General features: G+C 43.4%; 1 protein-coding gene across 5 annotated transcripts; it reads right to left on the bottom strand.

The window, feature by feature from the left end:
• Positions 1 to 93,001: 93,001 nt before the first annotated feature.
• On the bottom strand, positions 93,002 to 287,991 carry MTCL1 (microtubule crosslinking factor 1). 5 transcript variants are annotated; one of them, XM_054020427.1, is made up of 16 exons: positions 286,812 to 287,991; positions 263,158 to 263,382; positions 261,129 to 261,287; positions 177,787 to 177,846; positions 165,713 to 167,038; positions 164,628 to 164,783; positions 155,017 to 155,139; positions 152,466 to 152,696; positions 149,886 to 150,074; positions 127,001 to 127,168; positions 119,207 to 119,461; positions 107,934 to 108,239; positions 105,316 to 105,347; positions 102,583 to 104,143; positions 97,057 to 97,114; positions 94,155 to 94,242 (listed from the first exon to the last, which is right to left on the bottom strand). In XM_054020427.1, the coding sequence occupies exons 1-15, from the start codon at positions 287,796 to 287,798 to the stop codon at positions 97,076 to 97,078; spliced, it is 5,817 nt and encodes a 1,938-aa protein (XP_053876402.1). In that variant the 5' UTR covers positions 287,799 to 287,991; the 3' UTR covers positions 94,155 to 94,242; positions 97,057 to 97,075. The 5 variants fall into 5 exon arrangements, with proteins under 5 accessions (XP_053876399.1, XP_053876400.1, XP_053876401.1 ...); XM_054020424.1 differs by lacking the exon at positions 97,057 to 97,114 and having other exon boundaries at positions 93,002 to 94,242; XM_054020425.1 differs by lacking the exon at positions 97,057 to 97,114 and having other exon boundaries at positions 93,002 to 94,242; positions 155,017 to 155,109.
• Between the last annotated feature and the right edge of the window lie 367 nt (positions 287,992 to 288,358).

The raw sequence follows: 288,358 nt of genomic DNA, 5'->3' as shown, positions 1-288,358 counted from the left end.
GGGCGTAGAAGAAGTGAGTGGTGGGGAGGAGGTGTTTGGGGGAGGGGGCAGAGAGGAGCAAGTGGCAGGTGAGTGGGTGGGTCTTGGGGGTGGGGATGGAGAGGAGCAAGTGGCAGGTGGGAAAGCAACGGAGAGAGGTGCAGGGGAGGGTGGTGGGCAGGGGTGCCTCAGGGGAAGAGGTGGAATGGGGGCAGAGCATCGGCACCCAATAGCAAAAAGAAAAAAAAAAAAGTCAACACCTGAGGTCCCGTGTGTCCTTGGCTTGTCTGCTGAGACTAACAAGGATTCCAGTTACTTAAATGATGTAACCTGGTGTCACCATTCCCATGGCTAGTGTGATCTGGACAGAGTTATGTCCCACCCTCTTCAAATGGGGGAGGAACCTCACTGCAGCGCACTGCAATGAAGAGGTAGAAATAGTGGGATCCTAGAGGAATTCTAAACAAAAAAGCTAACAAAGGGGCCCAATCCAAAGCCCACTGAAACCAATGGGAGTCTTTCCATTGACATCAATAGACTTTGGAACAGCCTCTAAGAAAGCTAAACGCCTTACAGAATGTTACCTATTTTGAATTAGAAATGCTTCTCAACACATCAAAAGCCTGTTTTTAGTAGAACCCAAATGAAGTGAGTACTTCCTGCTACCTTCTGATTACATTTAAATACACAAGCAATTTAAAGAGCAGTGCACCACTGGAAACAGCAAAGGTCACTTCCATTTACTTTCCATCTTGGGAAGCTGGGCTACAATCTCTCTTTTAATCATAAGTGGGGAAAAAAAGGAAGCTGGATTCTCAAGTAATCAGGATATAAAATAAATTCTTATTTCTGAGTTGATTTAGCCTCAGATATTTTGTTTTTAAACAAAAGCTTCAAACTGAAAGTCATCTGAAATTTAGTGCATCAGATCAAGCAATACTGAACCAATTTAAAGGTGTGTTAGTGTGATCAACTGGAAATAAAGCCAGAAGCTTGCTATAAGACTATGTCTGTCACAACCAAATCATGCCTTTAAAAACCGATCAGGAGGCCTGTCAATCGGTGACAATCTTGTCAATAATCTAGATGAAGAAATGTAAGGACAGGAGAAAAAGCAGGTGAAGGGGGCAAGGGCAGAGTGTTGAAATCCACCAGGCCATTGTCAGGCCTCATCCATTAGCAACTAGATTGAACGGTTGTTAAGGTTGTGATCCACGCCAACGAAAGGAAGGAAATGTGTAACACTATTTTTTCCACAACTGAGCACAAAAGGCTCTTTAAGACATATCAGAGTGGAACCCTATTAGAGATTAGATGTCTTTGAGAATCCAAGACCAGTGATAAGTCATGGGAGTTAGAAATGGGAAGGGCCTATATTAGGTTATCTAGACCTTCCCCTGCTGCCAGAGCAGGATTATTCCCTCTGGTCTGTTCTCCAGTGCTATGTTCTATCTAATTCTGAATATTAGAAGTGATGGACTTCCACCATTCCCCAGGAGATACTACTGCGCACTGTAAGGCAGGGGTGGTCAAACTATGGCCCGCGGGCTGCTTCCGGCCTGCCAGCCATTTTAATCCGGCCCTTGAGCTCCTGCTGGGGAGTGGGGTCGGGGGCTGCTCTGCACGGCTCCAGGAAACAGTGGCATGTCCCCCCTCCGATTCCTATGCGTAAGGGCAGCCAGGGGGCAGTCTGCATGCTGCCCCTGCCCCAAGCGCTGCCCCCACAGCTCCCATTGGTTGGGAACCATGGCCAATGGGAGCTGCAGGGGTGGCACCTGTGGACAGGACAGCGCGTAGAGCCCGCCTGGAGCCTGCACCCCTCCCCGCCCTGAACCCAACCCCCTTGCCCCAGCCCTGATCCCTCTTCCACCCTCCGAACTCCTCAGTCCCATCCTGGAGCACCCTCCTACACCCCAAACCCCTCATCCCCAGACCCACCCTAGAGCCCGCACCCCCAGCTGGAACCCTCACCCCCTGCCCAGAGCCCCCTCCAGCACCATGAACTCATTTCTTGCCCCACTCCAGAGCCTGCACCCCCAGCCAGAGCCCTCACCCCCTCCCGCACCCCAACCCCAATTTCGTGAGCATTCATTGCCTGACATACAATTTCCACACCGAAATGTGGCCCTCTGGCCAAAATGTTTGCCCACCCTTGCTTTGAGGGCTTGTTTACACTAGAAAGTTTTGCTGCTTTAACTATACCAGTATAGTTAGTTAAAGCAACAAAAAAACCCTAGTGTGGATGCAGTTATAGCATATAAAAGTGCTTATTTCAGTATAGATTATGGATTGGGAAATAAAATAAATTACACTGGTATAAAGTTGCTTTAACTATATATGCACACCAGGGCATGTACCAGTCTAACTATGTTGGGGGGAAAAAAATCATATTCCTAACCAACATAGTTCTACTGGGAAAAGTTAACAAATGTCACCATTAAAGAGTTTTTTCTGTTATTCAGAATAAATTTTCCTTTTCCCAGTACTCCCACTTATAACTAAACAATGCTTTCTTCCTTGGTGTATTATACTTTTGAGGTGGGATTTTACAAAGCACTCTGCCTCATCTTAATCCTCCTTCTCCCACCAAGGTTCATGGCAAAAGCATTCACTGATGGCTCACTTCTACTGAAATCATCGAGAGCATTATCACTGACTTTAACGGGAGCAGAGATCAAGCCAATGCTGAGTCCTTTAGAAAACCCTACCGTCTATTTTTAAATTTGATTTAGGATCCAAGACTATATGGAAATTTATGCTTACCTGCAGTGCCCGGGTAGGAGCAGCAAGAGAGTTTGTTGGAAGTTCATACCTGGACACAAACAACTTGTCTTGGGTTATTTCCAGGGTTCAGATTTAACCAGCTGGACACAAACTTGGCAAAAAAAAAAAAGTAAGTCACTAGTTGCATTCCTTTCATGCCAGCTTCACAGGCAGTACACACACTCACCTTTCCCCTCCTTATTTCTGTCCCCATCCCCCCCAAAAACAAGTCCCCTGCAAATATACAAGTAACATTTCTCTTTCGCCAGGTGGCTCCAAAAGACTGTATATCCCATCACAATGTAATTGGTTCTGATGTAGGGAAAGTGTAATTAGTATCTGAATGTTTTTACCCAGGGTCCAATCCCTTCACACATAACCATAGGCTTAACTTTACTCACATGGAACAGTCTCACTGAAGTCAATGGACTACTCACATGAGTAAAGTTATGCACATGCTTCAGAGTTTACAAGATCAGGGCCTGAATTTGTGTTGTTAAGGAAATTATAGATAGGGGGGATTTGTGATAAAGGAAGGGAGATTCTTTGGCTATTTATTTTTGGAGACTGCATGTTACCTAAGTTATTGCCAAATGAAACTAAATGATTTGGGATTTTATTTAACTGACACTTGCAATGGGTTTTTACCTGCAGGCAGGGGTGGCTCCAGGCACCAGTGCAGCAAGCGCGTGCCTGGGGCGGCCTGCCGGTCGCTGTGAGGGCGGCAGTCAGGGGGCCTTCAGCGGCATGCCTGCGGGAGGTCCAACGGTCCCACGGTTTTGGCAGCAATTCGGCAGCAGGTATGGCGAAGCCGTGGGACCGGCAGATCACCCGCAGAAATGCCGCCGAATCCACGTGACCGCGGACCGACCGCAGGCATGCCACGAAGGCCGCCTGACTGCCGTTTTTGGGGCGGCAAAAAACATAGAGCTGCCCCGGCAGGCTGCGGAACACTAAACTTCTGATAACAATGGAGATGCTGCAGGACAAAGCCTGGTAAGAAACTGTGAATTGGTTTCTATCCTGCTTAACCTCAGGAGGGAATATTAAGAATGTTTAAATATTAAAAATCAGTTTCTCCTCGACATACAACCAAATATTAAAGCTATCTGGAAAGTGGTTTACTATCCCTTATTTTGGGCTCCAGCACTTTTGGTCAAGTGACTGGAGTAGCAGTTAAGTCAAACACCAATTTTAATTTAAATATTGCTTTGAAATATTTGTAATAGGTTATACTTGACAGACTTGTTTTTCAGCTTAGAGTAGCTGTTCTGAGCTAACCAGGCACAGATTTTTCTTTATTTCTTTGGGCACGTGCTGTGTAGAATGAGGATGGAGCTATGATATTTTCCATACATGTCAATCATCCCAATTTAGCAAAACTCAGTCCAGACCTAGTAGCTGCAGGAAAGTTGTGCTTGGGCAGAGTGCTTAGGCTCAGAGGCCGATATATACAGCAGGGGGTGGTTTGGTTATTCAGGAAGACAGATTCCTGAGGGAAGAAGAATTTCACAATGGCTAGCTGGATTGATAAGAGGAGAAAAACATCTGACAATCTTCATTCATCCCTCTGTGCTGGTGTCAGAGGATTTGAGGACTGCACTCTGATCCAGTGTTCCCAGAGAATCAGCCTGCAACATCCACCTGACGACCCTGGCAGAGCGTCTGGAACTGTGCACCAACTCCACAGTGCAGGAATACCTTTGCAGTGAGCTGTGCACCAGCTAAAACAGGGGCGGGCAAACTTTTTGGCCTGAGGACCACATCGCGTTTTGGAAATTGTATGGCGTGCCAGTTAGGGGAGGGTGTGCATCCCCAAACAGACAGGCATGGCCTGGCCCCTGTCCCCATCATTCCCCCCGCTTCTCACCCCCTGATGGCTCCCCCCCCGGGACTCCTGCCCCATTCATCCCCCCCGTTCCCTGATGACCCCTCTGGAGCTCCTGCTCCATCCCCCCCGGCTCCCTGTCCCCTGACCGCCTCTGGAATACCCATCCCTGACTGCCCCCTGGGACCACTGCACCCATTCAACCCCCCGTTCCCCGCCCTCTGACTGCCCTGACCCCATCCACACCACCGCCGCCTGACCACCACCCTGAACTCCCCTGCCCTCTATCCAACCCCACCTGCTCCCTGCCCCTTACCGTGCTGCCTGGAGCACCAGTGGCTGGCGGCGCTACGGCCATGCCACCCGGCTGGAGCCAGCTATGCCTCAGCGCAGCACAGAGCACCAGATCAGGCCAGGCTCTGCAGCTGTGCTGCCCGGCTAGCCAGAGCATTGAGCTGGTGGCACGGTGCACTGAGGCTGTGGGGGAGGGGGAACAGCAGGGGAGAGGCTGGGGTCTATGAATATTGGACTTATCTTTCTAGAGATAGCAGACAAGGAAAATAGCCTCCAGTAGGAATTTTGCCTATGGTTTCATGTGTCGATTCCCTTGTTTCCAATAGCAGATATAAATTTCATCTGTGAAGATTATATAACAGGACTCTACGCGCATAGTGTCCATTTCTTGTTCACATTACATAAAAGAACATCTTTTAGAGAGATAAAAAGCATTGATCTGTTACCACAGCACATCCAATATGAGAAAAGCACTCAACCTCTGCCTTAAGTGACTATCTGGCAGCATACACAGAAAAAGGCTTTTACTGTCCCTTTAAAGACACTATAGTCTCATGGAGTCCTGTCTTAGCATCCTTGTTTCTGACAAAATCTACCCGATCTTGATGCTAACAGCTTGACAGTCAAGTGTCACCACAGGGATACAGGTGATCCTGAGTCTCCCATATTTCTAGCCTTTGGGACAAGAAGAGGATGATAATGTGAGATCAATCAGACCTGATTGCCATAGAGGAACTTTATTAGAGGTATTCTATAAAAAAAGACAGTACTAAACATCATTGTTTTACTAGTGCAACCTCAAGTCAAACGGAAAGGGCCAAGGCAGATCAACTGGAACACAGGACCTGTGACCAGCCAGCTGGCTGACTATGGAGTTCTTTTTGCCAGCAGCCCCATACTCTTCCCTTCACTCCCCCATGCATTCCCAGGTTCTAGTCCCTGGGGCATGAAACAGGAATCTAACAGTGCAGCCCTTACCTGTTAACAGCCTTGGTTTTGCTGGGATATACCTAGATTTTGTAAACACCTGTGCTATGGAGCTGTGCCCCAGCCAATGTACCAGGACTATTGGCAGGCATGCCTTCTCCTCCCCAGGAAAAGAACAAGTGGCTTAAATCACTGTGGTCCCTGGCTTCCCCCCCAGGAGAACAGCTTACGTAGCTCCTGGCTCTGCAGGGGCCACTACTTGTTTTATTAGAAGGGAAGCAATGCAGACTGTTCAGTAGCCAGTGTTTCTGTGAGAATGGGGCAGGGACTGAAGCAGCTACTGATTCTTCTGGAGTCAGCAGTAGCAGGGAGGCTTCTATATGTCATTGGTGTTCTATGACTGTCCTTAAGTGGCAGGGACATTAAGGAACACACATGGGGACAGGGACCACAGGGATGTAAAGGATGCACACACACACACACACACACAAAAAAAGAGTGGGGAAATCATACCCCTTTGCTACCTCCTGAGGAGAAACACAGAGGCTGGAACCCCCTGCCTTTCTTTCATCACCCCCTGCAAAAGAAATGGGGGAGATACATCCTGAAGATATCAGACTGGGAAACAGGCCTGGTGCTGCTCCCCACAGAAAGGGGATTGCAGATAATTAGGTCTCCTGCCAAGAAGACAATTGCAGGCGAGTGGGTCTGAGCCTGTTGAGAGAGGAGAGGGATGGGGCATACACGGTTTCTAGATGCTTTGCTAACCTAGAACATTTTGAAACTTTGAGAACCATAATAAAAGAGCCTAAAAGTCCTCAAAAATGCAACCAGCAGCCCCCAGAGCCCTGAGTTCTTTACAGAATTGTCCGAAGAAATATTTTTGAAGAGTAGGCAACTCTAGGGGCATAAAATCTTTTCCATTTCATTTTTGTAAGAGCAGGAGACAGGCAGCAGAATGCAGAGCCTCCTTAACATTCCCGTACCCCTATCTCTCTCACACACGGCAGGAGGCCTAGTGGTGGTCTGCAGGATTCCCGCCCTCTCTTCAGCCCTGCATTAGCAGGTCAGTGGGAGAACGGGGTGTAAAGGAGGCTCAGATAGTGAGGAAGTGGTGTTCTGAGGAGAGAAAGCCAGGCACTGACAAAGGGGAGGAAGGGATGCAAGTACAGATATGGCTCAAGGGCTGTGGGTAAAGAGGGAGGGATGGTGAAAGCATCTTGAGTGATAAGCAATAGGAGTTAAGATGTGGGTAACGTTGACTTGGCAAAAATTTAAACACTGCAAATAAGGGATAATTTGGTGTGCACAAAAGTCTTCATTAAAAAACATTGTATTGTGCAGTAAGCTGATGATTTAGAGAATCTATCCAGATACCAGCTATTCAAAATGGGATCCACAAAATCCAGATTTTAAAACGGCCAAATTGCCTATCCCAAATTGCCTACCTCATAAATTCAGACCTTACAGGTTTAGAAATGATGGCTACCATTTAAAAATGCAATAGTTCTGAAATTAGGTACTAATTCATGTCTAATTATCTTTACATGAACTGACAATATTTCTGTCACTAAAAATGTCCAACACTATATTGTGCAGATTTTTATGACTGACTCTGAAGTGAGCAGAATTTGTGATTCACTCTTACAATTCATATTTACGAACTAATTGCTGAAGTGTAGGCATTGCAAAAAATCAAGACAATCAGCTCGATAGAGCCAAATCTGCAGTTTGGGTTTTATAAACTTTTAAAGCTAAACATCCTTTCTGAACTGATGTTAAAGTCAACTTGACAAAAAAAACCTGAAATTTAAACAGAAGTTTAGTACATTTTATCATCCAAGTTATGCTTCACAGGAGATGCAATGTTTCCGATAGCGCGGTGCCAAAAATTTTGCAATGTAAAGTGAAAAAAGCCAAGTAGCTTCTCACTGGTTTTGTTTGTAGGTGAAACATGGCTGCTTGATGCTTCAGGCTGGCTCCTCATTGTCAGCAAAGGGCATTTGTCACCATGGGTCCCTGGCATAGCTAAGACAGCCCTTGGGATCTAAGTAATGGCAGACTTACTAGTTGCGGCACTGTGTGACACAGCCCTGCCCAACATGGCCCTCCAGCATTCCCCTGAGACCAGAACTTGTGAAGGGGTGCTTGGGAGGCAGCCTGCCGACAACACAACAGCCCTATCCTGGTGTTCACCAGCTTGGTTAATATTTGTTATGTCAACCCAACACACTCCCAGTCCAGAATTTCCCCCAAACGGTCCAGCCCTTTCCTGGAGGACTCAGAGAAGTCATAAGATTCATTGCTCCTTTAAAGTGACAGAAGTACCGCTTATTATCAGAGGTGCTGGAACTAGTGGTGTTGGGGGTGTGGCAGCACCCCCTGGCTTGAAGTAGTAATAACAAGCCAATACATGGTTTTCACTTTCAGCACCCCCACTATAAAAATTGTTCCAATGCCTTTGCTTATTACTTTAACTGGAGTGAATCACTTCAACTCAAATACAGCACTAGTTTGGTTTAGATTAAAAATAAAATAAGTTTATTCACAGAGAGAGAGAGAGAGAGAGAGAGAGAGAGGTTTTAAGTGAGTTCATGTACAAGACCAAATGGTTACCAGTAAATACAAGTGAAATACACTTCCTAGGGCTAAGACTTAACAAGCTACAGCCTTCTTACCAATCTTTCTCTTTCCTGCCATGGCTGACTTTCTCTTAGTCAGGACCTTTCACAGAAGTACAAGGTGCTGGTTTCCCTTGTCTCCTTAAGTGAAAGACCTCTGCCTAAGCAGGCTTCTCACTTATATTCAGTTTCCATAGTCTTTAGGCCCCTTGGTTGAAGGGCCCATCTTTCTCAGCTTGCAAGAGCTTTGGCCCCTTCTGTCTGTCTAGTGATGGATGCCAAGATGGCTGCTTCTCTCTGTATATCTTCCCAAACTCACTGTTTTGTCCCTAGACTCAGGATGACCTCCTGCTGTTCTTCCCTTCCTGTGGACTGCCCATCCACCTGCTGATTCATATGTAAATGAAGCTTCCATTGTTTTTGGTCACACCATGCTTAATTTCATTGGAGACAGGTAGATAGCCTATTTCTCCTTGCATTTGGTCACAGACTTTAAAGCATAATATTATTATTAAGTATCCATATTTCCTCTATAGTGTTAATAAATACATTTTATAATGCTATAAAATCAACAGTGTGTCATTAGCTTTCATAAAAGACTTTACTTGAGATACTTTGTATACAATATTACTGTATTATAAATCAGTTGATTCAATTGCTTATCATTTGAGGTTCAGACCCCTGCAAGAGGCTATCCACCCACTTGCTAGGCTGATGGCTTTGTTTTCCTTTCAGGTAAATGTACCTTCATTGTCTCTACTCAAGAACAAAAAAATACACATTCTTTTGTGTAGGGCAGACTGGGTTTATGCATTGCTTACCAAACACGTTTAAAGAAGATAATTCTCGTACATATTCATAACTGTTTGTACAACACCCTGGATGTACACCACACAAGAATATTAATGATCATTGAGTTATTAGTTTTCCAACAATATCTTACATGCCACCTTTGGGGGATACCCGGTGCACTCCATTTGATAAGAATCACTGATAAAAGAATCAATCACATATAGCGATCAAAACCACTGGGACAAAATCAGTCTTATACCTAACCTATACTCCACTTGTAAGAATCAACCGCTTATAAGAATCAAATAATCCGAGACTGCAAAGCATGACAACAGTGTTGGGTGTAGTGAGTATGTCAGGCCTGACAAGAGTTGCTGACAAAGAGTAGTGAACCACCAATGGTCCTCTGTGTCAAAGTGTTACACTCCTTTCAGTGATACAGCAGGAGACTTTGCCTATCATCATAAGCAAAATAAAGGAAGCAGTTGAGGCAAAGCTAAGGGAAGAGCAGGCTAGATTTCTACCAGGAAGGTCATGTGACAACCAGATTTTACTCCAAGAATTATAAAAGAGCATCAAATGGCAAAAAAATACTAATCATAAATGTCATAGATTTTAAGAAAGCATTTGACAGCCTCCACTGCAGTTCACTCAGGAACATCTGGAAGTGTTATGGCATGCCAATGAAATAATTAACATCAAGGCTTCAAATCAAGGTGTAGCTTGCACAGTTAAAATAAATGCAGACTTGACTGAATGGCTCAACATAGACATTAGTGTCAACCAGGATGCATTCTCTCATCTTTCCTGTTTGGCATTGCCATTATTATGACAAAAAAGCATAGATGGATATAACTAGAAGATTTAGCTTTTGCTGATGACGTAGCTGTTCTAAGAGACTGCTCAACCACCCTGGAAGCAGAGACTAAAAGACTGTCCACCATCACAAAAAAGATGGGGCTAATAATTAATTATGAAAAAATAATCTAATTATAATCACAGGAACACCAAATTCAAGCATTATACGAGAAAAAAAATACAAGAGGTGAGGCAATTCATATCCCAGTGGGGACATCCAGAAGGAAATAATGTCCTGAATTGACCAGGTTGCAGCTGCATTCACCAGCTTAAGGAAGATTTGGTCATTGAAAAATCTACAATTTAAAGACCAACCTTCAACTCAAATGTTATTTACATCTTAACATATGGATGTGAAAGCTGGAAATTCACTAAAAGTACAGAGAGGCATCTAAATGCCTTTGAAAGCAAATGCCTCAGAGAAATACTAGGTATTACTAGGAATGAATTTATAACAAATGCCAAGATTTGTCAGGGAGGTCAACAACCCCTTCTCTCCAAAGGGATTCAGAAAAAATGATGGAAATACCTGAGACAAGGTGATGAGAATAGAGCCAAAGCATCTGCTAAGACAGGAGAGCCATAAGGCAGCTGAGGGAAACACGTAAAAGGGGAAAACTGAAAGAATTCCTGTGTCAAACATGACTCAGTGGGAAAATGTATTGGACTTAACATAGACGACATGCAAAGAGTGACCCAGGATAGACAGGGATGTCAGAGCCATGTTTGTGCCCGAAGGAACGTTTGGTGGTATGGGAAGGATTCAGAATCAGAAATTCATGGAATAAATTGTTTGCTACAACATATAGTTTGCAAAGCTCTTGTCTGGAATCTCGTCAAACAAGATTTCAACCCAGATGAGAAGTTTTTCTTAGGCCATTTTCATGTTAATAACTCAGCCCCCAATAGGATTCAGTATCATGGGAGCATAAAGGTGGCTGATTAGACAACTTTGCCCTCCACCCCTCTGGTCTTACACCGAGCACAACTCAGCCAGGTACTTTAGTGGGTGGTAAAACTCACTGAGTTTGCATGCATGATAATCCTGGTCCCACCAAAGTCTCTGGAAAAACTCCTGCAGCTTTGATGGGGCCAGGCCTTGGCTCTAAGCATTGTTATTTTCCTTCGCTATGGCTTATATTAGCATGACCTAGGACTTGATCTTGCAAGGTGCTCTTCACATTGGCCTTAGTCTAACAAAGCACCTGAGCATAGGGTGACCAGATAGCAAGTGTGAAAAATTGGGACGGGGGGTTGGGGGGGTAATAGGAGCCCATATTAAAGAAAAAGCCCCAAATATCGTGACTGTCCCTATAAAATCGGGACATCTGGTCACCCTACCTGAGCATATGCTTAACTTTAAACATGTGTCATCTCGGTAATGCCAATGGGTCATATGTAAAGCATGTGCTCAAGTGCCTTTGTTGATCGGAGCCAGAGTGCTCAGACTGATTCTTTCTTCTAGGTGTTATGAAATGTGCAAATAAATATATGGCTGTAATAACATCTAACTTTTAAAGCACCTTACTGCTATAAAAGAAATTTCAAACCCGTTAGCATTTAAATAGCATTATTATTAAGAATAATCATGTCTTCCTCCTCAGCAGCTGTCATTTATGGGGGACTACTTCCCTAGTATTTCATCATGCATCATACCATGTGACACGTTTCATGTTAATTCCATGCTGATCATTAGAAATAAAGTCCTATTGTAATGAAGAAATTGTTCACACATCATTTTCAGTTCCCCCAACTCATTTCTGGAGGGCATTTTGTCCCCTTCATCAATTACCCTGGTCTCTTGTAGTTGGCTGCTGGTTACATCCTCTGGCTTCCAAACATTGGCAAGGAAATAAATATAAAGCTGCAATTTTTACATTGATTTTTCAAACAACCGATTTTTTTTTCAATTTCTTAGAAATAGGGGGAAAGAAAATAATGATAATAATAAAAGAAGACTGGATAAATGTGAAAGACACTTATTGTTAATTAAATGCTGAGCAGAGTTCTTTTTCCTGTGCCCTGATTTAAGTATAATCAGTTATCTTGGGGAAATTACTAGTTTTTTAGTCTAGCTGCTTCGCTTTGATACAGTAGCAATTTTTTTGTGCTGTTATCAATGGCCTAGAAATGTTTTATGACAGCCATAAACCCTTTGAAGTTTGCCATCATAGTTGTTAATGTGTTATTAGCACTTGGATTTTTTTCCTCAGGCCATTAGATAACAATCTTGTTAGTACCTAAGGAAAGTCTGAGTTATGACTAGTACTAATTTAGAAAAGAATTAAGTCAAGCATGTAGCTGGGAAATGGTTACAACCATCTGTGATCTGTCTGGTCACATAGAAATCAACCTCCACCTTTCTCAGTAGCAACTCATACTGTCTTAAAAGGGAACAATGCTGTATTTAACATAGGGAATAAATCAAATAAAATTGATGGCATACAAGGCAAAAGTCCACCGCATTACTAGAAGTTGGAGATCTATTAGAAAACCATGGAATTGACTGGCAAACTCAGTTTGCAAAAACCATGAACAGTAGCAGCATCTGCAAAGTCTCTGCATCAGCACATCCTGCTATCTGAAATACTAAGGTGCAGGGGCAGTTGCATACCTGGCTACCAACTACTGGCTTGCTTGTTCCTAGTTGCTTAGGAACAAGCATACACACAGCATCTGGCATGGATGTGAAACTGACAAGGATCAACACAGCAAATAGCTGGGCAGTAAAATTAGAAACTAAAACCAAAGCAATCAGCAGTGATGAAGCTTCCCTTAACCCACTTCTCATCCTTCCTCCAAAAGTCCTGATGTTAGCACGGAGAGGTTCTTTCTCAATATACAACTTTACTCACACATGCTTTTGTGCCTAATTTGTAGCCCCGTTGTGCAGCAGTCTGCCTCAATTGTCACTAGCGTGAGGTACAACTGAAATAAAAATTTCTAGCATGTGACAAGTCTCTCCCTCATGTGAGATCCTGATTTTATTGCAGGACATCTCTCTTATTCTTCCTTTATGAAAGACAGAATTCAGCTCTTTGGACAAGACAAAACACCACCACTTCCAAGTAAAGCTAAAATACCCAAGAATATTATAAATATAAAATACAACAGAATTCCACCAGTCATTCCTTCCTTTCGCCAGTCAAATGTAGAGTCCAAGTTCTGATCTCACATCAGTTTTATATTGGTGTAACTCCACTGATTTCAATGGAGCTAATTCTGATTTACACACGAGAGAGTGAGACAAATTAGGCACTACATGTCTAATTTTGGCTACTTACGACAGTTTTACATGCTATCACATTTGCTCTCATTTTTAGACCATAAATGGACTGCCAATGAAAGTTTATTTTCTATAAATGTTTATGTACAATTGCAAAGAAACAATTGGCTTGTTCTTTACATTGTTCTTTTATGACATAAGTCCCCTGCTCTTGAGCAGTTCAGATTTCAGCCCTCTCTCATGCTCCATCCCAATACAGTATCACAAGAAATCCTCCAGCAAAAAGAGGTAAGTCAGGAATTGATATTTCTAACATAGCAAAACAAGCAGAAGTAAAAATATTTTTTGGGGAAATATCTGATCGGGGGTTTTCTTGTATGTACTACAGGTCACAAACATTTATTTTGCTTTTCAGTACCTCTATAAAGCGTAAGCATTTTTTCACCTATTTGAAGAGATAGTAAACATGCAGTTATTAAAGAAAGAAAAAACTAATCCGTTTGAAGTGGAAGGCAAGCTACACATTTGTGGTTTCAGAGTAGCAGCCATGTTAGTCTGTATCCGCAAGAAGAACAGGAGTACTTGTGGCACCTTAGAGACTAACAAATTTATTAGAGCATAAGCTTTCGTGGACTACAGCCCACTATGCATCCGAAGAAGTGGGCTGTAGTCCACAAAAGCTTATGCTCTAATAAATTTGTTAGTCTCTAAGGTGCCACAAGTACTCCTGTTCTTTTTACACATTTGTGGGTTTTTTGGCTGTGCCGTATCAATTTGGCATGGTGTATTAACATACTTTTGACGTTGCTGATATACAGAGATAGCACATCCCACAGAATGCTGCTCCCTTCATCCAGGAATGCAGCTACTTGGCGATGCTAAAAATGACTTGACAGAAGATCCAGCACCAGTACTGCATCATGACTGGCATTTCTAAAACTGTCACACAGCAAAGAAAACACTGGAAAACCCTTTGCGGAAGCATTTCAGATGATATTTTTGTCTTTGGTTTTTCGGCACAAACAAATGAGATTGAGATAAAGTTAATATCTTCCTAAATGGAACTCTGTGTAAACAAAAGTTGGAGAATATTGAGCAGGCATTATTGGTTAGTTGTTTGGCAACCAACACACTTAAATCTGCCTCCACATTTGGGGGCTATTAGCTAAATACAGACCATGGGTCAGATCCTGACACCCTTTCTCACACTGAACTCTGCAAGCAGCCCCATTAATTTTCAGTGTGAGTAGGGTCATAGAATTTGGCTCCATATATATTTCAGTGTTGAGGCCCTGGAAGGCCCTTCTTACAAGCAGAGCTGAATTGCATTACCTGATCTGCAGTGCATCCAGAAAGGGTTCAAATTGATTCCAGTTAAGCTGCTCACACTCGGATTTCAGAAATAAGAATTACTGAATGAGCAAAATTCATCTCTGTGCAGAGGGGTTAAGTGGGACTTCAGTGATATATAGACCTTGTTCTCGCCCTTTGAAGGGGGTTGGGATTCACCCCACGTGTGTAAGATATAGAATTAGGCCCTAATTACATCTGTAGTATTAGGAAAACAATGGAAGTAATCTGGTTGAAAACTCTTTATAGAAGCAGCTAATCCCCCCTCCCTCCCTCTCCAAACCAAAACAACTCCCCTGCAATAATTTAAGCTAAGACTAACATCACTGATCTAAGATTTCTGTTTTTTTGGTTAACATTTATATAGGACAGATCTGTAGGACAGAACTCAAAATGAGCAACGAACAGGAAAAATGCTCAAAATAGAAAGTCACAATTAGTAGTTGTCAACCATACATTGGAACGTTAATGTAATTTGGGATGGGCTGGAGCAAGACTAATACACATTAAAATCCCCAAGGTAATAAGCATTAGAAATAAGAAAAAGAAATGAATGACACCATGGGCACAACTGGTGGACACAATATCAATGACATTTGGAGGACTCTGAAGGAGATAATGATTCTCTACACAGTAGCTGATGAAACAGCTGCTTTGCTTGTAACTTTTTCTACATTTTCAGGTGGAATCTATTGAATCAGTGGCATAGAGATAATTATGCAAGTGCAAAAGCTCTGGAATTAGTTAAATGGAAGCCTGGTAGATGGGGTGGGAGTTTGAAGTCCCTTAAGGGAAAATCCATCTAAGTGCTCATTACAACATGGGGCAGGACCCTGTGAATCCAAGGAGCTTAATTTGCAAAATCCTGTTGGGGCACTTGCTCTGCAGGCAGATTTGCTTTGCTGATCTGCACCATTGAAGTACATTTGCTTTCCTTTCCCAGTTATTTATTATTTATTACTAAAGGCTCAGGGGTGGCCCATCCATATAGGCGAACTAGGCGGTCGCCTATGGTGCCAAATTAAATGGGGTGCCAAATTCGAGGAAAAAAATCAAATAAAAAAGAGGAAAAAGATGAAAAAAATACAAATAAAATAATGAAGATGTCATTATTTCAATTCCCGTGTGCATACAGAGGGAATATGAATTATAATTCATTTCTCTACATTTCTGAGAATTTATTAATATGTCAAATCTTTTATGTCCTGCAAAAATAAATAATATTTTAGCGAATTTTTTTTCAATTTGCAACATAGGGTGAAGATGACCCACTCTGCAATTTTGATAAGCAGTTACTCAGCCACAATGAAAAACATCCACCAGTGGCAAGAGCTGCAATGCTAGTGACACCTAACTCGAATATACATCAAGGTCGCATAGCTGGAAATTCATGTAGAGTGGCGATATCGCGAGTTGATTCATGTCAAACAGTCATTTTAACACACGTCATTTTAACACACGCAGGTAGATGGTTAAGAATCGAGTGAATACTGTGGAAAATTGTGTTTCTTGATGCCAAAGAACAAAGAATAATGTCTTTCAGCATTATAAATCCAAAATGTGAGTATCTTTAAGCATTATTAAACCTCAGCATTATTATCGGGCTGTATAATTATGAAATTTTCTTTGTTATAACTGGTTCACATGTAATAAATAAGGTCCATAAAAGAAAAGTAACAGCGTTAATGCTTAATAGACTATGAAAGTGATGACGTAACACTCAAGCGGGTAACCGTGAGGAAGAGAATTACTTTCCAAACAACTGGTGTCGGGTTAGAACGTCGAAAAAGGTCATTTTGTTTCCGTGTAAATGCTAAACTTTTAAAAAGTAACTAACTTTTAATAGGTAAGTGAGTGTATGTTACTAATCATTGAACCTTTAAGCAGTGAAAAGACATGTTGGGATGGCTGCAATGTGGTTTAAATTGCCAATCATGTGGTGTGTCAGCCATCCTTAATGCTATAATGCTTGCAGTCGGGAGCACAGTACATAACAATATTCAAATACCCCATGTCAGAAAGAGGAAAAAGATAACTCTCAGGAGCTGAGTATCATAAACAAAAGGCTGAGAAGGAAAAGGACCAAGCAAAACAATATCTTCTCTTTAATCCAAATAAAGATGGAAGCAGTTCACAACATTCAGATAAAGGAAGCAGCAAAGAGTCCTGTGGCACCTTATAGACTAACAGACGTATTGGAGCATGAGCTTTCGTGGGTGAATACCCACTTGGAGAGGTAGTTAGCTCACATCCGCATGGAAGCAGTTTGGAACATCAAGATGAAAGTATATTACTTGGAGATGAGGGCAGCTCACATCCACAAAAAAGAAGTTTGGAAACTCAAGATGATAGAAACTTACTTCTAGATGAAAGCAGCTCACAGCATCAGACTGATATGCAAGTGGAGAAAATGTATTCACGTTCAGAGACACATGCAGAAATTGAAGTAAATGAAGTAGAAGGAAGAAAGGATGAGGGAGTTTCAAACAAGTTACAGTATGGTGACCCAGCTTCATGGCACAGATGTGATGACAGTGTGCGGCAAATTCTTGTGGAACATGGACCTGAACAAGTTCATGAATTTCCCTTCCTTAAGGGTCGAAATAAAAGAAAATTCTCTGCTCAGCATTACAAGAGGAAACTCATTATTGGGGAAGAAATTAATCGAAACTGGTTACAATATTCAGTGTCGAAGGACTCTGTGTTTTGCTTTTGCTGCAAGTTGTTTAGAAATCAAGCAGTTGGTACATCACTTACTGAAAATGGTTCAAAGGACTGGAGAAACATATCTTCAATTCTCTCTTCACATGAAATAAGTACAGAACATTTGGAATGTTTTCAAAATTGGAAAGAACTTGAATTACAATTGAAAAAAGGAAAAACTATCGATGAAGAAAATTTACGTGTGATCAAGGAAAAAGAAGAATATTGGCAACAAATATTAGAGCACCTGATTGCTTTAGTGAGAGTTCTCAGTGGGCAAAATTTAGCATTCCACGGCTGTGGTAGAAATGAAAAATTATACACTCCAGGTAATGGAAAATTTTTAAAATTTGTTGAATACCTAGTTTTGTTTGATCCAGTCATGAATGAGCATCTACATAAAATAACTGATCATGAAACACAGGTTCATTATTTAGGAAAAAATATGCAGAATGAACTGATTCAAATGTTAGCAAATGCCATTAAAAAGAAAATTGTAGAAGCCGGCCATTCTGCAAAATATTTTTCAATAATACTGGACTGTACACCAGATGTGAGTCATGTTGAACAAATGGCGATGATCATTCGTTTTGTGGATATGGAAAAGTCTGCAGATGAAGATAATGTTGAAGTGCTCATAAAGGAACATTTTTGGGGTTTTGTACCACTGAAGGAGATGACTGGAGTATTTATGACTGAAACTACTCTACAAGAGCTTGAAGCAATGTCATTATCTGTTGAAAACTTACGTGGCCAAGGCTATGATAATGGGAATAATATGAAGGGTAAAGACAATGGTGTGCAAAGGAGAATGATGGGCCTTTTTCGTTCCTTGCAGTGCACATTCTCTGAATTCGGTTGTCAATGATACTGCTAGATGCTGTTTGGAGGCAAGCAGTTTCTTTGACCTGGTGCAACATTTTAATGTTTTTTTCCTCAGGCTCAACACGCCGTTGGGAGATTCTGGCTTGCCATGTGAATTCTCAAACTGTGAAGCCACTTAGTCAAATAAGATGGGAGAGTTGCATTGATGCTTTTAAGTCTCTTCGCTATGACCTTGGAAACATTTATGATGCCCTAATTGAAATTTCTAATAATACTACCTTTACTGGATCATCTGGCAATACGGCAAGTTCAGATGCAGAAGCTCTTGCAAATGACCCTTCCAAGTTCAAATTTGTGACCATTTTGTGGTATAATATCCTTTCTGAGATTAACCTCACTAGTAAGCAGCTTCAGGAAAAGAACTTGAATATACATTCTGCTATTCAAAAACTGCAGCAAACTAAAAATATTCTGGAGGATTCAGAAGTGATGAAGGGTTCGAAAGAACATTGGTAGATTCTCTCGAGCTTGCTGAAGAAAGAGACTTTCCGACAGAATTTGAATCAGAGCCAGTTTGCATTTGGCAAAAGAAACAGCAGTTTTTGTACGAAGGACGAGACACACCCATTCAGAACCCAAAACAAAGGTTCAAAGTGAATTTCTACTTCACAGTCCTTGATACTGCTGTTCACTTGGTTGACGAAAGATTTCAACAGATGCAGCAGCTAGAGTCAGTATTTGGCTTTCTATATGATATCCACAGCTTGCAAAAGAAAACAGCAAAACAGATAAGAGAATTTTCTATAAAACTGGAGTCGGCATTGACTCATGAAAATTCAAAAGACATTGATGCTACAGATTTATGTAATGAGCTTCAGGCTTTTTCAAGACGACTTAAGAAATGTTCCACTCCTGAAGAAGTACTGAAGATTGTTTGTGAAAATAAACTCAGACGGTTTTCCAAACATTTTTCTAGCTCTACGCATTCTTTTAACTTTGCCAGTTTCTGTGGCTAATGAGGATTGTAGCTTCTCAAAGTTAAAATTGATAAAAACATATCTGCGTTCAACAATGGTGCAAGAGAGACTTGTTGGACTTGCCACAATGTCAATAATAGCTGGAAAACTGGATCTAAAAGAACTAGTAACTGAATTTTCAAAACTTAAAGCAAGAAAAGTCGTGTTTTAAGAGCACAGAGTGTTTTTTATTCGGAGTGTTTTGTAAATACAGGTTAAAGTTCATTGAAGAGTTTTCTTATTTCTTTCTATATTGGATGTGGTGGTAATGGCAGTTAAAGTAGGATAGCGTAATGGATGATTTTGGATTTGTAATAATAAAAATTATAATTAACATTTTTAATGCATTTTTATTTGAAATCAGACTGAAATATCATCTAGCTGTCGTGTACAAATCTATTCTGAAAATTTCATGTCTCTATTTTATCTGATCTCAGAAACATTGGTTGGACAGACGGACGGACAATTAAGCCTCTGTTTAAAAAAAAAAACCCCTTAAAAAACATTAAAAGGAAAAAAGGGACAAAATGTTTCCCAATTTACCAAAAACCTCAGCCTAGATCTGCCCTTGGGATTTGGGGGTGGGGGGCGCCGATTGCATGGTTTGCCTAGGGTGCCTGTTGCTGGCAGCTAGCCTAGGGCCGCCCCTGTAAAGGCTCCAACTGAAAGCCGGGCCCCATCATATTAAGGAATCATCATAAAGTGGGTGTGTTTCCAGCAAGGTCTGCAGGGATTGGTTCCTGGCTCTAAGCTATTTAACATGTTTAATCAGTACCTAGAAGAAAATAAAATCACTGATAAAGTTTGCAGCTGACACAAGAACTTGGGGAGGAGTGGTAAATAATGAGGCGGTGAGGTCACTGATTCAGAGCAATCTGGCTAGCTTGGTAAACATTTTAATATGACTAAATGAAAATGTGTACATCTAGGAAGAAAGAACATAGACCATTCTTAAAGGATGTGGGACTCTATCCTGGGAAGCAGTGACCCTGAAAAAGATGTGGGGGTTATGATGGATAGTCAGCTGACAATGAGCTCCCAATGGAGCCAGTGTGGCCAAAAGAGAGACTGTGATCCAGAGATGCATAAAGAGGAGCTTCTTGAGTAGGAGTAGGGGGGGGTTACAATACTTCTGTAGTTGGCACTGATGTGATAGCTGCTGGAATACTGTGTCCAGTTCTGGTGCCCACAATTGAAGAAAGATGTTGATAAATTGGAGAGGATTTAGAGAAGAGCCGCGAGAATGGTTAAAGGATTAGAAAACCTGCCTTACAGGGATAGACTCAAGGAGCTCAATCTATTTAGCTTAAAGAAAAGATTAAAGGGTGACTTGATTAGAGGCCACAAATATCTACAAAAAATCTACAAATATCTACATGGGATATAAATATTTAAGTGTAGCAGAGAAAGTTATAACATAATCCAACGGCTGGAAGTTGAAGCTAGACAAATTGAAACTGGAAACAAGCTGTAAATTTTTGACAGGGAGGGCAGTTAATCATTGGAACAATTTACCAAGGGTCATGGTGGAGAATCCACCACTGACAATTTTTAAATCAAGAGTGGATATTCTTCTAAAAGTTCTGCTAGGAATTGTTTTGGGGGAAGTTCTGACTTCCCATATAGCACAGGCCATAGATCAGATGACTAGAATGGTCCCTTCTGGCCTTGGACTCTGAAGATTTTGCACAAACACATACTAAGAGGCAAATATTTACAATCTAGTGATCCTAGTTTGGGACTAAGAGCCAAGAACTGTTACATTCTAATCCTAGCATTGATACCCCCTTCCTGTGTAGCTTTGTGCAATTAACTGCTCTATCTCAGTTTCACCATCTGTAGAATGCAGATAGTAGTCCAGGACTTGCAAAACTCCAAATGATTTCAGGGTGAGCAGGAGCAGGTCCAGAATACACAATTCTACCTCAAAGTTGTACTGTGATTATGTAGTTATTGTTTGTAAAGTGCTGTGAAGATTAGAAGTGATAAGTGTATTTATTCGGCTGGTATCCCACAAGTAGTTAGACACATTGGCACTCTATGGCCTTGGCTACACTTGGCAATTCACAGCGCTGCCGCGGCAGCGCTGTGAAGCGCGAGTGTAGTCACGCTGCCAGCGCCGCGAGAGCTCTCTCGCATCGCTGTAAGTACTCCACCTCTCCGAGGGGAGTAGTGTGCAGCGCTGCAGGCTCTGATTACACTGGTGCTTTACAGCACTGCACTCGCTGCGCTCGGGGGGGGGGGGGGCGTTTTCACACCCCTGAGCGCAGCAAGTTGCAGTGCTGTACAGCGTCAGTGTAGCCAAGGCCTATATTTCCTTTCCTTATTAGTGTAAATTCTTCACTCCCTTTATCCCCACTGAGTTGGAGTCTGTGTTTGAGGGCATTTTTCAGCTGAACCCTTGTAGAAGATACCTTTGAAACTTTCATTCCTGGTTTAAGAGGATTCTGAAATGTCACCATCAGCAGTAAGAATCCCTGTGGGAGCAGGGGACAGAACAGACCCCAGCCTGAACAGAGTGGGAGGTTGGGTGGGGCAGAAGTCCCATCAGTAACATACTGAGTTCAGCCCTTAAAAGGCTTTAACTTCAGTGTGAAGATCCAGTCCCAAATGGACAGAAGCAAGATTTGGGAAAAAGCGGACTCAGTAGCTGCTCCTGCTGACACATCTCCACTATGGGATTAGCAGGGGTTGCTGCTCTCATGACTAGAGAGGGAGCAAGGTACAACTCTGTGTGAGTAAGGGTGGCAGAACTGGGCTCTAACATTTAGGACCTCTTGATCCTCCTGGTGCCACAAGCTGTTTCCACAAATATAATCACTTCCCATTGCAGAAGAAAGCAGTTAATTTTTAGAAATCTACTTGGTCCTGACCTTCAGCTGTGGCCAAGAGTGCCCCAACTGAGACTGGGTCCTCAGTGGGCTAGACACTATGCAGGTATATAGAGACCGTCCCTGCTCTCAAGATCTTACTCTCTAAACAGACAAAGGTTGGGGAAAAGCAAGCATTGTCATCATCCCTATTTTACAAATAGGGAGGCCATACACAAAGATTGTGACAGAGCCAAGACTGGAACTGCTCTCTGCTGAAGAGTCCCCAGTCTAGGACCTCAACCACAATCTCTCTTTCCCTCCCTCCCCCGACCCCAAGGGCCAGAGTAGATCTGATTGGAATTACTCCCAATTTACACTGGCGTAAAAAAGAGCCGAATCAGGCACCAAATAATCAGAGTCAGTTTTGGGCCAGCAATATGGGCTTATATTCATAACATGCAGAAAAGAATGCACACGAGAGATCCTGAAGTTGCCATGGTAACATTTACATAGCATTTCTCTCAGCTTATTATATTAAGTCAAATGCAAATGATTCCCATAAAAGGGTATACTTTACAAAAAAAGATATATTCAATTAAATTTTTGAAAACAAAAAAACTGGAGAAGGAATCACAGTTGTACAGGCTATCTTCCAAGTACATGGAGCAATCAGAAAGCTAACTGACCAAGGACATGCAATTTGCATGGGTTTAGAGTTCAAGTTCCAAGCCAAAGACTCTTATTTGCCTGAACAAATCTTAACATTTTCCTCCCTGGAAAACAAGCAGAAGTTATTGAACCAAGGGAAGGGGGGGGAGAAAGGGGTTGAAAGGTATAATCTGCTGTATCTTGCACTGTGGGTGTTAGCTTCTAACCTGTAGGTCATTTGACCTTTCCCCCCCTCCACCTACAATGGTTCTCACCAGGGCCGCCCAGAGGATTCAGGGGGGCTGGGGCAAAGCAATTTTGGGGGCCCCTTCCATAAAAAAAAGTTGCAATACTATAGTAACATGTATTTGGAAATGTAAAAAATAACCAGTGAAATACATTCAAAAATTAATTTTGAATAATTTGAAAATACACAAAATACATTATTTAAAAACATTAAATGCTTCAATACATTTGTAATTACATAATGGGCTGTTGCTGGGTGATGGTTGGTGCCAATGGGCTGTCGCTGCCTGGGGGTGGCGCTGCTGTTGCCCAAGGCTGGGTGGGGAGCTGGGCTCTGGGTCGGGGGGTGTCCGACTCAGAGGGGCTGGGCTTGGAGCTGGGAGTCAGGGCTGGAGGTGGGGGTGTCTGGCTCAGAGGGGCTTACCATGCTGCTTACTCTCACCTCTCCTGGAGCCTCAGTGCACTGTGTCTAGGAGTGGCTCTGGACAGTGCTGCAGTGGTGGGACCTGAGCTCCTCCCGCTCAGAGCCGCGTGGTAAGGGGGCGGGGCTCCGGCAGGACCTGAGCTCAGAGCCCCGCCCCCTTACCACACGGCTCTGAGCTGGAGGAGCTCAGGTCCCACCACTGCAGCACTGTCCAGAGCCACTCCTGGACGCGGCGCGCTGAGGTGGAGGTGAGGGGGGAGCCTCTGACATTCTCGTGGGGGCCCCTGCGGGGTCCAGGGCCTGGGGCAAATTTCCCCACTTGCCCCCTCCCGGGCGGCCCTGGTTCTCACCAGCTGTTTGGTGTCACTGCTTTACAGCAAGACAGAAGTCTTCTTCATGCCTATGGCCCTGTATGTAGGCAGTGGCAGATTGGGGGGCCCCTGGAAAAATGGATACCCCTGTACCCCGTTCCACCCGGCACTCCTGCCAGGGAGCAGGGTTGGAGCACGGGCGCTTGCCGTGCTCTGCCCACCTGGCGCTCCTGCTAGGGAGTGGGGGAAGTCCCTGTGCCCCGACCCCTCTCTCTGGCAGGAGCACTGGGAGAACTGCAGGCCGAAGTCTGGAGAGGGGCCCCCACTTGTTCTGCCCCATGTAGGCAGAGCCACCTTCACACTCTCCTCGTTTCCCATGCTCAATTTTTTTCCTTAGTGCTTCCACCAGACATTGTGCCAGATAAATCAGGTTCAGTTTAATGTCAACACAGTGGGTCAATTTCAGAGGAAATGTATAAAGTGGTGTAAGTTAAACGTTAGTGGGTCTCAGTTGATGTGACACATAGAGGGACTAGAAGAGGTATATAAAAGTTGTCATAGTGGTGAGCTACACTTTCTTACACCCTCTTACTAGTTGCTTTCCCTGCTCCTCCACTCTTTTCTGGCCCATTGGCATGTAAATTACACCATTTTCATCTCTTCCATCCCACCTCTTTCCAGAAGCATAACTCACTGTACTATATGCATCACCCAGTTTGGTTCAGTTTGTGGAACTAACTGTTGAGATATAGTACAACTATAAAGGAATTAAGTGAACAGTGAAAGCTACTTACAAACAAGAATCATATGATTTTCTAAATATAATACTTTGTGCTTCTAAAACACCGTCTATGCAAGGATCTCAAAGTGCTAAATAAAACTAGGGTTTTATTTGAAGTATAATAGTGGGATTTACAGGAGGAGATTTTTCTCTTTGGGTAAAGATTTATTTTTGCCTTTTACACTTAGAGTGGAATCACTTGTGGATTGGAGTGAAAGATGGACACAGCATGAAAATGAAGTGGATAACTCACAATGTGAGTGTAATGCCATAGAGACCCTGGATGAGACCAAGATTTGTGTCACTGATATAAGAGAAAACAAAATATGATAGAGAATGCTGTCTGAAAATATCCTGCCAATGCAAAACCAAAACTTTTTACGGCAGAACCCCCCCCCCCAACCTTTTATTCTCTGGTACTTCCAAGTGAAACCTGAAGATATCCATACTTTAGGGGAAAGAGATATGCGCTCACAAAGGTATGTTTTCTCTAAAATATTTCCCTGTAAATATGAGGTTAAGTTTTAAGAACATAACTATATCTTTTTAATATATGGACCAACAAGTGGTAATCATTACAGATGAGTCAAACTAGGGGCAACCGGAGCTCTCACTCTTTGTATGTTTCCACTCATGCTGAAATAGATCAATTTATGGAGTATAGGCTGGGGAAAATTTGAATAATAAATTCCAGACTTTTGAGATTTCAACACAGATCGAATTATTAATTTAGTGATTTCATATTTAAAACCCCAAATGCACTCCAGATTTGTAAGATATGCATAAGAGACTGTGGTTTAATTATGATTGATAATTATACCAGCAAATTCACTTACAGTAGAACTTCAAAGTTATGAACACCTCGAGAATGGAGGCTGTTCGTAACTCTGAAATGTTTGTAACTCTGAATAAAACGTTGTGGTTGTTCTTTCAAAAGTTTACAACTGAACATTGACTTAATACAACTTTGAAACTTTACTATGTAGAACAAAAATGCTGCTTTTAACCATCTTAATTTAAACTAAACAAGTTCAGAAAGAGTTTCCTTACCTTGTCAATTTTTTTTAAACTTTCCCTTATTTTTAGTAGTTTACATTTAACACAATACTGTACTGTATTTGCTCTTTTTTGTCTCTGCTGCTGCCTAATTGCATACTTCTGGTTCCAAATGAGGAGGTGTTCATAATGTTGATGTTCTACTGTATTTTTAATAAAAGAACTTAAGTTGGGGGAGACATAATTTTTGTGATACATTTGTTTCACTCTTGCCTGTTATGGAGCTGCAACATGAGAGTTTACACAGAAATAGTCTGCTCAATTCTCTACATCGTGATGGTTAATTAAAATGGGCAATTTGCTTTTTCACCTTGATTTTCTCCACATATATTTCTTATGAAGGCTATCCCAGAGACTAAATTTGGCTGGTAGCCAAAAAAATGTAACAAGACTCACCAGATGGTGCTTTTACAGATATTGTTACAAGTTCTATTTTAAACTACAGTATAGTCCGTTCCATTTTGGAGAAATGCTTATTGTTGACAGGGCTGTGGTTCTTTTTGGCAGCTCCATACATCAGCAGTAAAGTTTGTTTACTATTATAAGCCCAAATTCAGGAAAAATCCTGTGACAGATTCCTCCCAGGGTGCCACTTGGAACTGGGATACCACTAAGCCCGCCTATCCCACCAGCCTGGGCTCCCCTTACTCTGTGTTGCTGTGATAGGCTCTCAAGCCCCCTTCCAGCACACACACACACACACACACACACACACACACACACACACACACACACACACAAAGAGACACGCCCAGCTGCAGCTATATTCACACAGACGCTGAGATCAGCTCTGCATGGGATAGCTCAGCTAAGGAGTTGCCCAGCACACAAGTGCACACCCCCTCTGGAGTGTAAACCCAAAATTGTAGAGTCTTGCGCTGCACAGAGAATTATATAGTGTAAGCTCATAAAAGTCACCCTCTCCCTCAACGTGGAGAGAGATATGCAACAGCTTTCTGCCCCAAGTATGAGTTCCACACTAGTTTTAGAGACAAATTTATTTACTACAAAAAATAGATTTTAAGGGATTATAAGTGATCGCAAACAGATCAAAGCAGATTACCTTAGTAAATAAACAAAAACTGCAAACTGAGTTTAACACACTAGATAGGTAAGATATAAATTAGCAAATTCGCACCCTGATAAACAAGGCTGGCAGATTCGTAAGGCACAAGTTGCCTTGGCTTTCCCAGGTTTTCATACACAGGCTAAAAATCCTTCTAGTCTGGGACCACCACTTCCCACAGTTCAGGCTTTGTCCCTCTGGTGTTTCCATGTGTTGTTGTTGTAGGGAGAGTGAGGTTCCCCCCCGCCAACCCATGATGTAATTTTCCCTCTTTTATATCTTCTCCACAGTTGCTGGAAAGTTCTTTTGTCAAACAGTTCCCATCATGTAGTGTGATCTCTGAGAGATTTTTATTGTACATAGTTCCTGGGGTAATCCCAGTGCTAGTGTGCATTTCCCCAATAAGCCATTAACAGTGTTTGGTCTTTTTACTGTAGTACCTGAAACACTGTGTGGGTTTTTTCAACCTCTTGACATGTTTCAGTAACACATACATGGTAAACTTCATAACTTCACACATGACAATAGCACATGCAATCCTATGAGCTATTACTGTCTAGCAGATTAAGACTTTTAGAATGACACCTCACAAGGCATACTTTGTATCAGACATATCCTAATTATATGACAGTGGTGAATATTGGGGTGTCAGGGTGTCACAAATCCCTATTCAGAACAGCACTTAAATACACGCTGAAGTGCTGTTAGGAATAGGGATGAACTTCAGCAGGTCCTTAAGTACTTTCCTGAATCGGGGCCTATGTCTCCCTCAGACTAATTTTTTTTTTTTAAAGATGCAGAGTGATATGCTACAGGATATACTCATGCAAACAAACAATTTACAGGATATCAAAACATTACAAAGTAACTGTTCAAGAGGATTCTGAAGTTAAATTCTGTGTTTATAGAATGCATATATAAAAGCTAAAGAGATTCCCTAGATATGCATGTTTTTCTGTATATTGCAATAAGTATTTTTTTAAAAGGGTATTAATCCCGGTTAAATATGTTTTTGTCACATATGAGGTTTTTGGTCAAATCCTTCAGACTTTACTCAGCTAAGACCCACTGGCTTAGACAAGAGTATTAAATTAATCATTTGTCACCCAGGACTTCAGGATTTGTCTCTTAATATTCAACAGCTGTTTTAGATTCACTAGCACAGAGACTGAATACTAATTCTATTGAAGTCTAAGCACCCACGTAAAACATATTTCCTTTCATTGCTGTTACAGAAACAGTGCTATCACATTGGGGGCCCTAAGCAGGGCCGGCTCCAGGCACCAGGCACCCAAGCACATGCTTGGAGCGGCACCTGGTAAGGGGCGGTGGGGGGAGCGCGGCACGGTGCGGCATTCCGCGGGGCGCTCTGGCGGCGCGGCACTCGGCGGGGGAGCGGGCTCCCGCGGCGCGGCGCTCGGCAGGGGGGCGGCGTGGGCGCGGCACTGGGGGGGGTGTGGTGCGGCGCAGCGCAGCGCTCGGCAGGGGGCTCGGGGGGCGGAGCTTTTTTTTGCTGCTTGGGCCAGCAAAAAAGTTAGAGCCAGCCCTGGCCCTAAGCAAGAATATTTGTCCCTCCCCCCAACACCACATAGTGAAAAGCAAATAGGGGGTCCCCTTTAGCTGCTTAGGGCCCTACGGAATTGCTTAGTCTGCTTATGCCTCACGCCGGCTCTGCTGTTAGCCATCAATTAATATGCTGCTATTAAATAGGTTGTTTCTCTGCCAGTTGCTATTTTATTAAGTCTAAATGAAATGCATATTCGATAGAATAATCTGTTTTTCTGATTCCTTCAAGTGGAGAATTGTGCAGCCACTCCCACTTTATCTACTGATGGATGAAGTGATAAGTGTTAGGGATCTGAAGGAATATCAGTGTACAGAACTCCGAGACACTGGGGGAAAATAGATGTAAGAGAAAGTGGGAATGCTTTTAAATTTATATACCTCTTTCAAGGTCCCTTCCAGTTCTAGGAGATAGGATACCTCCATTAATTTATTTTATAATTTATTTTCAAAAGCTCAGTACTCTTATTTATGGCGAACAGACCTCATTGCCCTTATTTACCTACTGCCTATCTCCACCTTAATATCATGAAGATGGAACTTCCACATTCCCTTCCTGAGGCTGATTGTGAGCTATACTACAGCTGATTAACCACTGCTAGCAGGGCACAGTGACCTTGGCACAGACTGAAAGTATTCACCAAAGACAGGAGATGTGTTAAAACAACAAGTTTAAATGGCTTTTTGCCAGCTGGCAAGAAATAGCTTCTGGAGGAGTTAATCCATCTGGATTAATACAGAATCTTAAAGACTGCTTACTTGGCTACAGCGGGTCAGTAGTTGATCCATTTGATTCCCACAGCAAGTACCCCCCAACACAGGGAAAATGGTTTCTGTTGCTTGATCTGAACCAATTCTTGTGGAATTACTTGGATGAGTGTGGAACTCTCTCTCCTTCTGCATTGTGTCTCAGTTCCACTAAACAGATTGATAAAAAAAAAATGGACGGCTCAATCCTGCAAACCCTTATTCCCACAGGTAGTCCTGGCTTATGTGAGTATTCCCACCACAGGAATATTTGGACAAGGGCCAAGCTAAGGCTGCTTTATGATTGTCTGATGGAAAAATACAGATTTAAAAAAACATTTTAAGCAGCTACCTGGGGATTCTTTTTTTTTTTTTTTTTTGGCGGGGAGGGGAAGATCTCCAGGTGGTGTAGAACTGGCATAGGCAGCCCAATAGCATCTTCTTCCTAGTCCCAGGAACCTATTCAGGGAAGGGATATGTCCAGAGTGCTGCTGCCTTAGCAGCAATTGTAGCAGGGTGTAATTTACAGCAGCTCTGACCCTGCCCTAAACTACACCAGGGCCCAGCTGGTCCCAATAGTTTCACAGCCTGAAGGAATTTAAAGCGATTCAGTGGTGTGCTGGTGCAGCTGAGTATCTGGCTCCATCTGCGTGAGTAAGGGGATTTTAGGAGTGAGCCTTTATTTAGATAATTTAATCTGTTGCGGTTACATAGAAGTGTCATGTGTATTCTGTAAAATGATTGCTAGAGCTGGAAAGAGCCAAAATTATTATTAAGATTTATATTGTGGCATAAGTCTGAAGATCAGAAGACAGTTATAACGATTTGCAGATAAAGACACATTTGTTCAGCACTAGAAAACTAGCTCGAAGACTAAGACAGTTAAATCACTCCTAGCTCAAATGAAGGCCCTCAAAAAATCATTTTTAAGGAGTTCTTACATGCATCAGAGCTGCTTAAATCCTTTCCATTCCAAAGATACACAGAGAAAAAGAAGGAAACGATAATGTTTTGGACCTGTGACTGGGTCTTTTCTTCCTCGGACAAACTATCAGCAGACTAGATGAAACCTTCAGCAACTATTTATTACCTGGGTCACTATATTTCAATGAATGGGATTTAAAAAAAAGGGTCAGGAAAAATTTTAAAATATTGCTGCAGGGAAACTTGTGATATGGAGTAAAAAATAAAATGTGACAGTAAGACTTTTATGCAGTGTGGTTGTAGCTGTGTTGGTCCCAGGATATTAGAGAGACCAGGTGGATGAAGAAATATTTTATTGGACCAATTTCTGTGGGTGAGAGAGACCAGCTTTCAAGCCACACGGTGCTCTTCTTCAGAAAGCTTTTCTTTTTTCACCAACAGAAGTTCTCCAATAAAAGATATTTCCTCAGACACCCCTTGTTTCTCTAGCAGGGCTTTTAGGCTCTCTGGCTATTATTTCTAATTTGGTGCTTTGCACAAAGTCTGGTAATTTTGTCCAGGACTGTTTTGCACAGTCTAAACTCAGAGCTATAGTGGATATTATCTGGGATACACATACATGGAGGATGCTATTCCATCTCTATATTTTTGGACCTTTTTTTTCTTGTCAGCTATGAACTCTGCTCTTTCTACACCTCCCACCCCCTATGCAAAAAGTTTAAATAACAGATTCCAGTTCCTCACTTCTCCATGGTGAAACCCAACAATCTTTTTTTTAAAACAGAAATCTCCTAACTGCCTTTCATTCTCTTGCTCTGTCTAATCTACCTATCTTGTGCCTGATCATAAACAAAATAGAGTGCCAGATGAAATGCTCACACTGTCCCACAGGTATAAAATGTCAGTAATGATAACATGTCACTGTAATAAAATGGCATTAATCTGTCACTGCTTCACAACACTGTTGTATGCCTCAGAAGCATGGCAAATGATGGAAGTATGCAACTGGAAGCGGATTGCCTTTCACCAGTGTTGTTTAAGAAGAATCTTGGCAATTTGTTGGTGAGATCATGTGACCGGTGTGGACGTGTTGCACAGGTCAGCAGACTATGGACTCTAATGACATGAAGGGGACCTAGTGAGACAAGCCCTGCATAGTGCAAGATAATGTATTGTGCATACCATTTATTTTGTTTTAATCTGATTTCTTCTTTCTATTCTTAAATTAATCTTGTTTTGCTACAGCCCTGTGGTTTAAGGCTTTTTTTGGGTGGGGAAAGCAGAATTACACCCCAACTAAAACCACCTCAATTTTCAAGAAAAGAGTAGGTGAAGGACTCTTGTCTGGAGCCTACTATAAATTGCATACTTGGACAGAAAGGCACAGACTAAAGACTAGGAATCTTTTCTCTTAAAGTATGTCCCTTGGAGGGAAACGGTGCTCCAGATGCATGGAAAATGCGAGATAAGCAAGAAATCTCTATTCATCTATCTAGTTACTTATTCTAGATAGATGGGCTGTCACTGGATTGTCAGCAAGGCACTACACTCTGAGCACACCGTGGGCTGGTTGTAACGGCATTCCTGTTTGTACACCGCATCCTTCATGGAAATCTGTGCAACACACATGGATCAATTATGACAGAATAAGCTTCTGATTAGCGTCAGTTTGTAGACCTATTTTTTTTATTTTTTAAAATTCAGAAACATTATTTCACACACGCACCACTGACCTTTCTAAGCTAGAAAGCAAACAGAATTAGCAGGATCATTTATAAGTGCATGAAGGAGCATAAAATAGACAACATTAAAAAATCCACTATTACTAGAACTGCGAACAAGACCATGTTACATCCGCCAACACTCAAATGCTATAGATAGGGACATATAGGAGAGAAATACCTTTGGAAACATTGGCTTAGTAGAGGTTTTGGAGCCAGAGTGGAAAAGCATAAATATGTTGCTAAAAAGAAACACCCCATATGCAGCGGGAGATGGGTGGCATAGAGCTTTACAGCACCCAACACTTCTGTCCTCTTTGGGCTGCCGGAGCAGTACAAAGATGACAGTACTATGGGCCATGATCTGGCCCAGTGCGCTTACATTCCCCATTCAGTACACCAACTCGTAAGTGTATTATGGAGTGCCTGTAGTTAAAGTTGCAGTTGTAAGCCTGATTTTCCTACCTACAATAGCACGACTGTTTTGATTTGGTAGCTCTTCACACCCATTTGGCATATACATAGCTACACCGGGTGCATGGCAATGGAGAAGAGGCCCCTGAGTTTCCTTTACAAGCCTGATTTTTGTCCCCCACTTAAAAATCTACAAACAAAACAAATGTAACCCACAAATATGGTAGGTCAGGTCTTGTCACTGCCACCAAATGCTATGTGGACTGGACAAGACAAAAGACATAAGGTATAAGCACCTAAGGCAAAACCTTCAAAAGTAGAATAACCATACCAGACCTAGTTAGATGGTAAGGAGATCAATCAAGTGCCAATTGAATCCAGAAGAGTTGGAGTTTGAACAAGTACAGTCTCCTTCAGAGAGCTCCTTCGCCAACCACAGTCATGAAGGAACTGATTGGAACATTCCAAGGGCGGCATTTACATTTGACTGGGTGTGGTCTGCAATAGCCTGCAGTGGGCCTGGCTTGCACCCTACTCATTACAACTGTATGCATCTAAAAACAATAAGAGGTGAGATAGTTGCCAGTCTCACATGAAGGAACTAAAACCCTGCAAGTTATTTACAATACTTTCAGGAAAGCAGAATTGTTTGCAGGTAAGTAATTGCTCTACTTTTCCTGCTGAACTGCCAGTTTTGCTTTCCAGTTGCCTTAAAAAAATATCAGGAGACGATGCTCTGAGGAAAGTGAAAATGCCCCTGAGCATTTGAGAACTCCCAACTAGCTGAAGGCATAATTTAACAACATGTTAATGAATATAGCAGTTTTTTTCTAAGAACGTTTCATAGGGTGTGCAGTGACACTAAAAGCAGAGCAGTCAGCTTCTTGCTTTTTGGTACGACTTTGGTGATATATAAACTTGAGACTTCCAAATAACAAACAGCACCAGCAGAAAAGGCTTCAGTGGACTGTAAATCTCACAAACTATTATCGAATTCTTCATCTGCCTGAAAAATCAGAGTCTATTATTTTCTATTGACTGGGAGGCAAAATAGTTCAGTCACTTGCTTTATGCCGCTTCAAATGCAGTACAAATCTACAGCTAACCTCAGCGATCTTTGCTTCAGGCTGTAGATTTATTGTAAAGCAATTCCTAAAGCATTTCATCTGTGCATCACCAATATACATTAGGATACATTTCATTTGCATTATATTGCTTTTACACTTTTATTGTCTGCCATTGACTTTAGAGGCGACAAAACATTCCACTGAGTTATTACTGAGGTTCCCCCTCTCCTCCACATACACATGGATTAAAAACGTACATTGGAACTGAAGCACTGTTTGGGCAAACTGGCCACAATGGAGCGTGAAACGAGAGAGTAAAAAACAAAACAAAACAAACAAAAAACCCCAAATCGATCAATTATATAAATCTGGTGATGGAGCTACGACAAAACTACTACTCCTCTGTAGTTCTCCAGGCAGCACAATGCAATGCATTTCCAGGGGGCTTTATCTGCACTGAACCAACCAAGAAAATAAATGCTCCTGTGTTAAATATAAGGTTGTAAAAGTAGTTATGATAATGCATGAATGGTGACCCTCCTTGCAGTGCTGCCTAATGGTCAGGCAGGGATCTGGCAGGTGCTCCCCCTTCCTGACATCTCCCCTTTCTGCCACAACTCAGCCCTGTGGGGTTGATCCCTTCTTTTATGCCTCAGCCCTCTGACAGGGTCCTGTGTTCCAGTCTACTCCTCTCAGGGTTGAACAAAAAGGGAAGTCCAATAACAGACAAGTCTTTTGGTGCCTGCAAGCGTTTTCCTCTTAGCTTTAGGATTTAGAGTCTGGGCTCTGGACACTTGCACGTTCAGGGCCTTCCCCCACTGGATTCCCCATCAAGGGGCAGGCTCCTATTGTTGTCCCATGTTTTGGAGTTGGTAGGTGAGCCTGGGTTCATCCTCTCCACCCTGTTCTAATCCAGGACCAGATGGTGGGCAGCTAAGTCCTGCACCTTTGGGGTGCTAAATAGATGCCTGCCTGGGTCACTTCCTACCTCAATTCCCCCTTTCCCCACACATGGTAAATGTAAAGAACTGAACAGAAAATAAAGTTTCTGACCTTCCCAAAGAGTTTGCCGGTTTTGTCAGGACTCTGTGCTGCCAGGTCTCAGGCAACAAGAGCTCCCAGGCTGCTACTTCCACAGAGCAAAGGTCTGCTTCTTTCCATTGCTTGCTCCCCTCTGAGCAGCTCTGCCTCCCCTTGTAAGCTCTGCCTCCAGCTTGTGCAGATTTTGCAGGTGTGTCTGGATGGGGCTGCCTGGGCCCAGAGCTGCTCCTTAACCCTTTGCTCTCCAGTGTGGAGTTGGTATATCCTGTCACGTGTCAGAAATAGCATCAATAAAAGATGTTGGGTTTATGAGGGATAACATGGAGCTCCTCCTCTCACTGATAAGCTCAGGGCCTGTTTCATTAAGGAACTACTGTATGAGACTTTGATACAGGCATTTGCTTCATAAAGATAATCACATTTCATGTGTCAAGGCATAAGCTGTTAACTGCACCAGTCAGGAAGGGATTCTGTGTTCAAGCCACCCACTCCTTTTGTGTAGCTTCATGCAATTGGCCTCTTTTTCCCAACTCCCCCACAACTTCCATTTGAACCCACTTAGAACAGCAGAGATTAAAACGTCAGCAACAGCCACAGCTCTACCTTGCCCTTCCCATCAGACTGGAGCACGACCCTTTCACAGTTATTCAAAGGCCTGGTCAAGGTCAGCCGCAGGATGACAAACAGGTACGGTGACGCCAGGAAAAACTGAGGAAGTTGGTGGAGAGAGGGAAGAACTTTATTAAAGTTGCGACTTCCAGAACATCACCCTCCATATTGAAGAATAAGAAGGGCGATAAAGAAAAATAATCAGAAGCTTAAACTAACCCTTGATCTCTTGTTTAGTTTGACCTATTGCTCATCTTTTTCATCTCTTTTCCTTTGAGAGTGGTATATTCATTTTCTTGTATTTCTTATTTATTTTCTAAAAAGCAAGAAAGAGTCCTAACAGACATACTGGAACATAAGCTTTCTATAAGGTGCCGCAGGACTCTTTCTTGCTTTTTACAGATCCAGACTAACACGGCTACCCCTCTGATACTTTTCTCCCCACTGTGTCTTTTTTCTCTCATTGGATTTTATTAGTTCAAACATTTTCATTTTATTTCTTGACCTATTTATTTTTTTCATTCTTCTTATGCTGCTTCTCTGCTCGCCCACTCTTGCATGCTCACTCTCTGCATCTCACTGAAGAGAGCAGGTCTGATTCTTCACTGCCTCACACCTTGTCTAGTTTTTTATACCCATGCAAAATGAAGTGCAAACGGGATGTAAAACACAGCCAAATCACAACAGCTGTGTGCGTTATACTCACTTCAAAGCTGGAGAAAACAACTCTGTGAGGTGCAAAGCAGTGCAAAACAGGCCCAAAGAGTTCCAGCCGAATCCCTTAAAACTGGTTCATATAAATTGGATTTAAGAGCTCAGGGTGCACAGGGCATGGAATAGGCAGAAGAGTTGCAAACTCCATATAGAAAAGCATTCTATACACCTGTTTGATAGAGACTGTGCTTGTATATCTAAACAATCTAAGTTTAGAAACTTCACCCATCATCTACATACCTTCACATTTATTAAAACGAACACAAGAAAATCTGTGTCCTCATTTCCTTGCTCCATTCTGTAAGGGTGTTTTGTTACTGTTTTTTTTTTTTTTTTTTTTAGACAAGGTCAGTGGTTTTTACCCTTAGCATAGACAATGAAAACCGGTGATGGACAAGTCCAAATTCGACAGGATGGGTGCAGTAGAAAAAGGACGTGTTTTGCAGATATGGCCATTTGGATGTTCAGATGAGTGCTGAGGTTTTACACAGTCTTTATGATCTGAGGACAGACACCCCTAGTAGAGAGTGATATTATGGAAATAGCAAGTTTAATGTTCTTCCTTTTCTCTACCAACTTCACCTCAGTTTTTCCTGGATTCACCTTAGCCGACTGTTTGTCATCCTGCTGCTGCATTTGGCCAGGCCTGTGAATAGCTGGGAGAGGGTGCTATTTGAGTCTGATGGAAAGGCAAGAAAGAGCTGGGTGTCATCGGTGTATGTTACTGACATTTTAGTGCTTGCTGTTTCACAGACTCCTTTAGTGGGTTCACATGGATGTTGTGGAGGAGGCAGGGTGGGAGAAGCAGCTGGATTCCTTGTGTTAATCCACAGGTGAGGGCTCAGGAGGGTCAGAAGCAGGTACCCCTCACAAATTCCTGGGTATGATCTAAGGGGGATGACTAATGCCATCTCAACACCATCTGACTAATTTTTGCTACATCTCTGATGTGGGCTAGACGCATGCCCTGGTAGACTGACCAAATGCTTCTGAGAGTTCTAGCAATGCAGTTATGGACAGCTGAGCTGACCTTTGTACATAGTCAAGAGAAGATTATCCGTCAGTGTCAAAAGGGCTTTTCCTGCCCCATATCCCAGCCTGAAGCCTGAGTGTGGGCAGTGTCTAGGTGGAACTACAGGTGACTTTTGGTGAGTTCACAATTCGCTTGCTTAGGCATGGGAAGTTAGATACTAGGGGGTCAGTTGGAGAGATCAGTGTGTTGAAGAAATGATTTCTTAAGTATTGGCTTTACTACCATGTGTTAAGCGTAGGTGGTAGATTTTCTTCCTCAAAAGAAGGTACTCACAATCTCAGCCAATAGAGTTCCCAGACTGTCTTGATTATATGGGATTGGAATATTTTTGCCTAGTCTATGCCCTACCCACACTGAGCTCTTAAAGCAGGTTTAGTCAACAACCGTTTTAAGGAGTTCTGTTAAAACTCTGTCTCCAGTGTGGGTGCAGTGGTTGTCTTCCATTCTCCTTGCCCCTTCTGCTCTGCCCCAAGTGCTCTCTCTCTTCCCCTCCAATTCTTCTCCACCCCCAACATCAGCATGTCCCTCACAACTATGCACCTGAGATTTAGCTCCTTTTAGATTCCCCCAACCTTGCTCCCTCCTCCAGATTCCACATACACAAGTTTAGTCTCCTACAGATCTTCCCAAGTCAGTTCCTATTAAAAAGACAAGAAAGTTTTGCTTTAAAGAGACCTGACCTGCTTTTGCATCCTGTAATGTCATATGCTGCATTGGCACTAGATGGTGCTATAGCATCCTAAACATTAATGCCGGGCGTCTGCGACCATTTGATTTAAAAATGTTACTGGAAGGGCCTACATTGTATCTTAAGCGTTCAGTTGTAGGTATGGAGATACCAGTGCCTTTTGCTAACAGTTTATGTTTCAGCTTATACCACCTGCATTTTAACCTTGCCCAGATGAGTCTGTGCAACTTTTACAGATGGGTGTTTCATGCTTGAAAATTATATATTTCCTATTATTGGGACCCATCATTCCAAGAAGCAAGCCCTACATTCTGTACAAACAGGGAATGACAGCTTATAATATACATTCTCAGCTCCCTAGTAAAATCTGTGAGGCTACAGTTTGGCCTGGACAAAGTTTTCCATGCCTTAAAGTGAACGCTGTTGCATGAAGCTTTCTCTAGCGTTTAGGGAAGTGTGCAAAGGGACTGAGCTACAAATAGCTAAAGGAACTATATATTCAAATTTCCTGCCGTATGTTTATAACCTGAGCTATAATATTAAATGTAGATTTTGTGCTTAATACACAGTAGGAGAGCATAGCTGTATATATCCAAACCTGCCCATTTGGCTGAGATGGTCCTGGGATTTGAACACCCATCTTAAACAGCTGGTGTCTTGGCCAATGCCTTCCCCCCTCGATATACCTGCCCCTCCAGGAAAAAAGGTCAGTGACTCAGGCCCAACAGGAGAACCACTAGCTCTTCTCCCCAAAGGGAAGGTGACTGGAGAAGCAGAGTTCTTGTCAGAGAGAGCAGGTCAGGCAGTGAAAGAGATGGGGTCAAGGAAAGGTGGCTCTGCTTCTCCTTCCTCTCCAGTGGAATAGCTTGAGACTCAGTGGACCACAGAGCTGCCAGCTGTTTTACTGGAGGGAAGAGCATCTGGGTGTGCACAGGATTGTTATGAGTGGGAGGAGGTGTCAGAGTAAGAGGTGAGGGGTGGCAGTTTTGTGGCTGAGTGGGAGGGAGGGCATTTTCAAACATAAGGATGTAGGCAAGACATTTGACTGTGGATGGGTGTGCTTGTGAGTGCACATAGGTTGGGATACTGGCAACTGGGAGTGTGCATATGGGTAACATCACTGCACTTAGGCAGGTGGGAAGCTGTACCTCTGCTCTCAGCTTCTCAGCAGCCACCTGCTGACTGCCCCATCTGTGTCTTTCAGACAGACGGCTCTTCACCCCACCATCTGCAGCTGGCTCATGTGGAGGTTGAGAGGCGGTCAGCATCCAGGGCATGGTTGGGGAGCATGCAATTATACAGACAAAGAGAAAAAGGTCATGAACAGGGCAGCATTTTTCTAAGGGGCAAGTTTATATAGAAGCCTGGATTTGGGGGCTGGAGTTCAGTGAACTTGATGTTATTTTCCTGTATCTTTCTCTCTCACCCATTTGAGAATTCACAGCCTAAAATTCACCAAAATGGGAGGTGCAAAGGTGGGATAAAGCCACCTTTGTCTTTCCCTTCAGTCTGGTGCATAGGAAAGGAGCAACAAAGAATCAAGGTCACAGTCTTTGGTAACATTAATTCAGTCCACAGCCCCCCTGCAACATGCTTTTACTTCAGAAATTACAGGATATGCATAATGACCATTCCTCTCACTCTGAGCTGAAAGTAAAACCCAGGCTTCCATGACTAAGGTCAAGCATCAGTTGCCTTCAGTCAGAGTTGTCTTTCTGCAATTCAAAGGTTATTGAATTGTAAGTACAGAAGAAAAGAAAAATTACGCCCAGACAATGCAAAGTAATGGCTAGACACAGAGAAATAGCAGCAGGCAGAAACCAATTAAAGAACAAAGCAAACCAAACAGCCAGTCATGTAATCAGCACAAAATACTAGAATGTAACTGTAATTATGATATTATGACCATAGAATGAGTATTTACAGGCAGGTAAAGTAGGCTCTCTGGTCTACACTACAAACGTATGTTGGTATAACTACATCGCTCAGTGGTGTGGAAAATCCACACACTCCTAAGTGACGTAGTTATACCAGTCTAACCCCTGGTGTAAAGAGTGATGTGTTGATTGGAGGGGCTTCTCCCATCGACATAGCTACTGTCTCTTGAGGAGGGGGAGTACCTATGTGGATGGGAGAAGCTCTCCCGTTGGCATAGGTAGCGTCTTCACTAAGTGCAACAGTGACGCAGCTGCACCAATGCAGCTGTGCCACTGCAGCCCTGTCAGTGTAGACACTCACAAAGAGGGAGAGCAGGCCAGGGATGAGAGCAAATTTCTGCATTGCACCCACAGTGAGGCACTCATGCTGTATGACACAGTGCTTGGATGAGGGGGCAGCGGGAGGGAACCCAGTAGTAAAGAGGGATGGGAACAACCACTGATCAGAATGACAGGTGTGATGGGACTCTTCATGCCCTACTGTGTTGGGGAGTGAGAGAATAGGTTCTAGGTTGAACTGCTTGCTCATGACGTGTCAGCACTGGCCCACTATGGATGGGAGCTGCCATTTCACACATGTGAAAATGGGAAAGAAAAACCTCATAGCATTTGCTTTCAGAACATTATTACCAAAAGCAGAGTTAAAGCACTGCCATGTGGAGAAAGCGACATTCAACATTTTTTGAAGGAAATTTCATAGGTACTTGTCTGAAAGACTGTTCACCCTGATAATGCATCACAAAACTCTGATAATGGTGCTTGGTCCAAGGCAGGTATTGCCTTGTTGTCAGCACAATTTTGTGTTCTGTTTTCCCAAGAGAGAACATGCACTTTCCAACCTGAATGTCTTTATGGAAGACAACAAAAACAAGAACAAACACAAACACATGTAAAGGTTCTGTAAGAGAGCACAGCCTGGGGCTCGCTCTGCAACCACCGCCATCTTGAACTGAAACTGGTTTCCAAAATGGAGGGTTTCATAGTAGACTCTATAGAAACAAAGGTAGAGTACGCAGAACACAGTCATAACTGTTACATAGCTACATATGCCATACAGCAGGGAACAGAAACAGGCAAGGAAAGAAGTGGCTAATACTCTTTTGGAAGGAAGGATAAATAATAAACAAGATTGTTGCTAGATATCAAATGACTTAGATCATTCAGTAGCTAATAGAGAACAGTGACAGTTCCCTGCAAATAAATATAGAAGAAAGGCAACCATGACAAGTCTTTTTCATAAGAGTATGTGTTTTTCATAAAAAAATAAGACCAAAAAAGTTAAAACGCAAAAAACGTCACCTCCATGTGTTATTAATGCAAGAGGAAAATCTGAAAGTGGCAATGGTCCCAGTGAAAAATCTGTGTGCATCACAAAATGGGTCTGTAAGGAATAAGAGTGACAGAGCTAAAGCACTGCATGTGTGTGATGAATGACTGATGAGTGGAGAAACCAAGACATAAATCTGTTATCGGGATAAAATATGAGGAAGCAGTAGCAACTTGCTAACATGAAACAAGTGAATCTGAAAAATAAATGCATCCCTGGCATAACCCTTCTTGAATTACTGAAGATATGCTAGGGATGGATTTGGCCAAAAGTATTTATTAGGATGCATAGATTAATGTTATTTTCTTTTGCTTTACATTAATGTGATACTAGATTGTGAGCACTAACTCATAGGTCATTCAATAATCAGTAGCAATAAATAGCAGGAAAGAGAGGTGGGAAATATATTCATTGACTCAGTGCAAGGGTCCCACATTTGGAGCCCTCTCATGTCACCAGCTACCACATGCAGTATGGTGGCACATATGACCAAAATATAAAATGAAACTAAAGAGATTCCTTTAGGGAAACCTTAAATAAATGCAGAAATAATTCCATGGCTTCTTAAGACAAAGAAAGAAAGAGAGCTAGCTTGTCAGCTAGAATGTAGCCCTCTCTCCTGGAGCACCCCAGTCCCCAAGAATCCACTTGCTCCCTTTTTCTCCCAAAAAACTCTGTGTCCTAACTTAGGACCAATGCACCCTGGGTTCCCTGTGCTCCTTGGGCTGATGGCAGGTGTCACCCCTTAACTTGCTGGAGCTAAACTGAATTCTTAGTGCATGATGCCTCCAGTTTGTTGCCAGGTGAATAAATTATTCTGCAGTCCCTATGACCTCCACGCCATGAAGAATTAAAAACAATCAAGGACCAACCAAGTTTAAAAAGGAACAAATATTTTCTTAGGGGAAAGGACAGGGTTAACTTAAAAAGGGGTAAGGATAGAAACTGGGTAAAGGGAAAAGGCAGTAGAACCAAGAGACATAGATAAATGAAAATGTTAAGCCACACAACAATAATCAGACCTTCCCTCAAATAATTAATATAATCTAAGGGATTTTGACTATAAAAGCAGGTAGGTGCAACCCCATTCTGCCCATAGGTCAGCCAGATAGTCTGTGTGCACACTGGTCTTTGTGTTGGAGCTCTACAGAGCATACTGAATACAGGTATGTTTCTAAAGTAAAATAATCAGGCCTGACTGTTGCTAATGTGTGGTGCCACATACCTCTTCAACTCAAAGGGAGTTATCACCTCACTGTGCTCTCACCACCCAGGACTTTCCTCACCCCAGAGCCCTTTCCTATCTAGCTCGGTGATATATTCCCTGTGTTGGTGTCATTAGGCATAACCCTAGGTAACTCGGGAGGGTGGAAGACCACAAGTGTCAATGAAGTCTTCCTGCACTAGGCCTAAATGAACCAAACTTCTTACATGTTTAAACTCTAATCAACCTCAAAAGCCAGATGCAGAAATTGGAATGTGTAGTAGTCAGTTATCAGGTGTAGCACCACTCATACCGGTGCCAAGCGGTAATAATGAGGCCTGCATACTTCTGGCTGAAAGGCAAAATAACAAATCAAAGGAAAGGGACAAGATAATAATTCAAAAAGAAGTTACTAACAAGCTGGACTTATAGCCGCCAAGATGACTTAACTGCTTAAATGTAATTGCTTGCTACTTACTTAATGTAAACTATTATAGGAGGAGGGAGGGGGAAGGGGGGAAGAAGGAAAAAAAAGAATAAAAAGGGAAAACTGCTCATCTCAGGGTGCTTGATCTGAGACGTGCCAGTCTCCTTGCACCGCTTTGAGATGTCAACTAAACTTTGATTGCTTCTCCACCCTGGTGTGTTCATTGGCGCGAAGCACACCGGGCAATGAACCCTGCTGTTGCTTTCCTCGGGCATTCTGTGCCGGCAACACCCGCATGCACTATTAAAGCTGCAAGGCAGATCCTCACTGGATGGAGCAGGTCCCGGATTACTCAAACTCTGGCTTTCCCTTGTTTCCAGAACAAGGGAGGCCTAATAGGTGAGACTGGTACACTGTTCTCTTCTGCAGGATATGGAGGCTCCATCTTTCCCCTGGATCCAGTTCAGAGCTGGTGATCACGTGCGTGGAGGGACTGGTTTCTCTTTTCAATAGCCAAACTGTTCCAGAAGCAGTTAGCTGAGGAGGACAGCCCCTGGGAAGCCTGGTGAGTCTGGTCAGCAGGGCCCTTCCGGCTGAGAGGCAAAACATGGTTCTTTCCCCTACTGCACACAGAGCAGCTCTGCCTCATTTTGCTGCTGGACGTTGACACCTGGAAACTGATGCCCTTTCCCCTAATAGTAAACAGACCTCAGGGACAGGTATGCTGTTGTAAAGGGAATGAAGAAAAATAGAAATAAAGACTCTTTCCAAAAGTTATTGATTTATGAAAATGATGGGCAAGAGGAGACCGTCGGAACAACATCACATGCCACATATTCTTCAACAGGGAGATGGATCACCTACAGCCACATACCTTGAAGCAATATGTGAGTGGGTAACTCTATCACAGCACAAGGAAGCAGTAGGGGTGTCTGAGAACCTCATCACGTGCCCTCCTGTACTAACAACACACTGTAGAAGCTTTTGGACTTTGGTGATTCTTGGCATGTGGGTGGAATACAACTCTGGTTTCTCTTCAGAGAGCATACGTCTTTCACCTTTATATAGTACATTCCCCTTGAGGGTTGGTGTTCTATACAGTTCCCAAAACCCAAGTGTTGGTTTCCTAGCAAGAAATGAGGTAAAGAGGATGTGAAGAACTATGCTTTTGGAATCCTCTTTGGCAATGAAGGGACACAACTAGAAATTTCTTAGAGAAGCTGGTTACCTGCCAACTTGGCCCTGCTATCTAGCTCTGGCCTTCTCCTCTCTGACCCTTCATCCTGTAGATGTAAAAGACTTCCCCTCCAGGGACAGGGCTCTTCACTCTCCCTGCCCCAGCAGCTCTCTATCTTGAGTGCAGCTCCCCAGCTTTGCCCTGCTGTGTGCTGCTCCCCATCCCTGTGGAGAGTGTCTCGCTAGGAAGTGCTCATGGGACATGGTCTGCAGGCATGGTACGGTCAGTCCTACTGCATGGATTGCCCCACTCCTACTGGGAGCTTCACAAACACCTTGAGCCCAAGGCTGGATCCTGTCTCAGTATCATCCCAGCAAGGGTGTGTGTGTGTGTGTGTGTGTGAGAGAGAGATCGCTAAACAGGGCTGGGTCCAATGTAGAAGGTGGGTGGTTATGGTTAGTGGGGGCTCAGACCCCCAAATCTATCTATGCCTCAGTGCCACAGCCAGAGGTGGTCACAGCCCACCCAGGTAGCACCCACCCCCACCCAAATGTGACCACAAGGCATAGTGCTTAAAGCAAGGGGGATCATAGCCCCCCAGTATTTTTTTTTAAGGTTGAACTGAGTAACAACTGCTGCTGCCTTATTCAGCTCCGACTCTGCCTACACCACTAAGCTCCAGTTACTCTCTTCCCATTGGCTCTAAGCTCCCAGTCAGCCAGGCAATCTGGTTCTGGCCAAGCGCTCCCTCCATGCAGCGGGCGGGTATAGGGCACACCTCTGCCAATGGGGAAGAAGTGATCAGAGCTGAGTTATGTGGCCTAGACCCTGTGTCATGGAGAACAGAGTGGCCCCTGGGGCTGGGAACAGGAACCCATGCTTCAGGTCGCAACTCCCCTCATATTTGGCTTGGGCACTCCTCTGTCATGCCAGCAGGGAAGGGTCTCTTTCATTATGTCCTCCAGTTCTGGTTACTGCCTCCCCACTGGCAGAGGTGCACTCCAACCCACTCCTGGTGAAGGGCTGGCCACAGTCAGGTTTGCTGTGGGTGTTGGGAACCAAAAACAATTTGGACCTCCCTTTCTGTCCTCATCTTTCCTGATTTTTTTTTTTAAGGATAATAAAAACTTGCAGGGAAAAATACAGCTATTTTAACCCTGATAGCAGGTGCGACTTTTTCCTCTTTGCTCTGCCCAACACAAACACAGAAAACCTATGTTGAATTTTCTATATACAATAGATGTTCAATCTTAATAGAGTCCTATGTGAAGATAAATAAGAATAAATATATTCCTCTTTTCACTTCCCACTTGAATCTGCTTGAGTTTTCACAGAAAGTGATTGGAGCCTTCTGTATTGAAGGAATCTCCTGGTTGACTTTTAGCTGACACAACTGATTTAAAAGGTTATAGCTGTAAGTGACAATAATATGATTTCTCTGTTACTTTCTATTACATAAAATTAATTAAAAGTATTTTTAAAAGTATCTGAACAGTGGCAGAACAGGTAGCATTCTCCATCTCTCATCTAGCTAGGTAAAGCACACTGTCTAGCACCTCATAGGTTTTTAATTTTTTTTAAACGAGTGTCTTAGATTTTAAGCTTCTCTCCCTTCTTTCCACAACTGAGGAATGGTGATACCCATATTGAGAAGTCTTGCTCTCTTATAATCTGCAGTTTTACAGTATGCTCCTTCTGCACCCACCGGAGATCTATGGGTGGAGATGCAAATTTCTTTCTGTTAATATCATAACATTAGATGCTGAGGTAGGATAAGAGCAGGAGGAAGAGGGCGATGAAGATGACATAACTGTGGTTGCAAAAATATACTGTCAGAGCTATGTAAGTACCTATAATGGTACTATCAGATGCCAAATTAGAAAGTAGCTGTGACCGCTGCACAAGTTTGAAACTCCATAACATCTGTCAGCAATACCAGGAAAGAATCTGCTATAGTTGCTGAATTTTCTAGGGCTTATCTCTCAGGAGTCAAAGGCCTTAACGGTGAGGTTTTGGGTAAGCAACAATAATTCATTAATCAGAAAAAAAAAATCTCTATGAGACAGCCAGTCACTCAGGAATGTAAGGTCATACTTGCACCTAGTGTGAGTCCATATACATTTCAAAAACACGTAAGAAGGAAAGACATTTCTCAAGAATAGGACGTGAGCCAGGGACTAAGGAAATGTGGTTGTTTTTTTCCTTTCTTTTTAAAAAAAGACTAGCTAGATCCTTCTTCCCCACCCCAGTGATTGACCACCCAGTTGATAAGGACTTGCTTCATTAAAACATGCCCCCTCCCAGAGGTCAGACCCCAAGCTTTCTGGCAATAAAAATCAATGAAGAAAAAAAAACTCTGCACGTCACCAACCCAACAGGACTCAGATAACAGATTTTACTTCAGGCATGTGGCTAAGGTCCATTGACTTCCATGGGATTAAAGTATATGCTTACGTGTTCTGCTGAATAGGGATGAATTTAAATATACTTTACTGCACTGGACACCTAAAAAAATAAATACAATGCTGTTTTAAATTAAGATCCTCAGATATTGAGATTTGAGTGTCAATATGGTGTAATAAAATAGATAGTTTTAAAAATATTTGAGGTTTTAAAACAGAGAGGTAGATACCTATCACATAGTTGGTTGTCAGTGTGAATTTAATGCTTGTGAGAGGTATCAGATTGACTGAAGCCCTCTATTCTGAAAGCAGGAACAGCATAGCCACAGGCTTCTCCATGCCTGATTTTGACCAAATTTCCTAAAAGTTTTCAGAAAAAAAATTCAGTCTCAGAAAGGTTTCAAGATTTGTTTCATTTTCAATTTTTCTTCACCTATTTTTATATTATTTCATGATCTCAGTAGTAGCGGGTAATATGTCATGCCATGTCAGCAATAGTGGTTCATGACATGACAAGTCATAGCATGACAAGACATGTCATAGCATAATAAAATAGTTGAAATATTCAGTTTTCCCTTTATATTTTTAAATTCATTAAGGCAACTGCTACTTAGTAGAGATTGAAAGATTTTATCTTATTTTCTAGCTCAGTGTCACCTGTTTGTGTTGTAATGGAACAGTGACATTTTATTTAGACACTTTTATTAATACATTAAGAGCTTATTTTCTAGAACAGAGGAGCAACTCTTTTCAATATTCTAGACAAAATTATTCCAGGCTAACGCAAGGATGTTGAGAATAGATGATTGAAACTCACAATTTTTGTTTCAAGGGAAAATTTGAAATGTTGACGTTTTCCTGCAAAATGGAAATTCCAAGTTTTGACCATCCCTAATTAGGACTACAATTAGCAATCTGGAAGAGGAAACGAACAGTGAGGAGGCTAATTCTGCACATGAAACAGCATCTTTAGTTTAGTTGTGTCTAGAGAGAGGTTTGTGAGGAAGTTCAGAATAGCCTAGAAGTCAGTTTTGCAAACACGGCACAAAATTTAATGTAGGCAAGTGTTATAGAAATAACCAGTTAAATAAAAAATGCTAGGTAATGAACACTGAAAGTAACAAGTACTCAAATGCATTGATGGGTTCTAAATTAATTGCAACAAAAGGAAAAAGATGGAGAAGTCATTATAGACGTTTCAGTGCAAACATCTGGTCAGTTTACAGCTGTGATCATAAAAATAACAGTAATTCTGTTTTCATGCTTATTCAGGTACTTGGCTTCACTATCTCAGTTTTCCAACAAGGTGCCAGTTGTGTTGGTGATTTCTCTAAAATGGTCCCTTGTGCCCTGGGAATTAGATGGAGACCATCAATTTAATTTCATGTTGGCCACTGAACTACTATCAGATGGCAACAAATTTTGATCTGGTGCTAAGTAGGAGCATGTGATCTAATGGTAACATCTCTTAACTATTACAGGCCTCCTGAGCCAGTATTCCCATAAACATGTTGAATAGTTCTGTAGATTTATCATGCAATAACTGTTCTTACGAATATTCCCAAAAACTCAGATTAGAGTTGAAAATAGTAACTATATCTTGAAGAACAAAAACATAGTAGTTTTTTAAAAAGCAGCATTTGAAATGTAGAGTTAAGATTGCACAAGTAAGCTCTGCCCCTTAAGTTCCACCACTCTGAGCCATCCAGATAACAGATATGGGACTTTAAGTATTTTAAGTATTTTAACCCTTCAAATGTTTAAAATGAAAAAATAATATGTATGTACATCTCAACTCATCTCTCTGTTGATGAGACAACATCATAGTCTCTTTCAAAAGAACAAAGTATTTCAGTTCTATACTCCTGAGCCAGTCTAAACACACTCCTCCCAGGGAAGTAGAAAGCTTTGTGTCTGGTGATCTCTTGGTTTTATGCTACATGTACAACCGGATCAATTTCTTCACCACAGAAAATCATGAACAGGTAGCTCAGAAGTGCCTACTTCTGATGGAATTGGAATATGAAAATATAGATGTAATTTCTTCAAGGTTCTATATCACTGGCCAGGATACAGAAATAGGCTTTATTAGTATGTCTCGTCTCAGTTTAACTGTGCAGAACATTCTCAGGATAGAGCTTATCCTAAATCCCAGCATACAGATTTATTCTGAATATTTTAAAATAAAGAGGGATTATTTTAAACATGTGGCTGTCCTGTAAACACACAGCAAATGTTGCTGTATTTCCTACTGCCCATAACAGTATGCCTAAGTCCTGCACAGCAAAAGTATAGAGAGCTCAGATCTGAGAAGCAATCTCAACTTCCAGAAAATAAATGCTAGTTTAGGAAAGCTAATTAGTCAAACATTATTTGGTGAGTATCACATTCATTCAAAACCTGAAAGGAACAAAAAGAGTTGACAGGGATCGGAGTCTTGCCAAACCCTTGCTTACAGGAACAGTTATGAAGAGCAAGTTCTAATGTCTTCGAATAAGCATGCCCTTCCATGGACCTCAGAAAGCTGAATTCTGGGCACTAGCAACCAAGATCCCCCCATGGTACCTCAACTGTGACAGCAACGAAGAGGCAATTCCTTAAATATCTGGTTCCCAGACCACATAGGGTTTTAAAGATTGTCTAGTGACCTGTAGAATAATATCCAGAATGCAGCTGGTAAGTGAGCACAGTGCATGGAGCACACGTTAGGGCTGGAAAAGGGCTACTGTGCTCTGTCCCAGATAAAGCTTCCAGTGGCTCCTAAAAGTCTGGATAACCATGATGAGCAGGGCCGGCTCTAACTTTTTTGCCACCCCAGGCAAAAAAGAGCACTGCCCCGATGTAACACCCCCCCACCCCCAGCACCGCGCCACCGACCCGCCCCCAGCGCCGCGCCAGGCCGCTGAACCCGCCCCTCCCCCCCGAGCACCTCGCAGGGCTGGCCAAACCCCCAGAGCGCCTCGCCGGGCCGGCCAAACCCCTGCCCCTCCCCCCCCCCCCGAGTGCCTCGCTGGCCATACACCCGGAGTGCCGCGCCAGCCAACCCCCTGCTCCCCCTGGAGCGCCTCGCCGGGCCGCCCAAACACCCGGCGCACCACGCCGGCCAACCCCCTGTCCCTCCCGAGCGCCTCGCCAGGCTGCCCAAACACCCGCCCCCCCCCAGCGCTGCGCCGCACTGTGCCGCCCTGCCCAAACACCCAAGCGCTGCGCCGCGCCAACCCCTGCCTGCCCCCCCGTCCCGCCCAAGCGCCACGCAAACCCCCGGAGCGCCGGGCCGCTCAAACCCCCTTCCCCCCAGCGCTGTGCCACGCTGTCCCGCCCAAACCCCCAAGTGCTGCGCTGTGCTGCCCCAACCCCTGCCTGCCCCCCTGCCCCGCCCGAGCGCCAAGCTGCGCCGCCCAAACCCTCGGAGCACCGGGCAGCTCAAACCCCCAAGCGCCGCGCCGCCCAAATCCCCACCCCCCCAGCGCTGCGCTGCGCTGTCCCGTCCCGCCCGAATCCCAGAGTGCTGCACCGCGCCGCCCCAAACCCTGCCTGCCCCCCCGCCCCGCCCGAGTGCCGCGCCGCCCAACCCCCGGAGCGCTGGGCCGCACCGCCGAATCCCCCCGCCCCCAGTGCCGCGCCGCCAAAACAGCCCCCGCGCTGCCTAGCCGAAACAAAAAAACAAAACAAAAAAACCCCCCGAGCGCCCCCCGCCACCCTAACATTGGCCGTCCCTTCTAAGGTGCCGCCCCAAGCACGTGCTTGGTCGGCTGGGACCTGGAGCCGGCCCTGATGATGAGATTTACATCTGAGAGGAATAATTGCCATCTTTAAGCTCGCTGCAGATGGAAAAATCACTACCAGCCACCACTGCCTTCTCCATGTCTGAAAACAGTGAAGAATCTAACAAGATTCCTAGCCCCTGAACCACAGCGGAACCACACCCCAAGACTATTCCATTGAAGGTACTGGCAAATTCTCCTAATCTCTTGATATGTCAGGGAATGCATCAAGAACAGTTCCATCTTATCTAGATTCAGTCTCAGTTCATTCACTTCCAGCTCCAGATCTCATTTGAGCAGTGAGAAAACAGAGTCTGCGTTCAAGGAGACACAGAGCCAAGCCTCATCTTCCTATTGTCTATACTGCAGCCCAAAACGCTTCACATGCTCCCCAGCTCACTGCATACAAATGAACAGGAGGGTTACAAGATCTAACTCTCTAACAGTCTCCATTTCATAGCCCTCTGGCTGTAGCGGCAGTGGTTATTACAGCCTCTGGAATCTCAGCCAATAAAGAGCAGAACCCTTGAAGGACTGTCTCATCTGCTCTAGCAATGCACTTCAAGCAACATTGCGAAAGTGACATAGGCTTTGTATGCAGTATGTGCTCTGGGATTCAGTGTGAATACACACCCTGGGTAACACAAACACAAAAGAGGGAGCTCTCGTTTTGTGGTGTGATATAAAGGAACCTGCTACGTGCAGTTAGTTCAGGTATTATGTTCTCTTGTTCCTTTCTGTGTCAAAGCTACTGATAAGGAGACAACTGGGTTGTATTTGTCTTGAGGGGAGTAGAGAGATGCCGTTATTGCACCTTTAAGACTGCTTGTTGTTTGTAAATTTCCAGATAAACTATGTTTTACACTCTCTGGAACTCAATCTTGATCTATCATACAGTCAGAGTTTGAGGCCAGAAGGGACTACTAAATCATCTAATCTGACCTTCTGTGTAGCACAACTAGCCCCCGCTCACTAATCCAACAACTGAAATGACACCAAAAATATTACAACCCACAGGAGACAAGACTGCTATGTACCACAGACAGAACAATTGCAGCTGGGGCAATGGAATGGTGCAGATGTGCCTACAGTCCTGCAGAGAGTGGGTCCATGAGATGAGCAGTGGGCCACACTTGCTACGCCTTCTTGTGGTCTGAGGTCTGTGTTTTCAGGAGTGGATCCTTTGCAGAACCCACTGTCAATTCTTTACCCAAGAAAGAGGCACTGAGTGACTGGGCATGTGAAAATACCTTGGCCCTGCATCAGAGGCTCTTTTTAGGTGATGCTTTATGTTTAAGTTCTTAAATGTTATCTTTGTCATGGCACCCCAGTAATGCCTCCCACAAAACAACAAAAGCCAGTGTGGCTGGAAAGACAATGCCAAATTACCATGTATGTCCAATTTTGGTTAAAGAGGCCGTCTTTCTTCTAAGCATACTCTCATTATTTACCACTGAGAAGGGTCATCTGATACATTTATTCCAATTCCAATATTTTTAAATTCATTTCATGTTTAAAGAACAGGAACTAACTAGTTTCTTTTACAGTACTTATAGAATGTTACATTGTATGATGGACTGTGTTCTGGTTTGTATCAATTTTATACCTCTGTAAGCTCCAGTAAAGGCCATATGCCAGATAGCTGGGAATTCATTCTTTAAAGTAAAAGAGACCCGTTAAAATGAAAGAAAAAATAATTATGCCAGTAGTAGTTTCTCAGAAAAAAATAGGGTGTGCAATCCAAGGAGTTCTTAATCTATAATACTGGTTTACTGTGTTTGAGTGACTTTCTTTTGGGAAGAGCAGAAGATTGTTTCTACTTGTCCAAATATGACTACAGTTCTTCACTGCTGTCCTTTGTTAAATTTCATACCCAGTGTACAGAATTCTCTTTGATTTTTAGGGTATGCTTGCATTTGTTCTTGCTAGGAAAATTCCCTCTCGCAAGACAGCCATATTACAGGTAAAGAAGGGAAACAATTTTCTTTTGTGTTTAACCATTAGATAAGCCATTATTGGTACTAGTCTTATTCATGTCAGTAATGCCTTATCTAATGGTAAAAGGCAAGAATTTTCAGAGCTCCAACTTATGAAGTTAAAAAACAGACAAATCATATTACCATTAAGTGTCCTGTTCTTTTACTTATGCTATGTTACTGTAAGCCACTAACTCAAGCAGTTTCAGCTTTACAAGACAAAGTTATTATTTATAATGAAGTAGCAACCAAAAGCCCACTCAGGATCAGGGCACCAGTGTACTTGGAGCTATACTAACATATAGGAAGGCATGGTCCCTGCTCCAAAGAGGTTACAATGTCATTTAAAATAAGAGACAACATGTGAATATAACCAAAAATAGGAGGGGAGAGTGGGAGGGGTAACAGGAATAAGAATACGTTTTTACATAGGTTAGCCTGTTTGCAATCACTTTGATGGTACCAAGTCATTTAAAAGTTAAAAAATGCCAACCATTACCCACAATCCCCACTGGCTCTCCACTTAAAAGTTATGAATTGGGCACTTTCATGTAGTCATCACATGAGCTGTATCCTGGAGAGGGACTCGGAAAAGGCAACCATAGCTGTAAGGATTAATTCAGGGAAAGCGTTCCAGGTGCAAGGGACAGCGTAGAAGATAGTAGAGATGTTCTGAGGAGAAGTGGACAAGTGAATGGTCAAGACTGGCAGTGGTGGCATGAAGGAAATGAGAAGAGTGACTCAGTAAAATACAAATGTGTTTAAGTTGGGAAGAGCAGAGTTGTGAGGCCTTAATGGTGACATCAAGAAGCTTGACTTTGATGTAGTGGAGAGGTGCGGGGGTAGGAATGACACAGGCAGAACAACAGGCATGGAAGGTGTTAGCAGCTGAGTTTTGAATGGACTGGAGGCTGCAGACTTTCTCCACCAGTGCTCTAGTCTGGAGTAGGTTTCCTCCAGCCTTCTCTCAGAGGCCCTAGCAATCCTCCTCCTTGGGGACACTTGGTGTTCAGACTAGAACTTGGGAGCTTCATTTAAACCATTCAGAAAGAGTTCTCTTCACTTCTGTTGGCATAGGGGGCCCTTTATTTTGTGATCCCTTGGGATCTCATGAAGACTCAGGCAGTTAAAAATCTTCTTGCAGCCATCTGTACCCCTGCAGTCCTGTCAATTCTCCTGAAGTCGGCTGGCTCCTGGTATACCTGCTACACATATGGCAAATGATCCCCTTTCATTACTGCCAGCACATCAGGAAACACTTACATATAAAAGCTGGGCCTTATGAATAAGTCCCTTCTTTTTCATGCCCCCCGCAGAGGAGGATTACAGTTTGTTTACACTGACATTTTACAGAAAGAGAACCGTATTTCAGCTTCCAGAAGCCTATATTTTAAAATCCTCAGCCTGTTCTTTGTGAATACACAGTATTTTCCTTAACGATTTCTTTATAAGCAAAGCAATAGACAGTAGGTGTTATTATAGCATTTATTTCTATGGTGTTTACCAGTCTAATGAAGTGACATATCTTAGAAAAAGTTGCTTAGGAACAATTTATTTAATTTAAGGCCTGATTCTGCAAGCCATTACTCACACATAGTCCTTTCTCACGCAGATATCATTGATACCTATTGGGCTGCTAACACGAGTGAGGGATAGCAGGACTGGATCCTTAATCTTTAGATGATTGCTTAATGTAACAAAGGCCAACTGGCTGAGTAAACTAATGGCGAGCGCCACATACTTATTAGGGAAGGGAGACAGAGAGAAAAACGTTTCCAGCATACAATGTGATTCTGTATAATTCAGCAGCAGAGCTTCAGTTTAGAGAGAACAAAACACATCTTATTTTCCAAGTCTAGGATCTGTTGTAAAGGGAAATGTTTGTAATCCGCCTCTGTATTGTATCAAGAACTACTCTTCTTAAATACAAGGGAACAGACAGGGGATGTATGAAACCGGATCTTCAAAGTGAATGTTTGGAACCCTACAGAAATGCTTTCTGCTGCAAGACATTTCATCAGAAGACCTGAAGTAAGAATTTCTGATGCACACCTTTTGGGCCCTGAATGAGATACCATATATATATGGTAATAAAATGAGCTTTGAGAAGCTAAGGTACAAGAGAAAAATTTGAGGCGGATGCTTAATTCATGTTAGTTTTTGATGTATTATTTATCTTTCCACATTACATGGTTAGACATGAGCAGGTTTTTCCTGAATGATGCTGATAATATACAAATAAAAGAATAGAAGATATTTTGAAAAAAAGTGTCCTGTATTTGCATATTTGCGAAGGAGAATGCATCACTTGCACAAAGGACTGAGACATCGCTAGGTAGAATGTCAGGGAATTTGTAAGTTTTTTTTATGAACATCATCTAGTATTTTAACATTGTGTTTATTTATATACCACTAAAGATTAAGGGCCTGATTCTCATGTACACCAAGGTCACGTTGACTTAGTCTACACTCAGTTTGCACTGGTTTATGGCATGTTTTTAAAAGTCAGTTTCATGCAAAATCCTGTGTGGATATGCTTAATTCAGTTTAAACCTGTCTGACATTGATTTCGTTGATCTATTACCAGTCCGAGCAAAACCAATTTTAAACAAATATAAGTATATCTACACAGGACTTTGCAGTGATTTAACTACATCAGTTTGTTAAATGATTTAGTTAAACTGGTGCAACTTCTGTGTTTAGACAGGCAGGAAACCCCGGTGCCATTGAAGTCAATGGGTGTTGTGCCATTGATTTATATGGGGGCCAGATTACACACAGGGACTTCATGCTGCTCTAGCAGTGGAAAGAATCCTTCGAGTGAGAATAAGTTATATTTACATGTGGTGTAAGGCAGCCTTTGTGTGCATGAGAAGCAGGTTCTCAATGTATGTTATCAGTGAGTCACAAATCTTTATAAAGTAGTATTATAATAAAACTAAATATATTTGAGACTTCATACAATAATACTGTATAAATCCAACCACTCCATCTACTGCCTGTGTAAGAGTATCTTTACCATCCCCCCCACCCAAAAAAAGCCCCAAAGGCAAAAAAACAAACAAAAATCCTCATGTAAATAAACACACTAATGTAAGCAAACTTTCTGAAGAAACAAAAATAAGATATCTGCCAATAAATCATTGCTCTGGACATGGATAAACCACAAGGCAGGAATAAAATAATTCCTAGTAATTGGTGTCGGTGCCAAAACAGAAACTGCATCTTTGCACTTGCTGTTGTTATGGTGATGCTTCCTCCAAACATTCTCTCCTCCCTCCCAAAGACATTCTATGGTTTCCCATCTGGCTCTTGCTTTCTTGTTTAACCCAGTGAAATTAGCTCGACTGCTCATTTGTCACTTTGGAAGTGCAGTAGCTGAGAACATGTGCTGTGCGGAGAGGGCAGGGCAAGCAGATGGCACTTGAGAATAGACAGACAGATGCATTGAAGAAACAACAAAACTGTTGGTATGAAATAGTGTCTGGAAGATGAGGAATTAGATTTGTGTTTGATGATGCATGGCCAACTTCATTATGCAAAGGAGGTTGTTTCTCCACGCCCAGGCTAATTTTCTTTTGGACTGTCTGCCAGCGCAGGCTGGCATTCTTTCTACATTGTTCAAGCACATGTTTGTTCTTAAAAAAATAAATGAATGATCAGTGACCTCAAGTTTCAGATGGTGAGCTGAAAATTACAAGGATTTGTATGTCTCTGAAACCTGGAATAAATAGAGTTTTGTTAAAGTTTCCCCTTAAAAATATAAATAAATAAAAACCAGACAAACAGCACAGCTACTGCAGTCCCGTTTGGTTACAAGATCTGCCAATTGTTTGAAAATAGCTCAACTAGTTTGCTCTTTGCAATTTTTGTACCTTCAAAAGTTGGGAAATTTACTGCATGTGCAACACAAACGCTGAAAATCCAGCTTCGTTTCCAAAACCCACACTATATTTTAAAAAGGTAATATATTAACGCATTCCGTTTAAAGGATTTAAAATATTTTATTTATGCTTGTGCATTTTATATCTACAGGGCAGATTTCAATCAGTTATGCCAGGTATACCAATCTTTAACTTCACTGAAGTAAACAGATTTATTTATACCAGTGTAACTGGGATCAAAATCTGGCCCACAGTCTCCAGAGATGAACAAAGAGAGACACCTCTTACAGACACCTCTAAGCTATGCAGAGTCAGCTCTGTAGACAGCAAATTGAGGCAAAAAACAAGCATTGTGAAAAATTCCAGAGGAATCAAAGGCACAAGTGAAGTAGTTATATAGGTCCGTGCAAGAGCAGGCATGTTGGAAGAAACACCAGATGTGTAAAAATGTGCTTTGTTCTCCACAAGCAATCTTTTGAGTCTAGTCAGATTATGGCTGGTTATGAAAAGGAGAGTGGTAGTGGCTAGTCAAGGGTATAGTGGAACACATGCATGAAATATTTTATTTTAAATGTTTAGCAACTACATTAATTGCAATTATTTATGTCAGATTATATTATCTGGAGAACAATTAATGTTGATCTAAAACACTGAACTCCTAGCAGCTAATCCTAGAGAAAATTACTCAATGGAGAACTCTATAGAACCACTCTACGCCCTCCTTGTAGTAAATATTACCCCAACATGGTTAAGAGGAAGATATGCAATAGTTTGAGTGCTTGTCCACATCTCAGTGATGACCTGTATGACTATTTCCTCTGCTCATCTGAGACCATGGCTTCCTTTGATTAATAAGTGATGATAAAGAGAAAGCACCTCATTGGTGGAGAGTAATTCCTTGTGGAGAATAATTCCTTGCTTGTGAGAAATAGCGTGGCTAAGCTTCAGATGCTGGTAAAACTTGTGGAAATCAGTATCGTCTCCTGTGAACATGGCTACAGATCAAGCACATGCATTTCTGCAGCTTTCCAGCCTATAGCCAGTGTTGTGAGATGACCTCAGGAATATTTCAAAGGAGTTTTTTGGCAACAGAAATTTTATCCCTCTTTCAACAGGTGGTATTGTCAATGCCGATTTGTTCAGTATTGCAGGGTAGCATTCTCCGATGCAAGTGGCACATCCTCATTGATAGATCTATCAATCTTTGTCCTCAGACTAAGCATCTCAGTGCCATTTCCCCCCTCATCCACAATACTGCCTCAGGGTTCTGAGACCTGTGGAAGATTCTAGTGCCCTCATAGCATCTTCTGAAAAAACAGAGCACACACTGCACATAGGGAAGAAGTTATCTCTAGCTTGCACTGTCTGTTCAAAGGTCAAGAAAGTGGGATGAATTAGTTCATATTTGAGCCATACTGGTTCCCCTATCCCTAGTTTTCTTTTTCTGCTGCATACTGCAGAAATCCTCAGACGTGGCCAAGGTATTTTCCTCATCGAGACATTAATCCTTGCTGGTTTTGTCCTGCAAAGACAAAGGCCTCGTGGGTGTACGAACTGCAGTCCTAACAAGAATGAGTTATCACTCCCTTCTTTCTACATTATACAACAAAATCATTTGAAGTTTACAGGGAGTTAGAGTGTCTAACCTATAGGTTTAAAGGCAAAGTCTTGGTAGTCTATTATACACTGAGTCATGATAGCTTCTTTCTGACCGTGCACCAGTTTCACTCTGCTGCGGCTCCACTGGGCCTCATTCTCTACTGCATTTTTTGTTTTACATCTGTGCAATTCCATTCAATTGAGTTATAAGGGTATAACACTGGAGTACCTCGGAGGTGAGCTAATCCCACTGCCTTTGGTGGGATAACTCCTGATTTACACCATTGCAAGTGAAATCCGAATCAGACCTCCATCACAATTTGCAGGAAAAATTGTGAATGTGAAGTCCCACATGCTGACCTTGGCTCTATTCTTGGAACACTTGGTAGCACAGCTTCCCCCCACCCTTACCTCAGCACTCGTTTTTAGACCCAGGTTTTACCCCTCTTCCTCACAAATCTGGCGTTTTCATGGTTAATTATTACTGTGAACAACTGACACAAAAATGCTGAAACAAGAAACTGAAATTAAAGAAAATTCATGCGCTGTTTGTTAAAGGAAAGAATCCCACCTCTTTGCAAGGCTTCCTCTTCTGTTAGCTTTTATGGTCACAGAATTGGTTCTGGGAGCACTGAGTACTAAATTGTAATAGAGGAGCTATCCACTCCCTGTTTCTGTTTTGGTTTTCTGGCATGCATTAGCAGAACCTGCTTCTTCATAATGGAGAAGATAGGTTTAAAATGCTTGGACTACCTGGAGACATATAATTGTAATTGAATGACAGGCTGCCAGCATGATTCAAACATCGGGTGCACAGAAGAACTGAGAATGTAAGTGATTAATTCAGAAGTTTGTTTTAAAATGCAAATGTAGTCAAGTTCTCTTGAAGTTCCAGTTTGCCCTTTTATATAAGGAGAGCTGTATATATGAGGGCTTCCATACATGACATATACACATTTTCTTTGTAAACCTGGGGATTTGGAGGGGGCTGGGAATATTGCATACCAGAGGGATTTTCATATATCATAGTTGCGTAAGTGGGCTTAACAGGATCAGGCACGGCAAACAAGATCTAGGAGCATGCACACAACGGGAAGCACTGTAAGATGAAACTGCGGTAATTTAATTATGCTAATGCACTCGATCTTTAGCAGTGAAATGATGGGCTTTTGGGTTCAGGGTCATTTTCTGTAAGCCTAGCAAGGCCTTTATACTACAGGGACAGGTTGGAAGGGATGGTACAGAAGGGATCAAGTTTTGGGGGAACATGCAGAAGAGTTCTGTGCCCACTAAAGCACTCACATCTCCAGAGCATGGAATAGAACCCAAGATTCCTGAGTCACCATTTCTCTGCTGTCAGCAAATACCTGTGAAACCCACTAGCAAAGTGTCCCATCCCTCTCTAGTGACAGGATGTCTCAGGATGACAACCTAATACCGCAGTGAGTTATTCGATTAGGTCAAGTGGCAGAGGTCTATGTGGAGGCTCTAAAAGTTCCTACTCCTGCTGATGAACCATGTGAGTGTCAACATAATGCCACATGATGGAATTTCTGATTGTTTTCCAATAATATCATCTTTAATTCCATCATCACATGCTATTTTCCCACAGGGCTCTTGCCTTATTCAGTACACAAGATGGACATGCTCTAAGGATGAATCAAGGTTATGTAATGAAGGAGACTTGTCTGGAGGAACCCTGCCTTATTTGTTTCTGAAGCCGGAAGGTGTGTAGGGAATAAGGCGGGGATGGCAGGAACAGAAATGATTGTTTCACAGTTAAGGCAGTTGAGTGCCACCTGAGAGAATGGCACCCTGTCCCTGCTGTGACACTGAGTTCCTGTGTGATGCTAGGCAAGTCACACCAAACTGTTCACAAGTGATCATTCGTTGTGTGTTTCTCATTTGCTGAGTGCCTGACTTGAGACCCTGAGGCCTAATTAGCAGAAGGGCTGAGCACTCACAGCTGCAAGTGAAGTCAATTAGAGCTGTACATCGAAAGTGCTAAGTATGCTGGAAAATAAATCCATTCTTCAGTCTCTTGAATTGGACACCCAAAATCAGTGGATACATTTGATGTTCTCTCTCTGTGCCTCAGTTGCCCAAGAGAGAAAATACACCCTAATTTCACTGAGATGTTATGAAAATAAATTAATGCCTCTACAGCACTGGGATACTATAGTGATGAGCACCATAGAAAGCCAGGAGGAAATGAATAATTCTGTCATGAGGGAAGCGTTTGAGTAGTCTGGAGTAAGTAAGGCTTGGTGCCATCCATTGAACAGTGAGGAGAAAAAAATATTGAATAACTGCTCATTAAGTAAGCAACTTCCACCTGTGCACTGAAGGAGGCAGGGGTCCTGTGCAAAAACTAGTGTGTGATATTGTAATGAACGACTATCATAACGCAGGTGTGCAAGGGGGCAAAATAAGATTGCACGGGTAACCTTAATGCTGCCATTTCTTAATTTCTGAGTACTTGGCTTTGCAACCTTACTAATGCGCTAACAGTTGCGTATGTGAAATATAGTAAGAGTGACATCAAATATGTTTATAGAAATTAGATATGTTAATATCGTTTCAATCCTTTTTTTGTAGAACAGCGCATGGAGCCTATTTCTCTTTTATAGTTGTATATTCCATACAGAAATCAGGAACCCTGGCCACCATCAACTGAAGCACATATAGGAAATGCAGCATGAATTCAGGACCTTTCGCTCCAGAAAAGAACAGCTCTGACCCCTTAGCCAGAAGGAGAATCTCGGTTAGCTGTCAGTGGTTACAGGTGTAAGATTTTAAAGACGGGACATGGTAGAGATATGCAAAATAATGGAGTAGTACAGAGAATATAAGCCAGGTGCTTCTATTCACCTTGGCTAGGATTTTCAACTGCATCTAATACCCTTAGGCACCTTTGAAAAATCTCAGCCCTTTTTGTCATAAGGCAAGACAAGAAGAACATTCAATGAAATGAAAAGCATCAAATTTAACACGGATAACGTTATTAAACACACAATGCATAATTAGCTCCTGGAATTCACTGCCACAAGATATCGTTGAGGTCAAGTGCTTAGTAGAAGCCAAAACAAGATAAGACATTTATATGGATAGTGGGAATATCCACAGACACACTACACCCCCACGGACAAAGTAGAAGACAAACTTCCATACTTCCCACCATAAGCCAGTCTCTATCTGAAAAGGATTGGGAGGGGGGAAATCTACTATTCCACAATTGTCCACTGTGGGGAAAGTCAACTATCAGTTCAACTGAAAGAACTCCAAGAAGCTCAGGACCGTTTTCTCAATTGTTTTGCATCATGTACATCTACGTAAAGTGGACATAGAGAGGGTATCGGGATCCTAGCAAGGGCAGTCAGGGCCAAGGGTCAAAGCAGGGGTATACCTGAAGCTGGGAATAGCTGAGGAGTACATAGCTGGGTTCCAGGCCAGGGTCAATACTGAGGGTCAGAGTCTGAGTCAGGTTTCAGGGTCCGAGTCAGGAGGCAAAGTCCAGACCAAGTCAAGGTGGAGCCAGGAATTCAGGAGTAGGAACAGTCATAGCAGCTACAGAAGATGAACATTTTCTGGTACGCCCCTTGGGTTTATATAGGGCTGGGAACCAATCAGAAGCCATGACGCTGCTGTCTGTCAGACCCTTGAGGCAGAATTTCCCCTGGTCTGTGTCTATGGTGGGTCATGGGAAGTGGGGTGCAAGCTAGTTACAGCTGCTGCTGTGTGGTAGCCTGGAGAGATGAGCTGCTTTGTAGCTGTACAGTCCTCAGTTCTAGCCCTGTGGGGCCTTACAGGGGGTTGAGATGTAAATGATTGCCCAGGTTACAAGACAGTGAAGCTTCAGGCACTCAGAGCTTAAGAAGAGTTTCCTGTCTCCTACAAGGTTATTTCTCCCAGTGAGGAGGATGTGGTTCAAAAGGGAGCTAGATAGATTCATGGAGGATAGGTCCATCAATGGCTGATGGGCAAGAATGGTGTCCCTAGCCTCTTTGCCAGGAGCTGGGATTGGGTGACAGGGCATGAATCACTTGATGATAACCTGTCTGTTCATTCCCTTTGGGGCCACTCTCAGAGGACATGATACTGGGCTTGATGGACCTTTGATCTGACCCAGTATGGCCATTCTTGTGTTCCCCCTGCTACCAACCCACCTGTACCAACAATAAGGGCTACATCTGACCCTTGCTCAGCTCCCACTGATGTCAAGGGGAATCTTGCCATAAATTGAGGGCATCTTCAGGGCTCTAAACCTGAAAAAAATCCATCTGGTTAAAATCACATGCTCTCCAGTTACAGCCTTACCCTTCTATTATATCTTTACATTACACATCACATTGAATTTGCGATGCAAGCATGAAGGCTAGGATCACACAATACCTGCCAAGAACATCCAAGCTGGGAAGGCAAAGGCACTGGTATCAGCCTAATAACAACCGTCAGGTCCAAGGAGAACAGTCACATCTTCTTACCATTTACCAGCTTAAATGGCTCAAATGGCTTAAATGGTTTCTTTTTAAAACAATAAAATAATAGTGTTTGATAACTGGTGGATATCACTTGGGAACATAGGCTTTGTCAGACCACATTGGCCATTCATCCATTCAGGACCAATGATCCTATCTGAAGCTGGGCATGCTGCCTCTCTTCGTTGCCTAGGAATCATGCTTCAGAGGTTGAAAATCTCCCACAACACACTGTTGTCTCCACCATGTTTGGGCTAGTTTGTGAAGTCCTCACTCACTGACGTTGCCAATAAATGACTCACATGAGTCGCCCCAGTGATTTCAACTAGACTGTTTGCATGAGTAACTGCTCATCAGTAGGAGTAAGGGCTTCAATCTAATCCTTATAAGTAGCTGCACATTTCAGTGTAGCACATTAAGCATTGAATGGGAATAAGTTAAAAATTGGTACACTGGCTCTCTCTTGAATTAACTATGAAAAGCAAAAGGAGTAGGAGGAGCAGGTTTTCTAGGGTATTTGGGCCAGGTTTATAAAAGGCTGTTTCCATACAGACCTGCTGACTCATTAAAAACAAGGAAATAAGCAGTACATTAAAAGATGTTTCTTAGTCATGGTCCCTAAAGCTGCAGAAAATAATTTAAAGGCGAGCATAGAATCATAGAATATCAGGGTTGGAAGGGACCTCAGGAGGTCATCTAGTCCAACCCCCTGCTCAAAGCAGGACCAATCCCCGACTCCTTTAATGGGTAGATTGGAGCCTCAAGGTTCAGCAAGACTTTAAAACCATATTAATGGGTCCAAGAGGAGAGAAATAACTCAATGGGAATAACACAAGGTGAGGGATTTTTACTTGTACCCCAACGCAGGCTGGACTCAGGTGGTCTCAGGCTTCAGTCCCCCATCCTGGGGTCTTGTAGAAATTTTTGTTGTTGCAATGAAGTTTGAGAACCCCTGCTGTAAATAAACAGCATGGTGTCTATAAAAGGAAAGGTCTCTGAGCAGTCTGTGGGAAGCAAAGAAAGGACAGGAGAAGGGGACCCTGTCACAATTGGACGCACTTTGTAACTCACTGTTCTAAATCTGTTCTGCTTTTGGTTTTTTATAAAATTTTAAATACACTTTCATCAAATATTCAAGCTTGTGAGTATTTGTGCTAAGACCCTTAATTGATCAGGATAGAAGTGGAAAATGTACACAAATTACACAGAGCAAATTCCTTTCAGAGTTTTTTGACAGTATTTATTCAGCACAACTAGTGAGGAGAAAAGACAAGTGCTGCCACCAAGAAAAGCAGGAGAAATCCAACATTTTGGGGAGGAGAGCAACTGAGAGCTGCGGCCTAACAGAACTGAGAATTTGTGATAGGAGCAATCTGAGAATTTGCTAAAGATTCTCCCCTGGAAATCAAGCAGAGTTTTCCAGAATAGTAATGGACAAATTAGCAAAGAAGGTTTGCTTGTCCCTTTAAAAGAGGAAAGAGGAACTTAATTACCATATCTCCTCCATCAGCTGAATGTGCCTTTGCCAGAAGCAAGTAATTAAGAGCTCAAGACAGAGTGATAGAACTCCTGGGAGCTTTAAGGAAAAGTAGCCATTAGTTTAGTATAGCTTGTTTCTAAATATTAAATAAGCAAAGCAAGATTGTATTGCAGTCTGGCCCAGTATGTGGTAAGCCCAAGGCCTGAGATGTAGAGAGGAAACAGGACAACTTGGCGTGAGTCATCTGTGCCAGAAACCCAGGTAGTGAAGGGGAAGGAGGAAAAAAATCTCTTCCCCTGCTTCTCTCAAGGGACAAAATATTGAGAGCTAGGAGCGAGGTTCGATAATCATTTAAAGTTCGTACTGTAGAAATGAGGTAGGAAAACACAAACAGGGTTCTAAGTTCAAACATGATATGAGTCCTGTGACTACAACAGCCAGGCAGAGAGTGAGCCGAGACCTCTGATTAGCAAAGGATGACTTGCTTGCTTTTCTGTTACCTCATCTGTCTGTTGCATCTGGTCAGAACCTAGTGTTCTTGAGGTACTGAGGGCAGAGAGCCTCTTTTTCCAGGAAGGCAGCACAGAACTTAGCACAAGTCCTTGACTGGCAAAAACCGCAGCAATCAATAATACAAACCAGGGATGAGTTTGTCTCAATGATTCTGTATGTTTGGAATGGGGATGATTTTAGCATAATGTTATCCTCAGGTAAAATAATCATGGCGTATGGCATGAGTTTATCCAGCAGACTAGGGATCATTCATATGACGTTTGCAGGACCAAGCTGTGCATAAGGGTGTGTGAGGCCATGTTTATCCATAGGACCTGCATTATTACCTTAATAAAAAACCCCAAACAGAAATAAAAGGCTTTCTGTAGTAATTGGAGTGTGTGCATTAGAGTTGGGATCTAATAGGCACATTTCCCTGCCAGCTAGATACACTCTGCATTATTTATTACTAATGAACAAATTGCAAGAACAATCTCTATTCACCCTTTGCTGCATATGCAGTACCACCTCTGGAACACAGCAGCATCTTTGAACTTACTGCTCACCTCAAAGACTATTTCAGGGAGTGAGATTTCACATGTGATCAGTGCAGAATGTAAAATAATTGTTTTGATTTATGAAAGGAGAAAAAATTTGAAACCAAAATGCAATTTAATTAAAAACCAAAAGCACCATGCACAAATAGCACTTTTCCATCACTGTGACATAATCACCTTCGTATCTGGGGCTCCTGCCTCAGTTTCCCTCCTTCCAGCTCCAGATGCTTTACTCTTCCACTCTTGGCTGAGCTGATTCCAGTGCTTCTAAATGATTTAGCCCTCTGGCCAAATCAGAGCAGCTGCCTCACCCCCTTCCAGGGCAAAAGAAGTAGTTCAATAAAATAAAGAATATTTTCAACTCATCACCCTCAGTTCAGAGTCCTTCACACCCTTTTCTCAGTCAGGGCCTCACAAATCCAATTGACCCTTTTCTCAGGGCTTTAGGGCCCAGGTATCTCTCAGTTCTCCAGATCCCTCTGAGCAGGAGAGCTCTGCCACTTCACCACCAGACCCTGGGTCTCCCTAGAGAGACCTCCCCAGTCTTTCTTAACTCTGGGTTTCCCTCTTAAGTGATATGTCTCACCTTTTATTCCCTTCCTCAGGTCATAGCATCAGACACTGGACCATTCCTCGCTGTCTTTTACCCAGATTACAAACAGTGGCAGCGATTCCCAAGGCTGGAGGGTTAACCCCTTCACTCTCAGTCCAGGGACAGGGCCTGCCCACCCTTTCATAGTCAGCAACAATTTTACAACGATTTTTAGCAATCTTATAAAAAACATGAAGCAACAATTACATTTTCAGCAATGATAGATGGACCTTAAAAAGACTGACAGTTCAGTTCTGTTAAGCAACCATTGGTTGGATGCTTAGCTGAAACCCCTGAACCTACTGAGGTAGCCCTGGAGAGATCCCTTTCCCACATGTGACCTTCATGAGATTCCCTCTGCTTCTACAAGTTTTCTTCATCAACCCAATGGCACTATTTAATCTGACTTACACAACATCATATTGGTGTTAGTCAATCATCAATTACTTTTGCCTGTGAAAATCAGCCACCTCCCACAGCATCTCTTGACAAAAGATTGCCACTCAGCTTACACATTAATGCGTGGGAAAAGTATGTCTTAAACGCCATGCTGTAGCTTTATACATTTCTTCTATTGTTGCATCTTGGCATTCGGCTCAAGGCTTTAATACTGCTCTTGTTAAATGAACCCCACCACCCCATTATGAGATTTTATTATTTCCCTATGTAACTCCACATACAGTTAGATATTCGTGTGGCTATCTGGATTTTTGTGTGTGCGCTTTATGCTGAATTTTGGGGCCATACACCACACAAAGGCTTGGGATATTTCTTGGGTCCATAAAAAAACAAAAAGGCTGTCAGATGTTCTGCCAGGACTTATCCTATGAAGATACTTTATAATTCCACTCCAAGCTGTATTTCATCTCCAGTCTTTGTGCTGAGGTCTGGAAGAGAGCTGGAAGAGACACACTTCAGGGGGGAATCAGCTGCTGACCCATTTCCTCATCCCAAAGCAGGATGGCCAGAGAGAATTGTCAAGGGTCTCCTACCCCGCTCTGAAGCAGGATTTCTGTGCTAGAGGGCTGCAGGAGCAGGCAAAGTTTTCATATGGAGCCCGCTGAAAGCCTACTCCATCTCGTGCCCACCCACTTTCGACAGCAGTGATCTGTAGTATTTCTGATCCAGCCTCTGGAGCAGCAGGGATCTTAAAACACTAACAGCCCAATCCCAGCTCCCATTCATAGCTGCACACTCTTTAGAGGGACGATCACAATGGGATGATCAAAGGCAGGATGGAGGGATTGAAATGTCAGAGTAACGCCAGGCTTGCTGGTGAAGGGACCCTTGCAGGGCAGGGTCAGTTATGTGAAAGAGAAGACCTGTCTTGTGCAAACTGATCTGAACCTTCCTTTCCCCCAAATCCAAGCTCATCTTTTCATGACCCAGGTCTCGCATTTCCAGAGGGGCAGAATGAGTTTAAACAGCCCCTTCAGCAATTGAATTGTTGAAGCTTTGCTAATATCTGGGGTGGGGTTGATCCTTTTGAAAGGCTAATCCTAGATGGTGGCGAGTGGAGGGTGGACTCTGATATGTATGTGTTTAAAGGAATAAATTGTAATTGTTAATTAGTGATTTTTTAGATGTGTGACAGAATACCCCATTTCACACCTTTGTTGTGTCTGGAGAATTATATATTCCTCTAGCACAGGATGTAGTTATTAGGACAGCATCCACTGTCCTAAGACTACTGTGTACCCAGGCATTAATGCATTCTGATGCCATGTGAACTATAAGAGTGGGACACAAGTAGTGTGTGATGTCATCAAATCCCAGAGAGGTATAAGAAGCTGAGGTTGATACTTAAACATAAAGTATTTCATTACATACCATAGCCTCACGCCTATTCCAGAACTCTACATATGCATGATGTTGGGGAATCAGCATTGCTAAGTGTACCTTAATTTTTACATTTCTTTTTGTATTACTCTAAATTCACAAACTTAACATTGCATTAATGCAGAGGTTTTTCACACATTCCTTTAGTACAATAAAAAAAAATGACACAAATGAGGAAAACAGCTGCAGCACTAAAAAGTCTCTTGCATAACTCCTTGAACAGCAGCACTTGGATACACACAAACCCTACTTCCCCTCTGGAACTACAACACCTATTTATTTTGGTTTTACATTCAAAGCACTATGGGGAAGGACTACCAATCCTCAGGAATATGTGAGAGGGAAAACATAATAGAAGGGAAAAATACTTACCCACTGGAAGGAAGGAAGGAAGGAACAGACTGCAGTGGTCTGATGCAAAAGGTCACCTTAAGATTGCAATCACTTACCTCTCCTAGGTTTGGAGGCCCAGTTACCAGAAAAGCATTCTGGGAAAGATTCCTATATGGGGCTAACCCATCCTGGAGAGTTCAGTGGTAACCAGGCAATTACCAACCAATGGTGCTTTAGAGAAGTGGCAGAATTTCCATCTTTCTGACAGCAGGGAACTGGCTGTATGATACCCCCAAGGTTTTCAGAACTGAAGCCTGCCTAGCACATTTGAGCTGGTTGCTTTTGTTTTCCTTTGATAGTATCTTTTTTATAATAAAAATCTAGGTGCTTTTTGAACATCAAAAACCCCAAATTGGTACTGGCCGTTTAATTTTACTGTGGTCCCTTAGGTCCCTGTCCTGCAATAAGCTCCTTGGGGGCAAGGCCTCTGCACCTGTATGGAGCTCCCCTTAGTGCTGTGCTATCAAATTGTCTTTGACTCAGAAAATGGCAGAAATGATTTTTGACGTCAGTTATTTTTTACATAAATCAGCACATTCGCTGCTTGCAATGTTTTCCAACAATCAAGTTCTTTGAAAGCCCCAAGCTCTCGCCTTAAGAAGTTAGCATCTTAAAAGATACAACAACAGTGTGCGCGCGCACACACACACACACACACACACACACACTCACACACACACACACAGACAGAGAGTAAACTCACCATCCCCACCCAGGAACCAGAAGATCAAAGACATATGTGCCCACCATGAACAAAAACCACATTTTAGGTGAGGCGCTACTGGAGATGTTGTTAGAGTCTTCAGGTTAAAGCCTAAACAGGAAGTGGCCTCTTTACAGGGCCAGGAATAAGGAACTCCATCCCCTTTGCTAGCTGGCTGAAAGGACTCAGAGCATCCATCAGGCATCTGACAAGTGTGGTAAGAGGGAGACAGAGCTCTGTTCAGGATGTGTACAAGCAGCCCTTAGCATGTGTAGATGGGAATCTAATAATACAAAGCAGCAGGGAACAAATGTGAGCATGTAATGCACTGAGACCTAGTGCTGTGCTGAAGCAAGTGGTAGAACTGCAGTTCAGTCTGCGTCTCCTTGAGCTAACATTCCCCCTAAGCCCATTCATACAGCGTGCCCAACAAGCTGACACTCTAGGAGCTTTCTCTACATCACAGTGAGCACGAGGACTGGCCAACAAGCATGTCTCAGCATTGGCAAGCAAAGAACAAGAAAAAATGGTCCTCTAATGGGTGTGACGTCAGGGCAGCTGTAGCTGTCAATCTGGCTATTTTATCAGTCAGCTCTAAATCATTCATTAATTATTTAAAATCAGCCCTTTGCCTTTGCTTGTGGTCTCTTTAATTGGTCTCTGCTGCCTTGATGGAGAGAGAGGCAACCAGAGTAGAGTGCTTGGAGTCAGGTCAGTACAACAGGTGCAGAATCACATGAGCAGAGATTTTCTTTCTCTAAATGCAATCTGTTACTTTTCAACCACCTGAAAGCAAAGTTGGCCAAGAGGCTCACTGCAATCCTATCATAGGGCTAGATCCTCACTTACATAGGGGAGGTAACTAACCCTCTGCCAGCTTATCAGTGGTTCCTAACCATGGAGTGGAGGCACAGAAAGGCAGTAGGGCCCAAGGCTGTATTATCTTTTCTGAGGAATTTGCCTAGGTTAGGTGGTGTTTGAAGGAGAGTGGATGATAATGTGCAGGACCTCCACCCACTGGCCTACCCCTGCCCGTTTTATCCTTAGCAAATCCGAAAACTTGCAGCCAAGCCCCTTTTGCATGCAGAGGGCCCCCTCTATGCACTGATTTGTATGGTCATGTTCATAGTTTTGAGTCAAAGGGCCAAATTAGATAGTAAGTTACACCGTGTAAATCAAAAGCCACGCCAGCAGATCAGTTGAGAGTGACGAGAACAGATTTTGGATGCATATAGCTTCGAGTGTAAGCTCTTCAGAGTAGAGACTGTATGTGTTTGTACAGCGCTTCGCACAGTGGGACGCCGATTTTGACCACAGCCTCTCTGTATGGCTAAAGAAGAAAGAGTGTTAATCATTTCACTGACAACTGAAATACAACCTCCTCTGGGGTGGAACCTGGCATCTTCACAGTACACAGCAGCATTATTCAGCAGTTGAGGATGGGAAGTGATGAACTGAAATTGAAACTGCTGAGAAAATTTAGGAAGAATGTAATTACACAAGTCTGAATAATCAACATACAAATAAACATTCGAGCCATCAAAGCTCCCCAGCTAAAAGTTTAGATTAACTTAATTTACAATGCATATTATATTATATATTATAGTATATTATTCAAAGCATTTGCAGAGCACGCACTGTATCCTAAGGATGGCAAGTGAAATCTAAAGAAGCCACTTAACCAATAAATGCACTCACTATAAAACTGGGGCTGGCACTTAATTTTATGAGAGCACAAGGAGAACATTCTGGAGGCAAATCAAAGTGATATGAAAGAATGACTTTATCTCCAATTTAAATATTTTCCAGCATGTGGTTTAGGAGCTAACCAGAATAATTTATCTTCGTGAAATCTGCCACAGCTCCCGGCTATGGATTCAAGACACCAAGTTTAACATGAAATGCCAGTTGTGGATTTCGCAAGCTGAAGACTTTCCCAAAGGTTAACTTCCAGGGTGCTAAGCCCTTTCCTCTCTTTGGTCCTGTACAGATAGGGAAAAGCTTCTGTGATAACTGCATGTATTATTTTAAATGTTGCATTAATTTATGTTATAGATATTCTTAGCGCCCAGTGCCTCTGTGACATCTCCACATTTAAGAAATCCCTTCTGTACACAGCAGGAAACTGATAGCAAACTGGCTCATTAAAGAAAGCAAACTGTATTTGTTTTGAACTGCCACTGCTTTTTATCCCGCTAACTTCTGCCCATTGCCTCTCACTTTTAGGCTCTATTGCTGCAATTGGATCAGGGCAGGATGATCCTTGCCCCTGGGCACAGCCCCATTAACATCACCACTGAGCAGCTCTAACTGCACAATCGGGGCCTTGGTTGCCTTCGTGCTACTGGTTAGGAGAGCTAGATGCCACAGTGAACTGAAAAGTTATATCTGGACTTTCTTATAATGCAAGGAGCACTTGGAACTGCCTTTTGCAATGAAAGTTGAATTTAGCTCCTCCATTGCTTTGAGATAAAGAATTGGGAAGTTTGTCATCCATATGATAAACAGGTGCAGAATCACAAACCATGAGTTTGCACTGCAGTTTCCAAGGTATCCCACAGCATTACACAGTAAGCAAACATATCTATTGTGCTAATAGACCATCCCCTGGTAAAGAGATTGCTGTAATAATACATTATTATTTATTCTGTTTTTATTATGGTAGTACTTGGGGACCAGCCAAGAACTGTGCCAGGATACTAGGCAATGTAAAAAATAGTAGACAGTCCCTTCTGCAATGAGCTTACAATCTAAATAAAGTTTGTTTTCAGTATTAAAACAGTTCTCATCAAAACCCTGAAGTTTAAGCATGATGTAAGGGTGTGGGAAGGGGAGGGGCCTTTACCAAGGGAGTAGTCACTTGAACAATTCCTACCTCCCTGCTTTTGGTGGACTTGCTGCAGATCTGGCTGTCTATAGAAACTCTGGGCCTGATTCTCCACTGCCTGGTAGATTCATTTACTCCCAGTGCAAAGAGGGCAGAAAACGCTAGCACACCAGAATGACTGGACCAATTTTTCAGCCAGTGTCACTTTAATGGAGTTCTGACAGCAGGGAATTTAGCCCACTTTTTTTTTTTTTTTTTTTTTTTGCACAGCTGTAAATGACTGCACATGTTGTAAATTTGTGGAGACTCAGCCCCTCTAACTGTAGTACGACCAAAGCCCTAAAACTAGTTTAAAACATAGCTATAGACTGAGCCAGAGTCCAAACCTGAATCTGAAACAGGATTTTAAGCCCAACCGTAAAAACCATCCCCAGTGCTAACTTAATATTACTCCAGCTCAGGAGCCAAGGCAGAGCCCCAATCCTAATGCAGCAGTAGGGCTCTGGCTGGAAGTATGACTGGTCTGGGGGATTAATTTTCTGACCTGGTGAAAGGTTATTCTGTAGTTTAGGGTCTGGCTTGTCCTGCATGTAGGAATAGGATTTTGGCTTGGGCTAGGGCTAAAACTAAGTTGATAGCTTTGGTTCACTATAGGGTTAGGTTTCAGATTAAGGCTCAAGTTAAATCTGTGGTTGGGGGTGGAGGGGTGTTTTTCAGGGCTTAGACTCAGCTCAGAGCTTGATAGTGCTTGTGTAATGAGGTTACAGTTAGAGCCTGGGATGTATTTGCTATGAGGGATCTGGCTTGCTCTGGCTTTACTGTTAGGGTTAGGACACTGGATTAGTCTGGTGGCTAAATGTCCAGTTGGATTTAGGGCTTTGGTGCAATTTAGCCCAGACTTAATGCTATGGTTAAAGATTTGGCTAGAGTTAGGAATGTGGTTTGCCCTAGGACAAAAGTTCTGCCTGGGTGTCAGCTGTCCTGAGACAGCAGGAGAGAAGATGGACAGACCGGAGAATCATCATGTAGGGAGAGAAATCAGAGGAACTGGTGATGGTGAAAGCACCTATTAGACCCTTAGTTTAGTGAGTTGTCTACACGAGCTTCAGGGTCAGCCAGCCATCTCCATCAGCCAATGCTGATTAAGTGGGAGGCCTCAGGTGTATGCACAGCAGAGGACACGAAAGCTAGTTTTCAGCTGAGCACTTAGCCTGGCTTTTGTTTCCTTTACTCACTTAAAATGTAATGTGGGGATTTATATGTGAGCCTTGCTATTGACCCTGAATTTTAAAATGGAACATGACACCTGTAATGAGTAGGTTAGATGAAGGACACAGGATGCAAGTCGTTAAGGCACTCTGGCTATGGAACTGTTGCTCTTTGGCAGCTTAGTAGCATGTTGCTATTTTTGGAGCATTTAATGCATTCTGGTTCTTGGACCAATTCAAGTGATTGATTTGCTAAGAGCTCTAGAGACCCAGCATACATATTGGCAGTCTGTGGTCTGGTCAGAGTAGATTGATGTATCAGCTACAAACTCCAAAGGCCTAATCTTGTATTCCTTTAAGCCCCGCCCCTGTTCACTAAATCCGTTGAGAGCATTAGGTGCACATGGATTGCAGGGTCAGGGCCCAGGTGTATGTCAGAGGATAACCTGATTCTTCAGGTTAAATGACCCTTTTATGACTGATGTCATCTTCTGTCTCTTTAAATATTTGAGTACTCCCTCCTCTCCAGTGCAAAGCTTCACTTCGTGTTAGTTTCTATTTTGCTGACGGAACAATAAAACAAGCACAGCAGACAGCTGTATTTCCATCAGCTCTCTTTGTGTCTGTCTGTATCTCCTTTTCTGCTGGGTCCAAATATAACATTTGTTGATGCAGGATTTCTATCCTATGAGTGGCCACTGCTGCCTCTGCCTGAAAAAAGAAACAGTAAACAAATAATACTATATAAAAAGGAGAAAAGTTCACCTAGAGACACAAGATGATAGACTGCCGCTCTTGCTGCTGGGACAGTGTGAGCCAGATAGCTAGAGAGGGGGAAGTAGGCAAATGAAGATACAATAAAAGAATAGGCTGCTTCCCGGAGGTTCTGCACACAAACCACTGTGGAGACGCAAGCAGCCGTATTAACTGACCACATGCAAGAAGGCCGAGAGAGAAACAGCTTAGCCTGCACTGAAGATCTACAGCCAGCATAGGGAGCCCAAGTACAGCCAAAGGAAGAATTCTGCAGTCTGCAGTGTTGGCACCTGAACAGAAGAGACAGAACAAGTGCTGACTGTGCAGTAACAAAAAGGTTTCCCAGTGGAACAAAAGGCAGTCAGGAGGGTGAAGTCCAATAGGAGAGCAAAGAAATGGTAACTTCCGTGGGCAACGTTGGTGAATTCCACAACAATTGTGAATCGTGGTTGGTGTACCTTGAATGTTCTGAGCAATTTGTAACCTGCAACACCATTCTAGACAAAGAGTTTCAATCTTGCTGACAGTGATGGCTCCGAAGGCATATGGATTGTTGCATGATCTATTGTCTCCAACTGTGCCTGGAACTGCCACGTACACCACAATCACTGCAACAATGCAGGAACATTTTCCTCCTACCCCATCAATAATAGCAAAATGATAATCATTTTCATCAGCAACATCAGGGAAGTGGAGAGTCAGTAGCACAGTTTGTTGCCACGCTGAGGAAGTTCTCAGAGCATTGTTAGTTCTGACAAACATGAAGTGATGCCCTGCGTGACTGATTAGTCTCTGGATTACGCAATAACCATGTCCAGAAGAAGTTACTGACTGTATCAGTGCTTACATTCAAAAAGGCTGTTGAAATGGCTGTTGAAATGGAAACCACAGATTCTCTGGAACTTAGTGTGAACCAAAAAGTTCATCTCCTGAATTAGTGGGACAGAAGACCATTGGAATGTAAAAAATTTCTGTGTAGCCATTGTGCACAAAACTATGCACTCTGAGAAGGATTGCTGGGCACACCAGTTTATTTTCAGGAAGTGCCAAAAGAAGGGACACATCGCTGTGACCTGTCACCCAGCTCAACGACCAGCAACACAAAGTAACCATCTGATCCAGCCAAGAAGACACCTATGAAGACTGAGTCAAAGAAAGGACAGAAGTTGGGAATTCATAATGTAGAAAAAGACAAGCTCTAGTGACAGCGACCATGACCTAGCACTATAAGCTGGAGTCAGAGACGGCATCTGGGCCACCCCCTTGGCTGACGGAGTCCCTACAAGAATGGATCTTGGTTCTTGAGCTGCCGCCCCTGCAGCTACCTATCCCCAGACTTTTTCACAAGTTCCTCTGGAAGAAACCTGCAGGGTTTTAAGACTGGTTTTAAGAAAAGTTGTTCGCAAAAGGGATACTCCAGGTGAAAGTTCAACTAGATGCACAATCAGTTGTTTTATCCTTGTACGTGATTGAAGGGAAATATCCACCATTATTTGGCAGATCTTGATTTGAGAAGCTCAAGATGAATTGGACTGAGATGAAGGTGATCTTGAAAGCTCCTCAAAATCTTCAAGAAATACTGGACAGATACTCCAAAGTTTTTTGAAAAAAAAAAACTTGGACAGATGAGCAACCCTGTCAGTGAAGCTCACTATTAAGTATGACAGCCAGCTAAAATATTGCAAAGCCAGAGTTGTGCCTTATGCTCTGAAGCCTTTGGTGGAAGCTGATTTGGAGCATTTAGTGAACATTGGAGTCTTGTCATTAGTTTCACACAGTGAGGGGTCTATACCTGTCATACCAGCGATCAAGAAGGATGGCTCCGTTGGAATTTGGGGAGATTTCAAAGTGATTCTGAATTCAGTTTTATGTGCAGACCAGTGTCCACTATCTTGTATTGAAGATTTGTTTGCTACTCTTAGTGGTGGACACTGTTTCAGTAAATTGAATTTCCTCAATCATAGCATCACAGGGTCAGAAGGGACTGCAAGGGTCAGCTAGTCTAACCCCATACCTACAAATGGAGACTGATCCAACATCTCGCTAATATCTCACAATCAACACACTAAAAGGCTTATTTTGTTACAACAGGTTGACTTTCAATAGCACATTGGCACCTGCCCTGTTCCAGAAAGCCATAGATGAGATCCTGAAGGGTCTGAATGGAGTTCAGGTGACATCCTTGTTACAGAAGAGGATTGTCCCCAAAATATGGACGCTGTTTTGCAACATTTGGAAGACCATGCACTGAGAGTATGTTGAAAAACTCATGTTGTCTCAAACCTTCAGTTGAATACTTTGGACAGGCTTAAGGCAATCACCAGAGAACAAGAAGGAGGTTCTTCGCAAGCCATCACCAGAGAACATGTCAGTTATATTAATTTTTAGGACTGCTTTACTACTACAGTAAATTTCTGCCTAATCTGGTGACAGTATTGTCACCATAGGTGCCAACGCCGTGGGTGCTCTGGGGCTCAGGCACTCACGGGGGTGGGTGGGAGAGAGCCAGAGCTTGAGTGTGGAATGTGATGAGTTCCGCGTTGCTAACAACTTTTGCCCTTGGGGCAGGGAGTTTGTTTATAAACAGAGGCAGGGTGACTAAGATAACAAAAGGCTTGTCATTAATTTAAATTAAGGACCTTTAGATGATCCTGAAAGCATTCCCAGGCACTCCAGTTAAAAGGAAAGAAAGGGTAGGAATAAATGTTCCATTTTCAGAATGGAGCGATGTAAATAATGGTATCCCCCAAGGGGCTTTTATGGGAACCAGTGTTGTTCAGCATATTAATAAATGATCTGCAAAAAGGGATAAAGAGTGAGGTGGCAAAGTTTGCAGATGATACAAAATTACTCAAGATAGTTAAGTCCGAAACAGACTGAGAAGAGTTACAAAGGGACCTCACAAAACTGGGTGACTGAGCAACAAAATGGCAGATGAAATTCAATGTTAAATGCAAAGAAATGCACATGGCAAAATATAATCCATTCCCAACTATACATACAAAATGATGGTGCCTAAATTAGCTGTTCCCCATCAAGAAAGACATCTTGGACTAATTTTCAGTATTCTGGAAGCACTATGTTTCCAGAGTATTGCAAATGTATAAGAATCCTCCTCACTGTGCCTGTATTATTCTGAACTCATTCTCCAGCTTCAGAACACTTAAAAATTATCTCCAGTCACCAATGGGACTGATGCAACTGAATAATGTATCTGTCCTTAATGTGCATCAAGACAATACCAGGGAATTAGATGTGAATAGGATTGCTGATAGTTTCATCCAGAAAGCTACAGTGAGACAATTTTTTTAAACTGGGATGTTAGTGAAGACAGCTTGTAGGTGACTGCAATGATTTTAATACACTGTAATTCATGATAATGTAATTATGTAGTTCATAACCATTTAATCATTAAAATAGTAAAGATACCAATGATAGACACATTCAGTAACTTGAATATGAAAGAAGTGTATAAATATGCTGAAAACAGCCTCCCGCCAAAACTGGCAGAGTGCCCTCTCCTCCCCCTCCCAAACACACACCGCTTCAAAAGCACCCACTGGCAAAAACAAAAGTCAGCATCTATGACTGGCACCTTTACACAAACTCTTAGAAGCAAAGAAAAAATGGCAATGAACTAAAGCGTGTGAGTGTGCATTTAAGGAAGCAAAGAAACTGTTGACATAAGCAGCTGTTCATATGCACTTTGATGCTTCACTACCATTGCAATTGGCTTGTGATGCATCACCATATGGAATGGGTGCAGTTCTTTTCCACAAACACGCACTCGAAGAACTATGCTCAAATAGAGTGAGATGCTCTCAGCATTATCTTCGGACTTCTGAAGTTCCATACCTATCTGTGATAGGTTTCAGAGGGGTAGCAAGAATAACGAGGAGTCCTTGTGGCACCTTAGAGACTAACAAATGTATTTGGGCATAAGCTTTTGTGGGCTAGATCCCACTTCATCAGATACATGGAGTGGAAAATACAGGCGCAGGTATATTTATACATAGTACATGAAAAAATGGGAGTTGCCTTTCCAGGTGGGGGGTCAGTCTAATGAGACAATTCAATTAACAGTAGAATATCAAGGGAGGAAAAAATTCCTTTTGTAGTGGTAATGAGGATGGCCCATTTCAAACAGTTGTATGAGACATTTTACCTTGCTGACAGTGTTGCCTGTTACTTTCAATTGTTGGACAGAAACATGGAATTCCGTCATTAGCTGCTGCTTGAATGCAATGATGGGCATTGCTACTTTCATTTCATTGCTATACTATTCACTTCTGTGAAGGTACTCAGCACAGCAATGCTGATGGGCTTTTGTGTCTGCCATACCCAAGCTCCTGTCAACCCAAAGAAACTTCAGACAAAGTGTTCTGTCTCAATTTGAGGGCTTAGGTTATCCATTATTAGCGCAGACATCAACAAAGAAACTGCTAAGCATGATGGGTTTTCTTTTTTTAAGTAGGGTGGAGGAATGTGTTGCCATATCTCTTTAAATGTTTGAGCACTCCCCCCACCCCAGTGCAAAGCCTCACTTTCATTTAGTTTCAGTTTTGCTGCCTGAACAATTGAGCAAGCCAAGCAGACAGCTGTGTTGCTGTCAGCTCCCTCTGTGTCGATCTGTATCGTCTTCTCTGCTGAGTCCAAACATAACAACTGATAACCCTAAAAACACACACGGGTGGTCATTTTCATTTATTGAACCACATGGGGAGGATGAGAAGAGGGCTGTAATACTTTGTATCTCGCAATTTGTGTGTTTCAAGCCTCACTGATGAATCATGAAGAAACAGGAGGGTGACATTTTGGGAACACGTGGGGAGGGAAATAAATTATTAATAAACTGAGAAAAACTTGCTGTAATACTTAACAGCATTTTCAAAAAAATGTGACCTTTCTAACCTGTTGTTTCTTTCATGCAGAATGTAGCAGCCTGCTGCTGATGCCGGTGTACACGGTGAATAACAACAGCAAAACACTGATAAACGAGTTTTTAATTAGAAAGATTTACCTTTGTCTTCTAGAACTAAGGCAGCACCCTACTTTAGAAGCCTGGTTTCATTGGGAGTGTATGATGGAGTCATTTTCACCAAAGCTTAGTCTTGTATCTCTGATGTGGCAAATTTATTTCATATCCTATTTTAGCACTAGGCTTTCCAGCAATGATGTTGCTGTCATTTTTCCAGACTAATCCACCACACAGACAATTTACTATAGAACACGTTTGCAGTGACTCAGTTTATCTTGTAATAAATGCTGCGTGAAAACCTCTGTTAGAAGCAAGCCCAAGCAAACAGAGATGACACAGCATTGAGGAGATAATGTGCCCTGCAGGGGCAAAATCTTTGCCCTCAAAGCCACAGTGACACCACTCCCCAGCTATTACTGTAGTTGCAGGAGCCTTTGTGGCAGCTGCATCACCCCAGATGCCATATAGGGATGAGGCATCGATCCCAGGGCCACATTCTGCCTGACACCAGAACAGGTGGTAATTGCAGAGTGTGGTTCCCTTATGTGACCTTGACTATACTTTAATCAAAGCTTACAACAGGATCACGTGAAACAACACAAATACAACCGGTTCAACAAATGTTTATTGACTTATTTAGCTATGGGTATAAATAGCTTCTTGGGGGTTGTACTGACTATCTCATATCATCACATCTTACACCTCCATGGAGCTGATGTGACAGAGGTCTGCACAACGCTGTGACCTCCATTTTGTATTGTAACCTCCATTTTGTGATCTATGCTGAACACATGTATAACCTCACCCTTGGAAAAGTGCATATCAGGCAGATGCCCTGTCCACAAAAGGTGATTGTTGCCTCATTGAAGGCCTGTCACGGAGAAACCATCATGGAACAGTCTAGGGCCATCAACTTTGATTGTCTCTCAACTATTGCCCCAACTTCATGCAACAAAGGATTTTCTACACTTGGCTGGTTGATCTGCAGCTGCTCAGCCTGGGCACCTGGCAAAAGGAGAGAGACTTAAGGGTGGTGGCAGTAGAGCAGTTCTCTTAGCAGGACTCCTTGCCTTGTACATACAAGAACTGGCTGGAGACAGAGAAGGTAGGAGGGACTGTGCCTAGTCTGACATACTGACAAGCCCTTGGAACAGAAGGGGAGAGATTAGACTAGGGAGGGAGTCTCTCAGGATTTATGTTATTTTTCAAAGGTCTGTAACTCTAGACGAAGGGATGAGAGCTGCAAGTGGCTCTTAAATGTCTCTCTTGCATCTCTTTGCAGCACATGATATTAAAACACTATGTGATTTAATTACTAACCAATCAGGCTGGTTTTACTATGTTATTAACCAATTAAGTTATCAATTTGCACTAAGTTATTAATTTATTTGCTGTGAGAATAACACACACACACACACACACACACACACACACGTACTATAGTAAATGCACCAATGAATTCACACTACTGTGGCTCTTTTGGATAATGTTGATTGCTAATTTAGCTCCTGAACCACTGAGGCCTGAGTAGCACAGGTATAGTGCTTTAGAGTAAAGAAGCCACCGTTAAGAAATGTCTTTGTTAAGCCTGTGTTCATCACTTTCCTCCCATGGTGTTCCCAAAGGGGATAAACTGGAAGCCAGAGTGACCGCAGCCTAGGTGGGACTCTGAGGGAGCATGTGTAAGAGACTAGGAGTTTGGGAGGTCTGAGGCATAGGTTCCAGGGTCTGGGGCGCTGGACGGTGGAGTGCCATATCCCAGGGAAGTGTTCAGGTCTGGGCCTGGGAACGTGCCTCACAGACACAGAGCTAGGAACAATGATCAAACTCAGGGACCCAGTTGGCTTAGAAGTAGACAGTTGAGTCCCCTCACAACCGACTGTGACCATAAAAAGGGCAATGGGCCAAGTTATGAGACTCATCATCAAGTTTGAATTCCGCAATGGAGCTATTTGAGAGAGAGAGAGAGAGAGAGAGAGAGAGTGTGTGTGTGTGTGTGTGTGTGTGTGTGTGTGTGTGTGTGTGAGAGAGAGAGAGAGAGAAAGCACCTCAGTGATATATGAAAGATAACATGCAATCGGAGGGTTGCTGTGCTGTTGTGGAACTCCCATCTCGGAAGATCTGATCCTGGAATAGATGCTTTACTGCTAGATAATGACAAACCGGTGAAGTACGAATCTTGGTACCATATACAGTAATATATGCAAAATATGGCACAACTTTGTTTCTTTTAAACTCAGAAGCAGTTGCAGTGTCTGTACAATATAAATGTAAGGGAAAGCCTCCAGGCAATGCTAGCGATCAGCCTGTAGATCTGCAGCACCATATTTGCTGGGTAAACAAACACCTACTATAGACTTACTGCCTGCCGTGTCTGTTTTTGCTTGTGTTGTGAGATGGCAGGAAGCCACTGCTGGCTCAGAGGCAAATATCAATGCCAGTCTGACATGCCTACAGACAGCGTGTTTCTGTCAGGTATTTGGGCTCCTCATTCACCTTCCAGAACAATGGTACGTATATTAAAATGTATCTACATGTTATAGTAACCTGGGCCTCTCAGTAGAGTTTTTAGCAAACTGATTTCAGTAACAGTGTTTTTATAGGATCCGCTGCAGAGGAATTTCACATGTTTGGGTAGGAATTTTACTGAAACGTTGCATTTTATGCTATTGGTTTCTGATGTAACTCTTGAAAAATAACAGGAGATGTAAATGTGGGCAGATCTGTGAATGCCACCAGCTGACCTGACTGCAGTGATATCGCTCAGCTCAGCATTCCCTTTCACTGACCCCACAGCAGAGAAAGCCAGTGGGAGTGAAGTCGAGTCTGGATACTGCTGAACCACTGATTACTGGGCAACCGCTGAAAGCAGGGGGGAGTGGTGCTTCCCAGCCTGAGCTGTTCCGTTTAGTGTGGGTGACAAGCAATCGCTTCCCATTCCACAAAAAGCCAGAGCAATTGGCCTTTGTGCAGAGTACTCCACAACTGTTGGGACGATGGAATCCAAGTAAACACCACAGACAGGCCACATGGCTCCAGGGTAGCCCCTTTGTGGCTGCTGTTCTAGCCTATGGGCTGGAATAGTGGCATAGCTCCTCCGCCTCTCCTGCGCTGAGATTTTGAAAAACAGGGTACAAGCTCCAACAGCCCCTCTGCAGGAATAGAGATGGCACAGGGCTGAGGAGAAAACTTACTACCCCCCTGTTCTGTAACTCTTGTTCTTCAAGATGTATTGCACACGCCCACTCCACTGCACTGCACTAGCAATGGAGAATTTTCCCTGAGTGGGAAGTGCATGCAACCCATTGTATAAGGGACAGAGCTGTGCCTCTCCCCGCCCCCAGTTCCTTCTTACCTGACAGACTCCAATAAAGAGGGGAAGGTGGGCAGGTCGTGGAACGGACATGTGTAACACATCTTGAAGAACGAAAGTTACAGAACAGGTTAGTAACCTTTTTTTCTTTGAGTGATAGCACATGCCCATTCCACTTCAGGTGACTCACATGCAGTTCAATCCGGAGGTCTGATCAGTGTCTGCCCAAATAATGATTGAAGGACTACATGTCCAAATCTGGCATCATCTCTAGACTATTGAGAGATGGCATAATGAGAAGCGAAAGTATGAATAGAAGCCTAAGTTGTAGCTCTACAAATGTTCAGAATAGACACTTGAGCTAAAAAGGTTGCAGAGGGAGTGTGTGATCTGGCTGAATGTGTTGGCACCCTGATCGGCGGAGTTATATTGGTCAAATTGTTGCACAAACCTATACAGGAGTAACTCCATGATGAGATTCTCTGAGATGAGACTGGAAGACCCTTCATCCTGTCCAGGACTGCTATGACTGCTATGGAAATAATTTAAATGATTTAGTCCTGTCCAAGTAGAACATTAATACTCTCCTAACATCTAATGTGTGAAGTCTCTCCTCATCCTTATGAGCATTAGACTTAGTGAAGAAAGCTGGTAAATGTATTGCCTGATTGATGTGGGAGTGTGAAGCCACGGTGGAGAGAAACTTTGGATGAGGGCATAGGCATACTTTATCCCTCTAGAAGATCGTATATGGTGGGCCAGATACCTGAGCTCTTACTTCACCTATTCTCCTCACTGAGGTAAGTGCCACCAATAAGGCTACCTTCACTAAGAGATGGAGCAATGAACAGAGATAGCCCGTGGTTCAAAGGGAAGACCCATTAGTTTTTATAACACTAATTTTATGACCCAAATTGAAATAGGATCCTGTACTTGGGAGTATAACCAGTTCAGACCCTTCAAAAAAGCAAACAAACCAAAAAACCTGGAATGACATGGGATTAGAGAAATGAGCCATTATCGGTCAAAGCATGGTAAGTGAAGATAGCTGCTAGGTGAACCCTGATGGAACTAATGGCAAGACTTTGTTGTTTCAGGTTAGGTATAACAAATAGTCCAGCACATGTTGTATTGGAGCCTGGACCAGGGAAGCTCTTTTTTGCTGAGGCCAGACAAAGAGTCTCTTCCATTTTGACTTAGAGATCCTAGTAGGTGGCTTTCTACAATTCAAGAGGACATTTCATAGCTCCTTTGAACAGACCTCCTCCTGAGGTGTTAACCCTGGCACATCCAGGCTGTAAGGTGAAGGGCCTCTAGATTGGGTTGGAGGAGGTGACTGTAGTCCTGTGACATCATGTCTGGGTCTGGTGGTAGTGTCAATGGAACCCTAGCTGAGAGACTCTGCAGAATGGAAAACAAATGCTGGTGAGGCCACGCTGATGCTATGCATATCACTTGAGCACAGTCCTGCTTGATTTTTAACAACACTCTGAGTAGGAGTGGAACTGGAGGAGATGCATACATGAGCTTGTCTGTCCAGGGCAACAGGAGTCTGTCAGACTCTGGACTGTATCCTGCTTGTGAACAAAACTGACAACACTTCCTGTTGATGTGGATTGCTAACAGGTCTATGTGAGAATGCCCCAGACTTGGAAAATGTATCTGACTATATTTATGCGTAGAGACCACTCTGCAGTGACTGGTGAAATACCTACTAAGTCAATCTGCCAGACTGTTCTGGATACCTGAAAGATGAGAGGTTTAAGGTGGAGATAAGAAGTCCCAAAGCAGCCTCTTGGCAAAGAAATGTTGTTCAGGCCCCTCCCTGTCTGTTCACATAGAACATAGCCAATGTGGGGAAGGAATGTGTGGCAAGCTAGACAAATGGCGCTGCTCTCTTACCTTTAAATGAAGAGCAAAATTCTGGCCAAACCATAGCCCCTGAGTTTGCAGAGTTCCCAGGTGAGCTCCACAACCGAGGGTGGAAGCCTCCATAATCAGAGTCAGTTGAGGGGAAGCAAATAGAACTCCCCCATGTTTCTGGGGATTTTCTGCCCTGATTCTTGCCGTCTGCCCTGAGTGTGGCATTCTCAGTACGGTCCATCCCAGGCACCCAGTCACACTCCCTATTAGTTCTGACATGAAATACATCTGTTTAGACTAGTAATTTTCCAAATGATATTCTCCCATTCCAAGTAAATAAAAAATTCTTCAAACAGAAGAAATGTTCAGTAAAAATCCCCTCAATTATAGGATCTAGCTAGTTAAAAAGCATCAACGTGGAGTTATTAAAATGACGGTAAGTGGTTCTATCTTGTGTAGTTCTGCCGCTATGTTAATATACTCCCTGAGGCTCTGTAAGCACTGCACCCTGAACTCAGAGAATCCATGTTCCCAGAATTGCTTTGAAGATCTGTTCCTGATCTGCCCAAATGTAATAGACACCATAAAAATCTTTTAATACAAAATATTTCTCTTTGTATAAAGCTTATTTGAATCAGCCATGATTCTATCAGAAATACAAACCCAAGCGCCTAGATACAATGCTATTACATATACCAAAATAAGGGTAAACCATTAAAAATGTTCTGATAATATTCAAAACAAGATATACATTATTATTGATAAAGCAAAAAATCCATTTTCTTCTCAGCTTCACTTTACCAATTGACTTGTTTAATATCTAGATGTAAGCCATACTGAATAGAACCTGACATTTCCATAACCACTTTGCCACACTATAAAGGCTAGGAATGTCAGGCCTTTTTTACTGCTAAGGACATGTCATGCAGGCACCCAGAGCAAGATTATTGTATTATCAGAATAATGAAAAGACAGGTGTGGCCTGAACACAAGAGTGGGCACCACAAATTTCTGATATGTAGTTGTTGGGCACATCAATGTAGTGCCTGAGCACCTTGAGTTCTGTCCCCGACTCCCGCAAAGGCCTTAAACAGATTTTACCCCAGTTGGCTAGGAGACACTGTTCCATCCTCCGCAACAATGATCTGGCCTCAGTTATTCACACCTTTGTCACCTGGACTACAGCAGTGTAATATACCTGGATATGAAGTCATCCGTGTTTAGGAAGCTCCAGCTAGTACAGAACACAGCAGTGAGTCTCCTCAGCAACATGAGCTACTGCAATCACACCAAACCGTCCTCTGCTCCGTACACTGGCTTCCCCTAGACCAGGGATCGGCAACCTTTGGCACACGGCCCGTCAGGGAAATCTGCTGGCGGGCCGGGATGGTTTGTTTACCTGCAGCGTCCGCAGGTTTGGCCAATCGCAGCTCCCACTGGCCATGGTTCGCCGTTCCAGGCCAACGGGGACTGTGGGAAGCGGCAGCCAGCACATCCCTCAGCCCACGCCGCTTCCCGCAGCCCCCATTGGCCTGGAACAGCGAACCGTGTCCAGTGGGAGCTGAGATTGGCCGAACCCGCGGATGCTGCAGGTAAACAAAGCGTCCCGGCCCACCAGCAGATTTCCCTGACAGGCCACATGCCAAAGGTTGCCAATCCCTGTCCTAGACTATCCAATCAAGTTTAAGGTCTTGATCCTTATCTTGATCCTTGGAGCCAGGGCAGTTATATATCGTTAAAAAAATTCCACTGCACACATTTCTCACCCCCGTTAGAGGATGAGAGAACAAACATGCGACAGATGTTAGTCATGTTGTTCAAGGTACTACTAGAAGGCACTCAAATACTACAGGGAGGAGTGTGGTATAAGAACTTGAGTAGACTAGGGTAGAATATAACCAAATTTTGGGTGCCCAACTATAGACACCTGAAGATGAGGTCCTACAGATGCTGAGTACCCACAACTCCTTTTGATTTCATTTGGGACTTAACACCTATGTTCATTTTTCCCATTTGTAAAATATTGGGTGTCCATCACTGAGTGCAAGCAGTGGTTACCCTAATAACAAGTGCTCCCAACCTGATTGCCTTCCAGATACCTGCACAGCCCCACTAAGTGAACATTAGTGCCCTCCATCTGAGGCTGCCCTGGCCCCTATTGCCAAAACCCAGGCTTCCCAGAAAATCCAATCAACCAAGCACAGTCCAAGTAATTTGGCTGGTTTTACATTTAGATTCGTGCAATCTTCCCCATTGTTCATAACCTGAGGTAAAGAGTTCAAGGGGCTAATTTTTCAGTTATTCACAATAATCTTTCAAAATAACGATGAGGGACCATGTAACTTTTAGCAGCATTAGCAAAACATATGCACTTATAATGGAATGTGTGGATATTTTTAACATTCATTATAAAGCACTCCAAAGCCATGCCACATCGGACAGATGTTCTATATTTACACACCCTAGCAGCACCTTCTAAAACAATTCTGGAATGGAGAAGGCTTTGTATGCAATTTGGTGTGTGTGCCAGTGTGCTGTATGTTGCTGCCTAAAGCTAGAGCTTGTTTTACATTCATGATAGTACTCTGAGCTGCTTGCTGGGAAGCCAAACGCTCTATGAGAAAGCTAGGAAGAGAATGTACACATCATTCGGTAATGCCTATGTGTTTCCTCTATTCAGGGAGGGAGCCAAATGCAAGAAACCTAATGAAAAAGAACTGAAATTTACCAGCAAAAATGAGTAAGGAAGGAAAGAAAATGACCTATGACATATTCCCTAGAGATTTTTTTTTGCCACTGTAAATCCTAGTCTTTCATGAGCATAGAAAATGCCAGCCTTTAGTCACAAAGAAATACTAAGCTAACTAAAGCATGGTTTTGACTGACCATTTAGCCCACATTTAAAGGTATATATTATAGTTCAGTGGCTCTCAAACTTTTGTACTGCTGACCCCTTTCACACAGCAAGCCTCTGCGTGCGACCCCCTTATACATTAAAAATACTTTTAAATATATTTAACACCATTATAAATGCTGGAGGCAAAGAGGGGTTTGGGGTGGAGGCTGACAGCTCGCGACCCCCATGTAATAACCTCGTGACCCCCTGAGGGGTCCCGACCCCCAGTTTGAGAACCCCTGTTATAGTTGTACTTTATCTTCTTATTTTAGGTTGAGCTTCCTTGAACAAATACGTTTAAAACCACAAGTGAACGGATTTAAACTGAAGAAGAACAATAAGCATTGTTGCTCTTCATTTTTCAAGAGCTGGCTGTTGGCTCTGCCATTTCCCAAGGAGGAATGGGAGCAGGGCTAGAAGCAAGAATGACAAGTAGTGCTAAAAAGTAAAGAAAAAAAAATCCAGCTGGCCCATTCCAGGAGGTAAAAAAACAACAACAACAAACCCCTCCCTTTTCCCCAATTTTATTTTCCTCATGAAATAAATGTTGAAAACTGAACATTTTATCTACAATGTAAAGCAAAAATTGGGAGAGGTTTGTTTGTGGCCCCAGCCACGGTGCAGTATACTCTGGTACTCCATACTCCTGCATGCATTTGATTCAGTTGCCTTCTGTTTCTGGGTTAATTGTTTAAAAGTGGTCACTTTTCAGCTATATATTTCTTTAAAAAGTTTGTTAACATGGAATATGTTGCTGCATGTATTTTGCCTCTGAACAGTAATCTTTGGGTTACTGTCTCCAAACAGCTAGCAATGAACTTCCTGTACATGATACACTACTTGGTGTTTAAACCATTGCTTCGAGGCTGTAATTACTGTGTCTGCATTGCCATAATACACAAGGTTAATAAGCTTCTCTGTCAGCATTGTGTGTCACCCTGACAGAGACTAGAATCACTGGAAGCCTGGCCTAATGGACTTCAAGGTTAAAGATGTCACATTGCGTCTTCAATTTGGCTAGTCCCTGCCCGACAAGCTCTAAGGGCTTCAATTATGCGTGTGTGAATTTATCCCAGATGGTACTGAGTCCTTGACTACTGTGACAAGAAAATAGAGGCAGAAACCTGGATGTTTCCGGTATGTGGGCCACTGTAAATTTAGGGAACACACTAATTATCTCAAATGGCAATTTAATTTTGGGTGGTTTTTTTTTTCCAGATTAAGAGTGACCTCAGATACAATGGGCTCGCTCCTTTTTTTCATGCTGGTGCCTGTTTCCCATTTCTGCTTCGGAATTCCCTCCATCTAATCTGAAGGACCTTTTATCTCATCAGCTTGGTAGAATGCACCACAAAGATCCTCCGAGTTGGCTTTCAGGTGATCAGAATTGGAGGTTGGTGCCTCTGGGCTTGGAAAGACCAGCATCCTTAGTTCTGGGCTAATCATAGGACTTACTAACTCAATGGGACTTCTAAACAAAGCGCACACTATCCTTAGCACTAAGGGTTTGTAGGATTGGGTCCACAATAGAGTTTTTCACAGTTCTTTAAGAAGAATTAATGTAAGTCAGGAAGACTGCTAATCACTGTCCCTGTAGTCCTTCTAACCAAGAGTATAGTCAAAGTCTTCTGACTCTACTGTTTCTACTAAATTATTTAGGTCAGTCCTAGAAAAATGCGATAATTATTTGCTGAGTAAAAGGTAATCCACATAAAGGGGGAGATGATTAATGCAGACATGTTGAACTGTAATGCTGCAGTTTCTGAATAAATAACATAATTTTGCTTCCTCTCTTGCTGTAAAGAGGTTTTATAATTCAGGGAATAATGCTACGTTGTCTTTCTACTATTGGGTAATCACTTTGCCCTTTAACATGGCATCAGCTAGCATGTCAGTCCCTTCAGGAGTTTGAATTCTCTTCTGCAACAGGAGCTCATCCATCAAACACAGTTATAGAACTGATGCTTGTTGTCTGTTACATATCGCATTACTTTGAGAAATAAAATAAGAGAGAGGCAGTGGGTCCAACTCTGTCAAGTACCCTGGCACAAATCAGGAGTAACTCCATCAGAGTCACACTGGCATAAAACAGGTTTAAGTGAGATTCGATCCAGCCCCATTATTTTAAGGTACATTCCTTAGTGTTAAGGGTCTTACTTCTGCCTTTCCTGACTCTCGGGTGCTTGTTTTCTCAACCTTACCATTGTGTTGATGCTGGCTTTTTGTATGACTCTACATATATATGTTTATAAAGCACATAAGAGGGACATACAAAACCACACTTCCTTTTGTTGCATTGGAAATATAAATATGTGGTGGAAACATATTGTTGTTGTTGTTGGCCACCTCATGTGGGAAGGGGAACAGAGCTAATTCGTAGAACCAGGGCAGTGATTTTGTCAGAGATATGATTTCCATGACAAAACATGTAAACTTGCACTACGAAAATACCCCTCTCAAAAGTCATGAGTTTTGTCATGGAATTAGCTGATAAAATGACTGCCTTAATATATGTACATGTGTGGACAGTAATTAAGTGTTCTTCTATTCTACTATCAGAGAGGTAGCCGTGTTAGTCTGCATCTGTAAAAAGCAACAGAGTGTCTTGTGGCACCTTTAAGACTAACAGATGTACTGGAGCCTAAGCTTTCGTGGGTGAATACCCACTTCGTCAGATGCCTGACGTCAGATGCCTGACAAAGTGGGTATTCACCCACGAAAGCTTATGCTCCAGTACATCTGTTAGTCTTAAAGGTGCCACAGGACTCTCTGTTTCTATTTTACTAACGTAACATGAAGGAAGTCAGACAAAGGAATGCATACAGCTTCTCTGTGCCTACAATAACCTCATTGGGGGGGCGCTAAATGAAGATTAGAGGTGAATTTCAATTCCAGTCTGTGAACCTCAAAGAAACAAGACAGATTTGAGCTCATGCTACCGGGCTAAAAATAGCTGTGTGACATTGTGGCTGGAGCTTGGGTACAAAAGCCTAGGGAGGAGAGGGAGGTGGAGAAATACAGCTTGAGAGGATTATTATTATAATAATTATGTATTCTTTTAAATTGCTCAAAAGTGTGCTAGTCAACTCATACTGCAGATAAGAAGACAAGGTGGAAAGACCAAGGTTGCAATTTACAGGAAGACTTTGGAAGCTAAAATGGTTCATTTTTGCAGGTTTTGGTGTTTCAGAAGCAGTCAGTCCAATAAGAAAAGTACCAGTCTGAAATATGTCTTTGATATGGTACGTTTTCTCTTGACTTTTACTTCCAGATCCTAATGCATGGGGATTCGAAGTGCTGAAGAGCAAAGGAGAAGCATGTAGAGTGAGATTTGAAGAAAATGTCTGTGTCCAGGACATCCTACTGGAGGGATTAAAATCTCATTAAAGTGTAAAAATCCAGGCATTTAATAACACAAAACAAAATTCACCTTTGTTAGCATTTGATAGGATTCACATTGTATGTTGCAGCATCAGTCTCTTACCTGGTAATACTCAGCACATGTAAAGAGGACATTGTAAGGCTGATCTCAGTTTAAATTTCAATGTGCAAAATAATTTTCTCTCTTTCCATTCAGGTATAACTATTTTTGGTGCAGCTGAACCACACTACCTTGCTAGAAAGAAAAGGGGAAGTTGCCTCTCTTTTTACCACAGTCCTCTCTTCTCTCATCTTACCTCATAGACATAGGGCTAAAGTCACACAGCCTTGTGCAAACTGGGTCCCTGTGCCCATTAGGGAGAGCCGGAGATATTCCCGCCACCTACCCTTTCAGGAGGGCTCCTGCGAGGGGAGGATAATTTTAAGTTACAACTGGGGGTCCCAATGGCAGAAGCTGCCTAGGAGATGCACTGAATCAGTGCAGCCCCAGCTGCCCTAGCCACAGCCTCTCTTTGACTAGGGTTGCTCACTTTTTGGGTAACACTGGACTTCTCAAACCAACTGGTGGAAGAAAGGCTGCACTGTTACCACCTCGTGCCTGACTGATGTTCCACGGCTGGAGACCTCCACTAGTGAAAGCCAGCATGGACTCTAGGCTGAACTTGGGTCAGTAAAGACAGTCATATGGAAATTGGTTTGCGAAGCTTGCTGACGAAGTACAAGTTCAGGACCAGGCGAGAGCCTCCAGTCCCCAGGATCTTTACAGGCAATGAAATATAGAGAAGCCTTAACACCTTGCCACCAGAAGAAATGGGAAAATGGCCATTTTGAGCAGCAGGTCTTGGATCTCTGCTCTTAGGGAATAGGGCCATGAGTTGGAGGGCTATCCAGAAGCCCGATGAGAAGTAGCTGAGAAGTATGGCCTCTCTTCTGAAAGTGGCCCTTGACCTTGTAAAGCTTTAGAGGTATCACCAGCTGGAAAATGGATGCAGAGCCTGCCTGAAGTCGGTAAGCCTGTCTAGAAAGCAGATTTGACTGTGTGGAGAACGAAGGAGATACCGGTATTATTTTATATGAAAATTTTATGTACCTCAATTTACCTCCTTGATTTGTTCTGGCTGGCTGAATGGAGATAAATCAAAAGAGAAACAAGCAGGAAACAAAACAATGACAGAGATAAAATATCTCCAATGAGAATAATACCAGGGTTCTTAGGAAAACAATGGGTGATCTAGTCATTGGGAATTACTACCTGCCTGTTGCTAGCCAGGTTAACAGGCCTATTTTTTCCAGGGCCAGAGCTTAAGATCAAAAGAACAATAAACTACTAAAAACCGATGCCTAGAGAGAAAAAGGTAGGTGAGCAGGCAGCAGCTGCTCAGAGATAGACTCGGCAGGACAGACACGTAGAGAGAAGGGGGGGGTGGGGAGAGAGAGAGTGACAGACAGACACTACAGGAGGAGAGACTGTCTCCTGCCCAGATAAAGACAAAGCCTGCAGCAGGACCATGGAACTAAGGCAGGGGCTCTGTGGGATGTCTGGGACAGCTAGGCTCACCTAAGCTTTGGGAGAGGTGATGAGCTGTAGGCAAGACCCAGGGTGCAGGCCCATTGTGGGTTTAATCCTCTCTCCCTGCTTCCAGGTTACCTTTGGGCAAATGGGCAACATGGCTGTTTGGAAGGCCCTGTTCTAAGTCACTTTAACCAACCACTGGCACCTGGAGAGGAGTGTCTTGCAGGTGCCAATTGCAGTGGGGCTTGTAGTGCTAACACAGTTGGAAAATGGTGGACTACCACCCTGGCATCCAGTCTGAGAGTGGCAGAATCACAGGGTTCCAAGGGCAGAGCAGTAAAGGTAGCAGTCGAGGGGTGCAGTTGTGAGGGACTGCAAGGAAGTATAAAGCACCACTCACCCTGTAACTGGCAGGTCAGTGGGAATAGGGGGTGTTGTAGTCTGGTGAGCTAGTGTAATGTAGGCTGGACCATGGGGTTCCACTCTGGGAAGTGTGCAGATAGAGGCCTGTCACGTGGAGAGAATGCCTATGGTAGAAACTGGGGGAGATTACAGGTGCCGCTTGTCCCTGAGCCCTCACATGCTGGTTGGAGGAAGAGCGGAATTGCGATGGAGTCCTGCTGGTGAGACACAATGCAAGAACACATCCCTATTGAATAGATCACAGAGAGTTGCATTTAAGTCAGAACACTAGGCGTATCTCAAGGCCAAGGGGTCAGGTGCCAACAAGGCTCAATGACACCCAGCTATATATTTCAGTCTCATCAGGAGCAGCCAGGACAGTCACATTCACACCCTTTGAAGTGTGAATTTGTGTGGCAGTCTACTAGGATTCTCTTGCCTGCATTTTTTGGTGAGGTAATAATTCAACAACCTAACAGACACTGAATTACCCACAAGCTTTCTGACATCTGGGCTTTTACTTTATCTCAGACTTCCCTTAAAATAACCTTAGCTGGATTACAGGCCTATAATTCATGTAAAGATTTATTTAAGTATTTATAGAATGTACCAGGATAAAAAGAAACCCCTTCCTCCCCCCATCACCTGCAGCAGTATTGGAAGATAAAAGCCTTGATGATTCCAAAGAGCCTGTGGAAATGTGTAACATTTTGGATGCTGCTGTTGTATTCGCTAATTAGACTAGAAAGGATTTTATGGTTTTTTAATGGTATTTTAAGATCATTTGAAGAATTTCTATGTGCTGACCTTCTCTTTCTGTGCTCCATCCTTCTCTCTGGTTTTAGAGAGTCCTGCTGTTATGTAAGCAGTTGACTTGACAAAGTGCAGCAAGCTGTTTATCCTCAGACATCTTACTATTTCAGGTCCTAATCCCTTGGGCTGGCTGTAGTCGCTGATTTCAGAAGCAAATATCACTTTATGGTAGCAAGCCATTAACCAGTTATGTGCACTTTTGCGCTGCATTATTTAAAATAAAAAAAATTACCATGAATATCGTAAGAAACAAATTTGCACTTTGATCTCTGTGATCTTCAGTATTGTTCATTCACCTGTACAATAACATATTTGATCTCGGAGAGAACACTTTGCCAACCTAAGAAACAATGTCCACCAACTCCGTCTTCTCTAACATGGCTGTTTTAGCATTTGTAAGATTTGAAGGCAGTCAGGGACTTTTTCTGACTTTGAGATATAATACCACTTTTGTAATAACTGCAACCATTCTTGGACCTTTTAAACAGAGAGAGAGAGAGAGAGAGAGGTTGAGGAATGCAAGGGCTGAACTGAAACTTCAGGATTGAGATGGCCAGCACAGTGTTCTGAGTTATCAGTTAATACTTGTGCAGAAAACCAAGTAATTATTACATAAGGTTTTCTAGCTATAAAAGCTTTAAGCAATGGAGCAACAGATTTCAGAAAATCTTTTCCTTGCTCCAGTGATGTGTCTCAAACATTTTGAATCAAATAACACAGTAATTCAGTGAAAATTAATAGTTGCTCACATAAAAAAAAGTAAGAAAATATTTGCTGCCCCAACAGAATAGCAGTGATGCATCATACATTGGTTGACATAAAAAACTCAACACTTACCCACAATTAGGGCTTCTCTTTTTCTCCGTGACCCTCCTTTCTCAGCTGTGATCTCTGGGAAAATGCTGATAACAAGGTCTAGGATGAAGCTTGTGAAAGCCAGGGAGAAAGTCTTCAAAGGTAAAGGTACACACTTTTGAAACAAATTCTAGGAGGAAGTATAGGCTTGCCTTCTTTAGAACACTAAGGTTCACTCATTTGCCAAAGCCTTCTTGCCTTAACAGACAACAAGGAAATACGAACATGGCAAGAAAAAACAACCCTAGAAGAGAAGAACTGAGTTCACTCTAATTCCACCATGAACATTGCTTTAAAGATATCAATTCAGTTTAGCACTTAGATATTACAGGAACGGGCACTGCAGCAAAACCATAAATGGACAGTTGCCACCAGAGTGGTAGTGGACGCTGTGAAGTCATTTCCTATAAACAGTCTAGGCAGATAGCAATGTCTCAAAATACCTCTGCGTGCTACCTGGATAAATGTTGGCATACTGGTGGTGACCAAAGTAAGTTAAAAAATCTAGATAATGTAGTTATATTTAACATTCACAAAAAGTGCTGAACAGAAATTACAGGTGTGCTTATTTTCACACAAACAAATGATTGGAAACCACACCCCAAAAATAATTTATCAAAGGAGTTGGGGAAAAAAGGTCCCGACCTCTGTTTTTCTGCAGAATACAGTAAAGAAAACAAGAAATTCTCTAAATTGGTTAGATCATATTTGCATGCATGGCCTGATCCAATGCCCACTGAAATCTGTGGGGGAGATCTTTCCATTGGACATTGAAGCAGGCCCAGAGTGTGTATGTATGTCAATATCTCAATTCTTTAAACAAACTTTTGCTGCTTTCCTTTTGTAGAAGAAGGAAGTGTTCTCAGTTGAATGAACATAGAGAATCGCAGATCAGAAACAAACATTCTGAAGCACTCTAGCAGTTTGTAAATATTGAGGGTTTTATTTCCACTTCACATGGTCTCAAACAGACTCAAACAAGACCAATCACAATTTAGTATGCCCAGAGTTCTCAATGTTTTCCCAAAACAAAGGAAGTTCTCAGTAAACACTGTACATAGCCAGCTGAACTGTTAACAATAATTTAAAAACTTTTTTTTGTATAGTCAATTCAAGAATACCAACAATAAAAGTACAGTACAGATAATTTCACAACAATATTACAGTGAAACGGGTTGACTCACATTTATGTGATGGTACGAGTAGAGCAACAGTATGTACATGCACTAAAGTGCTAGGAACCCAAAGGCATGCAAGTCAAGTATTGTATGTGTATTATACAGCTAACTTCACAAGACTTTCTGAGGCATTCTTTTCTCTTTTAAATGTGGTGTGTTTACCTGTATTCCCCTCCAGCTTATTTAATTCAATTCTAGTCAACTACCTTAATGGCTTTCACTACTTAAAATGTACTGCTTCTGACAATATGAAGCATCCCTAAGAACCTTCCTCTTTTAAAATTGGTGACACTGACATTAAAATAGAATAAAATTAACTTTAAAAAGACCCTAGTTTTACATGGGGACAACAAAACAAAAAACCCTCAGACCCCCCCCCCAAATAACCAAAATAAAAAACACAACAGTGCAAATATAACAAAAAGGCAGTCAGTACTGGGGGAGAGAGAGTGCATTCAGTTTCCCTTAAAACTTACATTTTATTTTAAATCTTATTCTTTATATTTATATCATTTTACCTTTTTTGTTAATAGACTGTATGTAGAAAAGATGGAGACAAAAATAGTTTTCTGAGCTATGAAAAAATTAAGTTATTACAGGCACGTTAACTGTTTCATTCTAGAAACATCGCTGTTTCACAGGTTGGACATTCAGCAGCTGAGCTTGAAAACATTCGTTGACCTCAACAACTAGATCTCTCTTTGTTGAGAAAGACGGGCCATGGTGATCGTGCTAAAATGCAAATTACAGTGAATTCTTCCCGTGATAATTCATGCAGGCTTGCATCACTGGTTTGGGTTCTCCATCGGCAGTTCCTTGCTTCCATATTCCTCAAAGGAAGTCAAATCTCCAGTTGACTGAGATTGTGAGGCAGTAGGGGAATGTGAAGCCCATCTTGAAGGTGGGCGCCGATTTGCTGGTCTCTCTGGCCGTGAGAAGCAGGATTCTAGGGACGGAGCTAGTGCGGAACAAGGCAGTTCCTTTGCAGCAAACACATGGAAAAAAATATTAGTAACGTGTACACTACCCATTTACATGTGCAAAAAAACAAACGATAACTAAGCATCTTGTGAGAGGGAACAAAACCAAGCAGCACACTTTTCTGCACACAAAAATATCTACATTTACGTCTGTGACTGATGGAACAGAAAAGGAAAGAAGAAAAGAGAGAAGGTTTTGGTGAACTGAAGCAGCTGACAAACTTCCGTTTGCTAATATTCCTTGGGCTACAAAGAAAAAGAACTGAAAGATATATTTGCATGATAATTCAATAAACCCCACTATCCATCACATTGCTTCAAAATGCTAAACTGGGAGCACAGTGGCAGGTATTTCATTTGCAAGTGAGGTGAAAGGCAGGCACTCACTCATTCCTCTGCTTCAGAGGTCAGACTGAAATGCAGGCAAGACTTGCTTAGCTGGAGAGTACTGAGCATGGGATTAGTTACTGCTTCCAACTACGTTAAAGAGGAGGCTTGCTTAACAATTTGCTTAACTAAATATCTACAACGTATCAATCCTTGTTGCCAACTGACTGCGCCTGAGTTACAGGAATTCAGTGGTACTGTAGGTTAAAGATGGATATCCACAATTAAAAAAAGGATGAAAATCTGCAGGGCTGAAAATTTAATTTGCTACAACATCTTCTCACTGCAGCAGGATCTGAAGGCCTTCTATGCAAGTAGAGACAAACAGCACTTGTGATTTTTCACACCGGCACCCTATTTATATTTAAAAGTTGATAATTACTTCTAATATTGATAGACTTCTCCCACAGAACAGATAGATTTCATGCATGTTTTGCATGCCCATTATATCAAGTTGACTGATTACTTGAAGCGTGGCTGCCTTGTGCTACCAAAGCAAAAATCTTCAATTTCTGTGGCTTACTGAATAGCTTAGAAACTATAAAAGCAAATCAGCTGAGTTTGTCAACATATAGAAATGTATACACTGAAGAGAGATCGCTGTAAAGGGTGAAAGAGTTATGTGCAAGTTACTATAATAAAATCTGAATACAAACTGGCAAAATATGAAGGCAGAGCTTATCGATCAAATGATGCAAAGGAAGAGCTAACGAATGATAAGCCAAAAAACCCCAAAACAAAACCAAAATACCAGTAGAGCAATAAATTAGGAAGTAAAAAATTTAATATCATGCCATGCTATGTATGGAGAGAGAGAGGAAAGTGACTAAGAAATATTGAATTGGGTAACATGATATGATACGCAAGATGATGTAATACAGAAGTATCTCAGACAATAAAATGGGAAGGAAGATGAATGTTGTAGAACAAGAGAGCCAGAGGACATCAGACTGCCTGTGTGTGCGGCACATGTAGGTTGTGGAGGAGAGTATCACTAGAGCTCAGCAAGCCTCTGAGAAGGGCCAACCCCTAACCTTTACACAGTAGGCAGCTCAAAGTGTGATCAGTAACACCACATTACTGTTTAAGATCATGTTCTATTGAGATGCCCTCAGCATTTCTGGAGAGCAGTACTATATTGTGAATGACATAAGTGCTGGTTAGCAAAGAGCCCTACGATCACCTGCAGACATACACATTTGTACTACAAACTTAAAAACAACTCTCTGTTAAAACAACATTAAGATTGAAGTATAACTCAATACTAGTAAGGATACTGCCTGTGTCCTTACTTCACCTTATCCTGTTGTGCCTAAGGAATACACAGTATGTCGTACTGTGCTGAGACTTTCTAACAGAAGTCCCTATGTGCAATACCTACAGGAGGCACAACAGGATGAGCTGAGGCTGTATTTTTCTGGGCTTGTATCTCTATTGAAATAGCAGCTTTTAATTACATTTTTCTAGCGTTGTTTGCTTTTAGCAAACTGAGAGGGAGTCAATATTATGGCAATGGTAAACAATTTTGGCTATCTATGTAATATAGCCACAGATGTTGGTCAGAAAGGCAGGGTTAAGTCCTCCTCATTCTTATTGGTGATATACACATGTACAGCCCAACACACATTGCACAAGCAAGTCCTGGTGCTTCAGGGCACACAGGTAACTGGCAGCACAGTCTTTTAATGTGTTGGCTGAAAAATGAATCTTTTCTAGGAGTCATGATTACATGCACATTAATCCTAATTATCGGTCTATGCTCTTAGAATGCGTGAAGGAAATGAAAGAATTAAAAGAACACTGCCAAAATATTATTTTTAAAAATCAGAATTTCATGCAACTACCATCGATCATTAAAACTGTAATTTATAAAAAATACTTTTCCTTTTGGTTATTTGTTCATGTTTCTAAGCTTAGATCATAAAAATGGGCTAGATAATTTCAAATTTTTGTTTCTAGTCAGTTTCACTTTTAGATTGTTGAAAACACTACAGGGTTGTAAGTATTTGTTGGAAAATTGTTGCCATTGAAAATTGGGGGGAGGGAGGGAGGAAAATTGGAGGGAATCATGGATACATTTATATTGGTCCCAGGTTTTGTAAAAGCTTATATTCACAGAATTTAAATTTTGGCCTACATTTGACCTGACAGTGTCCATTTAAATCTCAAGGAAGCTAGTGGAGCTATCAATGTTCATGTCCAACATAATGATGGCAGAAGGCACAATAGGCCAATCTTTAAAGTATACTATTCCAAGTCAGAAAGAAACACTTCAAGGGCAGAACTGTATAGGAATCAGCTGCTATTGGATGTTCTTGGCTACCTCAAGTATTGTAGTTGTTATTGCTACTTACATATCTCCACTAGCTCAAAGTTTCAAAACTAAAGCTTTCAGTCAGTTGTGGAAACAAGGTAGAAAGAACTTACAGCAGTGAGGCAGGCAGGGTTAGAGTCCCCAGGGGGCAGTTAGTAAGACAGTTTGGTTCTGGACAGGATAGAAAAAAGAGAAAGAAAAAAAGAAAGCAAATAGGTTGGACAGTTTTTTTTTTTTTAAGTGAAGATGTATACTCAGCAAGGAAGAGCTCATCAGACGTCACTACTGCTCATATCATGTTACCAGATGTCATGGGAGGGCTAAGAGAAAAGACTCTAACAATCAGATTTAGAGAACAAACCAACCAACCTTGCACTGTCTTAGAAATGGACATAGCATTAAGGAATCCAAGCATTCCTTCTAAGTGGAGAAAGATATATGCTATCCTTTGACAATTCATATTTAGGTCAGGGAAAACAATGTTACCATGAAGGAGGAATACTGCAGGGTTGTTTTTTCCTTCGTTTGATTTTAAGTGAGAGAATATCTGTAAATTGGTAACAAAGAAAAACCCACTGATGTTTTCTGTTACTCTGAAGCCATATAAGGCTTTGATAGATATTTGCTTCACCCTTCCTTCTTAGTCCATTTAATGACAGTAAAAGGGAGGCTCAGCTGAAGTAAAAGCACTTTACTCTGATGCCATCTTCCCTCCGCCCAATTCCTGAGTGGTTCAGTTGGGTATGTTCAGCAATTACTCAGCCATTAAGAACAGAGGTGGAAAGATTAGGTTTCTTGCTGGATATGCCTTCCAGGAGTGTTTTCTCTTCTTCAGCCCCAGTATGATAATGTGACCTATATAATGCTCTAAGTACGTGCCAGGCTCAGAAAAGGAATTGTCCTGTCACTTTTTTGTGTCTAGCCTGCTAAAGTTATCAATGGCAATATTTATAAACCCCACGACTGCCTGCTACAATAGTGGTTTAGTGAATTAGCAGGATAAGGCACTGGTAGGCCAAATCTGGTGGTGGATATGAATTTGCTTGTAAGCAGCTCTGAGCAAGTTAGAATGCAAACAGAGCTATTACCATTGTGTGTAGCTAGATATTGAAAATAAATTCCAGCGTTTCAGCAGAAATGTAAAAGGAAATAACTGCAACTCCAGAAGTTCAAAGAAAAAAAGCTGCCAACTGGTGCACCATGCAGGTTTTAAAGTCATTAATTACGCCTCAGGAAATTCTGCACCACTGCGCAATGCTGAATTTTGCAGAAATTAACATTGTGTGTGCAGAATTTCCTTTCTCCCACAGAAATGGGCTGCAGTGCTGCTGGCTGCCACTAGGGACCGCTGGACCTGGCAGAGCCCAGCTCGCACATAGAAGACACGGGCGGGGAGGAAGGGGAGGGAGAAGAGTTGAGGGAGACAGAGGGTTCCTGGCAGCTGCAATTCCCAGCACACCCTGAGGGAAGGAGACAGCGGTGCGCAGGAATCTCCTGGAACCTGGGACCAAGCATCAGGCAGAGAAACAGGGACTGGGTTGTCATAGGGGTTTCTTTAACTCTCTAATCTTGGGGGAATTTTTGTGTGTGTCTGTATTGTTACAGACATACTTGCTGACTGGTATTTTGAAATAAATTACCAAAATAATTGAAACTGGTAGTGTTATTTTGACAAATAAAATGTGCATAATTTTAAAATATTATGCACAGAATTTTTAATTTTTTGGTGCAGAATGTCCCCAGGAGTAATTAATGTATCATGCCATGACTACAAAGAAGGGAATGTTCTCTTTGGTGTGATGGTCACTTCTATTGGCTGGAGATAGGTAAGTAAAGAAGAGACACTGCAAAAATCCTACACAGAGAGGTGGTGGCAGCAGCAGCACTGACATGGCATTTCACTCAGCATAGCATGCCTTCTAGGTGAGGCTCAGACATACGTGGACAGTGTAATCCATAAGTAACCCAAGGCATATTCAGATCCTAAACTTATTTACAGCTTCGCTTCCAACAACAAATCAACATTCCACAAACATGTCTCTTTAAAACCCCACCACATTTTGGAAAATTAACATATCTGAGTGAAGCTCACAAAGTTACCCCTTCAGGGGAACAGCGCACGTTCCTGGGAGGGGATGGGACGCTATGGCTGTAACCTGTGCAGCTAGCAACTAATCCCCTGTCAAAACCAAATGTTTACTCAGTGCCAGACTATGAGTGGGCCTTGCAAAGGGGAAGCAAGAAGCTTCCCCTCCGCTGTGTGTGGCTGTGTGAGAGCCTCCCATGCACTCCCCCAGTCCCTGCATTCTGGGACGCACAGGGGGCTGCTTCCGTCTACCACTTCCCTGGAGAAAAAGATGCTCAACAGAAGGTATAAAAGGGTGGGAAAGAGGCAGTCTCACGGCTTTACCTCCTCTGCTCCTCATGAGGCTGGTGCACTGAGGGAGCAGATGGAATACATTGTGCAACCCCTGCATGTGGGGAAGCCCCAGAAAAAATTGTGCCTGCCTGAGGCGGTGTCTCTCTGGTGCCTCCCTTCCCCTGGGGTGCTGTAATTCTGCATCACTCCCTGCACAGCACTGTGCTGTAAATGACACAATCTAACTCTTAAAAGGGACATGGCCCCTGGAATGGCTCTGAGGCCTGACATCCTAAGAGTTGGTCAATGGGCATCATTTTGGTTTTGAGAATTTTCAAAGAGCTGCAGTCGTCTGCCATGAGCATTGTGATTATCTGATAAATCGCATCAGGTATGGCTATCACCAGACACCATACCCATGTTTTGAAGTTAGTTACTTTTGCCAACAGCAATTTGTGGTGATGTGGCACAACTTCAGCTTTTATATACTGGAAATTTGTTGTGACATTTCAAAGGTACACATGGAATTCCAGAGTTTTCAATGATAACTTGAAGGCAAAGCTGAGGTGAAGCTGTGAGAGTACAACACATATTTTTACAAATGTAATTATATGGGAACAGTAATCCATCAGCTATACTTCTGGTTTTCAAATAAACCAAAAAAATATATACATGGCCAAGATAGTCCAAGACAGCAAAGTGGCTTTCTCCACTTTTGTTTATTCTGAGGTACGTGCACAAACTACACTTCCATTAATTTTTACAGATAATGCAAAAATTGTTTGTGTCTCTCTCTCTCTCCACACATACACTCTCTCTTTCTCTCTCACTTATTTCAATTTAAACATAAAGGGCACCGACATGAAAGATCTAGATGCTCTGTTATCAATTGAAAATATGTCCAATAACTATTAAAAACAAAACAAGAGCAAACTTCACCCATTTAAAACAACCAGTCACAGAAAGAAAAATTGCAGGACAAAATCTCCCACCACTCAGATCCCCAACACCTCCCTCATCCCGCTCTAAATGCCTGTTTAGAAGAACAGAGATTATGGCATGCCCTGAAAGTCAACAAATTGGTGCTATTTGGGGCCATGCAAAGGAGTGAATTCCAAAATAGAGGGGCCCTGAGTACCCTGCTAGCTGCTCCCTCTCTTATATACCCAGGGGACCTCTAGCTTGAGCACCTTCACTGATCTGAGAGAGGCCACAGGAGACAGGACACACTAGGTAAGACCCAGACCATTAGAATTTTAACAGGTCAACATCAGCACTTTAAACTCCACCCAGAAACCAAGAAGCAGTCAGTGCAGATAAAATGAGAACACTGGTGTCACATGCTCAGGGTGAGATACTCCACCTAACAATGGGGCCACTGCACCAGTTGCCACTACCAAATGGATGTAGCTCTTATAGAGCACATTCCAGCAGTCCTAGCTAAAGGGATAATCATGGAAGCAAAGTCCAAGTCCGGGAGGAAAGGTCACAACCCCCTGACCACAGCAAGGTGGAGAAAAGCTGTCCTTGCCTGCTGCTATTTCATGGTAGCCAGGAATCTAACCAGACCCCAACTTGAGAATTTTGTCGACAAATGTAGACAAACAGCCATAATAAGGCAGGGGTAGCAGGGCAACAAAATTTCAGTTGAATTCTCTGGTTGATTCCCCTAACCCACCATAATAATCTCATTTTATCTGGACTGAGTCTTGGCCAGCTAGTTCTCATACATACCTCAGACTCACACAGACACTGAGGAAGGCACTCAACCACACACACCTCAGGCTGGACAAGATAAAGGTAGAGAGCTGGACGTCATCTGCAAACTGAAAACACTTCCGCCAGTATCTCCTCACTAATTCTGCTAATGGTCTCGCATACACATTGAACTAGAGAGATAACAGCACGGACACCTGAGGTAACCCAAGAGAGAAACCCTTGGGGCAGAAGAGCAAATATGCAATATTGCCTTCTTGGTACTCCCTAACAGAAAGGAATGAGGCCACCTAAAGGCAGGTCCCACCAGGCATCGCAGAAATGTCAACACCACCTCATGATCCATTGTGTAGAAGGCAGCTGAGAAATCTAGTAGTAGCAGCATGGAGACCTGGGAACAGATCCTCCAGTCCACCGGAACATCATGCCACTTTTGCAACTCCCTAGTCCTGGGGCTGGCCAGAGGCCAGTTCAGCCACTGGTTCAGCCCTCTGCACCACTTAGACCAGACACAGAGTGTCTCTAAATTGCACCCAGCTGCCTATGATCCCAAGAAGGCATTCCAGCAGCTGGGAATGCAGAGGAGCACTGGCTATTGGAGTGACATAAAGAGGCCAGAGAATCTTGACCACTTGTTTTTATCCATCACCAGGAGACGATCACTGACCAACATGACAGTGCTGTACCCAGGTTAGAACCCAAGCTGGCAAGGGATGTTAGATAATAGTTAATAATTGAGCTTTAGTCTGTCTTTGCACACCACTTTGATCTATGTTGTACACTCTCTTTGGCTGTAGCTGGAGAGCTGACCCATGATGTTTATGCATATCTGCTGGGATACATTATGAATGGTACATTTTTTAGACAGCTGAGTAAAATAGCAATAGGTATTTCTTCACTGTAATGGTAGGTTTATGCTTTGACCAATCAATTTTCACAATAATTTTGCAAGGCTACAGTAGTAAATTTCCAAGCTTTGTGTTATTTATTGACTTACATAAACACAGAATCTACACAGCAGAGCCAAGCTTATTCAGAGATATCCACAAAAGTTACAGTAAAGTCACTCCTGTGGGAAGGAGAGGGAGGGAAATCAAATGTATGTACTGTTCTCTTCATCTGACTTGTTAAAACCAATTACTCATTCTTGAACAGAAATGTTATTACCCTTTCTTCCAAGATAATATTAACATTCCCTCAAAACCTGCCGGGCCTAGCACATCTGTATTTTCCAATGTGACAGGTAACTCTTACTCCTGGTATTCTGGGGAGAGCCACTAGCATATGTCAGCTTTATTCTTTAAAGCATACGTTTACTTAAGTAATATTTTAAAACATAATCTACTTAGACTGTAAACTTTTTGGGGTAGGGACCACATTTTTATTGCGTGTTTGTACAGTGCCTAGCACAACAGGTCCGCAACTGAGGCTTGAAGGAGATACCACAATACAAATAAAATAATAATAAACTAATTATAATAACAATTACTAATAAAAGAACTAATAAGATATTTCCTGAAAGAAAAGAATAATTAATTATAGAAGGGAAAAAAAAACTCATTACCTCAATGGACCCTGGTTCTACTTTGACTATTTCTCCTGTGCTGTTGTCATTGCTAAGACTTGGTGGGCTGCGTGAAGCTAGCCTTTTCTCTTCCTTTAAGGCATGCTCCAAAAGTTTCTTATTCAAGATCCTGGCAGCATTTTCTGTAAGTGTATACCCCGGAGGAGCAGATAAATCCTGCCTGATGCTTGTTGCCTCAGACTCTTCTTCCTTTTCCATCTCTGCACCCAAACGGAGAGGACTGGGTGACCGGCCACGGGCACTTGTACACATTTCCTGCATGGGCCCCAGTTCTGATCTCGGTTCTGCTGACCTAGATCGGCTGCTAGACCTGGTGCATTTTTGGAGGGTCTCTTGAACAACAGGGGTGTGGTCAATAATATTGAACAAACTGGAGAGGCCATCATTGATGGTGGTATGAACTGGGCTCTCCCTTGTAGTAGTTGACCTAGCCCAAGCAGACTCACTGAATCCTTTCTGAGGTGTGCCTGGTAAAGTCCGGTTATTTGGCTGATCTGTTTTTGGGAGGATTTTTCTTTGTAATTTTGGAGAACCATATTTGGGAGAACAGCACGTGCGTTCAAACTTGGCCTGGACCTTTTCGATGGCAGGGGCTACCTGCCTGCTCCTTAAACTTCTTGATGGTGATGAGATTGGTGTGGAGCCCCCCTTTGGTGTCAGACACTTGTGTGGACTGCTGGTGATGCTGCGCAAGGTTTCTGTCTGTAAGCCAACACTGATTGTCTGGGTGGTCTGTGTCCCTGTAGTTCTTATACCATTGGTTTGACAAGCTATGTCCTTAAACTGAGGCTCTGTCGAATTAGAGTTAGAACGTATTGCATTTCTGACAGAGTAAGCTACTTCCTTCATATCGTCACTCATGTTCTTGGACAGTTCCAGGCTCTGCAAGGATGAGGCAAAACCCACAGCAGTGCAAATAGGATGCTCAATAGGATGAAGACCACTTTCCAAAAAATCTTTATGGTGTTTGGTGAGATCACAAGACCATCTCCCAAACACATCTGAGGAAGCACCTTTTGTCTCACCCACACTCCCTTTAGCTTTGGTCACAGAAAACAAAAAGTCTGGCTCAACCTGTTTTTTCACTCCATTACCAGCTATCGCTGAGTTATCAAGCCTACGGATAACTGGCGGACTGTGAAAGACCTTAACCCCCATTTTTTCTGTTACAATGTGACTCCTCAGTGGCTGCTTCTGGCAGGGCTCTGGGCTCGTCATGGTATTGGTTGTCATAGTAACACTGGTGGTAAGGTACCATGATGATGCTTGGAATGGATCTGAAGTTGAATCACTTCTTACTTTCCCATTTTCTGTCCTTTCTGCCCAGGCTTCTGCAGGCTTTTCTGTAACTCCACTATGGATCCTGGTGTTACTATAATCCCAGTTTTTGTTGAACTCTTCAATGTATTTCAGATCATCAGGGGACAGAGGAGGTGTTATATCCTCCTTACTACTAGATGAAGGCAAGGTCTTTTCAGGAAGGAATGGAGAAATATCCATCAAACGGTGGAATTCTGACATGGAGGAAACAGACACTGCCCTGAGGGAAAAAAACAAAACATAAATTAAATAATTGAAAACCCTTATAGAAATATTTCTGCTTTAAAACAGAGGGAAAATTAATCCATATAACCAGCTCACATTCAAAATCTATTTATTAAAAGTTCCCTTTATTGCTTTTTGAATTGCTGCATAATGCAAACATTTTCTCAAGAACTACTGCTTGGTAAAGGTTTAAAATATGCAGCTTTAGAACAGTTTTCAATATATATTATCCATGAAAAATGTATCTTTACAACACTATGACACACATTTGTAAGGCTGCAAATAGCAGAAAAGTACAAAGAGAGGTGCTGAGTATCCTTAACTTTCAGTGAACCCAGTGAGCCCTCACAGGCACCTGAGGTTGCAAACACTTCATAGCTGGTGCTTGGCACCTTATAGGATCAGGTCTAGAGGCTGTCATATTTACCTAGTTCGGTGAGTTCAGCTTATGCTGCAACTTAATGAAAGTGAATATGAGTGGTTAGAGAAACTATGAGAAATTTCAAAGAATTCTTGGGTTTCCATAAAGTTTGTTAGTTTATACAATTTAAAGCATCTAATTGAATCTTCCTATTTACTTGACTGTAAGGAATATTGTAAAACACTGGAATCTTTCTAGATCAGTGGTTTTCAACCTGTGGTCCATGGACCCCTGGGGGTCCGCATTTCCAAAGGGGTCTGCACCTCCATTTGAAATTTTTTAGGAGTCCACAAATGAAAAAAGGTTGGAAACCACTGTTCTAGATAAAAGGGACTATATAAAAATGTAAATCACCATAATTATCTATGCAAACCCAATGAGCAAACTCAAACTAGATGAGCCACCCAGGATTTTAAAAAGTGATGAGATTTATAGAGCAATGTTATAGTGGTTTAAACAAATCTATTGTGAATTTTTTAATCAAGACTAGGGCCAGATTCAATGTTGGTGTATGTTGCAGCTCTGCTAACTTCAGAGGTAAATCTACTTACACCAGGGCTTAATTTGGCCCAATTTATTTAGTCAAGAAAGAGTAGAACCATATTGAGACAAATTAATCTCTGAGTAAATCCACTAATCTGGTTCCGAGGCAGCAAAGCTATATACTACCCTTGTTAAGGGCTTGCGGCAAAGCCCAAAATCTCATCAGCTGGATGTTTGGTGCTTTTCCTGTCAGTTTTACTCACCTTTGAAGATTTCCCTTGTGCGTTTCTTCTTCCTGGAAAAAAAAAACAAAACCAGTTACTTCTGAACCTTTACAGAGGACATAATAGCAATATTTTGCACCTGTAGGGCATTTTGTCATTTGTCTCTGGGTAGTTCCACAAGTTCTTGAAAATCCTTTTTCAAAATGACAGACTTCTTCCTGGATGGGGTATTTGTGAGGGGTATGTGTGGATATTCTTTCTTTAATACACATGTATGAATGCTATAATTCCCAGTAGAATCAATGGAATCACTCATATCAGAGATTATACCCCAAAGTAAAGCATTCTTAAATGTTTATATTCCAACTTATCACAGAGAACAATGAGCTTTAAATGACCTTTCTCCACAATTAAAAATTCAAGTTCTGGATCACATCTGCATGAGTGAAAAACAGAGACCTAGCTGTGCTGAGATAAGAGACAAAAATGTAGTCCTTTGACATAAGATTTCATTACAAATTCTCCAGGCACTAACAAATGGTATCAGTTGAAACTCATTAAAACTAGTTATATTAAATATGTGGGAAGACTATTACTTGTTTCATAAGGAAATACCTACAGATAGCTCACAGGATTAAGATGCTGTTACAGCAATTATTCCCTAGTGACAATTTTCATAATCAGCTTTTTTAAGCTCATACTTTCCTGATGCAGTTGGTCTAGAGCTATTGTTTTAACTATTTAGATTTCCAATAAATTATACAAAATACAAGCTAGGTAACAAAAATGTACAAATTCAGGAACAAAAAACTTTTAGTATTAATGGCTTTAATCTGACCCCAGCAAAACCAGCACTTTTCCAAGAACAATACTACTCCTAAAAGCGACTAGTCAAAAACAGCACCCTTTGATTCAAGAAATCTCATTCCTGTATGTATATCCTCAGTTGTATCTGAGGACTAGGTGCCTGATTCTCCATTCTCTTATACTGGGGTCAAGGAATGGAGAATCAGGCCCTCTGTTTTTACTGACTTTTATTGCTGTTAGTACTGCAAAGCCAATGCAGCTAAGAGAGAGAGAGAGAGAGAGTCTTTTTGTGTGTGTGTGTGCATGATCAACAGAGCTGCTTATTAAGCTCCAATCAGTTACACCTAAGGAAACCTGCTGAAGAAAATGAGTTTGTACAAGTTTCACTAAAGCATAATTTGAAAACAAGGAGGCTGAACAAAAGTCACTGAGGGTCTAATTTTACATGCAGAACTTTTATTAATGGCAGTGAAGGGAGAAAATGGAGAGCGGGATCCAAAACCACTTGACTCACAGAACTGACTGCTGAGGTTACAGCACTGGAAATAGGAAAAAATGTTTTTTTGCTTGTAATCTGAGCACATATGAAATGAGCCACCCAGAGAAAATAAACAGGGAACCTCACCACAACAGCTATATAGTTACATTTTTTCCCACAGAGGAAAATTAAATACTGTATGTGTGTACATGTGCACCTTCCCACAGACACATAAGCATTTATAATTTCAGAAAAATATTCTTATATTTCCTAAATAATTTATCCTTCTTCCTGTTCCTTCCAACCAGCCTGATGCTTTGTTGCTCTGTTAAGCAATAATTTAATTGCTGGCATGAGATCACATTTTGAATACCTTTAAATTTTTTAAGAAAGGCTTGGAACAGTTTTCCACAAGCTTCAAAAACCCAACTGAAGTTACATGGTGAAGCCAAATAGCTTTGTGAGGTAAAATAGGGGGCTCATGGTTTGACTTACCTAACAAACATGTTTCCAGAATGGCCGAATTGCAAAAGCAGTCTCTATGTATGTGCCTGCATTTTTGGATGTGAAAGTTTCTGTTCACCTGTTAGCTACGATTTGTACACACAAACAGCATTTACATGCTGAAAACAATGTATGGTTTCTGATGGAAACTATGGAGGCCAAAGGGATGTTACCCTGGCCTACTATAAGGTAATCTCATTGGGTCAAATCCTGGGTCTATTGAAGTCAACTGGAGTTTTGCTACCATCTTCAGTGGGGCCTGGATTTCACCCATTGTGTCCTAATAATTTCCTTCATCATTGCTCTTTGTTATGAGACTCTGGAACTCCCTGGATGTTATGCTGAGGTATCAGAGCAAGGGACTTTTAAAGATCAACAGTTACTTAGGACTCCTTCGTATCCTTTCTAAACAATCAACATTACCTATTGACAGCCCTTACTGTTTTACTGATGTTTAATGGCACTTTAAGATGGTTTTTGACAATGAAATTGTTTGACCTGAGTGCCTGTCAAAATAGAGCTCCTGCCCCTTTTAAAACAGGAAGAGCTTTAAATCCTTGTAACTCCTTGCATAATCAAAAATAAACAATGATCTATTTCTAACTCTTCAACTCATTCCCCTGGCCCAAGGATCAGGAAATTCTTACGGGCCTTCTGGTTTCTTTAGACTGGCCTGACTAACCTCCAATTACATCCAGTGACCAACACCAACCCAATCAGCTCATAACAAGGGGCAACGTTAAAATTCAATCAAACTCACCACCAAATTACTGCAAGGAGTGTCTAATAAAGCCTCCCCCTTCACATAGCATGACAGCTATAATGATTACAGTATAATTGAAAACACGATAGGAATAAACAAACATACTTCAGTTAAGCACGTCAAGAACTTCTCCCGCTCCAATCTCTGAGGCTGAGGCTCATCAGATTCATCAGGAGAATCAAGAGACAATGAATCGAGAAAGAGGTTTTCTGTGGCAGTGCACCTATCACTTTCCTTCAGCTTCGACAGCGACTGAACATCAAACTGTATGGCATCTGAATCAGAATAGGACCTTGCCCCCATTGGATGAGGCACATAAAGGTTTCCCTGGGTTGAAAATGGACGAAGGCTACTCTCCTTCTGGTCACAAAGAATGCTGTCTCCTTTTCGTGTGCTCACTTCTTTTTGAAGCTGAAAAAAGAGCAAATTAAAATTGAAGTTAGCATGGATTATTTGCAGTAGCTCAACACCTCTGTCTTTTCTGTAGAACTTGGCCTTCTAAGACTTTGGCCCTTCACTGTGGGCTTTGCAGCTCAGGGAAGTTTCATTTGACTTGACAACTTCCAAAATATTCAAGAGAAGTGAACAGGTTTATACCATTCACTGAGTGTACAATGCAGAGAATGAAGGATTCTACAATAGGGAAAATGCAGCGTCTTACCACGAGAGGACACTTGAATGCAAGGGACCAGAGAAAAAGTGGAGGAAAATCCACATCAAGAGCCAAACCCATGTATATTTTCAACAATATTTGATTCTGCATTGCAGCTTGCAGTTAGCTCTCCACAAACCACACATTTAGAACTTAATAATTTTAACTGGTTAATTGCGAAAATTATATTATTTGCCAAAATTCAGAAATTATTAAAGGGATCAAACCAAAAGAAATTTTTTTTACATTACCATGATAGTATCTGGAACAGAACAAATAGAACAGGATACAAAATAAAGGTTTGCAGCAATCAAAGACTGACATGGAGCTGAGAAACTCAGGAATTTCCTTGGAAGCAATCCAGACATGGCACTCAGAGGAAAGTAGTCTTAGGGTACATTGACACTTCAAGCTGGACATGTAATTCCCAGCTCAAGTAGACATACCTGCACTAGGTCTGAGTGGGGTAGTGTGCTAAAAATAGCAGGGTAGCCACGGAGGCGCATGTGGTTAGCTGTCCTGACTGTGATCCCACCTGAGTCAGTAGGAACATATTTGAGGTGGTTAGCCTCTTCTGCTGCCCACATCACCATGGCTACCCTGTCATTTTTAGGGTACATCTTCTCAAGCTGGAAATTATACCTCCAGTTTGAAGTGTGGATGTACCTTCAGTTCGGACCTCGGCGTGTCACTGCTTGGCTCTGATGAAACTAACACTACAGTATGTGTTCATCTCCAAATAGGGAGCTGTTCCCAAGATTCTGAAATCTTGTCCTTTGTGTTTTTAAATGCTCTTTTTAAAACAAACAAAACAAACAAACCACTATTTGAAATCTGAATTTAAAAAAAAGCAAGGCAAAGGGCTTATCTACAGTGACAGCGCTGCAGTGGTAGCTGTGTCACTGTAACACTTAGTGAAGACGATGCCTACGCCGAGGGAAGAGCTTCTCCCATCATCATATGTATTCCACCTCCCCGAGAGGCAGTAGCTATGCTGATAGGAGAAGTCCTCCCATCGACTTAGCGGTGACTACACCGGCATTTTCCACACCCCTGAGCGATGCAGTTATACTGACCTAAATTCGTAGTGTATACCAGGGCAAAGTCTGGAGTTAATATCATAAGTTCATAAAGTGTAAGGCCAAAAGGGATCAGTAGAACATCTAATCTGACCTCCTGCAGAACACAGGTCCTTAAATGTCACAGAGTTACCCCTGTATTTAAATTTCTCTCACTACCATATCCCAAAGAAATGTAATTATAAGCTCCAGGAGTGTTCTGAAGTTCCATCAAAATAATCATGATTGTCTTCTGACTCAATAATATAAGGGCTGCTCCTTTTTAGCAATCTTCAGTCTACACTCTAGATCTAAACCGTGAAAATTCCTTTTAACAAAGGATTAGAACTAGATTTTCAAAACTATGTGGAACTACTGCATGGCTAAAAAACACAAGGTGAGCACACTACAGGATTGTCAGAATACTAGTTAAGGACTAAGGCATGCAAGGCATGTTCAGAGAAGGTGCATATGTGCATGAGAACCATTAAAATGACTAGTTCTGTACTTCTCAAAAATGGACGGGGAACGGGTGGAGCCACAAATATGGATGAACTAATGACATTTTCAAAAATTAATAGCGTAGGCAACTTTCATTGCAGTTGTAACTGTAACATGACTAAAAATGATATTTCCAAAAACAAGGAATTCCAGCAGGAATATCACTTGTAACTCATATTTGCTGCTAAAACTGCCTGAAAAGGTTTGGATAAGAAGGCTTTTTAGGAAGTCCATGAGGCAAATAAGCTACAGGTGGAATTCATTAGGTAGGAACAGAGTACTGGGTATGTAATATTCAATGGAGGACTTCAAGCTTAAAAAGTTTTCAATGCACATGTGAATAAAAAAGAAATTTTGGAGCTCAGTGAGTGAATTTGAGATGATGAATACCGAAATTCCATACAGCACCTGTCGTGTCAAAAAATCTTTCTGTATCAGATCCTAAGGTTCTTAATTTTTACTTAGGCAAAACCTCTCATTGAAATAATGGGAGTTCTGCTTATTCATAATTTTCAAGACCAGAAGGAACCACTCTGATCGTCCAGTCTGACCTCCTGAATAGCACAGACTATTGGCCTTTCCCAATATAATTCCTAGAGCATAACTTTTAGAAACACATTCAATCTAGATTTAATAATTGTCAGTGATGGAGAATCTACCATTACACTTGATAAACTGTTCCAATGATTAAATACTCTCACTTATTAACGTATGCCTTATTTCCAGTCTGAATATTGCATTATACCTGCTAGACTGAAGAGCCCTATGATGGAATACACAAACCCGTCACTGGGCAATAAAGGATTAAGGAGCTAGTCTTGGCTCAGTCAGCCCCACCACAACTGCAAGAGATGCACAGACTGGAGGAGGAGGTAAAGGGAAGCAGAACAGCTCACTTGGGGGCAGAGCAGGGAAGAGAGCAGATCTGCACCTTGCAGCTCCTGAGAGCAAAGCTGAGGGAAAGCAGGATCTCTCCCTACAACAACTGCTCAAAGGTCTCACATGAGGGAAGGGAGGACCCGCTTTAGATGCACCCTGAGAGGGAGGCATTCCCCTCCTCCCCAATATGGACACACTAATTCCCCTTCTTTTGTTTATGGACTACCACAGTAGGGGAGAGATTTGGAACGAACCTGGCTGAGGGTCAAGCCACAGGAAGAGGCAGCTGCCACCCTGAGAGAGAGGGAGCCACCACACCACACATGGCCACAAGGAGGTGCCAAGCAGTGAGCTGACCTCCTGCACACCTACTGCACAGATGGCGAACTTTGGACAATTTTGGGAGGACTAGGGTAGGAGTGGCTCAGGGAGGGCACCCTTAAGTCACTCCTGGCAGTCAGATCACTGATGGCCCTCACAGGGCCCTGGGCCAGAGCTTAGTGGAGTGGGAGGGCCCAGGCTCTCCTACCAACTCCCCCACCCTGCAGTTTGAAGGGCCTAAGCCCTGACCACTAGGCAGTGCTCTCCATGAACGAAGACCATCACAAGCTTATTAACTATTTGTCCCCCATTGTAGTGAGGCAGAGTGGCCTCCCCCTGGACTGGAGAGCGAGGGATCACTACACTCCCCTGGCTGACGGGGTCAAACCCACCCCGCCCCCCTCACCGTAAGTACATGGACAGGACAGGAAATATAAAAGGAGGGCCCTGCAGCTCAGCTGAGTGGGAGCCAGCAAAGGAGACGGATGCCTCAGCTCTGCTGTGGCACCTTGGAGCTGAATCTGCGCTCTGAAGCACCCTGACCCCGGAGGAGACGGACCCAGATGGGGAGTTGCCAGGACTACCGTCCACTGTGTACCCAGAGGAGCCCGAGGACCTGTGGATTTCAGAGGTATCAAACCCTGGGGAGGTAGGAAGTAGCCCAGGGGCAGCTGACAACTGTTTGGCTCTGTGGCTGATTGCCTCTATATCGGTGTTTTGTGACTGCATCCCCGCTGACCGAGTGGTGGACCTCTCCACCACTGATAGGGCCCTGGGTTGGGACATGGCGAGTTGGGCGGGCCAACGTCCCCCTGCTACCCCACCCCTGGGGTGGCCAACTCCCCGCCATAGGCCAGGAGGCCTCTGTGGACCTACTGTCTATTGAGCTAGGACTCTAAACTCCCGGGTGCTCATCCTTCCGGAGCCCCTAGACCGTGTGGGTGCTCCCCACCCCCTTCCAGAGCCCCCAGACTGTATGGGTGCTCAGCCCTACCGGAACCCCAAGATGTGTGTATTGCTGACTGTCTTAGCCCACATGCTGAGGCTAAAGCCTGCCCTCCACTCTGCCCCGCCAGGGACTAGGGCTCTAGACTGTGTGTATTTGCTGGCTGCCTTGGCCAGGAGGCTTAGGCTACAGCCTGCTCCCCGCTGGGCCCCACCCAAAGGGCTAGGGCTCCAGACTGCTATTTACTGTCAGCCCCAGCTGAGGGGCTGCTCAGTGTGCTGCCCTGCCCAAGGGTGGAGAAAAGGGCACCAGATTGTTGTTGATTGTTAGACGGGCCCAGAACTATAGACTACTTACAGCTCGGCCCCGCCAGTGCGACCTCAGCCTGAGGGCTACCGCCCAATACAATGAGGCAGAGTGGCCTCCCTCCCCACTGAAGACCGAGGGATCTCTACACCCATGAAGATACTTATTGACTGCAATCAAATCACCACCTTCTCTTTGTTAAACTAAACATATTGAGCTCTTTGAATCTATCACTGAGAGGCATGTTTTCTAATCCTTTAATCATTCTTGTGCCTCTTCTCTTAACCCTCTCTAACTTATCAACATCCGTCTTGAATTATGGGCACCAGAACTGGACATAGTATTCTAGCAGCAGTCATGCCAGTGCCAAATATAGGGGTAAAATATCTTTTCTACTTCTACTCAAGATTTCCTTGTTTATGCATCCAAGGATCACAAAAGCCCTTTTGGCCATAGTGCCACACTGGAATCTTGTGTTCGGCTGATTATCCATCATGACCCCCAAATCTTTTTCAGAGTCACTGTTTATCAGGATAGAGTCCCCCATCCTCTAAGTATGGCCTACAGTCTTTCTTCCTGGATGTATACATTTATAGTTAGCCATATTAAAACACATACTGTTTGCTTGCACCCAGCTTACCAAGCGATCCCAATTGCTCTGAACCAATGACCTGTCCCCTTTGTTATTTGCCACTCCTCCAAGTTTTGTGTCATCTGCAATCTTTATCAGTGCTGATTTCATGTTTTCTTCCAGGTCATTGATAAAAATGTTAAATATCATAGGGACCCCACTAGAAACACATCCACTCAATGATGATTCCCTGTTTGCAATTACATTTTGAGAGCTAACAGTTAAGACAGCTTTAAATCTATTCAATTGTGCCATGTTAATTTTTTAAATCTAGTTTTAAAATTTAAACTAAATCTAGTTTTTTAAATCAAAATTTTGGGTGGTATCAAATCAAATGCCTTACAGAAGTCCAAGTATATTACATCAAGACAATTCCCTTTATCAACCAAACTTGTAATCTCATCAAAAAATATATATATCAGCTTAGTTTGACAGGATCTATTTTCCATTAATCCATGCTGATTGGCATTAATTATATTATTCTCCTTTCATTCTTTATTATTTGAGTCCACTCTATTATCTTGCCAAGGATTGATGTCAGACTGGCTGTCCTATAATTACCCCGGTCATCTCATTTATCCTTTTTAAATACTGGCAAAAAATTAGCTTTCTTCCAGTCTTCTGAAACTTCCCCGGTGTTCCACAACTTATTGAAAATCAACGTTCAATGATCCAGTGACCTCCTCAGCCATCTCTTTTAAAACTCTTGGATGCAAGTTCTCTGGACCTGCTGATTTAAAAATGTCTGACTTTAGAACCTGCCATTTAACATCCTCCTTAGATACTAGTGGAATGGAAAGTGTTATCATCAGCATATATATGACATCATCTGTTTTTTCCCCAATATTTATTGAACACTTCTACTTTTTTTGCATTTTTATTGATAATTCTATCATTTCCATCTAGTAATGGACCAATACCATTGAGTAAGAACTGAATAAAAATTGAATAAAACTTCAGGATTTGGGTAATTTTATAGGACATCTCAAACAACTTAATTTACAGTAACTAACTTAGGGATTAAATTGTAAGGAGAAATAGTTAGTACATATTTTTTCCTTTTCCTTGTACACGTGTCCAGTTGCAAACCCTACATGATTTTCATATGCCTTTCTAATACTACCCGTCTTTGGAGCTGTACGGCAAATCAATATGGTTTACTGGATTAGCCTATAAATGTTAAACAACTGAAATGAAGATAAATGATAAGATGACGTTCAGTAAAGACGAGTGCAAAGTATTACACTTAGGAAGGAAAAATCAAATGCACAACTGTAAAATGGGGAACGACTGGCTGTGGAAAAGGAACTGGGGGGATATAGTGGAGTACAAATTGAATATCAGTCAACAATGTAGTGCAGCTGAAAAAAACCCCAAATGCCATTCTGGGGTGTATTAACAGGAGTGTCAGATGTAAGATACAGAGTAGTTGTTGGGCTCTATTCAGCACTGGTGAGGCCTCAGCTGAAGTACTGTGTCCAATTCTGGGCACCATAGTTTAAGCAAGATATGAACAAATTGGAGTGAGTCCAGAAGAGAGCAACAAAAATGATAAGAGATTTGGAAAACATGGCCTATGAAGAGAGGCTAAAAGCACTAGGCATGTTTAGTCTTGAGAAGAGAAGGCTGAAGGAGGACATAAGAGTCTTCAAATATATACAAGATTTTCATAAAGAGGATCGTGATCAACTGTTCTCCATGTCGCTGAGGATAGGGAAAAGTAAGCAGCTTAGTTTGCAGCAAGGGAGATTCGAGTTAGATATTAGAAAAAGCTTTCAGACTGTAAGGTATAGTTAAGCACTGGAGTAGGCTTCCAGTGGAGGCTGTAGAATCCTCATCATTGGAGGCTTTTAAGAACAGGTTAGACAAGCACCAGTCAGGGATGGTCTAGGTATACTTAATCCTGACTCAGCATGGGGGGATGGACTAGATCAACGTTTCTCAACCTTTTTGATACCAGGCACTGGCTTGCTACTTTCCTAAACTGTGGCAGGGAGATTTCAGGGACTGGCGCTGGTCCACGGACTGGTTGTTGAGAAACACTGGACTAGATGACCTCTTGAACTTCCTTCCAGTCCTATATTTCTATGGTTCTGTGGAAATTAGAAATATTAGTCTAAATTTTCAAAAGTGACTAGTGATTTTGGGTGTCCAACTTGAGATACTTTAAAGGGGCCTGATTTTCAGAAAGTGCTAAAACCTCAACATCTAAAAATCATTCCACTTTAAGGTGGCTCAGGGAACCCAAAACTTTTGGCACCAAACCAATTAGGCACTTTTTTGAAATTTTGGCAACAGTTGAAATGTTGGTATGTATACACACATGCACACTGGGAGAAGAGGGATGAAATGCTCATGTTCATACCTACAAAGAAAAACAACTTTGAACGTAATTAATTTAAGAATTTTAAGTGCTAGGTGGTGTGATCAGGGCAAAATGAAGCTTGATATTATAATACAGGATGAGGTCCCAAAGGGTAATACAGTGACAATGAAGTTGAAGAGAGAATATTTAAAAGCTGTGAAAAGAATTAGGTCACCAAGCTTTTTATGTCTGAGTAATATTCCCATAAACTATCCAAAACAAAATATTTCATAATTTGTATGTCTCTCTCTCTCTCATGTATTATGTAGGAACTATGAAGACCGATAAGCAGAAAGCATGAGTATGAAACTTGGGAAATATGATTTTGTTATCTTCTAGATTCTATTTTCAAGCATACATTCTGTGTATTTTCCCCATACACTGAGTGTACAGAGCAAAACACTGTAAAGATAAGGTTTAGAGATATGCTAATTGCTTCCATATAAAGCAGAACATGACTAAGAGCTGAAAGGATATTGAACTAAAAGCCTGCAAATCTCTGGTAGTTTCCTGCCATACAGGGAAATGCTTGCTCATAAACATAGATGGCTTTGTGAATTTATATGGTCAGATAGCCATATTTTCAAAATGCTATTTTTGACTGCTTGGTCCTTTGGAAATAGGTTGATTTTATTTTTGGATGTTCAGAGCCGTATGTCACAGAAACCTGACAACATCTTTCGTGAAGATCTGCCCTATGCCATTACAGTTGAGAAAAAGGAGGGGAATTTCTAATCTCCTTTTTTGGGTGAAAGACAAATTTCATGTCCAAGCAGATCTGAGAGCAATGTATACATTGTTTCCTTAGCAAATCACACAGATCTAAAACATATCCTTCATGTGACTGCTCAAGTAATTTCACAAATACTGGTGTTAGAGTAAATGAAAATGCTATAAGGACTTTCCATTTACTACAGTGGACTTTAGATTAGGCCCTACATTTCTTACACAGATGCATTTAAAGCATTGCTGTAGTAATGCATAATATAGGAAAAGCTGTCGAGAAACTGAATCCAGGTTACCATTCCAGGACATTTTTTAAAATGGCAGTCTAGAAATTATGCATACAAACTCAGTTAATTCTTTGGAGGCTGGCTATGTGTTGTATATAGATCCACTTAAATATTCACTTATGCATTTATGGCTGTCTGGAAAATGCCTGAGTTCTAAGAATTAATAACTGAAAGGATTTGAGAACACAAATCCAGAGCACTGGTTGGAAAACTGACACTCTTTCTATACAGTAATGAAAAATATATTACTTTCCTCTCTAGTGATTTGAGACTGAAACTGGAATCTATCAGTGATACTGCAAACAAACACTTTATTGCATAACATATACAACTAATTCTCACTCTGTTTCTGAACAATAACAAAAAGAACAAGTTCCAGGGTGAATTGAGAGCTAGTAAGTAGTCTACTCAAGATGATACAGATAGGTTCCATCTGGTTTAAAGAAAATTAAAGGCTAGGAAACATTAAAAATTATTTTCCCCCTAATTTTCAGCTTCTAATCATGTTAAATTCCCCCAGAGTATTGAACAGACACAAGGGTGATATTGCGTACAAAACAAAACGAACTTCACAGGGACAGCAAACTAAACACCCAAACAGGTACTGAAGCATCTGTAAACAAATGTTTGCACCCGTGTCCCTTTAACACACAGGGAAACTTTTTTACAGCTATGAATTTCCTGTTTTATTTGGGAACCAAGTACACCCTTGGGAGGAGATCAGAGGTTTTCGCATTAGAACGCCATTCTAGACACCATGGGAGAGCATCAGTCCAGTCAAGCCAGAGAAAGATTAAGCTGTTAAAACACCCCACAAAACTGAGAGTTAAGGGGTTTCTATTAGCAATTCTGCCACAGGAAGTAGGTCCCGTGCCTTAGTTGCCACATCTGAAAAACAGACATTATAATATTTACCTAAATTAGAGGGTGTTGTGCAGCCTAATTCATTAATGTTTGCAAAGCACCTTCAAAGATCCTAGGCTACAAGATGATAAAGAAATGCAGAATGTTATTTATTATTATTATAAATGAAGAGAGAGAGGTTGAATCAGTTTCAAATTTTTTCCTCTGTCTGCACAGCTCTCTATGTCTGCCCTCCTTTCTTCTTGCCCAGATAGCCCCTTTTGCAAGCCCTGTCTTCTCCCACATGTAGTGATGGATGGAATGGGTTACCTAGGGAGGTGGTGGAATCTCCTTCCTTAGAGGTTTTTCAGGTCAGGCTTGACAAAGCCTTGGCTGGGATGATTTAGTTGGGGATTGGTCCTGCTTTGAGTAGGGGGTTGGACTAGATGACCTCCTGAGGTCCCTTCCAACCCTGATATTCTGTGATTCTGTGATGGTTTCAAGAATTATCAATAGTGTCGGATTTTTCCTGAATTCTCCGTGTTCAAACACCCTGGAATAAATTAGGAGTACTCTTTAACCCACAATATGTATTGCCTAGTGGGTCTTCTTTAGCTCCTCACTGAAGCACCTAAGGTGGGAGAGTGCAATACAGAAAATGTACCCTTTTCATAAACTGGTTATGAAGAACACCAGACTTTCACCAATTTAGCACGAAAAGCTAATTTGTATAACACCCAAGAGTAACTGCTGCTTAAAGAGCTTTTTGGTGCAATTCAGCTTTTGATGTCCCATAGACAGAAAGTAACTGGTAAAATGCAAACTCAGAATTTCAATTGTTTTCTGTTCTTCTGATGCATAATTTTGATCGTAACAACGGTCAGCCAAAAACTGTATTTTACCTTTTCCTATTCAACTTGCATGTGTAAGTCTGTCTGTGCGTCTTTTCCAGACAAATAATAATGCCATTGTGTCTACTTGATGTCAAACGTTCAAATCAGTGTCTCCTGAGCATTTGGGCATGAAAACTGAGTAGTTAGATGTACAATTGCCAAATGTGTAACAGAAATGGGATGGGCAAAAACTGTGTATAAGCAGTATCAGAAGCAGCATTTGAATATTTGGCCTTACTGTAGCTACTTAGCTGTTATCAGACTGGCTTCTTCAGCATCATCATGTGCATTACTTTACTAGAGGGAATAATTCAAATTGAGACTGAACTATCATAGCTGCTGCATCTTTGGTGGTGAATTTATGGATGGTCAGATTTTCTGGGCAGTGAAAGATCTGCCAAATCTTGACTAAGATAGGGTTGCCACCTTTCTAATGGTTGGTAACTGTACTCCCAGACCACGCACCCGCTCTGCTTCTTTCTCAGGCCCCGCCCCCTTCTCTGCCTCTTCCTCCTCAGATCACAAAAGCCAGACATCAGGGCTCGTCAAGTGGCGCCTGGACACACAAGCCTAAAACTGGACGGGTGGCAACCCCCTAGACTAACCCTAACTGTCGGATTTAGATTTTCAGCAAGAAAAAAAGATGCATAAAAGGTTTCAGATGGAGACAATCAATGTGATTGTGCATGCGTTTGGTAAATGGAACGAGGAAGGAAATGACCATTAACTTGGAACTGCTTTCTCAGATGCTAATAATCCATGCAAGATACTGTGTTTCCCTTCCCGTCCCCCCTCCCTCTCCCCACTGTATTTTTATCATTGCATATTATGAGAAACACCGATGTGGCAAAGAACCCAACTTATTCCTGTGCAGTTTCTTAATAACGTTTCTTGACCGTGATCTGAATTTGGATAATATGTATCAATTAGCATATTCAGCTAGTCACCTGATCAGCCAATGCCCTCTTACCTGTTCTATCCTCCTTAGCAATTCCTTCTTTTGTCGCTCCCACTCTCGCCGGTCTCTGTCCAATCTATCCTGAAGCTCCATCTTTTCCCTGTTCCAATTCTTCTCACTGTGCTGGAGTTGCCATCGTAGGTCCATCACCAAGCTGTGACTGTCAGCCAGCAATTTCTTGTGCTCCTCTCTCTCCCTCTTAAAAGCTCCCTTTGAATCAGTGGTCAGGACAGCTTCCCCCTGGGCTTTTTCATTCTTCCCTTCCAGCTGCCAATAAAATGAGAAGCTGTTAGTTATTCTTATTTCCCAGGTAAAGCTTGTGCTAGACAAAGAATGTAATTATAAAGTGATACTGTTAATGTTTTCACACCCAAAGTATCACTAACCTTAAAATGCAGTTTTGCTTAGGAAAAGTAATGAAAATAATGGTACTGTGAGGACTCCTTGTTTTTAATGTTAACAGTTTCCAGATCCAGTCTGTTCAGTTTACCAATAAAAAGGTAATTTTCCTAAATGCCAGTTCTGCAAACCCATCCTGGGATCTGACAGTCACACTGGCCCTTTCTGGCTTGTGCATATCACTGGCAATAAAGGTAACACAGGGCCTAATTCTGACTTCATCACAATACCTGTGTAAGCACAATGGGCCGGTCCTCAGCTATACTTGGGCGGCTTTGCAAGGCTGCATCAGTGCAAAGCAGCCCCTAAAGCCACTGGATTTGTCCCCTGGGAGTCCCTCTGTACAAAGTAATCTTCAGGTAGCACACAGAGGCTCTTATCCCACCCTTACTCATGGCTCCTGGTGAAGGGGAAAGCATCAGGACAAAAGGGTGTAGCTGGGGCATCCCCAGGCCTCAGTAATCTCTGGCATTTGGAGTGATCCCTTGAGCAGCCTTTAAACTAGGACTGGGGTCTTACTTTCAGTCTGCCCCACTAAAAGTTACCTAACACTGCCTCCCTCCGCTCTCCTTCAGTTTGTGCTGAAGACAGCTTAGCTGGACCAGAGGATCTGGCCCATTGTGTTCTATTGGGTTTCTATACATGTAATGAAGGGAAGAATTTGGCCCTGAAACTGGAACTTCATTAACAACTCTGTCAATGATGTGTGAACCAGAATCGATTCAGGCACTTCTCCCTTGGATCTGCAGGCAAACAGGAGTAAAAAGAAGTGAAAACTCATTTTTGTCTCTAAAGCAAGAAGCAATTACTCTGAATACACACAAGAGACCTATCTGTTGGGAAAAGCACACCTTCTGTGAAAGAAGACAATAACACTTTAAAACAGTTATTCCTGGGAAATATGTCCAGTTCGAAATACCTGTCTGAGCAACAGGAAATTCATGCTGAATCTCAGGGTAAGTTGCCCAACAGTGATGCCTAAAGACTATGAAACAGTCTCCCAAAGGGAATGGTGGAAATCCCATCCCTTGAGTAATTTAAAACTGTACTACTGTGAGCTCTAGGGAACAATCCTGCATTGGACACTGGGAGTGACAAATAGACCTAATCGATCTCTTCTACCTCTCACTTCTCTGATCCTCTTATTTAAAAAGCAAACACACGAATAGCTAATCTTAGCAATGTCCACAATAAACAATGTGTCCCACTGCCTAGGCTGTCTCTGCAGCAGTTAGCTAACAAGTATTGTATTATTTCTAGCCCTGTGCTGACAACATCTGATGATACTGTGCCCAGACACAGATGTATCGGGATCTTACAGACACTGGGTCTTTTTTTACACCCATTTATACCTGTGAAAGCCTACTGAATTGAGGTCTGACTACAAAGGGATCACACTGGCAGAATTTGTCTCAATAAGCTGAAGTTGTTGATGAACAACCAGAAACACAGGTGCCAGGTTTAGCTCTCTTCAACATAGGAGAAAAAGTAATGTTTGCCAAATGAAAAAATTAAAACAGAAAGGGTAGAAATGTCAAACTTCTAAGAGGGGGTTCCTAAAAACAGAGAGTAAAACAATAAAGCTGAAATTTCAAAAGCCCTCAGCATTTGTCTAACTTGGCTCTTACCGGTCAATGATCAAACTTCCCTTGACTTGAATGGAACCAGAGTTAGGCAGAGTTAGGGTACGTTTACACCGGAGCTGAGAGGTGTAATTCTCAGCTCAAAGAGACATACCTGTGCTTTCTCTGATTGAGCTATTATGCTAAATATAGACTTATAGCTATGGCAATGCAAGTGGTGGAATGGGCTAGCCGCCCTGAGTATGATCCCATCCGAGACCACGGGTACATGTCTATTTTTAGCACGCTAGCTCAACTGGAGATAGTGCAGCTATGTTTCCTCAAGCTCGAAATTTCACCTTCTAACTCCAGCGTAGACATACTCTGAAAGTTAGGATGATCTAGCTGGCAGATAGGGTACTGAAATTGAATTCAGGCGATCTGGGATGAATATGCAACTCTGCCACAGAATTCCTAGGTGACCTTAGGCAAGTCACATCATATACCTGGTGCCTCAATTTCCTCTCTATAAAATGAGGATAATATCTACTGAACACAGGAGTGTTGGGACGATAAAATCCATTAATGATTCTGAAGGGCTCAGATTCCACTGCAACAAGAACTGTATAAGTTACTAGATAGGAAATATGGGGAGCAGCACTTTTTAAAATCCCATCCTAAATAAATAACTACAGAAAAAGTCTGAAGTAAAAACGTGCTATGCATTAATTTCATTTTAGCACAAATGTGTCAGCCTCAAAAGCTTCTCATTCTTTCACATCATCAAGATAACAGAGCAACAGGCCCATTAGAAATACAGAGTAGATTAAATCCAGCTACCCCTCTCCCTATACTCATTCTGATGGCAATGATGTTCCATTCACCTTTATACCCGAAATGAACATTTACAAGCATGGTCTTGTGCCCCTTAGTTGACTGTTTTTATTTCTATCTCTCTCCAAGTTTTTGTCTTCCTTGAATAAGCTCCTCGCTCACCCCGATATCTAGTGATGGCTAAAGGTGAGCTGCAAACATAATACTCAATCATGCATATTAGGCACTGTCTAGTCTTGGGTGGTGCAGAGCTACACTGCTCCTGGGGGAGCGCTGGATGGCATTATAACTTAGACAGGCATCACTGGCCAAATTCTCCAGTGCAGTTTAGCCACTCAGGTGGACATAAGGCTTCAAGAGTAGCCAATTTGTTCTCTTCCTTCCCCCGCACATCCTGGTGCACGCCCAGAAAGGATTTCCAAAATTTAGCTCAAAAATGTACTCACTTCATTAACTGAGAAAGATGTAGCAAATGTTGCCAATTTCCAAGCTCATAATGTAAATAACAAAGAAAAAACTTCTTATTTTTGGTTACAACTGTCAAATGTGTGTCCAAATGGCTCCAGTTCCACTTGATGCCACAGCAGACAGCAGATTGAGGAGTCACAACTACCACTGCAGCCAGCCCACTGAGGGTCAGCCAAGCCATTTTAGTGCAGGATATGGCATTGCGTGTAATGGGATTTTTCCGGGTGCAGGGGTGGAGTGGGGCGGAGGATTGTTTTTACTATTGTTTGATCTCCCTTGGAAGACTATGGGCTAGCTGTTAGCTCCTGCTGGGTTTACTTGGTAGCTGTCACACCACAGAATTATGCATGTTAGGGTTTTATGCAAAGCCTGGGTCAGCCAATACAGTCAGGGAACCTAAAGAGTCAGGTGAAGTAACTTTTATGTGGTTTCTTTATCTCTTAGCCTAATAATGGGTCATTTAGGACAGAGTTTTGAAATATTTAGAGGTCCCCTTCAAGGGACATTAACACATCTTCAAATTTCCCATCCTACAACAGAAGCCCAGGTGCTGGCTGCTAGAGTGCAATCTCAACCCTACAACTTTGTTAAAACCTAGGGGAATAATGTCACAACATGCAATAGCTGTGGCTAGCGTGTTATGCTGTGGAGACTTGCCAGAGACCAGTACTAATTCTCAAGATGTCCTGCAGCACTGAAACATCAAATGCAGGCCAAAAAGCAAGCCCCTTGCTTTTGCAATCTTCTTCTAATGTGTGGAGTTTGCATCATCATCATTCTTTGTAAGTAAATTTATTCTTCTGTTTAGGAAATTACAGGACAAAAAGCAAACCTTAGCAAGACACATTCTCTCTCTATCTCATTCTCCTCGTAACATTTGTTGCCTATATATCTTAGAGCAAAATCTTCGCCTTGGATGAACAAAAGAAGGCATGGCGGACTGGCCTGGTGCCAAACAAATGGGAGGTCCCTTATGCCATCTTGCCTGTGAAAGGTAGGATAGCTCAGTGGGAGAGAGGGATGTGCTCTAAAAAGGGAGTGTCATGCAACTCCTGTAGAGTCTACAACAGACTTCAGATTATTAGCAGGGAAGCTGGTGACCAGACAACACCTCCAAAGCTGCCAGACTACAATTCCTTGGTTTTGGAGACCCAAAAGAGCACAGGTAGTCTTCCCCACACTGCAGAAATGAACCTGAAGGAGGAAGAGTTGTCCTGCAGCTTCTCTGCCCCAAGTGCACCTGTGCAACACAAAGCAGGGTTTGGCTGTTATACTGATATCTCCCAAACTCCAAGCTCTTCTAAATGCCCAGAAAAGCAAGATCTTTGGTTGGCCCATCTTAAGGCCCATCATTCTCTTTCATTATCTTAAAACCAAAGCCCAACGGCCTTCCTGAAAAGTAAGACACACTCACAATCCTGTAGGTCAAGGCTTTCATTTTTAATGTGCATTCTATTAAATCTTCCTGTTGTACTCAAAAGCAGCAGGTATATTATCATGGCTGGCTACCAGGAGAGTTTTCTTCCCCCACCTCTACACAGGGATCCCCAGCCATCAAAATTTCAAACTTGCTTCAGTAACCATAAATTAACAGGTGAACATCTCAAGGAAAATACTCTTTCTAATCTTACTTACTGCTTCACAGGTAAACTATAGTAGTCAGGAGAGCAAGAGAAACCAGGAAGGCACCGATTCTTTTATTCATTGTTGCGTGTCTTCATAGTTCTCTCACTCACTGGTTAAAGAAGATTGTCCCAGGAGGAACAGATCTCACTACATCTGCCCAGGAAGAGAGGGAGCACTTCCTAGGGTATGTCTATGCTGGAGCAATAATTCTCAGCTTGGGTAAACATACCTGCACTAGCTCTGATGACGCTAGGGAGCTAAAAGTAACAGTGGCTGCACAGGCAGTGGGATCAGCTAGCTGTCCCGAGTCTGTACCTAGGGTTTCAGACAGGATTGTACATGGGGTGGGTGGACTAGCCTGTCCTGCAACTCATGGTACTGCAGCTCTACTGTTATTTTTAGTGCGCTAGCTTGATCAGAGCTAGCACAGGTTTGTCTGCTTGAACTGGGAATTACACCTCTAGCTCCAGTGTAGAAGTGTCCTTAGTGTGGAACCCTAGCCAGGAAGAGAAGGGGAAGCTCTTCCTCTGCTTTTACCAGAGGTGGGGGAGCTGCACTCCTCATTCCCCCTTATGGTAACCCCTATTCTTTATAACAGGTAAGATGGTGCCTCCCATCATCATGACATAGTAGGTTGCACCATGATTGACGTGACTGACCTGGTTGATTGATTAAAGTTTTTATTATTCCACGTTTTCACAGAATATGAAATGATGTTACTGCAACTACTCAAAGCTGTCATTGCATAAGACATTCACCAGTTCCTCTCCCACTGATTTTGAGAATGAACCTACATAGAATGTTTTGGTTTTTGAACAGCTAATGTTATGTTTTGTTATTTCAGTCTTCCTTGTGGTTGTGAGTACACCTGTAATATCGCAGTGGGATGATTGCTGGGACTATCATAATTGACATTCTGATGATTTATGTGGTATCTTTATTGATATTTCATTAGTGGGCTTGTCTAATGTCACGATGTGCAGATATCACTCGGATATTGGTAAGAGATGATCTCCATGTGTTACATGCTGATCAGTTTTATTCTTTGCATTGATTTTGGGGAGTAGGGTGGGGGAAGAACCAACCACCACCCAACAACTGCCATGTGACAGGAAATATTACCGGTAGGATCACACAATCATAGAATCATAGACTTTAAGGTCAGAAGGGACCATTATGATCGTCTAGTCAGACTTCCTGCACAATGCAGGCCACAGAATCTAACCCACCCACTCCTGTATCAAACCCCTAACCTATATCTGAGCTACTGAAGTCCTCAAATCGTGATTTAAAGACTTCAAGGGGCAGAGAATCCTCCAGCAAGTGACCCGGGCCCCATGCTGCAGAGGAAGGCGAAAACCCCCTAGAGCCTCTGCCAATCTGCCCAGGAGGAAAATTTCTTCCCGACCCCAAATATGGCGATCAGCTAAACCCTGAGCATGTGGGCAAGACTCACAATGATAAAGATAGCTAGAGGGATATTACTGAGCCTGATATAACCACTAGTTTGGAGGGTGCTAAAGACTGAAATCTATTTTTTCCTGCCAGTATGTAGTGAGCAACACTCCTCCACCCACTAATGCCAATCATGGTGCTGACTATTTTTCTATCTGAATGGCAAACGTACACATCCACAAAAACATGAACGCACACAAACTCCATGCTATCAACTGCAGTTTTCCTCTTTTCTTATGTTTTGTTCTTTACTCCCATTTAAAGGTTAATTTAAGAAAAATTGCCATCAAGGGTGTTTTTTTAAAAACAATCAATTATCAGAATATTTGTGTACACTTATAAGCATTTGATCAGAAAACTGATTTCAATACCACTACATATAAATAAAATCTACTCTTGTACTCTGAGAAAAAAGCCTCTAGCACACAAACTGGGAAAGAAGTGTTCAGGTCTGAATGCTGTGAGTCAGATTCAGTCTCTTGACAGTGCTCTGATGTACAGTAAATCCTCTAAAATGTGTCATCTGTTTAGTGAATATTTTATATTGTATCTGCTTTCTACAGATAATTTAAAGCTAAACATCCTTCTACAGATGATACAAAGCTACAAATCTTTCCGACAGGACCTAAAACACTCAATTTTGCCCCTTCAATGCCATACACTAATACTTTAGTCCATCAGATTCAGAAATGAATCCTAGTGGTTTTCTGCTAGCTTGTTTTTATACCACCACAGAAAGCAGAGCATCTCCTGTGATCAGCAGTACAGAGCACTGCAGCACCAGGCCCATGAATTGATATATATGATTCTAATAATAGCCTACAACAACAGGCAGACAAAGCATCCCCTTCAACTGGACACAACACAGCATCATCCAGTGGCTCTGACTTGCTGGTTTAAACATTAACCTACTGATCTGATGGTTTATTATTAATGGACTGTTTTCTTGTCAAAAAGCATCTAGTAGAGCAGTTATTGATGTACCATTCTGAGGCACTGACCTAGCATCATGGCTTATTTACTTGAGCAAATGAGAAATTATTAGGGAAACACCAGAATATCAAGAAACGTTTTCTTATCCATACACCAATCAGATACAGACACCCACACACCCCTTTGCTGAGCAATTACCAACCCATTCTTATAATAAAATAAAGGGCCAGATTCCTCTACCCTTGATCATACTGAATAGTAGCTTACTCCATTAATAGTCACCCTGATGTAAGTGAAGTCAATGGGGCTACCCATGGAGTAAGGCACTACTCAGGTGAGGTAGGCTGCAGGAAACTGGCCTAAAATAAATAAATATGATCTCTTATGTGACTCTCATGGACTTCTTATTCCAGCAAGTGATTAAAACCAATTCTCATCAATTACTTTCACTTAGCTCCAAACCAGCTTGGGAATCAGGCCTTTAAATAAAAAGTCACCTGTCTTTTGGCACTGATCATGGGTACAGTACCTGCTCCAGACGACACTTCAGCTCCGTCCATTCCACCTCCCAAGCTGCCTTGTCTGTGGCATACTGTTGCTGGAGCCCACGTCGCTCTCGTTCATCATCCCGGAGCTCAGAACGGAAGTCGTCCAACAAGGTTTTCAGAGCATTTAAGAGCCGCCGGTTTTCACTTGCCTGCAGGAACAAAAACCAAAATAATTATTAATCCTCCCTCTTCTTCAGAAGGAAAATGCTCACATTCTTGTCAACTGCATGAAGGAGAAAAGGATCAAACACATAGGGTAAGAGCATCTTATGAAAAAGCCAAAAGAGAAATAGTCTCTATGCAGTGTCAGTGTTCAAAGGATCTGATCCTGCAAGGTGCTCAGCATCTTTCGTGGAAGTTGAGGGCACGCACAGTGTCTTGAAGGAGGTACTCAGCATCTCTCAGGATTGAGGCCATAAATTATAACTTCTGTGGCTCTTAAATTTCTAATTTCAAGCCAAGAAATCATTTCTGATCTTACATGTGCAACTGTGTATCTCATGCAGTCATCTCCTGAGCACCAAAACTCAAGTATGTGTAAATTACAGAAGATGATAAAGGATCCATTTCTGATGCTTTGGCATTACAGACAATGTTTGAAAGTCTCCATTTTGAGCAGAGCAGTGTTGTTTAGATGCAGAGTGATTCCTTATTCTGCTCTTCAGAGGCACCCTCAACCCTGTGCACTTCTGTATAGGATGGCGTTGAGTATGGGTGCAGTCTGTTTTGGAAGCAAGTATACTATGGGGTCTACTTTTTCTCTTTCCGCATATGACCAGAGAGCAAATCCCTGTCCAAACTGTGGGAATATTTTTGTTGCATTTAAAATGTTCTATGATAGATACAGTGTTAGGCAGAAACCAGGCAAAGTAAAAGTTTAGTTCAGGGTTAACCTGAGAGCTGGGCACATACATTTTGTCAACATTGATGAGCCTTTTGCTGTTTGCTTTCTGCAAATATTCTAGTGAACAGCACCAGGCAGTGAACTTTAAGCAAAATATTGTAGAATATCTGTGAAAAATTCATATTCAGTCAGTCAATAAATCAAAAGTAATCCCTCGAAACCTGTTTCTAATAGTTGCACTCATCCAATTAAGGAACAGAAATGTATAATGTGATTTATGTGATGAATCAAAGCTCCAATCAAATTTTCAAAATAAAGTCTCACAAATGAGTTATAGATCAAGAATTATGCACAGAATCTACTTAACAAATTATTTTGAATAACAATCTGTTAGCAGACAATTTATGAGCAGAAAAAGTGGGAAAACTCATTGAATAAATTCATTACAAATTATTCTGCCGGCTTTCATTAATGTGTAAGTTAACACTGCTACCTTGAGAAGACTTAAATTAGCTGATCTGATGCACAGATACTTGACTAATTACTTCTATTTTCTCAATAACTTTGTCACTTTCTGGCTTCTAACTATTCTTCTGATCTGGTTCCCAATGAAGTCCAAATATGGGGGTTATATTCAGATGGGACAATTAATACTCACAGCAATTTAAACAAGAGACAAAAAGAATTCACATTGCAAAATTCAGATCTACATTTGCAACACCCCAAAATCTAGGTGTGATTGTATCTGAGGAACTGGTCTGTCCCATTATAAAGATAGTGGCCATCTGAAGATTCCAAATCTGGGCTGGATTTTAAACAACCCCCGGAGTTCAAGGTTGTTCAGCCCCAGTTGTTTGGTTGGGACCCATGAGACCAATATAAATATTTTTTTCCATAATCATTTGCAATTATTGACCTAAAATTAAATGCTAATTGCAAAAAGTAGCTCGTAAAACCAAAAGTGCCATGCCATGTAAATCTCATTTAGTTCTCTTTAGGGACTGGCTAAAATCTTGCTAGTGATCCCTTGGTCTATAGACAGTATATTGCAATAAAGATTCACACCAGATTTTGCAGACTTCAGTTCTGTGGTTCTGTAGCATGGGCTTACAAAGAATCAGAAATTAGAGAGCTAAAAGTCGCATTAGATCAGCTGTTCTGTCCCCCACCAATGCAGGTTTACTCTCAATATAATATTTTCTAGTACAATATAGTATTTTCTAGTAGTATTTTCCAGTGTAGTTTTAAATACAGAATTTTGCATGGAAAACCAAACTGTAATAACTAATCAAACATGCCAAGTAGCCTTAGAAAAATTATATTTTACATTATTCCAAACCATATTATTCCTGGGGGTGTTCTGCACCAAAACAATAAAAAGTATGTGCCAAAAAAATAAACATTCTGAGCACAATATTTTAAAATTATGCAAAATTATGCACATTTTATTTGTCAAAATAACACTACATAATCACACCCGTTTCAATTATTTTGGTAATTTATTTCAAAATACCTGTCAGCAAGTATGTCTGTAACAATACAGACACACATAAAAATTCCCCCAAAATTAGAGAGTTAAAGAAACCCCTATGACAACCCAGTTCCTGTTTCACTGCTCCCTTCCCCCAGCCCAGAGCCCAGCCGGGGGGGCCAGACACCCACAACACTCCCCCCCCAAGCCCAGCCACGGTGCCCCCCCAAGCCCAGTTATGGACCCCTCTGGCCCAGATACCCACACACCCCCTGCCCCCCAGAATCCAGACACCCACCCCCTCTCTCCCAGAACCCAGCCATGGTCTCCCCAGTCCAGACACTCCCTCCTCTTCCCCCCAGAGCCCAGGGATCCTGAGGGAGAAACAGCCTGATGCTTGGTCCCAGGCTTGTATGGAGTTTCCTGCGTGCTGCCATCTCCTTCCCTCAGGGCATGCTGGGAATTACAGCTGCCAGGAATCCTCTAGGTCCCTCCCCCAGCAGGGTCTTTTATGCAGTCTCTAGTGGAGGTCAACAGCACTGCAGCCCATTTCTGTGGGAGAAAGGAAATTCTGCACGCATGTTAATTTCAGCAAAATTGGTGCAGAATTCCCCCAGGAGTTCCATATGGTTCATTAGAAAATAAAATGCTATACACATGGGGAAATAACTGCAGGTGACTCATTGACTTAACAGTAATCTGTTTGGACTGAAGGAAGAAATGAACTGTTGCTACATGCAATACTGTATAGCACAGGGTTTAAAAACAGGCACACCCAAGAAGCAGAATTAAGACCATTGTTACTTAATGCACATTAAAACATTACATACTGCCACATGCTGAATATGTACATACCACCCCCTATTTATCAACATGTCAATGTGATGTTACAGTTACCCCCATGAGTTTTATTCTACTGTCCAATGAGGACCAGATTTTCAGAAGCGCTCAGCTCTTGTTTAGATGCCAAAAATAAGTGAGTCTTTTGAAAATCTGAAATATCACAATGGAAAGTATTACGTTCTGAGCACTTCAAAATCTGGCCCCACAAGAGTCCATGAGGCACGCTTACTCAAGGATTTTATTCTGTGTTCTCTGCTGTGGCCTAACAAGGTGTTTCTCTATCAATATAACTGAAAGATTGTGCAGGTGGGAAAAGGGGCAGAATTAAGAATTGTAGGAAAATAAGAGCAATTTGCACTATAAGAACTTAGTACATTCTCCTGGAGCTTCCCCTCTGCTTGCATCAAATATTCCACAAAAGTATTCAGCACAAGTTCAAAGTTATCCTCTGTGTGGCCACAGGCCAAACTTTATTAGTCTCTCTACTCCCTTGTATTACAGGACACACCAATCCTTTTGCTGTAGGGTAAACACACACACTGTGAAAGCAACTAAAAGAATCTCAAAAATACACTTTTCATGACAAAACAATTTAACCTCTAGAGGACTTCTGCTCCCCAGCAGAAGCTCTATCCCTTCCCTCTTCTTTCTCAGAAGGAAATAGGACACCTCCCAGCTCAACTGTCCTCCTTCATCCTGGTTAAGAACTGGAAGAGCCTCCATGCCTACCTCCTCATGGCTATCTGAGTCGCCTCCCCACACTGATGGGTCTAGGATTTGGCTCCTCTACAATGGAGCCAAGTTATAGAGACACCATCAACTGGAATAGAGGGGGAGATTTTCAAAGGCACAAATGGCAGTTAGGCACCTAACTCCAAATGAAAGTCAATGGGATATAGACGCCTAACTGCCATTTGGACTAGGGACCTAGCTGCCATTTGTGCCTTGAACGCCTCCCCTCTAGTCAATTAACACAAAGTTAAAAGTAGTTTTGGGCATTACACCTGCCTCTCTGCAAATCCTCCTGGTTTTACTATCGTATTTTCCTACATTTAAAAAACATTCCTCCCCCTGTTTCAGTGTAAAGGCTCACATGAACTGAGTGACTGCACAGGGAAAACTGAAAATAATCATTCACAAAGTGCTGTTAAACGCTCTGCATAAACCAACTGGGGGAAAATATTACTTTTCTAATCTCTTTTAGTTTTAGTGATCTCAGGTGTAAACTATAACTGCAATAGGTAACAAATTTCAGACAGAAGTGTTATTTTTAAATTGATTATGTTTGCCACAGGAATCATAGCTTTGAATTGCCTGATGTCTGTGCATGTAAAACTTCAACCATAAAATCATGTAAAAACTAGGTTTATTTAATAAACAAAAAGTAATTAGCTGTTCTAGAGAAGAGGCTATGGAGCCACAAAATATAGGTTAGCAGAGGGCTAATGCCTATCTCTACAGGAGTGCTATGAAAGTCACTATTATGGACTCGATATAGACATTCCCTATGGTAGCTGGAGTTCTAACTAGCTTGCTAATATAAACCCAATTTTGATCATATCCCTGTAATTTCCTCACTGTCCTTTCTGCTTGAAATTCCTCATCTGTGGTCTGTAGTCAGAGAAGGATTATTTTGGGGTTGAGCAAATTTGAAGGGGTTTAGATAAGTTGTTTCTGAGACCAGGGTCTTTACAAAAATTAGGAGAAATTTTAGAAAATTCTTTGACTGTTGCTGGTAACGCCACAATGATTAAAATGGCTTTGTCTAGAAACTTCATATTTATTTTATTTAAGAGTCTTTGAGGAGATCTAGGGCTCAGTCCTGCATATTTCTATCTGCTCTGGACTTGACCAGCAAAGCACATAAACACATACTTAATTTTAAATGAGTAATCCCACTGATATCAAATAATAGCTCTTATGTCCTTCCTGCTCCTCCATGGGCCGGTATATTGGATGAAGTCAGAGGAAATGGGGCATGGCTGGGCTTCCCTGCACGCTGGTGATCCCTGGTTACCATAATAGGCTGTCCCCTGGGGATATTGGCAGTCACTGTACAGTAGAGCAAAGGAGTACCAACTGGTGCATAGCTGACGTAAGATCAAAGAAGCACAAAGGTAGCTTAAAGTTACTGGGTGCCTGTCTGCTACAGCCAAGAATTGGTCTGTGTGAGAAGGAAATAAGAGTTTACAGCAAGTTTTCACTATCAATGATTTTATCTGCGCTCTGAAACCCCCAAGGAAGTTCCCAGGAAAAAAATAGTAAATATTAATTAAATATAAAGACTATTTGGATGTGTAGTTATAAACCCATGATCTGACCACTCCTTCCCCTCCGGCCTGGAGAAGTTTGGGTTCAAGTGGCAGAGCAAACATTAGCTTGGGATCATATCAATCCATTTCCCCCCTCCCTCCCTTGAGAATGTCATTTAACATTTTAGCAGCAGTCAGGGACCTGCCAGCAGCTTGGTCTGGTAGGGAGTCACAAACGAAAGGTCAGGAGCAGTCACAACAGAGGAGATCTCAAGAAGCATGCTTCCTCTCTGTGGTCGCTGAGCCAGACAAGAGTGGAGCTGGATCTTGGTGCAAATCATTCTAGTACATTTAAATACTAATTACTATTCCTTAAGGCTTTTTTTTAAAACCAAGCTTTGAAAGAAAGACAAATATTGTCTAAGCCAAAAATATAACTGGGGATTTTGCTTGAACCTCCAGAGCACAAAATATGAATATATTTGTTTTTACTGCACTTTACTGAGGGAGCAGAGATAAGTAAACTCTCTTATTTCCTCTCCCCTGTTCTCACACCACACAGCAGGCATTTCACCCCTTCCACTCAACCAACATGATCCCTTCCCTAGGCAACAACTACCAAACCACCAGCCCTCACACTTCCCTTCAAGCAATATTAAAAGCCCCCCTCCACTGGGACGCCAGCCTCACTCTGCCTACTTGCCTCCCTGCTGCCTTTCTTCTCTGCTCTTGTACATTGCTAGTTCCATGTCAGTTCTTCCTCGCCTGAACTTTTGATATAACCCAGGCTGGTTCCTGGCCTGAGGGAGTAAGTCAGCATCACGGAGAGTTGGATTATGTCAGGAAGGACAGGCTGAAGTAAGAGTCATATGGGGTGTGCAGAGAGTAGTGACAGAGGGGATTGTTCCTCTCAAGAGTCTCTATCTACCCAGTTTCCCAGCACCAAGAACCAACCCCTCCCTCCTCTCCAGCACTCCTCTCCCCCACAAACATTAGGAAAATGGCCAATCCCTAAGGGGATGTTCACTTGGAGATTAACCAGCATTTTAATGGTTAAGGCCATCATTCTTAAAAGAAGCTATTGATTTGGGGTGCCTCAGTTTTTGAGTGTCCAACATCCCACGTGTCTCAAGGTAGGTATCAAAAACAGAGCACCTACAACAAGAGGCCTCGGTGTTACGAATTTTCTTCCATGCAATTCCTCTTTCGAGAGAGGGGTGCAAGAGTCTGCAGCAGCAGGAGATAAACCCAGCCAGCCCATAACCCATTAAACATGAACACAAGTTACTCAGAGTTATAGTAAACCCCTTTCCAGACCTCCTTCTCTCAGTCACAAACACATTATTACAGGAACTCCTTCTTAATAGGAAGTGTGAAACTTGCCTGGTCCAAATCCAGACCCCCTTCATCTCTGCACTGTCCAGCCTGAAACTCCAACCACAGCAAGGAAATGCAATCTTGAGAGGAGACCCCCCTCCTACCCACAGCACTTGCTACTGAGCTCTGTTCCCTCCACAGGTGCTGGAGCTGTGGCTCTAATCCCACCAGCCACACATAGATACACTGCCATATATCCAGAGCTGGAAGTTTCTCAAGAAGACAATATTAAAGGACAACTGCAAACTATACCAATGCAAAGGAAAAATGGGAAGAATAGTAAGAGGCCAATATGGTTCCCTCAGGAGCGCTTTAATGACCTAAAATTCAAAAAGGAATCCTACAAAAAGGAGAAGTATGGACAAATTGCTAAGGAGGAGTACAAAAGAACAACACAAGTATGTAGGTACAAAATCAGAAAGGCACAAAATGAGTTATATCTAGCAAGGGACATGCTACTAGAAGAGGTTCTATAAATGCATTAGAAGCAAGAAAAAGATGAAGGAAAGCGTAGATCCTCTACTTAGAGGGGAAGGAGAGCTAATAACTGATGACATTAAAAAGGTTGTTATGTTTAATGTCAGTTTTGCTTCAGTCTTCACTAAAAGGTTAATGGTGACCAGATACTCAACACAATTAATATTAATAAGGAGGAAGGAACACAAGCCAAAGCAGGGAAAAGCAGGTTAAAGAATAGTTAAACGTATTCAAGTCAGCAGGGCCTGATTAAATTCATCCTAGGTTACTTAAGGAAATCTCGGAACCATTATAAATTATCTTTGAGAACTCCTGGAAGATAGGTGAGGTCCCAGAAAACTGGAGAAAGGGGAATAAAGAGGACCTAGGGAATTATAGATCAGTCAGCCTAACTTTAATATCTGGAAAGATACGTGGAACAAATTATTAAACAATCTACATCAGTTCATCAGCATCTAGAGGATAACAGATTATAAGGAATAGTCAGCATGAATTTGTCAAGAACAAATTATGCCAAACCAACCTCATTTCCACTTTGACAGGGTTACTGGTATAGTGGATGGGGGCAAGCAGCAGACATATATCTTAATGTCAGTAGGGCTTTTGACACGGTCCCACATGATATTCTCATAAGCAAACCAGGGAAATGTGGTCTAAATGAAATCACTATAAAGTTGGTGCACAACTGGTTGAAAGACAGTACTCAAAGAGTAGTTATCAACGGTTCTCTGTCAAAAGGGGACGGCATATCTAATCCCACAGAGGTCATTCCTGAGTCCGGTATTATTAAATATTTTCATTAATGATTTGGATAAAAGAGCGGAGAGTACACTTATAAAATCTGAAGATGACACTAAGTTGGAAGGGTTGCAAGGACTGGGAGAATTGGTCAGTATTGAAGAAGAAATTCAATAAAGGTAAGTGCAAAGTTCACTTTGGAAGTAAAAATCAAATACAAAACTACAAAATGGGGAATAACTGGGTAGGCGGTAGTACTGCTGAAAGTGATCTGGGAATTATAGTGACCACAAATTGAATATGAGTCAACAATGTGATACAGCTGTGAAAAAGGCGAATATAATTCTGACGCGCATTAATAGGAGTGTCATGTGAAAGGCACGAAAGGTGATTATCCTGCTCTGCTCAGCACTGGTGAGGCCTCAGCTGGAGTCCTGTGTCCAATTCTGGTCACCACGCTTTAGGAAAGATGTGAACAAATTGGAGAGAGTCCAGAGGGGAGCAACAAAAATGATAAAAAGGTTTAGAAAACCTGACCGATGAGGAAAGGTTAAAAAAACTGGGCATGTATAATCTTGAGAAAAGAAGACTGAGGGGGAACCAGATAACAGTCTTCAAATATATTAAGGGCTGGTATAAAGAAGATGGTGGTCAACTGTTCTCCATGTCCACTGAAGGTAGGGCAAGTAGTAATGGGCTTTTTATGTAGCAAGAGAGATATAGGTTAGATATTAGGAAAAAACTTTCTAGCTATAAGGATAGTTAAGATCTGAAATATGTTTCCTAGGAAGGCTGTGGAATCCCCATCACTAGAGGTTTTTAAAAACAGGCTGAAAAAAACACCACTCAGGGATGGTTTAGGTTACCTGGTCCTGCCACAGAACAGAGGGCTAGACATGATAACTTCTCAAGGTCCCTTCCAGCCCAAAATTTCTGCGATTCTATGGTATAGAATAGTGAGAGTGTCTCTGGAGAGGAAGTACTTCCCTCTAGGGTCCCAGAATGGGGGGTGTCTGTTCCCAGGGCAGACTCTGTGGAACAGGTATCCTACAGCTGAGTGGCTGACAGCTCTAAAACAGGATCTTTAGGGTCAAGTGTTGGTTTCTTGAGGCCTGACTGGATAAAAGATAGTTACCTTTTCCGTAACTGGTGTTTGAGATGTGTTGCTCGTGTCTATTCCACAATAGGTGTGCGTGCTCGCCACGTGCACCGGTGCTGGAAGTTTTTCCCCTAGCAGTATCCGTAGGGGAGCGCCCCAGCGACCCCTGGAGTGGCGCCTCTATGGCACGGTATAAGGGGCGCTGCACGCTCCCCCCATCCTCAGTTCCTTCTTGCCACACAACTTCGACAGAGGGGAAGGAGGGCGGGACGTGGAATAGACATGAGCAACACATCTCGAAGAACACCAGTTACGGAAAAGGTAATTGTATTTTTTTCTTCGAGTGATTGCTGTGACGTTATTGATATACTCTGGGACCATATAGATCATTGTTGCAACCAAGGTCCTGTAGTGGCACCCAGATCTTGTGTAAAGGGGGTTAAATGGGGTGTCTAAGACAAGGTTATGGTTTACTGGTTATAATTATGCTGTCTATATGTATGTATCAATTTTGTAGTTGAAGTTAGGAATATTGGCTCTATACTATCTGCATTTCAAACTTAGGCTATGCTGCTGGGTGACATCCCAGACAACATGGTGTTAGCTCTGCCTAGCCTGCTTGATGGCCCATTAAGGACCATCAGCTATACAATGGACCCATTGAGAGAAGGCAGATACGCCTTGTAACTCAGCAAAGTATGCAGGGACTGGCCCATGTGACTCCAGACTCCATTTTGCTGTAATTTTCCACGGTAAGAACAAAGGTATTCTTACACCTGGAAAAGACTATATAAGGCTGATGCCTCATCTCCATCTGGTCTTCAATCCTGCTTCATACCTCTGGAGGAACTTTGCTAAAAGCTGAAGCTTTGAACAAAGGACTGAGGACCCATCCCAGCGGGGGATGTATTCCAGAGACTTGATTTGAACCTGCAGTTTATTCCATCGCTGCTGCAAGCCTGAACCAAGAACTTTGCCATTACTGTATGTAATTGATTCCATTTAACCAATTCTAACTCTCATCTCTATCTTTTTCCTTTTATGAATAAACCTTTAGATTTTAGATTCTAAAGGATTGGCAACAGCGTGATTTGTGAGTAAGATCTGATTTGTATATTGACCTGGGTCTGGGGCTTGGTCCTTTGGGATCAGGAGAACCTTTTTCTTTTACTGGGGTATTGGTTTTCATAACCATTTGTCCCCATAACGAGTGGCACTGGTGGTAATACTGGGAAACTGGGGTGTCTAAGGAGATTGTTTGTGAGACTTGCGGTTAGCCAGGGGGTGAGACCGAAGTCCTCCTAGTCTGGCTGGTTTGGTTTGCCTTAGAGGTGGAAAAAAACCCAGCCTTGGGCTGTAACTGCCCTGTTTGAGCAATTTGTCCTGAGTTGGCACTCTCAGTTGGGTTCCACCAGAACCGCATTGTCACAATTGCTCACGTGTATTCCACAATAGGTGATTCCAAGCTATATCTATTGGAGGTGGGTAGGAGTTCACAAACTCTCGGGACAGAGTACGGCCCTGCCGAACCTGGTGTCCTCCCTGGTCTGGGAGATGATTGCATAATGCGAGGTGAACGCGTGAACTGAAGACCATATGGCAGCCCTATAAATGTCCTGAATGGGGACATGGGCTAAAAAGGCAGCCGATGAGGCCTGCGCCCTAGTCAAGGGTGCCCTCACAATTGGTGGTGGAGGGATTCCCGCCAGGTCATAACAGGTACGGATGGACGAGGTGATCCAGTTGGAGAGCCGCTGAGTGGAGATCGGCCTACCCTTCATGCGCTTGGCCAAGTCGACGAACAGCTGCGAGGACGTTCTGAACAGCTTAGTCCGCTCCAGGTAAAAAGCCAGAGCCCATCTCACATCCAGTGTGTTGAGGTGGCGTTCCTCACTGGACGTATGGGGCTTGGGGCAGAGAACCAGCAGAAAAATGTCCTGACCCATGTGATGGGCAGAGACCACCTCCCAGAGGAACAAAGGATGTGGTCGGAGCTGGACCTTATCCTTATGGAACACTGTGAACGGGGGCTTGGAGGTCAGGGCCCTGAGTTCTGAGACCCTCCTAGCCAACGTGATCGCCACCAGGAAGGCTACCTTCCATGAGAGGTACGACCAGGAGCACGTAGCTAGTGGCTCAAACCGGGGGCCCATGAGGCGGGCCAACACAGGTTTAGGTCCCACTGCGGAACTGGGGGCCTAAACATATGGGAAGAGACAATTCAACCCCTTAAGGAATCAGCCAGTCATAGCATGGGAGAATACCGTGTGGCACTGCACCACTGGGTAGAAGGCTGATATGGCTGCCAGGTGCACCTTGACTGATGAGGGTGCCAGCCCCTGGGCTTTATGGTGAAGGAGGTAGTTCAGAATCAGCTGGATCAGGGCAGCCACTGGGGAAACGCCCCGCTCATCCACACATCTGTAAAACCGAGACCACTTTGCCAAGTAGGCTCAGCGCGTGGAGGGTCGCCTGCTTTCTAAGAGGACGCATTGAACCCCTTCCGACCACGTCCTTCCTCCCGGCCTAACCGTTGAGCAGCCACGCCGTGAGGTGGAGTGCCGCTAGGTTGGGGTGGAGGAGGTGGCCCTGGTTCTGGAAGAGTAGGTCCGGGCAGGACGGCAACGGCCACGGTGGGGCGACCGCCAGGCCTGTGAGGATCCCGTACCAATGCTGCGTGGGCCATGCTGGGTCGATCAGAAGGACCCGGGCCTTGTCTGTCTTTATCTTTTCCAGGACCCTGCTGATCAGCGGGAATGGGGGAAAGGCATAGAGAAGCTGACCTGACCAGCACAGGAGGAAGGCATCGGAGATAGCGCCCCATCCCAGCCCCCCCCCTGGAGCAGAACCGGGGCCGAGTCATGAACAGGTCCACATGGGGAGTTCCCTACACTTGGAAAAGTCTGTGCACCACATCTGGGTGGAGAGAACACTCGTGCTGAGAGGAGAAGTCCCTGCTCAAGCAATCCGGCCCAGAGTTCCGGGAGCCCGGTAGGTGGAAGGCCTGTAGGCAGATGTCGTGGGCTATACAAAAGTCCCATAGCCTGAGGGCTTCGTGGCAGAGGGTAGAGGATTGGGCCCCGCCTTGCCTGTTGATGTAAAACATTAAGGCCGTGTTATCCGTGAGAACCCTGACCACCCGGCCCTCCAGGTGCACGCGGAAGGCCATGCACGCCAGCCGCACCGCCCTGAGCTCCTTGACGTTTATGTGGAGGGTCAGGTCCTGAGCCGACCACAGACCATGGGTCTGAATGTTCCCCACATGGGCCCCCCATCCAAGGTCCGACACATCTGACACCAGTTCCAGCAATGGGGCCCTGCCCCTGAACGGGACCCCTTGGAGCATGTTTCTCGGGGAGGATCACCACCGCAGGGAGATCATTGGCTCAGGCATCGTGAAGACTTTGTCCATCCTGTCCCTGGCCTGGGAGAACACCGAGGCCAATCAGAGCTGGAGGTGCCTCATCCTGAGTCTGGCGTGACGGACCACATACGTGCACGCCGACATGTGACCCAAGAGCTGGAGGCATGCTCTGGCTGTTGTCACCGGAAACCTTGTGACCGTGTCGATGAGCCCCTTCAGGGTCTCGAACCTGTCCAGTGGGAGGGAGGCTCTGGCTGACAAGCTGTCCAGGACTGCCCCGATAAACTCTATGTGATGTACCGGGACTAACATGGACTTGGTGTTGTTTACTCACAGGCCCAAAGTGGTGCATGTGGACAGAAGGATCGCCACATGATCCCACACCTGCGACTGGGATGACTGGGAGCTGCCCTTGACCAACCAGTTGTCCAGATAGGGGAAGATCTGGACCCCCCGGTGCCTGAGGTAGGCTGCTACCATCAACATACATTTCGTGAATACCCTGGGGGCAGTGGACAGGCCAAACAGGAGGACCGTAAATTGGTAGTGTTCCTGCCCTACCATGAAACAGAGGAAGCGTCTGTGCCCCTCGAATATATGAATGTGGAAGTACGCCTCCTGCAAACTGAGGGCGGCATACCAGTCCCCGGGATCCAGGGAGGGGATGATGGAGGCCAGGGAGACCATGCAGAACTTAAGTTTCAGCATGTACTGGTTCAGACCTCGCAGGTCCAAGATGGGTCTGAGCCCCCCATTGGCCTTTGGGATAAGGAAATAACAGGAGTAGTACCCCTTGCTTTTGAACTTCCCCGGTACCGCTTCCACTGCTCAGAGGTCCAGGAGCCACCCCACTTCCTGCTCAAGCAGAGCTTCATGAGAGGGGTCCCACAGGAGGGATGGGGGTGGAGGATGGTTGGGTGGAGTGGAAGTAAACTGGAGGGTGTAGCCCTGGGAGATGGTGTTGAGGACCCATCGGTCCGAGGTCAGCTGCGACCACTCCGGGAGGAAAGCACAAAACGATTGGAGAAGGGAAGCTTTATTGAGGCTGGATCCCTGATGAGAACTGGCAGGGCGCCCCCGGGCATCCCGTCAAAACTGCCTTTTCCCCGCCTGCTTGCCCTTGGAGCACCCAGGCTGAGGGGCAGGTCGAGACTGCCTTTGAGGGCGCTTCTTATAGTCCCGCGACTTCTTATAAGCGGTCTCGTATTTTGAGTAGGTGGCCAGGGTGGGAGTCTGCTGCAGCTTGAACTTAGATTTAGCCGGAGCCAGAACATACAGACCCAGAGTCTGGTGCGTCATGCGGGAGTCTTTCAGGCCATGCAGCTTTGTATCCATTTGTTCCGCAAACAGAGCTTTGCCATCAAATGGAAGGTCCAGCAGGAGGTCTGCGCCTCGCTGGACAGCCCAGAGAGCAGGAGCCATGATGCCCTTCTCATGGACACCACGGAGGCCATGGACCGCACGGCCGTGTCCCCTGCATCTGAAGCTGCCTGCCATATTGGCCTGGCAGCTGCTGTACCCCCTTCCACCAGCGCCTTGAACTCCTTCCTGTAGCACTCCTGGAGGAAGTCCTCAAACTTGGGCAGAGAGCCCCACAGATTTAACTCATACCGGCCCAGGAGAGCCTGGTGGTTCGCCACCCGTAACTGGAAGCTTGAGGATGAATAAATTTTCCTTCCACATGAATCCAGCCTCCTTGAATCTTTATTTTTTGGGGTAGGGGTTGGTTGGCCCTGCCGTTCCCTGTGGTTGACCGACTCGACCACCAGGGAGTTGGGAGCAGGGTGGATGTACAAGTATTCATGCCCCTTGGCGGGCACAAAATCCTTGCATTCCGCTCTCTTAGAGATGGGGGCCAATGAGGCTGGGGTTTGCCACAGGGCGTTTGAAATTTTTGCCACCCCTTCGTGGAGAGGCAAGGCCACTCTGCCCAGTGCCGACCACGGAACCGCAATCCCGACGTGGAGGACCGGTACCGTCGGTAACAGCTGCTCCGCGATCGGCTCCGGCGGGTGGACCCATGAGCGGGACGACGAACGAGAACGGCGTCGGCATTCGTGTCGTAACCAGCTGAGATAGCCCCTCCGAGACGAGGATCTTTGGCGTTGTTGGCCTCAGTTCCCTCGGTGTTCGCTCCTTGAGGCGGAGCGGTGCCGGGAGTCTCGGTCCGATGGAATCCAACCAGACAACTTGGTGGGAGTTGATGGCAACCCACGTGGACTTTGCACGGAACGGTCGCTGGGCAGAGAACGGTGTCAGGAACGTTCCCTCAACCGAGACCAGTACCGAGTTGGGGGTGACTGTGGAGATCCCAGTGATGGCTTGCCTCTGGAGCGTGGGGCTGACATCGGCGGTGCTCCTGGTACTGGCATGGACATGACATCCCGGGCCACCTGCAGGGCCTCCGTTGTGGAGGGCATCCAGACATCCGGGGAGGCCTGCTCCAAATGGGCCAAGCTACTCCGCTCGACTTGAGTCGGAGGCCTAGAGGCCGGTGGGGGATCGAGGACTGCAACATGGGTCTAGTCTCTGCCCCGGGTTTACTCCAGTGCTGCCGTGAAGAAGGCCTCTTCCTAGCCTTCCTGGCGTGCCCCATGGACGGGGAGCGGTGCCTACTAGTCGATCGTGCCGAAGGGTCGCTGCGCACAGACACCGCGGGATCACATGGAGCCAACTTGGAGCGGTGCACCCGAGCCGGGGTCAGCGCCGACTCCATCAGAATAGCCTGGAGCCTAATGTCCCTTTCTTTCTTGGTCCAAGGCATAAACGATTTGCAGATCTTGCAGCGATCGCTGAGATGGGTTTCCCTCAAACAGCGTAAACAGTCCGCGTGCTGATCATTCACTGGCATAGGTCACCTACAAGTGTCGCACGACTTAAAACCCAGGGCCCGGGGCATGCCCCGGCCCAGGCGTTCTAGTTAAACTAAACTAGACTAATCAACTAACTAACTACAGGTACCACACACTGAACAAACAAGCAGTTCTGGGGACGAGCTACAGCAAAGCTGGAGCAGAGCAGTTCCGAAGCACCTTCACTGGCAGCAAGAAGGAACTGAGAGTGGGGGGAGTGTGCAGCGCCCCTTATACTGCGCCATGGAGGCGTCACTCCAGGGGTCGCTAGGGGTGCTCCACTATGGGTACTGCTAAGGGAAAAACTTCTGGCACCAGTGCATGTGGCAAGCACGCACACCTATTGTGGAATACACATGAGCAATCACTCGAAGAAGAAATGCATGTTCAGGGAGGTTTGCAGGCTAACTTCTTTGAGGGAGATGTTGAAGAAATCAACCACTAATGAGCTATGTGCTCCTCGGTGGCTTTTAGCAGCTATGAGTGGCCAAGGTCTATTTCAAATATTGCGCCCAGACATCTGTCAGAGCTTCCACGGAACTCACTTTTGGTACTGGGATTCCATTAGGGAAAGTGGGGTGACACCTTCTTTGCTCCAATTTTGTTATCACTAATAAATATGTATTAATGAAGTATTTTTAAAATCTGGAATAATTTATAAACTGAGGTTTACACTGGAAATTCTGTAATGTGTATAGAGTCAGGGCCAGATCCTGCAATCTCATGGAATTCAGTGGGGGTTCGACGTATAGAGGGCATGCAGTGTCGTGCCCTACTTTTGCAGCAAAATTGACATTTTGAGCCAAACATATAATAGTGTATCTGAGAGCAGAATATGGCTCTTACAGAGCCCTAAATTGGCTCCAGGATCAGAATTAACCTGCAACAAGGTTTCTCTTTTTCGTATTAGAGAGTGATATGACCCTTTCTTGCCACTAATAATTAGCTGGAAGCCCAATAGCAGTAAACCATTTTAACTCTCAATGTATCTGTCAAATACAGGGTGCTTGGAAATTGAGGAGTGTGGTATATGCCATACAGTATAATATACAATGAAATCCAGTATAGCTCTTGAAATAACTAATATTTAGCAAACTTACTATTCTTGCAGTAGTCACACAATACGTATTTCCTGGTTAGAAGGTAGAAAACTTGTTTTGCCCTCACAAATCCACCGGAGCCCCATGCAGTATTCATTAGAAATATCTGCTTCTATCAGCAGGGGTACTGAGACATGATTTGTTACTATGAGTCATTTCCTTAAGTGAGATTGCTGGAAATGCTGAATTAGAAGAGCACGTAACACTTACAAAAATGAATTATATGCATGCTACTTACCACTGTTGCCAATTTAATTGACATTAATCTCAGAGCAATGATTCTTTCAGAGAGGACATATTTTATTCATATATTCTTGATTGGTGAGATTGCTGTCTAAGGCTGTACTTGAAAAGCTAATATATGGCTGAGGCTTATTGAGATGGTACTAGTTTATATTTATTTTACTCATTCGTAGACTAATTTAGTCTACAAGATGAATGCAATTATATGATATGTTTATAAGCATCTCTTCAGTGCCCTGCGCCTCAGCCTCATTCTCGGGAGGAGACCATGGTGATATATAAGGGACTGGTGAGCTACATTTAGGGTGACCAGACAGCAAGTGTGAAAAATCGGGACGGGGTGGGGGGGTAATAGGAGCCTATATAAGAAAAAGACCCCAAAATCAGGACTGTCCTTATAAAATCGGGACATCTGGTCACCCTTGCTACATTCCCAGAAAGGGCAGCTTCTGACCTCCAACAAGATTATTAATACTAAACCCTTCCTAAGTCAGACATGTGAGTGCCAGACTAACCAAATTAATAAAATCTTGGTAGCGCATTTTACATGATAACATGTACTGGACAAAGGCTTTGGGTACCTTTCACTACATTGTAGCTAGAGAATGGAGTTCTCAGTTACTGAAGGTCAAAAAGCAAAGGCAAAATGCACCCCCGTTGTTCACAGGCTGTAAGAACAGTATGCAGCTCTCTATAGACCATACTTTTGTGGTTTCATCTGTGTCACGCGTGCACAGACACACACACACACTAAGCCTTGAACCTAAGAAGTAGGTGCAAGAGTCCTGTAAACTCCCTAGAAACAATCCTAGTCTTACTACAGGATGGAGACAAACTGTTTCCTAGAATGGATCTATTAGATCACACAGCAATCACAAATACTGTATTAATAGTGTAGGTCCAGATCATGTCCTGTGGATCCTCACATAGGGGGCCCCTCTGAGAGTCGATGCCCTTCAATGTGAATGGAAAGCATGTCCCCACAGCACCATGGCCCCTCCTCTCCAGACTCCATGGAGAACTTGGACTGTCTGCACATCTGGGAGGGTAGAGGGAGAAGACTAGGGAATGCAGATACACATACTATTCCCTAAACCCCGTGGAGATTCCAGTGGGAAGTTAATACAGCCTGAGACAGTATTCATTTTCTTGCAGGCTCCCTCTACGCCGTGGTTTCCCCCAGTCCTAAGTATGTCGTGTAGTGGGGCAGCTGTCCCAGTCTGGCATGGAAGGGATTAAAGCAAGCCAGAGAGGCTGTGCAGGGCCCCAGCCAATCCTGGAAGGGCTTATTGGGAGCCATTCAAGTGGAGGCTGCAGGGCAGAGAGGAGTGGAGTCTCTCCCTGGAGGGCAAAGGGAGAAGAACTGGCTCCTAGAGAGAGAAGCACCTAAGACAGAGCAGGGCTGGGCAGGGTCAGCAGAGGCTGGGGGAGCTCTAGGCTGATGACTGTAGGGTTACCATACGTCCGGATTTTCCCGGACATGTCCGGCTTTTGGGGGCTCAAATCCCTGTCCGGGGGGAAATCCCCAAAAGCCGGGCATGTCCGGGAAAATCGGGAGGCTCGGCCGGGGCCTCTTTGTCCGGGGCCGGGGGCATGGTGCCGGGCCAGGCTGGGCGCGGGGCCGGGGTCCGGGCCGGGAGCGCGGTGCTGGTCCGGGCCCGCGGGGCCGGGAGCCGGGCCGGGGTGGGTGCGCCGGGCCCGCGGGGCCGGGAGCCGGGCCGGGGTGCCGGGCCGGGAGCCGGGGGCGCGGTGCCGGTCCAGGCCCGCGGGGCCGGGTCGGGGAGCCGGGCCGGGCCCGCGGGGCCGGGAGCCGGGTCGGGGTCGGGGCGCCGGGCCCGGGAGCCGGGTCGGGGTCGGGGCGCCGGGCCCGTGGGGCTGGGAGCCGGGGGGTGCGCCGGGCCCGCGGGGCTGGGAGCTGGGGGGTGCGCCGGGCCCGCGGGGCTGGGAGCCGGGCCGGGGTCGGGGAGCCGGGCCCGCGGGGCTGGGAGCCGGGGGGTGCGCCGGGCCCGCGGGGCTGGGAGCCGGGCCGGGGTCGGGGAGCCGTGCCCGCGGGGCTGGGAGCCGGGGGGTGTGCCGGGCCCGCGGGGCTGGGAGCCGGGGGGTGCGCTGGACCCACGGGGGGTGGTCGGTCGGGGCCGGCACCCCAGGGCCCGAGCCGACCCAGGCTGGAGCCGCCGGGGGGGCCAGCCTGGGCCGCGCCTCCTCCCCCCCGCCCCCCTTACCTGCTTCAGGCTTCCCGCGAATTAAATGTTCGCGGGAAGCAGGGGAGGGGGCGGAGACTTGGGGAGGGGGCGGAGTTGGGGCGTGGGCGTGGGCGGGGCTGGGGGCGGGGCCGGGTCGGGGAGCCGGGCGCCGGGTCGGGGTCGGGGCGCCGGGCCCGTGGGGCTGGGAGCCGGGGGGTGCGCCGGGCCCGCGGGGCTGGGAGCCGGGCCGGGGTCGGGGAGCCGGGCCCGCGGGGCTGGGAGCCGGGGGGTGTGCCGGGCCCGCGGGGCTGGGAGCCGGGCCGGAGTCGGGGAGCCGGGCCCGCGGGGCTGGGAGCCAGGGGGTGCGCTGGACCCACGGGGGGTGGTCGGTCGGGGCCGGCACCCCAGGGCCCGAGCCGACCCAGGCTGGAGCCGCCGGGGGAGCCAGCCTGGGCCGCGCCTCCTCCCCCCCGCCCCCCTTACCTGCTTCAGGCTTCCCGCGAATTAAATGTTCGCGGGAAGCAGGGGAGGGGGCGGAGACTTGGGGAGGGGGCGGAGTTGGGGCGTGGGCGTGGGCGGGGCTGGGGGCGGGGCCAGGGCCCCGGGGAGTGTCCTCCATTTGGAGTCACAAAATATGGTAACCCTAGACGACTGCCAGCCTGGAGCCCTGACACAAAGGGGCAGAGAAGGTGCTGGGGCTACCGGGAAGTGGCCCAAGGAAGCAGGCAGGCGAGGAGAGTTGGAGGAGGGCAGTAAGTGGCTGCCGCTAGACCAGGGATGGGCAAACTATGGCTTGGAGGCCGCATCCGGCCCATCAGACATTTAAATCTGGCCCTTGAGCTCCCGCCGGGGAGCGGGGTCGGGCCCGTGGCTCTGTGTGGCTCCCGGAAGCAGCAGCATGACCCCGTACAGCTCCTACACATAGGGGCAGGCAGGGGGCTCCGTACACTCAGGGCCGGCTCCAGCGTTTTTGCCACCCCAAGCAGCGATCAGCAGCACTTCGGCGGCAGCTCTACCACCACCACTTCATTCTTCGGCAGCAATTCAGCGGCAAGTCCTTCCCTCCGAGAGGGACTGAGGGACCCGCTGCCGAATTGCCGCCAAAGATCTGAAAGTGCCACCCCTTTCCGTTGGCCGCCCCAAGTACCTGCTTGCTGCGCTGGTGCCTGGAGCCGGCCCTGCGTAAACTGCTTCTGCCCCAAGCACCACCCCTGCAGCTCCCATTGGCTGGGAACTGCAGCCAATGGGAGTTGCAGGAGCAGCACCTGGGGATGGGGCAGCGCAGAACCTCCTGAGAATTTCAAAGAATTCTCCATGTAGGAACCGGAGGGGGGACATGCCACTGCTTCCGGGAGCTGCTTGACGTAAGCGCTGCCTGGAGCATGCACTCCTGACCCCCTCCTGTGCCCCAACCTTCTGCCCCAGCCCTGATCCCCCTCCTGCCCTCCGAACCCCTCAGTCCCAATCCAGAGCACCCTCCTACACCCCCAGCCCCATCCCAGAGCCTGCACCCCCAGCCAGAGCCCTAACCCCGTACCCCGCACCCCAGCCTCTTGTCCCACCCAGAGCCCCCCTCCTGCACCCTGAACTCCTCATTTCTGGCCCCACTCCAGAGTCTGCACCCCCAGCCGGAGCCCTCACCCTCCTCTCATACCCCAACCTCCAATTTTGTGAGCATTCGTGGCCTGCCATACAATTTCCATACCCAGATGTGGTCCTCGGGCCAAAAAGTTTGCCCAACCCTGTGTTAGAGGGTCCCTGGGTCAGGGGCCAGAGTAGCAGGTGGAGAGGCCGGGACACCCTCCTCTTCCCCCCCACTTCCCAGTGATGAGAGTGGCTAAGCCAGACTGCAGTTTGCCCTTGGAGGAAGGGGCCCAAAACTCCCCACCTTCCACTCCAAGGGCAAGGCTCATTTCTTTGACCTTGACTTCTCTAACAAATACATTGCAACAGATCATATGAACAAAACAAGCCACACCCTACTAAAGCAAGACACTCCATTCCACATCACTTCTTTTTTTGGGGAGAGGATGAGAGAACAAACAACGTGTGACAGTTGTGTAGTCACAAGGCTTAGTACACTACTGGAAGGGGCTCAGATATTTTGCTGATTACCACAGTATAAAAACCTATATAGGATAGAATAGAATCTAGGACCAACTTCTATTTGCAATTACTTAATATAAATCTGAAGAAATCAGAATTTACACTGGTGTCATACAGGACAGTTGGGTTCTCAATGGACAGGATGACTGGTATGCAGCAAATGAAGGCAGGAATATGAAGTGAATTAGGCAGGGGTATGGTCACTGCTCAGTGATCACAAAAATAAATGTTGAATAGCTGTCTAATTTACCACACACTTTCCAAACTGAACACTGAATGAAGCATGAGTCCTGTGGAAAAATAGTATGTGATCACGTAACTATAGACAAAATTCATCATAATTAAGGCTAAGAGTTTGTCACGGATATTTTTAGTAAAAGTCACGGACAGGTCATGGGCATAACAGAAAAATTCACGGAAACTGTGACCTGTCCCTAACTTTTACTAAAAATATCCCTGACAAAATGGGGATCTGTGGATCCCCATCCTACCTCAAGTGGGGCTGCTGCAGAGACTAGGAGCTGCCTGGAGCAGCTGGAGGCTGCGGGGTACCCCAGTCGCCTGCAGCTCCGGGCGTCCCCCCTGCCTGTGGGGGCTGGGAGCTCAGGGGGTTCCCCGCCAACTCCGGGGGCCAGGAGCTTGAGTTCCTCTGCAGCAGCCCGGAGCTGCCCGCCAGCCCTGGCAGCCCAGACTGGCCAGGACCTTGGGGGTTCCCTGCCATCTCTGGCAGCTCGGAGCTCGGGGTTCCTGAGCTGCCCCGGTGGCAGGGAACTGGGGGTTCCCCACTGCTGCCCACTAGGAGCTGGGGGGGTTCCCCGTTGTCCTGGGCAGCTGGGAGCTTGGGGTTCCCCTGCTGCGCCATTCTCAGCAGCAGGGAGCTGGGAGGTTCCCCCGCCGCCGCCAGCAGCAGCAGAAAGCTGGGGGTACCCCCACCGCCCACGGCATCTGGGAGCTCCGGGGGCCACCAGAGGTGGCGAGGGTACCCCACAGCTTTCTGCCCCAGCGGGCGGTGGGGTACCCTGCAGCTCCTGACCACCACAGGCTGAAGTCACGGAGGCTGCTGAAAGTCACTGATTCTGTGACTTCTGAGACCTCCGTGACTAAATCGCAGTCCTAATCATAATGCACATACACAAGGGTCAGAGTTAAATTAGAGCAACATTTGTGTACAAAAGATGGAAGTTAAAAGGAATAATAACTTACTGCATTTTGTTTTACTCTGCTACTGGAACACCTGTTAATTGTTAATAGTATATTCTTTTGTATTAAGTTTTACTCTGTTTAGTAATATTCAATACTTAGCCTGAGCCATTTAAAAATATATTCCCAACTTGAACCCTAACTGCTGAGTTGATTCCATTTATTGTAGATAAATTCTTCACATTTGCCTAGTCCAACCCCAAGGCAGGCATGGCACAGGAGATCGCTGGGAGGACCGGATAGGATTTGCCTTTAGCCATTTAAAAATGATGTCACAGAACTTTGACATTACTTTTCCTTCATTTTTATGGAAGACATTAAATACATGTGCCAGATTCTTAAAATATTTAAATGAAATAAAAAGCACCCCTCCTTTCTAATGGCTAGATGGTAAAATGCTCAGGAAAGATGAGTATGTAAATTCTGCAAGCCATCAGATATTGATATATTTTTCTGGGCAAGCAGCCACAAGAGGAAATGGGATTTTTTCACTCCTAGCATCTGTCAAGAGGACAGTAGTAATCACATGACTCCCTATTAAATATAGATATAATGGATGAAACCCATTAAAGTTGCTGTGTAGCTAGGATTGAAGTTGTGTACAATTCTAGGTACTAAGATAAAATAGAACAGCAGCAAAACAAAATTGATGCGACTAAAAAAATCTAGAGCATTAATTCCCAAGGTATGATGTGTAACTCCCTTCTGGTGTGGTACCTGCTTTTGATGCTGCAATAGTTCTGCAGTCTGCAGCTGTGGTCCATGGTCAGTGCTCTCCACTGTGGAATGTTGGGAGTAATCCGTCAGTGCAAACACAAGGTCATCCTCCTCCTCATCTTGTTCTGGGTCATCTCCCTTTCTTTCAGACTGAATGCCAAATTCTGGTAGGGCATCGAGGTGTTCAATCTAAAATGGCAAGACAATGAACTCTACAGACACTGTTCCTGTATTAACTGTACAGTGACAAAAAAAATCCACTGAAGACTGGAGAAAAGGGATCTCCTTGTGTGTTGCAATTTATTAAATCATATTCTGTATGCTAGTGAGAATGTTATTAAACAACAGAAAACAGAAAAGATGTTTTGCTATTAGGTGTGGGTTTAGTTTACGCAAAAGAGTATTGCAGCATTTATAAATGGTCACTCGTCTTGAAGATTATTCATTCTGCCTAATTTGGTAGCACAAACACCTGCAGCAACTGTAGACCAGGAAATGCTGAAAGAAAAGACACCATGGACAGGAGGTACATAAATATTAGCAATACATGAAACAATTACTTAGAAGATGGTTTGGGAATTACATGAGTTTGAAGGATAATTCGTCCCTCCCCAGGAATTTTGATTAGAGAGCAGCAGATTGAGAAAATGCCTCTCTCCCAGTCATTTTATTTAATAAGGCCAAGATTTCCCAATGTGTGTAGGTGATTCTGGCTGCCTTCTTTCAGAGTGGTGCTTACTGTCTGAAAATCAAATGCTTTTTAAGGGGTCTCAAATTGGCCACCCAAAATCACTAGTTTTGAAAACCTTGGCCTAAATTATTAGGTGCTCCATGGAGGAACACCATAATGGTGATGTGAGTGCTGATGGTGATATGTTTCTGTGGGGAAAAGGAATCAATATGGATGAATCACTGCTGAATTCCCACAAGAAGTGTGTGACTTTACTGCCAGTATGAAAACATAGCACCTCTTCATCTGTATTCCTGAGGGCTTTTTGAGGAGCACACAGTACATAAACGTGAAAAAGCAACATCACTCTGTGACGTTGTGCAGTCTATATGGTTTTATAAAAACATGATAATAAGTGAATATAATGTAACTAGGATAGTTTTATAAAGATTTGATAATAACTGAATATAATGCAACTGGGATACGCTTTGTGCAAAAGGTCTCTTGTAAGGTATCATTATAAAGCTTATAATCTACTGAGTGTGATCATCCTATTCGTAGAAATGTACCACTCTTGTATCTAAAACTAGAAATATAAAATATAACTCTGAGGGCCTATTGTAATTATGTAAAGTGTGGGCCAGTAATGATGGTTTGGAATCTTGATGACTCCCATTAACAAGGACCATTGTCTGCAGATGGCTATGTTTACCTGTATATGTGTGTGCTGAAGTGGGCAATGAAGTCTTGCAGTGACATGTGATCATGTCACCTGAACTGGAATCCATCTTTAACCTGGTGCTTTTCCAGTGAGGGGGGGTGGAAACCCAGAGGGACAAAGGGTTCCCACCTTATGCAAAAGATATATAAAGGGGTGGAACAGAACAAAGGGGAGAGGAGCCATCATGAAGAATCCCCTAACTATCAACTGAGCTGCAACAAGAGCTGTACCAGGGGAAAGAATTGTGCCCAGGCCTGGAAGGTGTCCAGTCTGAGAAAAAGCTTACTGAAGCATCTCTGAGGGTGAGATTATCTATATTCAGTTTGATTAGACATAGATTTGCGCATTTTATTTTATTTTGCTTGGTGACTTACTTTGTTCTGTCTGTTACTACTTGGAACCACTTAAATCCTACTGTCTGTATTTAATAAAATCATTTTGTATTTAGTAATTTACTCAGAGTATGTATTAATACCTGGGGGAGCAAACAACTGTGCATCTCTCTCTATCAGCGTTATAGAGGGCAAACAATTTATGAATTTGCCCTGCATAAGCTTTATGCAGGGTAAAACGGATTTATTTGGGTTTAGACCCCATTGGGAGTTGGGCATCTGAGTGCTGAAGACAAGCACACTTCTGGGAGCTGTTTGCAGCTCTGGGACAAGTGATTCAGACCCTGGGTCTGTGTTGGAGCAGATGGGAGTGTCTGGCTCAGCAAGACAGGGTGCTGGAGTCCTGAGCTAGCAGGGAAAACAGGAGTAGGGGTAGTCTTTGCACATCGGGTGGCAGCTCCCAAGGGGGTTTCTGTGATCCAACCCATCACAGTGGCGAACCCATCACACACTCAAACCATGCAAACAGATTTTAATCCATTAGCCCACTTATTGCTCCATATATTTGTGCTAGCTGGGGGGTTTGTTTTAAAGATGAGAGAGCAGTAATTCAAAGATGTCATATGGGTCATCCCTCTTTACAAAACTATTTTAAAAAGGCCAGTAACTTTAACTTTAAATTCCATTTCAGTCCCTTTTAAACTCATGATTATGGAGGGCTGGTGTGGCTCCATAGTTGGTTGAGTTGAGGTTTGCATGAAAACAGGGATATCTAAATATTCATTTTGCTCATGACAGAACTAGCAACTCTACACATCCTTGCAGTTTCACTCCACTGAATAAGACGGGCCTGTTACCTCCAGTATGTCCTCTCCTTCCTCTTCTATTTGCTTGCCTTGCTGCCAGTGTTTCAGCAGCCACTTCAGTTTCACATACAGAAGGAAGGTATTCTGCTTGAAATGCCTGAGTTCTTGCTGCATCAAACTTTTCTCCTGACCCCAGGTCTTCTCCTCCAATTTATTCTGCAAAGTCAAGCTCTGCACCTCCAAATCTTTCCTCCGCAAGGTCTGCAGATGCTCCTCCTCCAGCTTTAATGGAACAACACACACAGTATCAATAGGGTGCTGCTGATGGGTGAGACAAACTGAAACCTCTAATTTTAATCAATATTAGCTACTTAATTTGGCAAGAGTTCTGACTTTTGAGGAATCAGAAGACCACAGCTTGCAGCCCTCAATTAATTAACCATATGCAAATAACCTGCTGAGGGAATGTACAGTTAATTCACTTTAAAGATGCATAACAACAATGCTGCTACATAAAACACATTTATGTCCTACATACTTTCCTTCCTCTCTTCATTGCATCTTTTCAATATGTTCCCTGCATGGCCCTGACCTTACAACTGCTTCATACAAAATTCATTTAATGACTGAATTTCCACCTACTCCTATAAAATGAGAGTATAATAATCCCTACAACACCCAAGAATTTTAATTTTTCTCCCCTCCCTGCACAGTCACTCCTTTTGTTAAGAATATATCTTCATCCCACTCTCAAGAAACAGAGTTCCTTTGTCTTTTATATTTGGTATCAAACACAAGTCTTGGCCTTTTTACATTAGCACTGAGGATTCATACTTAAAAGGGCTGTTTGAGTTGGCTCATGGTGAACTCCTACAGTTTCTGCACAAGGCTGAAGCACAGATGCACACTGTGGTTGAAGACATAAGCATACTGAGACTCGGAATAGTCTGAGTTCCAGCCCCATAAGCACCAAGAATAGCTCACAGTCTCACAGTTTGCAATTTAAACCCTATTATAATTTATTTGACACCAAACTTTGGCCAGAAAAGTCATTTTTCAATGCAACGTCTTACTGTATAAGTGAAAAGCAGGCAATGGATTGACCTGGCACCAATAAGAGTTACATAAATTACCTTTCAGCAGTCACATACTCCTACATGAATGCCAATATATTTCTGTTTTAACTGAATGTGGATGCTTACTAATGAGGAAAAGGCATTTAGAAAAGGAATGCAGAGCCATTGTTTAGAGATGCCATTTCATATTGTTTTGTTTCCTGTCATATCATAAGACTATTAAATAACTGCCTCTCTTGTTAGTTACCAATCCAGTACAAATGAAAGCCATAGTAAACTAGCCACCACAATGCCTTAAACCATACAGAATATATCCTGCAACAAACACCTCATAGCTATAGAGAACACTTGAAATTCATCTTCAGGAAAGTGGACAGAAAACCAGACCAATAATTCCTATTACCAATAAAATGAAATGAAATAAAATAAAATATGTTTCTAATTACCCCTAAAACATTCAGAATCCTATTTGCGACCTGCCATTCCATGACAAGCACTTTACTAAATAATGAACCCTTTAAAAAGTTTTTAGCCCAGAACTAAGCTAACAAAATCAGTTATCCAAAATGCACATACAACATGTTACCTCTTCTGTTAGAGGGATTTTGGAGTAAAACTGGCATATTAATAAATACTCTCAGCAACAGTAAATCCTTGTAAATCAATTCCTGATTGAATCAGGAATATTTACCCACCAAACAATTTACAGGTTCATAATTGACCTTAAAAGTAGTTTAAAACAAAAATAGATATTATGGGCCAAAAGTGTGTGTACAACTCCCAATCATGCCCATGGAGTTGCATACAGAGGGCAGACTTTAGTCCATTGCCACTTAATGTTGCCAGAAACAATACACTAAAAAGGAAACTATTGTAAGCTTCATTTTTGAATGTGTAAATGAATATAACTTGTGTTAACAGAGCTTTGTTCCTTTGAACTGAAATGGACATTTGGTTAAAAACAGCCAGGATCTATGAATCCAAGTCTTCAAAAAGGTGGGGGCAAATATAGCCAATTTCATGTTATGTACACTGAACATGAGCAATAAAAGACAGGGAAGCAAAGCACTGAAAAATAAAGATGTCCTGATTTTCATCGCCTGTATACTGGTGTAACTCCACTGACTTCAGGGAGCTAAGTGAGATCAGAATCAGGCCTACAACATCCAACTTTGCTCCTGGAGTTCAAGCAAGTGCTGTTCCACTGTCTCATACAGAGCTGAAGGGGTAAAGAAGCAGCAGCCACTTCTTCTTATATGATCACGAATATAGCAGCTCATGTGGGTTTTTTTGGCTGATTCTCTATCAAGAAGATACACAGGGACACAAAGATACAGAAATTAGGTCAATTTACATTCAACCAGCTTCTAGATTCTTGGATGAGTGAAAATAAATAAATAAAGTTGATGCTTTTGGGAGTGAATAGTAGTAACATGTAGACACAATTCCCTTGTTTTTGACAAACAATGTTTCATTGTGCAGGCTCTGGCCAAATGTCTGTACCAGTGGATGGGTTTTGCATTTACCTGAATGATCCTCTCTGTAAACTTTTCTTGCTCCTCTTGGTGAAGTCTCGTCTCCTGCTCAAGTTGAGCCTGAAGCTCCTGTATCGATACATTCTGTACAGGTAAAACATGGGAATCCCTGAGCTGATCAGTAGGACAAAGGGACATGTTTAGTGGACAGTGTGTGTTAATGGTGTAAAAAATCTGTAGGACAGACATCTTCGTGACTTACAAGTATACATACAGTTATAAGCAAAGCAGGATGTGCACATATGTAGCAATGCCTTAAATATCTGTGAGGATTTCTTATGTGGCTTCCTAATAAAATATAAAAATAGGATCTTAATGTTACATGTTGTATATTCCCTTCAGGCCTGATCCTGCAGCCCTTTTATAAGCAGTGTCATTGAAGTAACTGGAACTACTACAAGGTTACAGAATCAGACCCTGTTTATAAGCTACTTATAGTATCTGGTAGTGTATCCAATCCACTGTGATGAAAGGTATTCACTTTTAGCATCCTTGCAGAGAGATTAGCCATACCGTACCTTTAAAAAAAATCAGATAATGTGATCTCATTTATTAGATGTAATACATAATGTTCCAGGTTGAAAAGGTCCCTTTCTTCAGATATGGGACAGGCTTCTACACAAGTTACAGCTGTACCTTACTAACATTTCTACTTTGAAAAGTGACTCTAAACAAATCAAGTAGTGGAATCCCTGATTATTGTATTTCATCTTTATTCTAAATGTTAGTCTTGCAAACTCACCCTGGGATCTGACCAGACCTCTCAAATATCTCTCATTTTTAGTGATATTACTCACTCAGGGCTTGTCTACACTACCGTGCGGGGTCGATCTAAGATATGCATGTTCAGCTACATGAATAGCGTAGCTGAAGTCGACGTACTTAGATCTACTTACCGCAGTGTTTTCACTGCGGTAAGTAAGTCGACAGCTGACGCTCTCCCGTCGACTCAGCTTATGCTTCTCGTTCTGGTGGAGTACCAGAGTCGACGGGAGAGTGCTCAGCAGTCGATTTATCGCGTCTATACTAGAGACTCAATAAATCTACCCCCTCTGGATCAATCACTGTCTGCCGATCCAGCAGGTAGTGTAGACAAGCCTTCAGGCTCAAAATTACTTATGTTCCATACCAATTTGGTGTCCCCTTCAAATTTTATTAACAACAATTATTTCAGTCATGAAGCTAAGGTCACAGACATAGTTATTTACACCAAAAAAAATTAATCTCACAGCATTTACTTTCCTGCACTAATCACTTTTTGTATCTCTCATTTTGGGTCTTTGCCACACATTTAGGTCTTGGCTAATTCCCAGTTATGGATCTGACAGTCAAACTCAGTTTTCTTCTCACATGTAACAGTAACTTGATATGGAAAACTTTGCAACACAAAAAGAAACATTTTTAGTTACCTGTCAGAGCAGAAACAGGACTATTTGAGGCCTGAAAGGGTGCATTCTAACTTTTTATCAGCCAATTAAAGCTACCATACACACTCTCTCTGGGCCAACTGGTTCCTACTTTAATTGGTACTATGCTGTATAATTGACTTGTGCACGTCTGTTCTATGCCTGAAAAAGAGAGATTTTTAATAGAGCTGGAGGAATGAACTGATTTTTTCAGTTCTCTGGCAGTTGTGAAAAAAAATAGAAATAAAAATTTCAGTTTGGCTAACAATCAAAAAATTGCGAACAATTTCGGTGAATTGAAAAAATCTATTTAGGGTAAAATGGAACATGTTTTGTTTGACCCCAAACAGACTTTTTCAATCATTTTTAAAGGTCTAGATTTACAAAATGGGAGGGAGGAGGAGCAGGTAGTGATACACTCCTTGTAACTTTAGCCCAGTGGTCAAAGCATTCATCTGGGCTGAAGGAAACCCAGGTTCAAATCTCTTCTTCAGGACGATTGAGGTAGTGCCCTGACCAATCGGCTAAAAGTTATAAAAAGGGCACTATCACTATCACCATCACCACCACCACCACCACCACCTCCTTCTCCTTCAGCCATTTGGTGAATGACATGTAAGTCTTGAAACTATTAGGTGAATTCATGTCAAATTTGCAAAGAATTTGGGTTTGACCAAACCTGCATTTTTCAGCGAATAAAGTGCTGGTCTGAAAAGTTTAGCCCTGCTCTAATTTTTAAACCCTTATCCCATATACAGAAACTGACCAATGTAAAGTTATCATACCATGTCTAATTTTTCTTGTGCATTAATACTTCTACAAACATTTTCACTACATAAGCCCAAATTCTGGTGTTGGAAGTAGGTGGGAAACCACTGATTTCAATCGGAGCTGCATATATATCCAAGGGCAGATTTTCTTTTCGTTTTAAACTCAGGAGCTGGTTATATAATCTTTAAAATTCTTTGACGACTAATCTCTTCTTGGTGTGCAGGAGTTATATCAAATCAGTTTCCCCATGCAGCAAGAGAAAGATGTTTTTCTTTAGTGATCTTTGTGTTCTTGCTATTCTAATTAGCATTCTTTTAGAACGCAATTTATGAAAATCAATGCATTAGGCCAGTTCATGTGCAATTTCAGAAAAGCATGTTGCCTGCTTCATTAATTTGAGATTATCCAAAGCCATGTGATGTCTTAGCAGCAATTTTATCTGGTGAAAACAACTATTCTACAGGTAATTCTTTATTGCCAATAATAATCATTAACAAACCCCTCCCATATGGTTAGGAAATGGCAATAACAGGATTTATCTACAAAAGTAATTATTTCAAAATACATTTGATTTTTATATCACTCTCTCTACAGTGATGTCATATTTAGGGAGTTAGAAAGATACTGTTTGTCTTGCAGTTAATGAAATTGGAAGCTGAAAATCCTTACATTTGTATTTTCTTTGTCTTTTTCCCAACATGACTTTACTTATTTGATATATCAATAAAAATGGCAACTTGCTAGGAGTCGATGCTTTGTTCGTCACTAGTGTTAATGGGAGTTACATAGCTACATACACATCAAGAGTAGACCATGCCCGCAAAATGGGACAAGAAAAAAACCCCCAATCTCTTATGCCATTTATCGATAAGATGGCAGCATGAGTGGGAACCTTGAGAGTATGAAATATGTTATAATAGTTGGAACTACTGGTGAAAGACTGAATGCACTGTCAGAGGTGATGTAGTTTTATAAGCACTTTTAAAAGTTTAAATCTTTTCTCCTGCAATTAGCCTGCTTCTGCCTTATTATGGAGGATGAATTTTTAAAGCAATAAATTGCATGTGCTCTAATGTAATTTAGTAGACACATGAAGAATTGCACAGCTTTTCATCACTTTGAAACTCAAAGTTTCTTCATATTTTTTATGTATGTTATAAACATTGGGCTTAGTTCTGATAAGTGGCAAGAACTCAGATTAACTTCAGTGGGGAATGGGGCTGCTCAGCCCGGTGATTGTACTTTGAATAATGAATATGAAAATATTTATCTTTTCTGTCTATGTATGCAATTTTAGATGCATGGTACAGTGTCTGCAATTCTGCATGCTCATCTTTGCAAATCAGGCCCCTGATAGAACTACAGTATCGTGGTACACCTCTACCCCGATATAATGCGACCTGATATAACACGAATTCAGATATAACGCGGTAAAGCAGCGCTCCAGGGGGAGGAGGGCGGGACTGCGCACTCCAGCGGATCAAAGCAAGTTCGATATAATGCGGTTTCACCTATAAGGCGGTAAGATTTTTTGGCTCCTGAGGACAGCATTATATCAGAGTAGAGGTGTATTTATAGATGTCATCTGCATAACTGTTGTGGATTTGTTTTTGCAAGCAGCATTGCTACAGCACTGGGAGACAATTATAGACATAAGATTTTCTGTTAACTTCCATTATCTCTCCCTCTTATTAATGCATTTGCTACAACTGGGACAGAAACCACTAGGCACAAATTCCATTTACCATGGTGTCCCAGATAAGACATCCACTGAATAACACTAACTTTATATATGTCAGGACACAAACTCACTAAAATAAAAACACACAAACACAACACAACATGAACTACAATCTAGCGTTACTCCACCACAGCACCACTGGACAGCACACTACATTTGCACCTTGACAATAATTTAAAATTTTCAGTGAACCCAAATTACATTTTCCAAAGTGCTCCAGTTCTTGTCGCCTTTGCAGGCCAGTTCCAAAGCTCTGCTGCTGAGACACTGAACACCCCTCTCACCTGTTTTCACTCCAGAAGACGCTAATCCATACTTATTCTCTTACCACAAGCGCACATTTAAACAAATATCATCCACACAGCCAGGGTTTTGTCTAAATATTATTCGTTGCACTAAAATCTCTTTGCTCCCCCCTCAAAGGCCTGCCTCTTGTCAGCTCCAGTCTATTATTCTTGTGATAGAGCCCTATGGTTCTGTGATGACTTGCTTTACACATTTATCACACTTCGCAAAAGCAAGAAGTTTGCAGAAATTGGTATCTGATAAGCCATCCCAAGACCATCCACCTAAACCCTTTTTGCTGGACCACAATCAAAACCAACCTGACTAAAATTAAAACATCTGATTGTTCCCCCCCTTTGTTGAATCTGTTTTTGAAGGCTTTTTAAACATATCCAATTTGATTCTTTTGAATTAGAAACCAGCCTACATTCAAGAATTATGAGTATCACATTTCATAGACTACTTGTTTTAGTCATTTTTCAATTCAGAGGCAGCAAAATGAGGATTGTAGATGTGGATGGCTTTCCCCTTCTTCCTCTGAGGAAGCTAAACAATAAACATTTCATATGTGTATTATGTCCCTTTAGTATTTGCACCCCACAATAAATACATTCCAAAATGGCCAAATTTACATTTGAAATCTGAATGTTGCAAGTAAACAATAAGCTAAATTTCACAGCAATTTCTCATGCATTACACATTGCTTTTGCATATGATACACAAATTCTCAAAGGTTACAGCCTAAATTGCACCCCAAAAATTAGTGTGTATACCACATTAATGGTGCAAAATAGATAATTGTGCAGTTATCCACTTGTGTATTTGTTTGCACAAAGAATGCCAGATTTTATTAAAACATGTAAGCCAAAGCCTTTGAAAATCTGGACCATTATTTGGAAAGTACACAAAGTCCTCATGAGTTCACTTAGACTTTGGATATTAAGATTTACATCATAATGGGTCTTTCAGGCCATTATACTGTCAATCAGTAGTGATATTTTACATAGAACAAGAGAATACTATGTATCAAAGTGCACCATTCTTACTACCCCTAATCCTAGTGAGAAGGAATATTGTCAGTAATCTAGTACCAATTTGTCATTCTGCTTCCCACAACTTTGAAAAGTGATGGGTACGTTTTCTATTTTATGGCTTTTTGTTCAGTACACATAATATGCAATGCATGAAGACGGAATACTATATCAGTGTAAAAAGGGAATGATGTGTAAAATTTCAGCACATGGTTGGGATACATTGTAAACGTCATATTACTGAAAAGCCCTCAAATGGATTTACAAAAATTGCCTTAAAGGAATGCAAAGAGACTATCTGAAACAAACAAAAACAGGACAGTCGGCATAAAAGCTACAATTCTGTCCTGATGTGGCCAGATATCATAGCTCTCTCTGATCATACAGAAGATCCCATGTAGATACAAAGTAGGAATTAAGGATGAAGTGACACATTTTACTTGAAAATATCTATAATTGGTTGATTTAATTTCAACCCATAAATTAGTTTAATATAGCTGCTTACATTTAATATGCGGACAATAAATAGCAAAACTAGATAAAGCAATTTTCACTAGCCCATTCTAAAGTCTAAGTGTAAAACATCTTTCATTGTTACCCTTTAGTACTAGAACTTGGTGAAAACATTTTTCATGAAAAGTTACCCAAAAAGATTTTTTTAAAGGATTCTGCCTTAGTTATGGCTTTAGTGTTCACTTCTTGCAAACATGTGAGAGGCAAAAATTTCCTGTCATGTTTGGTCACAGAAAGTACGTGCAAAGAATATGAAAGTTGTCTATGTGAGTAATTACAAAATCCAAATTTAAAATTTATGCATGACTATTTGTGCCAGAAGTGCTTATGCACTCATTCAGATGAGAAACAGAAGCAATACCATGTGGTTTATTTGCCTAACCTTAGTTAAGCAATACAACTTGACTTTTAGAACATCAAGTATCAAATGCTCACAGCAAACTGTTCGTGACCAATCCAAAGATTAAAAAAAATTGAGGAAAAATTGTCTACTACATTTGAAAAAAATATGAGGAAATTGCATTCTGCTTATAGATATTCCACTAACAGAAAAAGAGATGAAATTTATCAGATGAAATATTTGTCAATTTTCACTGATCTGTATAGGTTGCCATAGCAATCTTTGATCTATGCTATGCATTTGCTTCTTAAAGTATTGTGCTACTTTCTCTAATCCCTCTGCCTCTTTTACTGATAACAATTCTTGTTTACTCACTTGATTTCCCTCTGGATTTTACAGAACCAGTTCTCCCACCCACCATAACTGAGCTCAAACCATGAGTAATGTATTGAATATTCACCTCAGTGGGCGCCGGCCTCCTCCCGACTACCAAAGCAATTCAATTACTTGTTTTCAGCAAGAAAACAAAGTCCCATTCTTAAGACAATTTCAAGAAATAATTTCCATTGGACTGTGAATCTAACCCAAGTCTTTAATATGCAAAGACATTCTAATAATACTGTTACACTAACAACAGCAGTGCAAAGACCAAACAAAGGCAGATGTTTACAGTTAGGCTACAGGGCGGTTCAGGCATAAGGCAGTCTTCATCTATTGTATTTAATCAAACAATTAGGCTCCCACAATGCTTATTTTTCAAATAGTTTATACAGGAGAAATGGGTAAATGGAAGTTGCTCATGGGAAACGTTCCCTTTAAAATTTGGCTTGGAAAAAAATGGACTTGCTTGCTTACAAAAGAATTGTTTGCATAACTGAAACATGTCTATCTCTTTGAAAGGCCATACACAGTAAGAAGAAAGCTAATCATTATCACCTACTGGAGCTGTGTGAAAATTTTCATTCCTGAAACAAAACTAGGTAGAAGTTTACTTTTTGACATTTCTGCTTTTGGACATGAATTTTCATCTCTATTCTTTACAATGACAAAAATAACTTTTTGCATTTGAAAACTATGTTTTCTGCTCATTCACCTGGCAAAAAAATAGGTGACTTAGTATTTCTGGATTTTGCAAACTCAGTCTCAAAGAAAATAAATTTAAGAAAGGAAAAGCAATTTAAAAAAATCATTTGGGGAACTTTATGCTTCATTTGGTTCTCATTTTATGTTTTCATAGACCTCAAGGCCAGAAGAGAACATTAGATTATCTAGGCTGACTTCCTGTATAACTGGTTTCATCCAGTTATCCTGTATTGAACCAATAACTATGTAGGTGCCCAGCTCCAAGGTGGAATACTGGATGATCTTCATGGCATTTCAAACCACGGGTATTCCCAATCATTTCAACATATGACAGTGTAATGTAATGTTCCCCGTAGCTTCAATAAATTGTATTTAAACAAGTGTGCTTGTCACTAATGCCTTCTTACCTCGGTCCCTTTTATGAGTGTCCCATCCACACTCGCCTCTCCAGCACAGTTGGATCTCGAGTGGATATTCTTGTACCTTCAGTTATAGCTACCTGCTTTTGTGTGCCAGGCTAAGGTCTCCTTGATGTGAAAACTACTCCCACCATCTGCTCAGCTTTTGACAGTTTACTTTAGGTAACATCTCATTTTGGTAGATGGCAAATCGTTTGTGCCAAAATTACCCAAGTCATGTAGCTTGATAAATATAGGGTTTATAATCACAAAGAGAAGGTTAAAATCAGGCAGCAGGGAACTACTAATGGTAAGAGTGTTTAAACAGAAAGATTTTAAACATTAACTCAAATCATTTTCTGATCCATACTTGCTGAAATTCTCACTAGGAATTGTTCCAGATATGTATTGAATGAAAGGACTCAACTCCCTCATCTTCCAGTTTTCCACATCTAAGGAGAAAGTTTGACTCCCAACCACTGACTTACTGTTATTTATGTTTTAGCAGATATCTGTTTTGAAGTTTACCTTTGATGGGTAAAGAGAGAGAGGCAGTAAATTAAATACTACTTATGCTACTCCCATCAACTGCTGGCAAGAAGGTAAAAAAAAAGGTTACCTGTGCTCAGTGAAGGAGAGCCACTCTGCCTTTGAAATTCAGGATGGAATTGATCTGTTTGGCCACCAGCCGGTGAGGAGCATGCCTCCCCTCCCCAGCTCTGCCTCTGATCTCTAGTGCCTATTGTCTGTTCATCACAATTACCAGCTCTCACAGCCAGCATCTTCCTTCTTCCAGATTGAATTATCTGCTTCTTGTATATTTTAAGGTCTTTATCTACATGGAGCTTCAGAATTAAAGAACCATGTTTAAACTCAGCTCCCTTTAACGACTTCTTATTTCCATTTAAACCAGTTTCTAGGTTTGGCAGGCCAGTGTGAATGGGGCTAATCTGTAGAACAATGTTTAAATGCCACTTGCTAGTTTAGGTAAGGAGATTGACCAGACAGTACAAAAAAAGCAGAAACCATGTTGTAGCCCAGTGGTTCTCAATCAGGAGTCCGGGACCCCCTGAGGGGCCACAAGCAGGTTTCGGGGGTCTGTCAAGCAGGGTCAGCATCAGACCCATGGGGGCCCAGGGCAGAAAGCCGAAGCCCCACCGCATGGGGCTGAAGCGTGAGGCCCTGAGCCCCACCACCTGGGGCTGAAGCCAAAGCCTGAGCAGCTTAGCTTCATGGGGCTCCCACTGGCAGGGGCCCCAGGCAATTTCCCTGTTTGCTACCCCCTAAAGCTGGCCCTGGCTTTTATATGCAGAAAATCAGTTACTGTGGCACAGGTGGGCCGTGGAGTTTTTATAGCATGTTGGGGGGTCCTCAGAAAAAAAAAGGTTGAGAACCCCTGCTGTAGCCAATCTGTGTTTATACCAAATCAGTTTAAGCTACATTTTAACCTGGTACAGCAAAGCATGCCTTGAGCCTCTGAGTGGGGGAGATTTTAAAATAAAAACGTGTTAGCTTTTATATTTGACAAATATAGAAGTATGTCAGACCGACAGCATCTGATAATTCTGTTTAAATAATTTTTTTGAGACTGTATGCTATCCTGCTGCCTGTTAGGAATTACAGTGCTGTGCACTATATAGCCCCATCCCGAGCATCACTAGCCTTCAAAACATTTAAAATCCAAGATGAAACCTGGGGGCACGGAAGCACAAGCACACCATCTCCCTCAAGGGCACAAAGTCCCTTCCAGAGAGCATATTGTATTTTATTTTATTTGAGCCTTGAGCCAAATGTTATTCTTCCATCAGGCAAAGCTACTGGGAGCAGTGTGATAAGCCCCAAAACAAGAGTGCATTTGCTTTTGTGAAATTTATGAATATTTAAATATGTTTGCTGAAAACGTCACAGCAAAGTTGCAGTGTTTCACCTAGCTTGTTCACCCTCCCTTCCCCGCCCCCTCCACTTCTGTGGCTGAAACTTATATCCCCTCCAAGGCAGCAGGAGGCAGTTAGTAGAATGGGCTGCTGTGCTGACCTCTAGACTGAAACAGCCCTTGTCGCCTGGCCTGTAGAGTTTAATGTCTCCATCAGCTCTGCGGTGTGGCTCGGTGGTGGCTCGGTGGTGGTGAATCTCTTGCTCCTCTCCACGATCTTGGCTGAGCTGCCACTCCATCTGATCCCTCAGTTTGGACTGTTAGGTGCATGGGCGGTTTATAACAAAAACAAAGGACAGGAGGGAATAAAGAAAACAAAAATGGGTAAGGTAGACAACTGGAAAAAAAACTACAAGACAAAGAAAAGCGTGAACAGAAAAAACAACTTAAATACAGTGGCATAAGAAAGTGAAGAGAACAAAACTAAAATGAGGATGAGCAAAATGATGGGCTGAAACATCTGAAAAGCAAAAAAGAGAAAGAGAGGAAAAAATAATGCAAACACTGGTTATGAGGCGCATGCAATGAGGATGCATGAGTCAAACCAACAGCAAGCATACAAGTCATGAAGGATACGGGATACAAGGCTCTTCCTTCCTTACTTGTGCTGTGCAGAAAAGCTATATCCAGTGTGGCAGTTGAGACATGCGCCCATTGGCAACGCTTTACGAAAGGCAGTCCTTCGCTGGCTAGTGCTTCTCACTCGCCCCTCGGTTATGTGAGTGAGCTGTAAGCAGGCTTTTCAAAAAACATCACTTAGAAATTTTATTTTATTTTGTTTTTTTGGCAAGGCTTTTGAGAACACGCCTCATTCTTTTAAAAGAGAGCACAATAAAGAACTCTATACATTCATTAGCAAGGCTTCTAATTGCTTTTGACAGGAAAATTTACTTTGGATTTTTTAACTAATCACATCTTCATCAGGAAATGTTGCTGCTAGAGACAACAAAAACCCCAGATACCTATTGCTTTCATCGGATTAGCCTTTTTACCATGAGGAACCGCCTCTGAACCAAAGTAGTTGAGCATAAAAACATTAAAAAGGGTTTGTTTTACATTTTAGACTGTAATACACTGCCAATTTGAAATCATAAAGCAGCTGTGTGCGAAATTAGCTCTAGAGTAGCAATGCCAGCAAGAAAGAGAAACAATAAGCAGAGGGAAAGCAAAGAAGAAGCCCACTTACCTGGAAGTCTGTAATTAACTCCTTTCCTAGGTTACCAATGGGTGAGTCTCGAGACATGGATGTCATTGTGGACAGAAAACTGGAAGACTCTGTCAGGTGGGGCAAAGGGGAGAGGTCTTCCATTTGTTCTTTGAGGCCTTCCCCGATGTGATCAACCTTCTCCAGGAAGGTCTGTAGTTCTTTACGGAAAGCTTTCATCCTTGAATTGATAGTGTCCAGAAGTTCTGGTTCATTTTTATCCTCACCTCTCTCTCCATCACTTTTGAAACCCTGCTCAGAGGAGGGACTGCTGGTAATGTGCACCTTGGCATCATAAATTAAACTATCAGTGTCAGTGATGAGATGGAGCACTGTCCTTTCAAGCCGTTCAGCCTCTCGTTTGATGTTAATTAAAGACTCAGTGTCCTCTTTCACTCTCATTAACTCAGTAGAACAGAGGTCGCTAACTTCTGATGGCTTACCACTCTCAAAACCTGACGTCTTCTCATAAACTTCTTCTGAGTCACTCTCGCCCCCAATGGGTCCTTCTCTCTTTGGCTCAGTTGGACGGCCCTCTTCACTGTCACTCTCTTTCTTTCCTGCATCACTCTCAGCATCACTGTCCCTGGGACTTGAAGTGCGCAGCCCTAGGTGAGAGACAAGATCATAGCGCTGCACATTGGACATCAACACACGATTCTCATACTGGAGTTTCATCACTTTTCCACTCAGTTCATTGATTTGCATCCTCGCTGATTTCAACTCCTCTTGTAGGGATCCACTGCATTTAGAGGCACCATCATCCAGCCAGCTGGACTCCTGACTGGGCTCAAACTTGAATTTGTTCAGTTCATTGGTTAGTTGTTTGTTGTGATCCTCAATCTCAGAGATCGATCTCCTCAACAGCTCCGCCTCTTCTTCAACAAACTGCAAGTGACGGCGCAGCTCTGTTGCCGACTCCATGGAGTCACCGTATGGCGAGGTAGGAATGCTTGAAATGTGGTCCCGGCTAAGACACTCTCTCTCATACTGGCATCTCATGTCCTCCATCTCAGCTTTAATACCTCTGTTCTCCACCTCCAGTTCAACTATCTTCCTGCCCAGTATGTTAGCTTCCTCTTCCACCAGTTTCAGACGAAGTTTTAGCTCAGCCTCTCTGGTGCTGGGTGGCCCTCCTGCCTCCCCGATAGGGAGTGGACTATCCACATCTCCATAGATGGACTTGTACTTCTGGAGCTCCTGTTCCAGTTCATCTTTCTCCCTCCCCAGCTTGGCCATTTTCTTACGCATTAGCACTGCTTCTTCTTTGGCAAACTGAAGCTGGCACTTCAAGTCAGCACTGTCCTCCTGCCAATAGGAAGAGCCCCCCCCGCAAAAAAGAATTATTATATAATAAAGGCATAATCAATTGTTTAAGTACCAAAATCTTCACATTTTTTCCTTTGAAATTTCAAACATACATGCAACTGAAAGAGAGAGAGCAAGAGCGCACGCTGTGCAAATCACAAATAAAGCTGATACATTTCACGGCTTGGGCCTGGTAAAATTAACATAGTTTCCAGATGAATAGAAAAATCATAGCATAACTGTGCTGATGTGTTTTGCAGACAACAAGTCTTATCAAAGATTGCACAAACTTTATGAACAACAAAAAATGATTCAAATGAAACGGTGTAGTATTTTGTTTGAACTATTTCCTTTTAATTTTAATTATAAATTAGATAATTTTTAGCACGCATGAAGCAGAGGCTAACTGTACGAATGAGGTTGCTTCTCATTTCTCCACTCAGTCGTCTTCCCAGCAGTGTGTCAAACATTCGGAAGTGTGTCAAACTGTGTGGTTGTTTTGCCATAATGAAAAGCATGCACTAGACTTTGACTAAAGAATCCTCACAACATTTTGTGACACAGGACATGTTTGTAAATCCTCTTGAAAATGAGAAGCACGATTGTTGTTGCTATTGTTGGGAAATAGGATGTGACCATCATGTCACCAGTGATGTAAACTATGTGTGAGCCCAGCTCTCCAGAGATGACAGTGAAAAGGAATACACTAACTCAGGTGACCATACATCCTATTTTAGCTGGGACAGTCCCCTTTTTAAGCTCCATCCTGGACGTCATGACTTTTTTGGCAAAACTGGGCATTTGTCCCGTTTGCTCTTACCCTAGGAGGGTGCAGAGGAATGTTCGGGCAAGAGCAAATTGGACAAAACGCCCAGTTTGGCCAAAAGAGTTGTGACATCCATGCAGTGCTTAATTTGTAATGAAAGAGGTGCCGGGGTTCAGCTCCGGCATAAATTAAGCACTGGCTGGGGCAGCTGGAGAAAGGCGGCTGCTGGCCAGCTCCGAAGGCAGTGCTGCCTCCAGCAGCAGTGCAGAAGTAAGGGTGGCATAGTATGGTGTATTGACACCTTTACTTCTGTGCTGCTGCTGGCAGTGGTGGCGCCTTCAGAGCTGGGCGGCCGGAGAGTGGCGGCTGTTAGCTGGGATCCCAGAGGTGTGAGGGCTATGAATTGCCAAGCCTAAAGGTGCCAGGGCTCAGCCCCAGCACAAATTAAGCACTGGTTCTGTGACATTGGCTTGGGCCAATCCCGCACAGCGATGCCAGGCAGCTCATATTCTCTCCATGCAGAGAAGTGAGGAGAGGGCAGGGGAGGAGGGAAATAGGAGCAGAGTGGGTCAGGGAGAGGGACAGAGAGGAGGGGATGGAGAAAAATAGGATGGAGAAGGACTGGGGCAGAAGGGTCATATCCACTCCCAGTGTCCCATTTTCAGTTTAGGGAAATATGGTCATCCTACCACCTCTGTAAAATCCAAACCCAGCCCATTAGAAAACTTTCACTTTAAAGCAAGCACAGTCTCTTAAATAAGAGATTTTGTTTTGGGGATATTTTAAAACCACATCTCTAGTGTGTATTACATAGAAATAAGAGGCAAGATTAAGTAAATTTTAAGATGAACTATTCTCTTGCATTATTCACTTTTATTATTTGTCATGGAGATGTAGGTATTTGGTCTCCGAAGAGACGCAGTTATCAGCATCAGTATAATTATGGAAGGCAGTCTTTGAAAGATAATTTCTTGAGGTTGTAGGTTTTGTCAACGTTGCTGGAAGCAGTGTTTTCCCAAGGAATTGAAATGGGGGGGGGGAATCGAATTTACAGGGGGGGAGTCAGGGCCGATGAGGGGTGAGACCATGAGGGTGAAGGTGGGCTGTATGGCACCACAGTAAAAACTGAAAAATGTTTCATGACTATTTTATTAGATTTAACTCATGTTTTAAAATCATCACACAAATCAAAGTTAGCTACTCGAGCCTTCTATGAAGCACTACATCTACATCTTCCTTGGTTTCTTGTTATAATTTTGCACAACTCTTTTAATTAACTTCTTGAATGCAATGCATTCATCTTTGGTGGCTTCTCGTGTGTCCGGTACTTCCATTCCTTCAATTAATATGCTTATTAGTTCATTCACATGATCAGGCAGAAGGCGACTTCTTTCAGAACACAAAATTCTATTCAATGATGAAAAAGAACGCTCAACGGTAGCTGTTGTGACTGGGAGTAGCAAGAGATGAATTCCTACTTCTTTCAGCCCAGGAAACACAGCATAAAGATCGGGTCGAGCCACTAGTGATGATAAAAAAGAAGTTGAAGTCAAATCTTCATTCATTTGTCATATGATATTCTACTCTGTGTTCAAATTCTCTATTCTGTCCTGAGCACATGGCAGCCCCATTGCTGGTAGTGCCTCACTACACTCAACTGTCTGTGCTTTATAGGACAGGGGTCTGTAAAAGCTACGTAGAGGTTGAGTAGAATCTAGAAGTCGCTGCTGTCGACTTAAGAATCAAGTCTGTGTACTTTTTCAGTTGTCTTAACAAACACTTCTTGTTCTCTTCACTTAAGGATTCAATATAAATTCCTTCATTAGTCAACTTCTTGACTGAAGTCTTTGTTTCTTCCAGTACTTTTTCAATGGATAGATCTCTGATTGATCCAAATGTAGCTTCTATTGCTGGACAAAGATCTACTATTGTTGTAGCAGATGCCTGGAGTGGTTTCAACAGTAGACTTACGAGAGAGAGAATGGCAATAGTCTTCTCTGAACGTAGTAACAAAAGTAATCCACCAGCCTCACTACTTAGATCCATCCCATCTTGGTAGATACTTTCCAAAGCCAGTAATAACGGCTGGAGTAATTTTAAGACAACAGCCAAGGATTGCTCATGAGAAAGCCAGAGGGTTTTCCCAGGTTGGACTAATTTGAACTTCAGTCCCAGTGTATCTTCTATATTTTCCAAGATATTCAGTCTTTTTGGACTCTTGCTGAAAAAAGAATATAACGAAGACATTAAATGTATAGCTTTTTTAATGTCTTTTGAAGAGTCTGCAGCTCATACTAGCGCTAGTTGGAGTAGATGGCCTCTACAGTGTGTATAGGAGAGATTAGGGTTACACTTTTCTCTGAGCAAAGCTTGTACTCCACCCTGTCTTCCAGAGAAGTTTGCAGCTCCATCAAATGCACAAGCAGCCATCTGTTTGGGGTCCAATTGACAAGCATTTAACTCTTCTAAGATGTGGGTTGTCACAGATGCAGCTGATTTGTCTTCTATAACTTGAACATCTAAAAAATGCATCTACTGGCCTACCATGGACATCAGGATAACGTACACAATGACTTAATACTTGATGCCCATTTGCATCGGTGCATTCATCAGCCATCCATGCAAATTTTTTGAATGTGGTGAGAGAGTTCTTCACTTTTTCAATTGTTGAGTCTTTCACTGTTGCACCACATGCTTCTAGCCAGTCAGTTGAGTTTCTAGCAGAAAGATAGTGAGCATTTGCTGGTCTTGTTCAGAACAAGTGTTCAACTTCAGGATGAACAAGTGACAATGCACTTAACATTGGCCTCCAGTTTGTAGTGTGTGGTATCTCTTTCTTAAATAAAAAGTATGATGCCACAGCCATGTTTGTTCGCATGAACTGTGTTGTGTCTCCAGCATTCTTAACAGCCTCATTAACACTCACCGTTGCTGTCCTTGGTCAGTGGAGACTCAGAGTTCAGAGGTGCTTTCACATGAGTTCACCTCCCAGTTGGGGGGCAAGAAGACATCTTGCTTGTTTCTCCAACTGCTCACTGTTCGCTCTGACCACTGTTGGTCGTTGTGCCACCGTTCACTCCATCACTCTGTTGCCAATGGCCCTGCGCCGTCACATTCTGCTGCCACCTGCCACTGTGACCTCTGCGAGTTCGTCTCTTAAGGTTCCACCCAGCTCTCAGTGATTTCAGCTGAGCTCTCAGTAGAGGAACCTTGCTGCTAGTGCAGACTGGGCCATCTCTTCCACAGAAACACTGTCCCACAGCAGATCTAAGCACTTAGACCTGATGATCGGTGACGTCAGCTGATGTGGTCACTTAACAAAAGGAGCCTAATCAGCTCTGTCTTTAAGCAGTGGAGAGGGGCAGGTCAAATAGTACTTGTGACTCAGACAGACCATCAAGCAAAACACCTGTCCCCACCCTCTCTCTTGATGCCCTCAATCGGCACAGGCTAAGTACAGTTCTACTGCCCTTTACTCATTCAATAAAAACAACAACATTTCATTCCCCCTCTTCCCACCGCGCTCCCCCCCCCCCCCCCCCGCTCACATTCAAGTGATTTGTAACCCAGCCCCAGCCACAATGTATCACTTGGTCAACACAGCTCTGTTTGCTGGATACCTAGGTAGATTAGGTGTGAATGTAAATACAATCTGGTCCTGAAGCCTTTCCCCCCCAGCCACTAGCTGTCAGGGAGAGCTCAATTAGACTTTGCTTACAAATCATGATTTGAAATTATTAGGTTGGCCAACATCAACAAAATGAATGCACTGACGCTGTCATAAAAAACAGCTGTATAAGGAAGCTAGTCTATGTTCATACTGTTCAAATCTATTATACTTTTTCAGATACATGTATTATATCATACACTTTATATGCTTTTAAAGTGTGTATTAACATTTCAATTTCAATTCAAATTTCCAAACAATCACTAATTTGGCAACACTGCATGTAACAAGTTCACAAAACTGTTGGGGGGAGGGGGGATGTTGGGGAAATTCAGGGGGGGTGTAGGGAAATCCCTGGCTGGGAGGGCCATGAGGAAAACATGTACAAGAAGCTATGGACCCTCCATTTCAGTTTCAGCAACACTGTGTTACAATTCACAAGTACAGTTTTTGTTACAACACACAGTAAGTGAAACAAAAGTCAGAAGAAGAAATGCCCATTTTAATTGACTATTTTAATTAGTCACCCAGTTTAGATAAAAATTTGGAACAAGACTAATTAAGACTATGCAATCTGCCTGGGGGAGTTTAATTCCTAAAGTACACCTCATTACATCATCATCAACATCTGTTACTTACAATAATCTATCACTACCTCTGTTCAAATATACACTAATTATTTAATTTCAATTATAACAGATACAGAGTAAATTGGGCAACTATGGCCCAGTTCTGCTCCATTGAAGTCAGTGGGAGTTTTGGCACTGGCTTTCCTGGAAGCAAGATATGGTTTTTAAAAAACAGTAAGGAAGTTAACAGGCTAAGTGAGAACATGAAATATGTAAACAAAAGATTCATACACCTCCAAAAAAAATCAAAGCTGCCAATCATCTCAGTGATGAGCAGGAGTAACAGAATCAAACAGATCAAAACAAATACAAATTCGGTTGATTGGTTAAGACAGTGGTCATAATTGCTCTGGCACCAATACTTTGATTTTTTATAAATACGTTCAAGAAGGTATAAACTACTAACAATTATAATGAGAGTCTTTACAATAGATTCCTTATCTGTGTTAATATATTTGCATTCTCATACACAAGCACACGCACACACAGCTTCGATTGTGAAGTCTCAGATGTTTGCAAGTTGCTTGCATCTTCACTAGCAATTAGATGTTGGAAATTAAGTACCAAATTCAGCCATGACAAAAGTTTATGCAGCTCCCACTGAAATCCCTGGAAGGTTTTGCTTGCTTTGGCTAAATCTGGCTTTAAGAGTAAAACATCTTTATTCGATGCTGCAGAATGGGGTTTTGTACTCTAAAGAATGCATTGTTTTTCTTTTTTGTTCTGACAATAAGTTTATCATCACCATTATAGACTTTACTTTTAAGAACAGTTTTGTCTAGATCAGTGCTGGATTCATCTGTAAGGAAATTAAGAACAGTTATTTGTATACTTGAGAACATATAAAATCAAATTTAGACAAGTCCCACATTTTTTTAAACTGCCATAAATGCTCTCATATGAAATTCCCTTTATGCTTTCTTTGAAATCCAATAGAATTCATCTTATTTGTCGGCTTTCGTTGGCTGCCAAGCCCAGCAATCTGTATGTTTTCCTGGAAATTCCTGCGTAATTACCCAGGTTCTTGTATCTCCCTTTTTGTTGATAACTTCATTCATACACACTCTAAAAGCAACAGTCATCACACATATCTTTTTCATTGGTGTTAGCTGTACAGGCTTGATCCTGGTCCCATTAAGGTAAAGGAGAATTTCCGACTGAATTTGCACTGGATTTCAAGCCTATAAACAATAGTCTCCTAGCTATTCTTGAGGCAATACAAGATGAATGTGTCTGCTTTAAAAAAAAAAAGAAAGAAAAATTCTCATTGACTTCAATGAATTTTGTGCCAGGCCCTTAATGCTTGTGTCCAACTTCATTGCTCAACGCAAGTTGAATACTTCCGCAGTTAAGTGTTGTTTTACCAGCAGAAAAGCACCATTGGTTATTATTCTTATAATATTATTAGTCTTTTGACTAAAGTGTTAAAGTATGATAGATAATAGTAAGTCTAACAATCTTTTTCACAACTGACAAAGCAGAACAAAAAAAAACAAAAGTTGTTTCCATTCAAAATCATGGGGAAAAAAGACAGATACAAGACAACAGAATTGCTGGATGTTAATCCCAACTACCAAATATGGATTCCCTTTGGAAAGGTGACATAGCTATTTCCCTAGTTCACATGCATGCTAACAGAAAATCTCAATCCTTCAAGAGCTTTTCCAAGGGGATAAAATGCTCAGAACAGATTTGTCAGTAATGTCTATGCATGCCAGAAGTATAAAATTCCAACTCTCATGTACATGTCCCTTCAGAAGCTTTGTGTACAAGAAATATCAATGATTTCTTGACCAGCTGATGTCAATTTTAAAGTAGTAGTATGTAGGACACCCTACACCAGGAGTCAGCAACCTTTCAGAAATGGTGTGCCAAGTTCACTGTAATTTAAGGTTTCGCGTGCCAGTAATACATTTTAACTTTTGTAGAAGGTCTCTCTCTTTGTCTATATTATATAAATAAACCATTGTTGTATTTAAAGTAAATAAGGTTTTAAAAATATTTAAGAAGCTTCATTTAAAATAAAATTAAAATGCAGATCTTATCAATTTAGTGTGATCCTTGCCTGGGATCCTTGTCTGGGGTTCCAGCCACCAGCCCCGCTCAGCCCGCTGCCGGTCTGGGGTCCAGCCGCTGGCCCTGCTCAGCCCACTGCCAACCTGGGGTTCCATTCACTCAGCTGGCAGCAGGCTGAGTGGGTCGTGGCGGGCTGAGCAGGGCTGGCAGAGGGCTGAGTGGCTCAGTCTGCTGCCAGTGTGAGGTGCCGGCTGCCGGCCCCACTCAGCCTCCTGCTGGCCTGGGTGAGCAGAACCCCAGGCTGGTAGCGGGCTGAGGGGGGCTGGCGGCCGGGATCCCGGCTGGCAGGAGCTGGCGGATGGAACCCCAGACTGGCAGCAGACTGAGCGGCTCAGCCTGCTACTGGACTGGGGTCCCAGCCACCGGCCCCACTCAGCCCGCTGCCTGTCTGGGTGAATGGAACCCCAGACCGGCAGCGGGCTGAGCAGGGCCAGTGGCTGGACCCCAGACCAGCAGCAGGCTGAGCAGGGCTGATGGCTGGAACCCCAGACAAGGATCCCAGGCCCTGCTCAGCCTGCCGCCAGCCCTGCTCAGCCTGCCGCCGGCTGAGTGAATGGAACCCCAGGCTGGCAGCGGGCTGAGTGGCTCAGCCCGCCGCCACTCTGGGGTTCCGGACGCTGGCTCCTGCCAGCCAGGGTCTCACCCGCTGGCCTGCTCAGCCTGCTGCCAGCCTGGGGTTCCCTGGGGGTCCCCAGGCCAGCAGAGGGCGCTGAGTGGGGCTGGTGGCCGGGACCCCGGCTGGCAACGGGGCAACAGCCAGAACCCCAGAGCAGTGGTGACCTGAGCCGCTCAGCCTGCCGCCGCGTGCCATCAAAAATCGGCTCGCGAGCCACTGGGAGCTGTGGGCGGCTGTGCTTGTGGACAGTCGATGTAAACAAACTGTCTTGTGGTCCAGCAGCGGATTACCCTGATGGGCCCCAGGTTGCCCACCACTGGTGTCAATTCTGTCATGAGATTGAGGATCTGATCAAAAATTTCAAAATATGGTATTTCTTTTGCTGGCAAGCAGACACAAAGAGAAATAGAGACAAACTACTATCTCCTCACAACCACCTGCTCAAGGGTATTGCCAGGCAGAAGATGGTTAAGCATTTATTGCATTGGAAGTCTGACGACAAGGTACCATTGCTAGTACCCAAGCAGCTGTCTGAGTGCCAACCCTCCTACCTTGTGCTGTTTCCTTTGTGTTTTGATTGCTGCCTGGCATTTCCCAAGTAGCTCCATTCTGTAGCTTTGCTGAATAGAAACTTTTTTCTTCAATACACTTAATGGTGGAGAAGCACTACTAAAAGACTTGTTTTGTTTTCCCTTTATTTCAAAATAATTTTACAGGGTATTTACTGGATCTGCACTGCGGAGGATGGAACAGTTCTGCATATTTTCCCACTGTGAACACACAGTAGGTGAGAAATTGGTCCTGATGTAGTCTATGAATATTTAAGTCCACAGATCGCATCAAGCTACTATTAGAATCTAAATTCATGGTCACCTTTGCTTGCAAAACCAGTCCAGAAAAGAGTGGACATGAGACATAAAGAGTCATTTTGTGATCTTGGACAAGTCACTTAGGTCCAGATTCTCAAAAGGTATTTAGGCAACTAACTCCCACTTATTTCAATGAGGATACCTTTGAGGACTGGGCTTTAGCTTCTCTGTGACTACAATGTGGGGATTATAATATTTTCTTGCCTATCCCACACCAAGGTAATGTGAAAGTGAGTTAGTCAATGTTTGTAAAGTTCTTTATAAAGGCATAGGATCAAATTCTGACTGTTCTTGGGGCATTGCGGGGGGGAGGGGCTGGGGATGGGAGCATAAGGAATCCTCTGTTTGTGAACCTGCTTGCTTTCCCTGAGTGCATGGAAAAAGAATGTTTATCCTGCCAGCTGCACTAGACAACCTGAAGTGGGCATGACCAAGCCCTTGCTTATAATCATTTATATAAACCCAATAGTTTGCCAGGTGCTTTACAGACACGTAGAAAAAAACCTGGCCCCAAATATCTGATCATTTAAATAATCATCCTCATCACAGGCGTTGCTGTGGCGGGGGGCACATGGGGTCATGTGCTCCTCCCTCCCAGATTTCTGTCAGGTTGGGAGTTGGGCTGAGCGCAGCTCAGGGGGATGTGCCTGAGAAAGGCACCAGTACCTAGAGCTCCCGCTGAGCTCCACTAAGAGACGCCCAGAGCAGGGAAGAGAGATGGGGCTGACTGCGCAGCTCTGCCAGAAAGGATGCGACAAAGCCCTCTGAGTCCCATCCCTTCCTTGCCTGCAGCTGCAGTTACCTGCTTGGCAGTAGGTGTCCGGTCTGCACTGAGCCAGTAGCGGGGAGGCAATGGGAGAAGTAAGTGGGGAAGGAGATGTGAAAGGAGAGGAGGCAAGGTGGTGCCGGCTTGAAGCGGGTGTGGGAGCTGCAGGGGGAGTGGGACAGGGGCTATAGGCAACGTATGGTGCGATCACATGCCCCCTGACCTTTAAATTTTACCCCCCCCCATCAAGAGTTACCAGTAGTCTCTGCTCATCAGCTGGCCATTTGGGAGGAGAGTACATTGCACCCTTTCAAAGGCTGCTTCCGATGAATTCCTACATTTGTTTCCTAGAGGCGGCATTGTGTCTGCCTGTGTTCTCTGCAGGTCGGGTGCTTCCAGATACCACTGGTGCAGTAAATCTCCCTTCCCCATCTTACCCATGCCACAGTGGCTGGTGATGACATAAAGTGCTAAGTGTTGTATTATTATTATTACAAATCAATGAATGTTAAGATTCCATCAACTTAGAAAAAACCTATAAGGATGAAATCACATTAATATATTCAGTTTGCAGATGGGGGCTGAGGGGAACTAGAGAGAAAAACCGGAGGTACAATCTCTCTCTCTCTCTCCAACAGAGCTGTGATGCTGCTATTGACTCCTCTTCACAGTGATCTGAAACCCTACCCTCATCTCAGCGTTATTAACTAGCTAATGGAATGGAGACCAGAAAAGACTTCAACCACTGCAGTCAGCACAAAAAGGAAAGGAATCCGGGACGACTGCTTTCCTGGGGAGAATCAGCCTATGGAAATTCAATAAAATCAGCATTCAAGGGGGGGGGGGAGGGCAGATAGCACAGCCTCTTTATTTTAACTGAGCTAGAGGAAGCAAATATTTTTAAGTTCACATGCTGTTCACCTCACACGAGAAACCAAACCTTGGGCTCTGACACCAGAACACATTAGGTGTTGTTTCAGTGTGTGAACTCCATCTGGTGCCATGATGCTCATTAGCACAAAGACTTTGGCACCATGTATAAATTTAGTTAGTCCCTGAGCTATGATCCAATTACTTTATGAGGCAAGGTGATTTTCTTTTCCTGAAAAAAAAAAAAGTTAGCCTGAGTCTAGATACCAGAGATGAGAATAAAACTGAAGAGCTGCAGAGTTTAAAAAATCAAATTCACGTCCTAAATTGCTTCTAAATTATCTGAAATGTCTCAGTGGATTAAGTCTAATCAGGTCTGTTTGACATTTTTGGTGGTTCTGTCAACACCCAGTAAAGAGAGACTTCTAGTTTTCCCCATTTTATTGTCACATGATTATGAAAATCATCACACATTCTTGAAAATGGTACCTGGGTGAATGTCTTCTTTTCTTTGTGCATTTCCCGGCTGCCTCTTCTCTTCAGTGAGCTCTGAAACAGATACAAGCAATTCCCGATTATTGACTAGTTGCACCCAAACCCCCCGCAGTTGGCAGAGACCATCACCTTCATAAAACTGACACCGTAAGAAAATCAGACTCTTTTCTATTAGCTTTTGCTAATCAAAGCCATTTACAGTAAAATGTAATTGCAGTAGTTAAAAGTTCACCAAAGAAGGAAGTCTGTTCCCCATCCCCCCAACTTGTGGCAAAACCTGCTTTCTGCAGAAGTGATTTATGTTTGATTGATCTGGGAGAAATCCAAGAATGTTACTCACAATGGATATGAAACATATTTTGGAAACAGTGCAGAAAAGTAGTGTAGGAAAAGGGAAGACTACTTATGTGTAAGCAACACAGCCTAATCCTTGCCTGTCGCATACATGGAAGTGCTTGATTAAAGACAGCCTAGTAGCTGCCTCACTTGAGTACTGAATTTATTTTGCAAGTTGGATAAAAACTTTACAGCTTTATTCATTTTTGAATATCATTTCACAGGCAATTGCTTTTACACCTAGGACCCAGAAATGAAACAATTACCACTGTTTCAAGTTTCAACAGTCTTCGGCCATCCAAAGGAAAAGGAATAGTTTTTTTCTTATATGTTTACAGCAGGTATCAAAGTCATTAGTTCTGTTTATCTGAATTTTCTATTTTAGGGCTAAAGTCAACGGGTGTAAGTGAATGGCATCCACTTCCATGAAGCTGGAATTTGGCTTCGGTAGGTTAAAGTTTGGAAGAGAAATGATAATATCCATTATTAGGCAAAGAAGCTGGCAGGCTACAAATCTACAGAGTAGCCTGGATTCAAAACTGACCATCTTGCTTTTTGTATTCCAACCACTTATAACATTCCAAGAAGAAGCACCCTCCTCATCAGTCCATGGCTGAGCTTTCAGACTCCTCCCATCTCCCAAATCTAGCTACTTTAGGCTACTTCCCTCTTCTACTGCCTTTAATGGCTTGCTCCATGTTTGTGTAAAAAGAAAATCTGTTGCAAGTTGACCACTTTAAGGAGGGAAGGGGCAGACTTTCATAGAGCTAGTACTCGACAGAAAAGATTTATTTTTGTTCAATAAAATTAAATAGCCTTCAAATGAGGACTCAAAAGGAGGATGATACTCCCTAATCATAAATCTAAGAGCACGGCAGCTTCACTACACAGGAGGATTTTATCAGGACAACTTTCATTTATTTTTGTGCAATTGTGAACAATTTCCAGCTAACACAAGCTCAGCATTGTTCCTACTGGTTTGCTCAGAGGCAAGGCTTCCTTTTGGGGCACTTGGCAGGATTGCTGCCTACAGATTATGATTGCCTTGGAGCCCAATCCTGGTGCCATTAAAGTCAATGGCAAAACCTCCATTCGGTCAAGTTCTGCTCTGAACTATAGGGGATAAATCAAGTGTTACGCTCTAAGCTTCAATAGCGTTACTCCAGATTTATAACGGTGTTCAGTTAGTTCAATAAGAACAGGTCTCTGGCTTTGCTTCTCCAGTCACGGGATGGGAAAGGAGGGAGGAACTCTACTAAATAGGTAAATCCACTCTAGTGTCTAGCTATCAGCTGGTAGACAACACATTCTGAATTCTAATTAAGGACACACAAAATGTGGGAATCCAAATAAAAACTATTTATTGCCTCTTGGTCCCTGGCTATTGGGGTTATTTTAGCTATTAAACTACTATAGATTATAATTAATGCACTCCTAAACTAAATCCCTTGTGTGTTATAAACGGCAAAACTATTTAAAACTTACTCATCCACTACCATATGTACAAGATATTCTACAATTTGTATTTTTAGATGTTCAGAGAGTTAATCTGCTTTCCAGCTTAATGCAATGATTTCCTATAGCTAACATGAAGTCATGCTAGGATAAAAGGTCCTCTGCAAACAAATATATTTTACAAAAATATTTTAAAATATCGAAATTATTATTTGAAAACTTTTCACATGTCCATCAAGGATAACAATACCTTTTCCCCCACCCCAACACCATCTTATTCAGGAAACACATCTACATTTGGATGAAGTCAATAGCTGGCGAGGCAATGTGGTCCAGTGAATGGGGCTCTCCCCTAGGACTCAGGAGATGTGACTCAGGAGATTGTGACCACCATCCTGTTGTGTGACCGTATGCGAGTCAGTTCACCTCTCCATGCCTCCATCTTTGTTCCCACTCGTAGGCTATTGTCACATTCTGGGATGCAATCCAGACCAGTCAGAGATTGTGTCACCGCCTGCCCCACAACCTGGGCTGCTCACAAACAGCCAACAGCCTACAGGTCACACCCTGAGTGTGTGTGTGTGTACAGCTGCAGCTCTGGCTCCAGCAGCCTGTCAGCAACACACCACCCACATTCTGACTTCCACCCGCCTTGCTTTTTACTTGCAGGGTAACCCCAACAGACTCCCAGTCCTGAATTTTCCCCCAAACATGTGTTCTGCACTGTCCAGCCCGCTCCTGGACAGATCAGATATTATAGGTCCGTTGCCCACATGGTAACAAGTTATAGTTTAGAGCAGAAAGATGGACCCTAAGTCATAGGACCAGCTTGTTGTTCCCTTCTGCTTTGCATTAGTGCCACTTTCTGATCAGATTCCTCTACAAACAGAACACCATTAGGCTGGGACACTGGTCTATATCAACAGTCTGCTACTTTATCTAACAATTCAAGTTTAAACACAGCAATGGATTGGTTCATATTAAAAAATAAAACAAACAAAAGAAGATAGGGTTTTGAGTAAATTCAAGGATCAGGTATTAAAGTCAGAAATGGTTACAAGAGAAATAAAGATAAAATGCTTTTTAGTAGTGAAAACTAAACAAGCTAAACTTGGTTCAAGGTAAAATCCTTACCACCTGTTACCATCAACATGGCTGACCAAATTCTCAGGTCAGGATCTACCCCCCAAAGTCAAATGGCTGGTTTTGTCTTCTTAGATGAGAGAGAGAGAGAAAAAATCGCTTGGGATTTTCTGCCCCTTTCTTTTATAGTCCAGTTAACTTTTGAAGAGGATTCTTTTAAGGATTAGCTGCCCTTCAAAGCAAAGTTTATTCAAACAGTAAAGAAGACAACATGGAGTCTGGTGATGAAGGAGGCTCCATGTTCTTTCCTCTCACCTGTTTTTGCTGAAATTCAAATTTGCTTTGTCTCCTGCCATCTCTTTTCCTGGTTGTCTAAAGGACCCTGTTTACTACTTCTGTGTAAGCTGAAGTGAACACACATTTCTTCTTTCAGGATACTTCTGCCTGGGCTACGTAGTTCGATGTTAAGAACATCATACAGGGGAATTTCATACTTTAGATATAATGTTGCTACATATGTTTCACTATATTATTGATCAGAGAGTTATTAGTTTTCAAATGATAGCTCACAAGGCATATTTTGTACAAAGATTATTACAATAGAGTGTAGGATGTGAATATATGTGTGCTTTTGGTCTCACTTATTTTGCTTATTTAGATTGTAAACTCTTGGAGGCGGGGCTGTCCTAGCACAATGAGGCCCCAGTCTCAGTTGGGGCCTCTATGCACAAACACTTACTACTCATACTTGAAACGCAAATGCACAAGTCAAAGTGTGGAAGACCCCCTGGTCCTGCCATGCACTAAACTGAATACAGAAATGGCTATTATACAACATGAAGATGCTGTGTGATACTATTGTAACTTTATAATGTTCACCAGAAAGTAATACAGCCCTTTTTCATCTGTAAGCAACAGTAGTGGGAAATGCAAGGAAAGGGAGACAAGCTTTAGCTGGCTGAGAGATAGCACAATATCACGGGGAAGTAGCAAATAGGGCTGAACATGGCTTTGGAAGTGGTCTATTCCATCTAGCACTGAAGAGATGAAAATCGAAACCCACATGGTAACAAGTTATAGTTTAGAGCAGAAAGATGGACCCTAAGTCATAGGACCAGCTTGTTGTTCCCCTCTGCTTTGCATTAGTGCCACTTTCTGATCAAATTCCTCTACAAACAGAACACCATTAGGCTGGGATACTGATCTATATTGCCATGTGGGAAAGTCCCAGGTTCAATTCCCAGTTCCAGTCTCTCACTTTCTTGAGAGGTAGTGGATTCAGCTCTGGCTGCTTTTTTTTTTTTGGGGGGGGGGTAGGGGAGGGGAGGGGAAAGAAGAAGATCTCACTTACTCTTAGTGTCCCCTCCAACTAATGAAGGAGTTGTGCTGCTGGGCTTCAGTCAGAATCCTGTGCAGTCCTCTTTATACAAATGGACAGATCTATGGTGATAGGGTGTGTGCAAAATTGAGAATAATAGATACAGATCAGATCACTAGGAGAGGAACCTTGACCTGTAGCACAGGTATTTTATTTAGCTTGAAAAAGGAGTTTGCATGTTGTTTTAGTGCAGAAGCACCTCCTCCCTGGCCCAGAAACGGTATGGCAGCAGCCTGCATTCTATAGCACCTGTGCGCAAAATTCGAGTGAGCAAGAGAATGTGAGTATGTAGAGAGCAGGGTGGTGAGGTACAGAATGAGACTACATAAAGCTGTGCGTAGGGTAGGAGGGGTGGGCAAAATAGTTGTGCATAAGCCTGAGTGAGAGAAGAGTGCGAGACCAATGATCCCCACACCCTTGATGAGTGCATGTATGGGAGGAATGCAAGATCCCCGCTCCACCCCTATGGGCACAGGATGCAAAGGAGTATGGGGCAGAAACCACCAGACCCTCTAACTGGGACTAAGGGTGGTGTGAACTATTTTAAACAGAAGAAGTTGGTAGCGTGGATTAAGATGCACCATTTGAGTGAGTGAAGTTAAAGGAGTGTAGGAAAGGAGCACTTCTAAATGGTGAGCAGGAAATGGGATTGGGGAGGCAATTTTAATTTATGCAAGGAGGCCAATTCTCATATTGCTATGCTTCCATACCCAGGAAATCAGCCATGTACTTAAAGACCACCGATAGTAGACAAGGTCAACAAAAATTGTCTCTGAAGATAGGTTGCTACTTGATAGAAGTGGATGTTTCACTAGAACAGGAAGCCTCAGGAGTGCTCTTTGCTAAGAAGGAGATGTGAGGTTGCACCCCATAATGCTTTATAGAAATATGCTTATGAATGTAAATATGTCATAACTGGAATATGTTTTATGCTACATATGCCATGTAATATATCTTTGCAAAGGTCATGTTCTACTGAATGTATTCATCCTATTTGTATGCATGTATCATTTTTATATCTGAAGTTATGAACATTGGCTCTTGTTTGTATTTAAAGTGTTTGTTGTAGAAAGCACCTAAGGCAGATTTGGTCAACATAGCGTGAAGGGGTTATTCAAGTAATTGGGAGTTCTTGGCCAACAATGGACCTTGATAGACACCAATCCATATCTGAGCTTTCCTGGGAACATTCGGGCTAATATGGCATCGGCCTGTAAAGCACTGAGTCATGCATGGACATGTGACTTGCCCAGTTGATTCCAAAACTCCATCTTGTAGCTGTAAGTCTACACAGGAGGAAAGAGGGGTTTCCACCCACAAGAGGGAGGCTATATAAGCCCATTGGAAACCCCTCCACTTTGTCTTCAGCTGGCTCAAGAGATAGCCTCTCCACCCCAAAGGATGCCTGAAAGAAACTGGAACAAAGAACAGTAACCACAGGGGTGTGAGTGATTGCTGCACCTAGACTAGAAGGAGGCTAGTCTGTCAAATAAGCTTATTGGAACATCTCTGAGAGTGAGATTTGCCTGCATTTAGTTTCCTACTGTACTAGGCTTAGATTTGCATGTTTTGTTTTATTTTGCTTGGTAATTCACTTTGTTCTGTCTGTTATTACTTGGAACCACTTAAATCCTACTTTTTATATTTAATAAAATCACTTTTTACTTATTAATTAACCCAGAGTAAGTATTAACACCTGGGGGGAGGAGGGGCAAACAGCTGTGCATATCTCTCTATCAGTGTTATAGAGGGCGAACAATTTATGGGTTTACCTTGTATAAGCTTTATAGAGGGTAAAACTGAATTATTTGGAGTTTGACTCCTATTGGGAGCTGGGTATCTGAGTGCTGGAGACAGAAGCACTTCTTAGCTGTTTACAGTCAAGCCTGCAGCTTGTGGGGGACGTGGTTCAGACCTGGATCTGTGTTTGCAGCAGGCAAGCGTGTCTGGCTCAAACAAGGCAAGGTTTTACTGAAGTCCCAAGCTGGCAGGGAAAACAGGCTGAGAAGTAGTCTAGGCACGTCAGGTGGCAGTCCCAAAGGAGGTTTCTGTGACCCAACCCGTCACAGGAGAACTGCTGTTAACATGTTCCATGACATTTTTAGAAGCTTATAATAAATGTGTATGGATGCAATGGCTGTAGCCTGTTACCATGAGCAGCCAATAGGAGGCGTTACCGCCCATCAGTCTTTATTTCCTCAATAGAGGTTGGGCTGGCAGAACAGCAGTTAGGAGTGACAGATAGAATCCTTGCTTTCACTGCATCCCCCACCAAGGAGCCAGAGCTGCAGTTGCTTCTGCAGAGTGGAACAGCACAAGCAGGGAGTACATGGAGAGCAAAGAGGATCTATGCCCTACTCAGCTCTACCGCCGATAGTTAACCCCCATTTAACCCGCCAGTAGAAGGAGTGTGGGAGACATGAGGGCAGCCGCAGATAAGGGGAAGCAGAAGGAGCCTGTGAAGAAGAACTGACAGATACTCTCCCCTATACAGTGAATAGAGTGGAAGGGCGGAAGAGGCCAAGCAAGGGATGAAGCAAAGACAAGGACACGGAAGATGAGTCCTGTGAAGAAAGGGTGAGAGGGGCAATGGAAGGGAGGTGGAAAAAGGATGTACCCAAAAAGCAGAACCCTCAGGGAAAGGTGAGAAACCCCAAAGTGGGGAATGTGACCGGAAACCTAAAGGAGAGTTTGCAGGTGACATAAACATTGGGGGAATGGTAAATAATGAAGAAGACAGGTCACTGATACAGAGCATCTGGATTGCTTGGTAAACTGGGCACAATACACATTTGAATACAGCTAAATGTAAATGTACACACCTAAGAGCAAAGAATGTAGGCCATATTTAAGGGATGGGAAACTCTTTCCTAAGAAGCAGTGACACTGAAAAAGATCTGAGGGTCAGGTTGGATAATCAACTGACCAAGAGCTCCCAGTGAGATGCTGTGGCCAAAAGAGTTAATAAGATCCTGGGATGCATAAACAGAGGAATCTCGAGTAGGAGTAGAAAGGTTATTTTATCTCTGTATTTGGCATTCGTATGACTGCTGTTGGAATATCGGTGCCCACTATTCAAGAAGGATGTTGATAAATTGGAGAGGGTTCAGAGAAGAACCACAAGAATGATTGAAGGATTAGAAAACCTGCTGTACAGTGATGACTCAAGAAGCTCAATCTATTTAGTTTAAAAAAAGAAGGTTATGGATTACCGTCTATAAATACTTACATGGGGAACTAATATTTGATAATGGGCTCTTTGATCTAGAAGGGAAAGGTATAACATGATCCAATCACTGAAGTTGAAGCTAGACAAATTGAGACTGGAAATAAAGTGTACATTTTTGACAGGGAAGGTAATTTAAAATCAAAATTGGATGTTTTTCTAAGAGATATACTCCAGAAATTATTTTGGGTAAGTTCTATGTCCTGTGTTATGCAGGAGGTCAGACTAAACGACCAAAGTGGTCCCTTCTGGCCTTGGAATCTATAAAACACCTCAGTGAGAAAGGGAGGGAGAGAATGACTCAATGACAGACAGATCCAGAAGGGAGGAGGGGGAGGAAAGGACAAGTTGAAAGAGGTATAGAAAGATTTGGAACTCTTCTTCTGAGTTTTTTTCCTTCTCCAGTTTCCTACACCCTCTGTTTCTGCTTACATGGCTACCACTCTGAATTGTCTTCAAGAGTTTGGCACATCTGTATTTTGCATGCAACTGTGGTAGCTACTTGGTGTATACCAATGGTTGCATTTGCAAAAGGGAGGCCAGCTTTTGAAAATCTGGCCCTATGGGCAATTTTTCCCACTGTGATATGTGGGGAATTATGCACAAGTATCAGTGCTGGTTATGAATTGTGTAAATAATTTTCCACATGCCATGAGAAACTGCTATCAAGACACTAGGCTTTGGAATGGCTCATCATAATTTCTGTTTGCATTATTAGAAAGTAATGTATGCAGAGAGGGATATTTATGTAAAAAAAGGCACATAAAAAGCATACATCAGGGGCCAAATAGTACTTGCTTCATACACACCAGTAGTTGAAATGGCCTCATTGGGACTACTGGTGTGTGCAAAAAACCCACACAAACCACCCAAAAAACCATGGCTATTTGCTAGCATCTCAAAGGGTAAATTTATGATCACTTGTTATTTGTTAAGCGCCAGTGTGTTCACCAAATGAACAAGACAAAATAAGACACTATCCTGGATCCATTATACATATTTTTGTTTTCAGAAAAATACAATATTGACATATTGGGCTGATTCTTCTTTCACGACCGTTTTACACTAGTGCAGATCCAAATATTTAAACTGAGACACTCCTGATTGATACCAGCATAAGACAGAAGAGATCAGGTCCACAGTATGACAGATAGTTACAAGATGGATTTAAGAATAATGTTTTACATCACTATGGGATAATTATAAAACATTTCTTTCTATAATGATACTTCTTTTGTTGGTAGATTAATGTTGATAAGCAAATTAGAAGAAACATACTTTATAAAGGGATTTGAACAAAGAGAAGGTGAATACTTGAAGACAAGGGAGTTTAATGTGTAAACAGAAGCATGGACTTCACCAAATATAAGTATTTATTAGAACAACAACAAATGTTCTGCATGCAGAACAGAGACTCCAATGGCCAGCTACTAAATATAATTACCTTCAAAGAGAGGCTAAATGGTGGATATATCTTTATATGATCAACATGATACAAAAACAAACAGGTTAAGTATTAACATTTTTATGAAGCTTTTCCTGCATTTGTGGAGGAAGAGGGGGTTATAAAAGCTTATATGCAGAGATGTGACAGAAGCCTTAGCACAGCAACTGTGAAATCTTTTTCACCATGAATGAAAACCTTAGTGTCCTCTGTTATCAATATTGATATGTACCATAGCTTAAGCCACAACCCACTTAGTGGGATGTAGAGTGAGGATGCTATTGAAAGTTCCCAGAAGCATTTTTTCCTGACATTTCCCATGATCTCAGGAGAAAGGCAGGACCCCAGTAGAAGTTCCACCAGAGCTTCACTGGGAGGGAGTAGCATGCAGGGTCCCAAGCCATGCCAGCTCATCTCTTGCGGCAGGTGAAGAAGCATCTCTTTTGGAGAGACCAGCAGTGCTAGACTTGCAAAATCCCTGTGTCCAGGCAATGGAAGAAGTGAGGCAGGAGATGGCCCTTGCACTCAAGGCCGGCTCCAGGGTTTTGGCTGCCCCAAGCAGCCAAAACAAAACAAAAAACAAACAAAAAAGCCACGATCGCGATCTGTGGCGGCAATTTGGCGGGAGGTCCTTCGCTCCCAGGCGGAGTCAGGGACCGTCCGCCGAATTGCCGCCGAATAACTGGACGTGCTGCCCCTCTCTGGAGCGGCCGCCCCAAGCACCTGCTCGACAAGCTGGTGCCTAGAGCCGGCCCTGCTTGCACTGGGTACAGGATAGGAAAATTCCTCCCACTCTTCTCCCTTTCACACCCTTTTAGGGTGAATCACAATCTGGTCAGTTACTGAGACAGAGAATGGTACAACTAAAATATTTTTGTGAAAAGGCTTGTCTCTCCCAAATCAACTGCAAATAAGACATTTCTACACATGCACTACTGGAAAAAAATGAATTGGAAATGTTTGTGAAGTGGAGGAATGGAGATGTAGCTTTCGGCTAATCAGTGAAAGCATCCTGATAGTCACTTCCCGTATCACCCATACACACAGCAAGGAGTACTAGCTCCTACTACTAGTATTTCTAACACTACATATCTGTTTCAGGGTACAATATCCTGGCTTTCCAAACCTTTCTTGTGGTTCCTCATCTGTACTTTAAATAGAGGAGCTAGAAGCCAATCTGAAATTATGGCTTAGAAATATCCTACACTTTATATCATGTGGCTCCTTGATGAACATTTGAATGTACAGGGCATTACTGAGATTTTTTCCATGCAGATCCTAATGTATATCTGGAGGATAGCTAATGGAACTGTGAAATACTAATTGCCTTTCATTTGCTGCAGGCGCCTGCAAAAAGATGCCACATTGAGCTTTGATAAAATGGAGCTTCATGTAACTGATATGTATCTACATTTATCCCCATATGATCTCTTTATGAGGAGCCTATAAATGCTATTCCATTAATCATCCACATGGTCAAGCAAAGTAAGCCATGTCTGAAATATCGTAAGCATCACAAGCCAGTGTTCAGGATGAAAGCCATAAATTTCCCTAGAGTAAACAAGCAGCATAGCACATCAGCAATCAACACCGACTTGAATTCCCCTAGCAATTCATTATGCTATCGTAATATGCTCACAAATGAGGACTTTGGATGGGTTTTTTTTTTTATCTCTTGTGATTAGTTCATGGCATCAGTCATTATTCATTGCTTCCCAAAGCCTTTTGCTGTTGCTGACTGATATTGTTGTGAGATTTCATGGGCTGGCCATTTACATATGATTCAGGCTGACATGTCTGGGAACATGAGCATGGAAGGAAGCAGCAGGGAGCCACCTGCTTTCTGAAGGACTTACTGACAAGAGTGCAGCTCTGAACAACAGTGAAATGGAGCTGGCTCATCTTGCAGAATGACCAGTTACAGAAGAACATTTCATTTAAGATTTGGTCAGCTGAGGCTGACAAGGGTGTCTGAATGAAATCCTTTTAAAATTTATTTTATTACAAATACTGGGAATGGATGAGTGCTCAATCTAATCCCGGCCAAACTGCACCCCAGAGACATGACCAGTCGAACTGAGTTCCTGCAAGGGACACCCTACATCCTTTGATATGGATACAGCGGCAAAAGGAAGACAGACACATGCATGGAATTAAGCAACAGGCCACAATTTTTATTAAATTTTAACATAAGGGAGGAGCGCTACTCACCCATCCTCTCTTATACCGGGCATTTAATTGGTTCCAGGGCTCCTTACTGTATAACCCTGTAATGCGGGGTAGGCTCTCCGCAGCCTACTCCCCAGGACTCAGCTCTCTCTGAGTCCTAACACCCTCCCTGCAAAAGAGGGACAGAGGGTGCAGTAGGATGGTGATCTTGGCCCACAAAGGCCACAGGGTCTCACCCTATCATATGAGCTCCAGGTCTTTTACCTCTGGGAATCGTTCATTTGATTCCCTTTGTGATGGATTGGATCACAGAAATCCCCTTGGGAGCTGCCACCAAATGTACCAAGACTACTTCTAGTCCTGTTTTCCCTGCCAGCTCAGGACTCCAGCACCCTGTCTTGCTGAGCCAGACACTCCCATCTGCTCCAACACAGACCCAGGGTCTGAATTACTTGCCCCAAAGCTGCAGGTTTACCTGAAAACAGCTCACAGAAGTGTGTTTGTCTTTAGCACTCAGATGCCCAACTCTAAAGGGGTTTAAACCCAAATAAATCCGTTTTACCCTGTATAAAGTTTATGCAGGGTAAACTCATAAACTGTTCACCCTCTATAACACTGATAGAGAGATATGCACAGTTGTTTGCTCCCCCATGTATTAATACATACTCTGAGTTAATTAATAGGTAAAAAGTGATTTTATTAAATACAGACAGTAGGATTTAAGTGGTTCCAAGTAGTAACAGACAGAACAAAGGAAATCACCAAGCAAAATAAAATAAAATGCGCAAATCTATGTCTAATAAAACTGAATACAGATAATCTCACCCTCAGAGATGCTTCAGTAAGTTTTTTCTCAGACTGGATACCTTCCTGGCCTGGGCACAATTCTTTCCCCTGGTACAGCTCTTGTTCCAGCTTAGGTGGTAGCTAGGGGATTCTTCATGATGGGTCTTCTCCCCTTTGTTCTCTTCCACCCCTTTATATATCTTTTGCATAAGGCGGGAACCCTTTGTCCCTCAGGGTTTCCACCACCACCCCCCCCCCCCACTGGAAAAGCACCAGGTTAAAGATGAATTCCAGTTCAGGTGACATGATCACATGTCACTGCAAGACTTTATTACCCACTTGCCAGCACACACATATACAGGAAGACTCACAGGTAAACACAGCCATTTGCAGACAATGGTCCTGATTAATGGGAGTCATCAAGATTCCAAACCACCATTAATGGCCCACACTTTGCATAATTACAAAGTTATATTTTATATTTCTAGTTTTAGATACAAGAGTGGTACATTTATACAAATAGGATGATCATGCTCAGTAGATTATAAGCTTCGTAAGGATACCTTACAAGAGACCTTTTGCATGAAGCATATTCCAGTTACATTATATTATCATGTTTTTATAAAACCATATAGACTGCACAATGTCACACCCTTAACTGCACCAGAAATCAGCTACAAGTGGCGACAAATAAACACCACCCCCCCAGTTAGGTAGTAAAGCGTGTTCCCACTTAACCCACTGTGGCTTGCAGGTGCTGCAAGGAAGGCAAAAAACTCCCTGGTCCTCCACCCATTGGCCTATGGGAGGAAAAATTCCTTTCTGACCCTTTAAACAGGCAATCGGCTAGATCCACAGCATCTGTCAGGCTGGTTTCCATTCCTAGTTCAGGTGGGCAGGGTGGGGCTGCTGGAACAGAGCCAAAAGAGGCTCCACGGGGCCCCTGTGCTGGGCTAAATCCTGGGAGCTAGGGAATGTTGACCAATCAGCACCCTTCTCCCCCAGCTGGCCAATGGGTGCCAAGGACTCTGAGGGGGAGGAGCTACATATTGTCCACTGATGAGAGTCTTCCTCCCTTGCCACTGGGACTATCCCCCTTTCACCACTGGCCCCGTCAATTTCCACCCATTGATGCGGGTGGGTGGCATTTACTTTGGAGTTTATACATCACTCTCTCATGTAATTCTTCTAAATTTTGTATTCATTCCCTTTTTGTGTGGAGTTCTTCACTGAAAAAAAGCCAAATTTTCATTAAGCCATAAAGTCTTTTTTATATAGTGTATATGTACACACTCCACACTACCTGAAGCAATGAATATGCTGAGACTGGACTCGTCTTTCCTCTAGTTATTCCTTTACACCTGAAGAAATCAGCAGGAATTCAGCTATAGATTCATTTATGCAGTATTTTTCTCTTCCCTCCTGCTAAACCAGTGATCTGATACTGATGTGCAGAAAAGAAATGGGTCATAATGAGCACTGTCATCTCTCAGCTGAAGCAGCTATTAAACATGAATTCCCCATGCTGCATCTATCCTTTAAATTCCAACATCACAGAGACACTCACTACTACTATTCTGTTGTGTAGCTTCACTTCAAGCTCATACACCAAATGAGAAAATCAGATTCCAGAGAGTCATCAGGGAACTCCAGACAGAGTTGTAAATAGTAATATAGAGCTAATGTATATGCTAGATAATTGGTTGCTTTCCTCCACGTCCCCATCCCCCACAGTATACCCATAATCTCCCATGATAGAGCTGCCATTGCATACAATATGGTAATTAAAACCCTGATCTTGCACTGAGCTCCATGTAGGCCCCATGGAGAACTGGGGCATAACACAGCAGTTGCAGCAAAATAGAGATTGATTACATTACTATTTGTATTATACTAGCAGCCCATCAGGATCAGGGCCCCATTGTATTAGGCACAGTACCAACACAGAGACAGACCTGCCCCAAAGAGCTTATGTTATTCAAAGTACGTATGACTCACAAAAATCCATGAGATAGCATGAAAATGTTCTTATTAGTAAATTAAGAGCTGTACACCATGGTACGTGGCATAACCTCCTTTTATTCATGCTCAGAGAAACACCAAAGTCTGGTGGGCTATTCTATGCATGGTACACATTGAAGTAACATTTATAGTCCACACAAGGAATTCCTACATCCCAAGCCAACTAATTAGTGACTCCAAAACCTCTATTTGTTGTTTAGCTCACTCAAGGCAAAACACAAGAGGGTAAACTATGACAATTTCTGAAGAAGCAGAATTTTTATAAGCCTTTATATTACAGATATTTGCCTCTGCTATGTGATGATGACAGGTTTTGTGACAGTTGTGGAACAGGCTGTCTAGACTATTAGTGAAAGTGACCCTCTACCAAATGACTATGCTGTCATAAATTTCATTACTCAAATTTTCTGTACCATTCATCACTGAAAATGTTGCTGCTTTAAATTAGCCTGTGAAATAATCCACTCTTCTACCTATTTTCTATGAACAGTAATTTTGTTCTTTAAGGACTGTACCAAATCTCCCCTTGCCACCTCACAAAATCTTCAGTCTGGTGCTGTTAGAGGTCAACTAGTCAGTAAGGACTATAGGAAAAGGTGTTGAGTGGAGTGGGTGGTGCTGAGGAAGGAGATTCATGTTTTTACATTTCTAAAGGAGCATAATACAAGAGTATTTGCTGCTGATTAGTAAATTCTCAGCGTACTGTTTCTTGCAGCACAAGCAATCTATGTGTTTAAGAAGAAGAATACAAATAGAAATACAATTATTTCATTTTCTACTGTCATAAACAAATTGCTGAAATGTGGTTGTGGCTTTAGGAGTACAAGCTTAGAAAAGTGTTCGGTACCAGGGCTGTGGGGAGAGGAGGTAAAGAGTAGGGGTTTGGCAGACTGACATTAAAGGAGGGGAGGGGAGATGAATACAACCCCAACAATATACTCTTACTGATCAGTAGATTAATGCAGCATCTTGACCTAGAATGATGAGAAAGGTGAAAATAAACCAGCTCCTCAGTATCTGGAGGAAGGGGCATTTAGGATATAGGAGTAAAGAGATGCAAGTGGCAAAGAATCCAGTAAAAGCAATTGAGAGAATTCTCTCAAACACTTCTACAGAGGAAGATAATCAGAGCCATCCGGTACTCTACGCATTCAACATTCATGAATTAATAAGTAGAAAACTGTTAATTGGTGAAGAAGGAAAGAAAAATTCTCCATGTACAGAGCAGACAACTATAAACCCAAGCATATTCCATCTTCCCAGGACTAGAACAACAAGCTGTTTCTAAGAAGTATTAAATGCAATTTTAAGAAGTAGAAAGATTAAAGGCCAACCAACATGATCCCTCTGCATTGGACATGCCTCAGATAACCTTTATAATCCCCTTTGCCCATCTATCAGTTTACAGCTGTAAGGGCATTGTTCACTGCAAGACGGCTCTCATTCTTGCTGTATATATTATATTAGGCTGAGAGTTAAAACTTTCAAGACCTATGATATTTTTTCTAACAAACCTGAACCTTAAACAAGCTCCATCTTTTTACTTTACACAGACACAGACAGACACACACCAACCCTCTCTTACAATGTCTGCAACAGTTTTACTGAACGGGGACATATCATCCCAGAAAAATGTATACACAGTAAGTCATGTGGGATAGCGAGTTAACATACAGATAAAGCCAGTTCTGGTGGAATGGAGAGTGCTCACCACCACATGAGTCTAGCTGGAGCAACAACAATGACAATTAAGAAATAGCAGAGTCTAGCTTAGGAGCATGCATTGGTACAAGGAATGGAACCATGAAACCTGGGTGCCCTGGGAGTCTAAGCTGCTGGGGAGCTGCAAGCATGGGAGTCATATTTCCAGCTCTCAGACAGATGAGCTGTGTAGAAGCTAGGCAGGCTCGCTGGCAGGAAACCAGGAAGGTCTGCAGTCTTCAGTCCCAGTAGAATGGAAGGTTATGGGCTTGCAACCAATGGTGGATTAACGGGGCCCTGGCCAATTTGGAGACGCCCGCAGGACTGCCAGAACCTGTGTAGAAGTAAGGGACCACTGGTGCTGGAACTGTGGTCCTGCCCCTTGCTCCTCCTCTTCCCCCTCCCTTCTTTCTGGACACTCCACCTGCCCTGGGCTGCAAGAGCAGCCCCCAGCTTGTGTTCCAACATCCCAGGGTGCACCGCCCAGGATAGGTGGAGGGTTCAGGGCTCTCCACAGTGGCCTGGGCTCCTTGGGTGGCTCTTACCACAGCCTGGCTCCAGATTCTGGCCTGGCCAGAGGGTGGGGCCTCAAGGCAAGAGGAGGTTAAGGCCCACCTCAGCCCACCGCCACACACACCGGGAAGAGGCTAGCGCCACCCCTGAACCTCGGGCAGGCACGGAGTGCTGCCCCAGAGAATCCGGGACAAATGCTGTCTCAGAGTTATTCAGCCCAGGACTTCTGCATTTAATATAATATATGGAGATATACCTATCTCATAGAACTGGAAGGGACCCTGAAAGGTCATCGAGTCCAGCCCCCTGCCTTCACTAGCAGAACCAAGTACTGATTTTGCCCCAGATCCCTAAGTGGCCCCCTCAAGGATTGAACTCACAACCCTGGGTTTCGCAGCCCAATGCCCAAACCACTGAGCTCTCCCTCCCCCCAAAAGATAAATCATAGAATATCAGGGTTGGAAGGGATCTCAGGAGGTCATCTAGTCCAACCCTCTGCTCAAAGCAGGACCCCTCCCCAAACAGATTTTTGCCCCAGATCCCTATAATGGCCCCCTCAAGGATTGAACTCACAACCCTGGGTTTAGCAGGCCAATGCTCAAGCCACTGAGCTATCCCTCCCCTCCCCTCCCCAGGACTCTCCTGCCCAATTCGGGACGGGTGGTCACCCCAATGTTATCCAGTAACATTCAGTAACTGCTGTTAATGTAGGTCATTAAAGGAAATGATCACACCTCATTCCTCTTGTACATATGTTCCTGACAGAGCTGTGACACTGCGTGCAACATCTGTGTTTCACTTTGGGTGAAATTCTAAAAACTGAATTAAGCCTGAGTTATGAGCTTCATGGAGGTATCCTGGGCTCTAGGGGTTTGGAGTTCAGCCTCCAACCTCTCCAAGCCTAGGGGGCAGGACTCAGGCCTACTGCACAGCTGCATAGCCACTATTCCAGCCTTTGGGTTAGGGCCTTGGTCCTGTGCCAGCATATTTCCTTTGCCTGTATGAAGTCCCAGTGAAATCAGTGGGACTCTGTATGGGTGCAGGGTCTGTGCTCTCAGATGCCAGTGCAGGTTTGGGGCCTAAGTGATCAATCACTGACCCTCTGTGCTATCCTTGCAAAGGTTCAAGGCCACTGGATCTGCAAAAGCATAAGCACAGATTCTCTTACCCCCAGTTCCAGAGCACAGAGGGAAAAGCTTAAGTTACTGGACAATCTTTCATAAAGGAGAGGGGTATGAATTTGGCAGAGCCACTCAGGCTCCCAGTCTATCTAGCTGCCCCGATTCAAACCACACAGCGACTACTGTGGGGGAAAGGAACTATGCTGTGGATGTGGCAATTCCTCCTTCTTTAGAGGCAAGAGCCACTGACATCCACACAGGCTCTCTCACCTCCATGTTGTTGGGGTCCACTAGGCATAGCTACCTGGTAACTCGGGAGAGTGGAAGGCCAAAAGTGCCGATGAAGCTCTTTTGCTCTGGGTCTGTGAACCACAGTGACTCCATCTTGGGAACTCTCACCTACTTCTATGCTAACTGCTTACATGCTCTGAAGTAGGCTGAAGCAGAAATGTATTGGTCAGTGTTTTTAGCAGATGGCTGCAGTTTCACTCACACTAGCAGAAATAATAGAGATAAGAAGCGGGGTAGTTAGTTTCCAGGCGTCTAATCCAAGGTCGCAAAGACTGGGAAAGTTTTCTCACAAGCTTATGTAGAGCTTATTGTAACAGTTGTCTGGAAGGGAGGGGTAAGGGGGAACAGCCAGACAAAGAGATGTATGCAAACAGTTTGAAGTATAAAAGGTAAAAGTTGTTTGTATTTGTTGCACTGGATTTGAGACATGCTGGTCTCCTAGTGCCATTTCAGAGCTCTGAAATAAACTTGGCTTGCTTTCTCCCCTCGGTGTCTTTATTGGTGCCAAGCACACCGGGCGACGAACCCCCTGTTTGCCATCTCGGGGCCTAGTTCTGGGTCAGGCAACACTAGGATCCAGGGAAATATGGACCAAAAAACTCCCACTAAAAACCAGATTTCAGTTGATCTCCTCAGGCAGATGGACTGTGCAAGGAGAGATGGGTTTGTTTGGGTTTTTGTTTGTGTGTTTGTTTTTCTGAATGAAACATATAACCAACATTTAAAAGGACAAGCTCACTTTGTATCTAGTGAGGAAAATTCAGAGATTACTATTTTTTCTGATGAAATATAGAAAACCTATTGATTACGAAATAAACAGCGTGAAGCAAAATATTCACTTCTCAAGTTCCAGTTTCAAAACCCTCTATTGCATTTACAAAATCTAGAGGGTGAGCTAAAAACCAAACCAAACATATTGTGTTACTGTACTCCAGGTCTGGCCACAATCCTAAAATCCAACCACAACTGTAGAAAAAAGCTAAAGTGAGTTTGGGGAGATCTGCTGGCCCCAGTCCAGCTCGGGGGATAGGGGGGCAGTAGAGGCCTGAGGATGAGCTGCTCTATAGCAACATCCCCTTCTGTACAGGAAAACAACCAGCAGCTCAACCCAACTAGCAGTCCTAGTTATTGTTCAGGGAGGGTAGGGGAGCCAAGAAGTTGAGCTCATGCCTGCCATGGGGAAGCTCCCATATCTGGGACATTGGCTGGGTCACTAGCTTCCTACAATGGTGTTAAACAACCTAGGAATATTCCAGCCAAACTGGGATGGTTGGCAGGCATGGTTTGGGATTTATCAAGGCTAAACTAATTGGGATCACACAATTTTACCAAGCATGTTACTAAAGAAACTTAGATTCTCATTCCCACAGCTCCCACCCCATCCCCCACCCCCATCTCTCTAACAGACCTGGGCTCTTGTCCTGAAACAGAGACACCTGAGCTCTCACTACTCCCACCCTTTAACTCTGGAACTGACAAATCTAGGCCTAAGGCAATTCCCGTTTTCACCCAAATGTTAGCTGATTTGCGGTTTTAGGCCTATCATAATACACCCTCTAATTTACCTGCTATTATGTTGAACCTCGGTGAACTTCAGGCAAGCTCTGAGATAATAATGAACCCCAAAAGCCGGCAAGCGTTACTGGCTTTTAGGTTTCATTATGAAACGTTCATACACAGCTTTAGTATCACACTCCCTGAAATATAATAAATACATGACTTAATAATACTAATTAATATTTATGAACAAAATTACGGCTCCTAAAGTATGTTCTGAACAACTGCTAAATAGGAACTTACTACAGCCTACTACTGTACTAGCAGAAACCAATGTAGTTCAATACCCTGACTCCAATACTAGCCTATGATGATTGCTTCAGGGAAAGGTGTGTCACCAACCCAAATATTGAACCTAGTTTTGTAATACTATACTATGAAGTAAAAGTATCTGATCCCATCTGGTAATCATCTTCTCCCCTATATAGCATGAGGACTGATAGCACTTTGAAGTTTATTCTAGCTTGGGTAAAGAAGAATGAAGATTGAGAATACTGTGTATGAGTTAGAATGGATATAAACAGTGGAGTGAGGGGACAGTGTAAACCTATACTTTTGAGATTAGCAATATTTCTCCAATGATAGAAACCATTATAAAAAAAGTGAACATGTTTCTCATTCTTCTAATTTAAAATTCTTGTGGAAATTTTTTTCTTTTAAGCCACCTCTTTCTTCCTATCCTAAACTAACTACAAGGAGTTGGTCCTCAAAAACTTATCTGTGGGCTACCTTGTCAATCGTCAGAAAAATACAGTCCCCACCTAAAGCATGGTAGAATATGAATTGCTATACAGATGTTTTCATGAGTAAAGACTAAGCAAGTACTGTAGGTCTAACACATAGTGACTAGAAATATATATATATATATATTTTTAAACAGACACATTGTGCATTGTTGCCAAGATCTTCTAAAGTGACTAGTGATCTCAATAACCTCAGTTGTTGGGGTGTTTTTTGTTTTGTTTTTTGGGGGGTGAGGGAATTGGTGACATTTTAAAGGAATCTGATATTTTGAAAATGCTAAGCCCCCTTCTTCCTCTGAAAAATATGGCCTCATTAAAGTGTTTTAAGATGGGCACCCCAAAACTGGAGCATCTGATATCTCTAGTCACTTTAGAATATCCTGGTCTGTACAGTCTTTATTCAGTTGTGCAGCTAGAAATAACAAACAGGACAGTAGTTTGTGTAAATCAGGACACACAAGCTCTTGCAACCACTGCAAAAAAAGTATATGCTCTAAGCAGCAGTAAGTATGGTCAGAGAGCATACAGTTACACTCCACAATTATATGAACAATAGATTTGTAGTTTTCTCCTTATATGGTCCTGAAGACGTTCTCATGAGAACTTACTTGGATGCTTATTCTGTCCAGTAAAATATATACAATGGGACTCAAAATGTTTATAAAATAGAGTTTCAAAGGCATTTTGAATAGTGATGAAGCTTTTAAATATTCAGATTTTCCCCAGGGAAAGTCTTTAACAGATTCATTATTTTTAAAAAATATTTTATAAACCTTGATGTGCTTGTTGCTTTAAAAATAGTTTGAAGTCCTGAATACTTGACCACTTTTAACCTGTTTTTTTCTAAACTTCTAACTTTCTTAATAAAGTCCACATTAATTTACAATGTCATCAACTATGGAGCAGTGGAAGGGGAGGAGGAGGAATTAAGCCAATAGAAATTTGCTCCTTTAGCACCGGGTCTGGATTTAATCTCCACACTTCCCTTCTTACTTTCTCCCCAGCCCCTCAAATCAGTCTCACAGAAGCCCCCAAGGAAGCACAAAAGCCCTAACTGCAGAATCTGGATGAATTAAAATATAAAGTAGAGAGGATGTAGTTTCATTTCCTAAGAAATCCCTAAATACACATCAGTTCATATTGAGGACCTGATTCTCTACTACCTTGCAAAGTGGGTGTAAAATGCTACCCTTCTGACTGGGCAGCGGTGTATACTCACTTGACTTAGGTGTAAGTGACTACACAAGTACAAGGCAGCGGAGAATCAGGCCTTGTGTCTCTGAAGAGGAAGTGGGAGAAATGAAGGGTAGAACTGGCCCCAAATATACATGGTTTACTTTTCCAAAGGAAAACAAAAGACCAGAAAAATGCAAACATCACACGATTTGTATAGTACCCAATTTTTTTCAGCTTATAATGTTTCAATAGGTCAACATTTTCCATGACTGCATATATTCTACAATTAAAATTCATCACACATATCTACAGAGCTTCAAAAACACAGGTCTCTACCGCTGAGGTAAATGAACAGCTCAGTTGGCTTAACTAAGACCCTTATGTTCTATTTAAGTTGAACGCAGTCAAAAGGAGGACAACATGCACTCGCTTGCACACATATCTGCGCGCATGCACACACATCCTGTTCTCTCTGAAGAGAATGCCAGAAACCTTCCTTTGACCAGTGTGGAAGCAGGATGGGTCCCAAACAAAAATCATTAATAACTGCTTAATTACAACTTAGTTTTTTATAGTTAAGCTATGAATTTCCAATGGGATTTCACTACATGGAAAGCTTGAGAAAGTAATAACAAGCTGTTTTAAAGTTAGGAGGAGACAAAGTAACTTTAGACTGGAGTAAGTATTTATAGTTAAGGGTATTATTTTTAATGACGGGTTACTCAATTTTCTTCAAACCTGTACACATCTCCAAAACCTTCAAACTAAAATTGGCAATTTCCAGGCTAAATAGATTTTCCAATCAAAAGTTATAGTGAAAGCTAAAATGGAAGGTGGTTGCAACCTCAAACATTGAAAGAACTTCCTCTTTTTAAGAGAATAAAGCATACTATGGTTCTCACTAATGTGTACTGGGTCATGTGTTGGTTTATGAAGTTACTTTCTGTCACTGGGCACGTATACAGCAGTATCTATACACTATCACTTGTTGCTATGATTTCACCAGTAACTTGTAGATACTTACTGTAAACTGAAACAAGTAGGTTCTGCATTCCTTTCAACTGAGTCAGCAGGAATCCTCTTTAAATATAACTTTTCTTTTTTTTTTTAGCTAACTGGAGGCTAATATAGGGTTACCATATTTTGTGCCTCCTAATGGAGGACACTCCCGGGGGCCCCGGCCCCGCCCCCAACCCCGCCCCAACTCCGCCCCCTCCCAAAGTCTCCGCCCCCTCCCCTGCTTGAAGCCTGAAGCAGGTAAGGGGGAGTGTGGGGGGGAGGAGGCGCGGCCCAGGCTGGCCCCCGGTGGCTCCAGCCTGGGTCGGCTCGGGCCCTGGCCGACCACCCCCGGCTCCCAGCCTCCCGGGCCGGCTCCTGGCTCCCAGCCCCACGACCCCGGCCCGGCTCCCAGCCCCGCGGGCCGGCTCCCGGCTCCCGGCTCCCCGACCCCGGCCCGGCTCCCGGCTCCCAGCGCCGCGGGCCGGCTCCCAGCTCCCCGACCCCGGCCCGGCTCCCAGCCCCGCGGGCTGGCTCCCGGCTCCCGGCTCCCCGACCCCGGCCCGGCTCCCCGACCCCGGCCCGGCTCCCAGCCCCGCGGGCCGGCTCCCCAACCGCGGGCCGGCTCCCGGCTTCCAGCGCCGCGGGCCGGCTCCCGGCTCCCCGACCCCGGCCTGGCTCCCAGCGCCGCGGGCCGGCTCCCAGCTCCCCGACCCCGGCCCGGCTCCCAGCCCCGCGGGCCGGCTCCCGGCTCCCCGACCCCGGCCCGGCTCCCGGCTCCCAGCGCCGCGGGCCGGCTCCCAGCTCCCCGACCCCGGCCCGGCTCCCAGCCCCGCGGGCCGGCTCCCGGCTCCCCGACCCCGGCCCGGCTCCCAGCCCCGCGGGCCGGCTCCCGGCTTCCAGCGCCGCGGGCCGGCTCCCGGCTCCCCGCCCGGCTCCCCGCCCCGCGGGCCGGCGGCTCCCGGCTCCCCGCCCCGCGGGCCCGGCCCGGCTCCCCGACCCCGGCCCGGCTCCCAGCCCCGCGGGCCGGCTCCCGGCTTCCAGCGCCGCGGGCCGGCTCCCGGCTCCCCGCCCGGCTCCCCGCCCCGCGGGCCGGCGGCTCCCGGCTCCCCGCCCCGCGGGCCCGGCCCGGCTCCCCGACCCCGGCCCGGCTCCCCGCCCCGCGGGCCCGGCCCGGCTCCCCGACCCCGGCCCGGCTCCCCGCCCCGCGGGCCCGGCCCGGCTCCCCGACCCCGGCCCGGCTCCCCGTCCCGCGGGCCGGCGGCTCCCGGCGCCCCGCGGGCCCGGCCCGGCTCCCAGCCCCGCGGGCCGGCTCCCGGCTCCCCGACCCCGGCCCGGCTCCCCGCCCCCCGACCCCGGCCCGGCTCCCCGCCCCGCGGGCCGGCGGCTCCCGGCGCCCCGCGGGCCCGGCCCGGCTCCCAGCCCCGCAGGCCGGCTCCCGGCTCCCCGACCCCGGCCCGGCTCCCAGCTCCCCGGCCCGGCTCCCCGCCCCGCGGGCCCGGCCCGGCTCCCGGCTCCCGGCTCCCCGACCCCGGCCCGGCTCCCCGCGGGCCGGCGGCTCCCGGCTCCCCAGCCCGCGGGCCCGGCCCGGCTCCCAGCCCCGCGGGCCGGCTCCCGGCTCCCGGCTCCCCGACCCCGGCCCGGCTCCCAGCTCCCCGGCCCGGCTCCCCGACCGCGGGCCGGCTCCCGGCTTCCAGCGCCGCGGGCCGGCTCCCGGCTCCCCAACCCCGGCCCGGCTCCCAGCCCCGCGGGCTGGCTCCCGGCTCCCAGCCCCGCGGGCCCGGCCCGGCACCATGCCCCCGGCCCCGCACAAAGAGGCCCCGGCCGAGCCTCCCGATTTTCCCGGACATGCCCGGCTTTTGGGAATTTCCCCCCGGACGGGGATTTGAGCCCCCAAAAGCCGGACATGTCCGGGAAAATCCGGACGTATGGTAACCCTAGGCTAATGGAGAGATATAGTATAATGAAAGAAAGACCAAAAAAACCCACCAACCTCCCCTCCCCCACAAAACAACAGGCTGAAGAGAAAAAAAATGGACCCAATGCCAGTTTTCTGTTCCTGGAATATCTCAGAGGAAACTGGAAACCTAGAGCTGATCCTGCAGCACTCACTACTGTGAGTGATCATTAATGATGCAAGCAGCCAACCACCAACTTCACATCTGTAAGGATTGCAGAATCATGGCCCTATTATGGTCATGACTAAATATTTATGCCAGTTACACACTTGTCAGATTTTACCAGGGCTGGCTGAATAACAAACTTTCCAAAGGCTCCACTACTGCTGTTTCTGTTCTATTTAAACATCTTTCTTTAGAACAGATTGGTCATTTTTCTACATCTTTTTTAGTCGTGAATGTGCATTGATCCAACTAGCCATTTGGTACATTCTCAAGTTATCAAATACAGTTTTTCACAGTAAGACCCTGACATACTAACTAAAATACCTACTCACATGTGTGACAGTCTATATATAATTATGTTCACTGCTTTTACAAGACTATGATAAATTTGTACAAAGTATGTCTTGTGAGGTATCCTTTGAAAAGTCATAATCTGCTGAATATCATTATCCTGTTGAAATATGTGAAGTTATAAGATTCTACTGTATGACTGTTACTAAAATATGCTGTAATTCTGGGTAATACCCACAAACCAGTTTTTCAGAGACAAAGACACACTGGCCCTAGCCAGGGGTTAAAGGGCTATCACCTGCTTAAGCTGCCATTTTCCAGCAGGGGGAAAGGTGTAAACATGACAATTACATTTCATTACAGGGATGGTTCAAACCTTGCCTCCACAAGTGACTGCTTGTTGCCTGCACCCCAGCTGAGCTCCTCTCAAAGAAAGGAGAGTGGTTTAAGAATGAGAGACAGTGGCCTCCTACTCACTGCTCTCTCCCTCCCCCTCCCTTTACTCATGGCAGCTACAATGCTCAGAGGACAAAGAAAACATCATTGAACTGGGGGAGGGGTGGTCCTAGCTGTAAGGCTTTTCAGCTAGTACAGATTGCTGTTGCATATGGTGAGACAAAACCTTCTGCTTTTAAATTCACTTAACTGTTAAGTTAGGTATTAGCTTGCATTTTACTCTTTTATTTTCTTTTGTAACAAATCCTGACTTTTATGCATCGTAACTTGTAATCACTTAAAATCTATCTTTCTGGAGTAAATACATGTATTTTATTGTTTTATCTTAACCGGTGTGTTTGGATTAAAGCGTGTATGAAACTCCATTTGAAATAACAAGGCTGATGCATTATCATTTTCCTTTGATGAAATGATGGACTTTCTATGAGCTTATACTGTTCAGAAGGGCACTGAGCAGTAAAAGACGCACTTTTCTGGGGGGTCAAGGCTGGAACTAGGAATTTGCGGGTGTCACCCTATATGTAATTCATGAATGACTGGTCAAAGTGCTCATGTATTTAGCTGGGAGTGAATTTGCATGCTGAAGGCTGTGTGAACAGGCCAGGAGTGGATATTCTGACAGCAAAGCGGGGTAAAAGGCACCCTAGGCTGGAGAACTAAGAGGGCACTGCTGTTCAATAGTCCAGATTGTACAACATGATAATCCTGTGAATAAGGGCCGAAGGATTGGGCACTGGGGGAGAGAAGTTGGAAGGAGATTAAGGAGACTTTTAGAACTTTGCAATTAGGTGCTGTTAAGCAGTAAGTTTAATTATTCTAGGTTAGAGGAGATCACCCTTCCACTAACATTTCAAAAGAAAAGAAACCTTTAAAGCCTTCTTTTGAAGTCAATTGTTATTTCCTCAATTTTTCTTGAATTCATTGATTCCAAGGCCAGGAGAGATCACTGTGATCACCTAGTCTGCCCTCCTGTATAATATAGGCCATGGAATTTCCCCAAAATAATTCTCCTTTAACTATAGCAGAGGTTTTCAAATTGGGGATGTGCTCCATTAGGGGGGCACAGAGGAACATTGGGGGGGGGAAGGTGAGAAGTGACACCAAGAGGCTTGTGCCAGCCCTATGCGATGGGGCCTGGGCCAGCTCCCACAGAGGGCAGGGAGGGAACACCATTTCCACCCCCTGATTCACCTCAGCAGACCACCCAGACTGTGGGTCAGTGTGCCGCACCGATTTCCACTCCCGGCAGCCTCCATGCCCAGTGCTGGCTCTGCCCCCAGAGACCATGAGATGCACCTTCCTCCACCCTGAAAATCCAAGGGGCAGATATTGGCCCTGCCCTAGCGGTGCAGCTTGGCTGCAAGGTAGAAGCAGCCTGCTGCTGAGGGAGCCTTGGCTGTGCCATTGGTAAGTATCCGTGTATTTGAAACTTATCGGCGGTGCTTAATTTGTGCCAGGGCTGAGCCCCAGCACCCCTAGGCTTGGCAGTTCATAGCCCCTGGCAGTTCATAGCATCAGTTGCTGCATCAGTTATGAAGTAAAAAAATTGCTTGAGCCCCGACACTAGTTTCATTACAAATTAAGCACTGCATATAGGTGTAGGTAAGTTAATTAAAGTTGTGTTAAGGTCTCAGTTAGTCAAGCATACTTTTGCATGTGTGTTTTATCTGGGTTGGGCGGGGGCACAACCAAAAACTGTAACTGAAAAGGTGGGGGGGGGGAAAGGGGTTCAGCTCAAAAAATTTGAGAACTGCTGAACGAGAGCATATCTTTTAGAAAAACATCCAATTTTGATTTAAAAATTAAGCTTCTCCATACAGGCCAGACAAGTTTGCCAAGCTTAATAAAGGTTAATAAAGTCTTAAATCAAAGAGCTGAACACTGGAAACAACAGTTAAAATGGTGGGATAACTTTTTCACACATGCAAAGAGAAGCTGGCGTTTCTAGTCCCTATATATAGGCCAGTGTTCTAGGCTATTCTACACTCCAGGAAACAATATAAGGCAATCTAGTAAGGCAATAAACAAACAATATAAGGCAATAACTGCAGAAGCAGTATTTTCTTTTTAACTGGATTTTAACAATAAACTCAAAGGCATTTTGTGTTATATTTCCTTTGTACTGAGCTATTTAAATCTTTCCATTCAAAGGCAATTTTCTCTCAACCACTGATCACAAAAAGCAGCCAACCCCCTTTTTGAAAACATACTTGATCAATTTGTCTGCATTTTTGTCAACAAAATGTTCACGATTTTAAATCTGTTCTGGGCCTTATATTTTCGCTGAATTTGTCTTCATGACAACACAACAAATTTGGGGGGAGAAAAAAAATCTTACAGTTTGGGGGGTTTTTTAAAACTAATTTGAAAGGATTCTGTCAACTGGCTGCTCCAGACTAAAGACAGATTGACATTTCGGGCACTTTTGGCAATTTTTAACTTCCTTATGACACTGCTGCTGGTTCTCTATCACTCTGTCACAAACAAATAGATTCACTGAAGCTTTAGAGTCCGCAAAGTTGCTTTACTCTTTTGACATGACGCAATGCCGGTAAATTACATCAGCCCCAAACAAGAGCGGATAACTTTGGTGACAAAGTGGCACAGAGCCCACAAGGCTAATACAAACCCATTCAAGCCAAGTTTTAAACTCAGCTAAGCCTCTGTGTGTATACGCATGCATGGACCTTTGTGCACGGTTGTCAAGAAGTTGTTAACTGAAGAAGAAAAAGAGAGAGAATATTGGATCTTTTTCCCCTAGCTACTTACACTTGGATGTTTATGATGCAAACGTTCCCAAAGCACACAGACTTTTCTTAGGAGTCTTGAAGAGATTGCACATTCAGTAGAAGATTCTCAGGTATTCAGTCTTAAAATTCAACTAGAGGGTTCATGCAGCCAAATATCAAATAAAGAAAAGTAAATCCAAAACCTCTCACAGCTTAGAATCACTGCATGCTACTTAGGATGAAGGTTTCTTTTCTTTAAAGATTTATATCCTGTACTTTTATAGATAGATGACCAAGGTCTATAGATCCAACCACAAATCCACAAACCAACAGCTCCTGAGTTCTATTCCCAGCTTTAATCATGACCTTCTTTATGGCCTAAACTAAGCAACTTAATTTCTGGGCCTCAGTTTGCCTGTGTGTAAAATGGACATAATGATGCACACATACCTTCCTCATAGGAGTACTGCAAGTAGTAAATAGGAGTGCTCTGGTGATGAAAAGCTCTACATAACTGCTAAGTATTGTATCTGGAGCAACAGCTGTAGTTAAGGTTACCCAGTTATTACCTCAGACAATGAGAACTTCAAAGATCAACTCCTAGCTATCATATATCATGAATTCATATTTAGAAAAAAATAAAATATCGTTGCTAACCTTGGCTAACTCCTGAGTACAATACTTAAACAACTTAAAAACCAGAAAGTTATTACAAATAAATATACTGAGATTATTTTTTTTTAAATTGCATGAACACTAATAATATAAATTTTAAAAGCCACAATTAATTATAGTCATTTCTCTCACTCTACTTAAACACAGAAAAGATATAGGGGACCCCACATGATAGCAATCACACTTTTTCTAAACCTTTGAGGTAGCAAACAAATTCAGCCTTGGAGTTAGTCAGCACCCTCCCTGATTGAACTAACCTCGTTATCTCCATACTGATTTATACCTGCCTCTGGAAATTTCCATTACTTGCATCTGAAGAAGTGAGGTTCTTACCCACGAAAGCTTATGCTCCCAATACTTCTGTTAGTCTTAAAGGTGCCACAGGACCCTCTGTTGCTTTTTACAGATTCAGACTAACACGGCTACCCCTCTGATACTTTACCCAGAATATGGAACAAGATAGGAGCTGGCCAATCTTTGCTCCCTCAACCCCAAACAAACCTAGAACAAACTAATTAGGCTTGTTAAAAGTAAACCAAAGCCACAGTTGTGAAATGAGTGACTAAGTCTGAATTGTTATAGGGGTAATAATTACGGGATCCCTCTTCCACACCAACAAAAACAGCAATATGACACAACTTAGAAACCCACCCAAGTGCCTGCAGAAGCATATCATAAATAAAGTAGAATAGGAAGGAATCTCTCTGGTCTGTGCCAACTAATTTCTTTCCCTCGAAGGAATTAACCCGTTCCAGAACTACAAACTATTCTTGACTCCTTGTAAATTGCGATATTATTTTAGCAGAAACAAGATCAGCTGTACTGGAGCAGGTCAGTGGTCCTTGTAGCCTATTATTCTGATTTCAACAATGGCCAATACTAGCTGCTTCAGACACAGGTGCAAGACATCCCTCAGTAGGCAGGTCGGTAGCCTATGGGGAAAGTTTCTTCCTAACACCCATCTGTCAGAGGTTAACTTCTGTAGCATGAGGGCTAATATCCCTACCAAAACTATTTAAAAAAAATCCCTACCATTGTAACTCCAGATGTTATTATCCATAGAAGCTGGACAATGACTGCCAAGTTTGCACAGCCTTGAATATTTTACAACATACAATTAAATATTAAGTGTTTTGAATTATGCAGATTTATCTGAAATGCCATTTAAGTGGCTATTTTGGATCCACACTCCCTCTGATCGGGAGCCTTAAATCAACCATTATGGGCCAAATTCTGTATCATGGGATGGGAGAGCAGAATTTGATGCTATGTCTTTAAGTTTTTGCCTCAAACACAGATATCCAAAGCCAATCTTCTTCTATATAATATATGGAGCTGTTAGTGTACCTTAACCAAGCCCTTTAACTTAACTCTACCCCTCCACCTAAACCTTTGCTCCACTTTCCTCAAATTTTAATATATATTTTAAAGTTGTAAACAATGAATAAATCACACAATCAATAACGGATAACCCTCCTCCCTTCATATCCCTCTTCTTCACCCTTTACCCATTGCCACCCCTGGCTGAGTTATGTTTAAATTTAAAAAGGCAAGCTCTTAGGAGCAGGAACCTGTCATTTTTAATTTGCTTTCACAAAGTGTCACACACACTGATAGCCCTGGATAAATTAATAATGTCCACCAATTTTTAGTTTTAAATGGAGGAAGCTCTGTAGAACACAGGATAAAAAGTCAAACCCCAACATCATGTGCTGAAAGCAACAAAGCAGGGACTTTAATGGAAATTGTCACAATCTTTTGGTCTCGTGATGAGTAAGGCTGAAGTGACACAGCTGTTTCAGTCTTAAGCAACAGTCTCCCCATAAGTATCAAAAGCTCACCCTCAAAAAAAAAAAAAAAAAAAAAAAAAAAATTTGGCCACCAAAGGCATCAGGAGAAATGAAAAGGAAATCTTAAAAAATAAGATTTTGTAAGTGTTCATCTGTCTTTTATTACTGCAACTGAAGATGTGGCTTTAATTTGACCCACTTGGAAAACTTTACTTACTGCATATACATTTTTCCCAAATTATCTTCTTTGTAGACATTGCAAATGCAGTCCGGGACCTGAGCAATTGTGATAATGGAGGCTACAAATTCCACAATACAGTATTTGTGTTTGAATTATATGATTCATATCACTAATCTTTTTCAAAAATGAAAAGTTTTGAGGAGCTCTTCAGCCGAGAAATGATACAGCAGAATCTCCCGCCACACACACACACACACTTATCTTAGAAGAGTACTGCATATGGCCCAATTATGGAATATAGATTTTGAATGTTTAACTTGTCAAAAGGTGGATAAAAGATCCAAATATATAAATATACATACATATACAATATGTTTAGATAGCTCTATTTTAAATATTTCTTCTGGGGAAATTAAATATCATGCCAATTTAAATATAATATGTCAAAATTACAGGAATAGTAGTGTGAGCTTTGGGGAAAAAAATTAAACATAGTATAGTTTCTCTTAGCCAGCCACTGCAAGATCTGCTGCTCCTATTGGGTCTAAAATTGATTAACACATTGATTACTTTATGTAATCCAGCCTTCATAAAACTTGCAAAATGGAGATACTGCAGAAAATGTATAAAAAGATGTCATTAAAAATGGGCTAACACCAAATTTGAAATATGAATAGCCCCAAATGTTTCAGTAGTTCAGATCCTGTTCAGGATCCAGACTTTGTGGATGGCTTCCTTCTTGTAATGGGTTAAACAATCACAATCCATCCAAACACCTCAAAATTTAAGAAGACTGATCCAAACTGCAGCTTTAATGCTTTAAAAAGTTTGAGATCCAAACTTTACAGGTTAAACCAATCTCTATTTAAAATATACAAGAGAAATTAGTGGAATTTTTTTTATTTCATGTCTAAAATTTAGATGTAAAGCAGTGTTTCCCAAACTTGGGACACTGCTTGTGTAGGGAAAGCCCCTGGTGGGCCAGGCCGGTTTGTTTACCTGCCGAGTCCGCAGGTTCGGCAGATCGCGGCTCCCACTGGCCGTGGGACGTACTGACTGCCACTTCCAGCAACTCCCATGAACCGCGGCCAGTGGGAGCCACGATCAGCTGAACCCGTGGAAGCAGCAGGTAAACAAAGCGGCCCGGCACACCATATTCCCTACACAAGCGGTGCCCCAGGTTTGGGAAACACTGATGTAAAGTCTTCAGGGTAGGGGCCAGGTCCTTCTAAGTCAGTGGTGGGCAACCTGCGGCCCACAGGCCGCATGCAGCCCATCAGGGTAATCCGCTGGCGGGCTGCGAGACAGTTTGTTTACATGGACCGTCCACAGGCAGAGCCGCCGCAGCTCCCAGTAGCCGCAGTTCACCGTTCCTGGCCCATGGGAGCTGCAGGAAGCAGCGGCCAGCACGTCCTGTGGCCCACGCCACTTCCCGCAGCTCCTATGGGCCGGGAACAGCAAACTGCGGCCACTGGGAGCTGCGGACGGCCATGCAAATGTAAACAAACTGTCTGGCGGCCTGCCAGCAGATTACCCTGACAAGCTGCAGGTTGCCCACCACTGCTTTAGACCCACGTAAAAAAAAACCCAGCAGATTAAATTGTTTTTCTGGCAACTGGCAAATCCATAAATGCCAGACAGATGATAACCCTAGCTATACTCTGCAACTCTAATCAAGAAGTTCTAGCATTAATATACAACCACTAATAGTACACACGTGAGTTTTGTATTTTGAGAAAGAAGAGAAAAAACAGAGGAAGTCCCGCCTGCATGTGTTTTTGTCTCTCAATCACTGTGATTATATCTTATTATTAGAGCTAATTGGAAATCTGAGTTTCTGTAAAATAGAAAATTTCCATATTTTGACATTTGTTTTCATACCAAATTAGAGAAAAATTCCAAATTTTTCAAACAGAAGGTTCAGAAAAATTTAGATTGAGAAATGTTGAAATGTTCAATCTGGACATTATTGACCAAAATGAAATGTTTTGACATTCCCAAATAAAATAGTTGCATTTTGGTTTTGTTGAGCTGAATTTAAACGTTTTGTTTTGGCTCGGTTTGACATTGAACTGTGTCCACCTGAGCTGCCGTGGTGCCGCATGGCCCCATTTTCCTCTAAGCACCAGGCTTCCAGTTGGACTACAGTGATGTACTATGGTCAGCTGACTGCCACCAGGTACAGTGACAACTCAGGCAGACACAGTTAAATATCAAAATGAGCTAAAATTCAGTACTTCACTTTGGTTCTACAAGCCAAATTATTTCAGTTCAGGTCAATGCAAAATTAAATATTTAGTTTCAATTTTCCTTGGGGAAACTGAAAAATTTCAGCAAAATCAAAATTTTCCTCCAGAAAATTCTGATTTTGAGAGAACTATATTTTCAGTTGAAAAGAGACATTTTGAAGGAAATTTCCCAACCAGCTCTACTTAGGATGATTAATTCATTGCCTCGTTTGTACTGTTTCATATTGTAAAGTTCTGTGATCCTGTGTGTGAAGAGTATTCTATTAATCAAATGATTCATGGTTCTGTCATATACCCACTACTGTATACTATGCAGGTAAATTGAAAAGTCTGTTAGAAGGTTATCAGAAGCAAGTATGGGGCTCTCCATTTAGAGCAGTACTAAAAATGGAAACTATATGTGACTGCAGCACCATAGGCTAACAGCATTCACAGACATCTCATAGTGAACTTCATATACCTACCCTGTTTCCCCGAAAATAAGACAGTGTCTTATATTAATTTTTGCTCCCAAAGATGCGCTAGGTCTTATTTTCAGGGGATGTCTTATTTTTCAGAAATGAAAAATGCCTTATTATCGGTGGATGCCTTATTATCGGGGAGGTCTTATTATCGGGGGGATGCCTTATATTACAACGAGAGGCAAAACTGTAAGTAGGCCTTATTTTCGGAGGATGTCTTATTTTCGGGGAAACAGGGTAGTGAACTAAAAACTGCATTAAAATACCACACCCTAGAGCAAAAGTCATGATTCAGGAACAGGTTCTATTGTCACTTGTTGTTGTCTGTGCTAATAGCAGAAGATACCAAGATGACTTTTCCCATGTTTTCAGAGGGTCCAGCATGTATCATGGAAATCATATATACAAAGTATATTCAAAGGATCTGTACTGGCCATTGGAAAATATGGGACTACTCTCTCTCGAAAAAGAGAGATTTGGTCTATTTGGGCATTGGGTGTTCCAATAGAAGAAATATACTGCAAGTTTCAGAGCAGCAGCCGTGTTAGTCTGTATCCGCAAAAAGAACAGGAGTACTTGTGGCACCTTAGAGACTAACGAATTTATTTGAGCATAAGCTTTCATGGGCTATAGCCCATGAGCATAAGCAAAGAAGTGGGCTGTAGCCCACGAAAGTTTATGCTCAAATAAATAGTCTCTAAGGTGCCACAAGTACTCCTGTTCTTTATACTTCAAGTGTTTCTTAAGTATACAGTGCTTTACTTAGAAGAACTTACCAATAATTTAATACTATTCCACTCTTGCTATCTTCTGATTTTATTTCTTTTTACTTTAAATCATTGTCATTTTACATTCATTTTCAAAAATATGGTTTCTCTCTCCCCCTTTTCTCCTTTTAGTCTTCCCTTTGTAAACATACACTGAAGAATCCATGGAAAAATTCTCTTCTCTGCCACAGTTCACTACTATCAAATCTCAATGCATTTACTTGTCATGAAAGCATTCCTCTTGGTCCACTACACATATTAAAATGTATGGTGGAAAGCGTTAAGGTTTTCCAACTCCAACAATGTGAGAAATTCTTAGCATGAATTGAATACTACAGTAAATTTGCCAGAAAATACAATAATCTGCTTTCTGGTTTTGGGATGAATAACAGGTGTTTGTAAAGGTCAGGGGCTGGGCACTTTACTAACAGAACTGCATATTTAACAGCATGCCAGCTTCCACATAGACTCAGCTTGAGTTTCTCTGCATTGCCTTAATATGGATTTATCTAGAGTTGTCCACTCACCCTCTCACCCCAGAAAAGCTAGACAATTTCTTATATTAAATTCTCTTCCTAGCAAAGACTGCCAGTGATGCTGAATGATCATATATCTGGTGCTTGTGTGGTACCTGCCACGCTCCACAAAGGATTGATTTGTGTTCAACAATGCCACTTCTTCCAAGATCTGATATTGTAATCAAATCACAGTCTAGGAGATAAAAGGCAAGTGATTTACCTAAGGAGTCACAAGTCTCATCATATTAAAAGCCCTTCTAAGGGTCCAATACTACATTACTGACACTAATAGGAGATTTGGCATTTGATTTCAATAGGAGCAAAAGCACGGCTGTTGGTCTATGATTCACTGCCCTTCAATAACCTAAGTGAAACACCACATGGCAATAACCTGTCAATCCCCAGCACTCCATCATATCACCTCAGAATATTTAAGCCTCCATTTGGCCCTTATTAAATTTTAGGTAAGACCCTCTACAAACAACTTAGCGTTTCAGGTTTAGCTGAATACAGCCTACAAAAGTCTGGATCAAACATTAGACACACTGAATTCCTGAGGAAGGACAAAAGACATGTCACTAATATTTTGAAAAGCAAAGCTGCATGAAAGTGAAGATTAATCCCCCATCATCTGACTCTGTCTAAAAAGGGAGTATGAAAGGAAGTAAAAACTTCCTTCTCAAATGGCCTCTAATTCCCAGCTCTCCAGACTTTGGCATGCAGAATGCTGCTGCCCACCTTCTCACATGTGCAAACAAGCACAACTAAAATCACTCCTACCCTCAAATAATGTCAGTGGACAACCCATTTATTTCACAAGTGCACTTATTTTTAAAAGCCTCTATGATCTTGTTCTTTTCTCTGCACTCCTAGTTGCCCTATTACCTGGCCCGGGACTCCTCTCCATATAGCCTTGCCACTACTGGTATGCTTAGACAGCAACTGGGAGGTGTAGTTCCTAGTTCTGCTTGAGCTAGTGTGCTAAAACTAGCAGTGTGGCTGTGATGGCATGGGCAGTAGCTCAGGTTAGCCACCTAAGTACGATCCCATCTGACCTCCTGCATATGTACTCGGGGCGGCTAGTCCGAACCGCTGGTTGTGCTACCATGGCCACGCTGCTAATTTCAGCATGTTAGTTCAAACAGAGCTAACCCGGGTATGTGTACCCACATGGGAAATTACACCTCCCAGCTGCTATGCAGACATACCCTGTGTGTGAGAGCCACTTTCTTTGCCACACTTACTGTCTGGAACAGTCTTCTTGTATCTCTCTACATCACAGACTGCCATTCTCATTTCAAACCTTTGTTAAAAATACATTTTCTTCTTCACCTATTCTCTCTCTCTGATGCTCCCCGGGGGCACCCAGGGTTGTGAGGCACCTCGCTACCACCTGACATTTGCATGAGGAAGCCTTGTCTGTGCCTGCCAGGAGTCACCTCCCCAACTCCACTGGCTACAGGCAACACAAGCACTCCTCTCTAGGTCTCGCACGCCACGCGTAACTCTACAGGTCAGTGACTGGCACAACCCAAACCTTGAACGTCTCCCTGGAGTGTCCAGATCCTGACCTACTGGATTTTCACAGCATTCACAGATTTGCTGCTTCCAAAAAAACAGTACACCCCAGCTTACCAGTCACACCTGAGACCACCTCTCTACTTAACACACTTAGATATGTTTATAGTGAAATCAAAGATAGGTTTATGTAACCAGAGCCGGCTCCAGCTTTTTTGCCGCCCCAAGCAGTGAAGGGGGAAAGAAAAAAAAAAGATAAAGCTGCGATCGGCGGCACTTCGGCGGCAGCTGTACCGCGCCACTTCATTCTTCGACGGCAATTTGGCGGCAGTCGTTCCCCCTGAGAGGGACCGAGGGACCTGCCGCCGAAAACCCGGACGTGCCGCCCCTTTCCATTGGCTGCCCCAAGCACCCTCTTCCTGCGCTGGTGCCTGGAGCCGGCCCTGTATGTAACAAAGCACAGAGATTCAAGTAATAGCAAGCAAGTAGTACTGGAAACAAATGATTACAAATAAAATAAAATGATCACATGCATTCTAGAGCCTAGACTTAATAAGATACTCTCATGTCTAATAAAGTATTGCTCATGAGTGCTTTCGGCCAGGTTGACTGTGACCCTCTTCTCATGAGACAATCATGCTGTCAGCTTGTCTCCTTGGTGAAGGATCCACAAAGCTGTGTAAGTTTGAAAGCTTCTCTCTCTCACCAACAGAAGTTGGTCCAACCCTTTTAAAATGCAGTTATAGACTGTTGTCTCTTACCTTCAGGGACTTATCTTACTTTTGGGTCAGATATGGGCCTGAGGATTTGCAGACAGTAAACCCAGTCTGTCTGCACAAATGTCCATTGTTCTGTATGCTGACTGAGTTGGCCACCAAAGCTCATCTCAACTCAGGCAACAAGTTTTTCTTCAACAGTTTTGGAACCTGAATATTTTACATCTCTCAAACTATTTCCCGTACAAACATCTTGCAATAATTATGACGACCAGTGAGCTACTGGCTCTTGGTAGAGACCTCGCATGCCACTGTTTGGTGAACTATTATGCATATGAATCTCCGTAAAACCCTATGCAACTCCTGGGCCCTCTGCTCATTGGCACCAATGGGTCCTTGGGTCACACTGTCTTGCTGTGATTTTACTCAAGGTTGTATTCATGTCTGTGGAGTGGCAGTGGAGGCACGGATGACCTGTGCCGAATACAAACCCATCTGAAACCAGTGGGTATGTACTTGGAGCGGCTTAACCTTGCCTCTGCTACCACGGCTATGCTGCTATTTATACTCGCACTAGCTTGATGAGAGCTAGTGTGAGTATGTGTCCATGAGCAGAGGAAATCACACCCTTAGCTCCCAGTGTTGACGTAGCCCCATATGATATTTGGTATTTTTCTTAAAGCCCCAGCTCCTAGGACCAGATGATTACATGAGAGTCTCAGCTAAACAGTGTAGGTGTCTAGGGCAGAGACATTTTCTACCTGCAGAGAAAACCATTTGGCCTCTAAAGACTCAAAACCCAGGAGACAAACCCTCACTTCAAAAAACCCCAAAACATCAGTTATTTTTAATAGCTCATTATTTTTAAAGCAATTTCATGGATTTTTGGGGGCCTGACTCGTAATTTTTGAATGTCTGAGGGTGGCAATACTAGTTCAGTTCTGCAAATCCTCTCTCACAAGGTGTAGTCCCATTGGCTTCAATGGGGTTACAGTAAGCCTTGTCATGCGAGTACGGGTTTGCAGATTTAGGCTCTAAAATTATTCTCTTGAATTGATCATCATGTTATTAAGTTGAGGCAGTATGTGATAAAATAAATATTTTCACTATTTTTTCCACAATATTTTCAATATTTTTAAATTACAGATAAAATCACAAATACTCAGACCGAATAAACAATATACATAGCCCAAATAAATAAAATAATCACAAATTTGAATTTACCACTAACTTACATACTTCAGAATCATATTTCAATACAGATTATGGTATTAGATTCATATCCAATTTTTTTTTTTTACCAGTTTGGTGCCCAACCTTGCTCCACTGAAGGCAATAGCAAGGCTTAGGCTATCTAGATATTTATGTGTTAATCAGGCCAGCCAGTGCATCCAAAAACACTCTCAGCAGCCAGAGGATTGCTGTCTCTTTCTTCAGAGCCTGAGTTTTATATTGCCAAATAAAACAGCCCTGGATAAGTTCAACATATAAATTGTATCCTTTCCCCATGACCCAGAGTCTTCCTCAGTCAAGGAGAACCTGTCTGCTCCCTCCTCCTGCTCCCTGCAGGATTGCATTTTCCAGGCCATCTGTCCCAGAGCCACATATAAAACAAGGTTCTTTCCTGTCACCTAGGATCTCTTGCTCCCTGCAGATCTCACAGCCAAGTGAACTGCTTGTGGGTGCTTTTTCTCACCCCTGTATTGTATTCGTACACAATTAAGTAACTGGTGCACTGTCCCTTTGAGAGAGGTCGCATGTAGTGACTTTGATATACTGGCTTTCTGGTATGTACGTGGTGAGTTGTACTGCTGAGAGCAAAGTGTGTATTTGAAGCCTTGTAAACAGAACTCTTGTTTACCTTATCCTGTGTGGATCTTCATTTCTGCAGAAGTATAAACAAAGACAATACATGGTGTCAGGAATAAAAATTAAGTCTGGCTCTTGTGCAGAATTATGCAGGAAATGTACTGCCTATGGACTTTGAAACCAGAAGCATTGCAAAGAACTGACTGGGTGAAAAGAGTTAATGGAGCTGATCTGTGAGGGATCTGAGACAGATAAGTGGTCTGCAGCTCAGAAGTTGCTCATTTTCTGATATGTATCGGGCAAAGACCAGGACATCTGCACAGCATAGGTCTCTAGTGGCAAGCTCACTGAAGCAGATAGGAAAAATCCAGCCTGGCTGTTGAGTTATTTGAGGCCTATTGTTTTCCAAAGAAAAACACCTCCATACAAAGAAAACATTTCTATGAGAGAAATCAGGGACCTACTGAAACAACTGATGAGTGGTTAACCCAGCTACAGTTGATAACGAAGATTGTGCTTTCACGGATGAGGGTGATATGCTGAAGCTAGGCTCTCAAAGAGATCAAACTCAAAAGAAATACAAGAAAAATGACTACACCTTAACATTAGAAAAAGCCATTAGAATATCCAGGGCACAAGAGACGTGCAAAGAGTAAAAGAAACCAGTCTCAATGTGCACGTGCCAGGTGGTGCAAGTAGGTGGTCTGGTCTGGTACGCTGTACCAGTAAGATATTTATAGCCGGTATGCCACTAGGGTGACTGGGTGTCCGGTTTTGGACTGGAACACACAGTCCAAAAGGGATCCTGGCAACTCTGGTCAGCACCGCTGACTGGGCCGTTGAATGTCTGGTTCGCGTGGAGCTGGCAGGTTCCTTGCTAGCCGCCACGCCGCGGACCGCGCAGCTCCCGGGTCGCGAAGCAGCCGGCATGTCTAGCTCCTAGCCTTAAGGGCTGCCAGGGTGGGTCTGCGTGCTGCTCCCATTGGCTGGGTCAGGGCAAGGGAGGAACTAGTGCCACTCGAGAACTTAGCAGGCAGCTGTTGAGGGGTCGCATGGTGTGCGCCTTTCCCACTGTTGCCCAACTCTCTTCTCCTTTCACTTCTCGTGTGGCTGGGCTTGCGCTACAGTGTGTGCCCTGCAGTGAATTGTGGTCTGTTGCCCCACTGCTGGCACCCAGGAGTTGGAGGTATGTGTATCCCCATTTCTGAGTGCTGGGAATGGGGCTGCACCCCCATCCCCCTCACTGCATCCTTTCCCATCCCAACCCCCCCGCCCCCCTATCCCCCTCACAGCATCCTTCCCGTTCCACTCCCCCACCTACCCCCATCATTGCATCCCTCCCCGTCCCAACCCCCCTGCACCCCCATCATCACATCCCTCCCCATCCCAACCCCCCTGCACCCCTATCCCCCTCACTGCATCCCATCCCATCCTGCCCCCACACTTATCTATCCCAGCCCTGTACCCCTTACAGTGCTCTCCCACCCATCCTCTCCACCTCCCAAAGCCGCCACCCTCACGTCCCTCACCCCTGAACTCCATTCACCTCCAAACACTGCTGCACTCCCATTGTGTCCCTATACACATCTGTGCCCACCACATCCTCATGTAGTCTTCTGCCTTCCCCTGCATTCCCACCGATCCCACATACTCCTCACACCCCCTCTTCTCTCCTTCACTGCCCTCTCTCACCCCCACCCTGCTCTCGTCCTTGGCCTCGTTCCCTCCCCATCCTCTCTCCTCCACAAATCCCCATCTTTTCCCCTCCAGCCCACCCTCCTTTCTTCCCAGCTGGGTGGTTTAGGCAGCCCCTGGAAAAGTGTATGAAAAAGTGTCTCTGTGTAGGCAACTGTGTGCATGCATGCATTGTATGTGTGTAAGAGACTGTGTGTCTTTGTGTAGTAAACAGAGCCATTTACAACCAATTGTCCTAGTCAATGGGAGCCATCAAGATTCTAAAACACCTTTAATGGCCCACACTTTGTATATAGGACCTCAGAGCTATACTTCATATTTCTAGCTTCAGATACAAGAATGATACATGCATACATAGTATGAACACACTCAGTAGATTATAAGCTTTGTAATGATACCTTACAAGAGACCTTTTGGATAAAGCATATTCCAGTTACATCATATTCACACTCATAAGCATATTTCCCTAAAACATATGGAGTGCAACATCACAGTAATAATAAATAATGTGGAAGTATATGTGTTAGTGAATTCTAGATGTGTACACATGAATATATGTGTGTATCTGCATGTAGGTGTGGGAGTCAGTTTCTACAGATTTAATTATATAGGTATCTGGACAGGTGCATTTCTGTGGTTGTGCTCTAGGGATTTGTATTTGGGCTTCAGGAATCAATTAAAGGCCCCATTGCAGCTGTGATAATGTGTGGTCCTAATTCCACACATAAAATTACAATAACTTTAGTGAACAAAAAACATGGAGCTGGTTAAGGAAGAGGGGACAGAAAGAATTATGAAAACCTTTGTGAAATTTTTTTTTAAATTATCCTTTTTGACTATTTTGCTGCCAGCTCTAGCATCCCGTAAGAAATAAAACCTGAACTTAGCATAATACATCTGTCAAAACAATAAATATGCCTGTTCGGGCCTTGCAGTAAAAATGAGCATGAGCGAGGGGCAGGGGGAGAGCAAGCGACGGAGGGAGCGGGGGTGGGGCCAGGGCCTCAGAGGGTGGGGCAGCGGGAGGGGCAAAGGTGTTCAGTTTTCTGGAATTAGAAAGTTGGCAACCTTATATGCTGTACCAGAAAAACACAGGAAGAGGAGAATGTGTGGCCGCCGGGCAGCCCAACGCTGGCAGTTCCTCCGAGGTGGCTGTACCACCCCAAGCCTTTCCATGCAGCTGTGTCTAGCGGCTCCTGGCTGGGGTCTGTAGGCAGCCCTGCCAGAGGACAGGGCTGGGGGCGGTACAGCTGCACCGGAGGAGCTGCCGGTGTGGGGCCGCCCAGCGGCCCCACGTTCTGTTCCTTTCACTGCTGCGGTTCCCAGGAAAGCCCTGCAGTTCAGAAGTCTCCGTCACAGCGGGAGGAGCACAGATCCCCTCACCCCCAGGTAACATGGGATGGATCATGGGGATGGGAAGGTGGGAGAGCGCAGGGCTCCAGGCTGGGGTCACATGAGGAGTCATATGGGGAGGTCAGGTGCCCACTCCCCTTTAGCTGGTGCAGCGTACCGGTAAGAAATGAATTCTACTTACACCACTGAAAAGGATAGTGGTGAAGCATATGTAACTTTGTTAATGGATCCATGAAATTCAAAATTGACATTGGGGTACAAGTAATCTGCATCCCTGAGACAGAATAAAGGGAAAAATCTAGCCCTCACCATGACAATAACATCATCTGTATCAGCAAGAGTAGCAGGATACGGGGGGCATCACTCCTCATACCGGGGAAATGTAATATTAAATGTAGGTACAAGAAATTGAGATTTTGCCATTTGTCCTATGTAATAAACACGCCAGAAAAATAAGCATTGAGGCGGACAGTTTTAAAATCATTACACTGGATGGAAAATCCTAATGGCAGTGAAATCAATAAAAGGATGTCTCACAGCAGAGGAAATTAAGAAAAGATTTCCTGATGCATTTGAAGGATGGGATGTCTACTGGTATACTGCAAAATCAAACTGTCTAAAAACGCAGTGCCAGTAGTGCATGTACCATAATAACTACTATTAATAACAAGGCCCAAAGTGGAGTAGGAAGTCCAGCCTATGGAACAAAAAGAGCCACAGTAGTGTGAATTCATTGTTTCATTTACTATAGAACTATATATATTATATAAACATATATATTTCTCACAGCTAATAAGTTAATAACTTAGTGGAAACTGATAACTTAATTGGTTAACACCACAGTAAAAGCATCCTGATTGGTTAATAACTTAGATTAGTTAATCATTAAATCACGTGGTGTTTTAATATCATGTGCTGCAAAGAGACACAGCAGACACATTAAAGAGCCACTTATGGCTCACAAGCCTCAGTTTAAGTATCACTGCTCTAGAGCGCATTCTTAACAAGCCTGTGAGCTTCTGCACTGCCAAGACTTCAGCGCAGGATCTTAGAGTTACAAAGGTACACCCTGAAAGTGAAATACACACATAGAAAAGTATCAGGGGGTAGCCGTGTTAGTCTGTATCTACAAAAACAACAAAGAGTCTGGTGGCACCTTAAAGACTAACAGATTTATTTGGGCATAAGCTTTCGTGAGTAAAAACCTCACTTCTTCGGATGCATCCGAAGAAGTGAGGTTTTTACTCACGAAAGCTTATGCCCAAATAAATCTGTTACACATAGAAAAGAAATTCCTATAGCAGATTTTCTCCCACACAATTATGTAGAAGGAAGATGAGGAAGAGTTGGAAAATAGATAAACCTGATACTACAACACTTACCCGTGTCTAAAAATAAGCTATAAAAATAGTGAGAAAAACAGAGTGACAATGCAATGAACCTTTTGAAAGAAACAATAAGGTCAGAATGACCTGCACAAAAATCCCCAAGAAAACAAACAAACAAAAAAAACCCACCACAACAAATTCCTTGACTATTAGAGACTTTGCAGATGGAAAAAAAGCAGAGTTCACTGTGGAGAATGGATTAGTGCTGAAATAGTAATTCCAAAGAAAATGCATCTGGAGATTCTGAAAAAGATTAATGAAGAACACCTCGATATGGTACAATGCAAAAGCTGGGCAAAAGGCACACTTTGGCCCAACATGAAACCACAAATAAAATAAATGATCAGAAACTATTGCATTTGTGCAAAGTACCTGAAACAGAACTGCAAGAAACCTACGACAATTTGTGACGCACCTAGCAGAGCCTGGCAACTGGTAACTCATCTATTTGAACACAAAGGAAATACTACCTGCTGATGGTTAAAATCATTTTTTGAACTACACAACATATTAGCCAGCACTATAGTGAATCACATCAAGGCAATATTCACCAAACATGACATTTGTGATGAGCTAATTTCAGATAATGGACCACACTACATACATATCAGGAATTCTGAAGGTTTGCAAAGGATTGGGGTTTCATACACATGTCTAGCAGTCTGTATCATCCACAGCTGAATGGACTAGCTGAAAAATATGTATAGATAGCCAAGAGGATACTTACCACAGAACATGAAGGTGGTCAAGACCCTTATCTTGAAATATTTAAACTACCGGAACACACCTATGGGTTCAGGGGCTTCACCCACACAGATGTTAATGAACAGAAGGCTCAAATCAGTAATATCTGCAAAGGAGTCTCTTCTAATGCACGGAGTTGCAAATCATGACAAAATAAAAACAGAGCTGGAGGAATGGAAGAAGACAGAAATCCTATCATCATAAAAATGCTAGAACATTGAAACTTCTTACAAGAAATTCCAGCATAATGATGTGGAGCTCAAGTAGTCAGCGGCATAGAGGTAAGATAACTGAACCAGCAGAACCAGGTCCGGCTCTAGGTTTTTTGCCGCCCCAAGCAAACATTTTTTTAGCTGCCCCCCACCCCAGCCCTCGGCTCTCCCCCCCACCCACACCCCCTGCCACCCCAACTCTGGGCTCTCCCCCCACCCCACCCGCACCGCCTGCCGCCCCAGTGCTGGCCATCCCCCCACCAGCGCTGACTCCGCCCGCTCCCCCCTCGCCTCCAGCCGGTCCAGCGCTGGCAGGGTCGGGGTTAAGCAGCGGGGCTCCCGGGCCGCGCCTCAGCCCAGGGTCCCTCCAGCTGGGGCTCCCGCCTCCAGGACCAGCTGGGACCGGGAAGGACAGAGCCGGGGACCGCCCCGGCAGGGGGCTGAGGAGCCGGGGCAGGGCAACTCCAGAGGGAATGGAGCCCCGGAGAGTGGGATGTGGGCCCCGCACGGCAGTGCCCCGCCCTCTATGGCTCCGCTGCTGCTCCTGGCCAGCCTGCTGCAGTCCCTGGGCGGCTCTGGCCGCTTTGCCCAGCCCTGGCTGTGGCCCTGGGGGGCGGCCGCCCTGCGGCACCTGCAGGCAGCTCCCTATGCCCTGAGGGGTGGCCCCCAGCCCGAGTGTCCCCAGTTCGGAGCCTGCCCGGCCCAGCCATAAGGTGCGGGTGCTGCTCCCCGACGCGAACCACAGCGGCCCCAGGGCGCCCCCGGTGCAGGACGCGCTGCTGCTGTCAGGGCTGGCTCTAGGCTTTTGCCACCCAAGCGCAAAAAAAAAAAAAGGCTGGCTGGATGTGCTGCCCCTGAAAATGTGCCGCCCCAAGCACCTGCTTGGTTTGTTGGTGCCTGGAGCCGGCCCTGAGCAGAACAACCCAAGTCATATGTTATACACACAGAGAATGGACATTTTAGGCAAAATAACAGAATTCCGAGGCCTGCTCTTCTTAGTATAACCACACCTAATGAGGAAAATGTGTGCTGTGATGCTGAAATAACAAGCGAAGAGCACACTAACTGCAATACAAACACCACTTAGAACTGCCCACTGGACAGAGAGAAGAGACAACACTGTTATAACCAACACAAGCACAGCCACTTGATGACACTACAGCTGTGCCTACAGGAACCAACACTCACTCCACATATGGGAGAAGATTTAAACCCAACAAATGGAAGGACTGTGATATGCCCAAATGCTGTTATTAAGCAGGAACATTAGCAGTGGCATCTCCACACTTCTCTTTGTTTACCGGGGGGGGGGGGGGGGGAGAGGCGGGGGGGGGGTGTATTGTATTCATGCACAACTGGGTAACTAGTGCACTGTCTCTCTGAGAGGCACAGGAAGTGACTCTGATATACTAGTTCTCTGTTGTGTGTATGTGAGCAGAGTATGTATCTGAAAGCCTTTTAAACAGAACGCTGTTTAATTCACCTTATCCTGTATGGATCTCCATTCCTTCGAGCAGTCTAAATGAAGACAATACAACCACCTGGGAGATAGCTGATCAGTCACAGGTAGGGGCTGAGCCCATCTCCCACAAAGGCCATTCCACCCTGTGACATCCTGCTATAGAATAACCCACAGGAGAGGGTAACAAGGCAGGGAGGTTGGTAGATTTTGGCCCAGACCTAAAGCTATTTAGGGGCCTAACTCTCTTATATCAATGGGAGTCAGGCACCAGAATACCTTTTGAGGACCTGGGCCTTTGTCCTTAATTATGTGAGGGGTTTGTCCCCCAGTGAATCCCAGAGGGAGACCAGCATCATCCCTGCAGAGCCCTCAGGGCTTTGCATTTGCTCTGTGCCCTCAGTAGCATCTCTCCCCCTTCCTGAGCAAGTTGGCTCCAAAGAGCCATGTTGTCATGGTTTCCCCAGCCAGCCTGAGAACCAGCTCTTAAAGGAGGGGTGGGGAAAACTCCACGTTAGAGGGAGTTCAGTGGAAAGTTAGTGTAGTCAGTGCAGGGGCTATACTCATTTTGTGTGGGCATGGGGGGAATGGGATCAGTGCTCATTCTCCTGGCCCACAGGTCTGGGGCTACAGACCTATGCTGCAGAGATGGTAGAACCTCCTTTCCTCATGACAAGATATGATTCATCCTCAGAGAGTCCCTTCCACCCATGGATCATGGTGAAATGATTGGGCCCACAGTTCTACAAAACAGGAATATCTCCAGATTACATAAATTATTTAGACAAAGCTATGAAGACCCAAGAAATAGAAAACAGGGATCCAAACAAACAAACTCCCCTCCCCACAAGAAAACCAGAAAATCCTCCGCAACCAGAACCAAAAAGATTAAACAAACAAAAAAACATAAAAAAAAAAAAAAAAAAAAAAAAAACCCAACATTTAAAAGCTTAGGCTGCCTTCCCCAACCCACCATTCAATACCTGAAAATAATAAAAACGATCAGTGTCACACTTTACATCCCTCTAAGTGCTGTTGAAAATATTAACTAGTTAACCAGGTCTTCAAATTCTCTTTGCTTGTGCCTCTGCTGCTTATTTACTAAAATAAAGACACTCATCTCATGTGGAATTGTGATCTACCATTTTTTTCATTAACTCTGTGTGAGATCCCTATCTCTAGATACCAATTCCTGATCACATCACTTTTCCATCTGCTCTATATTGGTTCTTAGCACATAAAAAGATAATAGATTAAATCCTTCAAACCTTTGTTGGATGTATCCGTCAGCACTGAGAAATCATGCAGCATACTTAAGTGCAAACTATATTCTTTTATAAAATTACAAAACTAGGTTAATGGAAGTGGGTAAGTCTGAGGTGAGGCAGGAGGAGACAGACAGGAAATTTTAGGGTTGGATGATGTCTGGCTTGGGTGCACAAGCAGAAAGAGAGGGTGAAGGACAAGGTGCAAGGACTGTGATTTGCCCACCCCAGGGATCAGGCACACCTAGGGGGTGAAAGGATCCCAGCTGTGCTCCTCAAAGGACCATGTCCCACACCTCTCCCTCTCCTAGCTCACAGAGGTTGAGCCAGTCTGAAGGGGAAACATTTCTTGCACCTGTTCAAAGGGAGGGGGGGGGGCTCCTATTGAAATGCATGCTCCCTAAAAGATAGTAGAGGAATTCTGGTTGAGTCACCCAAAATTTTTCTCAGGGCCCCCACTGCAATGCCAGCTCTTCGGCAGCCACCCCATCCTTAATGTAAACGTGGCTTTAACCCACCGTCTGGCTGGCCCTGGTTATTTACTTACCTAAGGCCCTGATCCTGAAAACAATTATGCATGAGTTGTCCCACTAAGTCCAGTGGGACTACTCATGTTTATAACTGTAAATGTAAACACACATATGTGTGCTAATAGGTAAACCCACATCCCTTCTATGCTACAGTAAGAAACTATTTCAACACTTGTTAAGGATAAAACAAACACCAGGAGACACATGTTTCAAGTCAAAACTTCTTTGACAAGGCAGCTGCCCTAAGAGATTTATTGAAGGGAACTCTTGTATACCACAGAAGTTACCTATTTTTTGAGAGGTGATTTTTATTTTTGTTTCTTTTTAGTATCTGTTGTGGTAAACTCTGTGTCAGGTTACGCACCACAAGGTATGTCTTTAAACATCTGCCGTTTGTGTGGGGTAGTTTAGCATTATTACTTAGACTTATTTTTGTATTATTTATTGAACTCCTCCAAAGTACTTACACCACCATTTTAAAAAGTCACTTGTTCCATCTGTTGTAAGATGTTGGCTAGGCCCATGGAAAGCATGCAGGGTCACCACTGCTCCCAGCAGCTTGTACAACAGTTTACAAAGATAGTGATTCAATTCAAAATCACAATAAATAAAAATTTAAAGGAACTCCAAAACCTTTTGGATTCAAATTTCCACTGATCCTTCTACACATAACTAATTCCTGTCTAATCCTGGTTTCTTTACCAATTTTTCAAATTACTAGTCTTCTCTATAACCATTATCTGCAGTTGTACACAATTCTTTCTTTCCGGTTCCAGTCACTAAAAGGATGCAATTCTCTTTCTAATACACAGCATCTGTGACCTACACCCACAATACCCACGCCTTGCCAAAATTTAAAATAATGATTTATCCTTTTCCTGCGTGTGATAGAACTGGCAGATACAAACAGTGACCTAATAAGTTTTAAATGATCCTTTTCAAAGATTTACAAATCTACAGGATCTCTGCAAGCATTCATATCAGCAAGAAAATAAGTCACACACACAGAGTTTATTTCACAGTTGGGTTCTATCTCCTCCAATACCAATGTGGAAAAGAGGCTGTACACCTTACACATTGCAGAGAGTCTATTGCATAGTGTCTCATCGTGAGGAGAGAACAGGGGCTATTGCTGGGGTGAACTGAGAGATTGATCAATGGATATTCCACTATATGGATCCGCAGCCCTAAATCCTCCGTATGTGGACTCCAGTTACTACTACAACTCACAGACTGTACAAATGATAATGTACCTGCTATGCAGCTGGTCTCCTCAATTCGTCTCAGATATCCTACCCACACAAATCCTGTTTACTTCAACTTTGCATGGGAGGTCCAGCATTTAGCCATATTTTAATATGCCTGGGATTAAATTGGCCTGTTAATTATGTTAATCTAAAGCCTGCTAAAATTGTATTACATCAGCTAGTCAGAAGCATGTCTTTCCAAGGTATACGATTGACTAAAATACTACTAATATTGGATAACTGAAGTTTAAAAAGAAAATGCTCAAACTGAATGCAGGAGGAAAATCCCAACTGACAGAAGAAATACAATAATGAGAATGCAATAGATAATTGGAAAACTGGGCAGGAAGTTTGGAATTCAGTGACAAAGGCGAGAAGATTAAATACAAAAAATAGTTGAATGTTTATATTATAATCACTGTTACATAAATCCATTGACCTGTCACCGTGACTTTTTTATTTGCCAACTAATTAATCCTGGGCAAAAATATCTTTCGCTTCTTCCTCCATTAGGAGAGGGTCAAGAAGATAAAGACCTTCATGTGAGCGAAATACTGATTATACTTCCAGAAAGTCTCTTCCATTATGAATCATTATAACAGTAAACAATAAAATGTTTCAGGACACAGATTTTACTAATTTTGCTAGGGAAAATGTATCTTAGTAATTGGTTTGCTAGGATGAATAATATTTCTAAGGGAAAGAGAATCAGTACCTGTTCATGTTATAGAAATGGGCTGATGCCTCAACACATGGATATAGTTGGGGGGGGGCTATTAGGAGGGCTTTTACCCCCTCCCCCAACTACAAGCTTTGGGCAGTTGCAGAATTTGCCCCACCCCCACATGTGGCCCCTTGGCCTGACTGGAGCTGCCCCCCACCAAATATAGAAGTCAGCTGTAAAGGACATCCACTCTTTCCCTCCGTGAACTAATTTAGGGGTGTTCCACAATGCTTGGAAGCAAAGACAGCAGCAATCTAATAATGCTGCTTACTCTAACCTGCATTGTAGAATGCAAAGGATCTCAGCATCCATAATTTATTTGAAAAGTATATTCGGAATATTGCACATTCAAATAAAAGCCTTTTTTGTTGAAATTAACAAAGAACAAAACTGAGGAGAATCTATAAAACAGCAGCAGCAAGAATAATCATTCATATTCCTAACAGTGGAATTCATTGACTATGAACAATGTAGTCCCATTTCCTGGCATCAGCCAAATACAATTATAAGGTTAGACACTGTCAAGGGCACCATGCTGTTAAAGTCTGATTTGGTGCCCCACAGCCACTGAAGTGTGAAAAATCCAGACAGCTACCCGTAATATGATGTACCAGCCCTTTAAGGCTGGTGAAAGTGCCATCCTGGGGTAGCACTTCCTTGTTCCATGCCTCTTAAAACTTACCTGTAGGACAGCAAACAAAGTCACAAAGAGAGGACGTCATCTCAGGGAGTCAGCCTGGGGTTTTGCTGACTTGGCTTTTAAGGCCCAAGACCAGGGGTGGCCAACCTGAGCCTGAGAAGGAGCCAGAATTTACCCATGTACATTGCCAAAGAGCCACAGTAATATGTCGGCAGCCCCACCGATCAGCTCCGCCCCTCCCCCCGCTCCCAGCACCTCCCACCCACCGGCAGCCCCACCGATCAGTGGTTTCATGATGTGTAGGAGGTTCGGGGGGAGGAGCGAGGGCAAGGCAGGCTCAGGGGAGGGCGCAGGAAGGGGTGGAGTGAGGGCAGGGCCTGTGGCAGAGCCAGGGGTTGAGGAGTGAGCACACCCCGGCACATTGGAAAGTTGGAGCCTGTGCTTCAGCCCCGGAGTCAGTGCCTATACAAGGAGCCGCATATTAACTTCTGAAGAGACGCATGTGGCTCCAGAGCCACAGGTTGGCCATCCCTGCCCAAGACTAAGAGTTCCATGAGTAGTGTGAGCTGAAATTCCCCTCCCTAACCAATGCTGAGGGTAAGGTTAGCTCAGGCCACTTCCCAGCTGTTCTGTCTCTGAATTGCTGGATGTAGTCTTCTGACAGACAGACTGCAGCTCTGGGCTGGAGCAAGGTATCCTGGGAGATAAGGGAGTATAGTAAAAGCTGTTTTATCTGGCATTCTGGAGGAATGGGGGGTGCCAGTAAGTGAAAAATGCTGGTTAATTAAGAGGGAGGGACTTTGGGTGTGGGAGGGGGTGCGGGGCTGGGGGTTGGGGCATGGGAGGGAGTGCAGGGCTCAGGCTCTGGGAGGGAGTTTGTGTGCAGGAGGGAGCTTGAGATAGTTGGTTAAGGCACGTGAGGGGGTGCGGGGTGCTGGGTCCAGGGGGCGCTCACCTTGGGCGGCTTCCCGCAAGCGGCGACCTGTCCTGGCTGCTCCTAGGCGGAGGCACGGCAGGCGGCTTCATGCGCTGCCCCTGCCCCACCCCGAGCACTAGTTCTGCAGCTCCTATTGGCTGGGAACCGTGGCCAATGGGAGTTGCAGGGGCGGAGCCTGAGGGCAGAGGCAGCACACAGAGCCGCCTGCCGCACCTCCACCTAGAAGCAGCCAGGACAGGTCACCGCTTGCGGGGAGCTGACTGAAATGAGCACCACCCAGATCCGGCACCCTGAAACCCCTCCCATGCCCCAACCCACTGCCCAGAGCCCCGTACCACACCCAAACTCCCGTCCAGAGCCTGCGCGCCACACCCCCTCCTGCACCCCAACCCCCTGCCAACCTCGCGCCAACCGAATTATAAACTGGAATTTCAATTAAGATAAAAAATGCCGGTTTATAGAGCTTTCTGGTTGGTGAAGTGTTGGATAAAACAGTTTTTACTGTATATTAACACAGCCATTTCCCTAGATGAAGTGGATAAGGATGTGCTATTTGGTCTTTCCTGAAATCTTTGAGCAACTTAACCCACTTTCTTTCTTTGCTTTGTAAAAGTTTTAAAGCAAACACTTCTGAACCAAATTTCTAATAAAAGCACTCTAACTGCCTGGTTTGGTGAACTGAAACAAACTTCCAGACAGAGGCAGATTTTTTTTCCCCTTTCTGCTTTATTACTGCTTGGATGTGGCTTTAATTTTTGGCTGGTTTGCCACAGACTTCCACAATTGCTGACACCGGGTGTCCCATAAACCTTTTAGGGTATGTCTACACTGCAATTAAAAATGTGCGGCTGGCCCATGCCAACTGACTCGGACTAAGGGGCTGAGGCTAAGGGGATGTATAATTGCAATGAAGATTTTTGGCCTCGGCTGGAGCCTGGATTCTAGGACCTTGCGAGGTAGGAGGGTCCCAGAGCTCAGGCTACAGCACAAACCCAGACGTTTACACTAGAATCATAGGACTGGAAGGGACCTTGAGAGGTCATCTAGTCCAGTCCCCTGCACTCATGGCAGAGCTAAGTATTATCTAGACCATCCCTGACACGAGTTTGTCTAACCCTGCTCTTAATCATCTCCAATGATAGAGATTCCACAACCTCCCTAGGCAATTTATTCAAGTGTTTAACCACCCTGACAGCTAAGAAGATTTTTCTAATGTCCTAAACCTCCCTTGCTGCAATTTAAGCCCATTGCTTCTTATCCTATCCTCAGAGGTTAAGAACAATTTTTCTCCCTCCTTCTTGTACCAGACTAAACAACCCCAGTTTTTTCAATCTTCCCTCATATGTCATGTTTTCTAGACCTTTAATCATATTTTTTTTGCTCTTCTCTGGACTTTCTCCAATTTGTCCACATCTTTCCTGAAATGTGGCACCCAGAACTGGACACAATACTCCAGTTGAGTCCTAATCAGCACGGAGTAGAGCAGAAGAATTACTTCTCGTGTCTTGCTTACAACACTCCCAGGATGATGTTTGCTTTTTTTCGCAACAGTGTTACACTGCTGACTCATAGTTAGCTTGAGGTCCACTATGATGCACCCCCAGATCCTTTTCTGCAGTAGGCAGTCATTTACCATTTTGTATGTGTGCAACTGATTGTTCCTTTCTATGTGGAGTACTTTGCACTTGTCCTTATTGAATATCATCCTATTTACTTTAGACCATTTCTCCAGTTTGTCCAGATCATTTTGAATTACAATCATATCCTCCAAAGCACTTGCAACCATCCCCCCAGCTTGGTATCATCTGCAAACTTTATAAGTGTACTCTCTAAGCCATTATCTAAATAATTGAAGAAGTTATTGAACAGAACTGGACCCAGAACTGATCCGTGCGGAATCCCACTCATTATGCCCTTCCAGCATGACTGTGAGTCACTGATGACTACTCTCTGGGAACAGTTTTCCAACCAGTTATGCACCCATCTTATAGTAATTTCCTAGTTTGTTTATGAGAAGGTCATGTGAGACAATATCAAAAGATTTACTAAAGTCAAGGTATACCATGTCTACCGCTTCCCCACATCCACAAAGCTTGTTACCCTGTCAAAGAAAGCTATCAGTTTGGTTTGACACGATTTGTTCTTGACAAATCCATGCTGACTGTTACTTATCACCTTATTATCTTCTAGATGTTTGCAAATTCATTGCTTACTTATTTGCTCCATTATCTTCCCAGGTACAGAAGTTAAGCTGACTGGTCTGTAATTCCCTGTGTTGTCCTTATTTCCCTTTTAATAGATGGGCAAATATAGTATCATTTTTCCATCTTCTGGAATCTTTCCCATCTTCCATAACTTTTCAAAGAGAATCGCTAATGCCTCAGATATATCCTCAGTCAGTTCCTTGAATATTCTAGGATGCATTTCATCAGGCCCTGGTGACTTGAAGACATCTAAGTAATTTTTAATTTGTTCTTTCCCTATTTTAGCCTCTGATCCTGCCTCATTTTCACTGGCATTCACTATGTTAGATGTCCAATCACCACCAACCTTCTTGGTGAAAACCAAAACAAAGAAGTCATTAAGCACCTCTGCCATTTCCACATTTTTTGTTATTGTTTTTCCCCCCCTCATTGAGTAATGGGCCTACCTGTCCTTGGTCTTCCTCTTGCTTGTAATGTATTTGTACACTACAATTAAACAGCCCTTTAGCCCAAGCTCCACGACCCCAAGTCAGCTAATAGGGACTGGCTGCAGGTGTCTAATTGCAGTGTAGACATATCCTTGGAGACCACCAACTGTAGAACTGAACTGAGCCTTCAGTGATCTGCTTGCTTTGTCAGATGCCTAGAAGCATAGAAACTGCCATACGTCTCAAACTAGTGGCCAGTCTTGTCCAGCATGATGTCACTGACAGTGGCTTAAGTTCTGAAACACATGGTTTTGTATGCCTTCTAAAACTCTTGATGGGTTTTTTATACGTACTCTGATAACTTTGGATCCATATACATGTCTAGTCCTTTTTTGAATCCTGCTAAGCAATGAGTTCCACGGACTAATTATGTGTCACATACAGTGTGGTATCTTCATCTCACAATCAGCTTAGTTTCCCCTCTCTCTCCCATAGTTTAATTTGATGATAACACCTGTGAAGCTATGACTATTAAGTCTTACTGGTTTCTGGCAAACAATCAGTTGACTCAATTCAAGCACAATTTAAAATGCCCCTTAGCTAATTCTTAATGAATGCAGACTATCAAAACCTATGGAAACAAGAGCTCATGAACAGCAAATTCATTATGACTAACAGTAGTACACCAAGTATTAAATGAATAGATGTACATGATACTATGCATTAAAAATGCCTATTATTTTTTAGAGGTGTGTGGCGTCTTTTTTTAAAAATCGATCCTTCTCAATTTTTAATTTGTTTAAATGTGATTGTTTGGTTCTTCAGCCTTTTTCCCCTCTATAATTGGGTTGCTGTCCATTTTCCTCTCTTGTCAAGCAGGAAATAAAACTTTTATTATTCTCTCCACATTAAGTAAGCCTAATAAGAACAAACCTAAAAAAGTCAGACAGACTGGAAGTGTGGTGATTAAGTGAGATGTACTTGTAATTACAGGCAATTTTTGTGTTGGGGGGAAAAAGCAGAAATGATTCTGGTTTAAAGTTTTCTGCAGAAAGCAATGATTTGAAACATCATGTCTGAAAGGAGACTCATAATGGAATCAGTCTTGTTTACATTAATACATCTGTAATCAGATATTTTTAGATGCATTAAAAAAAATCTTCTAAACATCCCATTTAAAACAAAAAATGCAATCAATTTAATCCCTGGATGGGCTATAGTTACACTTTAATAATACACAAGGTCTTTCCTACAGTTATTATAAAATTTCTATGGCATCAAACCCAAGCAACTGCCCATACTGTAGAGCACAGAAACAAAAAAGATGCAGTACATGGTTAAAGCACAAGATTGGCCCATGTCATTCAGGAATTCAGTGACACACCTGGGAATAGACACCCCCGGTCCCTTTACACCAGGGGTGTCTATTCCCAGGTGTGTCACTGACTTCTTGCATGACATCGGCCAATCACTTCACTCCTCTGTGCCTCAGCTTCCCCATCAATAAAATCTTTCACTCACACACAGAATTGCAATCCTTAATTCATCAGTGTTTGTAACTTGCAATGAGCTCCCAGGATAGAAGGTGTGCTGTAATGGCCAAGTCTACTATTCTTTAGTTGTGGTATACACTTGCACATGTTTTCTTTTCATTTATGTGAGTATGAGAAAGGTCACCCACAGGGTCCCAGTGCCCAGGCTCCAGCCCAAGCCCGGAAGTCTACACAGCAATGAAACAGCCCAGCAGCCTGATCCCTGTGAGCCCGAGTAGACATACCCATGAGGTTCAGCCTCTCTGTGTTATTTTTACCCATGTCTGAATGCTGTCTTCCTGCTGTTAACATTAAACAACCCTGTTTGAGAAGGCTGTGTGGTCCCAGTGTATTAACTACTACTGAGAAGGCAACAGTAGGGTCCAGACTCCAGTGGGACCTGCTGAAGTACCGAAGGGACTGTAACTGAGGTCCTGGTCTGAGAGTAGGCAAATTCTGGAATTCCCCAGGAGATGTAAAGGCCCAAGGCCTTACACCTCTGGAGTGAACTCAGACACCCTGGGAAGGGACAGCAGTGCAGCCAGACCAGTAACCGTAAGTGACACACAATACTTGCAGCTTCAAAAACCTAACTCTGCCATTTAAATAAAAAAGTACTGTAGCACCAGCTGTTCTTAAAAAGAGGGCTACTGGTAATATTGATCATTCTGACACCTCTTCGTTTCTGGCCAGATCCTTCATCTTCTGTCAAACTCAAAAGCCAAAGAAAAATTGTTCATGGTGTGAATACTCTGAGCCCAGCTTCTGACTGATCATATAGCCCCTATTAGAAACAGCAGGGTTATCTTCATGAAACTAAATGTATAGGCACATGCTTTTAGTTTCCAGCAACCTCTTAATTGGCAAAGTTAACTTTTAGTATCTTTATAATAGCACAAAATAAAAATCCATTTACTTTTGGAATACATCTTTTCTACCATGTCTTCTGGTGTGTGGATAGTATTTCAGTAGTCCCAAAAATAATAATTCAATTCCCAAGTGTTAGAATAATTATTTAGTGCCGCATTTAAAAAAAAATTGTATAAAGAATTTCAAATGTAAAGTTAAAAATATTACTTATTTATTTGAATGGCTTGATTGTGAAAGCAACCCCAGGCAATAGCAACAAAACAAACCAGGGGAGGGAGAAGGAATGGATTTAAAACTAGAAGAGAAATATCAGAAGCTTTTCTATTTCTCAACCCCGGTTAAAAATCTCCTAATGTGTTTATCACTAATCTGGCTGCCTTCCAGCAAGCACCGGCAATGAGGTAAAATGAGACTTCAGCGGTGGGAGATCCATCTTACTGTTTCCTCTTAACCCTTTACAACTGCTCCAGAATTTCTGGAAATTGTATATTACATCAATTCTCCTTTTTCATGGGCAGCTGAGTAAAATTCAGTTACAGTTCCTCAAAGCAACAGACAAAAGACCAATAAGTAACTAAACAAGGTACCGACTGGTTAAGAGGGTGGCAAAGGGCTCTTCTATTTTTAAAGAACTATTGGAATGTGCTTAAAAATATAGCATTTGGATTCTAATTAGTGCTCCTGTCCCCTTTGATTATGTCTGCTGGAATAATGCTGCCACAATTAAATCAATGACTCCTTCTAGATTAGTTAACCGAGTGTTGGGGTTTGGTCAAGAAAGGACATAAAACCTTTTAGTGACTGATCCAAATTACTCTTGAAAACACTTGGCATCTTCATGATTATACTAGGACTTAAATGCTAATTATTTTAGGAAAACTAACCAATTAGCAAAAGGACAAAAATTATCTTTGTTTCTGACTAGAAAAATATATACAGTTCAAAGAGATCTATGATAAATGAAGGGGGGTGGGTAGCTCCCTTTTATGGACACCCAGCCAGCCAGGAGCTATAAAATCCCTCTTAGTAGCTGTTCTCTAATTGCTCTACCTGTAAACCATTAAAAAGTCTCACTGTGATGCATAGGTAAAAGGAAGTGAGTGGATACCTGGCCAAAAGAGACAATGGGAAAGCTAGAACTTTTTAAAAAGGAGAAAAGACTCTTCTTTTGTCTGTCTGTTGTTCTCCTGGGGAGAGGCAGACGGGGCAGCAGTTATGCTGTAAGAATCTTGGTCCAGATATGAAAAAATCATCAGTATCATACCTAGAAACTACCCATTTAAAACCCCAGATACGTAAGTAGATAGGAAATGTCTAGGAAGACGCGATTAGCTTTATCCCTTTTATTTCATTATGGCTTGTGGATTCCTCTGTGCGAACCCCAGGTGCTTTTGTTTTGCTTGTAACCTATAAGTCCCCCCCCCCCCCTTCATTTATCACAAGATCTTTCTGCAACACCAGGTTAATTCTTGAAAGAATTAACATAACAATGACTGTCACACTCACAACCTATCTAGGGCCATTACTTTTCAAAGAAAGCTAATCCATGGGCACTTGAGAGCCAGCAGTCAATTACACAAAGGGATTTCTTCTTGCATGATGATGTTGTTCTCCCTTTAATGTGATCAAGGAAACATCACAAAATTGTTTCTACCAGTCCCCTTGCAGCCAAGAAACAGCAGTACTGAGCTTCCAGATCAGGGGTGGGCAAACTGCGGCTCTGGGGCTGCATCCATCCCTTCAGTTGTTTTAATCAGGCCCTCAAGCTTCTGCCAGAGACCAGAGTCAGGGGATTGCTCCCGGAAGCAGCAACATGTCCCCACTTTGGCTCCTATGCGTAGGGGCAGCCAGGGGGCTCCGCACGCTGCCCCCGCCCCAAGCGCCACACTCGCAGCTCCCATTGGCCAGCAAGCGGGGCCAATGGGAGCTGCAGGGGCAGTGTGCAGAGCCGCCTGGCTGCGGCTCCACAAAGGAGCCAGAGTGGGGACATGCTGCTGCTTCTAGGAACTGCTTGAGGTAAGCGCTGCCGGGAGCCTGCACGCGTGACCCCCTCCCGCACCCCAACCCCTTACCCCAGCCCTGAATCCCCCTCCCGCCCTCCAAACCCCTCAGTCCCACCCTCCTGAACCCCAGAGCCCACACCTCCAGCCAGAGACTTCACCCCTCCCACCACACCCCTGCCCCAGCCCGGAGCCCCCTCGCATACCCTGAACTCCTCATTTCTGGCCCCACCCCAGAGCCTGTATCCCCAGCCAGCGCCCTCATCCCTCACGCACCCCAACCCCCAATTTCGTGAGCATTCATGGCCCACCATACAATTTCCATACCCAAATGTGGCCCTTGGGCCAAAAAGTTTGCCTGCCCCTGTTCTACGTGATGCATATTGATATCGACTCAGTAGGAACATACAGAGAACATACTTTATACAATACTTCATTTTTTCTTCCTCCCCAAAATTACATATAGGAAGTATGTTTAGTGAAAGGCTACTCCAGGCACTGCTATGGTCTAATCTTCCTAAAGAGAAATGCAGAAACTCTCCCTGCATTCTAAATCTTTCTAAAAAACATATGATGAAAGTTTTACACCATGATTACTTTTACAACTGCTGGATCATTATCAGGTGGCATAGGCAAACAGAAGAAATTGTCTTTGGATTTCAACCATGCTGCCCTGCTTGAATTGCTGTCTCTGTTACAGCTCCCAGGAATGGTAGGCAATCCATTCAGCTAAAATACGGAGAACCCAAAAACTTGACCCAACGCTCAAATCAAACACTGTTGGGCTAAGAAAAAAAAGTTAGCTAGTCAATTTCATTATTTTCTATTTCCTCTTCTCTCTGCACTTTCGGACTCAGGCCAGAGCCAGAAATGGAATTGCCAAATTACATCAAAAAAGGTTGTTCTCACAATATTTCCAACACAATTTGGAACAGGTAGCACCGGAAATCTCACAAAAAAACAGGTTGTAAAATTTCCAGTTTTTCTGCTCGTAGGCGGGGAGACTTTTATCCAGAATAAAAATAAAATTAGTGTTTTTTAATCTGCACTCAAATCTGGCCACTGGAGCCTGCTGTCCCTGTGGCAGCAAATCAGGAGGCAACAGACTCAAATCCAAATCCAATCCTTGGCCTCCACATCCAGAGAATGCATAGAAAAAGCTGGAGGTGGAAAGCAAGAGAAACTCCATGAGGGGAAAGGAAGAGGACGTGAGACCCCCTACAGAGAAAGGGAAAACTGCAGAGGAAGGAGGTCACAGCAAAGGACAGAGTAGATGGGGGAAAGGAGGGGAAGATACCACAAGGAGAAGCTGGCAGGAGAATCTCAGGCTTAGTTTTCTAAAGAAAAGCTAACTTCCCAGCTATTTTCCTTGTGTTCATAACCTGGAAAATGTAAAGCCATTTAAACTGACTGCCAGGCTACCCTCCTGCAGCAGGAGGTTGGGGAGGGACCTAAATGAGTCACTCCTACATAGACAGTTTGTGTGTGTAATGATTGAATTGCCTTGGCAATATCTCAAAAAATCATCTCACTAACCCTCCATAAATCAGTTGTCTGGCCCTTTAAATAGTGGTATGGGAACTATATTGTTTATTCTGTGTTTGCCGACATTTAAAGAAATAAGACAGAAGAAAGTATGTTCAGCCCAACTGTCTCACGCCTGTAGCAACAAACAAACAAAAACCCTGGGGACTCCAAAGCGGCTAGAACTGAAGGCACAGGAAGATTGGCCTTCCCAGTTAATATCCCAGTTCACAGTCTTGGGAGGAAAGAGTCCCTACAACAGAGACTGTAGCAAGGATCACAAGGCCTTAGAAGACCAAAAAGAACATAGTCAGATGCCTGGAACTCAGCTAGTACAATAATATAAAAAGACAAGTAATTAATTTACTCTGTTCAATGAAAAAAGAAGTCTAATTTAACAAAAATATTGAAAAAGTTCATTTTAAAGCTGCAGTGACTTCTTGGATCTAAGCAGACACCAGAGCTGTTTGCTGTATCTTTTTATTACTTTAATCCCATAGTTTGAAATGTTTGCCTTAATACCATTCAGTTTCTGCTTTGTTTTCTCTGTCCTGCACATAGCAGAAAATGATGCTGAAGAGAACTGCATGAATCGAGAAGGAGTGGGGAAAAGATGACTTACCACCACCTTTGTGTGTCTATATTTTGAGGCTGATCTGGGGTCTATCGAGCCTTAGGTGACTTAGAGCCACCTCAGGGTTGCTCTAATTTAAGCTTGTGGGCTTTTATCTAAGAATACATCCAACAAGTTATAGCCAAAAAAAAAAATTAAGTACATCAGAAGCAGGAAGCTTGCTAAATAACCAGTGGGGCCACTGGACGATCAAGTTGCTAAAGGAGCACTCAAGGATGATAAGGCCATTGAGGAGAAACTAAATGAATTCTTTGCATCAGTCTTCACGGCTGAGGATGTGAGGGCGATTCCCAAACCTGAGCCATTCTGTTTAGGTGACAAATCTGAGGAACTGTCCAAGATTGAGGTGTCATTAGAGGATGTTTGGGAACAAACTGATAAACTAAACAGTAATAAGACACCAGGACCAGATAGTATTCACCCAAGAGTTCTGAAGGAACTCAAATGTGAAATTGCAGAACTACTAACTGTAGTTTGTAACCTATCATTTAAATCAGCTTCTGTACCAAATGACTGGAAGATAGCTAATGTGACGCCAATTTTTAAAAAGGGCTCCAGAGGTGATCCTGGCAGTTACAGGCTGGTAAGCCTGACTTCAGTACCAGGCAAACTGGTTGAAACTGTAGTAAAGAACAAAACTTTCAAGACACATAGATGAACATAATTTGTTGGAGAAGAGTCAACATGGTTTTTGTAAAGGGAAATCATGCCTAACCAAATACTAGAATTCTTTGAGGGCGTCAACAAGCATGTGGACAAGGGGGATCCAGTGGATATAGAGTACTTAGATTTTCAGAAAGCCTTTAACAAGATCCCTCACCGAAGGCTCTTAAGCAAAGTTAGCTGTCATGGGATAAGAGGGAAGGTCCTCTCATGGATTGGTAACTGGTTAAAAGATATGAAACAAAGAATAGGAATAAATGGTCAGTTTTCAGGATGGAGAGAAGTAAATAGTGGTGTCTCCCACGGGGCTGTACTGGGACCAGTCCTTTTGAACATATTCATAAATGATCTGGAAAAAGGGGTAAACAGTGAGGTGGCAAAATTTGCAGATATACAAAACTACTCAAGATAGTTAAGTCCCAGGCAGACTGTGAAGAGCTACAAAAGGATCTCTCAAAACTAGGTGACTGGGCAACAAAATGGCAGATGAAATTCAATGTTAAGAAATGCAAAGTAATACACATTGGAAAACACAATCCCAACTACACATATAATGTAATAGGGTCTAAATTAGCTGTTACCACTCAAGAAAGAGATCTTGGAGTCATTGTGGATAGTTTTCTGAAAACATCCACTCAATGTGCAGCAGCAGTCAAAAAAGCAAACAGAATGTTGGGCATCATTAAGAAAGGGATAGATAATAAGAGAGAAAATATCATATTGCCTCTATATAAATCCATGATACGCCCACACCTCGAATACTGCGTGCAGATGTGGTCACCCCATCTCAAAAAAGATTTATTGGAATTGGAAAAGGTTCAGAAAAGGGCAACAAAAATGATTAGCGGTATGGAGTGGAGAGATCAATAAGACTGGGACTTTTCAGCTTGGAAAAGCGGTGACTAAGGGGGGATATGATTGAGGTCTATAAAATCATGACTGGTGTGGAGAAAGTAAATAAGGAAGTGTTATTTACTCCTTCTCATAACACAAGAACTAGGGGTCACCAAATGAAATTAATAGGCAGCAGGTTTAAAAGAAACAAAAGGAATTATTTCTTCACACAATGCACAGTCAACCTGTGGAACTCTTTGCCAGAAGATGTTGGAAGGCCAAGACTATACCAGGGTTCAAAAAAGAACTAGATAAATTCATGGAGGATGGATTCATCAATGGCTATTAGCCAGGATGGGCAGGGATGGTGTCCCTAGCCTCTGTTTGCCAGAAGCTGGGAATGAGTGACAGGGAATGGATCACTTGATGATTACCTGTTTTGTTCATTTCCTGTGGGGCACCTGACATTGGCTACTGTCGGAAGACAGGATACTGGGCTAGATGGATGTTTGGTCTCATTCTTATGTGTCATCCAAGATAAAGCACAATGGGGCTCTGGCCACATCCTCTCCCTGATCTGTACCCCAGTAACAAGGGTGAGTATAGAACATGATCACCTCTACACTATCTGGAGAAGCTCCTACACTAGGGATATTTCCCAGTGAGGATAGTTGTGTTTATGGCCCCTTTGTTACTACTGGAGCAACATAAAAGGGCTGGAGGACAACAGAAAACTGACCTCATACCGTTGTTTACATCACTACTGAATTTGGAGCTCTATGTGCTGCTGAAGTCTGCTCTCATTTTCACCAGTTTAAATTCAGAGTAACTCCACTGACTTCAAGGGAGTATTCTAGACTTAAACTGATGAGACAGAGCAGAATTTGGCCAAGTGTCTCAGTTTTCATAGTTGTAATATAGGGATTGTACTATTTAAACTATCTAACATAGGTAAGTTAGTTCATGTTTGCTTTGAATGTGAAAAGCACTGTGTAAATGTTTGGTTTTAATCAATTTATCTCTGACAGCACATAGTACTCTTGAAATGGAACCTCTCAAACAGAAATAAACTCTCACTGTATTCATGCTAGTGTAGTCTACGTAGAGGCATTTCTAAGGAACCAATTTACATCTTTAAGCGCCATTTCTCAAGATTTTTCTACTGGGGTTTGCTGTATATTATCAGCTGGTCCAATTACTTAGCAAAAATAGGCAAAACATCAGGAATATTTAGGCCAAATGGTGACCCAGTAGACACTGTAAATTCTCCATTACAACATCTTTCAAAAATGCTTGCAAACTGAGAGGATAAACTCTCATGGAAAAATAATGTAATTGGGAAAAATGCCACTAAAGAAATTGAATTAACAGGTGTCTTCTGCAGAGAAAACTCACATCATTTATACAAGTATTGTAGCACAATACAGTAGAATCTCAGAATTATGAACACCTCAGGAATGGAGGTTGTTCATAACTCTGAACAATATGTTATGGTTGTTCTTTCAAACGTTTACAACTGAAGAGTGACTTAATACAGCTTTGAAACTTTACTATGCAGAACAAAAATGCTGTTTTTAACCATCTTAATTTAAATGCAGCAAGCACAGAAACAGTTTCCTTACCTTGTCAAATCTATTTTTTAAACTTTCCCTTTATTTTTTCAAAGTTTACATTTAACACAGTACTGCATGGTATACACTTTGGGGGGAGGGGAGGATGGTGGGGGGGAAGGGTCTCTGCTGCTGCCTGATTGCGTACTTCCAGTTCCAAATGAGGTGTGTGGTTGACCGGTCACTTTGTAACTCTGAGGTTCTACTGTAGTAATGCTAAGACGACAGACAACTCAAGCTATCCAATCTATGAAAAGGGGAATAAGGACAACTCGGGGAATTACAGACCAGTCAGCTTAACTTCAGTCCCAGGAAAGATAACGGAGCAAATAATTAAGCAATCAGTTTGCACACACCTAGAAGATAAGAAATTGATAAGTAACAGTCAGCATGGATTTGTCAAGAACAAAGCAGTTCAAACCAACCTAATAGCTTTCTTTGACAGAGTAACAGGCCTTGTGGATGTGGGAGGGGGGAGGAGGAAGCGGTAGATGTGGTATACTTGGACTTTAGTAAAGCTTTTGATACTGTCTTGCATGATCTTCTTATAAACAAACTAGGGAAATAGAACCTAGATGGATGGCAGGTACATAACTGGTTGGAAAACCATTCCCAGAGACTAGTCAAGCTGGAAGGGCATATCGAGTGGTGTCCCATAGGGATCAGTTGTGGGTCCGGTTCTGTTCACTATCTTCACCAGTGATTTAGATAATAGCATAGAGAGTACATTTATAAAATTCACGGACGATATCAAGCTGGGAGGGGTTGCGAGTGCTTTGGAGAATAGGATTAAAATTCAAAATGATCTGGACAAACTGGAGAAATGGTCTGAAGTAAATAGAATGAAATTCAATAAGGCCAAATACAAAGTACTCCACTTAGGAAGGAACAATCAATTGCACACATACAAAATGGGAAATTATTGCCTACGAAGGAGTACTGCAGAAAGGGATCTAGGGGTGGATCATAGTGGACCACAAGCTAAATATGAGTCAACAGTGTAATACTATTGAAGAAAAAAAAAAAGCAAACATCATTCTGGGATGTATGAGCAGGAGTGTTGTAAGCAAGACACAAGAAGTAATTCTTCCGCTCTACTCTGCGCTGATTAGGACTCAACTGGAGTATTGTGTCCAGTTCTGGGTTCCATATTTCAGGAAAGAGGTAGACAAATTGGAGAAAGTCCAGAGAAGAGCAAAAAAATGATTAAAGGTCTAGAAAACATGATCTATGAGGGAAGATTGAAAAAAAATGGGTTTGTTTAATCTGGAGAAGAGAAGATGGAGTGGGAACATGATAACAGTTTTCAAGTACAAGGTGGAGGGAGAAAAATTATTCCTCTTAACCTCTGAGGATAGGACAAGAAGCAATGGGCTTAAATTGCAGCAAGGGCAGTTCAGGTTGGCCATTAGGAAAAACTTGCTTGTTGTGGGTGGTTAAGCACTTGAATAAATTGTCTATGGAGATTGTGGAATCTCCCTCATTGGAGGTTTTTAGGAGCAGCTTAGACAAACACCCGTCAGGGATGGTGTAGATACTACTTCATCCTGCCATGAGTGCAGGAGACTGGACTAGATCAGTAGTTCTCAAACTAGTGCTGCCTCTTGTTCAGGGAAAGCCCCTGGTGGGCTGGGCCGGTTTGTTTACCTGCCACGTCCGCAGGTTCGGCTGATCGCAGCTCCCAGTGGCCGCGGTTCGCCACTCCAGGCCAATGGGGACTGCAGGAAGTGGCAGCCAGTACGTCCCTCGGTCTGTGCTGCTTCCTGCAGCTCCCATTGGCCTGGGACGGCGAACCGTGGCCACTGGGAGCTGCGATCGGCCGAACCTGCGGACGTGGCAGGTAAACAAACTGGCCCGGCCCGCCAGGGGCTTTCCCTGAACAAGCAGCAACCTTAGTTTGAGAACCACTGGACTAGATGACCTCTCAAGGTCCCTTCCAATCCTACGATTCTATCCTCCTTCTCCTCACAGTCATTAGCTGTTAGGTACAAATTTTATGAATAATAAAAGAAAAACAGATCCAAGAAATACAAGCCTGTTAGGCCCAAATGTGAGGACTTTTAGAAACTCGGTTCACGGATGTATTCTCAATTAGTATTAACAGAAACTTCAGATTTCCACAAACCAAGCGATGAAAACAGAAAACAAAATACTTCAATTCTGTTTCCACTCACCACTCTATCAGTAATGGGAGGAGAAGGGAAAGATTGATAACTTCTTTATTAATCAAAGCAACACAAGACATGCAGCTGCACTAGATCTTCTGAAAACCACCAAGGGTTTCTATTGAAGATCTATATTTCTTGACTGATAGCTATGTATATTTAAGTGTATATTTAAAAGAGTATAGTAATAGTGAAAATCTTGGCAAAACCAGGAGGTTTAAATACCCCGGAATTTTAAAAAGCTGTCTGCTCATTCAGTCTGTGATTATTTGAATGCTATGATGTTAATAATTCATTTGACATCTTTACAATCAATTATATCTTCACTTTTTAAAGAAACTTGTACAGAAGCTACTGTAAATAATTAATTTGTAAAGAGAAATTGATTAACTCTTTCAAGGAAGAACAGAAAAATCAATAACTCACTGACTTTTTTCACATGCCTAATAATTTCTTGACAGTTCTGCACTCAGGGTTTCATGTTGTCTGATGTGATACTTGTTTCTATGCCCGGCACCACAACATGAGCTGCACACAATCTGGGAACCTTGGTAAGGCAATATGCATCTCAGAAAATTGCCTGTTCTCACTTTGACAGACTGTCTCCTACTCTTTTCCATCCCACTAACCAGAGCTCCAGATGCATGGATGAAATTACTGTAGATGTGATATGAAAACAATTGGCATTTGTTCACTGCTAGCCAGCCAAAGCAAGAGATGAAAGTCACATGTCACAGAGACTGCACGCCTGTGTTTGTCTGGGATGCCAGCTCACACAAGCATCAGCTGAACAGTGCTTCATGCTGGCTACACCCATCTTCATTCAGCCAGAGCTCACTGATTTGTACAATGGATGCCAGGTGCATCTGGGTTCTGTGGTGGCTCCTGTCCACACAGACTCCTCTGGAGGGCCCCTGCTATGGCCAAAACCAAACAAACAAAAACCATTCACAGCATCCCTTCGACAGGGAGCCCATAAACATTCAGTGCTGCTCCCAAAGTGAGCAGTGATGGACAGGAAGGGGACAGGTGGTGTGGTGTCCTGGGGCTGCAATGAAGCAGCACCCTTTCCAGTCTCCACCTACTGGCCACCAAGCAGAGATTATAATTACTGTCCTCAAAAGGAAAGCCTGAGGGAGAGTAGGCAATGGACTCCCCTCAGGTGAAATGGGCAAATCTGGAAAGAGGTGAAAATTACATCTGCATGCAGCAATGCAACCTCAAGTGCTCGTCAGCCTTGGTAAGTTCCTTTGCTTCTGTATAAATGTAAGAGAAACCACTGTGTGACAATCCCTTTACAGGACTATACAAACTAGAAGTTGGTCAGGAGTAGTTCACCAGAGAGTGAGAAAGCAAAGGACGTTCACAATTATTCCAAAGATATAGTAAATATCTGCCCAGCTAAAGAAGTTCCATATAAAAAAAGATTCTTATGTTGCCAACATAGGACTAACATATGAAACCATCATTAAAATTTACTAGGCACAAAGTCTTACCCAGGCCATGATGAGGATGACAATGAAAAAGCAAACGTAAAATATTTCTCCGTACATTCCAAGTGAGAGAGCAAATAGAATTCTGCAGTGCTGCCCATACTTTTCTACATCAGCACATGGGGATTTGTTAGCTTTAATAGGGAGTTTCTAGAGTAAACTTTCATGTACCACTTTGCAAGTCTAGGGGAAAAGAGTCAGCGTTATGGTGGGCTCAATCACTCCCCCTTGAGCACTCCCTTGCATTGTTGTGGGATGTTACCTTTATCTTCAACTTCAGCGCCTTCTGCTGTCTGCCTTCCTCTGACTCCAGATCTTCTGTGGCTCAGCCCTCTGGCCAAGTCAGAGAGTTCAAACCCCTTCTGGGGTAGCATGAAAAAGTCCCAATGAATCTGGATAATTCTTCTTCCCCTTTGAACTACTGAAGTCCTCTCCTTGTCCTTGCAAAACCCTATCTCAAAGGAGCCTGTGCTACCTCTGTTTGTTACCCTAGCCCTGGGCTTCTCTCAGCCAGATAGACCTGTCTCTTCTGCAGTCTCCCCCTCTACCGAGTTCCTTCAGTCTACTTATAATGGTTTAGCTCCACCCTCTCTGGCCAGGAGCCAATTAGCCACTCAACACCCCAGGTGCAGAGCAGAACTGATTGGGTGCAATCACTAGCTTTGCAGATGATGGGTGTTAAGCCCCATTTCTCTCTCTCTCACACACACACACACACGTACATGTACACGTACACACATTCTCTCTCAAGGTAGAACCCCTCAGGGTACTCTCTCCCCTTCACTGTATGGGGCCCTGTAGCCGCTCCACCTCTTCCTCTACATCGTGTATTCGGGTGAACAAAGAACTTTTTATCTAGCACATCTTCATAACATTCCTTCCAATATCCTCTCTCTTGGATGTGTATTTGCAGGGCCTCCTCTGCAGCAGTTAATCTCTCTCCAAGTTCCCAGATCTGCAAAATCTCCACAGATGGTGTGTCCTCCTGTGGTCATCCTTGAGGTGGTGGGTCAGGGTCCACGATCAAGGCAGCTTCTCCCATCTCCACACTTAGGATGCCCATTTCCCATGAACTCACCCAATTAGCTTCCTCTTGGCAGGGACCTGCTCTTGGCTTCTAGAAGCCAGGGCACCCTTGTCTGGTGTTTCCATGCTTCACAGAGCAGCTAGCTCCTATTCGAGTTGCTGCCAACAATTCTTTTCAACACCAGAAAAAAGAAGAACAGGAGTACTTGTGGCACCTTAGAGACTAACAAATTTATTAGAGCATAAGCTTTCGTGGACTACAGCCCACTTCTTCGGATGCATATAGAATGGAACATATATTGAGGAGATATATATACACACATACAGAGAGCATAAACAGGTGGGAGTTGTCTTACCAACTCTGAGAGGCCAATTAATTAAGAGAAAAAAAAAAAAACTTTTGAAGTGATAATCAAGCTAGCCCAGTACAGACAGTTTGATAAGAAGTGTGAGCATACTTACAAGGGGAGATAGAATCAATGTTTGTAATGGCTCAGCCATTCCCAGTCCTTATTCAAACTGGAGTTGATTGTGTCTAGTTTGCATATCAATTCTAGCTCAGCAGTCTCTTGTTGGAGTCTGTTTTTGAAGTTTTTCTGTTGTAATGTAGCCACCCGCAGGTCTGTCACTGAATGACCAGACAGGTTAAAGTGTTCTCCCACTGGTTTTTGAATATTTTGATTCCTGATGTCAGATTTGTGTCCATTAATTCTTTTGCGTAGAGACTGTCCGGTTTGGCCAATGTACATGGCAGAGGGGCATTGCTGGCACATGATGGCATATATCACATTGGTAGATGTGCAGGTGAACGAGCCCCTGATGGTATGGCTGATGTGATTAGGTCCTATGATGATGTCACTTGAATAGATATGTGGACAGAGTTGGCATCGGGGTTTGTTACAAGGATAGGTTCCTGGGTTAGTGGTTTTGTTCAGTGATGTGTGGTTGCTGGTGAGTATTTGCTTTAGGTTGGGGGGTTGTCTGTAAGCGAGGACAGGTCTGTTTCCCAAGATCTGTGAGAGTAAAGGATCATCTTTCAGGATAGGTTGTAGATCTCTGATGATGCGCTGGAGAGGTTTTAGTTGGGGGCTGAAGGTGACAGCTAGTGGTGTTCTGTTATTTTCTTTGTTGGGCCTGTCTTGTAGGAGGTGACTTCTGGGTACTCGTCTGGCTCTATCAATCTGTTTTTTCACTTCAGCAGGTGGGTATTGTAGTTTTAAGAATGCTACGCAAAAGAATTAATGGACACAAATCTGACATCAGGAATCAAAATACTCAAAAACCAGTGGGAGAACACTTTAACCTGTCTGGTCATTCAATGACAGACCTGCGGGTGGCTATATTATAACAGAAAAACTTCAAAAACAGACTCCAACGAGAGACTGCTGAGCTAGAATTGATATGCAAACTAGACACAATCAATTCCGGTTTGAATAAGGACTGGGAATGGCTGAGCCATTACAAACATTGATTCTATCTCCCCTTGTAAGTATGCTCACACTTCTTATCAAACTGTCTGTACTGGGCTATCTTGATTATCACTTCAAAAGTTTTTTTTGTTTTTTTTTTCTCTTAATTAATTGGCCTCTCAGAGTTGGTCAGACAACTCCCACCTGTTTATGCTCTCTGTATGTGTGTATATATATCTCCTCAATATATGTTCCATTCTATATGCATCCGAAGAAGTGGGCTGTAGTCCACGAAAGCTTATGCTCTAATAAATTTGTTAGTCTCTAAGGTGCCACAAGTACTCCTGTTCTTCTTTTTGCGGATACAGACTAACACGGCTGCTACTCTGAAACCTTTCAACACCAGGTCGAGCATTGTCAGAACCAGGTCTTGCTCTTGTTTTGTGGCCTCTTCTATTATCATGAGGCTTTCATCTCCTTCAGCTCTTGGTTTGCCTTCCGTGACTGTGTCTCCATGGCCTGTAATTGACCTGGCATTTCTTGTTCACCTCTCGTGACTAACTTCTTTCAGTCTGTTGTGTCCACGCACTCTGGTCCTACTTTTGGGCCACCTGGTCCAACAGACCGTGTTTGGCGGATGGTCATCTTATGGTCAACTCATCCATGCAGTACTTTGTCTTGTAATAGTGCTGGGAAATTAGGCCAGCTTCTACCCACAATTTTGAGCCAAGGGAGGTCTTTTACTGCACCAACCCTCAGTTTGTTCCTCTGACTTGTATATCTCCCTCTACTTCCGCTGTCAGGTAGATTCGTGTCTCTCCATGCCCACATGAAACATGTACCAGACTATTTTCAGTCAGGAGACTAATCTCCCAAACTAGCATCTGCCCACATCTGGAGCCAATCAGTCCTCTCATTTCAGGGCCAGCCTCTTTAGCACTTAGGTACACTGGAGTGCACCCCGTACTGAGAGAATAGAGTGGGCGGTAGTAGCAATCCAAACAGCAGCACTTCATGTGTGGGCGGTCATTTATTACTCGGTTGGCCACACCAGAAATACACAACTGTGTTCTCCTCACCCACCCAAGTGCCTGTCCCAGGCACCTTGTGATGACTAAGGCACCACACCTCTTTCGGTTTCTTAGATACCAGATTGCCTAAGAACTTCTCCCCATGTGTGCTCCATGCCATCCCAGGGTCAGAGTTCTCTGTCACCTTCCTTGCTTGAACATCCCCTGGAACTAACCCCCCAACCAGAGGGTTCAGTATTACCCCCTTCCATGTAGGCCTCCGCCCTCTCCACCGCCTCATCAGTAGAAGTTGGTTAAAACATCCTGACCCAGCTTTGGGCTCCAGCAGGCATTAGGAATTGTTCTAAGATTTTGCAACCAGGGGCTGCTAACAGGGAGTTTCGCAAGGGAGTTCTCCAGGTGAAGGAGGAACAATACAGCACCCTTTTGGGGTAAGTGACTGTCTGTAGTGTGTGTTTGTTTGTGTTTGGGGGTTACTTGCTGTGTGCTGAGCTTGTGTTTGTCAGTCTGTTTGTTTGGTTGGTTGTTTGTTTGAAGGACCGTGTGCTGTGGCTGACAGTTGGAAGCTGTGAGCTTCAAAGGAAGGTTTGAAAGCTAGAAGCCTCTGGTAAGTGGCTGAGCCTTAATCAGTGGGCGGGGCATTCATACAGGCCAGGGCTTTATAAAGCAGCGCACAAGCGACAGGGAGCTTTTGCGAATAGGGGCTGCTAACAGGGAGTTTCGCAAGGGAGTTTGGAAGAGGAGCGGGAAAGGGGCAAGGGTCCCTTGCCGGTTCTATCTGTTTTCCCTTTATTCCCCTTAAAACCTATAAACCAACTACATTCAAAACTTCTTGCTTAAACAACCCTTTCAGTGGACAGGGGGCTGCAGACAGGGGAGTTTGAGAGGGAGTTTGACAGAGGGAGGCTTATGATGGTTAGGAAGACCTGCAACACCTATGCCAGCACTGCGTCTGTCTCCTCCACCTGCGCCTGTAGCCAGACAGAGCGCCTGAGCCTGGATGCTTCTACCCAGATCCTGGTGTGGTTTTGCAGAGACTGTAATTTGTAATTTCCACTTACTGATATCCAGGCTGGGGGGACCATCCAATGTGAAAGGTGCCTGCTGGTGGAATCTCTCAGGCAGCAGGTGGGAGAGCTACAGGAGGAGGTGGCTAGGTTGAGGAGCATCCGAATCCACAAGCAATTCCTGGACAATGTCCATGTGAAGACAGCTGAGGTAGCTGTCCCAGTACACAGGACTGCTGATACACCACTAGTGGAGGAGGAGATGGCTCAGGGTGGACACTGGCAGCTGGTTACTTCTGGCAGCAGGCAGTGCTCCACCCCTGCTCCGAACCCTCCCGCCGTGGTAATAGGTAACCATTATGCTCTTCTTGATACAGGAAAGAAGGAATCACCCCCTACAGTAAAGGAGGAGAAGCCTCGTACCCCTAAGGCTGGGAGGTCTGCTGCCACCACTGCGAATAGGAAACGAAGGGTAGTGGTGGTCGGAGACTCTCTGCTGAGGGGGACGGAGGCGCCCATCTGTCGCCCTGACATTTCATCTCGGGAGGTATGCTGCCTGCCAGGAGCCCGTATCCGAGACGTTACGGAGGCATTGTCGAGGATTATCCAGCCCTCTGACTACTACCCCATGCTACTCATCTATGTGGGCACAAATGATACTGCAAGGTGTGACACTGAGCAGATCAAGAGTGACTAGAGGGCTCTGGGAGTACGGGTGAAGGAGTTTGGAGCGCAGGTAGTATTCTCTTTGATTCTTCCTATCAAAGATAGGGGCCCGGGCAGAGACGGATGCATCATGGAGGTGAATGCCTGGCTGCGAAGATGGTGTCGCCAGGAGGGCTTTGGCTTCCTCGACCACGGGATGCTATTCGAGGAAGGACTGCTAGGCAGAGATGGCGTTCACCTTTCGAGGAGGGGAAAGACCCTATTTGGACACAGACTGGCTAACCTAGTGAGGAGGGCTTTAAACTAGGTTTGACGGGGACAAGTGAGCAAAGCCCACAGGTAAGTGGGGAACATGGAGACCTGGGAGATGGGTCGGAAACAAGAGGGAGTGTGGGCTATATTGGCAGAGAGGAAGGAGGGTAAGGACAAAACTGGGAGGCAAGATCAAACTAGTATCTTAGATGCCTATATACAAATGAGAGAAGTATGGGTAATAAGCAGGAAGAACTGGAAGTGCTAATAAATACCCACAACTATGATATTGTTGGCATCACTGAAACTTGGTGGGATAATACACATGATTGGAATGTTGGTGTGGAGGGGTACAGCTTGCTCAGGAAGGATAGACAGGGGAAAAAGGGAGGAGGTGTTGCCTTATATATTAAAAATGTACACACTTGGACTGAGGTGGAGATGGACATAGGAGACGGAAGTATTGAGAATCTCTGAGTTAGGCTAAAAGGGGTAAAAAACAAGGGTGATGTCATGCTAGGAGTCTACTACAGGCCACCTAACCAGGTGGAAGAGGTGGATGAGGCTTTTTTTAAACAACTAACAAAATCATCCAAAGCCCAAGATTTGGTGGTGATGGGGGACTTCAACTATCCAAATATATGTTGGGAAAATAACACAGGGCGGCACAGACTATCCAACATATTCTTGGACTGCATTGCAGACAACTTTTTATTTCAGAAGGTTTGAAAAAGCTACTGGGGGGAAAGCTGTTCTAGCCTTGATTTTAACAAATAGAGAGGAACTCGTTGAGAATTTGAAAGTAGAAGGCAGCTTGGGTGAAAGTGATCATGAAATCATAGAGCTTGCAATTCTAAGGAAGGGTAGAAGGGAGAACAGCAAAATAGAGACAATGGATTTCAGGAAGGCGGATTTTGGTAAGCTCAGAGAGCTGATAGGTAAGGTCCCATGGGAATCAAGACTGAGAGGAAAAACAACTGAGGAAAGTTGGCAGTTTTTCAAAGGGACACTATTAAGGGCCCAAAAGCAAGCTATTCCGCTAGTTAGGAAAGATAGAAAATGTGGCAAAAGACCGCCTTGGCTTAACCATGGGATCTTGCATGATCTAAAAAATAAAAAGGAGTCATATAAAAAATGGAAACTAGGATGGATTACAAAGGATGAATATAGGCAAACAACACAAGAATGCAGGGGCAAGATTAGAAAGGCAAAGGCACAAAATGAGCTCAAACTAGCTATGGGAATAAAGGGAAACAAGAAGACTTTTTATCAATATATTAGAAGCAAGAGGAAGACCAAAGACAGGGTAGGCCCACTGCTCAGTGAAGAGGGAGAAACAGTAACAGGAAACCTAGAAATGGCAGAGATGCTTAATGACTTCTTTGTTTCGGTCTTCACCGAGAAGTCTGAAGGAATGCCTAACATAGTGAATGCTAATGGGAAGGGGGTAGGTTTAGCAAATAAAATAAAAAAAGAACAAGTTAAAAATCACTTAGAAAAGTTAGATGCCTGCAAGTCACCAGGGCCTGATGAAATCCATCCTAGAATACTCAAGGAGCTAATAGAGGAGGTAGCTGAGCCTCTAGCTATTATCTTTGGAAAATCATGGGAGACGGGAGAGATTCCAGAAGACTGGAAAAGGGCAAATATAGTGCCCATCTATAAAAAGGGAAATAAAAACAACCCAGGAAACTACAGACCAGTTAGTTTAACTTCTGTGCCAGGGAAGATAATGGAGCAACTAATTAAGGAAATCATCTGCAAACACTTGGAAGTGGTAAGATGATAGGGAATAGCCAGCATGGATTTGTAAAGAACAAATTGTGTCAAACCAATCTGATAGCTTTTTTTGATAGGATAACAAGTCTTGTGGATAAGGGAGAAGCTGTGGATGTGGTATACCTAGACTTTAGTAAGGCATTTGACACAGTCTCGCATGATATTCTTATCGATAAACTAGGCAAATACAATTTAGATGGGGCTACTATAAGGTGGGTGCATAACTGGCTGGATAACTGTACTCAGAGAGTTGTTGTTAATGGTTCCCAATCCTGCTGGAAAGGCATAACAAGTGGAGTTCCGCAGGGGTCTGTTTTGGGACCAGCTCTGTTCAATATCTTCATTAATGACTTAGATATTGGCATAGAAAGTACGCTTATTAAGTTTGCGGATGATACCAAACTGGGAGGGATTGCAACTGCTTTGGAGGACAGGGTCATAATTCAAAATGATCTGGACAAATTGGAGAAATGGTCTGAGGTAAACAGGATGAAGTTTAACAAAGACAAATGCAAAATGCTCCACTTAGGAAGGAAAAATCAGTTTCACACATACAGAATGGGAAGAGACTGTCTAGGAAGGAGTACGGCAGAAAGGGATCTAAGGGTTATAGTGGACCACAAGCTAAATATGAGTCAACAGTGTGATGCTGTTGCAAAAAAAGCAAACGTGATTCTGGGATGTATTAACAGGTGTGTTGTGAGCAAGACACAAGAAGTCATTCTTCCGCTCTACTCTGCGCTGGTTAGGCCTCAGCTGGAGTATTGTGTCCAGTTCTGGGCACTGCATTTCAAGACAGATGTGGAGAAATTGGAGAGGGTCCAGAGAAGAGCAACAAGAATGATTAAAGGTCTTGAGAACATGACCTATGAAGGAAGGCTGAAAGAATTGGGTTTGTTTAGTTTGGAAAAGAGAAGACTGAGAGGGGACATGATAGCAGTTTTCAGGTATCTAAAAGGGTGTCATAAGGAGGAGGGAGAAAACTTATTCACCTTAGCCTCTCAGGATAGAACAAGAAGCAATGGGCTTAAACTGCAGCAAGGGAGGTCTAGGTTGGACATTAGGAAAAAGTTCCTAACTGTCAGGGTGGTTAAACACTGGATTAAATTGCCTAGGGAGGTTGTGGAATCTCCGTCTCTGGAGATATTTAAGAGTAGGTTAGATAAATTTCTATCAGGGATGGTCTAGACAGTATTTGGTCCTGCCATGCGGGCAGGGGATTGGACTCGATGACCTCTCAAGGTCCCTTCCAGTCCTAGAATCTATGAAAGGTCCACTGCCTTATCTAAGGAGTTTGTGTTTAATAGCAACCAGTGTTGCCAGATCTCGTAAATGCTGCGCTGCCACATTAGGGCACACCCCTCAGGGGACAGGCTCAGTCCCAGCCTATGATAAATTGCATCTTTTACAATTCTACGGAACTGCGCCTGCTCATCAGACAAAACTTGGCAGGCCGCTTGAGCTTCTCCCAAGAGGAACAGGGCCTCTCGAGCTGCCCAAGAGGATTCAGTCCATCCTGCTGCGGTCGCTACCCCCTTGAAGCTGCGCAAAATGCCTCTGGGTCATCACCTGGGCCCAATTTTTCTAGGCCGGATACTGCTCTGGCAGAATTTTCTTCGTCAGAAACTACCCAGGACCCTGGGGTCCATTTCTCTAGGCATGACAGGAAATGTTCTTGCCGAGCCTGTTGAGCCTCTTGCTGTTGTTGCTGTCCTTGTAATAGATGCAACAAAAGGCATGCGTCTGCTTGTGCTGGGCTGCCAGCATGCGGATTACAGCCTCCAGGTTCCCCACAGGAAAGAAGGGGGGAAAAAAAAAAAAAGAGACTTAGTCTGTCCGTCTGCCCCTCACCTTTAAGGCAGTTGGTATCTCCCTCCTTCCTCAGAGGTGAGTCTCCACAATCCCATGCTAGTAGTACCAATATGTGGTAGGGCTCACTCACCCTTCAAATGCCCCCTTGCATCAGTGCAGGATGTTGCCACTATCTTCAACTTCAGTGCCTCCTGCTGACTCCAGATCTTCTGTGGTTCAGCCCCTCCGGCCAAATCACAAAGTTCAAACCCCTATCTGGGGTATTACCAACAAGTCCAACTAAATCTGGATAATTCTTCTGCCCCCTTGGACTACTGAAGTTCTCTTCTTGTACTTGCAAAATCCCTATTTTGCGGCTTCTCTCACAGGAGCCTATGCTGCCTCTGTTACACGCTGTCCCCATTATTTCTGTCTGTTACCCTAACCCTGTCTCCCCTATAGTCTTCCCCCTCAACTGACCTCTTTCAGTCCACTTATAATGGCTTAGCTCTGCCCACTCTGGCCAGGAGCCAATTAGGTACTCATCTCCTCAAGTGCAGAGCATGACTAACTGGGTGCATTCACTAGTCTTGCAGGTGATAAGCTTCATCACGGAGTTAACCACAAAGGAATTTCACAATAAAAGACTGAATATTCAGGATGATACCTTGACCACAGCTTGCACCACAGTGGCCGAGTCCACAGCACATATGATATAGAACATGTTTGAGGGTTTTTTTGGGGGGGGAGGGTGTATTTGGCAGAGGGATGGAAGAAAGGGAAATGGATGCATGCTGTGAACTTTCGGGGGCTTAGATCTGCACTAGTTTTCATACCAAAAGGCTTAAAAATATTTAAAAACAAAAGTGCCTACAATCTGGCATTTGCCAAATCTCAGCTAATTTATTAGGCAGGTTTCATTGTAACTAACTGGCATTTGGGCAAATCTGCAGCTACGGTAGATCACTTTTCCACTGTGAATGTCATCATCCCAAACAGTAACATTATCTACATGTAAAGGTCAGCTGAGGTCTATAAAAGCCTCAAGGAGTGAGGCTGTGGACAGTCTGATTTATAGGAAGACAGTGTTCTTTGGAGGCTGTGCCCAGTTTGAGTACCATGAGATGAGGTTTGCAGGCATGTTTTAAAAAGCTAGACTATGATCAGTAGAGGCATTGTTAATTAATCATTCCCAGAATATTATACTCATCTGTGGCACTGGGCTTGTAAACACAATCAAATGACTGCTGCCAAACATGGACTGTAGTAAGAAATACCTAGAATGATGTGCATGATCAGAATGTATTTAGTGGCTGATATTGGAGTCTTCTGGTTCATTATTTTTCCAAGTAAAAAAAGTCAGACACTACAAAATTGCACTACAGGAGAACATTTTGCCTCTCAATTTCTTCACTAATCATTGCAGAAGACTTCACTACTATAGCTCTCATGGTTGGTAACCCCTAAATAGGATTACCATATCAACAGGATAACTTTGCTATGCTTTTTAAATGTTACTTGACTCTGTACTTTACTGGTTCTCTCTCCCCTCTTCTTGCACTGGTGCCCAACCAATTCCTATGATTCAAACCTGGTGCTAGCTAACAGAAACAAAAGGTGCATGAAAAAAATATAATTGCTTTTGATACAAAGAATCAAGAAGCTATGAGAATCCACCCTCTAGCTTCACTAGAGAAGTGACTGAAGACTGTCAAGCGCTACCTTAACCATATAAGCATAAAGTCTTAGCTTAATAGATTATAGGATATGTGTTCTCCAAATGATACACTAGAGGAGTAAATTCTGCCAACTGTGCCAAAGGAATTGAAGCCTGATCCATCTTTACCTCATACCTTGTATATTTACACCAGAGAGGAGACTGAAACAAGGGCAAATGCAGGTGTGGGCATGGTACACATTGAGGAGCCGCTTATCTGTTGTGGGGGCCAGGTGTATAAGCAGTGCTGCTAAATCAGCAGCCAATCAGGGGCTGTGGCCACTCTGTCAGTTCCAAGGCAGCAGAACTGGGCTCATTTGTTGCCTAGCAGCAGTTAGTCAAGGAGCAGCCAGCAGTTGGTCTGGACCCTGAGGATAACTCCCTGTGCACAGCCCTGAAAAGTAACCTCCAGCTTGTTTTACCATATCATGTAAATAAAGCTATTTTTTTCTCTCAGACACATCCTTTCTACTTCCACTGCCTCCAAAGGGAGTTGTGCATGTGTCTCTCTGGTTGGAATTTGGCTCTAAACAGCATAGGATAAAGCCAGTTCAGTGACCCATCACTTCTATTTTTATTAGTGTCTTAATACAGCCTTCCATTTTGTTAAACAGAACAATATTTCAACCACAACAGAAAATTAACTTTTACTTGAAAGTAGCGGTCCTTGAGCTGCGGTTGTTCGAGCACTATGTGGTATTTCGTAGTAAGAACTTTCCAAGAGCCAAGCAGTGGAAGGGTAGGGTGGGGCTGAGGGCTGGGACGGGTACATGAGAGTATCTCTATTATCATGTGATCTTCCAAAATAAAGAGCATTGGGAGACACAATTGTCCTAAAGAGTTTGCAGCATCCTGCGGAACCTCATTTACAGTATGCTTTAGTTTTCATCTAAATTCATGCACCCTAACAAGAGTACTGCTGGTCCCCAGACTTTCATTTCTCCATCCCCTCAGATGAAAATGAACAGGACCTGTCTCCTCTCACTCTCTTGCTTTCCCATTCTACCTGTACCTTCCTTCTGGAGAATGATAACAAGCCTAAGTTACAATAAAGGCCCCCCAATAACTGGAAGTGATTTCCTGAATAAAGAAATCTGGAGAACACCATTCATGCCTGCTAAGGGAAAGGATTCTAAATGCAAATGATTTTATCTTTGAATTAGCTCAGAGAGCCTGTGCAGGACAGGGGGAACTAGGAGAAGGCAGTTATGTCACAGCTCCCAATGACAGAGAAAGTGACAATCTCAGATTGCTCTCCTCCCCCCCAGCTCTTTTGCCTTCAATGACAACAGAGGAAGGTTATCAGCTGCTCAATAGGGCTTTTCCACAGAAAATAAATCCCCCTTTCTCCCTGGTTACACAATCTCATTCATTTCTTGCTAAACCGTTTTATAACATTCATGTCAAATCTTTCTGCAGCTGCTACCTCATTCCTAATCCTCCCCATTCTTTGTCTTTTTCAGCAGGGCTACCCTTTTTAAGCAACTTGAACCCTGCCATGTCACTGTCTGTCTTTTTCTCTTTGCTGGCTGAAAACTCCAAGCACAAAGAATACATCAAAATATACATTTAGCAGCTGCAAATAAGAGACACAAACTATTCTCCTCTCAGGGAAAAGAAGCAAGCTCTATGCATTTTCAATACTTTTGTGCAACGTGGAGCGGGGGTGGTTCATTGCCATTTCTAGGCAGCTACTGAAGTTTGGAGAATGGATTATTCTGAACCATATTGTAGGCAGCACAAGTAGTGTCACTTAAAGCTAAGGTTGACTGATGCTTTCCATTATAAGGACCTGTTTTCATTGCTTATAATTTTGCCAAACATAAACCACTCAGGTTGAAATTTTCCATGATGGGTGACTGTCTCAGGCTTTTATGTTGTTTTTCTTAGTTTCAGCTAAAATGGTTCAGTCATTTCCAAGAATGAGGCTCTAAAGATTCCAACACTGATGTTGACCCATGAGAGGTTGAAGGGGGGGGTGGTCATTATGGTACCACACAATGGAATTTGTGTTCTCAATTTGTAAACTTAAAAAAAAAATCTTAGAAAATTACACACACACAAATGTTAAAAGAACATAAAGGTTGAAAAGTCAGGCACTCAAAGGTTAGGAAATGACTGAAATAGAGGTTGCCTGTGCAACCTTAATTCAGCCTTCTTGTGAACACACATTATGATGCAGTCTTTAATTACATGATCACATATTATTTCTCTCACAGGATCGCTGCCTTATTCAGTTCACAGGATGCATCCACTCTGGGGATGAATCAGGATTGTGTAGTGAAGGAGGCTGTTGCCTGTAAGACCCCCGCTTCATTTGCTGCAGAAACTGGAAGGTGTGTAGTGAACGAGGCAGGGTATTGCAGGAAGAGAAAGGAGGGTTTCATGGTTAAAGCAGTTGAATGTTGCCCTAGAAAGTTGAATTCTATCCCTGCCTCTACCACCTATTTGATGCTGGGCAAATTGTATAAACTAACATTTTCACTGGTGTCCACCGTGTGTTCCTTAATTTTTTGGGTACCCAAATTGAGACAACTGGGGTCTGATTTGCTGAAGTGCTAGCACTGACAGCTGCAGCTCAGCTAAAGGGAGCTCTGCTCTGAATATATAAAGTGCTATAAAATGCTAAGTATTCTGAAACAATCAGGTCCTAGGCATCTCAGATATAGACTCAAAAGGAGTTGATACTTTTGACAGTTCTGTGCATCAGTGCCCCATTTCTAAACCTGGGATAATATTACTTCATCTCACAAGGGCAAGGGCATTATGAAGATAAATTCATTAATGTTTGTGAAGCACTGGGATACTATGATGAGAGAACACCATAAGAAAACCCAAGAGGAAATCAATAATTCTCTTTGGTTCAATGTTAGGATGGTGTGCAGTAAATAATGCATGGAGTCACATGTTGAATGATGAGGATAAAGAGAAATTCATAGATTATAAAGCCAGAAGGGACCACTGATCATCTAGTCTGACCTTCTGTATATCACAGGCCATAGGACTTCCCTGAATTAATTCCTGTTTGAACTAGAGTAGATCTTTTAGAAAAACATGCAGTCTTGATTTAACAATTGCCAATGATGGAGAATGCACTGTGACCTTTGGTAAATTGTTCCAACAGTTAATTACCCTCACTGTTACATTTTTTCACCTTATTTCCAGTCTGAATTTGTCTAGCTTCAGCTTCCAGACATTGGATCTTGTTATATCTTTGTCTGCTAGACTGAAGAGCTGATAATCAAATTTTTGTACATTAACTACCCACTCAGTGAGCACCATCCAACCTATGCCTCGAATAGGGAAGGGGCCCTTTGGAAAAAACAGTTTGTAATCATGTAATTTAAAAGACTATCATAATGCACATGCACCAAGAGGGTCAAATTATGGTTGCACAAGGGGGCCACATTATGGTTGCACAGGAAGCCTTAATTCTGGCATTTCCTAACTTATGAGAGCTAGTCTTCACATCTTCAACATTCTTTTATTGTAGGTTTTTTTATATATATAATTTTATCTACAACATTATCCCAACTACTATCCAACCATAAAGGCCAAATCCTAGATCCCAGGAAATAGGCATGAGGGACAAGCTACACACTGGAAACCTCTGTCAGAGGCTGGGAGGAAGGAGTAGTCCTACTCCCCGTCCTGCATAATAGTCACAAAGGCACATTACAGCCACTACTGCAACCACAGGGCTGTAGCAGTCCTCACAGCCAGTGCACATCCATCCTATCCCACATAACTAGATTGATTGCCCCTTCCTGACACCCCACTTTGCCACTCCTCCTCTCCCTCTGCACTTGGTTGCAGGTTGCTCTTACAATGCAGAGCTCTGCAGAATGTGGTGCAGGGTCTCCAAATCCTATCTACCTCCCATCTGCACAGCTACTGAGCATCGTTTCTCTGGTTAAGGGCGTGCTGTGGCCAGGTGGGAGGGAACAGAGTTTGTTTCTCAGTATGCATTACTGTCCTCATCTTGAGCAGGAAACACATTCTTCTCCCCTCCTTCCAGATTAAAACATTTAAACGTGGCATGGTGGATCACAGCAATCTGAACAGAAGCCTTGTTTATTCATTTATTAAAAGAATGACCGAGATAGTTATACAGCTTCCTGGTTCTGAGGCCATCATCACACCTTGCAAAGGCCTCCAAGAACACTACAGTATACAAAAGATGAAGGGTTTTCTGAACAGCCTTTAGACTGGCTTTTCTACTGATCACCAATGGACTAACTTTCCTACCAGCATGTCTACACTATATTCTTGTACAGCTTTGTCTCTATCAAATAATGCTGAAGAGAAATGACATTTTCCACTTATTTGGTTGTAAGCTCTTTAGGGCAGGAACTATGTCTTCTTCATTTTCAGTGCCAAGTGAATCTCCGGCACTCAATACATACAAATATTTGGTACATTTTCAATAAATGACTCGGACTTATGCCTTACCTATTCCCTAACAGGTCCTCAGCTTGAGTGAATCCTATTGTTCTATCCTTTCCCTAGTGAATTTTCCTTTGTTGGACCATTTGGTCTCCCATTGCTCTGATCAGCCATACCTTCGTTCTCAAAATACCTCCTCCTAAAGACCACCAGGCAGGAGGCTCTGTGGATTGCAGTTTGATAACCACTACATTAGAACAATGCATAGCCAGTTATAAAAATTAGCTTGTATAGCGGATGGAAGGGTTTTGTATGGCATGCGCTTGCCATTTCTTTTAGCAAATTATGATGCCCTATAAGCACAACATCTGCAAATAGCTTAAAGTAAAAAAAACAAATAAACAAAACCCTCTATAACTAAGGCATCAGCCAGACTGTCCTTTTGGGGAAAATCCTCAGCTGGTATAAACTGACATAGCTCCACTGAAGTTGACACCAGCTGAGGAGCTGCCACTTTATGTATAGTAAGCTCCAAAATTATTGCAATGAACTCATTCTCCTCACAACCTAAATGCACACAGAAATTAAATATGGTTTGTCAACCTTATACAAATGAATCAGGCTTTGTGCCAGTTGATTCACAAGCACTGTTTGAAAGATTAAAATAAACACATCATTACACTAGCTCTCTAAATCTGTCCACAGCTCAGAGGATAAATGCCTTACCTCATTATGTTTAAATGTTCTATCTCAATCTGGGTTAAGAACGACCAGAGACAGTGGGCTACCAACATGCTGTACTGTGACAAGAAAAGAGATGCTACTATAGATCAGGATATGGGCCATGTTTGGTCTTCCATCTTCCTTTATTGTGTCCTCCATTCCTCACCTCACTTCCTTCCAAGCAGCATCATTTTATCCATTATGAATATGTGTCAAGTACAATAGAAATTATTCCTTTTCCTAACACGCAGCATTTTTGTTTCTCAATTCAATGGTTTTTGTGCATTACAAACCAATTCCTATCTGCCTTGCTCCGCCAATAGTCCCTCTGATGTCAGCAAGTAAAGTAAGCCAAGATTTACTCTGTAAATCTAAATTAACCTTTCAGGAACAAATCTTGTAAGATTTACTCAAACCTAACGTAAGCAAAATTTCCAGATCTTACATTATCATATTGAAGTCAATGGGAGTTTTGCCTGAGTAAAAACTGAGACACGCAGGACCTAGTCCAGGGATTGGCAACCTTTGGCACGCAGCCCACCAGGGAAATCCGCTGGTGGGCCAGGATGGTTTGTTTACCTGCAGCGTCCACAGGTTCGGCTGATTGCACCTCCCACTGGCTGCGGTTCGCTGTTCCAGGCCAATGGGGGCTGCGGAAAGCAGCAGCCAGCCTATCCCTCGGCCCATGCCACTTCCTGCAGCTCCCATTGGCCTGGAACAGTGAACCGCGGCCAGTGGGAGCTGCGATCAGTTGAACCTGCAGACGCTGTAGGTAAACAAACTATCCCGGCCCACCAGCGGATTTCCCTGACAGACCGCGTGCCAAAGGTGGCCGATCCCTGATCTAGTCCGTAGTGTATAAAATGGGATATACGCACTGTGATGGGCACTGGATAAAAAATAGTTGATGGCTTCACAATGGTTTCTAAATTATGAATGCCGCTGGGCATTTAAAAAATATTTTGCAGATGATTATCAGTGCCAATTGTATCAGCAACTCCAATGGCAGCAGGTATTTTAATATTCTTTGTTTCCGAAATATTCTAAGATGTTTTGATAACAAATTTCCATTTAACCCAAGAACATGGTTTGGCATGATTTTCCTGGCTAGTGCTTACCTCTTTCAACCTTTCCAGCTCATTTTGCAGTGCCTGTTTGGATATTTCCACCTCAATGATCTGCTGCCGAAGGATTTCATTCTCATCTTCTGCTTTAACACGTTTCTCCTCCACACTCTCCAGTTCATGGTGCAGTCTGACAGATACATCTTTGGCTACCTGGTTAGAATGGCATAAACATCCCATATGAAGTCTAACTACCTGAACATGCAATATATATACACACACACACATTACAATCTTGGATAATCAAGGGATCTTCAATTTAAATTATTAGACCCAGTTTTGAATACTCAAACCATAGTTCTTATTCATTTACATTCATGTTTCCAATGGAGAAAATGAAGATGGGAACTTTAGACCTATCAAAGCATTTCCCTTGACACATCAAGCTCAGAAACCCTAGGGATAGCATAATAGTAATAATAATAATAATAAAAATGCAGGAGTTATACTGTTAAAATTGACAGATCAGCATTTTGATCAAAACAGCAACTGTGTGGCAGCCTCATCTACCAGGTCTTGCTGCATCAACAGCAGTCAGTACTAGGTAAAAGTGATAAGAAAACCAAAAAATAAAGAAGACTACACAGGTTTGCTAGGTTCAACTTAACATGGGCAACGATGAATATTTCCCCCAAACATATTTAGAAAAGTGAAGCTGATTTTGAACTGCAATACAATTAGCAGCTGCAGGAAGCTTTTTATTTTGCACGTTCTAGTTCCAGGATAACTGTATGCTGTTTTTACAAAGCTTAACGTAAATGGAAACGTTTCCACAAAATTATTTCAATATAAACTGTTTATTTTTATAGGAATGGTATTTTTCAACAGTGTCTGCAACCCAAACATGGTACCAAACTGCTAATGGATGATCACCATGAATTGGAACTGACTAAAAGGAAACATGATTTTAATTAGTCTATTTTCAATTTTCCAAGCTAAGTGAAATGCAAAAAAAGGAAATAAACAGCATAAACGTTGAAAATATATTAGATTTTTAAAATTTAGATACAGTATTCTAAGATTTTTGGTAATACAGAAAGAAAATCATTTTTACAAGAAATCTATGAAAATAACTCCCAAAGAACTATTATGGCTGAGGTGGGTTTGAGGATCAGTTCTCACTCCCTAAAATGCCTCATGCAGTTGGCACAATACAAAGCCTCTGACTGCTAAACTCCTACCACTTGCCTTCTCATGGCAGAGAAGTTCTTAACTGGAAGTGAGAGTGTAAAAGGTGGGGGTGTTTGGCACTTTATAGCCAGATTGCTCTGGGCAGGTGGGGCTCGTTAGATGTGGCAGGCAGTCCATCTGGGAGAAGGAACTTCAATTTCAAACCAAGAACATCAGCCCGGCGGGTGCTTTGTAAAAGTTGTGCCAGTCACACATGCTCTATGGTCTTCATCTTCAGAGAATATATCAGTACAATACTAGGGCATCAACTGGAAGCAGCATGCAACTGCTTCACCTGATGGTGATAAAAAATGGGCAAAGGCTATTGTATTCTGGCCACATGCAGCTGAGGAAGCATTGACTGAGATGGCTGGGTCACTTGAGATGATGAGATCTGGGATATGTTGGCCAGAGAGGACAAGAGCTAGTAATCATGGGACAAAGACCATGAGGGAGACCCAGAAAAAGGTAGTTTGAGACTCTGAAGAAGAACATGAAGGAGGTTGATGTCAGCTTGGAAGATGCTCTTGACAATAACACTTGGAGATGAACAACAGCCGCCGCCAACCCTGATTGACAGGATAAGGCAAAGGTGAAGAAGATATAAATGTAACTTGATAAGTGTTCCTTTCATTTGAATTTGTGTATAGTTTTCATTTAGTTAAGTCCCTTTTTCATGACGTTAAGTTGCATATTTGCTCTCTGCCAAGAAATAAGGACACTGGGTCTGATATTTTGAGAAATACAAATAATTGTTTTATGTTACTTTTATATCTGTTATTTTGACCAAAGACTAAGATTGTGTCCTTTCACTTTTTGCTATGAATATATTCCATACAAGTACCTTACCCACCTTTAAATCTTGCTCCAAACTTCTAATGAGCTCTCCATCCACTTGGCCTGTCTGCGCAACTTTCAAACTTTTCTGTTCTGCTTTCCTGAGACGATACTGCAGGATGCGGCAGTTCTTGTTTGCACGGTCCAGCTCTTTCCGGAGTTCCTGCAGCTGATAAACATCTTCCTCTAAATAACTGTCACGCATCTCCTCCATTTCAGCCCGAAGTTCATCCAATTCATCCTGTGAAAAGTCAAAACACCTCTCCATTATATCTCTAAATCTCATCCAGGAGAATAAAAAAGAAACTTGCTTGTCAAGATACAATATCAAAAAGGTGATGTAGATTCCAATATGCAGTTCCAGATGTCACGGGAATATCAATATTATCCCTTACTAGAATAGTTATGTTGAATTACATTAATGAATGTCTGTTCTATTTGTTTTAATTGCCATGGTAATTAAGAATGGACCAGGGTTACCAGGATGTGTATCTGTCTCCTGAAACCGATAACACCTTCCCCTTTCCTTCCCCTAATGAATTAAAATGAAATTTACATAATAATTAGCCATTACCTTAGCTGATTGTTTATTTCATCAGAATTATAGCAAACCTACTTAAGTGCCTGAACTTCTCTGTGTGATGTCTTTATAATAGAGAGTGCTTTGAAGAAATAAAATGTTCTTTCCTGCTTTAATAACTTTAATAAATCTTTGCAACATGAACTTTTCAATTTACAGCCAAATAATCAACTGTTCCACATCAGAATGCTTTATGTCCAAGTCTTTTCGTGCATGCACATTGAATTCCCAGTCAGTTGAAAACCCCCTCCCTCACCTATGCAGGGTGTGCGCAGACACACTTACCAATCCCAGAATCACGTGGGCAGAAAAATATCTGTGTCAACACGAATGTAAACAGGTCATGCCATTCCTAAAATCTTTTAATTGTCCCAATTCTAAATTATACCAGGAGAGGAACATGCCCGCTAAAGTCAGATATTAAGGTTTACAGCAGGGTAAACCGCTTCTGGAAGAGGATAAGCTCTATCATTCCCAGTCATTTAATCTGTGCGTGATTGACGCTTTTGAGTTAAAACTCTTATATAGGCCTTCCAGCTCAGGGTATAGGCCATTAAATTACTACATGGTGGCTCAGGGGATCTCTACAGCTCTATTATTAATGAAGTTTAAAATAAGAATGGACTCATGCCAAGGCAAAGAGCAAGGACAAGAGATGTTCTCCACCATAAAATCCTCCAGAACGACTGATACAGCTGCAGTATATTATTAGCCAAATCAAAAAGGCATAGTTATGTATTTTAATGAGCAACAGAATCAAGCACTATTAGCAATATTCACAGGAAAAAACTGTTACATAATATGTCTGCAGTATTTTCAGAGTTGTCTCCTGCCTACTTTTAGCTAATAATTAAATTTCTTGCTTCTAAAACATGCACAAGCTAAAGCAGATGACATCCTTCTTGTTCCCCTTTCTAAGTTTTCAGTTCCTACTCTTTTTTTCCCACACACACACACACCCCAACACACACATCTTATGTGACTTGTCTTCTTATGCCCCATCCTGCAAACACTGTTGCACAAGCTTAATTGTACACATGGATGGTACTATTCACTTCAATGGAACTACTCACATGTGTAAAGTTGAGCATGTTTGTAAGTGTTCGCTGGATCGGGGTCTTAGATTGTAATCTCCCTGGGACAGGGATCTTGTCTATACATGTATTTGTACAGTGTCAATCACAATGGGTGTTCAACACCTTTTATTTTGCATGTTCTAGTTCCAGGATAACTGTATGCTGTTTTTACAAAGCTTAACGTAAATGGAAACATTTCCACAAAATTATTTCCATATAAACTGTTTATTTTTACAGTAATATAAACATCAGTAACTATCATATTGTTCATGTCTTACTAAAAATTCTGCCAGGGGTTCTGAAGCAGTGCTCACTAGCATGGAAGTTATCCAATCCTTGAAAGGGGTGTACATGTCCCCCTTTCAAATGCAGGCTAGAATGGAAGTAGAAAGGTAGGGTTGTGACCCAAACCTTCCCACAATGTTTCCCTCCCCTCCCTCCTTTCACTTACCTAATACCCACAAGACCCAAGGAGGAGCAGGGAACATACTCATCAACAGGATCCTGACCAGCCCTTGAGCTGGAAAAAAGAGGTGGGAGCTCCTTTGTCTTCATCTCCACCATCAAACCCAAGATGCCTACACAGGAGCTAGCCACACACTGGCCTAGTTGGCAATGTCCCTTTAAACTCAAACATAACTGAAAATTATCAAGTTACCCTAACAAGTGTCAGAGTAGCAGCCGTGTTAGTCTGTATCCGAAGAAGTGGGCTGTAGTCCACGAAAGCTTATGCTCTAATAAATTTGTTAGTCTCTAAGGTGCCACAAGTACTCCTGTTCTTCTTTCTCCTAACAAGTGGTAACTCTGATGTGGGACTTACAGACTTGTCATGAATCACTCTGGATGCATCATTTTATGCCAGTCCCCTGCAATATGGCAAGATTAATGTATTTCTAAATCACTTCTAATAGGTGTGTGTTTAATCTAGCCTTGACTGTATCCAATGATAGTGATTTCACCACTTCTCTTGTGAATGAGGAGGTTAGTTAAACAGAAATTAAAAGGTACAGTGACTAGAGTGAAATCCCTGCAAGCTGCATGGACACTTTTCAAAGACACCATAATAGAGGCCCAATTTAAATGTATACCCCAAATTAAAAAACACAGTAAAAGAACTAAAAAAGAGCCACCGTGGCTTAACAACCATGTGAAAGAAGCAGTGAGAGATAAAAAGGCATCTTTTAAAAAGTGGAAGTCAAATCCTAGTGAGGTAAACAGAAAGGAGCATAAACACTGCCAAATTATGTGTAAAAATGTAATAAGAAATGCCAAAAAGGAGTTTGAAGAACAGCTAGCCAAAAACTCAAAAGGTAATAACAAAATGTTTTTTAAGTACATCAGAAGCAGGAAGCCTGCTAAACAACCAGTGGGGCCCCTGGACGATCGAGATACAAAAGGAGCACTTAAAGACGATAAAGTCATTGCAGAGAAACTAAATGAATTCTTATCCTCAGCTCTGAAGACTGAAGCAGTTAGGGAGATTCCCAAACCTAAGCAAATCTGAGGAATTGTCACAGATTGAAGTGTCACTAGAGGAGGTTTTGGAATTAATTGATCAACTTAATAATAACAAGTCACTGGGCCCAGATGGCTTTCACCCAAGAATTCTGAAAGAACTCAAATGTGAAATTGCAGAACTATTAACTATGGTTTGTAACCTATCCTTTAAATCAGCTTCTGTACACAGTGACTGGAAGATAGCTAATGTAAAGCCAATATTTAAAAAGGGCTCCAGAGGTAATCCCGGCAATTACAGACCGGAAAGTCGAATGTCAGTACTGGGCGAATTAGTTGAAACAATAGTAAATAATAAAATTGTCAGACACAGAAGAACATAAATTGTTGGGCAAAAGTCGACATGGTTTCTGTAAAGGGAAATCACGTCTTACTAATCTATTAGAGTTCTTTGAAGGGGTCAACAAACATGTGGACAAGGGGGATCCAGTGGACACAGTGTACTTAGATTTCCAGAAAGCCTTTGACAAGGTCCCTCACCAAAGGCTCTTATGTAAATTAAATTGTCATGGGATAAGAGGGAAGATCCTTTCATGGACTGAGAACTGGTTAAAAGACAGGGAACAAAGGGTAGGAATAAATGATAAATTTTCAGAATGGAGAGGGGTAACTAGTGGTGTTCCCCAAGGGTCAGTCCTAGGACCAATCCTATTCAACTTATTCATAAATAATCTGGATAAAGGGGTAAACAGTGAGGTGGCAAAGTTTGCAGATAATACTAAACTGCTCAAGATAATTAAGACCAAAGCAGAATGTGAAGAACTTCAAAAAGATCTCACAAAACTAAGTGATAGGGCAACAAAATGGCAAATGAAATTTAATGTGGATAAACGTAAAGTAATGCACATTGGAAAAAATAACCCCAACTATACATACAATATGATGGGGGCTAATTTAGCTACAACTAATCAGGAAAGAGATCTTGGAGTCATCGTGGGTAGTTCTCTGAAGACGTCCACGCAGTGTGCAGTGGCAGTCAAACAAGCAAACAGGATGTTAGGAATCATTAAAAAGGGGATAGAGAATAAAACGGAGAATATCTTATTGCCCTTATATAAATCCATGGTACACTCACATCTTGAATAATGCATACAGATGCGGTCTCCTCATCTCAAAAAAATCTCTCCATATGAGGAGAGATTAAAGAGGGTAGGACTTTTCAGCTTGGAAAAGAGGACACTAAGGGGGGATATGATAGAAATATATAAAATCATGAGTGATGTGGAGAACGTGAATAAGGAAACGTTATTTACTTGTTCCCATAATACAAGAACTAGGGGCCACCAAATGAAATTAATGGGCTGCAGGTTTAAAACAAATAAAAGGAAGGTCTTCTTCACGCAGCGCACAGTCAACTCGTGGAACTCCTTGCCTGAGGAGGTTGTGAAGGCTAGGACCATAACAGCGTTTAAAAGAGAACTGGATAAATTCATGGAGGTTAAGTCCATTAATGGCTATTAGCCAGGATGGGTAAGGAATGGTGTCCCTAGCCTCTGTTTGTCAGAGGGTGGAGATGGATGGCAGGAGAGAGATCACTTGATCATTACGTGTTAGGTTCACTCCCTCTGGGGCACCTGGCATTGGCCACTGTCGGTAGACAGATACCGGGCTGGATGGACCTTTGGTCTGACCCAGTATGGCCATTCTTATGTTCTTATGTTATGTTGGCCATTGGCCCAACTGTATATGTAGTTTTATTTCTCCCAATATTTAACCTAAATTTATCTTGTTCCACCTTAAGCTCGTTATCTCCCATCTTATCTTTGCTAACGAATAAGTATTGGATGCTTGTTCTCTTTACAACATCCTGGCCAAAAGAAGATGCATCCAACTTTGCTTAACTTTATTAACAACAAGGGCTTATCTTCACTGCAAAGTTAACTTGAGTTATAAATTGAGTGTTGCAATTAACTCAACTCTCTTTCACACACAAAAACCCTTACCAGGAGTATTTTTCAACCTGAACTAGCTATCCCATCAAGGGATATAGGCTAAAGCTTGAGTGCGCACATCTCATCAGCTGCTAGCAAAATGATGTTGCAGTGTGGATGCAGGCTTGACTACCTCCAGTCCTCCAATGCCTTCCCACAATACTCCCTGGGTGCTCAGAAAGGACAGACAAGTTCTCACACAATACATTGTGAAAGAACTCATAACATAGCTCAACATACTGCAGCATTAAGAATCACGGAATGTGCTCTCAGAAGTCTTAGGGAAAAACACAAGTGAGTGCAGCATCAGTGTGGACACAGCAATTCAAGTGTTATTTCAGTGTGGTTACTCTCATTCAAGCTAGGCTAACTCAGGAGGAGTAACTCGAGTGTAAAAAATGGGAGTTAACTCTGCAATGAAGACATACCATTAAGTTGCAAGTCAATTAATTAACCACAAATAACATACTATAACAATGAACTAAACCCTACACACACCAAATTGAACAGAATTCTTTCAAAATACTATATACACCATATAATCCAGGCCCTGTGTACTCCATGGTAAACTGAATCAGATTTCTATAGCATTCTGGTGTAGAAGACTGAACATAAATGAAACAGGCAAGAACATTTGTTTAAACAGAAGCTTTTTAATGAATGAAATATGAAATTAAAAATGTAATAAAGTAGTCCAGCCTTGTTTATTTTAATAAATTTTGTTTTGTTTTTTAGGTTTTTTGGTTTGTTTTTGCTGTCCCCACATTTTCACTATGCTCTACATTTCTGTATAAATAACGCATAGCAGCACTTTAAATTTTTTAAGCGGGAGGGAAGCTGGAGTTTTCAGCAGCAGCTTAGGGGACAGTTGTGTCTTTGGAACATGAGGATAACAGTTTGGTAATGTGTTATTAGCTAATATTTAAGTGTTTACTTTAAAATTAGCATCTTTAGATTTCAGAGTTAACAACACATTAAGATGAATGGAACATTCATACATGTCAGATCTATTGTTTAAGGCTCTCCGCTGACTCATCCAATCCAGTACTTGCATCTGGGTAATCTGGCCGCTTCCCAGAAGCAAATAATCCAATAAAGGGGTTGAAGTAATTATGGCTATAAGGATTATGCACATATCAAAAACTACTAATTGCAATCCAAATTGGAAAGTTAATCTCTTGTCATCCCACTAACAATCCCAACTGTTGAAACAACTATCCCAGTCAAACCAAAGTCCCCAATACCCCTAGAGCATAACATGTGTCAACCCCAAATCAAACTATGCCTGTTCACAAACATGGACAGATGAACTTGACCTTAATGAGCAGTGAAGCTAAGCAAAATTGAGCCCACTTTGCTGCTTCTTAAGAACCTCCAAATGGTCCACTCTTGACTTCTTCCCTGTCTCAAATTCTCAACCAACTAGTCTCTAGACTAGAACCTCCTGCCAATGGTCACCCAGGTCTCATCCTGGGGCCTCTATTAGCTGGACAGTTGACTCCAGTCCCCTCCTTCAATCATTCCATCCTAATGATTCCCAGCAAAATTGCTCAAGCTGGTGTGAATTATATTTCTGTAGACATTCATCTCTGCCCTTTGTTTTTACTGTAGACTACACATGTTAAATTCACGTAACCTTTCTGCTCACAGCTCTTAGTTTGCAAGCCTGTCATAATTTGTTATACTTGCCTGCCTCTGGGCTCTTTTATATCTTCATAAGATTTCATTTCTTTCAAATATAACTTTGGGGATGAACTAGAAATCACCCTCTTAATGCACTAGAACCCACCCTCTTAATCTTTTCGATGGCAAAGGGGCTGTTCTTCAGCACATGGGTGAGTTTCAGAGTTGTACAACAAGGCATTTGAGTGCACATTTCAAATGATGGCACAAACATTTCTGAGCACATAAGGGAATAAGAAAAGTAGTCTTCACCCCCATGGTGTTCTTCATATAATATTTAGCACTAAATAAACAAATAGATAAAATAAAAAATAGCTTTTGCTAATATGTACCCCAAGGAACTTGTTGGTTTCATAGTATGTTGTGGGAAAATAGCTATATTCTGCACATATTGTTATCCCTGACACTGCTACATGGGCAGCCTTAGAAATGTTCCACTCATGTTTTCTGGAGCTTGTATCAATGCACAACTCTCCAGCCAAGCGAAAAGGAATAGACTGAACATCTTCATGTGAAAATCAGGAAAATCTATTTTAAATACTAAAAAGTGGAACTGCTGGTGCAAAGTCAAAGTTCTATTACTCTGAAATATCAAGTCAGATCCAAACATCAGATGTGGTTTCAGAATGTGATTTTGCACGATAGCACTTGGAGATTCTATGTGAGAGACAGAGAACCTCAACATAATTTATGGAGAAAGGGGTTACCCTTTCATTGTCCAAAATAAAGGTCTGACCTTGCTCCTAATGAAGAAAACAAACACAGTGGCAAAAAGTCAGGTATGCCCATGCAGAAGAGATGCATGTATGTCCATTTTAAATGAAAAAATTGTTCAATAACAGTTTATTCTTCTCTAAAGGTGCTCAGCCCTAAAGGTGTTTCGAGTGGTGTTAAAGGGCGGAGTCTGTTGCTAAAGAGAGCAGGCATGTAACCATTGAATGTCAGCACATGGGCTCTCTTTTTTTAAACCTGATCATAGTATACTATAAAATAGCATACATCAGACTCAGTGCTCAGTGAAAACCAGGTCCTGAAACACATCTAAATAAACGCCCACAGCCAAGAACGAGAAAGATGCCTCCTTTTTACATTGCACACTTCAGCCTGGCAGACCTCTCAGGGGGAACTCCCAAAGCATAAATACACTACCAGAGAGACTAGCCTGAAGGTTTGGTTATTTGACTTGAAAGAATTCTATTTGAAGCCTCTGAGATGATGTGAATAGTAAGAGTGACAATTTGCAATCCTCACAACAGACATGGAGAAAAGACTCAGAGAAGTGGAAATTACAGTTGAAACTATAATGGCCCAGGTTTTTAAATGTACTAATCAAGCCACACTAGAGGAAAACACGTCAGTCATCATTGAAGTTAAAGCATAAGCACAGGAGACGCAGAACGTTAATAGCTCCCAAACTTAGAAGCGTAAGAAAAAGATTCAGTCTGGTTGAGAGAGAGTTGGAAATGACGGATGGATTCAACCCATGCCTTCATTAAGGTTTGTTTTCATTATTATTGTGGGTGAACAAACATTATTAGGATATTGCTTCTTACGTGTGTTATGATAGTATATTTGAATTTTGTAAAATTGCATAGAGAACTTGGAATGGGCACTTAGTAGACATCAAAGTAAATAAATACATAAAAGAAATGTCTGTTTGTTCATCTAGTAAAGGAGAACTGATCTGATATGGTTTATAAAAGAATATATTACTGAGAGGATGGACCTATACTTAAACAGGGTCCTGATATATATACACTCTGCTCCAATATCCCAAAGTGGCCATTTCAATTGCAAGACAAGGTGGAGAGCATGATGATCTTTACTTCTCTGCATGTCTGATAGACTCACAGACTTTACAGTCTGAACGGAGCATCATGATCATCTAGGCTAGTGGTCTCCAACCTTTTTACACACAAGATCACTTTTTGAATTTAAGTGCAACCCAGGACCTATCCCATCCCTTCCCCAAGGCCCTGCCCCTTCCTCGAGGCCCCACCCTGCTCATTCCATCCCCCCTCCCTCTCTTCCACCCTCACTCACTTTCACTAGGCTGGGGCATGGGATTGGGGTGCAGAAGGGGGTGAGGGAGTTTGGGTGCAGGGGGGGCTCCAGGCTGGGGCAGTGTTGGGATGCAGGAGGGTGTACAGGGGTGCAGGAGGGGATTTGGGGTGCTGGCTTCTGGAGGGGGCTCAGGGCTGGGGCAGGGGGTTGGGGTGTGGGATGAGTGCGGGCTCCCACCGGGCGGTGCTTACCTTGGATGGCTCCCAGGTGGTGGTGCAGCAGAGCTAAGGCAGGCTCCCTGCCTGCCCCGGCCCCATGTGGCCAGCACGTCCCTGCGGCCCCTGGGGGTGGGCACGTGGCTCCGCACACTGCCCCTCCCTGCAGGCACCACCCCAGCAGCTCCCATTGGCCGCAGTTCCCCATTCCCAGCTAATGGGAGCAGTGCCCGCAGCCAGGAGCAACACGCAGAGACCCCATGCCCCCCGCTCCCAGGGATCGCAGGGATGTGCTGGCCGCTTCCAGGAGCAGCACGGGGACTGGGCAGGCAGGGAGCCTGCCTTAGCCCCGCTGCACCGCCAGACTTTTAGCAGCCGGAGATCACGATCGACTGTCAGAAGCTTCAGGATCGACCTGTCGATCACAACCTACCAGTTGGTGACCACTGATCTAGCCTGACCTCCTGCACATTGTAGGCCACAGAAACTCACCCAGCACTCCTGTAATAGACCCTAACTTCTGACTGAGTTACAGAAGTCCTCAAATCATGATTTAAAGACTTCAAGTTACAGAGTATCCACCATTTACACTAGTTTAAACCTGCAAGTGACCCATGCCCCATGCTGCAGAAGAAGGTGAAAAAAAAACCGAGGGTCTCTGCCAATCGTACCGGGAGAAAATTCCTTCCCAACCGCAAATACGGCAGTCAGTTACACACTGAGCATGTGGGCAGGACCCAACAACCAGACACCTGGGAAAGAATTCTCTGTAGTAACGCAGAGCCCTCCCCATCTAGTATCTCATCACTGGCCGTTGGAGATATTTGCTGCTAGCAGTTGCAGATCAGCTACGTGCCATTATAGGCAGTCTCATCAGAACATCCCCTCCATAAAGTTATCAAGCTCGGTCTTGAATTTTTGCCCCCACTGCTTCCCTTGGAAGGCTGTTCCAGAACTTCACTCCCTGATGGATAGAAACCTTCATGTAATTTCAAACCTAAGCTTGTTGATGGCCAGTTTATATCCATTTGTTATTGTGTCCACATTAGTGCTTAACTTAAATAACTTCTCTCCCTCCCTGGTATTTATCCCTCTGGTGTATTTATAAAGAGTAATCATATCGCCCCTCAGCCTTCTTTTATTTAGGCTAAACATGCTAAGCACTTTGAGTCTCCTCTCATCTCATGATGACAAGAGCCTGATTCTGCTCCCACTGAAGTCCTGGAAGAGAGAGAATATTGCTTAGAGAAAAGTTAAGCAGTTCTTCTTTCCAGATGTCAGTCTAATTACACAAACAAAGAAATGGAATTACTGGAGATAAAGCAAAGATTTTAAACTAGAAAACACACAACTTTTTTTTAGATCCAGCCAAATGGAATGTCATTTATGCTTACAATGTCTGACAATACAGTCTTCTCGTTCCAGAACAAATAAAGAGAATTTAGTAGCAACAAACTCAGGAAGCCAAAGATTCAGTAATTGAACTTTTCTGAGTGTAACCAGTCAGGCACAACTTTATAAGCCAAGAACTTAATTTACTCTTTCTTACACTTTGATTATCTACTTGTGAGTATCTGATCATTCACACATTTATTATTCTGTTCCTAGAGGATAATAGTTTATCAGGCCCAAAGTGCCTCAGTGAAAACTCTGCAAGTTTTCCAGACTTCATAGTCTTTGGGTATGTCTACACTGCAAAAAAAAAAAAAAAAAAAAAAAAAAAATCCATGGCATAGTCTCAGAGTCCAGATCAATTAACTCAGGCTAATGGGGCTCAAGCTGCAGAGCTAAAAATAGCAATGCAGACAGTCCCACTCGGGCTAGAGCCCAGACTCTGAAACTAAGGTGGGAGGGGGTGGGGAAGAGTCTCAGAACGCAGATTTCAGCCTAAGCAGGAAAGTCTACACTGCTATTTTTGGCCCACAGCCCGAATCTCACAAGCCTAAGGGTATGTCTACACTACGAAATTAGTTCGAATTTATAGAAGCCGGTTTTATTGAAACCGGTTGTATACAGCCGATTGTGTGTGTCCCCACATAAAATGCTCTAGGTGCTCTAGTCGGCGGACCGCGTCCACAGTACGAGGCTAGCGTCGACTTCCGGAGCATTGCAGTATGGTAGCTATCCCACAGCTATCCCACAGTTCCCGCAGTCTCCGCCGCCCCTTGGAATTCTGGGTTGAGATCACAATGCCCGGATGTGCAAAAACAGTGTCGTGGGGGGTCCTGGGTACATGTCGTCAGGCCCCTCCCCCCCCGTCACAGCAACGGCAGACAATAGATTCGCGCCTTTTTACCTGGGTTACCTGTGCAGACAACATACCACGGCAAGCATGGAGCCCGCTCAGCTCAGCTGAGCTCACCGTCACCATATGTCCTCTGGGTGCCGGCAGACATGGGACTGCATTGCTACACTGCAGCAGCTGCTAACTGCCTTTTGGCGGTAGACGGTGCAGTAGACTGGTACCCTTCATCGGCTATCTGGGTGCTGGCAGCCGTGGGGCTTGCCTTTTGGCAGTAGATGGTGTATTACGACTGTTAACCGTCCTATTACAAGTTGGCTCATCGAACATTAGCAGAGTCTTCCCCGAGCAGCCGATCGTGCAATAGGCCTGAAGACCATCGTCATACACTAACTGCCAAGCGCCCAGTATTTGCTGCCAGAAAGATGTCGAGGGCTATCAGTCACGCTGCACCATCGTCTTAAGATGTAAAAAATAGATTTGCTCTGTATTCATTTGCTTCCCCCTCCCTCCGTCAAATCAACGGCCTGCTAAACTCAGGGTTTTCAGTTTAATCTTTGGGGGGGACCATTCTGTGTGACAGTTGTTTGTGTTTCTCCCTGATGCACAGCCACCGTTCTTGATTTTAATTCCGTGTACCTGTACGCCATGTCGTCACTCGGCCCGCCCTCCCTCCTTCCCCTAATCCGTCAGATACTACTTTCGCGCCTTTTCTTTGAATTCTGGGTTGAGATCCCAATGCCCGGATGATGCAAAACAGTGTCGCGGGCGGTTCTGGGTACATGTCGTCAGGCCCCTCCCCCCTCGTCACAGCAACGGCAGACAATAGATTCACGCCTTTTTACCTGGGTTACCTGTGCAGACAACATACCACGGCAAGCATGGAGCCCGCTCAGCTCAGCTGAGCTCACCGTCACCATATGTCCTCTGGGTGCCGGCAGACGTGGGACTGCATTGCTACACTGCAGCAGCTGCTAACTGCCTTTTGGTGGTAGACGGTGTAGCATGAGTGATAGCCGTGGGGCTGGCAGCCGTGGGGCTGGCAGCCGTAGGGCTGCATTGCACCAGCCCCTTGCCCTTTGGTAGGCGATGGTATATTATGATTGGTACCCATCGTCGTCGTACTGGAGTGGCTGTCAATCATGGCCACCTGGGCAGACATGCTACTGTTTCGATGATGATGGCTACCAATCGTAGTATACTATTTTCTGCCAATTGCCCAGTATTGTCTGCTAAGCACCCAGAAGAGGCCGAGGGCGATGCTGGGTGCTGGCGGACGTGGGACTGGCAGACGTGGGGCTGCATTGCTACACAGCAGCAGCCCCTTGCCTTTTGGCAGACGATGGTATATTATGACTGGTATCCGTCATCATCATACTGGAGAGGCTATCACTCATGCTGCACCGTTGGCTGCCAGCTTAAGATGTAAAAAATAGATTTGTTCTGTATTCATTTGCTTCCCCTTCCTCTGTGAAATCAACGGCCTGCTAAGCCCAGGGTTTTCAGTTTAATCTTTGGGGGGACCATTCTGTGTCAGTTGTTTGTGTTTCTCCCTGATGCACAGCCACCTTTCTTGATTTTAATTCCCTGTTCCTGTACGCCATGTCGTCACTCGGCCCCCCTCCCTCCCTCCCGCCCTCCCTCCTTCTCCTGGTCCATCAGATACTAGTTTCGCGCCTTTTTTCTGACCAGGCGCCTTAGCTAGCACTGGGATCATGGAGCCCGCTCAGATCACCGCGGCAATTATGAGCACTATGAACACCTCACGCATTGTCCTGGAGTATATGCAGAGCCAGGACATGCCAAGGCGAAACCCGGACCAGCCGAGGAGGCGATTGCGGCATGGCGAAGAGAGTGATGAGGAAATTGACATGGACATAGACCTCTCACAAGGCACAGGCCCCAGCAGTGTGGAAATCATGGTGTCACTGGGGCAGGTTCATGCCGTGGAACGCCGATTCTGGGCCCGGGAAACAAGCACAGACTGGTGGGACCGCATCAAGTCAATTGACCTGGGCTCTGAGACTTGGTGCAATGTGTTTTTCTTTGCAACATAGACATACCCTCAGAGGTTTCCTTCTGTGAAACTATGGCCTGGGCTACACATCACAGTTGGTCAACATAAGGCAGTTTGTTTACATTTGCAGGAGATAATGCTGCCCGCTTCTTGTTTGCAATGTCACCTGTCATGCTCCAACCATCATTCCAGAGACAATGTGTCCATCCTGATAACAGGTACTGCTTGATAATGATTCAAAGTGTGGACCGATGCATGTTCATTTTAATCATCTGAGTCAGATGCCGCCAACAGAAGGTTGATTTTCTTTTTTGGTGGTTCGGGTTCTGTAGTGTCTGCATTGGACTTTTAAGACTTCTGAAAGGATGCTCCACACCTCGTCCCTCTCAGATGTTGGAAGGCACTTCAGATTCTTAAACCTTGGGTCAAGTGCTGTAGCTATCTTTAGAAATCTCACATTTGTACCTTCTTTTCATTTTGTCAAATCTGCTGTGAAAATGTTCTTAAAACAAGTAACATGTGCTGGATCATCATCCGAGATTGCTATAACATGAAATATATGGCAGAATGCGAGTAAAACAGAGCAGGAGACATACAATTCTCTGCCAAGGAGTTCAGTCACAAATTTAATTAATGCATTATTTTTTAACAAGCGTCATCAGCATGGAAGCATGTCCTCTGGAATGGTAGCCAAAGAATGAAGGGGCATACGAATGTTAGCAGTGGTCACCAACCGGTAGACAGTTGTGGAGCCTCTGCCAGTCAATCATAGTCTCCGGCTGCTAACAGTCTGGCGGTACAGCAGGGCTAAAGGCAGACTCCCTTCCTGCTCTGGCCCCGCGCCGCTCCGGGAAGCAGCCAGCATGTCCCTGCGTGGTGAGGGAGGGAGTCTCTGTGCTCCGCTCCTGCCTGTAGGCACTGCCCCCGCAGCTCCACTGGCCAGGAATGGGGAACTGCGGCCAATGGGAGCTGCAGGGGCGGTGCCTGCAGGGAGAGTCAGCACACAAAGTCATGTGACCCCTTCCCCCCCCACGGCCGTGCTAGCAGCTTCCGGAAGTGGTGTGGGGCCAGGACAGGCAGGGAGCCTGCCTTAGCCCCACTGTGCCGCCACTCAGGGTAAGCACCTCCTGGCGGAAGCCTGCACCCCAACCCCCTGCCCCATCCCAGAGCCTCCTCATGCACCCAAACTCCCTCCCAGAGGTTGCACCCTTCACCCCGATGCACCCCAACCCCCTGCCCCAAGCTCAGCCTGGAGCACTCTTTCACACTCTGAACCCCTCGCCCTGAGCCCAGAGCACACACCCTCCCCCGCACTCCAATCCCCTGCCCCAGCCTGCTGAAACTGAGTGAGGGTGGGGGAGAGTGAGCGACAGAGGGAGGGGGATGGAGTGAGTTGGGCGGGGCCTCAGGGAAGGGGTGGGGTCTCAGGGAAGGGGCGGGGTAGATCCTGGGTTGTACTTACATTCAAAAAGTGATCTTGTGCTTAAATTGTTGGAGACCACTGGTTTAGCATATCTGACACATAAGTACCTTGCAATGCTGGCTACAAAAGTACCAGGCGAACGCCTTTTCTCACTTTCAGGTGACATTATAAATAAGAAGCAGGCAGCATTATCTCCCGTAAATGTAAACAAACCTGTTTGTCTTAGCGATTGGCTGAACAAGAAGTAGAACTGAGTAGACTTGTAGGTGCTAAAGTTTTACATTGTTTTGGTTTTGAGTGCAGTTATAAAACAAAAAAAAATCTACATTTGTAAATTGCACTTGCACGATAAAGAGATTGCACTACAGTATTTGTATGAGGTGAATTGAAAAATACTATTTCTTTTGTTAATAATTTTACAGTGCAAATATTTGTTATCTAATATAATAATATCAAGTGAGCACTGTACACTTTGTATTCTGTGTTGTAACTGAAATCAGTATATTTGAAAATGCAGAAAAACATCCAAAAATATTTAATAAATTTCAATTGGTATTCTATTGTTTCACAATGTGATTAAAACTGCGATTAATCACAATTATTTTTTTAATCGTAATTATCTTTGAGTTAATCGCATGAGTTAACTGTGATTAATCAACAGCCCTACTAATTACACACATTGAAAAACATACAAGCAACTTTTTAAATATCCAACAAAATGGAACACAATTTATGCTTATAATGTATGACAATATTTGTTCTGGAATTAGGAGGTTATATATTAAAATCAGTGAAAAAAAGATAGCATTAACTGCCGAGGTTCTAGTGACTGCATAAGTTCTAGGTAACCCCTGATAAATGTCAAATTTTTAAAAAGATTCATGAGTTGCAATTTTATGTCATTCCCATTTTCATATTTTAAGTATCTCATAATGTCATTATGTAGGTTGAGACAAGGTAGTTGAGGTAATCTTTTATTGGACCAACTTCTGTTGGTGGAAGGTACAAGCTTTTGAATGAACTCACACAGGAAAATGATAAAAGACAAAAACACCATATCACATGGGCGGAAACCTGTTCACCTTCAAAAGGCAGGCCTGGGTACTTAAATTCATAACTCGGCTTGACACCTAAAAACCATGGACTTAACAGAGACACTGGAATTATGGCTCATTACAACAATTTGTAACACATCACATTGCCTGCTACCCTTAACTGCACACTTCAAACCCTTTACACATAACAATCTAAACCTCAATTCCCAATTTATTTCAAGTGACCACCTCCACGCATTACCCCTTCTGCTTAGAAATCTGTCCCAACTTGTATTTTTTAGCTCAGAAACTGCTTCCTTCCGCAGACCTGTGTAGCTGAAAAGCTTGTACCTTCCACCAACAGAAGTTGCTCCAATAAAAGATATTACCCCACCTACCTTGTTTCTCTGAGCCTGGGACCAAAGCGGCTACAACAACACTGCAAACATTATGTAGGTTACCATGTTACACCAGGGATGAATTTGATCCCAATTGTAACTCCAATGACTTCAGCAGAATTACACTAGAGATGAATATACCCCAAGAAGATTGTTTTTGATTTAATCAAACAATAGTATTTTTGCCTTTTTCAAAATGTGCCAATGAACTGCAAATTCCCTGCATGCGTCAAATTATTATTCAGCTATCAAACTGTCAAACCACTTTAAAATTCCTAAATTGATCCTTAAATGTTGGTATCAGTTGTGAGCAAGTAGCATTACATTATCATACAGTATGTTGGCTGCACAAAACAATTTTAGAATTCTGACAATTCTAACATGATTAATACCTGTGATTTTAGGGAAGTTTTGCTTTTCCACAGTGGAAAACAGAAAGCAGAATTATGCATTTGTGAGCTTATGCATTTTATTCAAATAATCAGAGCTATTACTGTTTCAGTACATTTCCTTAGCTGCTACCATTGGAACAATTGGAGTAGTCATCTGGCTAGTGCAATGTTACTATAATCTACTAAAACCTACAGATGGAAACTATTGTCTATCACATTATACAAATAATCCACTCTGCTGCCCCCTGGACAATTAAATGTTTTCAGCAGAGCCACAGCTGTGGCTAACAAAGCACATGGACCTACTGCCATTGTTTACCAAACTGACATTTCATTCTAACAGCTGACTGACCCTGTGTCTGAAATGATTCACATTATTTTGATGCCTAGGGTTACCACCTCTATTCTTCCACATGACTAATGCATATTAGGTGTGGAAAGGGGCATGTCAAAGAAAGACTACAATAACTTTTGCTTTACTAACCTCTGTAACCCTTGCTAAATGAAAAAATTAGTCACATCAGTTCTGATCATTCGTGTCATATAGAGATCCTACGACACACACCAAGTTACTGTAGGTCATTGAATGGAAACTATCATGTAGTCTATGTGACGTATATTGATCCAAACACCTTTGTATGTCATTTTCAAACACATGATCCAGAAGCATTGAATTGAGAAAGGCTACAATGTAAAAGAAGCTGAAAGTTGTGAAGCATAGCATAACCATGTTATACATATTGTAATTTTAAACAAAAATTAATATTCCCACCCAGGAATACCCCCTTTTCCAATGAAATACAGCATAAGTCACTGCTAAGAAAGACAAAGCAAGACATTCATCTAAGAATATAAGTGCTATTTTAGGGGATCTCACTGTTTGTGAGAACAGTTTGTGCTAGCCTGCAGTGTAGCAACATTCATGGCATTTTCAAGTTATGCTACTTGATACACAGTGAAAACTACCCAATAGTGTATATGTGAGAAAGCACTAGTTGCACTTTAATGACTGTAATAAGTGCTCAAGTTTTGCTTAGGACCTTTTTGCATACACTGTTCATTAAACATGCAAAGTACTTAAGATGGGAGGATTTATAAAGCAGCATCTCTTATCAAGGGTCCACCTTTATTTTTGAATAGCAAAATCCATTATTTAACATTATCACTATTCCCAATAAATTTCTTTACTTAAAATAAGCATTTCCTTAATTCATTTGATTTGAATTAATCTGATGTGAAGCGAAAGCAAGGAAATTTTGAACTAGTAAAATTTGGTCCCTGATTCTGGTGCCACTAAGCCAGTGGTAAAACTCTTACTGATGCGAAAGGGAGCAAGAGAAAACCCTTTAAGGTCCAATCTTGCACCACTGATTTCAGTGAGCACCAGATAAAGACCTTAGTGAGTTTTCTCTCTCTCTCTCAGTCACTCACACATACCTCTCTCTCCCCCCCAGGACTAGTATATCATTTATCCTTTTCCACGGACTGCAGTCTGCAAAGTAAACCTGAAAAGTAGTAATAATTTACATGTATCACTTTAATATTCTAAACAAGGTTGATTTAAAAACATTTAGGTACATTTAAAGCTTAGCTTCTTCTAGGGCTTATTCATTTATTAAAATTTGTTCTCTTAGCTTTTATTCTCTTTCTGCCTGAATGCTTTGTGATTTCACTGTCTCAACAGTCACGACATTTCACAGTGGATGTGACAACTTTGCCTCAGAAAATAACATGATACCTTATATAAGTTATTGGAAGGTTCCATTCTTTCTGTATAGATTAAATAAAACTACCTAGGCAAAGAGGCTTGCTAAAACACATGAAAATGAGTCAGTTTTGAAATGCCATCACAATATAAGAACTGGATGGTGATGTCCTGGTATACTATGGATTTTAAACCAGGTCCTAAGGCCTGTTGGTAAAATAAACTAGTCTGATTTCAAAGAAATTGATTTGCTTGAGATCTAACTTTATTTAAAAAAAAAAAATGACAAAAATCCTCTTTTTTATCTCACAATTTGCACTTCTTGAAGTGCTTATGTGAAGGCTAATACATTGAAGAAATAATGAAATATAAGTTTCCTGTTTGTGTGTTTTTGCATTGGTCATTTTAAAAACTGGTATTCTACATAATTTTTCTAATTATTATTATTTACTGGTTTATAATACCCAGAAGTGTGATAGATAACTTAGGGCTTGTCTACATGGAGAAGTAAGGTACTCTCCTGGAGGGTGAGGGGGGTGATTTCTAAAGTGCACTAATATGTTACGCATTAATTAGTCCATTTAGACCCCACTGGTGCGCACTAAAGGGTCCCTAGTGTGCTTTAATGCAGTGCTGTTTGAAACAGCAGTAGGTTAATGTGCACTTATGGAACTTTTAGTGCACAACAACAGGATCTACATGCACCAATTAATGCGCAACACGTTAGTACGTTTTAGAAATCACATATTTCTTAAGCACATAACCCCGCCATGTAGACAAGCTCTACGAATACAACAAAGATGATCTGAAGAACTTTTAGACATAGTTGAAAGGATGGGGAAAAAGGTAAAAGATGGGGGTTACAGCAGTGAGATTATGCAGCTAGATCTTCATCCTGCAAAGATTTACACACAGGCTTAACTTTACATGCTGTAGGAGGGCACTCCTGAGGCCAGATCCTCAGCTGGTGTAAACTGGCATAGCTAAACTGAAGATCCGGCCCACTGTGTGTCCAGTTAAGCACATGCTTTCCTCTTTGCAGGACCAGCACCTTATTCAGCAAAGGCTTGTGCATAGCATACCAGAGGGAAAAAAGACAACAGCATCTTAAAAATATAAATAGAAGTAAATAATTCTGTTTGTTGATTCAATTCTTTTTAATTTCTATTAATATCTAGCACTATAATAAATCTGACTGAAACAGTACCATGATCTGAAGCTTTTTTGTAAGAAAATATACTGCATATCAGATTAACACCAGAAACGTTTCTTCAAATTATTTGCACCAACTGCCATGTCCCAGCTGGTAGGAGGGAAACGGGTGAATGGATAGTGATGGCTGGCCTTGCCTTCTGGACTACACACAAGAGAATTCAGCAAATGAACATGCTCAACAAATTAATGGTATCTTTTGGGATTTATCTCATCATTTGTCCATCTATGACTGACAGTTTATCCATTATTCTTTAAACCACCTTCAATTAAAGCAAAAAAAAAAAAAAAAAAAAAAGGCTAGCCTCCTTATCAGAGAGGAAAGTAGAATTTTAAGATTATATAGATATAAAATAATATGATATTAAAACTAGCTCACCACATGTACAATTTTGTGGTTTTGATTTTTAGAATGGAAAAATGTTTTTATGAATACACATTAATAAAGTCAACATTCAAGACAAGCAGAGTACACAGCTATAGGGCCCCAACTGCTGCAGGTGATAACTCAAAATGAAGGACACAAGACTAGAACTATAACACAGAGGAAGTAGTTTGAAATGATGTTAAACTGATTTCTTTAACATAGGAATTGCCTCACTGGATCAGATCGATGGTTCATCTCATCCAGTCTCCTGTCTCTGACAATGGCCAGCATCAGATGCTTCAGAGGAAGGTGCAAAAAACTTCACAGTAATCAGTTGTGTGATAATCTGCCCTCCCACATTAAATCTCCTACTCCTTTATAGTTACAGATTGTGTTAAACACTGAAGCATGAAGTTTAATATGTTTTCCAAAATTTCTTAGTATTAACTTTGGATATCCTTATTATCCATATAATTGTCCAATTCCCTTTTTTCATATTGCTAGGATTTTGGCTTCAAAGACATCCCATGGCAATGAATTCCAGAGTTAATTACTTGTTACATGAAAAAGTGTTTCCTTTTATTGGTTCTGAATTTTCTACCTTTCAATTTATAATTGAATGTCCCCGCCCCCCATTCTTGTGTTATGAGACAAGGAGATCAGAAATCCAACATTTGTTCTCTATACTATTCATTATTTATATACTTTGATCATGCCCCCTTACCTCCTTTCTAAAATAAAGAATCCCACTCTGTTCCACCTCTCTTCATAGGAGAGTTTTTCCATGCCCCTAATCGTTTGTCTCTTTGCTCTTGCCTCAACCCCAATTCTGCAATATTCTTTTTGAGATGGGTGACCAGTACTGCACACAGTATTCCAGATGCAGATGCACCATTACATTTTCCATGTTATTCCTCAGCAATGTAACATTTTGTTTGCTTTTTCAGCTGCATGTAGGGCAGAGGTTTTCATGGAGTTGTCTACAGTGATGCTCAGATATCTTTCCTGAGTTAACATAGTTAATTTAGAACCCAGTAAGTAGTATGAGTATTTCATTTTTCCTCTCCAATATACTTTTCAATACTGAACTTCATTGCCATTGTGTTATCCATTCCCCCTAGCTTGGTTAGATTCCTCTGGAGTTCCTCCCAATCCTCTTTGGACCTGAGTAATCTAAACAAATTTGTATCAACTACAAGCTTTCCTATGTCACTGCTCTCTCCCCTTTCCAAATCATGAGCAACACTGGACCTACAGAATGTTGAGGCACCTTGTTGTTAATTCTTTGCTATGATGAAAAGTGTTTCCTATCTCTTAGGTCTGGTCTACACTACAGACCTATATCAGTATAACTATGTCACTCAGTAGTGTGAAAAATCCATACCTCTGAACGATGTCATTATACCGACCTAACCCCCCATGTAGACAGTGCTATGTTGGCGGGAGGGCTTCTCCCATTGACATAGCTACCGCCATTCAGGGAGGTGGATTAACTACGCCAACAGGAGAGAGCTCTCCTGTCGGCATAGAGTGTCTTAATTAAAGCACTACAGTAGCGCAACTGCCAAGGCCGGCTCTGGCTTTTTTGCCGCCCCAAAAGAAAAAAAAAAAAAAAAAAACCTGCGGCGCGGCCGGAGCAGCAAAGCAGGAAAAAAATAAATAAAAACCTGCAGTGCGGCCGGAGCGGCAAAGCAGAAAAAAAAAAAAAAAAAACCTGCGGCGCGGCCGGAGCGGAAAAGCAAGGAGGAAAAAAAAAAAAAAAAAAAAACCTGCGGTGCGGCCGGAGCAGCAAAACAGGAAAATAAAAAAAAAGGCCTGCGGGGCGGCCGGAGCCAGGATGCAGGGGAACTCCCTGCACTGCAGACGTGCCCCGGCTAGCAGGGGGGAAGGGAGAAGAGCGGGGGGGGGAAGAGAGAAAAGGGGAGCAGCCAGGGCTTCAGCGGGGCGCTCGCCTCACGGCCCCGACCGCTGCGCTGCCTGCCGGGAAGGCTCCGCTCCGGTCGGCGGGGAGGGAAAGACGTGGGCTGCCCTGCCGGGCTTGCTACAGACCTGGCACTGGCTGGGACAGACGGAGCATGCAGCCCGCTGCCAGCAGGGCGCTCCCCTCCTCTGCGCCGCTGCCGCCCCAAGCACAAACTTGCTCGGCTGGTGCCTGGAGCTGGCCCTGGCAACTGCATCAGTGCATTTGTACCAATGCAGAGTTTTAAGTGTGGGTTTGTCCTTACTCAAATCACTAGATTTTCATAATTCCTGTCCCTCTTTCTGCCAATGTATCATCCTTCTCTCCTTCAGGGTTACCCAAATCACCTGTTCTTTGGGCTCTGTTCTGGTGCAGTCCTTACTCAGATAAAACTCCTACTGGCTTCAATGGCAGTTTTGTTTGAGTAAAGCCTGCAGGATGAGGCTTTTGCAAAACCAGAGAACAAAGATTGTATCCAAGAACCAGTGTATGGTATGTGTGGTTACCCAGTTAGCTCAGTTTATTTTATTTATAGAGCTTTATGAATGTAATCTCTTTGCCATACCAAAAGATCATACATATGTACATGTCCAGTTAAAGGTTCCAGCGGACCAGTTCAGCCAGTAGCAGTCCCAATTAAAGGGGATAGAATACACAGAGAAGTGAGAGGAGGCAGAATTAATACAGAAAAGTGTATTTTTACACTAGGATAATAGTGTAAATATGCCTTTAGTTGTTGATCTTGATCTCAGCCAGAACCTGTTAGTACTTCACAATTAATGACTTGGGTTTGCTATAATAAAGTAATATAACAATGGACAGTATAACACTAAGTCATTGTTTCCATTTCAAGTGAGAAAAAAAAAGTTTAAAGAAAAGCTAAACTGTGGAAGATATTTCGTGTGTATTCAACAGAGAAAGCATAATGCTTTGGATAGAAAGAAAATTTAGGGATTGTTGAAATATCACACACCGGCTAACCATAACAGCCTTACAGTGCACACTGCACTGGATTTATATGCGTTCAGAGACTTCACAAATCAGGCTTTTATAGAGAAAAGGAACTAATGCATGTGATCCTGTATCTGCCCTTTTTAGCTTTGCCATGGCACTACTTCCTGGGAGATCTTCACACTGCTGTCAAAAGGTCAAATGGTCATGTACTTATACTGTGTGTCCATATTTATTTTACACAGTTTTGGTGAATATAACATGCAAAATTTGAACACTGATTTTGGTGGGTGATTTACGCCCAAGAGATGCTAGCTTTAGTTCGGTTTCAGAATAACACCTTCTGAATTTAGACTGACACAATTACGGCATTTTAATTAAAGAATCCAACCCTTATTGCTTCTGTTGCCACACACTGGCTTGGAGAAATGTACTGGATTCCTTTCAGCAGATATCCCAGTACAGCAGACCTTTTATGGAAGACTATATTTTTTAAGAATCAAAATAGAGCCGTCAACACCCCTCTTCTTCCAAAAGTTTCATCCAGCCTATTACAATGCCTTGTACTGGAGACCAAGGATCACAACCGTTAGAGCCACTGGAGCCCTAAGTGCCAGTTTTACTGCACTGTCAAATAGTTGACGGGGAAGTGCCCAACAATTGAGTCACATCCATACTCAATGAACACAGCCCTTCGCCCATCCACGCATCCCCCAGCATGATCCCTCTACACCACGAGCACAACCCCCACCCCGTTTACCTGGAGAGGGAAAGAACCCAGCAATTGCCATCTACCCCCCCGATGCACGCACAGACCAACACCCCTCCAACCACACCAGCTCCAGCCCCACCCAACCATCCGCACGTGCTCAGCCCCAGGTCCCCGGAGGAGGAAGGTGCCCCACCGCCTCCCTGGGCTGGGAGGATGCGCCCACCCGCTGGCTCCTCCCCTCGGCGCTGTTTACCTTGAGATAATCATTTTCCGAGCGCAGCTCCTCGATCTCCCGCAGCAGCTCCTCCTCCTCCGCCGGCGGCTGGCAGGGGGCGGGCGCTTTGCTGCCCAGCCGCATGTTCTCGGCGGCTCGCCCCCAGCTCGCCTCTTCTTCCCCGGGCGCGCTGCCTTTGCCCGCCGCGGGGGCGGGCGAGGCGGGCTGCGGGCTACAGGGCGGAGCTGGCTGCGCCGCCCCTTGGCCGGCGGGGCTCTCCGGGGAAGGCTGGGCGCCCAGCGGGTGGCTGGCCGCAGGCACCGGGGTGCCCGCTCGGCCCGGGGCAGGCGGTTGCTCCCGGTCGCTGGAGCCGGTGCCGGACTCGGCGTCGCTGCTGGCGGCCTGGGCCGGTCGCTGCTCATCGGAGAGCGGCTCGGAGGGGCAGTCGGACAGGTCGGAGCTGCTGTCCGTGTGGCTGAGCCTGGCCGGAGCCGCCCCGGCCACATGGCCGCTGCCCAGCCCGGGCCCGGCGGCTGATGCCAGAGAGCCCCCCTGCTGCGGGGGGGCGCCTCTCTTCCCCTTCCTGCCTTTGCCGGGCGCGTGGCCCGGTTCCCCCCCGGCCTGCCTGGCCCCGGCCTTGCAGCCCCCTTGCTCCTGGGCTCGGGCCGCCTTCTTGCTCCACAGGGAGGCTTTGGCGCTGCCCGCTCGGCCGCCTGTCCCGGCTGCTGCCGCTGCCTTCGCGCCCTGGGAGCCGCTGCGCCTGGAGAGGCGGCTCTGGGTGGCCAGGAGCCCGGCGGATTGAGGCGGGGGGCCCGGCTGCTGTGGCGACTTGCCCGAGAGGCTGGGGGATTTGGGCGGCACCGGCGGGGGCTTGGCCGACGATGCCCGGCCGTGGAGATCCTTGAGGAAGGGTCTGGCCGGGGAAGGGGCTCGGTTCAGTCTCTTCTTCTCAGCGTGGGGGTGGTGGTGGCCCTGCTGCTGTTGCTTGAGGTTATCACTTGGGCTGGTGCCATTTAAAGTCTCCATGGTCCAGGCAGAGGAAGCAGCAGCCGCAGCCCTGGGGGTGTCGGGCACTTGAGGCTCTTTAATCCTGTCCACCCACAGGAATAGCAGCAGCGGCAGCGAGCCTCTCGGCAGAGCGCAGCAGCACGAGCAGCCTCCCCCAGCCTTGCCGTTTGTTTTCTCATCACTTCTGCCGCTCCCCAACCACAAGCCTCACACTTTTCTTCTTTAGACCCCCCCCTCCCCCGCGCGCCTGCCCCTCCTCAGCCCCCACCCTCGTCTGTTTCTTTTAAGCGCTGGCTTGTTTCAATAAAATGAAGGCAAATCCCTTAGTGGCAGCCTTCTCCTCCTTCCCCTGCCGCTCTTCCCTCTCTCTGGATCAGCTTGATGCAGCTCAAGTTATTTTGCAGCCCGAAAAATCGACTCGCTTTTTCTTTGGTCCGCTGCAAATGACTATTTTCCAGGTTCCTTCTCTTCTTTTCCCTTAGCTCACAAACCATCATTCATCAGACTCCAACGGCTACCCCCCATCTCATTCCCATCCCTCCTTCTCTCTCGCCTGCACCCTCCAGTCTTCTCAGGGT

This window comes from Malaclemys terrapin, chromosome 2, assembly GCF_027887155.1.
Source record: "Malaclemys terrapin pileata isolate rMalTer1 chromosome 2, rMalTer1.hap1, whole genome shotgun sequence".
In the NCBI taxonomy this organism is placed as follows: Eukaryota; Metazoa; Chordata; order Testudines; family Emydidae; genus Malaclemys; species Malaclemys terrapin.
The sequence above is the reverse complement of the archived record's forward strand: the minus strand, read 5'-3'. Positions and strand labels throughout refer to the sequence as shown.

Bases quoted from the DNA above. Each gene is read 5' to 3' on its own strand.
- MTCL1 (XM_054020424.1), bottom strand. From the start codon at position 287,798: ATGGAGACTTTAAATGGCACCAGCCCAAGTGATAACCTCAAGCAACAG. The intron at 263,383-286,811 runs GTAAACAGCGCC...GACTTTTCACAG, and splicing joins CGGAAAATGATTATCTCAAG to GATGAATTGGATGAACTTCG. The intron at 104,144-105,315 runs GTGAGTAAAACT...TTTTTCCCTCAG, and splicing joins CACAAGGGAAATCTTCAAAG to GGCAGTGTCTGTTTCCTCCA.